The 280630-nt window shown below is 34.6% G+C and overlaps 41 protein-coding genes, 1 long non-coding RNA gene, 1 other non-coding gene and 4 pseudogenes across 53 annotated transcripts in view; 22 read left to right on the top strand and 25 right to left on the bottom strand.

The window, feature by feature from the left end:
- LOC125609371 (receptor like protein 27-like) overlaps positions 1-54 on the top strand; it is a 2848-nt gene extending 2794 nt beyond the window's left edge. Inside the window, exon 1 of the mRNA XM_048780747.1 lies at positions 1-54. This exon is cut by the window's left edge and continues 2794 nt beyond it. The gene's annotated coding sequence lies outside the window, so the exon portion shown is untranslated.
- Positions 55-4384: 4330 nt separating this feature from the next.
- LOC106401040 lies at positions 4385-6797 on the top strand (annotated as a pseudogene).
- An 878-nt stretch (positions 6798-7675) lies between these two features.
- Positions 7676-10340, top strand: LOC106401049 (receptor like protein 27-like). The gene has a single exon (XM_013841471.3). It carries the CDS (start codon positions 7832-7834, stop codon positions 10238-10240), a length of 2409 nt encoding a protein of 802 aa, XP_013696925.2. The 5' UTR covers positions 7676-7831; the 3' UTR covers positions 10241-10340.
- A 3411-nt stretch (positions 10341-13751) lies between these two features.
- On the bottom strand, positions 13752-19569 carry LOC106408690 (annotated as a pseudogene).
- Positions 19570-21320: 1751 nt separating this feature from the next.
- On the bottom strand, positions 21321-23630 carry LOC125609614 (replication protein A 70 kDa DNA-binding subunit C-like). Its single transcript, XM_048781142.1, has 10 exons — positions 23484-23630; positions 23141-23408; positions 22952-23048; positions 22740-22864; positions 22589-22673; positions 22370-22499; positions 22069-22253; positions 21864-21987; positions 21565-21768; positions 21321-21476 (listed from the first exon to the last, which is right to left on the bottom strand). The coding sequence occupies exons 1-10, from the start codon at positions 23628-23630 to the stop codon at positions 21321-21323; spliced, it is 1521 nt and encodes a 506-aa protein (XP_048637099.1).
- A 1044-nt stretch (positions 23631-24674) lies between these two features.
- On the top strand, positions 24675-26721 carry LOC106401056 (fructose-1,6-bisphosphatase, cytosolic). The gene is given in 11 exon segments (NM_001315675.1): positions 24675-24857; positions 24966-25013; positions 25180-25254; positions 25324-25385; positions 25468-25534; positions 25631-25744; positions 25815-25901; positions 25973-26109; positions 26186-26272; positions 26367-26442; positions 26528-26721. Coding segments are annotated over 11 exon segments (1023 nt in total). The 5' UTR covers positions 24675-24698; the 3' UTR covers positions 26639-26721.
- Positions 26722-29660: 2939 nt separating this feature from the next.
- LOC106401099 (receptor like protein 27-like) lies at positions 29661-32343 on the top strand. Its single transcript, XM_048780746.1, has one exon. The coding sequence runs from the start codon at positions 29901-29903 to the stop codon at positions 32337-32339; it is 2439 nt and encodes an 812-aa protein (XP_048636703.1). The 5' UTR covers positions 29661-29900; the 3' UTR covers positions 32340-32343.
- Positions 32344-32515: 172 nt separating this feature from the next.
- On the bottom strand, positions 32516-36789 carry LOC106401091 (cellulose synthase-like protein D1). Its single transcript, XM_013841531.3, has 6 exons — positions 36169-36789; positions 35552-35981; positions 35085-35465; positions 34634-35009; positions 34136-34559; positions 32516-33582 (listed from the first exon to the last, which is right to left on the bottom strand). The coding sequence occupies exons 1-6, from the start codon at positions 36711-36713 to the stop codon at positions 32631-32633; spliced, it is 3108 nt and encodes a 1035-aa protein (XP_013696985.2). The 5' UTR covers positions 36714-36789; the 3' UTR covers positions 32516-32630.
- Positions 36790-37213: 424 nt separating this feature from the next.
- Positions 37214-38960, bottom strand: LOC106401079 (vesicle-associated membrane protein 722). Its single transcript, XM_013841521.3, has 5 exons — positions 38528-38960; positions 38073-38214; positions 37868-37988; positions 37715-37777; positions 37214-37582 (listed from the first exon to the last, which is right to left on the bottom strand). Exons 1-5 carry the CDS (start codon positions 38721-38723, stop codon positions 37433-37435), a joined length of 672 nt encoding a protein of 223 aa, XP_013696975.1. The 5' UTR covers positions 38724-38960; the 3' UTR covers positions 37214-37432.
- A 4524-nt stretch (positions 38961-43484) lies between these two features.
- TRNAM-CAU lies at positions 43485-43569 on the bottom strand. Its single transcript is given in 2 exon segments — positions 43485-43520; positions 43532-43569. It is a non-coding gene; the product is annotated as a tRNA-Met (tRNA).
- Positions 43570-43883: 314 nt separating this feature from the next.
- On the bottom strand, positions 43884-46709 carry LOC106401070 (3-ketoacyl-CoA thiolase 2, peroxisomal). Its single transcript, NM_001315753.1, is given in 14 exon segments — positions 43884-43993; positions 44085-44168; positions 44401-44509; positions 44605-44728; positions 44873-44969; positions 45064-45196; positions 45277-45354; positions 45426-45533; positions 45623-45690; positions 45762-45860; positions 45940-46066; positions 46147-46231; positions 46318-46394; positions 46620-46709. Coding segments are annotated over 14 exon segments (1389 nt in total).
- A 385-nt stretch (positions 46710-47094) lies between these two features.
- On the bottom strand, positions 47095-51984 carry LOC106401063. The gene is made up of 8 exons (XM_013841497.3): positions 49204-51984; positions 49067-49132; positions 48838-48990; positions 48598-48761; positions 48385-48532; positions 48087-48209; positions 47918-48005; positions 47095-47819 (listed from the first exon to the last, which is right to left on the bottom strand). Exons 1-8 carry the CDS (start codon positions 50872-50874, stop codon positions 47629-47631), a joined length of 2604 nt encoding a protein of 867 aa, XP_013696951.2. The 5' UTR covers positions 50875-51984; the 3' UTR covers positions 47095-47628.
- Positions 51985-65376: 13392 nt separating this feature from the next.
- On the top strand, positions 65377-67351 carry LOC106424175 (putative cysteine-rich repeat secretory protein 37). The gene is made up of 2 exons (XM_013864920.3): positions 65377-65724; positions 66631-67351. Exons 1-2 carry the CDS (start codon positions 65389-65391, stop codon positions 67069-67071), a joined length of 777 nt encoding a protein of 258 aa, XP_013720374.2. The 5' UTR covers positions 65377-65388; the 3' UTR covers positions 67072-67351.
- A 6015-nt stretch (positions 67352-73366) lies between these two features.
- On the top strand, positions 73367-77775 carry LOC125609370 (cysteine-rich repeat secretory protein 34-like). Its single transcript, XM_048780744.1, has 2 exons — positions 73367-73708; positions 74735-77775. The coding sequence occupies exons 1-2, from the start codon at positions 73376-73378 to the stop codon at positions 75176-75178; spliced, it is 777 nt and encodes a 258-aa protein (XP_048636701.1). The 5' UTR covers positions 73367-73375; the 3' UTR covers positions 75179-77775.
- Positions 77776-87542: 9767 nt separating this feature from the next.
- On the top strand, positions 87543-90746 carry LOC106424193 (putative cysteine-rich repeat secretory protein 37). Its single transcript, XM_013864943.3, has 2 exons — positions 87543-88168; positions 89087-90746. Exons 1-2 carry the CDS (start codon positions 87818-87820, stop codon positions 89540-89542), a joined length of 807 nt encoding a protein of 268 aa, XP_013720397.2. The 5' UTR covers positions 87543-87817; the 3' UTR covers positions 89543-90746.
- A 7251-nt stretch (positions 90747-97997) lies between these two features.
- Positions 97998-99852, top strand: LOC106424199 (putative cysteine-rich repeat secretory protein 35). The gene is made up of 2 exons (XM_013864956.3): positions 97998-98595; positions 99321-99852. Exons 1-2 carry the CDS (start codon positions 98257-98259, stop codon positions 99762-99764), a joined length of 783 nt encoding a protein of 260 aa, XP_013720410.2. The 5' UTR covers positions 97998-98256; the 3' UTR covers positions 99765-99852.
- Positions 99853-106837: 6985 nt separating this feature from the next.
- On the top strand, positions 106838-108021 carry LOC106413833 (annotated as a pseudogene).
- Positions 107761-110713, top strand: LOC106424210 (putative cysteine-rich repeat secretory protein 35). The gene is made up of 2 exons (XM_013864967.3): positions 107761-108899; positions 109895-110713. The coding sequence occupies exons 1-2, from the start codon at positions 108567-108569 to the stop codon at positions 110336-110338; spliced, it is 777 nt and encodes a 258-aa protein (XP_013720421.2). The 5' UTR covers positions 107761-108566; the 3' UTR covers positions 110339-110713.
- Positions 110714-113585: 2872 nt separating this feature from the next.
- Positions 113586-115958, top strand: LOC106401109. The gene is made up of 3 exons (XR_001280423.3): positions 113586-113906; positions 114009-114518; positions 115711-115958. It is a non-coding gene; the product is annotated as an uncharacterized LOC106401109 (long non-coding RNA).
- Positions 115959-118633: 2675 nt separating this feature from the next.
- LOC125575559 (putative F-box protein At2g33190) lies at positions 118634-120279 on the top strand. The gene has a single exon (XM_048780743.1). The coding sequence runs from the start codon at positions 118634-118636 to the stop codon at positions 119750-119752; it is 1119 nt and encodes a 372-aa protein (XP_048636700.1). The 3' UTR covers positions 119753-120279.
- A 481-nt stretch (positions 120280-120760) lies between these two features.
- On the bottom strand, positions 120761-124557 carry LOC106367470 (chaperonin CPN60-like 1, mitochondrial). Its single transcript, XM_048780742.1, has 17 exons — positions 124328-124557; positions 124114-124138; positions 123895-124026; positions 123614-123773; positions 123242-123513; positions 123048-123152; positions 122876-122962; positions 122676-122765; positions 122489-122569; positions 122323-122391; positions 122154-122231; positions 121942-122037; positions 121750-121849; positions 121559-121662; positions 121367-121472; positions 121192-121270; positions 120761-121093 (listed from the first exon to the last, which is right to left on the bottom strand). The coding sequence occupies exons 1-17, from the start codon at positions 124363-124365 to the stop codon at positions 120955-120957; spliced, it is 1761 nt and encodes a 586-aa protein (XP_048636699.1). The 5' UTR covers positions 124366-124557; the 3' UTR covers positions 120761-120954.
- A 1624-nt stretch (positions 124558-126181) lies between these two features.
- On the bottom strand, positions 126182-128416 carry LOC106364745 (probable indole-3-pyruvate monooxygenase YUCCA7). Its single transcript, XM_048780741.1, has 3 exons — positions 127285-128416; positions 126575-126946; positions 126182-126406 (listed from the first exon to the last, which is right to left on the bottom strand). Exons 1-3 carry the CDS (start codon positions 127996-127998, stop codon positions 126182-126184), a joined length of 1311 nt encoding a protein of 436 aa, XP_048636698.1. The 5' UTR covers positions 127999-128416.
- Positions 128417-137655: 9239 nt separating this feature from the next.
- On the bottom strand, positions 137656-146924 carry LOC106367471 (annotated as a pseudogene).
- Positions 146925-147705: 781 nt separating this feature from the next.
- LOC106367472 (tyrosine-specific transport system 2) lies at positions 147706-150275 on the bottom strand. Its single transcript, XM_013807254.3, has 3 exons — positions 148589-150275; positions 148386-148483; positions 147706-147976 (listed from the first exon to the last, which is right to left on the bottom strand). Exons 1-2 carry the CDS (start codon positions 149977-149979, stop codon positions 148405-148407), a joined length of 1470 nt encoding a protein of 489 aa, XP_013662708.2. The 5' UTR covers positions 149980-150275; the 3' UTR covers positions 147706-147976; positions 148386-148404.
- A 5665-nt stretch (positions 150276-155940) lies between these two features.
- Positions 155941-158440, top strand: LOC106364746 (histone-lysine N-methyltransferase family member SUVH2-like). Its single transcript, XM_048781141.1, has 2 exons — positions 155941-155948; positions 156382-158440. The coding sequence occupies exons 1-2, from the start codon at positions 155941-155943 to the stop codon at positions 158189-158191; spliced, it is 1818 nt and encodes a 605-aa protein (XP_048637098.1). The 3' UTR covers positions 158192-158440.
- Positions 158441-161963: 3523 nt separating this feature from the next.
- On the bottom strand, positions 161964-164639 carry LOC125609613 (receptor like protein 23-like). Its single transcript, XM_048781138.1, has 2 exons — positions 163502-164639; positions 161964-163261 (listed from the first exon to the last, which is right to left on the bottom strand). The coding sequence occupies exons 1-2, from the start codon at positions 164637-164639 to the stop codon at positions 161964-161966; spliced, it is 2436 nt and encodes an 811-aa protein (XP_048637095.1).
- A 1146-nt stretch (positions 164640-165785) lies between these two features.
- Positions 165786-167426, bottom strand: LOC106367474 (auxin-responsive protein IAA13-like). Its single transcript, XM_013807256.3, has 4 exons — positions 166937-167426; positions 166352-166738; positions 166219-166280; positions 165786-166128 (listed from the first exon to the last, which is right to left on the bottom strand). The coding sequence occupies exons 1-4, from the start codon at positions 167155-167157 to the stop codon at positions 166088-166090; spliced, it is 711 nt and encodes a 236-aa protein (XP_013662710.2). The 5' UTR covers positions 167158-167426; the 3' UTR covers positions 165786-166087.
- Positions 167427-174585: 7159 nt separating this feature from the next.
- Positions 174586-178150, bottom strand: LOC106364749. Its single transcript, XM_013804267.3, has one exon. It carries the CDS (start codon positions 176852-176854, stop codon positions 175070-175072), a length of 1785 nt encoding a protein of 594 aa, XP_013659721.2. The 5' UTR covers positions 176855-178150; the 3' UTR covers positions 174586-175069.
- A 218-nt stretch (positions 178151-178368) lies between these two features.
- Positions 178369-182180, bottom strand: LOC106367475 (plasmodesmata-located protein 3). Of its 5 annotated transcripts, none has more exons than XM_048780739.1 (5): positions 181406-182168; positions 180702-181067; positions 180251-180358; positions 179800-179855; positions 178369-178720 (listed from the first exon to the last, which is right to left on the bottom strand). In XM_048780739.1, exons 1-4 carry the CDS (start codon positions 181833-181835, stop codon positions 179848-179850), a joined length of 912 nt encoding a protein of 303 aa, XP_048636696.1. In that variant the 5' UTR covers positions 181836-182168; the 3' UTR covers positions 178369-178720; positions 179800-179847. The 5 variants fall into 5 exon arrangements, with proteins under 5 accessions (XP_048636696.1, XP_048636697.1, XP_013662711.1 ...); XM_048780740.1 differs by lacking the exon at positions 178369-178720 and adding an exon at positions 179528-179676 and having other exon boundaries at positions 180251-180349; positions 181406-182180; XM_013807257.3 differs by lacking the exon at positions 178369-178720 and adding an exon at positions 179528-179676 and having other exon boundaries at positions 181406-182167.
- An 813-nt stretch (positions 182181-182993) lies between these two features.
- On the bottom strand, positions 182994-188191 carry LOC106367476 (pre-mRNA-processing factor 19 homolog 2). Its single transcript, XM_013807259.2, has 18 exons — positions 187975-188191; positions 187799-187884; positions 187500-187571; positions 187345-187407; positions 186966-187052; positions 186705-186846; positions 186492-186613; positions 185587-185703; positions 185178-185273; positions 185044-185103; positions 184687-184761; positions 184496-184600; positions 184239-184355; positions 184062-184139; positions 183887-183971; positions 183741-183792; positions 183534-183604; positions 182994-183453 (listed from the first exon to the last, which is right to left on the bottom strand). Exons 1-18 carry the CDS (start codon positions 187985-187987, stop codon positions 183317-183319), a joined length of 1578 nt encoding a protein of 525 aa, XP_013662713.1. The 5' UTR covers positions 187988-188191; the 3' UTR covers positions 182994-183316.
- Positions 188192-201451: 13260 nt separating this feature from the next.
- LOC106351546 (zinc finger protein CONSTANS-LIKE 9-like) lies at positions 201452-204062 on the top strand. Its single transcript, XM_048780737.1, has 5 exons — positions 201452-201481; positions 201569-202312; positions 202591-202785; positions 202853-202981; positions 203060-204062. Exons 1-5 carry the CDS (start codon positions 201467-201469, stop codon positions 203165-203167), a joined length of 1191 nt encoding a protein of 396 aa, XP_048636694.1. The 5' UTR covers positions 201452-201466; the 3' UTR covers positions 203168-204062.
- Positions 204063-210062: 6000 nt separating this feature from the next.
- Positions 210063-213066, top strand: LOC106347174. The gene is made up of 3 exons (XM_013786670.3): positions 210063-210512; positions 211060-212525; positions 212600-213066. Exons 2-3 carry the CDS (start codon positions 211137-211139, stop codon positions 212777-212779), a joined length of 1569 nt encoding a protein of 522 aa, XP_013642124.2. The 5' UTR covers positions 210063-210512; positions 211060-211136; the 3' UTR covers positions 212780-213066.
- On the bottom strand, positions 213054-214885 carry LOC106347175 (probable peroxygenase 3). The gene is made up of 7 exons (XM_013786671.3): positions 214628-214885; positions 214414-214484; positions 214099-214177; positions 213863-213948; positions 213664-213758; positions 213458-213583; positions 213054-213377 (listed from the first exon to the last, which is right to left on the bottom strand). Exons 1-7 carry the CDS (start codon positions 214728-214730, stop codon positions 213218-213220), a joined length of 720 nt encoding a protein of 239 aa, XP_013642125.1. The 5' UTR covers positions 214731-214885; the 3' UTR covers positions 213054-213217.
- A 1455-nt stretch (positions 214886-216340) lies between these two features.
- LOC106351547 (actin-related protein 2/3 complex subunit 2B) lies at positions 216341-220700 on the bottom strand. 2 transcript variants are annotated; one of them, XM_013791332.3, is made up of 10 exons: positions 220470-220700; positions 220248-220314; positions 219942-220149; positions 218258-218439; positions 218045-218122; positions 217404-217536; positions 217223-217314; positions 217058-217114; positions 216913-216955; positions 216341-216804 (listed from the first exon to the last, which is right to left on the bottom strand). In XM_013791332.3, exons 1-10 carry the CDS (start codon positions 220526-220528, stop codon positions 216587-216589), a joined length of 1137 nt encoding a protein of 378 aa, XP_013646786.1. In that variant the 5' UTR covers positions 220529-220700; the 3' UTR covers positions 216341-216586. The 2 variants fall into 2 exon arrangements, with proteins under 2 accessions (XP_013646786.1, XP_013646787.1); XM_013791333.3 differs by having other exon boundaries at positions 218258-218433.
- A 2568-nt stretch (positions 220701-223268) lies between these two features.
- On the top strand, positions 223269-224863 carry LOC106347177. Of its 2 annotated transcripts, XM_013786673.3 has the most exons (4): positions 223269-223531; positions 223610-223938; positions 224444-224497; positions 224573-224863. In XM_013786673.3, the coding sequence occupies exons 2-4, from the start codon at positions 223682-223684 to the stop codon at positions 224628-224630; spliced, it is 369 nt and encodes a 122-aa protein (XP_013642127.2). In that variant the 5' UTR covers positions 223269-223531; positions 223610-223681; the 3' UTR covers positions 224631-224863. The 2 variants fall into 2 exon arrangements, with proteins under 2 accessions (XP_013642127.2, XP_013642128.2); XM_013786674.3 differs by having other exon boundaries at positions 223277-223531; positions 224444-224863.
- Positions 224864-224900: 37 nt separating this feature from the next.
- LOC106347176 (pescadillo homolog) lies at positions 224901-226337 on the bottom strand. The gene is made up of 3 exons (XM_013786672.3): positions 225900-226337; positions 225740-225834; positions 224901-225594 (listed from the first exon to the last, which is right to left on the bottom strand). Exons 1-3 carry the CDS (start codon positions 225981-225983, stop codon positions 225021-225023), a joined length of 753 nt encoding a protein of 250 aa, XP_013642126.1. The 5' UTR covers positions 225984-226337; the 3' UTR covers positions 224901-225020.
- A 2489-nt stretch (positions 226338-228826) lies between these two features.
- Positions 228827-230544, top strand: LOC111198343 (heterogeneous nuclear ribonucleoprotein 1-like). The gene is made up of 2 exons (XM_048780734.1): positions 228827-229184; positions 229277-230544. Exons 1-2 carry the CDS (start codon positions 228963-228965, stop codon positions 230252-230254), a joined length of 1200 nt encoding a protein of 399 aa, XP_048636691.1. The 5' UTR covers positions 228827-228962; the 3' UTR covers positions 230255-230544.
- Positions 230545-231196: 652 nt separating this feature from the next.
- On the top strand, positions 231197-233297 carry LOC106347180 (multiple organellar RNA editing factor 2, chloroplastic). Its single transcript, XM_013786677.3, has 4 exons — positions 231197-231662; positions 231738-231835; positions 231917-231982; positions 232910-233297. The coding sequence occupies exons 1-4, from the start codon at positions 231277-231279 to the stop codon at positions 233050-233052; spliced, it is 693 nt and encodes a 230-aa protein (XP_013642131.2). The 5' UTR covers positions 231197-231276; the 3' UTR covers positions 233053-233297.
- A 431-nt stretch (positions 233298-233728) lies between these two features.
- Positions 233729-234764, bottom strand: LOC106351548 (CRIB domain-containing protein RIC1-like). The gene is made up of 4 exons (XM_048780735.1): positions 234563-234764; positions 234372-234472; positions 234219-234297; positions 233729-234140 (listed from the first exon to the last, which is right to left on the bottom strand). The coding sequence occupies exons 1-4, from the start codon at positions 234618-234620 to the stop codon at positions 233731-233733; spliced, it is 648 nt and encodes a 215-aa protein (XP_048636692.1). The 5' UTR covers positions 234621-234764; the 3' UTR covers positions 233729-233730.
- Positions 234765-235704: 940 nt separating this feature from the next.
- On the bottom strand, positions 235705-237802 carry LOC106351549 (glycolipid transfer protein 1). The gene is made up of 7 exons (XM_013791336.3): positions 237645-237802; positions 237015-237146; positions 236862-236917; positions 236487-236617; positions 236277-236412; positions 236042-236173; positions 235705-235943 (listed from the first exon to the last, which is right to left on the bottom strand). The coding sequence occupies exons 2-7, from the start codon at positions 237130-237132 to the stop codon at positions 235908-235910; spliced, it is 609 nt and encodes a 202-aa protein (XP_013646790.2). The 5' UTR covers positions 237133-237146; positions 237645-237802; the 3' UTR covers positions 235705-235907.
- Positions 237803-240786: 2984 nt separating this feature from the next.
- LOC106351550 (NAC domain-containing protein 41-like) lies at positions 240787-241722 on the top strand. Its single transcript, NM_001316147.1, has 3 exons — positions 240787-240967; positions 241052-241296; positions 241390-241722. Exons 1-3 carry the CDS (start codon positions 240787-240789, stop codon positions 241720-241722), a joined length of 759 nt encoding a protein of 252 aa, NP_001303076.1.
- Positions 241723-242883: 1161 nt separating this feature from the next.
- LOC106347181 (uncharacterized protein At2g33490-like) lies at positions 242884-246929 on the top strand. 5 transcript variants are annotated; one of them, XM_048780732.1, is made up of 11 exons: positions 242884-243165; positions 243464-243536; positions 243679-243753; positions 243929-243990; positions 244097-244165; positions 244350-244378; positions 244617-244824; positions 244903-245145; positions 245484-245537; positions 245712-246638; positions 246719-246929. In XM_048780732.1, the coding sequence occupies exons 1-11, from the start codon at positions 243055-243057 to the stop codon at positions 246725-246727; spliced, it is 1860 nt and encodes a 619-aa protein (XP_048636689.1). In that variant the 5' UTR covers positions 242884-243054; the 3' UTR covers positions 246728-246929. The 5 variants fall into 5 exon arrangements, with proteins under 5 accessions (XP_048636689.1, XP_013642135.2, XP_013642134.2 ...); XM_013786681.3 differs by having other exon boundaries at positions 245709-246638; XM_013786680.3 differs by having other exon boundaries at positions 245712-246929.
- A 10556-nt stretch (positions 246930-257485) lies between these two features.
- On the top strand, positions 257486-258887 carry LOC106347182 (eukaryotic translation initiation factor 3 subunit C). The gene is made up of 2 exons (XM_013786682.3): positions 257486-257778; positions 258329-258887. The coding sequence occupies exons 1-2, from the start codon at positions 257554-257556 to the stop codon at positions 258695-258697; spliced, it is 594 nt and encodes a 197-aa protein (XP_013642136.2). The 5' UTR covers positions 257486-257553; the 3' UTR covers positions 258698-258887.
- A 1684-nt stretch (positions 258888-260571) lies between these two features.
- LOC106347183 (serine carboxypeptidase-like 46) lies at positions 260572-263202 on the bottom strand. The gene is made up of 10 exons (XM_013786683.3): positions 262855-263202; positions 262650-262751; positions 262467-262562; positions 262071-262163; positions 261886-261965; positions 261513-261794; positions 261300-261424; positions 261116-261208; positions 260927-261044; positions 260572-260839 (listed from the first exon to the last, which is right to left on the bottom strand). The coding sequence occupies exons 1-10, from the start codon at positions 263102-263104 to the stop codon at positions 260690-260692; spliced, it is 1389 nt and encodes a 462-aa protein (XP_013642137.2). The 5' UTR covers positions 263105-263202; the 3' UTR covers positions 260572-260689.
- Positions 263203-266538: 3336 nt separating this feature from the next.
- On the bottom strand, positions 266539-271685 carry LOC106347185 (RNA polymerase II C-terminal domain phosphatase-like 3). Its single transcript, XM_013786685.3, has 11 exons — positions 270895-271685; positions 270666-270801; positions 270510-270565; positions 270366-270426; positions 268425-270293; positions 268193-268339; positions 267844-268112; positions 267668-267779; positions 267330-267587; positions 267206-267252; positions 266539-267119 (listed from the first exon to the last, which is right to left on the bottom strand). The coding sequence occupies exons 1-11, from the start codon at positions 271464-271466 to the stop codon at positions 267056-267058; spliced, it is 3591 nt and encodes a 1196-aa protein (XP_013642139.2). The 5' UTR covers positions 271467-271685; the 3' UTR covers positions 266539-267055.
- Positions 271686-275699: 4014 nt separating this feature from the next.
- Positions 275700-277570, bottom strand: LOC125609369 (trihelix transcription factor ASR3-like). Its single transcript, XM_048780730.1, has 3 exons — positions 276641-277570; positions 276508-276555; positions 275700-276099 (listed from the first exon to the last, which is right to left on the bottom strand). Exons 1-3 carry the CDS (start codon positions 277248-277250, stop codon positions 275801-275803), a joined length of 957 nt encoding a protein of 318 aa, XP_048636687.1. The 5' UTR covers positions 277251-277570; the 3' UTR covers positions 275700-275800.
- Positions 277571-278478: 908 nt separating this feature from the next.
- LOC111215848 (mitotic spindle checkpoint protein BUBR1-like) overlaps positions 278479-280630 on the bottom strand; it is a 2388-nt gene continuing 236 nt past the window's right edge. Inside the window, exons 1-11 of the mRNA XM_048780729.1 lie at positions 280513-280630; positions 280379-280438; positions 280156-280300; positions 279890-280047; positions 279718-279802; positions 279566-279635; positions 279433-279484; positions 279188-279353; positions 278999-279093; positions 278829-278918; positions 278479-278743 (exon numbers count right to left, since the gene is read on the bottom strand). The exon at positions 280513-280630 is cut by the window's right edge and continues 236 nt beyond it. Of these exons, the coding sequence (XP_048636686.1) occupies positions 278680-278743; positions 278829-278918; positions 278999-279093; positions 279188-279353; positions 279433-279484; positions 279566-279635; positions 279718-279802; positions 279890-280047; positions 280156-280300; positions 280379-280438; positions 280513-280630 (1103 nt within the window). The 3' untranslated portion in view covers positions 278479-278679. The remainder of the gene's footprint in view (positions 278744-278828; positions 278919-278998; positions 279094-279187; positions 279354-279432; positions 279485-279565; positions 279636-279717; positions 279803-279889; positions 280048-280155; positions 280301-280378; positions 280439-280512) is intronic.

Genomic DNA, 280630 nt, shown 5'->3' with positions numbered 1-280630 from the left:
TGATATTTTGTGCTATTTCCTTTTCAATCAAATAAGAAATCTGAGTTTACTATAGTTGTATTGATATACATTGAGTTTACTATAGCCGAAACACAAGAAACACACTTCTTAAACGAACAAGCAAACACAAAAAGATAGTGCAAGAAAGGTTACCGACTATTTAAAATTTGACCAAGTCTTATCCAACCACAATCTCAACGCCATAAAGTCTTAAATTTAATAGCGCAGGAAATTTTAAAGGAAACAAAGTCTCACCAATTTATTTGGGTTCATTTATTTGATTAGCCATGCCTCAATTATTCATTGGGAAGATATTTTCACAACGCATGACAATGTACCAATCTTCTTCATCTCTTTGCTATAAAGAATACCATTCTTCTTAAAAAAAATTCATGACGATCATCATGTCGGGATTAAATCTGCTTTTTCCTTTTCTCTCACTCTTTGTTATCTTTACTCCAAGCTTCACTCTTGTTGCTGGACTTTCTGGTTGTGGTCCCCACTGTAACACCTCAAAACCAGCCCATTTAAAATTTTAATGCTATTGGGTCCTCTGCATCCCAAATTGGAAAACCCTAGGGTTTTCCCTATCTCTTCCCCTATAAAAGCAAGCCTCCACTTCTTCTTTTCTCTCATCAGAAATCTAGAAGCGAAGCCCTGCGGAGAATTCCCGGAGACTAGAAGCCCTAGCCGTCGACTCTCTCTCTCTCCTCGCGCCGCCTCTCTCCTCCTTCTCTCTCTTCGCCGCGTCTCTTCTCTCTCTCTCTCCTCTCTGCGTTCCCTTCTCTCTCTCTCGGCCGCGTCTCTCTCTCCTCGCCGTGAGCAGCCGCGAGTGGTGGTGGTGGCCGCGTGGTGTCGTAGATCGCAGATCCCGTTTTCTCTTACCTACTAATCTCAGATCCAGATCCAGATCTAGGCTAAGGTGAGGTGTTCTACCCAGATCTCTTTCATGTTCTTCTATATTGTTGAATGTGGATCTAGGATTGAGTAGATCCTGGTTGTTGTTAGGTTGATAGACCATATTGCATTAGAACTCTCGTACTGATTTAAGATTCTAAATAAACTGATTGATTGTTTGATTGTTTGATTGGTTGAAGATCTGTGGTTGTGATTGAGAGCTAGGATGGTTAGAAAGAAATGAACGTAGGATAATAAGAGAACTGTTAACCGGTCTGTTAGATGAATGATAGGAAACCTATGAATGATTGTTGAATGGATTGAGTGTGACACCGAGAACGGGTGGCGTCTAAAAAGAAAAGTAAGAAAGAGTCTAAGCGTTTAAGGAAAAAGGAAATGATAAGAAAAAGGAAAAGTTAAGTGAATGGAATACGAACCACCGAGGGACTGGTGGGAAGTATGGAAAATGAATAGAAATGGTATACGAACCACCGAGGGACTGGTGGGGAGTATGGGAAAACGCGGCGGCCGTAGCGTTCAAAAACGGCAGGTTAAGAATAGAGGCGCCGGTAAGATTGAGTCACGCCGAGTCTTGGCGGAAAGGGGTCGTAATACACTGCAAGGGGTATGGACTACATCCAAGGGAACCGGATGCCGGGTGTACCAGGGCAGGCGACCTCATAGGAATGCAGCAAGAAAAGGGGAGGGTTGGTCCGCTTGAGCTGTGTAGGTCCTAGAGTTCTAGGATGATGGGAGTTCTTAAATAATAAACCGAATTATGTGAATTGAGTGATGACTGAGTTCATTGCAATGCTTGTTTTCGTGAAATGGAACTATAATAGCTAGTTAAGAATTGGGTGTAGTGACTAGTCGGTTCTCGTTTCGCATTGAGCGGTATAAAAGCTCATGGGGGAGACTGGTCTAGAATCGCTTCACTGAGTATTAATACTCACCCCTCTTTCCCCTCTCCCATTTTTGCAGAACTATAAGTGGAAATGTCGACGGTAAGGAAGGAAATGCACCTGAAACTCATGGGACCAGAAACGGGACACACAGAGATGTCGGAAAAGTAGACATGTGTGTCCTAAACCCCGCGCCCTGGAACCCCGGTTGGAAATGGGGAGGGACGGGTGTTTCAATTGGTATCAGAGCCAGGTTAAGGTCCCTTAATACTAACTTACGGGATCAGCATTTCTCACCATTGCCCATTTCCCTTATGGTTCTGTTCGACCGTCATAACTAATGTTGAAGGAGAATTTGAACAGCTCAGAGTTTCCGGCCGAGATCGGGTTAACAAAAAGTCTTCGTACTGCGGTGTAGTGGAGTTTCAGAGGTTCAGGAATGGGTAACAAGGAGTTGTAAGGCAAGTATACAGAGGGATTAGTCGCCTAGCACGCCAAGTCAAAGGGGAGTATGGGAATTCGCCTTGGTGAACCGGATGGCCGGTCAGGCAATGGAGGCTGAACGGACACTTGCTCGTCGGGTCGTCGCCATCTCGAGCTCTGAGGAGGACGTAGAGGTGGAGGAGGATCCATCGGAGGACTCAGCGTGGGAAGAGGAGCCGGCGTCGCCGACAGGGAGTGGCCGCGTGGCTGGTCCTAAGCTGGAATGGGAGCAGAAGTCTCCAGTACGAAGTGGCTAGATGTGATTTCTGAGTCAGCTAGAAGGAGTATGACACGGTTTTTCTTCCTTTCGTATTGGTTTTAGCTTTTCATTTCTTGTTAAGGTTATTCGCGGATTTTGGCGATACCTTGAGACCTAATTATTCGTTGTTGTCCTACTCCATTTCATTTATTAAATTCATTGTTGGTTTTAAATGATCTTGAGCAAGTAGGATGTCATTTCGTGCTCCCCTTGATTGTGTTTGGAAACTCACCCCAGTTTTGGGATGTTAAGTTCGAACTGAGGATTTGGAATTCGGGACGAATTCCGAATAAGAGGGGGAGAATTGTAACACCCCAAAACCAGCCCATTTAAAATTTTAATGCTATTGGGTCCTCTGCAGCCCAAATTGGAAAACCCTAGGGTTTTTCCTATCTCTTCCCCTATAAAAGCAAGCCTCCACTTCTTCTTTTCTCTCATCAGAAATCTAGAAGCGAAGCCCTGCGGAGAATTCCCGGAGACTGGAAGCCCTAGCCGTCGACTCTCTCTCTCTCCTCGCGCCGCCTCTCTCCTCCTTCTCTCTCTTCGCCGCGTCTCTTCTCTCTCTCTCTCCTCTCCGCGTTCCCTTCTCTCTCTCTCGGCCGCGTCTCTCTCTCCTCGCCGTGAGCAGCCGCGAGTGGTGGTGGTGGCCGCGTGGTGTCGTAGATCGCAAATCCCGTTTTCTCTTACCTACTAATCTCAGATCCAGATCCAGATCTAGGCTAAGGTGAGGTGTTCTACCCAGATCTCTTTCATGTTCTTCTATATTGTTGAATGTGGATCTAGGATTGAGTAGATCCTGGTTGTTGTTAGGTTGATAGACCATATTGCATTAGAACTCTCGTACTGATTTAAGATTCTAAATAAACTGATTGATTGTTTGATTGTTTGATTGGTTGAAGATCTGTGGTTGTGATTGAGAGCTAGGATGGTTAGAAAGAAATGAACGTAGGATAATAAGAGAACTGTTAACCGGTCTGTTAGATGAATGATAGGAAACCTATGAATGATTGTTGAATGGATTGAGTGTGACACCGAGAACGGGTGGCGTCTAAAAAGAAAAGTAAGAAAGAGTCTAAGCGTTTAAGGAAAAAGGAAATGATAAGAAAAAGGAAAAGTTAAGTGAATGGAATACGAACCACCGAGGGACTGGTGGGGAGTATGGAAAATGAATAGAAATGGTATACGAACCACCGAGGGACTGGTGGGGAGTATGGGAAAACGCGGCGGCCGTAGCGTTCAAAAACGGCAGGTTAAGAATAGAGGCGCCGGTAAGATTGAGTCACGCCGAGTCTTGGCGGGAAGGGGTCGTAATACACTGCAAGGGGTATGGACTACATCCAAGGGAACCGGATGCCGGGTGTACCAGGGCAGGCGACCTCATAGGGATGCAGCAAGAAAAGGGGAGGGTTGGTCCGCTTGAGCTGTGTAGGTCCTAGAGTTCTAGGATGATGGGAGTTCTTAAATAATAAACCGAATTATGTGAATTGAGTGATGACTGAGTTCATTGCAATGCTTGTTTTCGTGAAATGGAACTATAATAGCTAGTTAAGAATTGGGTGTAGTGACTAGTCGGTTCTCGTTTCGCATTGAGCGGTATAAAAGCTCATGGGGGAGACTGGTCTAGAATCGCTTCACTGAGTATTAATACTCACCCCTCTTTCCCCTCTCCCATTTTTGCAGAACTATAAGTGGAAATGTCGACGGTAAGGAAGGAAATGCACCTGAAACTCATGGGACCAGAAACGGGACACACAGAGATGTCGGAAAAGTAGACATGTGTGTCCTAAACCCCGCGCCCTGGAATCCCGGTTGGAAATGGGGAGGGACGGGTGTTTCACCCACCATATTCAAGCACTTGTGCAATTTAAGAACGAGTTTGATTCCAGCGGTTGCAACCAAACTGACTACTTCAATGGAGTCATGTGCGATAACATTACGGGTGAGGTCACGAAGCTACAACTCCTAAGTGGATGCTTCACTGGAGTTCTCAAAACCAACAGTAGTCTCTTTGGATTTAACCATCTTCGTTACCTCAATCTCTCTTACAACAAGTTTACCTCCTCTTCACTCTCGTCTGGATTCGGCAGTCTCAACAAGTTTGAGGTCTTGTCTCTTTCCTCTAATGGCTTCATAGGTCAAGTTCCTTCCTCATTAAGTAACTTGAGTCGGCTAACCGAGTTGTATCTTGACCATAACGAGCTCACAGGTGGTTTCCCACTCGTACAAAATATAACCAGCCTCTCCATTCTGAACCTATCTCTTAATCACTTCTCTGGAGCCATCCCTTCCTCTCTCCTCACTATGCCTTTCTTGTCATATCTTAATCTCGATGAAAATCATCTCACCGATCCTGTTGAAGTTCGTAGCTCATCTACTTCTCCCGGCTCGAAACTCTGCACCTTAGAAAAAACCCTTTCGAAGGAAAAATCCTAGACCTTATCTCAAACTTCACCACCCTTAAATATCTTGGCCTTTCTTTCCAAAACATAAGCTACCCAATTAACTTAAAATTTTTTTCTTCTCTCAAATCTTTGTTGAGACTTGATCTTTCCGGTAATAGTGTATTGGAAACTAGTATAAGTTCAGATTCAGATGTCCCACGTAACATAGAGAAATTGCTCTTGTCAAGCTGTGACATCAGCAAGTTCCCAAAATTTGTACGGAGCCTTGATAGATTAGAACATATAGACATTTCCAATAATAAAATCAAAGGGAAAGTCCCTGAGTGGCTTTGGAACCTTCCTCATCTGATCAGGGCCAATCTTGTCAACAATGCTTTCACTCATTTAGAAGGTTCAAATGACGTTTTAACGAATTCATCATTGAGGATATTAGATTTGGCTTTAAACCATTTTGAAGGACCAGTTCCTACTCCACCACTCTCTATCAACCTCTTTTCTGCATGGAACAATAGTTTCACAGGAAACATACCTCTTTCAGTTTGCAACCGGAGCTCGCTGGTTATTCTTGATCTCTCCTACAACAACTTAAGCGGTCCGATTCCTCGATGTTTGAGTAACCTCAAAGACTCTCTCGTTGTCGTGAATCTCAGGAAGAACAACTTGGAAGGAAGTATTCCAGATATGCTCTACAATGGTTCGTTGCTGCGGACACTTGACGTAGGCTACAATCAATTAACTGGGAAGCTTCCAAGGTCTCTTCTGAATTGCTCTTCGCTAAGGTTTGTAAGTGTGGACAACAACAAAATCAAAGACACATTTCCCTTTGGCTCAAGGCTTTGCCTGGTTTACAAGTCCTTACCCTTCGTTCAAACAAATTTTATGGCCCTATATCTCTTCCTGGTGAAGTTCCTCTTGCGTTTCCCAAGCTGCGCATACTTGAAATATCGGATAACAACTTTACAGGAAGCTTGCCACCAAATTACTTTGTGAATTGGAAAGCATCATCACTCGAGACGAATGATGATGGGAGAATCTATATGGGAGACTACAACAACGCTTATTATATCTACGAAGATACCATGGACTTGCAATACAAAGGTCTATTCATGGAGCAAGGAAAGGTCCTCACTTCCTATGCCACCATCGATTTTTCTGGAAACAGATTTGAAGGACAGATTCCTGAATCCATTGGTCTTTTGAAGGCACTGATTGCGCTCAACTTATCAAACAATGGATTTACAGGTCATATTCCTCTGTCTTTGGAAAATGTTACGGAGCTCGAGTCACTAGACCTGTCAGGAAATAAACTCTCGGGGTCTATTCCTAAAGGACTTGCGAGACTTTCATTTTTGGCGTACATAAGTGTGGCTCATAACCAGCTCATAGGCGAAATACCACAAGGACCACAGTTTAGTGGGCAAGCTGAAACATCATTTGAAGGAAATGCAGGTCTATGTGGTCTTCCTCTCCAAGGAAGTTGCTTTGCACCACCACCGACACAACAGTTTGAGGAAGAAGATGAAGAAGAAGAGGAAGGTGTTTTAAACTGGAAAGCGGTGGTTACAGGGTATGGACTTGGCTTGTTATTCGGATTGGTAATAGGACATGTTATTGCTTCATACATGCCAAAGTGGTTTGTCAAGATAGTTGGTCCGGATAAGCACAAGGAAGTAGATCCAGCTAGCTTGTTTGACTCTCTGGATTCAAGATGGGACAGTTCTAGTAATAAGAATAATGTAGAAAGTCATATGTAAATATAGTATGTTGATAATTAATTTGTTACTGAGGTAAGAAATAAGTCTTACAAGTTTCTATAACCTTTTCTCTCTTAAATGAAACCTCTCACTTGGCCGATGATGTCTTGGAAAGGCTTGTTATATACTGCTTTGGTTCTTCTCCAATTTTTCAGCTTCCTGTTTAGAAAAATTGCATCAAGGGAATGTAAAGAGAGTCAGAGACTATAAGATTATAGAGGTCTCAAGAATATATATCAGTTTAACTGAATGCCACTGCTAACCATCATCCTCTTTGAGCTTATTTGGAAAAATAAAATGAAGCGACGTTAGTGTTATCTATTATCCTCGGATTTGATTACTTGAATAAAACATAGACACAACCGAAAGTAAAATAGTTAAATTTTTTCAATAAACTCCAAGTGGGAGAGAGTTGATAATATCTTCAAACTTGAAAGAGGAATTTGACAATGACCTCAGGATATACAGAATTGGCATAAACAAACTTCTTGAACGAATAAAGCAGACACAAAAAGATTGTGCAAAAAAAGTTACCTACACTTTAAAAATTAACCAAGTCTTCACCAAATCCGCAAATCACATTTAATGTCATTTCACTGTAAGGGCCTAAGGCCATAAATTCTTATATTCAATAATGCAAAAATATTTCAAAGAGAAAACAAAGTTTCAACAACCTATGTTATTAGTCATCATGCTGCAAGCCTGCAATTATTTATTTTCTTTGTGTTCTTATCTATGTTAATTGATTTTCTTACTGTCCCACATACAACCGCAAAAGAAGTATAAATCTTGCTCGACAAAAATAAAGTAGATACGTACTGCATGCGCTTTTCTAATTCCATTTTAAATAAGTTAAAATCGCAACTTTAGTGAAGTCAAATGCAAACACCTACTTTTGCATAAATGATAAACAGAGAGAGAGAAGCATAGCCACGGGATCAAGGAAGAAGGGATCGCATTTAAGTTACAAATATCAATTATTGATGGCTCTCTCATGGAGACAGAGACAGATACTTCACTTATCTCTAACTTCTTGGGAAGATATTTTGTACAATGCATGACCTTGTATCTTTATTTATACCAATCTTCTTCATCTCTTTTCTTTAAAGAATAACATTCCTCTTACAAGTTTTCATGACGACCATCATGTCCGGATTACATCTGCTTTTGCGTTTTATCTCACTCTTTGTCATCTTTACTTCAAGCTTCACTCTTGTTGTTGGACTTTCCGGTTGCCATCCCGACCAGATTCAAGCACTTAAGCAGTTCAAGAACGAGTTTGATTCCAGAAACTGCAACCAAACTGATTACCTTAATGGAGTTCAGTGCGACAACGCCACTGGTGCCGTCACCGAGCTACAACTCCCAAGTGGCTGCCTCACTGGAGTTCTCAAGCCAAACAGTAGCCTCTTCCATTTGCGTCATCTCCGTCACCTAAATCTCTCTCACAACAACTTCACTTCCTCTTCACTCCCTTCCGAGTTCAGCAACCTCAGCAGATTAGAGGTTTTGTCTCTTTCCTCTAATAGCTTCATAGGTCAGGTTCCTTCCTTATTTAGCAAGCTAACATGGCTAAACCAGTTGGATCTCTCACATAACCAGCTCACTGGTAGTTTCCAACTTGTCCAAAACCTCAGCAAGCTTTCTATTTTAGACCTTTCTTATAATCACTTCTCTGGAGCCATTCCTTCTTCTCTTCTCGCTCTGCCTTTCTTGACACGTCTTGATCTCAGTGAAAACTATCTCACTGGCTCCATCGAAGTTCTTAACTCTTCTTCTTCACTAAGGCACTTGTCACTTTCCCATAACCATTTCGAAGGGCAAATACTAGAGCCTATCTCAAATCTTATAACCCTCAAGTTTCTTGACATTTCTTTCCTAAACATAAGCTACCCAATTGACATTAAAATCTTCTCCTCTCTCAAATCTTTGTTGAAACTTGTTCTTTCCGGTAATAGTATATCATCAACTAGTTTAGGTTCAGATTCAGATGTCCCACTGAGCCTAGAGAAGTTAGGTTTGTCTGGCTGCAACATCAGAGAGTTTCCAAACTTCTTACAGAGCCTTCACAACTTAGAGTATATAGACATTTCCAACAATAAAATCTTAGGGAAAGTTCCAGAGTGGTTGTGGAGCCTTCCTCGTTTGAGCACAGTAACTCTTCTTAATAACTCTTTCACAGGTTTTGAAGGTTCAACCGAAGTTTTAGTGAATTCATCTGTTAGGATTTTGGATTTGGCCTTAAACCATTTTAAAGGACCATTTCCTAATCCACCAAACTCTCTCACTGTCTTATCTGCATGGAACAATAGTTTCACAGGGAGCATACCTCTTGAAATCTGCAACCAAAGCAAGCTTGCTCTTCTTGATCTCTCTTACAACAACTTCTCCGGTTCAATTCCTCGATGCCTGAGTAATCTACAAAACTCTCTCATTGTTGTGAATCTCCGGAAGAACAACTTGGAAGGAAGTCTTCCAGACAATTGCTACGATGGTGCCTTGCTTCGCACACTTGACGTTGGTTTCAATAAACTAACCGGGAAGCTTCCGAGGTCTCTTCTGAATTGTTCATCTCTAAAGTTTCTAAGCGTTGACAACAACAACATCAAAGACACGTTTCCTTTCTGGCTCAAGGGTTTGCCTAATTTGCAAGCCTTTACTCTCCGCTCAAACAGATTCTACGGTCCTATATCCCCTCCTGGTCAAGGTCCTCTAGAGTTTCCGGAGCTACGCATACTTGAAATAGCAGATAACAAATTTACAGGAAGCTTGCCCCAAGATTACTTTGTGAACTGGAAAGTTATGACTGAAGATGGGAGTTTGTATATGGGAGACTACAACGAAATTCCTGGCTATATCTATGAAGATACCATAGATCTTCAATACAAAGGTCTATTCATGGAGCAAGGGAAGGTTCTTACCTCATATGCCACCATTGACTTTTCTGGAAACAGACTTGAAGGACAGATTCCTGAATCTATAGGCCTCTTGAAGACATTGATTGCACTTAACTTATCAAACAACGCTTTCACGGGACATATTCCTCTGTCTTTGGAAAATGTTACGGAGCTTGAGTCACTAGACCTGTCAAGAAACCAACTATCAGGGACTATTCCTCGGGGACTCGGGAGCCTTTCCTTTTTGGCGTACATAAGTGTGGCTCATAACCAACTCAAAGGTGTAATACCACAAGCAACACAAATTACTGGGCAGCCTAAATCTTCCTTCGAAGGGAATGTGGGTCTTTGTGGTCTTCCTTTAGAGCAAAGTTGCTTTGCGCCACCAACACGACAACCAAAGGAAGAAGACGAAGAAGAAGATGAAGGATTATTAAACTGGAAAGCTTTGGTCATAGGGTATGGACCTGGATTATTGTTTGGATTGTTATTAGCTCACGTTATTGCTTCATATAGGCCAAAGTGGTTCGTCAAGATAGTTGGTCCGGATAAGCACATGGAAACAGATCCAGTTACATTGTTTATGTCTATGGATTCAAGATGGGACAGTTTTAATAATAAGAAGAGTGTAGAAAGTACTATGTAAGAAGTGGTCTTACTAGTTTATGTAGCCTTTGTTCTCTTTAAAGGAACCTCTCTTTTGGCTGATGGTGGTCTGAAAGGTTTATGATATACTGCTTTGGTTATTATCTTATTCTTAAATTAATACGAGCTGAATATATCTTAAGGGACGACTTCATCTTTCAGCTTCCTGTTTAGACAAAACTAGATCAAGTGAAAATAAAGAGAGTCGGAGAGTACTATAAGATTACACAGGTCTCAAGAACTCAATCTCGAAATAGACATTCACGAGATCCTTTTTAAAAATGTAAATATAGAACCAAAACAATCTGCATCCAATTCTTGTTTACATATATAGAACAGCCTAAACTCAAACAAATAATTACTTAACCAGTTCAACTATTAATGCTAAACTTCATATCGTTTGCTTCACGTTTATGTCTTTACTATCAAAACCTTATGAGAGCAGGGGACAACCAAAATTGCCCGAGAATTCAATTGGGCTCAACAGAGAAGACATACGTTTCCACTCAAAAAGAATGTGTGAAATTCCAAAAGACTCTTTTCTTAGTTTTCTACAATCAAATAAATATTAAGTGCCATTATCTCTCTAATGCCATTTATGTTAGTGTTACACTATTGAGTGCAACCGTTAAAATAGCCCTGCTACTTCGGTTTTCCAAAACCGAACCGAACCGAACCGAACCATCGGTTTTCGGTTAACCAAAATTTTAAAATTTATTCCGAAATTAACCGAATTAAATTTCGGTTTGGTTATCGGTTAATTTCGGTTTTCAAAATTATTTCCGAAAATAACCTTTTTTGGTTTTCGGTTAATTCCGATCTAATTTTACAAAAAGAATCAGATATTTTCGGTTGAATTCGGTTAAGTTTGGATATTTCTGGTTTTTCGGTTAAATTTGGTTCGGGTTTTCAGTTATTTTCGGATATTTTTGGTGATCGGTTCGGCTCGGTTCGGTCCGTTTGGTTCGGACAAAAGTCGGAGGGCTAGCTAAAAACTTTACTTCTTTGTTGATCTGGTTAGCTCTTAAACATACTTCTTTGATCTGGTTGGTTCTTAAACATACTTTTTGCCAATCCCCACTACCAAGACTCATCTTCTCTGTATCTATTCGTAAAGAAAACATTGTTCCTTCTGAAAGTTTTCATAATGGCCATATCATGTTTACGTTTGCATTTTCTTCTAAAAGAAAATATACTTTTCGCGTCGTTTTATCTTATTCTAATGGTCAACTAAGGATTTGTAATTCAAAATAGTATTTTGATTTATTGGATCAAGTTCAAATAGAAAATTCAAATTTTGATTAAGTTTGTGTTATATGTAGCATATAATTTTTACTTGGGTTGTATTTGGTATCAAAACTGATAGAATGGCAATTGGTCTTTTTCCCTAAAATACATATTTTATTTCACAGATAATATCTATTTTATTAAAATAGAAACCACAACTTCATTTCATGGGTGATTTTTAAGTTGGACCATCCTAAATTTTTTTTATTAAATGTATTATAATAAGATTAATAATATATAGAATCATTAAACTACTTTAATCATAATATCTTTTGATATATTTTCATTTAAAATATAAACACACACACACACACACATATATATATATTAAAAGTTTCAAAAAATCTGTTACAAGATCTTACTTTTCGAAATTATATGTAAATATTTTCACTAATTTTATAATTAGTGTTCAAATATTCTTATACATTAAAATATTCAGTTATCATTTATACAATGAAAAATAAATATTATGTCTTATTTTTATCTATTATATAATAACAATCAATCATATTAAAAGAAAATTATTATGTCGACCTAAATATTTTAACAATATCTTAATTTTCAAAAAGTTTATATAAATATCTTCACTACTTTCGTTTAGCAATGAACTACTATTATACATTGATATATATTCTCGTTAAAATAAACTTATTATATTAAACTAAATATGATATAAATTTTATTTTTATAAATATAAAATCTTTATTTTTAAAATATGATATGATGACGGAACAGCTTAACAAGCATAAAAACTAACATATCTTAGACTTTTGTATATATTAATATATTGTATAAAATGAATAAATCTAAAAAATATTACTAAAAGGAAATCCAGTTATAAAAGGCGGGTAAAAATTTAGGATAAATTAAATACAAAATAATTTTTAAATATGTTTTTCATGCACATATTTTTTTTAATAACTAAATGCAAATACAATAAAATGAATATATAATAATAAGTAGCAAATATATGTGACAGTTTTAAACATTTGATTATTTACAACATGTAAACTATAGATTATTGTATTTGAAATATTTATATAAACATTTAAATATATATGATTAAAATTAAAAATTTATACCACTAATGATCTAAAATAAATATATACTAGATCCTGACCCGCGCGCCAGCGCGGGTTTGAATTTACGGTTTTTGATGATTTAATTTAACTAAATAATGTATTTGTAATATTTAATATATTATATTCACTAAGTAAATTATTTTTTTGTGGGTGTTAAACGATTGATTTATGACGAATATTCGATATCATATAAACAAATTGAATATATACACGTAATTAGGGAATTGTATACAATATATTAAAATAATGGTTATGAATGTAAAATATGAAGAAATTATATAATGGCTCCGTATGGCATATAAGATTGTAAATTATTAATGCATATTTAAAGAAAATACAATGATTTTTTAAACTTATATGAATAATGTAACATATAAAAACAGTTGATTTATGTAAATAATTTTAGATGTTTTATTAATAATAAATTTTTTTTTTGTTTTGAGATAAAGATGAAAATTAAATGTCCATAACCAATTATGTTAAAAGGGGCCTTATTTAAAAAACCCATGTGCTGTAAAAAAAAAAGAAGCCCATTTGGTAACCGTTTTTTTTCCGGGAAAGATAACCAAAAAAAAATTGTCTTTATGTTTATTTTGTTTAAGTTCTGTCGTCAAAAATTAAAAAATATCTTATCTTCTTCGATGTTCAATCTGAGGCTTGTCTTTGATGCTCAATCTGAAGACATTTTTCTGCCGTCAAAATAGGTAGTGGAAGGTGAATATCTGTAGCCCTAATTCAACTTTTCTATTTCCATGGTTTTTGACTTTCGCTGTTTTAGCTCTGATTGGGTACTTTCATCAAATCTTATTCTTCTATATATAAACTGTAAGTGCAGATCGAACTTTTGATTTGGCCGATCTATAATCATATATAAAAGATAGGATCAAGGTGATCAGGTACGGTTAAAACATGGGCCTTTTTTACAACTGAAACTTTATATCCAGTTGCTGAAACAGGGTTCAAATTAGTTACATGGATGTTGACTTGAAGTTTTCGGATCTCTTTGACAAACTGATATGAAGGTAATAAGCCAATTAAAAGGTTAGTCATCTCACGTTTTCGTTGTGTTCTATTGACATTAATCTGAATTTAAAAAAAACACAAATATGCAGAACAAACATTTATTTTTTGCTTTTCAGAATTGATCTCCTTGTCAGATTGGAGTGCCATAAACGTCAATAATACTTGTGATTCTGCAAGGGACTGATCTCAATAATACATCTGACCATTATTCAAGATAAGTTATTATACAATGCAAGAAACATTAGAATTCAAATAATGAGATTCTCATATTCAATATTTGTAAACTATCAACTGTTAACTAATGTGTTTTTTTGTTAATTTCCTTGGTTAACCAAAGTAGACGGAGGTATAATGATGGAAATGAGGTAAAGTCCAACCAAATCCTTGGAATCCATAGATAAGTCTGTCACTATAGCTTTATTGACTTGACTAAAACTTGAGTAACTGTTTAGGTTCTAGATTAATATCAACTTGAAGTTATTAATGTATACAATTCTCATGTAGTTTGTGCAGTTGAATCTTTAGAGGCAGAGCTTAATTCACATGAAAGACATTGGAGGGGAGACATAACATTATGCAATACGTAACCAAGTAAGTAAATTTTTGTAATAGCTTCAATAAAATAATAGTAATTAGGCTTCGAACTGAAACTGGTAGTTAGGAGATGAACCCGGAGTTTATTTGATGATTGTTGATTGAAGTGTGTTTTTTTATGACGTATTAGTTGATTGACTGTTTTATTTGTTTAGAAAAAAAAATTCCCATAAAATCTTAGCATAAAAGTAAATGAGAAGCGATAGTATATAGAAAGCATCACACGATTCCAAAGACAACTGAAAGAAAAGTAAAGTCATAGATTCAAGAATATGAAATGTGAATCCACGTTCAAAGTTTGACACTGAGTCATGACTCCACCGCACCTTAAAAATCTTCAACCTTTTTAAGATGTCACGGTAGCCAGCATACTCTGATTACATCACGAAATAGAACTTGATTCCCTACAAAATATTAGTATGTTAATGTCGAAAACAAATAGCCTTAGTGGATGTAAGTTAAATTACATACCTCGTCAGGCTCCTCTCACTTATAGGTTGTTGAAAACTTCTTTGAAAACAACATTCATTGTTTTCCGCTGAGGTTTACCATCTTTGTCTACAATCAAAATTTTCAATCCTTTCTTTGATGTGACTCTGGAAACTGCGACGTATAGCTGTCCATGTGAAAACACAGGTCTTGGTAGAAAGAGACCAACTTCGGATAGTGATTGCCCTTGACTTTTATTTATTGTCATTGCAAAAGCCACAGCTAGAGGCAATTGTCTTCTGCGCATCTTAAAAGGTAACCTGGTGTCTGATGGTTGAATCAACAATCTCGGAATGTAAACAATTTTCCCAACCTTTTCTCCAGTTATTATCCTAGCGCCAATCATAAAATCCATAAGTTCGGTGATCTGAAGTCTAGTTCCATTCATTAACCCTCCAGTGGGATCAATGTTTCGTAGAACCATAACAGGACAACCGATCTTGAGTCGCAGACTATGGTTTGGCAAACCAGAAACCTTAATTGTATTCAGAAAATCAGGCCCCAATGCTTCATTATTTACCGAACTTGTATCGGAAGGATCAATACTATCTGCACTTAGATAGATCTTTTCTTCACCTGCAATTTTGGAGTCCAAAAGTTAGTTTATAGTTTAAAATGTCCACCGAAATATTAAGAAAAAAAAATGGAATTCACCTTCAAGCTTATCCAACATATACTCGTTAATCATATTGACGTCTTCATTAGTTGGACACAGGATTGCTCTTTGTTGAAAAAACTTAGGATCTTGGTTCACTTGTAATGAATGAATATCACCATAGACAGCTTTGCTGATTGCTTCAATAGGTTCAGCTGAGTCTAGAATCAAGAATTCAGAAGGAATTTCGATCTCTGCTTCCCCATCATTCGGTTCATTAACTTTACCATCACCAATACTCAATATCCACTCTGAAAACTCTTTAAGATCCTCTGCCTCCTCTGGCGCTAAAGAACCAGATAACAATCGCATGTTCTTTGTCAGTTGTAGAACTCTGCAGTGTTCCCAAAGGTATGATGAATTCAGTGCTGCCAACACAATTTCAGCTCTACCTCCTCCATTTATAACAGGGAGAACTTGCCTAAAATCACCTCCAAATACCACGACCTTCCCACCAAATGGGTTATTGCTATCCTTTCCAATAATATCAGACAAACTACGATCCAAAGCTTCAAAACAATGCTTGCTCATCATTGGTGCTTCATCCCATATGATGAGTGAAGACTCTTTCACTAAATTTGCCTGATCCGATCCAGGAGACATTGTACATGACGAAAATTCATCAGGATTTAGTGGAATTCCAAATCTTGAATGGGCAGTCCTACCTCCTTGCAACAACAATGACGCAATTCCACTTGATGCAACATTCAAAACTATATCTCCCCGACATCTTATAGCTGCAGAAAGTAATTTCCATAGAAATGTTTTTCCTGTTCCACCAAACCCATAAACAAAAAACATTCCACCTTTCTCCTCATTCACAGCAGTAAGGATCTCATCATATATTTTCTTTTGCTCAGTAGTCATCTTCTGAATATCTCTTTCAAGAGTTTCTAATAATTCTTCTCGTGAATAGTTGCGCTCATCTAGTATCAACACATTCGAATCATGTCTACTTGTCTTTGGCAGCTTTGGCATAGAAGTAAATGTAGCTAGAGAAGTGCCATTACGCCTCAAAAGACTGTCAATCTCTTGTAGAGCAAATTTCTTTTTGTCCTCGTCACTTAACAATAGTCCTAAAATGACAAAAATGAGGTTAGACGACATGTAAAAAGGTAGATACATATATTAAAAAAATATTTCAATTCATTACATGCTAACCTGGTCTATTGAAAAATATTCTTCGGTTATACTCAATATCTTCAGAAAGGTGCTCCCATGTACTCTCCCATACAACTTCTGGACTGGATAAACTCTTATTGATCAGCATTATTACAAAAATCTGTCGCAATTCACCTCCTGAGCAGTAGTAACTTCTCCGTAAAATATCTTCAATGTACTCTTGATCATCGTCTAATAACCCTCGAGCAGAACATGCTTCCTTGTATCCAGGATAAAGAACTCCTTCATAAGTTTTAATGTCATCATAACTTGTAGGACCTTTAACAATGTTCAGCAACACACGCAAAAAAATAAGCATCTTCCTGGATCCTTGGAGCATAGTTAATCCTTCCTATACTGAAACCTCTTTTTCTCCTTTTCCACTTCTTCTGCTTCTTGTCATAGGTAAAGAAGTTTGGTATCTGGGCATATGTAAGAGTTCTCGCAAGAGGATCCACTTTATTAAGCTCAAACCATGCCAAGAACATTGTATTCTCAATGAGCTTACGGCTGACAACAACTTCCATTTTATCTTTTCCTTTGAAGAAAATTTGCTGTTTTCCGGGTAGATGGAAACTAAGCTTCTCCACTGATACAGACCGATAGTGAATAGGAAATTTGAAGATTCTCCATGATCCTTCACAAGCCGAAACATATCTAGAAGAAAAAAAATTAACTACATTATTAAGCAGTGAAGCAAGCCACAAATTTTGTAAAATAAAAAAGCATAATGATGTACCTGCAATCGAAAAAATCTTTTATTTCATTTTTCTTCTTCTCGACGCTGCTATCTTTCACATTTCCTTCCACGTCTGGTTGAACATTTCCTTGTATGTTCAAATCGCCATTTGCCAACATACTGTCAACAATATGAGCAGGAGGCTCAACAGCCACTGTAACACGATCTTGTCCTTTGTTGATGTACTTAAATAAGTACTTAATAGAACCAGCTTGGTTGCACCATTCCACATTAATGTGAGCTCGATAGCGAAGAGATAGTCTCCTGTTGTAAGGAATGACAAATCGATTATCACATTTGACCCCATGTTTCTCGACAAAACAATCAGATTGCTCCCTTCTCCTATATATCGGAAATCCTTCTTTATTAATGGTTGTCTTCTCAGAAAATGATTTAGGGTATAACTTTGAGCACAATCCATTTTCCATGCATGGGGAATTCTTATTAGCAGCTCCACATGGTCCATGAATCATCATATCTTTAATCACTTCGTAGAGTTCTGGTTCTTCTTCCTTATTAGGAATTTCTGCAGATATGAGCTTGTCTATATCGTCTGTGTTGGGAAGCTTGCTTGTAGGATGCAAGAACAGGAGGATATGGGCGTGTGGTAGGCCTCGTTTCTGGAACTCGATAGTATACATAGCTGAAACAAAAATAACAAAAGAAAAGATTAACTTAGAACATGATTAATCTTCAAAATAATCATGGGTCAAAAACAACTTACACGCCACTGTCTTGCCAAGAAGGTTTTTCTTTGTTAGATCTTGCATTAATGAATCAAGTTTAATTTTGAAGATCCTACAAACTATGTCTGGCCTGTCCTCAACATTTAGCTTCCTCTGCTTAACAAACCTTGTGATCTCAGGCCATTTAGGATTGCAAGTAAAAGTGATGAAGAGATCTGGAAATCCAAAATGCTTGCATATGGTCATAGCATCCAAGTAATTGTTCTTCATATACCTAGGACTTCCAGTGAAAGATGCCGGCAATGTGAACTCCGTGCCTTGGTCATGCAAATCACTCTTTCCAGCATGTTCAGATTCTTTTATTGAATCATAACTATCTGATCTTAAAGTAGACTGATTGAACTTAAGATAGCGTAGACGATTAGACTCAATAGTAGTGTAGGCATCGACCAGGAATTGCTGAAAAAGTCGCCTACCATGTAAAAGACTGTGTGATTCATTATCACGTTCATGCAGTCGGAAAGCAAAGAACTGTCTCATGCTGATATTAGGCTTCTTAAGCTTCTTCGAAGCTACTGTAACACCTTTCTTAATACCCAACCTGAATCCATCTTCTCCATATGTAAACAATAGAGGATACTGAAGTGCAAGATATGAGGCATGAATTTCGCTTATCCTCTTTAGCTTTCCTGTTTTTTGCTCAAGGACAATATCTCTGTTAGCCATATCAAGATTAAAATCTCCAGGTATTAGCGCAGCAACTTCTGATGCAGTGGGAGTATTATATGTCCTTCCATCTTTTGAACGCTCGCTAACAATCCTCATATGAAATGCCTCTTCTGGATCAGTCTGAAAACGATCTTTAGCTGATCTGAACTGCTTTACATAAGGATTGACCTCATCTAGCATCTTGATCAAAAGGTCAATAATTTCTGGTTTCAGCTTATCTTTCTTCTGAGTTTTGAAAGTCCCTTTCCCTGAGCTGTAATTAATAGAGCAAATGTTAGAATACCCAAAAAAAATAAGAAGATACAAACTTATGCAAAGCACACGAAAAATTAATTGAATATACCTCAAGCAGTTTGCTCTATTATTAACTTCATTTTCAGTATCAACTATATATAGTTGGCCGAACTTGGCATCTTTTCCCTCGTTAGGTTGTAAGCTTCCCATCAGGTGATAGTTTTCACCTTGTAGTTGAAACATAGAAGGTCCTACACCCTTTTGGACTGATCTTTCAACTTTTCCTCCAAGTGAAGTAAAGGAGAACACCATGTTGTAAGGTCTCATATTTTTCTGGAAATGCTTACTTAATTTATCATCTCCTTCCATCAGCCTCTTCAAAACAATCGGTGGTTCCCTTAGTAATGGTAGTTTAACTTGACCTTGCAAGCAACATAGGGCAAATTGAGGCTTCGTAGTATTCTTACGCTTGTTTAGGCGTTCTCCATACCACATAATAGCACCACAATGACAACATTTGTGTTTAGGATCACCTTCATCAAGATATCCTATATGTTGTAAACTTACACATTAATTAAAACAATTATATATTCTTGTATAATCAGAGAAACTTATACTTTAAATTTAGCTTGTTCAAAATATTATCTTTCAGACTACCTTCTTCCTTCCTTTTAGCAAATGTCGTGGTTGACTTTGATTTCGCTTGTTGGCATCGTTTCAAAATTTTTTCCATACAAAACGGTTCTGGTCGGTAAGGGTCTGTTGCCGGTGTAGCATGAGAATCTAGATCGAATCCATCAGTATCAAGACCCATATTTTCAGAGTCTGTACTTTCTTGAGAACTACAGTCAAAATCAAGTTCATCTTCTCCATCACAGATTCCTACAAGATATTTGAAATCATTGGTACAGAACTAATAAATAATTGTGTTGAATTAAATTAAAATATAAGAAAGAGTTTCCTTAGTAACAGATAGCTTCCAATTACCTTCAACGGTTGCCTTATCTTGTGTAGGATTAAGAGACTTTCCTGATGATGAACCATGTTCTGTATTAGCTAGAGAATGCGAAATATTGGTTATGTCATTCAACACAGAAATTGGCGTGTCTTTGTGTCTCTTTGAATGTGTGGTCTGAGCTGACGTAAGACTTGAGTTTGGCATAACTGAAATAATTCAAAGGCCCTATGATTAATCAATGTTGATCTACCGCAAAGTGATTTTAGTTTTAATTCTTCAATTCCTTTCAACTCACAATGTAAAGATGTCAGACAACTCCTGCTCATTGGTGTATTAGTGTTTCGATTGGACATCAAATCAACACCTAACATTGAAAAAATAAGGAACTTTCTTTTAAGAATGTCATCAATATAGGGAGTATACGTGTTATATTAGTTTATAAAACATTTGTCTTACCAAATAGACGAACTGGTATATGGTTTGGTGTTTGTGGTGACATGGTTGTCTGTTGATACGCTTGATTGAATGAGGATATTGAACCTGGTGAGGAACCAATCTCATGAAGAACCCTCCTAAAAATCGATCTCACAGGAACAGAAGCACTTGATAAGTTAGTAGTGCGATTATCATTCCTGTTTTCCCTAATCCGATTAGCCGTTTGAATCTTGTGCGCATTAGGAGTCACGTTCTCATTATCATTTCCATAACCATCCCCCCGTTTTCTTTTCATTGTGATTTGAAGCTAGTTTCAATGTTCTGAGTGTCACAATTTGTCAAAAGAGTTGAAAGTGTTTCTTCATCGTGATATTTCCTTTAACTTTGTGTAATTGTGCGTTAACAACGAACCTACATTAAAGGATACAGTTCTGAAGAATATATCGATATGGTAAATGAATAAATTAATAGCCAATTGCCAATATTTGGTAATAGCTGTTATTTGGAAACATTTAATTCTTAGAGATAATGTGTATCATATAATTGGAAATATGAAACATGTGTGATTAATATTCCAATTCGTGAATGAGGTACTATATATTAAAGTCATTATGTATATTGTTTGTACTTTAGTAACATGTCATCGCAACATGTATATATGGAAAATTATAGAATGTTTGGTTTACATTATGTAAGATGCACTTGTATTCTTAAGATCTTAGTTATAAATAAACATGATTTACTATCGTACTGGATTTTGTATGCTAGTTTGTTTGTTTAGAAAGATAACATAAAATTTGCCCTTATACATCTGTTTTGGTTTTTCTTTTATGTTATTGATAATTTCAAACGATGTGAGAAAATAAAACGAAATAGTTCAATAACTAAAATCAAAACATAACCAATTCCTGTTTAAAAACCAAAGCCAGCTAAAATTCAAAACAAAAGCAAATTCAATAATTGAACAAAACATGCAAGGAAACGATGCAGATATGCTGAACAAATCACTCTAATCCGTCTTAGTCTTCTCCAGCTTGATTTGGTTTAGGCAAATCTTCTTTGAAGTAGAAGTCAGGTCTGGTAGATCTGCATCATTTTCTTTTCTTTTAGAGAGAGGAGTTGAACAATCCGATGATGGTTCAGTGTTTTCTTTGATCAACAAAACCTATTACATTTGAAAAACACACAAAATACTTAGTAAATCAAAGATTATATTCGATAACAAAAGCATTCAGAGTATCAATTTATATTACCCCTCCAGATGACAAACAGGATGAACCACCTTCAATCTGAGTCAGCGGCTCGGATTGAGATTCAATTTTCTCAATGATATCACCTGACCAGACCTGTGTAACCTTGAAGATATCTGCTCCATCTGATGAAGTAGTTATTCCAAAACAGAAAGATTTTCCAACTAAATCTCGAATAGGTTGTGGTAATATCTCTGGATCTTCAATCTTTAAATTTTTTTATATCAGTGATAAGTTAAAAATATAAAAGCAGAAATTATTTCTAATATGGGAAATAAACTATTAGAAAAAGTTTTACTTGCCTCCTCATAAGAACCATCCCATAGATCAACAGCTTCTGACCCAACGATGGATTTAGCAACAGAATTAAGCAACAGAAGCTTACATGTTCCAGTATCATCCTCAACAATCAAATGGAGTTTGAATCTGGAATATTATAGATAAATTAGGTTACAGACTAAAAACTTAATTTGGCGAGACTCTAGTTAAAAAGATTGAAAAATATACCTTGGTTCAACATTGGAAACATTGGCACGACACTTCCCTGGGCAACGGAATAAGGGTTTGTCACTTTTACTACCCTTTCCGGAGAGCCTTGTAACACCATGTTTGCATCTGGTACATCCAAAATAGTACCAAGCCCAGTCTGTATCGATCGCCTTAACTGAACATACGATCTTGGTCTGGTCGAGCTACATTATAAAAAAACAATAGCATGACAATTTATAATCTGTTTAAATTATAATAGAGATGTATTTAAGTTTATATCAATCATAGCATATGCAGCAAACAATCGGCATATACCAACCTCAGAGATTTCAGAGATTTCGGAGATCATTGAAATCCCAACATCATCCCAATCATCGGCATGTGGTATGATTTCTCTTTTGTCATGCTTCTTGTCAGTAATAGGAAGAGCAATAGAATTTTCTTCTATCCTGAAAATGATATAAGTATTTATTTTATAGCTAACCACAATCTCTATTATAAAAATAGTAAATAAAAATATTAATTGAGAAAATGTTACCTTCTTTTGAAATCGACAGCCTCAGCCATTGTTGGGTTCAGGTCCAACAACGATGCATCAAATGCATTGGTAATTTGAATTTCACCTAACATAGGTAACAATTGGAGCATATTAGGAGATTTTTTTAAAATAGCTTTTAAATAATCGTTACCTAGAAACTCGCCGATTTTGGCAAATCTTAACAACCAAACAGTGTTTGACGGATCCAATTCTTGGACACTGTTTTCGATTTGCTCAGCATAGGATCCCCAAAGACAACATGCCAAATTGTTACCGCTACGTATGAAATGATAAATTTATATTATACACTTATAAAATTGTTAAACTATGACCAATACAAATTATAATCATTATACATCTTACCTGATGTCTCTCATACGAAACTGAATTCGCTTTCGGTCCTCATGGTTCACTTGAACGATTTGGACTGCACCCACGTCATAGGGATGGCCAAGTATGTCTAAGTTTCATTAAACAGAGTAAAGTGTGAGATGAAAAATATATTATAAGAAGCTCGTATAATATAAAATAAAACAGAACAAATAAATATACCAATGAGAACGTTTGAATTTTCCTTTCCGTTTAAAATGTTTTCGTAATTGGCTAAAGTCAAGAAAGGGTTATCATCTTGGTGGTCGGATCCGGTGAAAACCGTTTCACTGGTGATAGTCATCTTATATTGATGACTTGTTGGTCGATATTTTCCTTTACCCACTCCGGATATCTTAAAGTTTTCAATCACACGCCACTCTCCCAACGGAAGGTTACGTTGGGTCCGAAACATGTGTGCTCGCGGACATGTTGCATGGATTTTAACACCCTGTAAACAAATTTAAATGATTAGAAACTTAAAGCTTAAACGGATCATCTAAATATAGGTTTAAGTAGAACTTACAGTCTGATCAGCTAACACGAATTCTAGTGTTTCATCGGCATAGGGAGGGGTTTGTTTCCATGAGCGAATAACTTTCACTTGTAGACGCCATTTACTTTTAAAAGGCCTCAATCCGTTTATCAAAGTAAGACTCTTGTTCTCTGACATGATAAACTATAAGCAACGATCAAAATATTAGTTTAGTAGTGGTTTAGGTTATTGAACACTTATGCAAGGTTATGTATATATAATGTAAATGTGAAGCCCTAATCAATGGAATATACTTTAAGTGGGGCGGAAGACAAAATCTTGTGATTTTATGGAAGAATATAATTTGTTCCCAAAATTTCTCCATATCGTTCGCAAATAATGGGAAACCAGTGAGATAGTTATATATTTAGATTTTTTATAAATCTAGAATTGATTGTTTCTTTCTCTGCAAGAAAATGAATTGGTTGTAATCAAAAAGATATGATATTGAAGAGGAGATATTCGATTATAGGTTTGTATTTAATGTGATGTCCTCCTACGTTTTCGGTTAAATGTGATTCTGTTTCGAATTTTTAGTTTACTTTTACGTAATCATCTTTAGAAGTTAATTTATTGATGTTAAGTTTATATTTGAATATGGAAAACACATTAATAAAACTGAAAAAGACAAGCTTAAAAATAGGTAGTTAAATTTATTACTTCAGTGGCATTCAAATGTAATTAAGTTTGAAAACTAAGGGGTAATTTTAAATGGTACTTCTCTTTTAATAATAGAGATGCATATAAATTGAAAATAACACTTGGTGTCAAAATCTGATGTGCAATATACAATTTTGTTTTGAAACCGAAATGAGAAGTCAGAACTGGGAGAATGGTGGTCAACTTTATCATTACAGATATATAAAAGAAATGAAAAAAGAATAAGCGAATCTTCGATTCTCATCGTGACGGTGAGACGATCAGGCGATTCGGTAAAAACGTATGAGGACGAAGTTGGTTCGTTATCGTTATCCCGACGGCCAAACCTGTCACTGTCACGTGTCAACCGATCTTGGTTGTTCATTCGATTTTATCAACGGTCGCGTCTTTATCTTCCTTGAAATGTGTAACACCGAAATTAATAGGTCTTTTAAAATGAATGCAGGTTATATATATTATCTTTTTTTTGTTTGTGAAATATATAATATCTTCTAAACATCTGATTAAAAAGTTCTCCTGCCTTAGAAGCTTCATAACGAAACAAAGATGGATCACGAAGCAGATGCTTACCGTACGGATTTGATGACCATCACGAGATTCGTGCTGAATGAGCAATCAAAGTATCCAGAGTCTCGTGGGGATTTCACCATTTTGCTCAGCAACATCGTTTTGGGATGCAAATTCGTCTGCAGTGCCGTCAACAAGGTAACATTTTGAATCTTGAAACTGTCGCTTTGGGTTAAAAGCTTTTAGTTCTGTTTCTGGAATCCTTTTTAGTTGTCTCAATCATAAATTTTTTTTTTGGGTGTGCAGGCTGGTTTGGCCAAGCTTATTGGACTTGCAGGGGACACAAATATCCAGGCATGTTAATTATGTCTTTCTTTTTTTTGAACACCTGCATGTTCATTATGTCTTTTGTCTAGTTTAAAGCTTTCTTCTTGTTTTTATTTATTTATTTTTTAACTTTTTTTTTAAGTTGTGTGCATGAGATTTAATACCATTTTTTTTTTGTCTCTGTGTATAATAGGGTGAAGAGCAAAAGAAACTGGATGTCCTCTCTAACGATGTTTTTATCAAAGCTTTGGTTAGCAGCGGCAGAACTGTAAGTTAAAACATACCTTTTCTATGAACTTGAGAAGGGTCAGACATGTTTGAAACCTTGTGGCTGCAGTCTGTTCTTGTCTCGGAAGAAGATGAGGAAGCTACGTTTGTGGAGTCATCCAAGCGTGGAAAGTAAGTTCTCAATTGATGATCTCTTGTCAGTTTGGGGATGAAAATGTATGTTAGTGGTAAACACAGTCCTACTGTTCCATAGGTACTGTGTTGTTTTTGATCCACTTGATGGATCCTCAAACATTGACTGTGGTGTCTCCATTGGAACAGTATGTTACCCTCTTTCACCCAAGTTTTTCCAGAGAGTATCTGATGTGAAAGTTTGTAATTTATTTTTTATTTACGGGTCTTCCATGTGTAAGTAGATCTTTGGAATTTACACAATGGAACACAGTGATGAGCCGACTACTAAAGATGTTCTGAAACCTGGGAATGAAATGGTTGCAGCGGGTTACTGTATGTACGGAAGCTCCTGCATGGTACTGAAAATGGCAATTCACAAAAACAGAAATATCAGTATCTGTTCGTTTATTAACTTGGTTGTCTCAGCTTGTGTTGAGCACTGGAACAGGTGTCCACGGATTTACCCTGGACCCATCTCTAGGAGAGTTCATATTAACTCACCCAGACATTAAGGTAACGGGGAACCAATTAATAAACATATTCTTTCTCTTTCTCAAGATTCATTACTTCTTCTTGTGGAACAGATTCCAAAGAAGGGAAACATATACTCAGTGAATGAAGGAAATGCTCAGAACTGGGATGGTCCAACCACAAAATATGTAGAGAGATGCAAATATCCCAAAGATGGTTCTCCCGCAAAGTCACTGAGATATGTCGGAAGGTATAATATATAATGGGGAACCTTTTCAGTTTCAAAGGCTAAGCCTGATGCTTAATTTCATTGTCTTAATTACCAGTATGGTAGCCGATGTTCATCGCACTCTGCTTTATGGAGGAATCTTCCTGTACCCGGCTGACAAGAAAAGCCCCAATGGGAAATTGCGGTAGCTTAGGATAATTACTAAATATATATAATCACTGATTTGCATTTTGATTTGATAAATTCGCGAAACTTGTGCTGTCGTGTTTTGGTGTCAGTGTCCTGTATGAAGTCTTCCCAATGGCGTTCTTGATGGAGCAAGCTGGAGGTCAGGCCTTCACTGGCAAGAAAAGGGTAAATTAATATCCTCTGACCCTTACCTTTCATTGTTTTGTTGATTTCAGTTAACCGGAGGGTCATATGAAAATGCGTGATGCAGGCACTGGACCTTGTCCCGAAAAAGATCCATGAGCGTTCTCCCATATTTCTTGGTAGCTATGACGATGTAGAGGAGATTAAGGCTCTGTATGCTGCGGAGGAGAATAACTAAGCTTTCCATTGTAATATTTTATTTCTATATATCTCTCCTGTTGAGACACACCAAATGAATCATGTATACCAATAAGACTGGTTTAAAAAAATAAAACAACGCATTCACTGGTCATATTCCTATGTTTCTGGAAACAGACTTGAAGGACAGATTCCTGAGTCTATAGGCCTCTTGAAGACACTGATTGCACTTAACTTATCAAACAACGCATTCACTGGTCATATTCCTATGTTTTTGGAAAATGTTCAGCTCGAGACATGAAACCAGCTCGAGTCATATTCCTATGCTTTACGCCACCAACACGACAACCAACAGAAGAAGACGAAAAAGAAGAAGAGGAGGGTGTGCTAAACTGGAAAGCAGTGGTCATAGACTCATAGGGTATGGACCTGGATTGTTGTTTGGATTGTTATTAGCTCACGTTATTGCTTCATATAGGACGATGATACTTATGGGGCCACTCATCCTCCCATTATCTATACTTATCAGCGTAAGAAGGCCTCGACGTCCGTTAACTAAGCCCATTTGGAGGGTTACGTGGATGCTTTACTATTAGGAGTTTACTTGCTGAAGAAGAATAAAAGGGTGATGCTTTGGATGTGTGACAATATCACGTGGGGTGTTTTGTCACAAGCTGTGCGTGTTGCACTGCTGTCCAATTTGCCAAATAGGAAAGGGGACCAAAGCACATGGGATGCTTGGTACGGGTGGAGCGTTTGTGCGAAACCTTATTTATAGAGTAGAGGACGAGAGTAGTAGTTATCAATTGTTTGATCATCATGTTCATGAAGAGAGAGAGTCTTGAGAGTACTTCTTTGTAAACACTTGATCATTCAATATAAATATATCCTTTTGGTTCTAAGTGACATAGTTACAGAGTTCTGAGAAATAACTTGTAACAGACGAAGTGGTTTATCAAGATAGTTGGTCCAAATAAGCACAAGGAAGTAGATCCAGGTACATTGTTTATGTCTATGGATTCAAGATGGGACAGCTTTAATTATAAGAGTAACAAAGATAGTCATATGTACGTAAGAAGTGGTCTTACTGGTTTATGTAGCCTTTGTTCTCTTAAAAGGAACCCCTCGTTTGGCTGATGATGGACTAGACGGTTTGTTATATACTGCTTTGGTTTTTCTCTGATTTTTAAACTAACTTGAGATGAATTTTCTCAGTATTCACATAACCATACAATTTGCATCCATTTCTAGTTTATATATATAGAAAAGCCTAAACTCTAACAAATAATTATTTAAAGGGTATTATTTAAATCAGTTCAACTATTATACGTAAACTTCATATCGTATCGATCTGGGTTCGAATCCCGGTCAGTGGGGAATTAACATTTCGGCATCACTAGGGACAGAGGACCGACACGTGACTAGTCTGGATTACATAATTAGTCTGGATTACTTCTGTGGAGCCAGGATACCTCTGTATAATTCAAAAAAAAAAAAACTTCATATCGTTATCAAAATCTTCTATTGGTATTTTATTTTAACTTTTACTTGGGGTCATGAGAGCAGGGGACAACCAAATTGCTCGAGAATTCAATAGAGAACTAAAAACGTTTCCACTAAAAAAGAATGTGTGAAATTCCAAAAGACTCTTTTCTGAGTTTTCTACAATCAAATAAAAATCAATGTCACTTTATTATCTTTGTAAGGCACTATTAAAAAGGGAGTAAACGACTCACTTTGAGAATTTTGACCAAGTCTTGTCCAATCCATTATCCCACTAATGCTATGACTGAGCACAGATCGGATATCCAGATTTTTAAGGTATTTGTGATTTGCTTTGTATGTTATGGATATCTAATTTTTTTATTTGCTTTGCTTCGGAAAAATACAGATATCCAGAAAAACGGATATCTGTAAAATAAATAGATATTTGCGGATATTTACGAATACTTACGAATATCCTATCCGCTTTGATCAATACAAATACTCTTAAAAATTCGATACAATTTTTTTTTAATTTTTTTTCGTGATATATAAAACAAAAATTAAAGAAGTAGTGAAACTACTAGATATTTTGTAAATTTTAAACTTAGTTAATAATTATAAAACACAAAACTTTAAAAAAAGTTATATTTGTCATAATTTTTTTCTGTTCTGTTTTATACAATACTTTTATATAAGTACTAATGTGAATAGATTTTTTCAAATCATATATTAGAATAATAATTATATAAACTTATACATTTAAATCTTTAAATATAATCAAAATATGCATGTATTTATATATTGCCGGTTCGGAGCGGATATTCGTTGTACAAAATTTTAATATTTATGATTTTCTTCGATTTTAACATATATTGATTTTTAGTATTTGCTTTTGCTTCGAAAGTTTAAGGATATCCAGAATTTTCGGATCGAATCGAAACGAATAACAAATCGAATCAAATTTAACGGATAAAATACCCAGCCTAACTAATGCCATTTCTCTCAGTGTTACGCTATTGCGTGTAAACCTATATTACATGGAAACGGAAACGGGTACGTGGAAGCGAAAGCGTATGGAAGCGCATAAACGAGATTTAAAAAAAAATTAGGAAGCAGATACGAGTTGAAGGCGTATCCACACACACACACACACACACACATATATATATATATATATATATATATATATATATATATATAAGATTTTAAAAAAAAATCTAGAACTAAAATTATATGATTCAAATTTATAATAAAGCATTTATTCATTTATAATAGTTTTGATATTTTATAACTAACTGACATAATTTATTTGAATATATGATTTATCTTTAATAAAAACCTCAATGCATAAAGATAATTTATAGTATTAATTTTAATTTTGGTATATTTCTATTCTCTCTATTCAATACTATTAGAATTTGGATTTTATATTAATTAAAAATTATAATTTTATATTTTTATTGATATAAGACAATATGTTTTTTTTAAGAATAAAATCGTAAGCTTCCAACGTATTTTTAAAGAAAATATTTTAGAAGCGTTTTAGAAGCGAGATTCTATAAGATTCTACGAGATTCCGATTCCGGTTTGCGGGAAGCGGACGTCCCCACTACCAAGACTTGTTACGTTGCAAGCTTCCGTATGCAACGTAAGGTGTAAACGTTGAAAACTTTACTTCTTTGACTTGGTTGGCTCTTAAACATATTTGTCTTCAATCTCCACTACCAAGACTTGTTATCAGCTGCAAAGTCTTCGCTGGACAAGTAGTATATAATTGACTCATCGTAAAGAAAACATTGTTCCTTGTGAAAGTTTTCATGATGGCCATGTCATGTTTACGTTTGCATTTTCTCTTCGTACTGTGTTGTGTCTTTGCATCAAGCATCTCTATGATAAATGCTCTTGTTGTCGGACGTCCTGCTTGTCGTCCCGACCAGATCCGAGCTCTCGTGGAGTTCAAGAATGAGTTTGAATCCCGCGGTTGCAACAACAGCGACTACTTTCACGGGGTCATGTGCGATAACACGACCGGTGTTGTCACGAAGCTAAAACTCCCAAGTGGCTGCTTAACTGGAATTCTCAAACCCAACAGTAGCCTTTTCGATCTGCATCATCTTCGTCGCCTCGATCTGTCTGGCAACAACTTCACGTCTTCTGCACTCCCTTCTGGATTCAGCAATCTTAGCAGATTAGAGGTGCTGTATCTTTCCTCAAATGGCTTTATAGGTCAGGTTCCTTCCTCATTTAGTAACTTGAGCCAGCTTTCCTATTTAGACCTTTCCAATAACGAGCTCACGGGTAGTTTCGATCTTGTTCGGAATCTGAGTAAACTCTCCTTTTTAGACCTTTCCTCTAACCACTTTTCTGGAACTCTGAATCCTAGCAGTAGCCTATTCGAGTTTCATAACCTTATTTACCTTAATCTCGCTGACAACAACTTAGTTTCCTCTTCAATTCCTTCTGAATTTGGTAATCTCAACAGATTGGAGTTCTTGTCTCTTTCCAACAATGGCCTCCATGGTCCACTTCCTTCCTCTTTTGGTAACCTAAGTCGGCTAAAGTTTCTGTTCCTTCAACATAGCGAGCTCACTGGTACCCTAGAGCCTATCTCAAAGCTCATCAACCTTCAGCAGCTTGACCTTTCTTTCCTAAATTACATAAACTACCCAATTGACTTAAACCTTTTCTCCTCTCTCCGTTCTTTACTACTCCTTGATCTTTCCGGTAATAGTGTATCACCAACTAGTTCCAGTTTAAATTCAGACCTCCCATTGAGCTTGGAAGTACTGTTTTTTCCCAGCTGCGGCATCAGTCAGTTCCCAAGCTTCTTAAAAGGCCTTCACAACTTGGAGCGTATAGACATTTCCCACAATAAAATCAAGGGGAAGGTTCCTGAGTGGTTTTGGAACCTTCCTCGTTTGAGCATTGTGAGTCTTGTTAATAACTCTTTCACAGGGTTTGAAGGTTCCGGGGATGTTTTACAGAATTCACCAGTGAAGATATTAGATTTGGCGTTAAACCATTTCAAAGGACCATTTCCTAATCCACCACACTCTCTCACCGTCTTATCGGCATGGAACAATAGTTTCACTGGAAGTATACCTCTTGCAATCTGCAACCAAACCATGCTTGCTCTTCTTGATCTCTCCTACAACAACTTCACCGGTTCAATTCCTCCATGTCTGAGTAATTTTCAAACCTCTCTCATTGTTGTGAATCTCCGGAAGAACAACTTGGAGGGAAGTCTTCCAGACATGTGTTTTGATGGTGCCTTGCTTCGGACACTTGATGTTGGTTTCAATCAACTAAGTGGGAAGCTTCCGAGGTCTCTTCTCAACTGCACCTCTCTAAAGTTTCTAAGTGTGGACAACAACAAAATCAAAGACACATTTCCTTTCTGGCTCAAGGCTTTGCCTTATTTGCAAGCTCTTACCCTCCGTTCAAACAGATTCTACGGTCCTCTATCTCCTTCTGGTCAAGGTATTTTCGCGTTTCCCGAGCTGCGCATACTTGAAGTATCGTATAACAACTTTACAGGAAGCTTGCCTCCAAATTACTTTGTGAACTGGAAAGCATCATCACTTCAGATGAATGAAGATGGGGGTTTGTATATGGGAGACAACAGCATTCCTGACTACAACTATGAAGATACCATAGATCTTCAATACAAAGGTCTATTCATGGAGCAAGGGAAGGTCCTCACTTCATATGCCACCATCGATTTTTCTGGAAACAGACTTGAAGGACAGATTCCTGAATCTATTGGTCTTTTGAAGACACTGATTGCACTCAACTTATCCAACAACGCCTTCACGGGACATATTCCTTTGTCTTTGTCAAATGTTTCAGAGCTTGAGTCACTAGATCTATCGGGTAATCAACTCTCAGGGACTATTCCTAAAGGACTGGAGAGACTCTCGTATCTGGCGTACATAAGTGTTGCTCGTAACCAACTCAAGGGTGAAATACCACAAGGAACACAGATCACTGGTCAAGCTAAATCCTCCTTTGAAGGGAATTCAGGTCTCTGTGGTCTTCCTCTGGAACAAAGTTGTTTCGGTACTAACGCACCACCAATACAACAACAGCCAGAGCAAGAAAAAGAAGAAGAGGAAGAAGTATTGAACTGGAAAGCAGTGGTAATAGGGTATGTGACTGGAATGTTGCTTGGATTGTCAATAGCACAAGTCATTGCTTCATACAAGCCGGAGTGGCTTGTCAAGATAACTGGTCCGTATAAATGCAGAACCCGTTAGGATCATTTAATTGTAGGTTTTGCAACGCATGTCAATCCGTTACTGGTCTTGTAATGGTGCAGTTCCTTGGGATACTTTTTCTTTGTATGTTTTCCCAATGCTTTGTTCTGTTTCCTTTTCCATAATATATCTAGTTTTTTTTTTTTGTGTGTCAGTAAGAATCAAAAGCTTACAAGAACTAAAGCAGAGTTGGTCTTTTCAACATAAAATTTACACAAACCAAATTTTACTGTTACAAAAAAAAACACAAACTCAAAAACCTCAGTACTGTATTACACACTCTGATCCAAATTACACCGAGAATCCTCCACCGCCTGAAACGTCATCCGGAGGACTAATCGTGATCCACAACAGCGAGACAGTAATCGAAACAAGCCCTGACCAAACATAAACAATCGTTGGAACCTTCCCTCTCCGACCCATCAACCCTTTACAAAACGGATACATATGCGTCAACACCCACATGCTAAAGAATATCCCTCCGAACAACTTGTTCCACTGCGGAATCACACTGTAAATCGTCCTCGAAGCACCGATCACAATCGCAACGAGGTTCACCACAATGATCGTGAGCGGCATGATGAACAGCCCCGTCCACTTCACAACGTAAAGATCCGCAAACGCGTCGTCCTCGTCTTCTCCCGAAGCTTTCGACGTCAGAGTGAATGAGATTTCGATTCCCGCTAGTACTTTGAGCAGACCTTGGAAGACTGCTGCGAGATGAGCGCTCGAGCCACCGATGAGCCAAAACTGTTCGTTTCTCCACCACTCTTCTAGTCCGATCCCTGACCATTTGACCTCGAGGAGGGAGATTAGAATTAATGTAAGGCTGATGCAGAGGAGGTAGGAGAGGAAGTGAATGTCGAGGCTCTGGACGATGAATTTCCCGGAGAAGAGGCAGAGAGCCGGGAGGAAGCAGTAGACGACCAAGAAGATTGAGGTGAAAGGGTAGATACCGACGTTGAGGTAAGCGACTCGCTGGAGAAACTTGAGCCTTCTGGTGGCGAACATGGCGTTGTTCTTGGAGAAGAAGATTTCTACGGAGCCGGTGGCCCAACGTAGGACTTGGTGGAGACGGTCGGTGAGATTTATGGGAGCTGTTCCGCGGAAAGCGTCACGTTGTGTGATGCAGTAAACGGACCGCCAACCGCGGTTATGCATACGGTAGCCAGTGACCACGTCTTCGGTGACCGACCCGTAGATCCATCCTATTCTATCTCCCCATTCTGTATTGTCTTCGTACCTGAAAAAAGCCAAATTCAAAACCCTTATTAGAAATATATTGGATAGTAAGATGTGTATCTTCCGGACCAAGATTGTAAAACCCGAAAAGATTTTGAAAAGTTAATAAAAAGACTTAAGAACAAATGAATATTATTATTATTATTAGTATATTTTTGAATGAATGTTAAATTAATTTAAAAGAAAAAAAATTGTTTTGTACAATGTAGTTGTTTAATGAGAATCAAATTAAACCATCCTATTTGCTTCTTGAGTCTTGGATAATAAGCAATGTTATTATAGCATATTTACGTGAGAAATTTTTTAGGATAACATTTTTTAGTTTATTTTTATAAAAATAGTCCTCAACGAAGAAAATAATCAAAAAAAAATAATTGAAGATAAAATTTCAAAATTTTAAAATAAAAAATTTCAAAATAGAAATGACTATTTTGATCATTTTTTTATTGAAAACTATTTTGTAACAAAAACTTAAAAATGGTTATTTAACAGGATCATACTACTTGCATTATTATTATTTTTCCCCATTTACTGACACAGTAAGTTAACCTTACCAGCAAGAAATGACAGCGATGGCTTCAGCTACGGTTGGAGCATCAAGGGGAGGTCGTGGGAGGAGCAACGCACCGGGCGGTCTTCCGTTTTGAACTGACATGTGATCTGCTAGAGGCCGTCCTTGGTACTCTGCGACTGGAATAGTGTCTGTGAAGATGGTCGAGTTACCAAACTTTTTGGGAAGACCAAGATCCGGATCATCGGTAAGAGGCTGTGTATCCGACTCTAAATCAGATGTTTCGGATATTTGGGACGCTTGGGACTGAGTCCTGACATGCATAGCCGGGGCCTTTTCCTGACCAAACACGCCGTTGTACTCGTTGGCTCGAGGTGGGTTGAATCCATAAAGAGCATACCTCCGGAACATACACCCTGTTCCGACGTAGACCGGACCTTGTAACCCATCTAATGCTCTCATGTTACCTGTTTCAGAACCCCCAAAATATGGTTGGCTTGTGATACAAGCATTAAATTTATGTTTTAGTTCAATAACTCACCGTCGAAAAAGACAGTATTGTGATTTGCATATCGATCTGATGGGTCAATTCCTTCAAACCTTTGTGGAAACTGAATGTAACATATTCTATCACCACCTCGGTCCATCATGAAACACATTCCTTCTTTGATAGCTTTGGAGTTGTAAACATAGTGATCACAGTCTAGATTAAGGATAAATGCGCCATTGGACAATATGGCTGAAGCTCTAACCATACCATTCATGGCACCAGCTTTCTTGTTATGGTCAAAACCTGGACGTTTCTCACGCGATACATACGCAAACATTGGTACTCGGGTATCGATCCCTGTGAAATCCAGCGCTCCTTCATTCGGTCCGCCCATCACCGGTTCAAGCTCAGGCACTTTGCTCATGATCTACAAATAGGATTCAAGTTTTTGTAAAGTTTCTTGGTTTAATACAAACTGATGACTGACGTTAATGGTTGGTACCTGTAGGATTCCGGCGTGGTCTCCTTTTGAATGATCAGGTTTAGGTTCAAACCACGTTCCTGGCCAATGTGTACCATCAGCCATCCACGTTGCTTTTACAACCTCAACACCGTCCGGCGGCAATACACCGCCATTTTTCTCTTTTGCAATGCGTTTTTCCTTGAGCTCTTCTCTCAAGTTGAACTGCTCAGCTCTTTTCTTGATTTGTTCTGGAAGACCATTGATCCTGACCTTGAATTCATCATACTCACGCTTGATCCAGCGACGATCTTTGACAAAATCTGGCTTCTTCTTGTTTTTGGTTGGATCTTTCTTGATGCTGAAGTAACTATCAGGGTTCCTCGGCTCTATGTCATGTTTTCTACAAAACGGCACCCAATACTGCAAAAAGAAAATGCAAAGGCCATATCAAATAATCTATTAGACTTTCCAAGACGCAGAAGAAGAAGAGAGAGTGTGGATGAAACCTCGGCGAATCGAACAGCTTCAGCCATGGCTTCAAAGGTGAGAATTGCACCACCATCGTCTGAAATGTAGGCTGAAAGCTTCTCTATTGGATAATCCACGGCGAGGATGGATAGAAGGGTATTGGCTGTGACTAGAGGCGGTTCCTTTTCCGGGTCAGCCGTGGAGACAAACACATCAACACCAGGAAGATCAGAGCGACCTGTAGGGTTTGATGGAGAAGGCTGCTCAAACTTGTCATGCAAGGTAGCTAGATCAGTTGCTCTGTTTATAGGGTTTAGCTTTGGAAGAATGTCAAGAATCCAAGAGAAGGCGAACCAAATCTCACACACTATAGATAGTCCCCATAGCCACATTGCATCTTCATTAGGATTTGTAACACGCCACCATAGGAAGAAGAAGAGTATCACAAGACGAAGCACAATTAGTAACCTGAAACAAAGGAGTATCAACATAGCCGAGTGAAACATCAGTCTTTTGCCTCCAAATTTTTTAAAAATAATTTACATTAACATAAATCCTCAAAATTGTTTATTTAAAAAAAAAAAATTCGTATTAAACTGTCTATAGTTTCTAAAATCTTAGGACCAAGATTTAAAGAACAAGAAAATTTAAAAACCTGTAGGGACTAAGAACTTTGGCAGGGATTTTAACTTTTCTTGTGAGAGGCTTCCATGGTTTGTCTAAAAAATCTGACATGCTAACACCACCTTCACCATTATCAATATCATCTGGCCAAAAAGCGTTTCCTATTCCATATTTTCCCTTAGATTCAAACAACCATCTGTTATGATCAAAGTCTCCCGTCTGGCTCCTCAACAACATTGATTTGTTATTAGATTTCATCACTGATAACCTCCTCTCCATCTTATTCCCCATCTTGGAGCCGCGGTTTGCGTCAGGTTTTGACTGTGACGTGGAGGCGGCAGAGGAGGAAGAGCCGGCAGGTTGGTTGTCAGGTGTAGGAGGCATGAGGACGGTGTAGTCGATGTAATCATTTTGGCCGGAGGAGTAATCGCCAGGGACGTCCATGTCATAGTCTCGAGAGAGGCTAACGGTGCGGCCACTGGACGTCCGGCGACCAAACTTGACGGCTTGAGGAGGGAGGGTTGAGGAAGAGGGTTGTTGTGAATTTAAGGTATTTTTGGGTGGACTTGAAGCCATTAGAATAATGGAATGTTCTGATTTGGCTCCTTTGGTTTCCTGAGCTCATTTTTCTTTTTGACACAACCTGATTTAGCAGAAATTCTAATCTCCAACGGTTGATAGATTCTTTTTTCTATTCTAAGATAACTGAAAATCTATATACTCTGATATCTCCTGTTTTTAAGCTTTACCTCTCTCTCTAACTCTCTCTTTCTGTAGTTATGTATGTGTAAAGCTATTTGAATGAAGGCATTACAATAGATCCCTAAATAAACCAAACAAACAAGTAAATTTTAGAGGTTATAGACACTAGAGCTCAAATTGGAGAGTGGAGACCTGCATTTTACTCTAGAAGCGACAGAGACTGAGATTTTCCGACAAAACAACAACGTAATCGACTGGAGGTTTCACTAGGACAAGAACATGAGATGAACCGGTCAGACCAAATAGAGTTAAGTTCATGACAGCCGTTTAGACTATGCTATACGATTATAAAAATTAACAGAAGTCACACAAAATAAAAAGACGAAAGCAAACACAAGCGTTCAAATCAGGTCCAAGTGAATGGTTCGCAAGAATCAGTTTCATACATTATATATATGACCTATACAAAACCAATTTCAACAAGTACAAATCTAAGCAGAGAAGAAACATAGCATGAGAAATTTTTAAACCACAAAAAAAAAGCACAACAAACTGAATGAGGATGTTCTCGGGAATCAGAAATGTTCCCAGACTTATTTGCCACAGTTGAAGCCACCGCAGACTGAGAGGACGATGATGAGGATCAAGGCGATGATGATTGCAAGAACAATGAGCTTTATCTTCATGTTCTGAAACCACATCTTTCTTCTCATTTGTGTTCCTTGTGTTCTGAAGTCTTGCGCCTGTTACACAGTTTTTGAGTTCAAGACAAAAACAGTAAGAGAGATAGATAGAGAGAGAGAGAGAGAGACCGCAACTCAAAGCAAGTTTGTGTGTATGGAAGTGGAACCATTTGCTTAAGAGAACTAACTCACCTGTGAGCGAAGGTTTTCGGTTTTGTCCACCAAAAGTTCAATTTTTTCACCACGGTCAAGAACCTGCAAGAGAAAAAGAGTATAAACGGTTAAACAATAGGTTAGAAACATAAAACTTATACAGCAGGGAAAGCAAAAGGGTGAGGATCAAACCTTCTCAATGTTTTCCATCATGACACCTTTAACTTCAGAAACTTGAGCTTTCACCTTAGCAAGCTTGCTAATCTCATCAGGATGATCCATACAGTACTGCATGTGCTCTTTCAGTTTCGACCTTCATAGCACCCAAAAAGAAGTCAAACAATGAAAAATTATAAACTTTGTTCAATAGCAATCAAAAGAGAACAATATAAAGTACCCGAACTCCTTATTCAAGCTGTTCGCTTGAGCAGTTGCTGCCTTTCCACCACCATATCTCTTGTTGAAATCCTCCTTAACACGCTCCAAGAAAGCCATAGGAATCTGCCTCCCAGCAGAATCAACTGCAACAACACAATAAGCTGCACAAAAAAAAAGAAAAAGATTAAACCTTTAAATCCATATCAAAGACAAAACAAGAGTAGATCAACCAATACATCTCTTACAATAAAGTTGAACACTTTAATAAGAACACAACCATTAGAACAAAAAAACCCATAAAGGTCAAAACTTTAAAGCCAAAGCAAACAGTAGAGAACACGCAGAACCACAGATCCAGAACAAGTCTTGTTCTTTCAATCAAAGATCCAAAGATTGGATCTAACATCAATCAAAGCTAAACAAGCTATGCCCATCATAAAAAAAACACCAGATCGAGCAATATTCGTGACTTACTGAATCCATTTTCAACCAAGTAATTGAAGGTGTGGCCATCGCAGTTGTAGGTGAACTTGTTGTTGGAGGAAGGAAGCTTCTGGAGGCACTGTGCAGCGATGGATGTGAAGTTGCCTTTGAAATCGGTGAACTCCACGAGGATCACCGTCCCTCGAGCCACGAAACTGTAGATCAACGATTGTTGTTGCTGCGCCATTTTTTTTTTGTGTGTGTTCTCTCTCTCTCTGTTGGGTAAAAGAAAACGACGCTGTTTCGATGGGTTTTTATTGACTGATCAGAGAGTTTTGTTTGAAGGTAGAAGAGATCTAGAAAATAGACTTAACGCTGAAACGCGTAGAGACTAAAATGAGAAAGAGAGAGAGAGACGGTGAAAAGAAATGGAATTGAAGTAGAGAGAGAGATGAGAAATGAACCCTTAGATTGAAGGAAGGACTAAAGAGCAAAACTATTTGGTCAACTTGTGAAAATTAAAAAACTTTGACATGAAGGACTAAATAGGAAATTCATAAATTTTATATATTTGAATAGTGTGCCTAATAAAAGCTGGTGATGTTTGGTATTCAACTTTCAACGTATTTCCCAGCGAAATTAGTTGAATTGGATTTTAATTAAGTTTGATCATTGAATCATGTATAACTCCAAGATTTTATCTTTGGGGTTTGGTAATAAGTTTAGCTTTGGGTACATATATATTCGAGTAACTTAAATGGAAAAACTTTGGTGTTTACAAGGTTTATGAGAAGTTTTAAATGTTTTTAGTCACCCTACATGCACCCATGTCTGTTCCTATATAATTCAGGTATATTCCTGATTTATACTTGCAAGTTTATTAAAGTTTTTGTCAACATATTAAGTTATTAGAATGCCTGGATTTCTGCACGCACAAAAAAAAAGAGAGGAAGTGCATATACACCATATATGTTTCTTTTTAGGACAGGATCGGAAAGAGATTGATGACCCGAAACGAAAACAAACAACAAAAATGTATGATTGCAGTTGCTTTGTCGAGAGGAATGGACCAGTGAACACTACTCGGTTAGTGCATCAGAAGGCAGCAAGATTCGATTCCTAGAAACAAAGGACAACATTTTTTCAGATACAGCTTGTTCTGTCTTAATTGACTCCAAAAATATGCAAAAAACTTTTGACAAGATCTATTGAATGTTGGATAATTCCAAGCTTGTGGAAACTTAACATATTATTAGATGTTTAATATGTTAAGATAAACACAATAAGGAAACCTAGGAATAGGAAAAGGAAGTTTCTATTTAGGTTAGGTTTGTGTTTTCCATATCCCACATGTTAAAGGGAATTGTCTTTCATATAAATATAGGTCTAATGGAGAGGTGTTCCATATGATCTAAGTGAAACATATTGAGAGCTTTAGTTTTGAGTAGTTTCTAAAGCTAAATAAGAAAAGTTGTTCTTATAACTCTTTGTGTTTCTAAGAGATCTGAATTGGTATCAGAGCCTCAGGTTGGAGACTCGATCTAAGCTTAAGTTGTAGCTTAAGATCCTGGTGCTTGTGAACAAGAGATCGCGACGGCAAGATGGCTGACGTGACTAGGGCTCCACGCACGAAGGACTTTGGATCTACATCCATCCAATGTCCGATGTTGTCATCGACAAACTACACAGTTTGGTCGATGAGGATGAAGGTTCTACTACGTGTTCATGAAGTGTGGGACACAATCGAACCCGGTTCAGATGATCAAAAGAAGAACGATGTTGCGATAGCTCTTTTGTTTCAATCTGTTCCCGAAACATTGATTCTCCAGGTGGGAGAACAAACCGCATCAAAAGAGATCTGGAACGCCATCAAGTCGCGACACCTAGGAGCTGATCGTGTAAGGGAGGCGAGACTTCAGACGTTGATGGCGGAGTTTGACAGGTTGAAGATGGATGATTCAGATACGGTCGATGACTTCGCGGGGAAGATATCGGGCCTATCATCCAAAGCAACCTCTTTGGGGGAAAACATAGAAGAATCCAAGATGGTCAAGAAGTTCTTGAAGGGTCTTCCAAGACACAAGTATATCCAGATCGTAGCATCACTTGAGCAAGTCCTAGATCTCAACTCGACGGGGTTTGAAGACATAGTTGGAAGGCTTAAGGCGTACGAGGAGCGTGTAGGAGAAGAAACTCAGAAAGAAGACCAAGGGAAGCTAATGTTTTCGAACAATGAAGAGCATAGTCAGAGGGGCTATGAGAATTCTCGTGGTAGAGGAAGAGGAAGGAACGGTAGAGGCAGAGGTCGAGGTAGGTCACACAACCAAAACCGTGCGTCACACACCGAAGATAACAACTCGGAAAAGAATCGCTCAAAGCTGATATGTTGGAGATGTGACAAGCCTGGTCACTACGCAACTGTCTGTCCCGAGAAGTCAGAGAAGGATCAAGAAACCAACCTAAACGAGACAGAAGAGGCCGATGCACTCTATGTACACGAGGTGGTGTTTTTGAACGAAGATAAGGTGATTCCGAAGAATCTTGATATCAACAAAGGCGATGCAAGTGTCTGGTATTTGGATAATGGAGCGAGCAATCACATGACAGGGAACAAGGAGTTCTTTTCGAGTTTGAATCTCAACACCAAAGGGAAGGTGAAGTTTGGTGATGGATCGTGTGTTGACATTGTAGGAAAGGGTGTGGTTACATTTGTGTGCAAGACTGGAGAGAAGAAGGCACTCAAGGACATATACTACATACCTGATCTGAAGCACAATATATTAAGTCTTGGGCAAGCAACAGAGAACGGATGTGAGGTTAACATGAAAGATGTCTACTTAACGCTCACAGATTCGCATGGAAGGTTGCTAGTTCGTGTGACAAGATCTCCAAACCGTCTCTACAAGACCCCTATGGAGATAAGCTACCCGGAATGTTTACATGTCAGGGACGAAGATGCTACATGGAGGTGGCATGCTCGACAAGGACATATATGCTATGGAGTGATGAACAACATGGTAAGGAAGGAGATGGTCGTAGGAATGCAGAGTGTAACACACGAAGAAGGCGTGTGTGACACATGTCTCGCAGAGAAGCAAACGAGACACTCATTCCCGAGTGTAACACACAAAGAAGGCGTGTGTGACACATGTCTCGCAGGGAAGCAAGCCAGAGACACATTCCTGACTAAGGCCATGATTTGTACATCAAAGCCAGTGAGATTATTGCTTGGAAATTTGTGTGGATGTATCACACCACCAACACCAGCAGATAATCGTGAGGCATTCTATCGGTTCAAAAGATCTCACACCGATAGAGGAGGAGAGGTTGCCTCAGCTATGTTCAATCTAGGTTGCACCGATAGAGGAGGAGAGGTTGCCTCAGATGTGCTCAATCTAGGATGCACCGATAGAGGAGGAGAGATTGCCTCAGATGAGTTCAACCTATCTTGTGAAGAAGATTGGGTTGAAGCTATGGAAGACGAGTTGGAGTCTATCACAAGAAACAAGATATGGGAGCTTGAAGATAGACCGACTGGTTCTGAGAAGAAAGGAGAAGATGATCGAGTTTGTGTGTTACACAAGACGTTGCATGTGTTACGCCAGGCACCCAGAGCATGGAGTGTAAAACTCGATCAGGTTCTCAAGGAGATGAGATTTGAGAAGTGCACGAAGGAACCATCAGTGTACTGCAAGACTCAAGGAGGAGACGTCTTGATCATAGCCATCTACGTTGATGATCTATTTGTGACAGGAACTTCGCTTAAGGTGATTAGGCAATTCAAGGAGGAGATGTCTAAGAAGTTCGAGATGTCAGATCTAGGTAAGCTAACGTACTACCTTGGCATAGAGGTGATTCAAGGAGCAGACGGAATCAGAATAAAGCAAGAGAGGTATGCTCAAGGAATCCTGTGTGACACAAAGATGGAAGTGTGTAACACGACTCACGTAGGAGTGTGCAACACGACTCACGGAGGAGTGTGTGACACAAAGGTGGAAGCGTGTGACACAACGCATGTACCAATGGAGTCAAGGTTCTCAAAGGATGAAGATGAACCAGAGATAAATCAGTTGGGTGTTGAGCAGAAGGCCGACATCCTTCCCAGAGCTCATGTACGCAAGATGGCGGATATGACCAGAGTTATCATCGCAGTGAGCTTCAGCCACAAAACTCATCGCAACTTAAGTGAAGAGGTCATGAGAAGGTTATACAAGAACTGGGCCGATTCTAAGAAGAAGCGGTACGGAAGCAAGGAGAGCATCCAGTCTAACCTTGAGAAAGATGTGAATTCAATGGGTGGATTCACACACCATGGTGTGGTGGAGGATGATTACTTGATGATTGAGTTCAAGCAAATGAGGAGCTTAATCGGAGTTCAAGAAATTGATCTCCCTAATTCAAGTTGGAATTAAGGGGGTGAATGTTGGATAATTCCAAGCTTGTGGAAACTTAACATATTATTAGATGTTTAATATGTTAAGATAAACACAATAAGGAAACCTAGGAATAGGAAAAGGAAGTTTCTATTTAGGTTAGGTTTGTGTGTTTCCATATCCCACATGTTAAAGGGAATTGTCTTTCATATAAATATAGGTCTAATGGAGAGGTGTTCCATATGATCTAAGTGAAACATATTGAGAGCTTTAGTTTTGAGTAGTTTCTAAAGCTAAATAAGAAAAGTTGTTCTTATAACTCTTTGTGTTTCTAAGAGATCTGATTGAAAATGGGAAAAAAGAAAGGACAAAAAAGAAGAAGAGATGGGGTGATTGCAGTTGCTTAAAAACGAAAACAAACAACAAAAATGTATGATTGCAGTTGCTTTGTCGAGAGGAATGGACCAGCTAACACTACTCGTTAGTGCAACCAGAAGGGTAGCAAGATTCGATTCCTAGAAACAAAGGACAACAGTTTTCAGATACAGCTTGTTTTGTCTTATTGGACTCCAAAGATTTGCAAAAAACTTTTGACAAGATCTCTTAAAAATGGAAAAAAGAAAGGACAAAAAAGATGGGGTGAGAGAGGCTCGAACTCTCGACCTCAGGATCACTCAATAGCTATGAGACCTACGCGCTAGCCAACTGCGCCACCACCCCATTTGATATTCAATGACATATTGTCTTATTTTCATCTCCTGTAAGTTTTGTACAACATAGTTGAATATTCTAAGAAGTTGCTGCGAGCTGAAACTTCTATAATATCTAGAAGCAACAGAAATTCGAGAAGAACAATATTATAAAAGGAATCATTCACGTAAATAAAAATATACTACTAAACACATGACCATGTCAAGAAGAATATAAAAAAGACTCCGGCAAACATTCGCTGAGCTGCTTTATTCAAACACAAGTAAATAATAAAACTGGGAAAAGGTGTGTTTTCTCGGTGATTGAGTACATCATAATATTTTCTAGCGAGCGTCCTTGGACAAAAGGCCATGCGATTCAACTTTCCTTGCGTTGCGGAGCTCATCAACTCCATCTCCTCTCTCAAACACAGCCGCTGCACCCATCCCCGTCCCTGCCAGATTCAACCAAACAACAATAACATTTTCAGACACCAACTCAGAGATTGTATGAGTGATATTTTGAGAGAAGAGAGAGAAGCATACCAATGCACATTGAAACTACCCCAAATCGACAGTCTTTTCCTCGGCGTTTCATCTCGTGCAGCAAAGTAGCAACGCAACGTGCTCCTGTTAGAGTTTTAAAAAATCATTAGCTAAGATTGGTCTATGACTGAATGTAGCAGATTAAAGCAGTTATGAGTTGGTTAGAGCGCAGCTAGTGAAGGCACAGTTATAAGGATGTCTCGGCAGATTGTTTCAATGGTTTGGTTGAGAGTTTAGAGGAGCTCAGTAACCAAGTTTCTTTTGGTTTGGTGAATTGAAATAAAAACTGTGATTTCATAGCTCTGTTCTTATATACCTGTAGCACCCAAAGGATGTCCTATGGCCATTGCGCCTCCGTTGACATTGATTTTCTCTGCGTCGAGTCCCAACTTGTTACGGCAATAAACAAACTGAGATGCAAATGCCTGAATACACAAAGATTCAAACCAATGGTGGTTATCATCAGAAGGTTTGGCGAAACGATGTGGTAAGAATATCCTGGAAGTGTTTGCTTATTTACCTCGTTGATCTCAAACAAGTCAATGTCATCGAGTTCTAAACCAGCAGCCTTAACTGCAGCAGGAATAGCAACTGCTGGACCGACACCCATGATTGCTGGGTCAACACCAACTGCAGCAAATGTCCTGAAAGTTGTCCAATAGTGTGCTACTTAGGGAAATACATAAAGAATTATGAATGTTCTCTTGAAACTAGCATATATGTGCAAATGGACATCACAAGTATCTGCAGATTGTACTGTTATAGCTTTATCAAAAACTATCACCCACCTGAACACACCAAGAACGGGAAGTCCTTTCTGCGTAGCAACACTCCTCCTCATGAGGAGAACCGCTCCAGCACCATCACTAACTTGGCTGGAGTTTCCTGTTTGAGAGAGAAAAAACGAAGTAATGGATTCAAAATTGTGATAATAGGAACTGTAGTCTCTACAATGAAACAGTCGATTATGGAAAAGTACCAGCTGTTGTGGTTCCATCTTTTTTAAACACTGGCTTCAGCTTCCCAAGAGTAGCAAGGGTTGTGCTTGGTCGGATCCCATCATCCACAGAAACTGTAATGGGTTTCTCATCTCCTGTCTTTGGGTCAACAAGCTGGAACAGAAAACAGAAGTTATTGTAACAAGAAGAGTCTTAAACGTTAACAGTTAATGTATGGAGGATCTGGAAGATACCTTGGTTTTAACCGGAACGATCTCATCCTTGAACTTACCAGCAGCAGTTGCAGCAGCTGCCTTTCTGTGCGAGTCAACCTAACAATATAATTCAACAGCTTAGCATCGGGATATCGAATTTATGGGTTTATCAAGTCCAGTGGCCTTACAGCAGCTTGATCTTGTTCCTGCCTTGAGACACCAAAGCGTTGTGCCACATTTTCTGAAGTAACACCCATAGGGAGAAGACAGTTCTGTGCTTGCTCAAACTTCTTCACCTGCAATAACACAATACATTATATAATGCGCTAAAAGCTTCACAAAGCCAGTTAAATAATCCAGAAAAGAGAGAATTAAGCGACAATACCGCTGGGTTGACTGACCCTTCCCATGCCATTGGATTAGTAGTCATGGACTCCAATCCAGCCCCAATACCTGCATCCGACATCATCATCACTAAGATCTTCACATCAAATTAATGTAATCAAAGACGGCTATCCTCTTACCAATATCATAAAATCCAGCTTTGATGGCGGCGGCTACATCAGCAACAGCCTGAAGCCCAGAAGAGCATTGTCTATTCACGGTTCTAACGGGAACGGTTTCTGTTAAATCACATAACAGCATGAGCATTCATCATATAAAACACGCATATTAGCATCTCAGAATTGAAAAGAAACATACCAGGGAAACCGGCGTAGAAAGCAGACATCCTGCACTCACTGGCCCTCTGAGATCCCGGTGCCAGAACAGTACCGACAACAATGTCACCAACATCACTTGGGTTCAGATTCGTCTTCTCTATTAATGCCTGCACCAAGAAGACAACACCATATAAACACAAGAAGTAGTAAAGAAAATATAAAAACCAACAAGAGAACAGAGACATACCCTCAAAACAGGTGCAAGAAGATCATCCGGATAAGTATCCTTGAAATTGCCACGTTTCGACTTGCATAGTGCAGTCCTATGTGCCCTGCAATAGATTAAAAAAACGCGTCAGTTTATAATATCTGAGACAAAAAGTCTTCAAAAGTTGTTGACAAAAGAGATGGGACTTACGCAACAATGACTACATCATCTCCATAGAGAGAGGTCCTCTGATACGCAGCACTGTCCCCAGCCAAGCAAGCTGAAGCCTGGTCATTTGGATTCGAAACGATATAAGCTTTTCACTTTTTAAGAGATCAATGAAAAATGGTGAAAACAAGAACCAAACACAAAATCACAGTCATCAATTCGTTCTCAATATTTTTTTGAGCTCATATCGAAAATCAAAATCTAAAATTCAGTTAAAATAAATCCAGATCGAGAACAGTACGGAGCCTAGAGACAGCGATTGATCGAGATAGGGAAGAGCTTACAGAGAGAGAGCCTTCAAAGCTGTGAGAGGAAGAAGAAGAAGGACGGAGATGTTCAAGAAGAACTCTTTGTCTCTCGATTGCTTTCTCCATCCTGACCAAAGGATTTGTTGTACACGAAACTAGACTTCTGGGGGACCTCTTCGGTTTTGATCAATTTATAAGGAAGATAGTTCACCGCACTTGGCTGTAATAACATAATCCAAAATAAATAAGAAATCAAAATCTTTTTTGTTTATATATATTTATTTGCTTTGTTGGCAAAAAATTATTTATTTCCATAATGTGACCAATAATCCAATTTGGATACAAGTTCTTATCCTATCACGTTTATCAAAATCAAACAGTATCTGCCTTTGACGCTTCTAACATGTTCACATTTATCAGATATCTATGAGTTTTGTAACGTTTTTGCTTCTAACATGTTCACATTTATCAGATATCTATGAGTTTTGTAACGTTTTTGATATGCAAAAATGGTTCGGTGGGCTAATAAGAAAAAAAGATTGATGATAAACTGAGAAAGAGACAATGAGATAAGATTAGGCGTGACGTGTACCCCGCCCGTTTTGAGCTTTGAAGTACGTGCCGTGTATTCATTCCCATCTTCCGGATCATACCCTTTTTTTATTTACACCATTGACCCCCAACCTTTTCCGCTAACTTCATTTACGCCTCATATTTATCATTAACAATAAAAACAACCCTCTTGCATTCCTCCTCATTGCTTGCTATACCTTTCTATTCTTTTTTTTTTTAGCAATACTATAGACAAATGTCTCAATGTTTTGCTAAAGCAAACGCATTCAACACACAAAAAAGTTGTCACCGGCCACATTTTTTTCTGTTCTTACACAAAAGGTCTTCATGCATTCAACGTTTATATCATGGATACAACGACATTACTCCGACAAAAGCTGCCACGTGTGTATATATCTATAAATATTACTACTAATTTACAATATTCATCCTTTAATCTTGTAGCTTTACAATAATTTGTACTCTTTTTACTTCATCGGCTGGTGGTTTGGGTTCGTCGCTTGGGTTGCAAGGCAGCTGACATTAGCCGGAGCCGATCAATAATCTCCGTGAACGATGGTCGTATCGCCGGATCAAACGACCAGCATTGCTCCATCAACTCTCTCCACATCTGATCACATTTCTCCGGCACCGATGGTCTCAACGTATTGTTCACAATCCCACCTTTTTATCAACACAACAAGCATCAAAAGACAGAACATGGTAGAAACTGCATTTGCTTCTGTAAGACTAATAAGAAAATAAGAGAAGCATAGATAGACCTATTATGGCGCCGCAGTGCATATCTGCGTAAGGCTCTTGGCCTGTTAATATCTCCCACATGGCGATACCAAATGAGAAAACATCTACCTGCAAAAATGGTAGCTAATTTAAACTAAGCTTTTCGTTGTTATTGGTTGGTTGATCCTGAAAAAAATGATTGTGGTGTACCTTCTCAGAGACGCGGTTGCTGCTTCCATTTAACAGCTCAGGTGCCATCCATGGAAGTGTTCCTCTAACTCCACCAGAGACCAGCGTGTTCCGTTTTATTCTTGACAATCCAAAGTCACCAACCTGCATAATCCAAATATGTAAGCTGGGGAACTTACCAAGTGTGTTAGCTAGCTATAGGTAAAGCTTGGAACGGAAAGAAAGTAATGTTATATGTTGTGGTTTTGGGTCAGGGAAATTTACTCGTGTTGGCCTAGAATCTCTCAAGTTAACAGATTTTGGAAACGGGGTTTGTTACCTTGCATATTGGTCGTTGCGTATCTCTCAAGTTAACAAGCAAGTTATCGCATTTTAGGTCAAAATGAACTATGTTCTTCAAATGTAAATACTCCATGCCAAATGCAGCATCTAGCGTTATCATCAGCTTCTTGCGCCTATCAAGCGACCTGTGGGATTACTTTCATCAGTATTAACTCAGAAGAAGAAGAAGAAGACTAAGATTAGGATGTACCTATCTTTTCTGTGCAAGGCATGTCTCAAAGATCCATTAACCATAAACTCAGTCACAGTCGCCATACTTTCACCAGGTCCTTTTGGTACAACCCCATAAAAGGCCACCACATTTGGATGGTGGAGATTCGCCAAGATCCTAGCTTCTCTCCAGAAATCTTTCGTCTGTACAAATTAAAACACCAGTGTGAAGCTAATGGAGGAGACATATGATGTAAAGCTGAGTTAAGTAAGTAAAAACCTGTCGTTCTTGCTCTGATGATCGACCAGAGAAGCAGCTATTCTTTATCCTCTTGATAGCAACATCGGTCCCTCTCCACTTCCCATAATAAACAGTTCCAAATGTTCCAGATCCTAGCTCATGTAAGTCCTCAAGATCTGTATTCTTTATAATCTGAACTTACAAAGACCAAAGTCAATGATGAACAACACTTAAAAACAAAACCAACTGTCTGAAAACTTTTTGTTACCTGTACGTTACAGATTCCAGCTTCTCCCACTGCATCATCAGTAATGTTTCCTTTACCATATTTTTCCTGTATAATAAAAGATAGCATCACAGCCACACAGAGAAAATCTACTAAAAAAAAAGAAAAAGCAAAGTTACCTCTACTCTAGATTCGGAACAAACACTTGTATTCTCTCCTTCTCTTGTATAGTAGTTATTATCATCTGTTTTAATATGTACATGAGGAACAATAGTAGTATCGTTTGTAACATCCTCAACTAGGACCCTTTCACCGAGCAGATTCTTTCTGTAAAGATCATTAGATGATATCTGTGTACATGGGAGTACATCAAGATTTTCTTTTCTAACCAAACAATCAGCAAGATTCTCGTTGGTATTGGTGGATAAAGAGAACACAGAACTTCCTGAGTCTTGTGAACCGATTGAAGCAATCCTGACAACTCTATGGTAACTTTGACTGAAGGAGTTACTAGATTCACTAACTCCAAGTTGTTTTGAAGCAAGATCAAAGGAGCTAGGATCCTCATGGTTCATCCATTTGTTAACTTCTGTGGTGAGTTGAGTCTCGTTGTTTACTAGTTGTGGATTCTTGAATGAGAAGTCACTCTCTTCCCATATCTCTGAACCAAAAGACATAGCTAAAGAAGGTGACTTCTCTCTCACCATTTGCCATGGAGGTTTTGTGACTGCTTCAAACCGGTTGTCTATTTGGCTCTTATCATGCAACTGTGGATCAGAAACAACGTTTTTTAGCATAAGTTTCCCAGACCCAGTATAGGCTGGACCGGTTTGAGGATGAGGAAAAACATTCCCACCGGGGCTCCTGTGGAAGTTCCTCTCAGGATGGTTCGTCTCAAACAAGAAAGGATTCTGCTGTGGAAAGTTTGGAGCAACCATGAACGGGAAGTTATTATCATAGACTCCATATGGATTAACGAAGTAAGAAGTGTCGGTATTGGATCTCTTGTGTGCTGATGAAGGAGATGGGAGGTCATATGGTATCTGAATCCCATGCATGTAATGACTAGAAGTAGGAGAGTCTCTATGACTTAAAGGAGGGCTATAATCTGAAGCAGTTCCAAATTGTGTTGTTGCTTGACTTTTCCCACTTAAACTCTTTTGAGGACTCACATCCACAAAACCATTAAGAGCTGAAAGATATTGATAATGTTCAATATCTGTGTTTTGGTTTATGTTCTTGTTCTCAGTTAAAGACACAAGAAACACTCTTATCCTCTTGGAACCAGCCTTCTCTTCAGCTTCTTGATACTCTTCAATCATATGAAGAAGATCTTCATCCGAGCGAACGGAGATTAGTGCATCAAGATCTTCTCCTGGTAATTGGTACTTGATTGTATGAGGATGGTTGCATATAGCAAATGTCTTTTGCATCAACTCATTCAAACCTACATGCTTATACGTCGATATTATCCGAGTCTCGCCTCCAATGTAGCTAAGCTTCCCATCACCAGACCGCGGTAAGATCCTTCCCCCAAAACTGCATAGAAGCTTCAATTTTACAGGTAATGAAACATCTGATGCTGTTTGGTACATCCAAGGCGAGTCAGCAACATCTGAAACTCCGGAATTAACTCTCTGGATCCCAAGGGCTCGATTGAAATCCCCATAATGACTCTTTTCAACATTTTTACTAGCTTTTCTTTGAGCACTATAATCCTTCAAGAACTCATCTGAAAACACCTCCCCTGTCTGATTGCAAACATTATCTTCATTACCAAAATCTGCATTACCGTGGAACCTATCTCTACCTAACATCTTACTTGAGCTTCCTGGAGTCTCCATTCTCATGGTCTCACAAGAACCAAACCAAGAAAAGCAAAATTCTTATTCTTTCGTAATACATTTCAAAAATGGTCAATGTATGTGCTCTTAATATCCATGAACATATATCATCTTCAAGCTCTTTGAGAAAGAATCAGACCGCAACCTATGTATATACACAGCCTTGACAATATCATAAACCAAACGAGGGAAGATTCTCGAATGAATGATGCGCTGGGAATTTCAGATTACCCTGCCTATAAAGCAACGATGAGGATCCATTACAACAACCATGGGGACAATTTGAAACAAAGAAACTCTTGTTCTGTTTTGTAGTTTTGTCAGCAAATGACGAACCAATCACTGTCTCAAGCACATAATGTGGTACGAAAGAAAAGTAATCAGAAACGGAGTTAATTACCCGTAGAAAAGGGCCAAACCAGAGGTGAGATTAACAATGAAGAAAACGGAATTTGTGGGACAAGAAAAAAGAAGAAGAAGAATGTTTGTTAAGATGGAGAAGATAAAAATTGTTAAGATGGAGAAGATAAAAATGCAAATTATAATCTTGTTTCTAACAAGATTGTAACATACTACTTCTGTTTAAAATATAGTAGATGTTTTGGTTAAGGGTACATGAATTAACATAAAATATATATTTTTAAATATAACCAAAATATAAATTTAAAATCACACAACCAAAATATATAAATACAGTTAATTATGTATCAATACTATGAAAAGGGAAGAAGTCTAAAAAAATCTACTTATGAAAGTTGTTTGGACTCTTTCATTTAACTTATTATTTGTTGGTCTTATCTTAAATTTAGACTAACTATATATTATCATATATTTCTCTAACAATAATTTATTCAATTCTTTTATTTATTTAAATCTCACTCATAAATCTTAATCATTACTATTACTATATTTACCATTTTGATTTTTAATCGTATCAATATTATTAAAAGGGAAGGAATCTAAAAAAATCTACTTATGAAAGTTGTTTGGACTCTTTCATTTAACTCATTATTTTTTGGTCTTATCTTAAATTTAGACTGACTATATATTACCATATATTTCTCTAACAATAATTTATTCAATTCTTTTATTTATTTAAATCTCACTCCTAAATCTTAATCATTACTATTACTATATTTACCATTTTGATTTTTAATCGTAAAAGCATTGAAACTAATGTTTTATATTATCACTTTTATCATATAATATATGATTTAAAGCAAGATAAATTACAAGACATATATGTGTACATTCTAACTTCCTCTTTCGTTTATAATAAAGTAATCATATCATATATAATTTTTTCCACTAAAATCTCATATCATATACTAAACTTTCAACCGTCTATAGTTTGATAATATTTTCATATTTAAAAATAATTTTTCTGAATATACATGTGTACCTTCACAAAAATGAATAAATCCATTGGTTCTATTAAAGCTAACCCGACTTTACGATATCAGTATTGATTATTCAAGATTTTGAAAATTATTGGTTTAAATATTATACTTTTATATACTTTTCACTTAAAACGAATCAATACTATTAAAAGGAAAAGAGTTTTTAAAAAATCTAATATAAAAAGTTGTTGGAGTTATGTATAACTATTTATTATTTTTCTGATAATACATTAATCATTCTAAACATACAATATTTTAATATTTTTAAAAGATCTTAATATTATTTCTTATAGTACTTTTACTCAGAAAAATATTTCATCAACCATGTTTTTGTACAATAACGTTAAAAATCTATATCAAAAGGTTGCTGGACCTGATATGGACGTAATAGCTCCACATCTGTTCGGGTATTTAGGATTTTAAAAGAATTTGAAATCTCTAAAAAATCTGAAAAATATCCGAAACACAAAAAGTATTAGAAACTCCAAACAAATACCAAAAAAATTCAAATACCTAAAAATTTAAAATCTTATTCAAAATCTGACACGATGAACTGAAAAATACCCAAAATTTTATCCAAATACGCAATTTTTTTTAATTTGAAAAATTTACCTGAAATCAAAACTCTAATCGTAAACCAAAAACTTAAAAACAATATCCATAATACCGGAAACATATTCGAAATGTCCAAATATACCTAATAAACACATATTTATGATCGAGTCTAAGATATGATCCAGACTCAAACAAAGACCTGCGGATCCAAAAAACTCAATAGGTTATCTTCTCTTGACCTGAACTAAACCTATAATTTTGGGTCGGTTCGGTTTGTTTTTTTTTATCCGGATATAATTCTCATGTCAAAAAGAAACTTACGTAAAAGTGTACATATAAAATCTCAAATAAACTAATTTGTAGATTATATAGCTGTTAAAAATTATGTTTTTCGATATAATAAGTATTATAATATAATCCAACAATCCCACGTTTGGAAAGCGCGGGTCAAAATCTAGTTTATCAATAAAACTGAAGTTAATTCCAAAATATTAAGATAAAATATATTTTACAACACGATATAGATTCTCTAATTATTTAAAATGGAGTGTGTTTATGATTTAAATACTGGACATTCACTAATAGTGTGTGTATTCAACATGATTGCAGTTCTTATAAATTTAAACTAGAGCTTGAGGAATTTATTTTTGTTTTTATAAATAAACTATTTCAACATCTAATTTTTATTTTATTTAATATTTAAAATAATCATCTACACTATTATTTAAATATTTGATATTAAAAAATGTACGTTATACAAGTGAATTTGATGTTGTTAAAAATGGAGTACGGAAATCATATAGAAAATAGACTTCAAACATGTAAATATGCTAATATAAATCATTTTTTGTTTTAACCACGTGAACAAGTAGAGTATACTAGGGCGCTTCAGAGAACCATGTCGAAGCTTATAAACCATTATTAAATGTTGATATAATATGGACGTTAATAATAAAATATTAGAATATCATTCATATTATTGTTAGTTATCAAGTGTGATGTTACACTTATACCTAGTAGATAAAACCCATAAGAGTACAATGTGTGTAATTTAATTAAAAATAAATATATAATATTAAAAATTTGACAAATAGTATAAAATCTCTAAATATTATTCATTAATGGAAATGATAGATGAAGTATCGAGAGATTATTTCAAGTAGCTCACTATTTCCGATTTGTGTTATTTAATGTAGTGGCTTGGTTTAGTTTTTAATAAACTAATAATAGGACTACTTGGTTAACTAATGTAATTCAGACATATTGATATAGACCAAGTTTTATACAGTTTACGAGGTCATTAATGAAACTGTGTGGAGTGAACCACTTGGTTGAAAACATAAGTAACATTTATCATTATGTAAAAAAAACATACATAACATGCTATTGTTATGTATTTTTAATAAATAAAGAATATTATATTGATAATTGATAATCTAGAATTTAGTAAACGCAAAATAATATCATTTATTGGTAATTTTGATTTAGAAAGTTTTTTTTTTCAATAAAGAAAGATTACGATTTGAGTTAGGTAATAATCAATTTAGAAAAATGCATTAATAAACAGAAAAAGACAAAAATACTAAAATGTATGTTAATTAATTAATTCAATGGTATTTTATTATGAGTAAGTGGTAAAATAAATGAGTAATTTTATTTGTACTTCTATTTTAATAAAATAGATAAACAATTAATTGAATGTATAGGGTGATAATTGGTGAGGATTGACGAAAGTATTTATCATGTCAAATAGCCATAGCTATGGTTCAGTTTCAATCAAACCTAGGGTATGGTAATTTCCAAGTATTGGGAGCAATCTGGGCACTACTCTAGTCTAGCTCAACCACTTTTAGGAAATTACCTCCCCACGAAGATCGTGTTGACAGTGTCGTATTGACAGAACCGCTTATGCTTTAATTAATGCAACGGACAGAATCGGGACTTGCGATTGAAGATAGAAATCAAAGCTTATCAAAGATGAGATAAGTTCTAGAAAACTTAGGAATTTAGAAGAACATTGGAGAGAGAAAATATAGAGAGAGGTTTTTTATGAAATTATTAGATGATATTTCACAAAGGGGGTACACACATATTTATAGTACAAGATAGGGCGCTGACATAAGCGCTTACTTCAGCGATTACATCATCGCTTACATCACACTTTAGTAGCGATTACATCATCGCTTACATCATTATTCATTATATTTATTTTACATAATAACACACTTATCTTACATAATTAAACATTGCAGACGACTTGCTTAGTGGTCCATTTCGAACTCGATGATGTGTTTCTCACAACATCCGTAGTGATCATCTGGACATTCGAATACATCTCCTGGATATTCGTACACATTCTCTGGCTCTTTCTCCTGAGGCTGCTGTGAGTCGTCGTTGATATCAATGTTGAACATTCTTCCAACCTCATCGATGTTCATAGAGTCGTCTGGGAGCTGAGCGTCTTGAAAATATTCTGGCGGGCATTCTTGGGACTCAGAGTTACGCTTCTTTTTCTTCTGCGCTCGTTTAACCACTTGTGGTTCGTCACTCTTATCCAAGTAGAATTGCAGATCTTCGTCGAGACTCATTTGGTAGTCTATTGGGTAATAGAACCAGTTCGGGACGAAGGGAATGGGAAATGATTGTGTGGCACTGTTGAGGCGGAACGCATGAGTTTGAAAGTCTTCAAATGGCTTGTTGTCGTTGAGGTTGAAATCTGGTCTGACTCCTCGTTGGTAGTCATTGTGGTGAATGAGAGTAGGCAGTGCGTGGACTTTACCGTTTTTTTTGTTGACTTGAACAGGGCGATGGAAGAAGTATATCGTGTGAGGGTTGAAGAAAGGGTTGAGACCGCCTTGACTTTGTAACTTCTTGAATGATAAGCCTGTTGCTTTTGCTGATTTCCTTAACTTACCGTTCCAGGCAGATAATGGCGCGAACCAGGTCAGAAATGTTGCAAGGCATTCCCTGTGACCTCGTTGAGAGGTGGTGAGTTGCGTGTTGATATACTGATATAACCATTGAATATCAAAGGTTATGCCAATAGTGTAGATCGAGCAGAGGTACCAGAGAAAACAGAGAACTTCTTCTGGTAAGTAAGCGTTTTCGATTCTGTAGAGATGAGCGAACGGGTAGTCCGGGTGAATTCCCATAGGTGAAATAAGATGATTATGGGATCCGTATCTTGACATGATGATGGATTCATAGGCAAAGATCTTGTTGCGGAGGTGCTCCTGTAGCGTTTCTTTGTTGATAAGCGAATGAGCGTCGTCGGGTATGTTTGAGGCGAAGTCATAGTAGATTTTTGTGGAAGAGCTTTCCATTATTTGTATTTCTTTTACTGGACTCCTGCTGAGCATATCTGCGAGAGTATTCTTTGAGCCCTTTAAATAGACGGATTCGAAATCGTACTTTGAGAACCATTCGCTCCATCGTAATAATTGCTGATGTGGGACCATCTTCTGCTTGAATTGTAACATCTTCGGAAAAGATGACATGTCCATTTCGATGCGAAATCGGTGTCCTATCAGATGGAACTCGAACTTCTCGATGGCCCTTTTGACGGCCAGTATTTCTTTGAAAGTAGAGTGATAATGCATCTCGGAATCTTTAAAGCGTCCACTTTTATATCCACAGATTTGACGTTTTCCATTTATTTCTTCGAATAAAATGGCTCCCCAATATTTGTCACTCGCGTCAGTCTGTAAAATGCGTGTTCCAGTGGAGGGAATCTTTAAAGGCGGTAGCTTCTGCACCTCTATTTTTAGGCTTCTGACAGCTTCGGTTTGTCGGTTTGTCCATTGTGGTGGATTCTTCGTTAGCATTTTCTGTAGGGGTCTTGTCAGCTGCGAAAGTCGCGGGATAAAGTCGCTAACATAATTGATTACACCGAGGAATTGTTGGACTTGTCGTTTTGTGAGATTTTCGTCGGGAAAATCTAAGAGCGTTGTAGCCAGATGGGCCTGAGGCGTAAAGTTGCCATCTGTGATTTGCATTCGAAGGAAGTCGATTTTGGGCTGGGCTATGACCATTTTTCGGGCCGAAAGCATGATTCCATATTGAATGACAATGTTTTGAAATTGCTGAAGAAGCTGAATATGCTCGGTTTCGGTAGACGAGAACAACAGTATGTCATCAATATAAATTAAGGCCGTATGAAGTAGAGGCTTGAATATACGAAGCATCGCTTGTTGGAATAATGATGGTGCGGTCTTGAGTCCGAAAGGTAAGACGTTCCACTGCAGATGACGATTAGGAAGACAAAACGCAGTTTTGTATCTTTCTTCAGGATGAACGCCAAGTTGCCAGAATCCCGACTTAAGATCAAATTTTGAGAAAATAGTTGCCCCTTGAAGATGTTGAAGAAGCGCCATTTTTTTTGGTAGCGGAAATTTGATGTCTTGTAGATACTGATTCAGTGGTTTGTAGTCGATGACTAGTCTTAGCTTCCCTCTTGCTTGTTCTGCACGATTGTTAACGTAAAAGGCTTTGCATGCCCATGGCGAGTTGGTTGCAGAGACTACTCCTTGTTGCACTAGCTGGTCGCATTCTTCATTCGCTTGCTGCAGTAGGGTTGGTGGCATTCCCGCATGACTAGCTTTAGTCGGAGTTGTTTGTATGTTTTATTTGAATGGCAAAGAAACAAAGAACTCCGAATTTAACCACAGCGGGTTATTGCATTTCTGTAGGAATTCTGTATGAGAGTCTGCACAAGAAATCTCCGTCAACTTCTCCTTGATCTTTGTAAATTCTTGAGAAATTAATCCTTCAATTGCGAAAAGTCGTGGAATTGACGTGAATGCTTTGAAGAGGCTTCTCCATTTTAATCCGTGTGGTTCGATAGAGATATCGAATTTTTTCTTGAAGGCATAATATGAATCCCATCCCAGTATTAGATCTTTTCCAGGTGCCGTAGAGCCAAGGACTTCTGTAGTAATATGACAACCGGGGAAGAGCTCGATTCTGATAGGTTTTAACTTGAGCTTTATTGTTAATGACCCTGAGTTAGCGACTCGAAATTCTTGCTGGTGAGCTAGCCACATCGACGGAGAAAGAATCTTGGGATTAATGATCGTTGTGTGGGCTCTGGTGTCTATGAATGCGATGGCGCGAACCGGGTCTTCTTGACCAGATGGGTCTAAAATCATCACTGGTAGATGAGGAGTTTGTATGTTGTCATGTCGCGGTATTTTTGTAATTTTGAAGCAGCAATCATTTTCTTCTTCGGCAGATGAATCAGACGAGTTGTCATAATCTGAGTAGCCACAAATAGCATCGTTGTCGTCACTATCATAAGATAGAACTGATTCTAAATCGTGGCCTTCGAGATCAATATCTGGTGCTATTTCAGATATTGAATTGATTAAGTACTGCTTCTTTTTAGCTGACTTGTTTGGACAGTTTTTTGCAAAATGTCCTTCCTTTCGACATAGAAAGCATTTTGTTGATTTCCTTAAGCCTTGTTTTTTCCGAAAGAATCTCTTGCGTCTGAATCTGTCGGGGCGCCTAGAGAATCGTTTTTTGAATCTTCGATGTTTTTCTTGTGGGTCGCACGAACAAGATTTCTTGGACTTATAACACTTGATTGATAGATCCGGTCGGGAGCATATCTTCGATAGTTGCTTTGATCTATCCATAAACTCTGTCCAGAATTCTTTTTGTTTGCAGAGTTTATCCAACGTTCTGAAGACATATTGCTGTATTTGTCCGATGGAAATGTCTTCTATTGTTTGACCTTGATCTCTGATGTATAGCTTAGTCTGCTGACTAAGATAATCGTCGATGGAGGAGAGGTATACGTGCTTCAGGCTTGGATTGTTAAGGCCATTTAGCGCGTAGTATCTTCGTGTCTGTTTTTCAAAGTGTTTTGAAAGGTCTTTCTTCCTTAACGAACAGCACTTTGCTGAGAAGAATTCTTCTTGTAGTTGCTCTTTCTGGTGTGTGGGTATACCAATGAATTCTCTATGGATTTCTCCAAGAAGCAATGGTATTGTTGTTTGATATACTTGCTGCTGTCTATATTCGCCAAGTGAATTCCACCATTCTTTAAGGGCACCAGATAGTCTTGCTGTAAACTGCTGGATCACCAATTGCAAAGAGGATGTGATAGCTTCAGAATTCATCCACGCATGAAACTCGTCGAGACGATCATTCCACTTTTCAAATGGTATATCATCAAAAGTGAACACCATAATTTTTGAAGAAAATTGTTTCGTTGGAATCTCTTGATTTGGAAGTTGATTTGGAAAATCATAGTTCATCTCTTCGTCGCTGGAATAGACTTCGTTGATATCTGGCTCTTTCTTTGGAGTACTTGACCCTTCTCCGATTGCAAATTGTCTTGGTAGGGAACTATCATTCGATTTGGTTTCATAGTCACTGGAATTTGTGTCTGAATAGTGACTAATTCTCGTAATCTGTCTGGAAGACAAGGGTTGTTGATCCTTTTGAACAGGCAATTCCGGAATTTCACTAAGGTTATTGAGCAGATTGGCCATTGAAAATTCGATTATTCCAATGTCCTTTTCTTTCTTTTTGCTGTCTTCTACTGACTCATGGCTGGAGGAAGATGTAAGAGTCGGTTTCTTACTAGGGTTGACTTGAAATTCCGATTCTTTTGAACGTCGAGGCTTGGATCGAGTCGTCTTGGTATGATAGTTGGTTGAAGTCGAACCATAACGAGATGTGAAAACTTCATCAGAGGACAGAAAGCTCGGAACTGGGGATCTTGTTTTTTGTGTTTGTTGACCAAAAAGGAAGCCAGGTGAGTAGGATCCTTGGTACATTGGTATGCTTGAAGGTGTGCCGCCAAGGGAATTAAAGTACGCATTAGCTTGCTGGTTTTGAACCATGCTTTCTAGACATTTTTGGAGATCTCGTAACTGATATTTAAGACTAGTTGTCTCTGCTTCTTTGTTGCGAAATTGGGTTGTGTTTGCCATCATTTGTTTCGCCATGGTCATCATTTCTTGATGGAGATTGCCTAGTCGACCGTATATATCAGTGATCGATTTTTGGAGGCTGAGTAATCTGCTGTTGTATTCTTCTGCCAATTGATCAACCTTATGATTTATGGTCGATAAGAGTTGATTTTGTGCCAGTGAATTTTCTGTTTGCCAGTTGAGAACCTTCTCCGCTTGACTTAACAGGCTAGGACCAGATGAGTCCACGGTTTGAGAAAGAATTTTTGGGCAATGTGCAACATTGTTCTTTAAAAATTTTTCTTGTGGCGGGAAGTCCTTGGGGTTGATCATCATGATCTGCTGCCTTGGTTCATCCTTCTCTTCAGAGTAATGAACTATAAAGTCGTACTTTCCTTCACCAAGTGGACCAACAGATGTGTCTCCTTCGAGATATCTTTTGTAGAGTGGGTCCTTCTTCTTTCTTCGACGTATGCGAATATCTTCATCAGATTCGTAGCTGTAGCTTGCTTCATCACAAGTAGCACATGAACAAACATCGAAGTAGCAATGTCCGTCTTTGTCTTTGAAAGGATAGATCACAGTTCCATCTTTTTCAAAAGAACTTGGTTTTGGATTTTGTTCTTTTGCTGGACCGTGGAAGCTTCGTTCATCAATCTGTATTGCGAACTGAGTGAACAACTGCTTTCGGAAAGATGATCGGGGTTTTTCGAATTTGATCTCGGTTGTTCCATCATTTCGAGAGTGAAATCTGACTTCAGATGATTGAATGGGTGATTAAGTAGCTTGATGAAGCTTCTCGTAACTTGTTACCCATGACTCTGGTAGTCGGCGCAACAGTTCTTCACGAGAAATTTGTCGAGGGATTTGTATCGAGTTTGGCGCTTGAGATGCTGAAGTGACTTCGAGGTATAGTGCTTCGTCTGACGAGGGAAGTACAAGATCAAGTGCGTGGTCTTGAATTCGGTAGACTATTTGATGATGCAAGGTAGCTGCTACACTTTTTTCTTGCATAGGTGCTCCGACCAGTTGAAGTTGAACTTTAAGCGTCTTTAAGAGATTTGGGTCTTGTAAAGAAACATTAAAGTTTGGAAACAGTGTTATAAATACTGTTCCTGCGTTTAATGTTGTCTGAACCGTTCCAATGCACGCTTGCTGGTAGGACTTTAATCGAGAGTCGATTAAAGCTATACGAGCAATGACAGGTAAACCTTTTCTCGCATGTAAGGTTAACCCAATTCGTACTACACCAAAGTGAAGATGAGTATAGCCTTGTTGCTGCCATAACCTAGGTAGGTTTTCTGGGATGTTTAGAGAAATAAATTGCTCTTCTTCTGTAGCTGGAACTTGACAAGACGAGAATTTGCTGGACTGGACATATTCCATGACTTTCCGACTTGATGAAGGTTTTATGAGATCTCGAACACCTTTAACAGAAAAGGCGCTAGGCTTTTTTGTAAAATATTCATATGGGTTTACAAGGGGAAGGGTTGTTTCGGGTAGTTGGTCGCCCGGAACATATTCGATTTCATATAGGGAATCAATTTTTGAAGAGGAAGAACGGCTTTTACTACGAGGGAAAGTAGAAATTGCAAACTGGGAATAAATGGATGTAGGGTTTGAGGTAGACATTATGAGAGGATGTTTTCCAGATTTCTTAAAACAATCAGTGATAAACAAGGATTCGATCTATCATAACGCAAGTCTGAGAATTAGGCTCTCATACCATTAAATCTTAAATTTGGTGATAATACAATGATATACATTTTTTGTCATCAGTGTAAACATACTTTAATTAAGATTCTGTTAATTATAAAAAACTCTATATCTATTAAGAAAAATGATACAGTTGACTTCGAACACCGTATGAAAGGTTGTCTGCCCTTGTTTTTTGAGTCCGGGGTATGTGCATAGTTTCAAAATGCAAAAAGCTTTCCTTGATCAGTTGTATTACATTCAATGTTGGTTGCAAAAGAAAGTTATTTTTTTTTGTTCTAAAATCATCTTCACCAATTAAAAATAATATATCACAGACGTCACATGAAATTATCGAAGATTCTTCGTACATTTCATCGTCCAAAAAAGTTTAAAATTCCGTTTGTTGAGGAAAAATGCTGCTTCTTGTTTTCCTTGCTTTCATTAAACCATCAAAGCCGTTTAATGTATTATGCCACCCATTACCAAAGAAAAACTCCTTATTCTTCCTAAATCGATCGGTAAGACACTACCTTCATATTCTTTGAGGCATATTTGGAAATTTTTTGCCTTATATTCTTAATGGATTGTGTCTGCGTTACCCTATGCTTATTTGAGCTTATTGCCATGGAATTTTTTTTTGTCTATGCCAACTTTAGAGTATGCTGAGGGTTTATATCAATCCATTACAATTTTTATCATTGTGTTTTTTCCAAATACAGTATAACCTCTTTAAATTAATACTCTATAAATTAATATATATTAAAATTCTCTATAAAATAATATAATTTTATAGTCTCAAATCGAGTTTTTGGTTCAATTAGTATATCGATAAATTAATATCTCTATAAACTAATAAAAAAATTATTGTTTTGGTTTAGTCCCAACATTATTAATTTATAGAGGTTTCAGTGTATACCATAGGATCCATGCAAATTGAGCATCTTATACACACGGTGAAATCCTCCAATACTAATAACCCATATTCGCAAAAAAAGGATTGCATAAAGAAGCTACATGGGTGTGTGGAAACTTTTAATATAGCCCAATCTGAATACCTAGAGTACATCAAATAGTAATGATTAATCGACTCCTCCACTGCACAAAACCTTTCACACTGTATATCACATTTTATCCCCGACTCCTTAAATTCACTCTTACTGATAAGCATTCTGACATAACCTGCTTAAAAATGTTTTAACTTTGGTGGTTATTTTATTTTCCATGAGTGTGGCCGTAAAACCGTAGTATCAGGAACGCCAGATACTGGTGGCTGTTTCATTTTATCCGGGTATAGGTACTCTGCTTCGTAGCCCGACTTTGCTGTATATTTACCCGACTGAGTAAAGTGCCACAATAATATACATTATAAATATCAATCAATTATTAGTTATGGATTGGATCGTAATCAGATTTTTTTAAAAATGGTCTCTTATATATTGTTGGGAAAATTGTTTTTTTAGGCCAAAAAATGATAACTATGTCCTATTAAGCTAATTTCTTTTTTTGTACTACTTTTTCTTCTAATACCCTTTAGTATTTTCAAAAATAAATCAAATATATAGCTTTAGAAACAAAAAAATTCAAAAAATAGTAGCTACTGATGAAATACCTATATCCACTTATTGGTATTTTTTTCTAATTCTAAAAATGTTTAAATCGTAATTTCATATTTTGTTCTACAAAAAGTAGAATTGGCATTCTACACAGTAGAAAATGTAATCCACTTTTTTCATTGAATCTAATATATTTAGAATACATGATCTACGTAGATAATAGTAATCTAAAAATATTTGGAAAACACATTCCGCACTTAACCTATCGTTCTAAAATTTGTAGAATCTGGAATCTACACATTACTATAAATCTAAAACCTGTAAAAATCGAAATCTACACATTACTATAAATCTAAAACTAGTGGAAATCGATTTCAAACATGTTTATTGTGTTCTACATATAGTAGAATACAGATTCTACTGATAAGCATAAATAGTTCCAAAAATATGGGAATAAAATATTTGGAAATATTAAGTTTCCTTGTATTTATTAAATTGTTTAAAAAAAAATCGTGATTTATAAAATCAATTTTTAAATTAAAAAAAATAAAACATCGATTTGGAAACGTTCGATCTGAACCAGTCGATCCTGATCTGAACCAGTCGATCCTGATCTGAACCGGCAAAAGACTTTTATACCTTTTTTCTTTCTATATATAATAAATCATTATTTAGATAAAAAAATAATTTTTTTTATGTTTTCGAATTATAATTTCTCAAATTCGAACTTTTTTATAAATTTGTTTTTCAATTTTTTTTTTCAAAATGTTTTATATTTTTTAAGTATTTATTTATATATTTATTAGAATACTAAATTTCACATTCCAAAAACGCTACTCCACCCTCAACTCTAAACTCTAAGTCTTAATTAATTAATCTTAGAGGTATAAGTGTCTTTTACCATTCATTAAAAGTGTGGGTAAAAGTGGTTAGTGTAAACATGAAAATTGGTACTATGAAAGTGGTATTTGTGGTAATTTTCCTTTATTGGAGGGATTTTTAATATTTTTTAAATTATTTTATTTAAAAATTATATTTTAATATTTAACATATTTTTTATTAATTGTAATTTCGAATTTTTAATTGAAATAAAGGACAATATTGTCATTTTGAAGATATTTAGACTAATATGACATAAAGTATATGAGAATAGTCTAATAAGACATAGTTATCATTTTTGTGGCCTAAAAAAACAATTTTCCCTATATTGTTTTGTTGAGCATTATTAAGCAATGAGCAATTAATTGTTTTGTTGATCTCTGGTCTTAAGGTTTCCGTTTTTTGAGGCCTGATCAGGGGCGGACGGACATTGACGTCTATTGGTTGTTTTCATTGGAAACTCACGTTTGGTTGGACTGCAAAAGAATGACTATTTTTTGGACAAATCAAAAGAATGACTATTTATCATTTGATGATTAATGATTACCTGTTTAATTTTTCATTTGTGTATACTTACCATGGAGAGTAACTAGTTGTTGAATTTTATTTAATTTTATTTTTTGATTTTTATTGTCATATCCGTAAAATGACTTGACCTGAAATGAAGCCGGCTTCATTATTTTATCGAAGGATAACATGCTTTGGTTTTCTAATTTTTTTAATATTTTTTTAAGTAAAATGTACTAAGCAAAAACAACGTCTCTATTACTTAGTTTTCTATTTTAGCTAAAGCAAACAAAAAAACTTAACTTACATGTTGATTAATCATATATATATATTAGATGTTTCTAAGACGTTTCCATTTTTATTTTATTTTTAGAAATCACGTTTTCACGTTTCAAAACTTTTTCGTTTTTTGTTTTCGCGTATCCGTTTCTGATTCCATACAACCTAGGTTATTAGTATGTTTAATGGACCAATTTTGGTTCCCGTACCGTACATATGTTTGAATTAATTAATCTGTCAATTTTAAGTTTTTAAGTGAGCAATAAATATAAAGTACTATAATTAGTGATCTTAACTAGACAGAGTTAATTTCTGGTTCTCGGTATGTGCCAAATGTGCAGTCTCTAAGTCCACATATGATTTTAGCACATTTTAATTAGATCTAAGGTCAGTTTTTAAATTAAAAAGCTAAAATATTTTTGCAAATTATTATTATACTTTCAAAATTAGAACATATTACAAAGTCCATTTAGATTCATGAGCCATGGACGAAAAATCTGGTATCATAGTTTTAAGAGTTTAAACTTAAAACATTCATAATTTGGACTTTTTCTTTGTCTCTCCTTTTCTGCCGCCGAAAATATGATGCCGAAAATATGCAAACTTTTTTTCTCTTCTATCCAATACAATTAATTGAAATTCTTCAGAGTCTCCTATATAAATATGTCAATACCAACACTTTATTTGACAAAATCACCCTTAACTGAAAAAGAATAACAATCTAAAACAATGAAAATTTCATTTTCTTTATCCAAACATTTTCTTTTCCCTATTTTGGTTATGCCATTCCTCATGATACATAGTGTTTCATCATTGAACCTTACCAATGAGTATCTGAATCACAAATGCCTCCTTGATCAGGGGAAATATAACTCTGGAAGTGAGTACGAGGATAACCTCAACCGTCTCTTTCGTAAAGTTAGTAGTGATGCTTATGCTGTGATCGGTTTCACACACACAAGTATTGGAACATCGACTCCCAATTTTCTTACCATCACTCTCCAGTGTCGTGGTGACTCTATTGGGTCTAAATGCCATACATGCGCTGACACTGCAATCTTGGAGGTAAATCAACTATCATATATTTAAATATGAAAATTACGTTTCTCGGTGTTAAGAAATCTTATCTTTAAGCCAAAAGAGAAATAACTACATAAAAAAATCAGATTATCGTTAATTAGAAAGATATCAGCTGACAAAATTTAACATTTTTTATAGTTAGGGGTGGAACAATCAAAGATCTTAGATCAGATCTGAGATCCGCTCCGGATCCACTCCAATTATCCAGCTATCTGGAAGGTCAGACCCGTGTGATAGAACCTCTGATCACTTAAAACATGGATATATGGATTCTGTAAATATACTTTAGTTTTTTTTTTAATAATTGATCAAAGATAACATTAAACTTATACATAAAATTCACTTTTGAATTATTTTGTAATATTAATTTTACTTTCTGAAATATTTTTTTTTGAATATTTTATTTCATTTTTATATAATGTTATGAAAATTTAATTTGATATTATTTTCAATATTAATTACTATTTGTAAGGATTCGTATCAAATTATGAATATCTACTGTTATTCTAATATTAAGATTGATATCTCTTGATATCAAAAACTCAAGAATCCAGATATGAATAATCATAAGATGAATCTAACAGATCTGTATACCTTGAATATCTGGATATCTAGACCCGACTCAGTCCAAATTAAATAGACATCACAATTTATCATAAATGTCGTGTAGAAACCAAATTAAATATACAATGTTTTTATTAAATGCAACTATGTTAATAAAGGCTGAAACTATTTATACATGTGTGGTTCTTTTAAGCCTTATTTTTAACATTTCTCCTATATTCATCAAAATTAATCATTTACTATACAAATAATTAGGAGAAGAAAGCTTAAACAGAATATTAAATCATCATTTAAAATATACAAAATATATATGGTTGTATATTGCAGTTTCATAAGAGATGTCCGAAGAACAAAGGAGGAATAATATGGTACGACCAATGTTTTCTCTACGTTACTACAATCAAAGAAGAAGTTCCAATCAAAACTAATTACGAGAATATTTTTTCTATGTACAACTCAAATAACGTGAGAGGGGATGGACATTTTTTTGCCAAGAGGGTGATGGATTTTTTATCTGAGCTCACACTTAAAGTCGAGAAAACAATCAAGGGCGTTCACATCATACTATACGCGGAAGGGGAAAAGAAGCTTGGAAAAAATAAATTGTATGCAATGGTGCAGTGTATACAACTAACATTAGATTGTAAGAGTTGTTTGGAATGGAGTATCAAAAAGCTCTTCAAAAACAGTGACATTAAACAAGGAGCAAGAGTTTTGGGTACCAATTGTGGTGTAAGATATGAGCTATACCCTTTTCTTAGGAGTTAAGCAGTTTCACTGGTGTGAATACATCCTTTTCATAATTTCTAATTATCAGTATTGTTTACTATTTTGTTTAGCTGAAATGCTATATTCATATATCAATAAAAATAGTGTTTACAAAAACATATCCTAAGAAATTGTTTAAGAGATCAAAATTGTTTTTTTTAACAATGATTTCTATTGGCTTGGAATTGTTGAGGCTATTACCTAGTAGACCTGTGTGAATACTTTCATCAGTATAACTAGGACGAAGAAGACTAAGTTTGGGTATGCGACCAAAATAGGATGTACCTATCTTTTCTCTGCAAGGCATGTCTTCCATTAACCATAAACTCAGTCACAGTCGCCATACTTTCACCAGGTCCTTTTGGCACAACCCCATAAAAGGCCACCACATTTGGATGGTGAAGATTCGCCAAGATCCTAGCTTCCCTCCAGAAATCTTTTTTCTGTACAAAAACACCAGTGTGGAACTAATGGAGGAGACATACATATGATACAAACTTGACTTAGAGTTAAACCTGTCGATCTTGCTCGGATGATCTACCAGAGAAACAACTATTCTTTATCCTCTTGATAGCTACATCAGTCCCTCTCCACTTCCCATGATAAACAGTTCCAAACGTCCCAGATCCTAGTTCATGTAAGTCATCAAGATCTGTATTCTTTATAATCTGAACTTACAAAGACCAAAGTCAATGATAAACAACACTTAAAAATATAACCAACTGTCTGAAAACTTTTTGTTACTTGTAAGTTATAGATTCCAGCTTCTCCAATTGTGTATTTTTTCCTTTACCATATTTTTCCTGCATAATAAAAAGATATCATCACAGCAACACAAAGAAACTCTACTAGAAAAAGAAAAAAAAACAAAGTTACCTCCATTCTAGACATAGAACAAACACTTGTGCTCTCTCCTTCTCTTGTATAGGAGTTGTTATCATTTGACTTAATATTAACTAGATCTTGACCCGCGCAACCGCGCGGGTGTTCTTTTTCGGTTTTATAAACATATATATATATATATATATATATATATATATATATATATATATATATATATATATATATATATATATTTTTAGTTCATTACTGGTATACAATTTTAACGTTAACCATATATTTAAATGTTTATATACCTGTTTCAAATATAACAATTTTATAGTTTACATGGTGTAACAATCAATAGTATAAAACTATCACATGTATTTGTCACTTCTAATTATATATTATGTTACTGTATTTAAATTTTGTTATTAAACAAATTAATATATGCATGAAACAACAACAACATATTTGAAATTTATTTTGTATCAAATTTATATTCAATTCTGACCCGCCAACCTTCAAAGTCGTATTTCCTTATATCAATATTTTTTTTTACGTTTATTCATTTTAAAAATATATTCTTTGAATATACAAAAATCTAAGATATGTCAATTTTTATACATTTATCATATAGTTTGCGAATGCTAAATGGTTATGTCATCGTATTATATTTTTAGCATAAATATTTTATATTTATGAAAATAAAATTATAAATTTATCAATTTAATATAATTTATCATATTTAATTCAATATAATATTTTTACTTTAACATGAATTATTATTATTATAAAATAGATAAAAATAAGATATAATCTTTTTGTTTCATTCATAAACGATAATTGAATACATATTAATGAATAATAATAATTCATTGGTAATTATAAAATTAGTTAAAATATTTATATAAACTTCCTGAAAATTAAGATATTGTTAAAATATTTTTCAACACATTTGTTAGAATTATATATATATATAGTTAAAATGAAAAGATATCATAATTAAAATAAATACAAAGATTTTTTATATTATTAGCTTTAATGAAATACATGTTAATTTTTATACATGTATTATATAGTTTGCTAATGTTAACCCCGGTTACCATCATATTATATTCTGAACATAAATACTTCTGAAAATAAAATATACAAATCTAATAATTTAATAGTTTATCATGTTTAGTTCAATATAATAATTTTCTCTTAATATTATTGATTATTTTATATAATAGGTAAAATAAGATAAAACTTTTATGGTTTTATTCTTCATTTTATAAAATATATTAATATATAATAATATTTTAAAACTAATTACGAATTATAAAAAATATTTACATAGAATTTTTGAAAATTAAGATCTTGTTAAAATCTTTCAAACAGATTTGTTAGATTTAAAAAAAAAATATATTTATATTTAAAACTAAAAGATATCAAAAGATATTATTTAAATCGGTTCAGTATTTTGAACTATACAATGATTTACATTACTACTATGTATAATTTATTATGGAATCAAATATGTGTTTGTTAACCAATCCGGTTTTATAGGAGTCGATTGTTATATTAGGAATGATATATTATTAAGCCATATTATTCGGAACAAATAAATGATAACTGATTTCTAATGAGAGTTCATTTTTTAAAATATCATACATGAATCAAGGTTGTGACTTCTGTTTTAATATATAAGATTACATGAGGAACAATAGTTGAAAGACATGCCGATTAAATGTAAGAGAAATTTTCTATGATATCCTATTTTGTTTATTTTCACCAAAAAACCTCATATGAAAGAAAATGACGAAAACAAGTTTCATTAAAAATAAAAAATAAAATATACATTTAAGATTAATTAAGGGCAATTGTCAATAATAGCATCTTTTGAGTTTTTGTCTCAGAAATGACACTAGAAGAAGAAAGTCACAAAAATGACATTCATTAAAAGGTAAAATATCTCTAATACCCATGGTTTAAAATTAAATAAACAAACAAAAATAAATAAAAACAAATAAAATAAAAATAAAAAATAAAAAATAAAAAAAGAATTTTTTTTATAGTTTTAGATTATATGTTTTCAGATTCAAAATTTTTTATAATTTTTTTTTTGAAAATTTTTTTTTGAATTTTTTTTAAAGTTTTTTTTTCAAATTTTCTTTTTATAATTCAAAAATACTTTTTGAAACTGTTTTTAAATTTTTTAGTATTTATTTTTTATTTTATAAAATTTTAAACCATAATTCCAAAACCCACCCCTTAACTCTAAACCCTAAGGTTTGGATTAATTAACCCAAGGGGTATAAGTGTATATTTACCTCTTTAATGAAACCTATTTTTGTGACTTTGAGCTTTGAGTGCTAGTTTGGGAACAAAAACTTGGTTTGGTGCTATCCTGATATTTTTCTCATTAATTAATCAAGATTTAACGTTTAGAATTAAAGAGTGAAGTTTTGAGGGCATTGTTTAAAATTTAATTTAAAAAATAAATAAATATTAAAAATTTCAAAATACTTTAAAAAAAAATATATTTTAAAAAGCATTTATGCATTTAAGAAAAATAAGAAATTTGATTTTTTTTTTGAAAGTTCAATTGAAAAAGGATAAAAAAAGTCTGAACTTGGAAATATATAATCCAAAACTATTATTTTTTATAATTTATAATTTATTTATATTTATAAATTTATAAATTTTTAATACAAGATATATAAAGATTTTTTGCCTATTCAATGAAAAATTTTAGTCAGTTTTCTTTTTCCGGGTTCTTTTAATAACAAAAATTTAGACTATTTGAAAGAATTGCCCTAAATATAGACATCAATAATAGAAGACCGGTGCATAAAGTTTAGACGTCTTTACTTACTGTCTTTCTGAACATAAGAGTAATTGTACAGTGTATACTCTTTGATGAGGTAGATGAATTTACATACGCTATATTAAGTATTCTAAATCGAACAGATTGTTGTGCTTTCAGTAGATTTACATTTCCAAAATGTCGTAGATGGTATTTAGATATAATTTCATCACAGAAATATTTTTTTATAAGTTTACATATATGTTAATATCATGTTTAATAATTTTCCAAATTCTTTTAGTATTTCAATAAATTGGTTTTATGTTAAATGGATAATAAATTAGATTCATTACACTTATTAGTGAAATTCCCGACATTTAATATGTCTTTCAGTTTAGCAGTTAATATAAAATAGTACTTTCTATTTAACAAAAAGATCTGTAAAATATATTTGTTTCTAAGAGATATTATTTTTTACATGTTCAATACAGTTCTATTAAATAATAATGGTAAATTGTAAACTTCAACAAAATTAGTTGTGCTATTGAATTTATATTGGCTAAAAATTATTGAAAATAGTTTAATACAAAAAATAATAAATTTATAATTAAAAAATTAATATGTTTTATTTTTAAAACTCTACAACATGTATTTCTTTTTTGAAGCAGAAGAAATAATTTGTGATCATATCGTATTTGTATAGTGAATTCCAACATATAAAGAGTCGTTATATTGGTCTAGGTTAGGAACCGATTCTCTTCAATACGAAATTGCTAACTCTACATGTGGCTATAAAATAAGACTCATTGCTTAGGATCCATTTAAATACCTGAAGAAAAAGAATCCATCCGTGGATTGCATCTCTTTTTGAAAATAGTATGAGCCTTTTTATAGATTTTGAATACCCGAGGCAAAAAAAAAAAGAGGGAGTATAATTTGTGATCTTATTAGAGCATTGTTGTTGGGAGAGCTTTTTCACGGGTATCTAAAAACATATAATGATAATATAGATAAATTATATAATAGTAAATAAAAACAATTTCAACCACTTAAAGATTAAACATAGTCAGCTAAAATGTCTCTGAAACGAGGAGTGTCTCTTCTTATTCCACTTACTCTGTTTATTTTTCCTACTTAAAAAAATAGTTTTATATTCCTTATATATTAAAAGAGAAACATTTTAATAAATGCGTTCACACTAAATTGGACACATGTCACGTTTAGAACCATTGTAATAAATGTGTTCACACTATAATGAACACATGTCACATGTAGAAAGCTTCTCAGCCAAACTCTACATAAATATGTTCACCCTATGTACTTTACGTTTTTTTTAATATAAAACTCACATGTATGGTTTTCTTTACGTTATTTTTACTGTTTACGAATAGAGCTGGACAAATTATTCATAAATTTTGATTCGATTCGTTATCCGTTTTGATTCGAACCAAAAAATCCGGATATCTGTTACTCTACGAAGCAAATCAAATCCTAAAATGCAATATCCGTGAAAAAAAAAACAAATCACAAATATCAATATTTATAGGAACGGATATCCAATTTGATCCGTTATATGCATATATATACATATATTTAAAGAATTATATATAAGTTATATATTATAGTTTATATAAATATTACAATATTTTTGTTTTTAAATAATTTCATTTAAAGAATTTTATTTTTCATGTATCATTTTGAAAAAAATATCATTTAATATTAATTAACAATATCTTTATATATTTATCAACTATCTTTATATACTTTTACATACACATACATGTGTGAATTAACGTGAGCACCTTATAACTAAGTATTTACAACAACTGAAATATCTAATTTTTTTGGAAGTTAAAATATTCTTTTTCTTAGTGCTTCTTTCATTATCGACTAAATTGTAGTAAAATGATTTGTCTTAATAATTTTTTTTTAACTATTATCAGTTTAGAAACTATAATATGAAACTATTGGTTCGAGATCACGACTATCTAAGATTTAATACATGAAAACAAACAAATAATAGTAATTTTTGATTATCACAGGAAAAAGAACCAAAAACATCAAATATTTTAACCGAACAAACCAAATAAATATTGATTTAAAATGATAGTTATATTTTAGGAGATTAAAAACCAAAAAATAACCTAAAATCAAACCGATATCCAGATTAAACAAATTAATGTATCCTTATTAAAAAATAACGAAACTAATAATCACATTCGCGCGGGTTATTATCTAGTTGATAAGGTAAAGAGAGAAATGTAAATCCTTACATAGAGTATGTGCCGGGTTTAGCATGTGCCAAAGGTGCCCAAGCCTAAGTCAACATATAGTTTTAGCAAATTTTAATTAGATTTAAGTCAGTTTTTTTTTTAAATAAGAGCCTATTTGCAAAATACTTAATATACTTACAAAATCAGAACATATTACAAAGTCCATTTAGTTCATGAGTGGTGCACGAAAAAATTAGTATCATCATCATGTTCTTAAGAGTTTAAATATAGTAGAACATTCAGAATTTAGACTTTTTCTTTGTCTCTCCATTTCTGCCGCCGAAAATGTACAAACTTTTTTCTTTTCTGTCCAGTGAACAATTAATTAAAATCCTCCCGAGTCTCCTATATAAATATGTTAAAAGCAACACTTCATTTATCAAAATCATCTTTTACTGAAAAAGAATAAAAATCTAAAACAATGAAATTTTCATTCTCTCTATCTAAACGATTTGTTTTCTTTATTTTGGCATTGCCTTTCCTCAGCATACATAGTGTTTTGTCACTGAACCTTACCAATGAGTATCTCAACCACAGATGCCTCTTTGATCAAGGGAAATATAGCTCAGGGAGTAAGTACGAAGAAAACCTCAACCACGCCTTCCACATCATGCGTGATGAAACTCATGCTGAGACTGGTTTCACACACACAAGTATAGGAACACCTCCTGATTCTGTCACCGTCATGCTCCAGTGCCGTGGTGACACCTATGGGTCTAAATGCCATACATGCTCCGACACCGCACTCGCGGGGGTAAATTAGTCGTGATAACATTTAAATATAAAGATTACGTCTTTGTGGTGCTATAAAACTTTATCTGTAGGCCAAAATAGAAATGATTACATGACACAAAAATCAGATTAGAATCAATTAGAAATCATCTAACAAACTTTGAAATTTGTTATAGATAGGGATGGAACAGTATCCAAAGATTTGGGACCCGACCTGATATCCACTCGGATGCATTCTAAATATCCAAATATCTAGAAGGTTGGATCCGTGTAATAGAATCTCAGATTATAAAAACAGTATCCAAATCCAAATATCTTGATTTTAAAATCAGATATCTTGATTTTGAAGTCTGACTATTTTGATTTTGAAGTCTGAATATCCATATCTAGATTTTATAAGTATATTTAGAATGTATTTTAATAGGCTTTTTGAAAGATAACATCAAGTTTTATCAATATATTTATAATTATTTTTAGTACCACTTTTACTTTTTGAAATATTATATTTTGTAGAAAAAATTAGTTTCATCTATATGATGTTATATAAATTTAGTTTAATATTATTTTAAATATTTTAATATTATTGTATGGATCTGTATCCAAATATGAATATTCACTGTTAGCTTAATATTTAGACTAATATCGAGCCTCTAGATATCCAAAAATCATAGCTCCAGATATAGATAGTGTAAGCAAGGATCTGATTGATTCAGATACCCTGAAAGTTCTAGATATCCAGGTGCATCTCAGCCATAGTTATTTTTTTTTTCAAATTTTATTATTGAAACTTAAACGTATACTTTAAATTTTTTGTAGAAACATGAATTATATTGACGATCTTTTTTTATCAAATGTTATGTAACTATATTAATAAATGTTGCAAATTATTTACATGTCTGGGGTTTCTTTGAGTCCTTAATTTTGGAAATTTCTCCTAATTATGAAAACAATAATTTAATATTCAAATAACTAGGAGAAGAAAGCTTTATACTGACATATTAAATCATCCATTAAAATGATATAAAACATAAATTGTTGTATATTGCAGTTTCGTAAGAGATGTCCGAGGAATAAAGGAGGAATAATATGGTACGACCAATGTTTTCTCTATATTAGTACGATCGGTGAAGAAACTCCATATAGGATTAACTACAAGGATATTTTTTCTATGCACAACCACAATAACGTGAGAGGGGATGTTAAAATTTTCACCAAGAGAGCGATGGATTTTTTCTCTGAACTAATACTAAAAGTCGAGAAACACGTCTATGATGGCCTCGGCCTCATATTTTACGCGGCAGGAGAAAAGAAGCTTGGAAAAAATAAATTATATGCAATGGTGCAGTGTATAGGACTAACATTAGATTGTAAAAGCTGTTTGACATGGAGTATCAAGAAGCTTTTTGAGAACGGAAATATTAAACAAGGAGCGAGAGTTTTGGGTACAAACTGTGATGTAAGGTATGAGTTATACCCTTTTCTTAGAAGTTAAAGCATTGTTGTGGATGTGATAAATACATCCTCCTCATAATTTTTAATTTTTTTTAACACAAAATTGATTAATAAAGATTGATGTCTAGTACAATGAGACAAAATGTATAGCATTCTTTGCTAGAGCATCAGCTAAAGTGTTCTGAGCTCTAGGAATGAAAGAAAAATAGTGAATTTGAAAAACATGGATAGAAAATCGATATCAGTAAGAACTTCGTAAAACTCCACCGGATTGGACTTCAAGTTAATATCTTGGACGAGTTCTTGAGAGTTGGATCGAAACCATACTTTGGAGAGAAGACGTAGCTTTGCCGACATGATAGCTTCACACATAGCAAGTGCTTCAGCCATTAAAGGTGATGAATGAGAGAACCCACTTGGTTTCACGAACTATTGAATCCGGTAAATGCTGGTAGATGATCCATCGTAGTCCTGCTGTTCCGGATTCTTTGGACCATGCTGCATCGGTGTTTTAGATCTAAGTGCGAGGAGGTAGCGGAACAAGTACATCCTAGTCCCGCTGTTCCTGATTCTTTGGACCATGCTGCATCTGTGTTTCAGATCCAAGTGAGAGGAGGTAGGGGAACAAGTACATCATATGGGATACCGTTCCCACACAGGTTCAGAGTACCCAGCTACGCCAGCTGCCATTCCCGGGCTGCCGATAGAGTATTGGAGATGGTGGTACCTGTAGCAATATGACAGTTTTCGAAGACCAGTTGGTTTCACGTGGTCCAAAGGAACCAGCAGATCCATGAAGATAGGTCCACAAGAAGACCCGTATGTTGTAGGCATATCAAGATGAGAGGAGATAAAGAAAGAGAGTGTATTGAAACTCTAAGGTGATGAATTATAGGTTGATGAAGCTTGCAGAGCCAAATTTAGGGAGATGCAAGAGGTGGCGTCAAAGAAGTGCTTATATGGCACTATGGTCCACACCTGAAGAACGAAAGGACAGTGGAAGAAGAGATGAAGAGTGGTTCCGGGTGCTCTACAATGGAGGCAGTTCGATGATGTAGTCAGGACTCAAAGAGAGAGGTTGGCACCAACGAAAGAGCTCCACGAAGCATCTTCCACAGGAAGAGCTCCACGAAGCATCTTCCACAGGAAGAGCTTCAGTTTTGATGTTGTGGTGACAGACCAAAGAGATTTATACCAGTCCATAGAGACAGCAAGTGATGGATCCAAAAGGGAATGTTCATGCATATCATTCAATGCCAAATACCCAGATTTCACATAATAAATTCCAGAATATGTGCCATACCAGCAGTAGGAATCTTCAGCTCCCATTAGACTTGGGGTAATATGCATGATTTGAGTGGTGATGTCAAGAAAAAAATCCTCCATTTAGCAAGAAGAATCCTGGGTTAGGAGATCGGCAACTATCATATCTTGATTCTGCTCTCTACAAGGTCCGAATGGGTGGAGTTGAGACTTCGTTGGATATCCAGGCTTCTTTCCACAAATTTGTGGAGATACCATTGCCAATAGCATTTTCCAATCTTTACACCAGTAGATCCGGGCGAAATAAAAGTCCCCTCCAACCATGAGAGGCTGACGGTGAACAGTTAACTGAGCAAAAATGCGCATTTTTTGCAGTACGTCCGAGTAGAATGTGAGCTAACAGACAGCCTAGTCGTGTTAGGATGCACCATGAAGTGTCTCGCTAATTTGATGCTCGTCATCAAGCCGCTTTCTTGGGCTCTACGAAAAAGTCCTAAGAGTACTTCTCCTTGTCTGATTCCTTGTTGAAGGATGACGTTGCCAAACACATAGTCATTAACCAGGAAGGCATACGAAAGCATAGTGATATTTATTTTAAAGAATGATTTTCAACTGGCTTGGAATTCTTGAGGCTATTACCCAACAAACGTATGTTTAATCCTCAGTGTCAGATAGCTTTCCTTTTAAATACTTCAGCCGATTGCTGATATGATTATGAATGATGTTTCCTAACTCTCCTACTGAGTGATGATGCTGCTGGTTCTTATTGTCATTACATTTTCTCCCGATCTTGTATATGATTTCTTGAAGAATGAGTTTGAGAAGCACCAATGCATGCTCTTGTAACTCAAACCTTTTACTGTACTTAGCATGATCTTCCAATCCGAGTTTACCTTCTCTCATCAGCATCGAGCAGAACATGTCCGATAATTTACATGAATTCAGTTATGTTGAAAACCTTAAACTAAGTTGAATATTAAAAATTGAGGATCATAAGTGACACATGTCATCATCTAAATCATTGTGTTATAAACAATGACATGTGTTGCATCGGAATTGAAATTGAGTATCATAATTGACCTTTTAAGGGTGTGTTCGCTTTTGTATTTGGTCCAGCATATGGATGTAGCATCTGAATACAACATCTAGATATTGCATCTAGATGTTGTTTGTTTTTATAGTTAGTATTTGTAGCTAGATGCAACATCTAGATGTTAAGTTGTTTATTCTCGATTTCATAATAGCTTTTTAATACTAGTAGTTAAAATTATTAAAATAGCATGATCTTTATTTTTAGTAATGACTAATTATAATATTCAAATAAATTACAGAGATATTGATGGAAAATTAATTTTGCGATTTTAGGAAAACATACAATTTACGATTTTCACGGGACAGTACGATTTTACCGGTGTTGGCGGGAAATGCATTTTTCGGGTTTGGGGGGGGGGGGGGGGCTAATTTTTGGGTTTCATTTCGGCGGGAAAATTGTTTTTGCGGATTTCGTCGGAAAAACACAATTCTTTCGCATTTTGGCGGAAAATGCGTTTTTGGGGGTTTGGAGAGAAACAGTGTGTTATGGATTTTGGAGGAAAACACGTTTTTGGGGTTTTAGTGGGAAAACATGTTTTCAGGTTTTGGTGGGAAAACTGATCTGTGATTTTGACATCGCCTCTGCTATGTCAGTGTTCTCTTCCGATAGCGAGCACTGATGTATGTCAGTAACAACTACGCACCACTGGAGTTAAAACAATTCTCACACAGGAAACACACCCAACCATCAGAGCTAACAGGATCATGTAAAGTATTTTGAAGTGAGTGAAACTCCAATATATGGAGAAGAAAAACAAATGGAGCTGTCAGATCAAAGCAGCGAAACGTCTCCATGTGTGTACCTGTGCAGAAGCTTTATAGAGAAGGAACTTAGCGAAAATTTAAGTTCCGTTTTGGAGATGTTTCTATATTGTGGCTTCCAGGTAGTGTCGCTTCTTACCTGAATGTGAAGAAAGATGGAGGTGCTAAAAACCAAATCCACCTCTATGGTATTTTTTTTCGTTCTATGAAACATAGTTTTGTGGCTTAGTTAATCGGTCTTTCTATTCACACCATGCAGAAACATTCCGTTCCAGATGTATTCTATTAAAGGAATATACTGGATTGCTTCAGGCATATGTGAGCCTATGTTAACTAGTAAACCATGGCTTGATCCGAGTTTAATGGGAGAGGCAAAAATTCTAGTGGAAGTAAAGCAAGATAAGTCGTTCCCTCGGAAGTTAGCTCTAGAAGATCAGAGTGGTTCTATGTCAATGGTGAAGATGTAAGTTCCTACGGTGCTTTGATATAGTTTGTGATGTACTACAAGACATGTGTCAACAAGTATGTCAAAACGTTGAGTTCCGAAGATGCTTACAAGGAAGATTCCTTACATAGATTATGTGTGTAAGTGGAGGTTGGAAAATGAAAGAGAATATCTTGTTGAAGATAAATGACGTTTTCTGCTAAGCTAAATGGTTTTTCTTGGAGAGAAAATTTTACTTGCAAAGGAAAAGGAAGTTTCCTTACATGAAAATGAAAGTTCATTAAAGTGTATTTAATGAACTTTGAGAGCAAGTTTAAAGTTTATTATATAAGGAGGGACGTGTCTTATGAGAAGACAATCACCAAGAATTTAAAGAGAAAGAGAGTTTTCATTGTGTTCTTGTTGAGTGTTGACATTGAGTTGACATAGTGTCTGACGAGTATCCGTTGTACTTGGTGTTGTGATGTTGGTGCTGATGTTGCGTGTGGCGGAGTTATCCGTTGTGTTGAGGTGATCAAGTTGTGCGTTGACGTGCTCGTTGGTATCCTTGGTGTGTTAGGTGTTAACGTACTCAGTGACGTACTTGGTGAAGTACTTGGTGACATACCTTCAAAAAATTGGAGGTTGAAGTCTAGACTCATGAGGAGTTTAGTTCAGAGTTAAGTTATCTTGATAAAGTCTGAACTCTGGAGGAGTTTAGCTCAAAGTGAGATTGCCTTGAAGAGTTCATTTTAATGGATTAGAATTTTGGACGAGGTTCCAGGGATATTGGAAACAAACCTCTTTATCAAACTTCGTGTGTCATTTACTTTCTGATTTATATTTCTCGGCTTATCTGCATTTACAAGTGGTTGTTATTATGTATTCTTGGCTTTCTTCAAAGACGTAGTAGTTGTTACCATCTTGTTCATAAAGCTTCTCATTGCCTTGTATCCCTTATACATTGAAGCACAAGTCAATTTGCCAATCAAATTCTGCACATAAAAAATAGTTACAAAATAAAATTAATTCAAGAAAAATAATATTTTCTATCCCAAAATTGCGGCAACTCTTTTTTTTTCCAGTTTATTATTCTCAAAATATTTAGTCAAATCATCCAAGTTGTAAGTTAACTGATCATGATCTCAAACTGTTTTCTTTCTTATATAATTTTTATCTACAAATTTACTCTCTGTTTTTTCTTTAGTTTTTCAGTTTTTCTCGATCCTATCCACTATCAAATAAACAAAACAACGGATCCTTTCATCTCTCTTAAATATCAATTTGATCTCAACCAGTTCCTTCATATCTTTTTTTTTTTGAACACATAACACATCAGAATTACCAGTTCCTTCATGTCTACTTTCTTTTTCCTGCACCAATTCAAAAAATTGATTACATTTTTTTACTGATTAATACTTAAAAGTTCATCATCAACAAGTTTTTTAGATTGATACGGAAGATTGTGGCCGTCGAGTTTAAAATCACGCGAAGAGATTGTTACTGGTACGTGATGTTGGAGAGATTCGGAGGAGTGAGAAACTTTAAAGATTTTGTTGCAGGGTATGCAGAATTTGCAGGTATTAATGGTGGTATGTGTAATGAGTTCATATGAAACTTTTTTTTGGCAAAAACAGAGTAAAACATATAACATAAATATATGTATTGTTCAGTTTTTAAATAATTTCAGTTTGTTGTAGTATGAGAAATAAGTGATTTAGGTTTATTTAAACCTCTGCAATAAATATTGGATCTGCGAAGAGTCTGGTAAAATGTTTATAGAATAAACTATTGAATTATGCACGGTTGATAGCATGCTTCTCGTGAAACATGGTGGCAGTAAATGTAGCTTGGATCGAAGGAAGAAGTTACTTTTTTTACCCGAATGATTAGATTTAATTAGTTATTTCCACTGATCATGTCCGTTCATCTGATTCTGATGCAATCAGGCCCCACTCTGTGGTATGACAATCATTATTTAATTCCTGGGGTCCATGGGGCTGAAGTCTTATGGTATCGTCCTCTTTACCGAGCTATCAGGTAATTACAACTAGAGCTGGATACCGTTATTTACTCGCCTTAAACTCGTTAGTTGACTCGTACCCGTCTTAAAAATTTAAGTACTCAGTGTTGTGAAGGCAAATAACAAGTCAAAATTTTTCATTACTTGCAAGACAAAGTAATAGGGAACACGATACATGTGTCAATAATACAATACGTACACATACCTATGCAAACTAATAGTGCGCAAGTTTGGAAAATGTTTTTGTTTTTTGTTTTTACGTGGTAAGATATATCTTTTGATTACATCCTTATTGGTAGATCACTCTACATCAGAGTTCTTTCGCGAAGCCAAGATGTTTACACAAACCCTTCTCTAGGACGACAATTTTTATGTTTGTTCTCTCGCGAAGCCAAGACACAAACCCTTCTCTAGGGCGACAATTTTTATGTTTGTTTGAATTACTCTTTATAAAGACAATCAACTACATGGAGACCTCAAGCCAAAATGTGTGGTTCAAACTAAACTAAATTTGTAATTTTAATCTTAAAAATTTAACAAACTATCAAAAGAAGCAACTGAGGTTTATTTTGTTTAATTGTGTGTTCTTAAAATTAAAAAATTAGGTAACTAGCTAAAAATACTAGTAAATTTATAGATTCATTAAATCCAACTTTATATTAAGTTAAATAAAGTATTTATAATTCTGTAAGAAATCATTGACTAAAGTTAATGGATCAAAGAAATTATTTTAGATATATTTTGGTGTATAATTTCTTATGTACTTTTTGAAAAATACTACAAATATGCAAGCAGTCTAATATCATGTGCCAATGTTCATTTAATTTTTTTAAATAATAATTTATTTTCATTGAAATTTATGATAAAAATAATTTTGAAACAGTAAAATGACCTGTGCATTAGCACTTGTGGTATACTAGTCTCTAATAATATACCAGCTGCAAGAACACTCCCTAGTATTCAGTATTCCAACCTCTGGTCCTCCCGCTAATACAGATCTATAACTACTTTTTTTTTTTGAATTAGATCTATAACTACTTATGTGGATACTGCTATCGAAACAGCTACTGTTGTGCCTGCTAAAATTGTAAATTAAAATCACCTAGTACTTCGAACACCGCTCCTATTTTTGGCTTGTAATTTGAAGAATCTGTTAGTGCAGGTGTTTCTGTTGCAGCATCCATTACAACATCTGCTCCTCCACTCTTTGTTTCTAGGTCTGACACTTCATCTACTGATAAAAGAAATCTACACCCTAGAACCCTTCCTACTACCAATGCCTCTAATGTGCTTACCAATTCAATATTCTGATGAAGTAGTGAAAATTATGTATCATACATATCATTGTTCCCATAGTTAGAAGTTTCACACGATTCTGAGGTTATCCTCCCCAGCAAAGTATCCGCTGGAGTCAACAAGACCTCCCATACCTCAGAAAAAGTTTTATTCAAGTATTGAGGTTGACGTTGGTTTGGGTAAACATGTACAAGGCGTAAAGCTTTGGGTTGCGTTAGAATCTACGGGAGATGATGTTTTCTCTGCTGATGATTCAGAGGATGGGATGAATATCTTCATGCTTAAGATCCTTTGACAGTTTCTGGTAAAATGTTTTGACAGATATCCCTGTCAAACCTTCTCAAGAAATCCAAGATATGTCCTCTTCTCCTTTTGGTACAGGGGCTGGAGGAGGATAATTTTCTATGGGTTTTTCTCAATTTCCCTCCAACTATTTATGATTTTCTTATCTAGATGGTTGTCTTCCTCTTATCTTTATGCTTGTTCATGGCTTAAGTGCTTCACGTCGCTATCTTTCTAAAGCGTTGTAAAGATGTAAGATGTCTGCCCTGAAGTAGTCACTGACGTAGTTGCTGAAGCAGACGTCGTAGTGAGTGGTGAAGACTATGTGGAGTCAAAGTGCTGAGCTGGAGTCGTGTAGACTTGGAGAGCAATGGAGTATCTTAGAAATATGGAAAGAAGAATAAACTTGAGGAGCAAGTTTATGACTTAAAGAAAGAGGAATAAGTGCATTCCAAGAAAAGAAAAGTTGCACTTATTGTTATGGAAGATGTTCATACATGTTGCCTTGGAGACTAGGGTTTCAGGAACGTGGAGAATAATATAAGATAGCTATGGGGTAGTCTGTATAGAGACAGAGACACAGAGGCTGATCTTATAGAGAGAGAGAAGCTCTTGGAAGTGTTCTGGGTCGTGCTGAAGCAGTGGCTGAAGTACTTGACGGAGAAGAGACATAAGCGGGTAGCTTAGGATCTTTTAGTGGCGTGTGTTGGGTGTTAACACTGACGTGTAAAAGTTGAATTAAGCAGATCTTGTAATAGATTGTTTAAGGAGATTCTAATAAAGCTTTGGTGTGCTTGTGTAATTTGTGTCTTGAGTTATCTTCTTCATTACCTATTGTTGTGTCATCTTGCACTAACAAGTGGTATCAGAGCGTGGCACCTAAGTTATCGGTGTAATCCTAAATGTGAAGATGGACACAATTATTTTTGTGCAGAAGGCGATCGTGTTGAATGCGGACCAGTATGGTCATTGGAAGGCTCGCATGAAGCAGATGATTCGAGGAATCAATGAAGATGCGTGGACAGCTGTGGAGATTGGTTGGGAGGAGCCTACCATAGTCACAGGAGGTGAGAAGAAGCCTAAGCCAAAAGAGGATTGGTCAGAGGCAGAACGCAATGCATCAAAATTTAATGCAAAGGCGTTGTCGGTGATTTTTGGAGCTGTTGAAGCAGAGCAGTTTCAGCTGATTCAAGGGAGTACTTCGGCTAAAGAGGCGTGGGAGATCCTGTTGAATTCATTTGAAGGAGATGAGAGTGTTAAGAGGACACGTTTATATCATCTTGGGTCGCAGTTTGAGAATCTCAGGTGGTCTGATAATGATTCTGTGGCGAGCTTCAGTGCCAAACTCAGTACTATGGCGCACAAAACATTTATACTTGGGAAGAAGTACAAGGAGAAGAAGCTGGTAAAATAGTTACTACGCGTTACTACGCTGTTTTCCAACAAAGTTTGGAGCTCACAAGGCGGTCTTACAGATAACTACAAACACGGATGAGCTCAAGTTTGACAAGCTTGTGGGTATGCTGAAGCCACAAGAGTTGGAGACAGACAGTAGTTCAGTCTCTACATCAAGCAGTGCGCCAAGGAGTGTGGCACTTGTAGCTGACAAAGATACTGATAGGTTTCAAAAGATTGAAGATGACATTGGTATGCGGGTCAAGAATTTTGGTAAGATGAATTCTTCTGGTGGGAGGAATCAATATGGTAGCCAGGGAGGTGATCGTGACAATGGCAGAAGGAGAGAAAATCTCAAGTGCTATGAGTGTGGAGGCGTTGGTCATATAAGGGCTGACTGTCCTGTAGCACAGCAAAAAGAACTTAAGTGTTCTGAGTGCAGAGGTGTTGGACATACAAGGCGTGAATCCAAACTCAAAGAAGGGAAAAGGAGTTCCATTGCAGTCGTCTGATGATTCAGAGTCTGAAGAAGATGGAAAGGTGATGAAGAATATGGTTGCATTTGGTGCACGCAAGGAGAAATCTAGTGAATCCTCGGATTCAGATGTCAGTACAGGCTCTGAGGATTATCACGTGATGCTCAACAAGTGGTTGAATCTCAAGAATGAGAATCTGAGGTTGCAACACGAATTGGTGCAGCGCCGTGAGCAGTATGAATATCTTGCTGAAGAACTTGCTGTTGTAAATGAGAATTATGAGTCTTTGGAGAAGGAGGTTAGCAAACTGAGAGAGGTTGTTATTGATGAACGTGAGAGAGCAATGAGGTTGGAACGTGATTTGGCTGAGAATCGCAAACAAATCAGGATGCTGAACAGTTGATCCAAAGAGTTAGATAAGATACTCTCGATGGGTCAACCAGCCAAGGCGAATTGGGGACTGGGATATCGAGGAGCTGAGAGTACTAAGGAAGTACAACAGAAGGGGCTATCACATTTCGTGCATGGGAGCACATCAAAAAGTGGAGCCAAAGGAGCTAGTCAGGAAGTACGTCGGGACGTACGACAGGGAGTAAGGCAGGAAGTTCTACAGCGCGCAGCTGTGAGTAACAAGCCGAAAGTAGTACATCAGTGTAACAACATGAAAGTCAGACAAGAGATTCTGAAGCATGATTGTGCATCTGGTACAAGGAAGAAGACTGATCGGTGCATCAGCAACGGTGTCAGGCCAAGCAAGAAGCATCATCGGATGTGCTGTTGGTTCTGTGGGAAGGTTGGACACAAGAAGGTGGATTGTTTTGCTCGCGAGAAGAGCAGAAACATGACCAAGAAAATGAACAAGACGTTCACTAAGCCCATGAGGGTTGAAAAGGTGTCCTTAGCCAAGAATGGCTTACTTGATGAGATCAAGGATGAGACATCAGAAGATGGATGCAGCTCTGTTAGGATTGATCTTCAGGAAGATCAAGAAGCATCAAGCGTGGAGTCAGGACACGGAGTTGTCTGTGACACAAAGGAGAAGGAGATCGAAGTGCGTCAGGAAGTGGTGCGAGAAGATCTTCAGGGGTGTGATAGTGAAATCACTCCAAGACAATAGCAACGAGTGCAGAGGGCACTCGGTGCGGATAGGAAAGGGTTCATGGTCAAGAAGAAGACACATGACGGAAGCCTGGTCCTCAACAGAAGCTGGTCGAAGTGTAGTCTGACAGGTGCGTCAGATCGTGATGCAGTACTTGTTATTTCGCTGCAGCAGGGACTGTGTCATGATTATACATGAAGAAACAAACAATGGTTCTGTAAGGCTTGACATCTAAGCATCTGTTTTAGCTTAGTATGCAATCAAGCAGGGGGGAAATGATGATGTTCTGGTACAGAGAATGCATATCTCATGGGGGGAGAAAAGCGTGGTGTGGTGCACATCTCGTGGGGGAGAAAAGCACATTTGGTATGAAAGTTTCCAAGTGAGGAACGTGGTTGCAACGTGGTTGTTGAACCAGAAGAGTGTTGTGCTTGATCGGCACACAAAGCTAAAAAGGGGAGATTGAGGATGTAAGATGTGTGCCCTGAAGTATTCGCTGACGTAGTTGCTGAAGCAGACGTCGTAGTGAGTGGTGTAGACCATGTGGAGTCAAGGTGCTGAGCTGGAGTCGTGTAGACTTGGAGAGCAAGGAAGTATCTTGGAGATATGGAAAGAGGAATAAACTTGAGGAGCAAGTTTATGACTTAAAGAAAGAGGAATAAGTGCATTCCAAGAAAAGAAAAGTTGCATTTATTGTTATGGAAGATGTCCATACATGTTGCCTTGGAGACTAGGGTTTCAGAAACGTGGAGAATAATATAAGATAGCTATGGGGTAGTCTGTATAGAGACAGAGACACAGAGGCTGATCTTATAGAAAGAGAGAGAAGCTCTTGGAAGTGTTTTGGGTCGTGCTGAAGCAGTGGCTGAAGTACTTGACGGAGAAGAGACACAAGCGGGTAGCTTAGGATCTTTCAGTGGCGTGTGTTGGGTGTTAACACTGACGTGTAAAAGCTGAATTAAGCAGATCTTGTAATAGATTGTTTAAGGAAATTCTAATAAAGCTTTGGTGTGCTTTGTGTGATTTGTGTCTTGAGTTATGTTCTACATTACCTATTGTTGTGTCATCTTGCACTAACACGTTGTTATCATTGTTTGATCCATGGATCACGGCTTGTAAGTTCAATTTGAGTTTCAATTTAAATAGAAATCCTCTTAGAGAAAAAAGAACCAGTAAGAAAATGTTAAATTGTCCTTGTCCACGGATTTCTATCTATTCTATTAAAAGATAAATCACAACTTTTTTACGTGATATTTCATTTTGGATCATTTACTAAAAAATCATCATATTAATTGTTTTATCATTTATCTTCAAATTAATCTCACCTAAAATTTTACATTACCAACTCATCTTTTATTAATCGTGATGATTTCGCTTTACTATATAAAAAATCAATGAAATGTGTCTCATAGACCAGATTTATTATAACTGACCAACATTTTCTGTTACTAAGGATATACATTAGTGAAAGAAAAAAACTTATGACAGTCTTATTTCATGTGTCTCTGTCGTTTTTATTAAATACTTAATTGTGTACTATATTTAACCATATACAGATAATGAAATTGTAATCAGAAAAGAGATATTTGAACTTTTTCATTTTCCTTGAAAGACAATAGAGACGATTTCTCCAAAGTCTCAGGCTAAAAATGTATTAAATTCAAAATGAAAAGATATTAGGACAATATTTAGAAATAAAAGATTAGAAGGAGGAAACTTCATTTTTTTACTCAATTTAGCAAATTATTCTAAAAATTAATAGTTGATTTTCTCTTGTATATTTAGGATTGTCGATGGCACTTGAATTAGAGATTACGTCTTCATTAACATAATGGAAAATATATAAAAATTCATCTGCAACTAAGGTAATAAAGTATATTCAATTCTTTTATCAGCAAATTACATATTTAATTAGACATATGTATATTTGAATTGTTTGAAAAACATGTGCATGTGCGTTTACCATTATCCTATTTCATGTTTAAAAAAAAATAAACATTTTGCATTTTTTGTTGTTGTAGTATTAAATTCCTTAAGTCATCAAATTTTTGAAGAAGAAAACTTGATGACAAGACAACTTAACCCTATATCTGCATTATGCTATTTCCTTTTTTTTTTTGTCAACATCTGCATTATCCTATTTCATTATCGTATTTAACAGTGTAGACGAAACTATATCTGCATTATCCTATTTAATTTTTTTTTTGCTAAAACTTAACCCTTTTAGGAAAAAAAAAAGGGAACTTTTAAGCAAAAAAAAAAACAAAAGGAACTTAACGTGGATAATACTAGTAGAGTACTAAAAAGTATGTTGGATTTCAAGAGTGGTGCAGAAAATGTTTTGTATCAGTTTGATTTTATTTATAGGAGTTTAAACTTAGTAATTCAATTTGGACCTTTTCTTTGTCCCTCCATTTCCATCGCCGAAAATATGCACACTCTTTTTTTTTTCTATCCATAAGCCAATCGATTAAAATTCTCCTGAGTTCCTATATAAATATTTCAACCTCAACACTTCATTTATAAAAAATCACCATTTACTGGAAAGAAATAAAAGATCTACAACAATGGAATTTTCATATTCTTTATCCCAACGGTTTTCTTTCCCTATTTTGGCCATGCAATTTCTCATTATACATAGTGTTTCGTCACTGAACCTTACTAATGAGTATCTCAACCACAAGTGCCTCTTTAATCAAGGGAAATATAACTCTGGAAGTGAGTACGAGAAAAACCTCAACTGGGTCTTCCATTACATTCGTACAAGGCCATTTGAGAATGTCGGTTTCTCACACACAAGTAATGGAACAACGACATCAAATTTTGCTACCGTCGTTCTCCAATGTCGTGGTGACTCTTATGGGTCTAAATCTTATGGGTCTAAATGTCGCACATGCCTTGACACCGCAATTTTGGGGGTAAATGAACCATCATACATTTAAATATAAAAAATTACTTGTTTGCAATGATGTAAAACTGTATCTTTGAGCCAAAATAGAATTGACTACATGAAACAAAAACTAGATTAGAGTAATAAGAAAAAATATTAGCTGACAAAGTTTGACATTTGTTAAAGATAGAAATGGGACAGTTGTTAGATATCTGGGGATCCAATGTGAAATCCAGTTTGGATCCACTCCAAATATCCTGATATTTGGAAGGTTGGATCTGTATAATAGAATCTCAGATCAGCATGATTTTAAAGTCTGGATATCTGTATTCTTTAAGTATGTTTACAATATATATAATAAATTTTTCAAGATAACATAAATTTTATACATAAAATTTATGTTAAATGATTTCTAGTATTAATTTTACTTTCTAAAATATTTTATTTTATTTTGGCATATTTTTTTCATTTTATATAATGCTATAAAATATTATTTTAATATTATCATAAATATTTTATCATTAATTTAATGGATATGTGTCTAAATATGAATATCAATTGTTATGTTAATATTTAGACTGTTATCCCTTATCTAGATATCCCAAAATCACTGACCCACATATGGATAATCAAACATGGATCTGACGGTCCGGATATCCTGAAATTTCTGATATCCAAATTTGTTTAGTTATATAGACATCACAATTTATCTTAGATTATGTTGAAACCGAACTTATATTGAAGATGTTTTTATTAAATGCTATTGTGTTACTAAAGGTTGAAAATTATTTATACATGTGCTGTTTCTTTAAATCCTTAATTTTTTACATTCTCAAAATCATCAAAATAATTTCTTCCTATACAAATAATTAGGAGAAGAAATCTTTCACTGAATATTAAATCATCATTTAAAATAATACAAAACATATATGATTGTATACTGCAGTTTCGTAAGAGATGTCCGAGTATCAAAGGAGGAATGATATGGTATGACCAATGTTTTCTCTATGTTAGTACGGTCGATATAGAAAATCCAAGCAGGACTAATTACGAGAATGTTTTTTCTATGCACAATCCAAATAACGTGAAAGAGGATGCAAAACTGTTTGCCAAGAGGGTGTTGGATTTTTTCTCTGAGCTAACACTTAAAGTCGAGAAAACCACCAGTGACGGTTTTCGCATCATACTTTATGCAGCAGGGGAAAAAAAGCTCGAGAAAAATACATTATATGCAATGGTGCAATGTCTAGAGCTAACAATGGATTGTAAAAATTGTTTGACATGGAGTACCACAAAGCTTTTCAAGAATGACGACATTAAACAAGGAGCGAGAGTTTTTGGTTCAAACTGTGATGTAAGGTATGAACTATACCCTTTTCTTAGATTTGTTAAGCACTTTTAAGGTGGTGTTGAATACATCCTCTTTATAATTTCAAATTATATTTTACTTACGTTGACTTTTTCTTTTTGCTGAAATGTAATATCTATATATCAATCAAAATAGTGTTTACAAAAATAGATCCATAGGAATTTTTTAGAAGATCAAAATTGATTTTTTTAAAATAAGGATTTTCAACTGGCTTAGAAATCTTGAGCCTATAACCCAACTGACTTGTGTTCCATCCTCAGTATCTGATAGTTTTGCTTTAATGACTTCAGTCGATTGCTGATATGTGTATGAGTGATGTTTGGTAACTCTCTTAGTGAGTGATAAGACTGCTGATTCTTACTGTCATTACGATCTTCAGATCAAATTGTTTGTTGATTGAAAAGTGAGTTTGACAAGCCCCAAGCCATGCTCTTTTAACCTCGTACCTTTTATTGTGCATTGCATGATCTACCAACCCGGTTTATCTTCTCTCAGCAGCTCTGAGTAGAACATGTCCCATAACTTACGTGAATTCAATGCTGTTGAAAACTTTGAATAAGTTAAAAATTAATTATGTGTGCCCAAAAGTGTTGTATGTCATTATCTGAATCAATTTGTTTATAGATAAGTTTCATTGATATTGAGCATCACAATTTAGTTTCAAAATAATAAAAAGTTAAAACATGTGTTATTAATATTATTTGTTATTAAAAATTATGACATTTTTTCATTGTAATTATTAAGAAGCCAATTTTTTTATAATTTTTGTTTTTGTTATATATTAAATTTCATCATATGTATTCTGCAAACAAAGAATTATTGCATTTGGTTTAAATAAAAAATATTTTATTTGTTGTATAAGTAATAATATTTTTTATTTTATAACATGTATTTTTAATGATTTTTATTAATTTAATTTCTGTCGTAGAATGTTAATTTTATTAAACAAAATTATTATAACATGTTTAATAAAATAAAGTAGAATTATTATTTGCAAATAAAGGAAAATATAATGTGGAGTGTTAAAAATTAAATAAAGGTCTTGAATTAATCATCTTTGTATATAGTCATACAACACCTATTTTAGGGTAAACATATCCTGAATGTGATAACTAAATTGAATAATATATACACATATTAGACACAAAATTTAAAATAAAAATTATTAGTATAATAATACCACCTGTACTTGAAAGTTCAGTGGCACAATATACAGTCCTAACGATCATCATATAATATTCATATTCCAACATAAGCGTTATGAGTAATTGGAAAATCATTTACAGAATTATCATGTTCTTTATTATCCAACCAATTATTATTAAAAATATTGAAAAATATACTTAGAATTTGTAAATGTTCTTTGTTCAATGTTTTCATAGAGAGCTTTTGGTATATCATTAACATTTAAACTATATAAAACCTAAAATATTGTTATATAATTAAATATTTCATTTAATAATATCTAGAAATTATATTTTTTATCCAAAATTAAAATTGTTTTCTAAAATCTAAATTTTCAATAATATATTTTAATTTTTAAAGGAAAATATTTCAATATAACAGTATAATTTAGTATATAAACTTAAATAAGATACATTATTTTTAATAAAAATATATATAAAATTATTTAATATATAATATATAATTATATATAATGAAGTAATAAAAACATATTTTATATGTGATAATTTTATATGATTGTTTATACGTAAATAATATATTGGTCTATCAATCTTTGTTAATAAGCATATTTAACGAAGAAAAAATACATTATTCATTAAAGAGGTAAAAGATTCTTATATCATTGTTTTATAGATTAAAAATGATTAAACATGAATAAAGGTAACAATAATGCGGTAAAACTGAAATTCCCCTCATTAGTAAGATCATACATTTTCTTTTTATGTTTTACTAGTGGTCTCTCCGTGTTTCGCGCAGAAATGTTTTCTTTGTTTTGTATAATGTGTTTATTTTGTGGGTTTAAATATTTGGCTAATTTATAGGTATAGAATAATATGTTGTAAAATATTTTATAATCGTTGTTGAGATATTATGGCTGAGGTATTACGGTCCTTCAGTTTAACTAATTTGTGTTTTAAAATTGTATATTCCCATTTATGCTTATATCTATTCTCGGAAATCATTAGAATTATGTTGATTTTTGATGTTATATGTCGTTATGTGTATTGAGTATTTTTTAAAAAAAATTACGATTATTGACTTGAAGTTCCACTTGGAGACAAAATTTTGGTGTCACATTGCTGCTAAACTGATTTGTTTTAATTAAAAAAATCCAATCTAGTTCTTAAAATAAAACCCGAATTCTCTTGCTTAAAGTATGAACACAAATTGTTTAGCTTGTTTGTATCAAAAATACATTTAGCATTGATTTTTGATGTTATTGCGGTAACATGTAATCATAGTTATATATTCTTATAATATTTTCAAGTAAAATGGTAGCCTCGTAAATCTAACTCAATATATATTTTGTCAAGTTATTTCGTTATATTAATTTTATATAACCAACACCAAAGATCAAGCATGAAAATATGGATTTTGGTCTTTACTTAGAAAACAAAGGGTACTGAATGATATGACTTATTTAATTCTTGGACGAAAACAGTTTTTTAGGGAGTTTTCTATAATTGTATATAATTTATATCTTAAATATAAAAAGAAGAGAGAAGATATTGCATGAATAATGTATTATGGTATGAAAACTTAAAAGCGTGTTTCTTAGACATACCTAAAACAAAAAATAAAACAAAAAAATTGCTATACTAATTAGAGGTGAGTATGTTATTATCATTTTTCTAAGCATACTTCTCAGGTTTAGTTAGGTGGAGGATGAGATTAACTGACCAGTAAGAAGGCTCTTTATGGCGAGGATTGTAGCCTCCAAGAAGACAATTTGATTTCAGTGGTGCTTGGATTTTTTTCAATCATTAGAAACCTAGCAAGAAGCCCATTAATCACAATAGCAAAAAGGGCGAGAATCATATTAAAAAGAGGTGATGTGGCACTGCGAGAATATCTTAGCTCAGCGCGGACAACATCCAAGGAAAATTGGTTTGAACAGCTAATCACCGCTTGCTGAACATCTAAATCCACGATTATTCAGGTTTTATGGTTGCTAGCAAAAGACCAGGTCAACGACAAAAAATCACCCGAATGTTCACTGCTCTTCCTTCCCTTGGTCTAACCTCAACCTGTGGATAACAAAAACGCAGAATAAATGTCTTAACCTATGAAACGAAAATTACTCAAGAAGCTTTGTTTATGCCTTATTTCTTGCTTGTTGGCCTTTAGGGCTGGCTAAGATGAGGGACATCATTCTCCCTTCACACGGCAAGAAAGAGTATCAGGTGCAGGTGTTAATGGATGGAAGCTTGTTGAAGCTGGAGGCAAAGATCCAGGTGGAGTTCACTCAAGTTCGTTGTGAAGATCATCGATCCTTTGTAAACGTTCGTTGAGATCATTGATTGCATCTCCAAGTATTTATGATCCATCTATCTGCAAATGACATACAAATCCACTAAAAATGCTAGGAGTTTTTAGCTCAGGCCAAATAAAGGCAACAAACATGAAACAAAATCTCTCCAACTCTTGAACACTTGCAAAAACCAAGAGACATCAATTACCCAATCATAAACTCTCGCTCAGATCTGTATTTTCTTTTCTAATGACTAAATTAGAGAAAATAGTCACAATGTTTAAGTATTCACACTTGCTCTACCAATGAAACTAAGCACATGCTTATGGTACTGAAAGTAATCCGTTCATCCGGTTTGTGGTATATGTGGAAAGGTTTAATAAAATTGATTTGGCTACTTATATCATGAAAGTTTACTTACTTTTTCGGTCACATATCCATTTAGAATTCAAGAGTTAACCGTGCTTGAACTGGACCTATTGGAAAGTGATTCGTGTTATCGTACAAGTGAGGCTAGAGCAAGGAAAAAGGTCATGTGGTGATTGAAGAATCAATAAAAAAGACTTCTAAACCCTGTAAAATTAACGCACCACTCATCATTCATAAAAGGGTCAACAAGCCGAGTAAGCGAGTGTGGAAAGACGATTAGCCATAGACAGCCGGGACGTTACAAATGGTATCAGGACTGGTTAAAACTATTTTAATTAGATGGTCTGATAATTAATTAACGTTCTTTAATTATAGCTTACTGTATTTAATAAACCCAATTAGTTTCCCTTACATTACATATCTTTGAATCTGTTAAACATTAATTGGGCAGTAATATAAAATAATACAATTTGTTGTCTAAATTACATCGAGTTAGTTACCGATTCTTGGCAAGCTCCAAAGGTGGACAAGTACATATAACTTTAGCAAATTTTACTAGGTTTAACGTCAGTTTTAAATTGAAAACAAAGGTTCTTGCAAATTCTTAATATCTCTACAAATTTATAACATATTACAAAGCTCATTTAGTTCACGAGTGTGCTTGATGAAACAATTTAGTTCCCCGGACGTTACGTATGTTTCATATAATAATCTGTCAAATTTAAGTGAACAGAAAATATAAAAGGGGAAATTTGGAAAATACTCTGCAAATAGATTTTATTTTGAAAAATACACTGTGTTTTATTTCTTATGAAAACTACACTTTTTGTTAATTTAAATGACTAAATTATCCTAACAAAAATTATATAATTACATTAATAATTTAAATTTAATATTTTGAATTTTTTTTTAATTTAAATGACAAATAGTAAAAAAAATGAAAACAATCATAGTTGAAGTCTTTAACTTGAAGACACAATCTTTTGTGTAAAGCAAAATTTTCATGTCCTTTGGAACTTAGCAAATTTTGATCTAATGCTATTGTGCTTTATAAGTTTACTACAGTTCTTTTTATGTTTTACTAGTGGTCTCTCCGTGTTTCGCGCGGATATGTTTTCTTTGTTTTGTATAATGTGTTTATTTTGTGGGTTTAAATATTTGGCTAATTTATAGGTATAGAATAATATGTTGTAAAATATTTTATAATACAGGATCGTGGTTGAGATATTATGGCTTAGGTATTATGGTCCTTCAGTTTAACTAATTTGTGTTTTACAATTGTATATTCCCATTTATGTTTATATCTATTCTCAGAAATCATTAGAATTATGTTGATTTTTGATGTTATATGTCGTTATGTGTATTGAGTATTTTTTTAAAAAAATTACGATTATTGACTTGAAGTTCCACTTGGAGACAAAATTTTGGTGTCACATTGCTGCTAAGCTGATTGGTTTAAATTAAAAAAAAATCCAATCTAGTTCATAAAATAAAACCCGAATTCTCTTGCTTAAAGTATGAACACAAATTGTTTAGCTTGTTTGTATCAAAAATACATTTAGCATTGATTTTTGATGTTATTGCGGGAACATGTAATCATGTTATAATATTTTCATGTAAAATGGTAGCCTCGTAAATCTAACTAAATATATTTTTTGTCAAGTTATTTTGTTATATTCATTTTATATAACCAACACCAAAGATCAAGCATGAAAATATGGATTTTGGTCTTTACTTAGAAAACAAAGGGTACTGAATGATATGACTTATTTAATTCTTGGACGAAAACAGTTTTTTAGGGGGTTTTCTATAATTGTAAATAATTTATATCTTAAATATAAAAATAAGAGAGAAGATATTGCATGAATAATGTATTATGGTATGAAAACTTAAAAGCGTGTTTCTTAGACATACCTAAAACAAAAAATAAAACAAAAAAAATTGCTATACAAATTAGAGGTGAGTATGTTATTATCATTGTTCTAAGCATACTTCTCAGGTTTAGTTAGGTGGAGGATGAGATTAACTGACCAGTAAGAAGGCTCTTTATGGCGAGGATTGTAGCCTCCAAGAAGACAATTTGATTTCAGTGGTGCTTGGATTTTTTTCAATCATTAGAAACCTAGCAAGAAGCCCATTAATCACAATAGCAAAAAGGGCGAGAATCATATTAAAAAGAGGTGATGTGGCACTGCGAGATAATCTTAGCTCAGCGCGGACAACATCCAAGGCAAATCGGTTTGAACAGCTAATCACCGCTTGCTGAACATCTAAATCCACGATTATTCAGGTTTTATGGTTGCTAGCAAAAGACCAGGTCAACGACAAAAAATCACGCGAATGTTCACTGCTCTTCCTTCCCTTAGTCTAACCTCAACCTGTGGATAACAAAAACGCAGAATAAATGTCTTAACCTATGAAACGAAAAATTACTCAAGAAGCTTTGTTTATGCCTTATTTCTTGCTTGTTGGCCTTTAGGGCTGGCTAAGATGAGGGACATCATTCTCCCTTCACACGGCAAGAAAGAGTATTAGGTGCAGGTGTTAATGGATGGAAGCTTGTTGAAGCTGGAGGCAAAGATCCAGGTGGAGTTCACTCAAGTTTGTTGTGAAGATCATCGATCCTTTGTAAACGTTCGTTGAGATCATTGATTGCATCTCCAAGTATTTATGATCCATCTATCTGCAAATGACATACAAATCCACTAAAAATGCTAGGAGTTTTTAGCTCAGGCCAAATAAAGGCAACAAACATGACACAAAATCTCTCCAACTCTTGAACACTTGCAAAAACCAAGAGACATCAATTACCCAATCATAAACTCTCGCTCAGATCTGTATTTTCTTTTCTAATGACTAAATTAGAGAAATAGTCACAATGTTTAAGTATTCACACTTGCTCTACCAATGAAACTAAGAACATGCTTATGGTACTGAAAGTAATCCGTTCATCCGGTTTGTGGTATATGTGGAAAGATTTAATAAAATTGATTTGGCTACTTATATCATGAAAGTGTACTTACTTTTTCGGTCACATATCCATTTAGAATTCAAGAGTTAACCGTGCTTGAACTGGACCTATTGGAAAGTGATTCGTGTTATCGTACAAGTGAGGCTAGAGCAAGGAGAAAGATCATGTGGTGATTGAAGAATCAATAAAAAAGACTTCTAAGCCCCTGTAAAATTAACGCACCACTCATCATTCATAAAAGGGTCAACAAGCCGAGTAAGCGAGTGTGGAAAGACGATTAGCCATAGACAGCCGGGACGTTACAAATGGTATCAGGGCAGGTTAAAACTATTTTAATTAGATGGTCTGATAATTAATTAACGTTCTTTAATTATAGCTTAGTGTATTTAATGAACCCATTTAGTTTCCCTTACATTACATATCTTTGAATCTGTTAAATATTAATTGGGCAGTAATATAAAATAATACAATTGTTGTCTAAATTACATCGAGTTAGTTACCGATTTTTGGCAAGCTCCAAAGGTGGACAAGTACATATAACTTTAGCAAATTTTACTAGGTTTAACGTCAGTTTTAAATTGAAAACAAAGGTTCTTGCAAATTCTTATTATGTCTACAAATTTATAACATATTACAAAGCTCATTTAGTACACGAGTGTGTTTGATGAAACAATTTAGTTCCCCGGACGTTACATATGTTTCATATAATAATCTGTCAAATTTAATTGAACAGAAAATATAAAAGGGGAAATTTGGAAAATACTCTGCAAATAGATTTTATTTTGAAAAATACACTGTGTTTTATTTCTTTTGAAAACTACACTTTTTGTTAATTTAAATGACTAAATTATCCTAACAAAAAATATATAATTACATTAATAATTTAAATTCAATATTTTGAATTTTTTTTTAATTTAAATGACAAATAGTAAAAAAAATGAAAACAATCATAGTTGAAGTCTTTAACTTGAAGACACAATCTTTTGTGTAAAGCAAAAATTTCATGTACTTTGGAACTTAGCAAATTTTGATCTAATGCTATTGTGCTTTATAAGTTTTGAATACTTCCCCTCTGTTGAAATTTTGAACATACTCATGACTAATGCAACAACTTATGACCTCATGAATTTATCACTTAATGGAGAAATGTTTTTTTATTGTGACAAGTTCAGTGTGATGGTGACTTTTAATATGTAAAATCTTACATAATGCATTAGGAAAGTGATAATTTTTTTCCATAATTTCTGTTTATATAAGATTAATAGTTTTTTAAATGATAAACATTGAATTTTTAAATTATTATTCCAATGCTATATTTAAATTATTAAATCGTTAATATATCTTACCTCAATAGTTTCGAAATTTAAATTTTTATAAGATAATATTTAACTGAAATTGGAAATGTCTTTTTACATATAGGACAAGTGTAATTTTCAAAAACAAACTAAATCAAAGCATTTTTTTCAAATTTGATAGCATAAACAGAGTATTTTCCTGATTATCTTAAGATAAAATAATATAATTTGTGATTATAATTACACAGAGTAAATAATATAACCGCTTCTTGGCATGTGCCAAAGGTGCACACGCACTGACACCACATAGTATAATTTAGGCAGATGTAAATTAGATTAAAGTCAGTTTTTAAATCAAAAAGTTAAGGTAATTTTTGCATTTTCTTATTATAATTACAAAATTAGAACATATTATAAAGCCCATTTAGTTCATAAGTGGTAAAAAATTTAGTATCAGTTTGATTTTTTTTTTAGAAGTTTAAACTTAGTAAAACATTTTGAATTTGGACTTTTTCTTTATCCCTCTGTTTTCGCCGCCAAAAATATGCACACTATTCTCTTCTATCTAATGAGCCATTCAATTAAAATCCTTTTGAAAATCTTATATATAACTGTCAGTCTCAACACATCATTTATGAAAACCACCCTTTACTGAAAAACAATAAAATCTAAGAGAATGAAATTTTCATATTCTCTACCCAAACGATTTGTTTCCCCTATTTTGGCTATGCAGTTCCTCATCATACATAGTGTTTCTTCATTGAACCTTACCAATGAGTATCTCAACCACAAATGCTTCCTTGATCAAGGAATATATAATACTGGAAGTGAGTACGAGGACAGCCTCAACATTATTTTACGTAGTGTTCGTACTGGTAGTTATTATAAGAACGGTTTCATGCGCACAAGCAGAGGTCGTGAACCTGCTCCTGATGCTGTCACCGTCATGTTCCAGTGTCGTGGTGACTCTTATGGGTCTAAATGCCGTACATGTGCTGACACCGCAGTCGCAGGGGTAAACGAGCCGTCATACATTTAAATATAATGATTACGTTTTTGAGGTGTTATAAAACTTTCATTTGAACAAAACAGAAATGACTACATGAAACAAAAATAAGATTATGGTTAACTAAAAAGTATCAAAGATAGGGATGGGATAACTATCAAAGATCTAGATCATATATGATATTCGCTCTAGATCCACTCTAAATATCCAGATATTTGTAAGATCGTATTAGTGTGATAGTATAACTAAAGATAAAATTAAATTTTATACAATTTTTTTTATTTTTAATTATTTTATAGCATTACTTTTACTTTTTGAAAGATTACATTTTATTTTGGAATATTAATTCCATTTTAGATAAATATCAATATCTAGATATCCAAAAATCACAGGTCTAGATATGGATAGTTATAACATGGATCTAACGGATCCTGGATATCCTGAAATTTCTGGATATCCAAACCGCTCTCAACCTGGTTATTTAGACATCACAATTTATCATAAGTTGTGTAGAAACCAAATTATATTGACGATGTTTTTATTAAATGAACTAAGTTATTAGAGGTTGCAAATAATTTATACATGTCTGGTTTCTGTAAATCCTTCAATTTTAAAATTTCTCCTAATCATAAAATAATCAGTTGTTATAAAAATAATTAGGAGAAGAAAGATTTCACTGAAATATTATTTCATCTTTTAAAATGATACAAAACATATACGGGTTGACAATGCAGTTTCGTAGAAGATGTCTAAGGAACAAATTCGGAATAATATGGTACGACCAATGTTTTCTCTGGGTTAGTGCAATCGGTGAAGACATGCCAATCAATACTAATTACAAGAATATGTTTTCTATGTACAACCCAAATAACGTAAGAGGGGATGCAAAATTGTTTGCCAAGAGGGTGGTGGATTTTTTTTCTGAGCTAACACTTAAGGTTGATAAGAATACCGAAGTCGGCTCTGTCGTCATACTTTACGCAGAAGGGAAAAAGAAGCTTGGGAAAAATACGTTGTATGCAATGGTGCAGTGCGTAGAACTAACAATAGATTGTAAAAGTTGTTTGACATGGAGTATCTTAAAGCTTTTCAAGAACGACGACATTAAACAAGGAGGGAGAGTTTTGGGTTCGAACTGTGAAGTAAGATACAAGCTATACCCTTTTATTAGGAGTTAAGCATTTTTTACGGTGGTGATGAATACATCTGCTTCATAATTTCCAATTATGCTTTAGTTTTGTTTAGTTTTTTTTGGCTCAAATTTAATACATACTAGATTTTGACCCGCGCTTTGAAAGCGCGGGATATTTTATGTTATAAACATTGCAATGTTTTGGAAATCAGACCGGGCCAACCACTCGAAAACAGTCCGACCATGACTCGTCTAATAAGTTGAGTTCGATTCAGTTTAAAATTTGGGATTTGAAAAAAAAATAGAAAATCCAGTAAAACCGATGACTTGAAATTTTGTTGTAAGAAAAAATATGTATGGTGATTTGAATGTTAATCTTATGTATGTCAACAATTTAAGTTCACATAGAATTCATTTTTTCCTTTAAACATGGTATATATACATATATAATATACAGTAAAATTTTAAAAACCCGTTAAACTGATCAGGCCAGTCAACTTGGATTTGAGAAAAACTGGAAAAATCCAGTAGAACCGATGATTTGGAACAATAAAAACTGTATTTGAAAAACTCCGGCCCGGATAAAAAAACCATGGATTCTGCTAAACTAAAACATAGTTTATAGTCTTTTAATTGTTCTAAGAATTTTTTTATGAAACTGTTAGTGATTAATTAGTTTTTGTCTTTTCAGTTTTCACATATTATTTCATACGAAAAATTATGTCTTATTCCCACTTGTTATCTAAATATTATATGTTTTCAAATTTTTCCATTAATATAACATTTGAAATTTTGTGGTAAGAAAAAATATACATGGTGATTTGAATGTTAATCTTATTATGTTAATAATTTAAGTTCATATAGAATTCCTTTTTCTTTCTTAAAGCATATGGTATATATACATATATAATTATAAAAAAATTTAAAACTCGTTAAGCAGGTTAAACTGGTCAGACCAATCAACCAATATATATACTGAGTCGATCTTGGTTTCGTTTTCAAAATGTTTAGAGAGTAACATGATAAATCAATACTATTAAAAAGGAAGAAGTCTTAAAAAATCTACCTAACAAAGTTGTTTGGACACTTTATTTAACTCAAACTTAGACTAACAATATGTTATCATATATTTCTCTAACAATAATTTATTCAATTCCTTTATTTATTCAAATACCACTCCTAAATCTTAATCATTAATATTATTATGTTTACCATTTTGACTTTTAATCATAAAAGCATTGAAATTAATGTTTTATATTATCACTTTTATCATATAATATATAATTTAAAGCAAGAGAAGCTACACAACATATAAGTGTACATTTTAACTTCCTCTTTCCTTTATAATAACGTAATCATATCATATATAAATTTTCCCACTAAAATCTCATATTATATACTAAACTTTCAACCGTCTATAGTTTGATAGATATTTTCATATTTAAAAATGAGTTTTCTAAAATATATTTCATCAACCATGTTTTTGTACAATTACGTTAAAAATCTATATCAAAAGGTTGTTGGACCCGATATGGACGTAATGAGTCCACATCTGTTCGGGTATTTAGGATCCTAAAAAGATTCGAAATATCTAGAAAATCTGAAAAATATCCGAAACACGAAAAGTACTTAAAATAACACTAGATATTGTTGATTAAACATACAATTTGGGTATCGTGATTTCTGCACATATCATGTATCCATTTCAATAACTAAATTATAGCAACTGAAGTTTGTTTGAATGTTTTATGAATGATTTTTAAACAAAAGGATTTTCTGCTTTTAATTAAAATAAAATTCAAAAATACAAAATTTAATTGAAATCATAGATTAAAAATAATTCAGTGGCAAAGAATGGTAAATACTTCAAAACTCCAAGGGTACCTCAAAAAAGGCCCTTCAGTTTTAATAGTATTGATATTAATAAATAGAGTTGTTAAGAAACAGATCCAAAGAAATTGTTTAGAAGATCAAAATTGATTATTATTTTTGTTAAACAATGATTTTCAACTGGCTTGGAATTCTTGAGGCCATTATTCAACGGAATTGTGTTTCATCTTCAGTTTCTGATAGCTTTGCTTTTAGTGACTTCAGCCGATTGCTGATATAATTATGAATGATGTTTGCGAACTCTTTTACCAAGTGACGAGGCTGCTGGTTTTTAGTGCCATTGCATTCTCTTGAGTCCACTATATGATTTCTTGAAAAAAGAGTTTACAAGCACCAAGTCATGCTCTTTTAACCTAATACCTTTTATTGTACTTACATGTTCTACCACTCGGGATTTATCTTCTATTAGCAACTCTGATAAGAACATGTCCCATAGCTTATGTTAATTTTAATTCTGTTAAGAACTTTTAACTAAAGGAAAATCAAAAATCTAGCACCATAAGTGGAAAATTTCATCATCTAAAGCTGTGTGTTATAGAAAATGACATAATATTGTATTGGTATCGAGTATCAGAATTGAATTTTAAAATAATAAAAAGTCAAAACATGTATTGAAATATTATTGTATGTTGAAATATTATTCTTGAAATATTATTGCATGTTAAGTTTCGAAAGAAAAATTATTTGAATTTAATTGTATAATGAATTAATTTATTTTTATTATATTATATATAAAATTTTATCATTTTCACATTTTTAAAACAGAGAATGTTTCATTTAATTGTTTAATAATTATTTTCATTTTCATAATTTGAAATTTTTTGTTAATAATATAAAATAAAAATTATAAAAATATTTTTAAATTATGTAAAACTTTATTTTCATTTAATTTCAGAAGATAATTGCTATTTTAATTATTTTATATCTATCATTTCTTCTATCATAATTTTGTAAACGTCATAATTTCATAGAATTACAAAACAATGAACTTTTCACCTAACTCTCGTTACACCATTAGGATTTTATCCACCGAACCCTTGCAGTACCATTAGGACATTCACCACCTAATCCTTGTAGCACCATTAGGAATATCCACCTAATCTTTGTATCGTTGTTAGAGAGAGACTCGGCACTCCTTAATTGCGAAGTCACCTTGAGGATTCTCCTCCTACAATTGAAGCTTTCAGGATCTTTTGGCTGGTCTGATACCAATTGTTAGGCTTTTTCCAATCCCATGTCCAATTCGTCTGCGAATGATTAGTATGATATTGTCCACTTTGGACCCGAAGGCAAAGCTCACATGAATTTGGTTTTGGGCTCCTTCCCAAAAGTTTCGTATTAATCAAAGTTAGACATCTCTTTAAATACTAGACATTATTTGTCTAAATTTTTAATGTGGGACTTTGTTTGCATTCAAAATATGAATAAAAATCAAATTTCATTCCAATGATTTTTTCTGGAATAAGAAAAAAAGAGGTTATAAAACATTCATGAATAAAAAATGCATGCGCATGAAGGGGAATGATATGGAATAAAATTCCATATTTTTATTCATAACTTTCATTATTCCATTCATCTCCATCCCATTTTTTAATTCTTCTGTTCATTCATATCATTCCTAGACTTGGCTACCCATTACAGCCTACATTAGCTACTATTCCCACAAAATGATTTTACCCCGTCTTGATAAGATCCTTGCTTAATCTTCCAAGAGAAATAAATTTCAAAAGGTATGGTAGTAACTGATTGTTACATATAAATAAGAAGCTCAAAACGCTTCACTTTACCTCAACTTATCAGTGGGTTAAGAACGAAAGAAAGAAATGAGATCGGTCGATATGGTCTTCTTCTTAGCCGTCTCAAGAGCTCCCCCGAATGGACATTACAGAGGGGAAAAGGTCTTCGACGTCAGAAATTACAGTGCTCTATGGCCAAAGAAAACGCTTTTGCGTTTACCAAAAAGCTTGGATCGTAGTGTAAAATCAACGATCTATACTCCTTTCGGAATATTCTTTTCTCCGTCAAGTGATGTTCACTGGTCCTTGAAAAAGATTTATTACGGGATCATGACACCATCAAACAACAAGAATGGATCATTTTTAAGTACGTCAATAACCGTACCATTACCGGCAGAGGACGGTCAAGGATCCTACTCTTGGCCCCTCATTAAGAAAAATTCTCTACATTCACCAACCAATAGTGTTTGAGTATTTGATATTTGATATCTTTTAAAAAATGAAATAAAATTGAATTTCCAAATAAAATTATATTTTTAAAATAAAACAATAAAAATACATAAAAATAGTTACAAAAAAAATAAAATAAATATTGTTAAACCTTTAGCAAAATACTAAATCCTATACCCTAAATCATAAATTCCAAACCCTAAATTATAAACCTTAAATCTTGGATAAACCGTAAACTATTGGAAAATTTTAAACCCTAAATCATACATTAAAAACTAAATCTTAATAACACTAAACCCTAAACCCTATTCACTAAACCCTAAACCCTTGGATAAACCCTGAACCATTGGATAAACCCTGAACCCTTGGATAAATCATAAACTCTAAATCAAAAATATTTAAAATTAAACCCTAGAGTTTATGATTTATCCAAGGATTCAGAGTTTACCCAAGGGTTTAGGGTTTAGTGATTAGGATTTAGGGTTTAGTGTTTCTCTTAATGACTTATTCTTATATTGAACCTCTAGGTTCACCAACCAATAGGATTTTTTTATTTTATATTTGATATCTTTTAAAAAAGAAAACAAAATATTGTCAAATTATATTATGTTTTTTAAATTAAAAGGTAAAAAAAATAGTAGTAATTACAAAAAAAAATATTTTACATCATCAGCATAACATTAAACCCTAAACCCTAAATCCTAATCCCTAAACCCTTAATCCTAAACCCTAAATCTTTGGATAAACCCTAAACTCTAGGATAAATCCTAAATTCTAAATCAAAATCACTATACACTAAAACACTCAAGGGTTTAGGGTTTAGGGTTTTAGTGTTTTTTATTTAGAGTTTAGGATTTACCCAAGGGTTTACGGTTTACCCAAGGGTTTAAGATTTACCCAAGGGTTTAGGGTTTAGGATTTAGGGTTTAGGGATTAGGATTTAGGGTTTAGTGTTTTGTTGACAACGTTAAAAATATATATATTCTTTTTAATTCTTTTTTCTGTAACTATTATCTTTTTCTTACTTTTTTATTTTTAAAACATAATATAATTTGAGAATATTTGGTTTCCTTTTTTAAAAGATATCGAATTTGAAATAATGAAATTCTATTGATTGGTGAACCTAGGTTCATCCTAGGGAGTGAACCCAAGAATAACTCCTCTAATAATGTCATTAATTGGCATTAATACTTTCAAAAGGGAAAATTGCATTTTAAATCACGAAGTTTGCAAAAGTTTACATTTTAAACTTTAAAGTTTAACGTCTAACACTTTAAACATGGAAACTTGTTTTAATAACATATTAAACATTAAAACTAACTTACATGTTTGATAAGTCAAAATTATGTCTGGCACTGTTTCTTAATAGGTCAAAATAGGTGACGAGACGGTTTACTATTTTTTAAAATAAATTTAATTATATTAATTAATAAAAACAAATAAAGTCAGATGAAAATTCAAAATAAATTCTAAAAACTGGAAAAAATTCAGGAAAAAGATAAGAAAAAAAATTTAAGAACAGATAATAATAATAAAATAATAATTTGTAAGAAACCAATAGCAAATAGGAAAAAATAGGAAACTTTTTTAAAAAAAAATGAAAAATAATTTATAAAAAAATAAAAATTATAATTATAATTTGAAATATTTTTCAATTTTAACATTCAATAAAATGTTAAAAAAATCCTAGTATATCTCGTAATATCTTTTTATAGTGATATAACTAAATTTTTCACCATCACTGCCATGTCGAACCCGAACCGAAAAATTTCAAGTGCTTTGTTGGGTTCAAATCTCTAGGATCTGAAGGATCTGAACCCGACCTAGAAATGCTTACCTAAACACCAAAGAAATATGCGTGCAAGTACCTTTTCATTTTCAATTTTTAATTTTTTTGAATTTTTAAATTTTATTAGTTTTCCAGATTTTTTTTAAATTTTCCTAATTTCGGATTTTTATCAATTTTTACAATTTAAGTTTTTTTTAATTTTTAAATTTAGTTTTTGTTTTTTTGTTTTTTGTTTTTTTTGTTTTTTTTTGTTTTTTTTTTGTTTTTTTTATTTTTTTGTGTTTTATTTTTTTCTTGATTTTTTGTCTTTTTGAATTTTATCAAATTTGTAGAGTTTATTTTAAATTTAATCTAATTTTATTTGTTTTTATAAATTAAAATAATTAAAAATATTTTTTTTAAAAAAGGAAAAAATTGCCACGTCGCCTATTTTGACTTACTATGGATAGTACCGGTCACAATTTTGACATGTGAAACAAGTAAGTTAGTTTTGATATTTAATATGTTACTGAAACAAGTTTCCATGTTTAAAGTTTTAGCAGTTGAGCTTTAATGTTTAAAGAGCAAACTTTTGCCAACTTTATGATTAAAAATGCAATTTTGAAAAATTAAATAGACAATTATATAACCTACAATTGCATTTGCTTTATATAGATTCACATTTTTTTTTGCTATTTTGTTACAGATACTCAGATTTATCATCTCAAATGAAAAGTCCTTAAACTGTTGTAGTTTGCTAATGAACTCAATTTGGAAAATAAAAGAAAAATTATGTTCACCCTTTTTTCTTATGTTAAGAATTGTTTATCGGAAGAATAAACAATATAAATTAGGGTATGAATGGTGACCAAAGAATGAAGAGGAACAATGCATTTCTTATTATTCCTAAGAAATTTTACCATTCATAAGGAATAGTTTTTCCTTTTCATTCAATCTCATTCATTTTATTATACAGAAATATTGAATAAATTTGTTCCTCACTAAATATGATAAGGAATCATTATTCCTCATCATTTCTATAATTTTATTCTTTCCCATTCTTTTTCTATTTGTTCCTTATGTTTCTGTGATGGTTATCAATTAGACCCTTAAAAATTGATTAGCAAAATTGCAAGAAAACAGAAATATATAGACTATATAGGGTAAGTCAAAGATCTTACTGAAACAGAATCTATTCTGAACATATATGAACCCTTTGGTCATAACAAAAGCCCTAAGTTAGCCGCAAGCCTCCAGAGTATCCAATACACAAGAATGTCTAGAAACGTATATTGGTCTAAACTCTGCCCTAATCTGCCTGATCTGTTACGATCAATCTTTGAAAGCTTGACTGGTATACCTCTTTGGATTTTCATCGAGCCAAAAAACCGTTTGCTCAAACTGGTATACCGTTTCAAGAACATGTCCTCTCTATCCATGGCGAATCGTATTACAAGGTCAGAACCCTCTCTTGTATGATCCCGTTCAAGACAAGAACTACGACAAAGTCCATTGTCTGGCTAGTTACAGCAACTGGCTTCTAATAGTAGATTATTGTCTGCATTTCCATCTGTTGAACGTGTTTACTCGGGAAACAATCAATCTCCCTTCATTAGAGTCATCACTTGGTGACAGTCCTTATAGAAACGACCTATTTGAATGCTTCCGTGAGCTCTACGGCACCAAGTTTCTTGTGACTTGGGATGATTTCAAGTTCTCAAAGACGGCTGTCTTGTGGATAAACGAGAGAAATGGAGATTTCGTCGTCGCATGGGCTATCGAACAGTTCTATATCTTCTCATACAAGAAAATAGCAAATGATGGTGATAAAGGATGGAGTATTTATTACATGCACACAGTGTGAAGACATGGCTTATAAAGACAACAAGCTTTATGTCTATACATATGATCATTACATCAACTTTCTTGATTTCTCAGGAGATTGTCCTAAAGAAACTCTTGAAGGAAACCATTATCTTAATCATCCTTTTCCCTTCGTAGTTACGATATATAAGATGAGGATTGCTATAGCAAACTCAGGAGAGGTTATGATCTTTCTGAGCTTGAATGAGTTAAACAGAAAGTTTTGTATTTGTGAGCTGAATCTTCAAGTTGGTAGAGTGGGGTCTTTGGGAGATCAGTTGTTGATTTTTGGTCATGGGGTTACAATTAGAGGACCGGTTAAAGATAGAGGAATCAAGAGTGATTCAGTATGTTTATTGATGATGATCATTTGTCTCGTAATTATATGCGGCGAGGAGAGAAGCAAAGTGTGGTGTGTTGATCTTGCAACAAGTACAATCACATGGTGTACATGATTAGATGATTGGTCTTTCAAGATTTACTGGTGTCCTGGGATTAGCACCAAAATTCCTCGGTATCAGTTTCATCATTTACAATCCAAGATGAGTCTTCGGAATCTCTTAGTCTCATCTTGGTGTTCCAGGACAACCACATAACTATCCTCACTTTTGTATCATCATCTGTCTTTGAGTTTAGGGTTTATGGAAAATTTGATCCAAGTTTTTTTGATTATGGCTAGTTGTAGCCATTGGCTTTTATTGTTGATTCTCGTTTAGATTTGTATCTTTTCCATGTGTTTACTCGCTGGAGGATCAATCTTCCAGCTATGAAGTCATTGCTTCTTGAGTTTTTGGTCAAGCTAGCTTCTAAAGAAAAGAGCCAAGGCCCGTGGTCAAGCTAGGTCTCTCGGCAAATTCTTATTATGCTTACAAAATTAGAACATATTACGAAGCCCATTTAGTTCATGAGTGGTGCAGGAAAACTATGGTATCAGTTTGGTTTTATTTTTAGGAATTTAAACTTGGTAAAACATTTTAAATTTGGACTTTTTCTCTGTCCCTCTGTTTCCGCCGCCAAAAATATGCAAACACTTTTCTTTTCAACACATTAATATCCTTTTGAATCTCCTATATAAAATTGTCTACCTCAACACATTAATTATCAAAAGCACCTTCTACTGAAAAACAATATAAACTAAACAATGAAGTTTTCATATTCTTTATCCAAACGATTTGTTTTCCCTAATTTGGCCATCCAATTCCTCATAATACATAGTGTTTCATCACTGAACATTACCAATGAGTATCTCAACCACAAATGCTTCCTTAATCAAGGAATATATAATTCTGGAAGTGAGTACAAGGACAGTCTCAACATTCTCTTTCGTAAAGTTCGTACTGATGATTATGCTCGGACCGGTTTCATGCACCTAACTAAGGGCCCTGCTTCTGATTCTGTCACCGTCATGTTCCAGTGTCGTGGTGACTCTTATGGATCTAAATGCCGTACATGCGCTGACACTGCAGTCGCTGGGGTAAATATAAATTTAAATATAAAGATTAGGTTTTTGAGGTGTTAGAATATCTGCATCGATGAGTTTCTTCCCAAACATTTCTAGACATTTTATATTAATATTTTTAACTAATTTAGTTATGCTTTAAAATTAGATGTTTTAAGCATATGTGTGCCAGTCAAAAATAGACAACTGGAACTATAGCCATAAAAACGATTATTGGCAACCTCAACTTTTCTACTCTCTCTCACTTATTTTTTTTAATTTTTTATTAATTTTTTGGGTAAGAAACTCATTAAAGAGCTCACCAGTACGCATGCCCTTATAAACCTTATCTTTGAGCCAAAAGAGAAATGATAACATGAAACAAAAATAAAACTAGAGTTAACTAGAAAAAAAAAATAGATATGAAATTCGCTCTAGATCCACTCTAAATATCCATATATTTGTAAGATCGTATCTGTGTGATAGTATCTTGGATCAGTAGATCTCCAAAGTTTGTAAATATATTAAAATATATTTTAAATAACTTATAAAAGATACATTAAATTTATACATCAATTTTATTTTTGAATTATTTTGTATTATTACTTTTATTTTCTAAAATATTATATTTAAAATATTTTTTCATTTTAGATAAATACCCAGTTTCTAGATATCCAAAAATCACAGACCTAAATATGGATAGCATAACATGGATCTAACAGATCCGAATGCCCTGGAATTTCTAGATATCCAAACCCCTCTCAACCCAGGTTATTTAAATATCACAATTTATCATAAATGTTGTATAGAAACGGGATTATAATGCCGATGGTTTTCATTAAATGCAACTATGTTAATAATGGTTACAAACTATTTTTATACGATGGTTTCTTTAAATCCTTAACTGTAAATTTTTTTCCTAAACATCAAAATAATCACTTATTATACAAATAACTAGGAGAAGAAAGCTTTCACTGAATATTAATTCATTATTTAAAATGGTACAAAACAGATATGGTTTTATATTTCAGTTTCGTAAGAGATGTCCGAGGAACAAAGGAGGTATAATATGGTACGACCAATGTTTTCTTTGGGTTAGTGCAATTGGTGAATCAATGTCAATCAAAACTAATTACAAGAATATTTTTTCTATGTACAATCCAAATAATGTGAGAGGAGATGCAAAATTGTTCGCCAAGAGGGTGGTGGATTTTTTTTCTGAGCTGACACTTAAAGTCAAGAAAAACACTGAGGCCGGCTCCATCATCATACTTTACGCGGCAGGGGAAAAGAAGCTAGGGAAAAATACATTGTATGCAATGGTGCAGTGTGTAAGCCTAACAATAGATTGTAAAAGTTGTTTGGCATGGAGTATAACAAAGCTTTTCAAGAATGGTGACATCAGAGAAGGAGGGAGAGTTTTGGGTATGAACTGTGATGTAAGATATGAGATATACCCTTTTCTTAGAAGTTAAGCATTTTTTTATAGTGGTGATAAATACATCCTCTTCATTTTTTTCCAATTATGTTTTAGTTTGTTTCTCTTTATTTTTTCTGAAATGTAATATTCATATTTTAATAAATAATGTTCACAAAAACAAATATAAAGAAATTGTTTAGAAGATTAAAATGGAATTTTTTTTTGTTAAACAATAGAGGTGATTGGTTGAAATGTAACTGTAAAAACTTTACTGTAGAATTTAGGCAGTAAGGTTTTTCGATTTAGCTGTAAAAGATGTAGATTTAAAATTGATTGCTACATAAATATATTGTCTACAGCCAAAAAGATGGAGCTTTAGAAAATAAGGGTTTTACAGTTTTTTTACTGTAGCTTTTAAAAACAAGATAAATCATGATTGATAATTTAAAGACTATAAATAAAACTTAAAGCTAAAGTCACATTTTACAGTCTAACAAATCACCCTCAGTGTTTTTGAACTGGCTTAGTTGAGGCTATTACTAAACAGACTTCTTTTTTATCCTCAGTTTCTGATAGCTTTGCTTTTAGCGACTTCAGCCGTTTGCGAACTCTCTTACAAGTGATGAGGCTGCTGGTATTTAGTGTAAGCTTAAGAACTTGAAGCTTGATAGGTTGCTGCAGTGGTGGAGCTTTGGTTCGTGTCCTTGTGTTACACACGAAGAATAGTGTGTGACACACGCTTCAAAGAATTAAAAAAACGTCAAGACACAATGTTGTGGGATATTTCTATATGTTTGGTTGACAAAATAAGTACTAAAGGAATGTTAGTAGATCACAAATTGGAAAGTTTTGTAAGGGATCAAGAGATGAAGAAAGTGAGGATTCAGAGAATGAAGCAGAGCAAATGGTGGATGGAGTTTTGGCATCTGCGGTAAAGGAAACCTTTGAGATTCCTTCTCAAGCAGAGCTTATAAACCATTCCTTCTCAAGCAGAGCTTATAAACCGGGCTTTTGCTGGTGATGATGTGTTAGATGAATTTGACAAGGATAAGGAAAAGGTTCTAAAGCAGGAAGTTCCTAAACCCGAAAAACCAGTTTTCTACTTCCTGCTTGGGGAGATTGGATCTATATACAAAGAAAGAGAGGTATATTTCCAGGGATGGTTATGGAATACAAAGCTAGAGAGAGAGAGAGAGAGAGAGAGAGAGAGAGAGAGAGAGAGAGAGAGAGAGAGAGAGAGAGAGAGAGAGAGAGAGAGAGAGAGAAAGTTCTCAAATCAAGGAAAGACGCTCGTCTTAAACAAGTTATCATATAAGAGACACTTGATAAAAAGGTCAGTAGTGTCTCACTCTAGCTTCAATTTGTTGATAAACCATTCAATCTCGAATACCATGTTATCTGTTTTTTGACAGACTGAGAAACTTCATACAACGACTCTACAATTCCCTCATACATCAAAGGAACTTTTTCGAGCATAGTATGCATATGCATATAGGTCCCGAGTTTAATCCCTAGACCATTGTTGGGGAACTAAACCAACCAGAGGTTAGTCTTGATTACTTTGTCAAACTTTCATTAACACGCGTGTCGCTAATTGTTGTACTTGTTTTGACCATTTGTGTGTGTGTAGGTTGTGAAAAAGACTGGGGTCATAATTAAACCGGTCAGGTTTGAGGAAGTAAATCCAAATTATGAAGTAGGTGATGATGAACACCGTCAAAACCATCAGAAACAAAGACCTAAAAAGAAAACTAGTAGACGCCAAAGCAAAGTCAAGTCCAAGTAAAACAGATTTTGATCCTATGGGAATATGATCTAGCCTTAGTAAACTTATCTTATTATAAAATATGGACAATGTTGTTTATTTCAGAGCTCTTGAAAACTCTTGTTCATCTCCTTGTAAAACTATTTCTATGTTTCTTGGTTTTAATGTTTTTTCGGTCTGTTCTTAATGCTCGGTGTAATACTTTCTATAAGATTAATATAATAAAAATTATTATTAAACATGACCGTAAACTATTTTATATGTAAATTTTTTTTAACGTTGATTTATTAATGATATTACAATTATGAGAAAGATTACATAGACGATTTGGTAACCGGCAATACTATCTGCCTTACGAGGATCTACGTCTAACTGCATCACCTGAGCCGTCCAACGAAGACCTACGCCTGACCGGATTTACTTGCACAATGTTGAAGATCCCTTGTAAGCCTTTCTTCCATAGTCTGCATAATTATTTAATAAATCATTTTTTTTCTCCGGAAATTGAAACCTGGACCTCCTATAATGCGCAATCTGCAAGAAATTGCATAGCCTGAGATTTGAACCCCACACCTGAGTGTAGAAGTCTTTAAACCTTAACCACTAGAATACGGTGCTTCCACGTGTAAATTTTTTTTTGAGATAGCTGATTATCAATATTTTTTTTGTCAGCAACAAACAGACGAATTATCAATATTATTAAATAAGATCATTGTTAACATTTGTCCCTACAACTTTTTGACATATTATTTTTTTGCCATTAGACTTATTTTTTACATGACGCTTACAAGAGATGTACAGCATGGCACAAGGAGTACCGTCAAGCATGGATCTCATAAGGCGACTCAGGTGATGCAATTAGGCGTAAATCCTCATACGGCAGGTAGAATTGTCGGCTATAGATTCGTCTGTAATATTTTTCATAGTTGTAATAGCATAATTATCCAGCGTTTAAAAAAAGACTTATTTTTTACATAAAATAACTGCCGTTAATCTTATATATTTCTACCCTTTTTTTTGTAACACAATATTACGAATATTAATAGTAACATTCCCCCCTTAGTTGTAATAGCATAATTATCCAGCGTTTAAAAAAAGACTTATTTTTTACATAAACTAACTGCCGTTAATCTTATATATTTCTACCCTTTTTTTGTAACACAATATTACGAATATTAATAGTAACATTCCCCCCTTAGTTGTAATAGAATAATTATCCAGCGTTTTAAAAAAGATTTGTTTTTTACATAAACTAACTGCCGTTAATCTTATATAAGTAAGTACCTATTATTATGTTGTTTGTTTTATATTCATAATGAAATTATCTTTATATTTTCTTAACACTTAGTATATTTTTGATAAGATTTATTAATATTATATCGAAAATCACATTTAATTTCAAAAAATAACAATTAATGTCTATACACAAAAATCAAATATTTTTCTTATCTTAGAATAAATATAGAGAAATTAGGGCCATATAATAAGCCAAAAAATATTAAGTCCATATACATAATAGGATAATGGCTAATTGGCTATGATATGTTATATAATGTCATCCAAAGTTCCGAAAAATAGTCTTACATGTGCGTGGAAGGAGAACTGTATTTTTTTATCTATACCCTAAAAACTGAAAAGTCAATACCAACTTTTTCTGTTTCCATTCGTCGCCGAACGCCATTTGGAGAGATGATTGGAAGAAGCCGATTAGCTGAAATCGATTGTGAGGTGGAGTTGGCGAAGGGAGAAATCTTAAAGCTTTATCTCTAGGTTCGTGCTACTGGCAGAAATTGATAATCGACGTTTTCCAAGTTTGCGGCAAAATTTGCAAGGCGGAGTGATCTCCTATCAAACCCAAGTAAGTACAGTTTGATTAATGAGCATAGTCGGCCTTATCCTCTGTTTTGAACCCATCTCGCTGTGCATTAGCACCACTAACACCGTTTATTGTTTGTTGCAGATCCAGATTTACGGGTATACAGGCGGTCGATCAATAAATAATTTGCAAGACAATTTTAAGTTTACAAGCCCAGTTAGGATTTTCGTATTTGCCTCCTTCACCATGGGCCTCTCCATGGCTATTTCTGTGTTGTTTTCGTTAGTTTCCCCCACATGATTTTCTGGGTTCGTGTTTGTGGAAGCAAGTTATGTATGTTGTAATATGACTATACTATCTACACGAGTTTGATAGTATAGTCACCATGTTTAGTAGAAATAGCTCACATAGCAAAAATTGATCAAATTATGTTGTTTTGTTAAAGTAGAATAGTATACAAGTAGTTGTAACTAAATATATTTGATCTTTATCGACTCTATCCAACATAGGAGCGTTGAGTGAAGTTTGGTTTGCTTGCTCATGTTATACTATATGACTTTGTTTGTAGTATAGTTCCATGTTATGATTGTGGAAGCATGCATAGAGCTATGAAGTTGAACAAAGTTCACTATGTTATGATTGGACGCCATCACTGTAAGTAGGGATGTTAACAATGGGTTTTTACCCATAGGGTACCCTAAACCCGGTTGGAATTTAAAAACCAAAACTCGTATATTCAGTTTTCAAAATTCGCGGGTTTATTTTGGGCGGGTCTTGATTTATAAATTACCCGTTCGGGTTTTACCCTATCGGGTTTCGGGTACCCTATGGGTTTTTAAATATATATATATATAATTGAAAGGACTACTTTTACCCTAATTTTTAAGGATTTAAATGATTGAAATCAAAAATTAGATGTATAAATCAAAACATACAATGCCCACTATTAAATTTTGCACTCTCTATAACTTATTTATTTACTTACATTATGGATATAGTATAAATTTGCAAATTGAAAATTATGAATGATGAAAATTTTATTTGTTACTTTATACAGAAAATAAATTTGATAATTGAAAATTAATCAAATTTAAAACAAAACATGATTAAAATTAAATATTCAATACATATAAATTTAAGTTAAAACTATAAAACTTTAACTAAAAAACCACAAAACTCAAAAAAGAGTTTTTTCGGGTACCCGTGGGTAACCCTAAAGTTCTAGGGTTTTTCGCGAGTTACCCTAATAGTACCGGGTTTTTTTCGGGTTTTATAGTTTAGGGTATTTTCTGGGCGGGTTTAGTTTGGGTTCGGGCCGGGCCGGGTTTTTTTGCCCATGACAACATCCCTAACTGTAAGTAAACCTTAACACTTTGTTTTATTCATCTATATTGCTATAGAATTTGTACTATTGTTAGTCTTGTATTCTCCTTGCTTCGGTACTAGTACATGTCGGTACTATATTACTTAGCATGTCTTATAGTATGGAATCATTTATTGCATTCATGTACATGTGTTTTGTTCTTTACTAATTGTGTAACTCCATTCCACGTTGTAACTAGGTCAAGACTCGTCTATGTTGATGTGTGCAATGACCAGGGGCGAAGCTACGTTGACGTTTATGGGTGCACGTTCACCCCTAATTGTTTATACAGTTAACTTTTACAATGAACATATTAGCTATAATTGGCTCATTTGGTTGTGGTGCACCCACAACTCTCAAGGGACATGGGTTCAATACTCCACTTTTCTAATTTTTATCATTAATATTAGTTATTGTGCACCCAGTAAAAGACAAGTATGGCTTCGCCCCTGGCAATGACTACATACTTTATATATCTTTCAGGCTGCAAATACTAGGAGCCACGATGAAGCTGCAACTGGCATTGAAGAAGGACAGCAAGTGGTGACTTTTTACTAGTTAATGCCCCTGATATGCCATATAGTTTAGTACAATTTGAGAACTAATGGACCTCATATGCTGTATTAGCATATATATCTCTTGTATATAGTGCAGTCCAACAAATTCAAGCATTTTATGTTCACTACTTGTATAATGTTTATCTTCTTGAATCCGAATACACATTCGCACCACAGAGATGCATCATTTGTGCTTCTCACTCTTAGATAACTTACTCAATATGGGAGGTGACCTGTTGGTTTTTATTTTGTACACTAGACGATACGACTTTGCATACAATATAGTTAGTCAGCTGGTTGAATACAATTAATTAGTTGTATAAACATTTTGGTTTATAGTTTCCAAATTTTTTGCTACACTTAAGTTCAACACCTCAAGCATGGGATGCTTCTTTCAAACACATTGGATGCAGAGGTTTCATATATATCGTCAATGGACGACTGCATTACGTTAATTCTCTCCATGTGTGAAAAGTGCTTCCTTTTCTAATTGCATCGAACTGTGTAGATGAAACTGATTTTTCTTTTCCTTCCATATGATAGGGTGTCGTTCTATACTATTATTTGTATTGTGTTGTCCATTTTTTTGCAGTTTTTCTCTATTGTCTTCATTGTATCACATGTTCATGTACATGGCCGCATTATGATGTATATGTACTTCTCATGTTACAACTTCATGTTATGTTTATTCATGAAGAGAACTAAAGCTTCAGTTACATAGTACCCATTTGTGAAAGACCATTGTTTTTGCCGTACCATCAACCCCCCTGCTCCTTTACGATTCTATTTGTTTGAAAACGCCATACCAATACCGACGATGTTATGTTGTTGCTGGTGTTGTCACTTGACCTCGTTATGAAAAACTGCCTTACATTACTCCTCGTAATGTGTGAAACATGCGTCTTCCTCTAATTGCATCCAACTGGGCTTTGTACCTTCAGAGATTGCTTGTATGGTTAATCGCAGTTACAAGAAAAGATTATACCATTATAAAAATAGTATAAAAACAGGATATGCTCAGCTCAAATCAAAATAAAAAAAAATATTTTCTGTTATGGTAGAGATTTGACAATCGGAGTCTGTGATATATGTTTTTCCTCTCTTATGTTTCCTTTATTTGTGACTTAAATCCTCTAGCAGTGTTTGTTATAACTTTGTTTTCCATTTCATTACATAGCAGTGTAGGCTTATGTATTGTATTATGATGCTTGCCTTCATGTCATCATTAACATACTCTATCTTGCGACTAGTAGACAATGTGCGGTCATGTTTTGCTTGCTTACCTTTAATAATTGCCTTCTCTTCTTTGTGTCTATATCGACTCAATCCATGTCATAACATTAGGCCACTGCAACTTGTCTGAACGCATGTATTGAGGATCTGACTTCTTTGCCTAAACTATACCATATATCGTATATTATAGCTTTGTTTGGATCACTTTCTACACATGTAACATTATTCAACATCACATAAAAACGTGGAAACAAAGCAAACTTGGACGTATATGGTTTACACCAAAATGTGGACATACTACATTGAATATAGGGTAGTCTCGTTACTATGCATGGGTATATTGTATATTTTCAAGCCCCTTATGAATAAACAATTACCAATTATTGTGACTTTGTGTGTGGCAGAACTTAAATAGACTACATAGACTATAGAATAATATTGCCTCTGCGTTTTTTCATAACCCAACATGCGGGCACAATTTAAGCACATGTGTTTTTAACTTTACTCCACTCCCACTCACACACGCTTGCAGGGTTATTCTTGGCAATATTGAGCGTAACTAGTCCCATCAGAGACTTTTCACTGTAGAATGGCTATAAGCTTAATATTAGGATCCAATATGAATATTCACCAAATTCACCCATAAATATATCCTAAAATAAAAAATCTAAATAAGAAAACTTTTGTAAATTAATATCTCTATAAATTAATAAAATTTCAAAGTCCCAACATTATTAATTTATAGAGGTTCTATTGTATTTCAATAAAAATATAAGTTAAATAATATATAGTTTTCAAACTAAATCAAATTTTACACCAATAAAAAAATGAATTAAGCTAAATGATATATAAACTGTTGTATTTTGCTTATGAACTCAATTTTGAAAATAAAAAAAAATAAAAAAAATATAATTATGTTCACCCTTTAATTATTTTTATTACGATAAGAAGTGTTTATAGGAAGAATAAACAATATAGTCCAAAATTGATTATCAAAACTGCAAAAATGAAGAAATACAGAGAAAATTTCATGTTTACCACTTTTATGGTACCACTTTTCATATTTACCACCACTAAAGTGACATTTTCAAAAATACATTTTTCACTAAGAAGAAAAATACTCTTATATCAGTGTTATATATATATATATATAATAAATCATTATTTAAATAAATAAAAAATAAAAATATTTTTTATGTTTTCAAATTATACTTTTTCATATTCGAACTTTTTTATAAATATTTGTTTTTGAAATTTTTTTTCGAATTTTTCTTTTCAAAATGTCTTTTTGAAAACCGAAAATTATGTTTGAAACTGTTTTTCAAAAATTTTTTAAGTATTTATTTATATTTTTATTAGATACCTAAATTCTGCATTCCAAAAACCCTATCTCACCATTCAACTCTAAATTCTAAGTCTAAATAAGGTATAAATATATTAAAAATGAGATAAAAATGACTAGTGTAAACATGAGAAAAATGGTATTATCAATGTGCTATATAGGGCAAGTCAAAGATCTTATTGAAACAGAATCTCCGAACATATATGAATCCATTAGTTCACTCAAGAAACAAAAGCCCTAAGTTAGCCGCAGCCTCCAGAATATCCAATACACAATGTCTAGAAACGTTGATTGGTCTAAGCTCTGCCCTGATCTATTACGATCAATCTTCGAAAGCTTGAGCTCTTTGGATTTTCATCGAGCCAAAACCGTTTGCTCAAACTGGTACACCGTTTCAAGAACATGTCCTCTCTATCCATGGCGAATCGTATTACAAGGTCAGAACTCTCTTTTGTATGATCCCATTCAAGATAAAGTCTACCACAAAAACCTTCTTGGAATCGACTTGTCCGAAGTCCATTGTCTCGCCAGTTACAGCAACTGGCTTCTACTCGTAGATCCTTGTCTACATTTCCATCTCTTGAATGTGTTTACTAGCGAAACAATCAGTGTTCCTTCATTAGATTCATCACTTGGTGATAGTCCTTATAGATTCGTACGAAACGACCTATATGAATGCTTCCTTGAGCTCTACGGCACCAAGTTTCTTGTGAGTTGGGACGATTTTAAGTTCTCAAAGACGGCTGTCTTGTGGATAAACGAGAGAAAAGGAGATTTCGTCGTCGCATGGGCTATCAAACAGTTCTATATCTTGTCATACAAGAAAATAGCAAATGATGGTGATAAAGGATGGCGTATTACATGCACACAGTGTGAAGACATGGCTTATAAAGACAACAAGCTTTATGTCTACACCTTTGATCATTACATCAACGTTCTTGATTTCTCTGGAGATTGTCCTAAAGAAACCATAGAAGGAAACCATTATCTTAATCATCCTTTTCCCTTCGTTGATACAATATATAAGATGAGGATTGCTATAGCAAACTCAGGAGAGGTTTTGATTGTTCTGAGCTTGAAAGAGTTAAACAGAAAGTTTTGCATTTGTAAGCTGAATCTTGAGGTTGGAGAATGGGAAAGAGTAGACTCTCTAGGAGATGAGATGTTGATATTTGGTCATGGGGTTACAATAAGGGGACCGGTTAAAGATAGAGGGATCAAGAGTGGTTCAATATGTTTCCTTGATGATGATCATTTGTCTGATAATTATCTTGGGACGAGGAGAGAAGCAAATTGTGGTGTGTTTGATCTTGCAACAAGAACAATCACTTGGCATACAAGATTAGATGATTGGTCTTCCAAGATTTACTGGTTTGTTCCAGGACAGGCTTAGTCTTTAATTATCGTCTTTACGTGTAAGTCAAGTGGTACGTTTGAGAAACAACCACATAACTCTTTTCTCTTTTTATCATCAAGTCTTTGGTTTTAAGGTTTATCGAAAATTTGACCTAAGTATGTTTTATCATGGATAGTTGTAGCAATTGGCTATTTATTGTTGATTCTTGTTTAGATTTGTATCATTTGAATGTGACTCGCGAAAGGATCAATCTTTCATCGATATAGTTATTGCTTCTTGGTCAAGCTAGCTTCCAAAGTAAAGACCAGTGGGAACTTTTTAGCGAGCGTAGTAGTGTAACCTCTTTCCATTATATCGGCTTGTGTTCGGTATGAACGAGAGAAAGATGTCAAACGGGCCAGCTCGCGTCCAGATGGCCCATCCCGCTGCTGTCATCAAATTCAATTGGACGTTGCCAGCTGGCCCCCTGCTGACAGTGGTCACAAAACCACTGTCCATGCTCGCCCCGCATGTTCTTAGCGGTTAAACTGGTAGCCCGCGGGACAGTGACTATAACCACTACAAAGATCATCAGTTTATATACTTACTCCATCTTCACAGCTTTTTGGACAGCTGATTTGCTTGTTCTGAAGTTACAAACAACATTTCTCATACAGGAAAGGTAGGAATGGTCCTGAACATAGCGAAGTGAAGTGAAACATTGGACTAGGACTCCCAATTTTTTTGAAAAAAAATTACATTGAAAAAGATCCTTAATTTAAAAAGAAAAATAAAAATTTTGTTAAAATCTTACTAAAATGTTTGTGGCCTCCGGTGTAGATCAACAAGCTTTATGCATATACATCTGATGATTACGTAGAGATTATTGATTTACGTAGAGATGCCGCTAATGAGATCATGTGATGCGAAACATGTGTGGAAGAAATAGTAGCGATTACTAACACACACACTAGATTCTCTTGGAGGTGACATGTTGACCAAACAAAAGACTACTACAAGCTTATGATCAAACAAAAGACTATTATGAATCTATCATCAAACAACTTAATTTAAAATTTTATTTTATTTTATAAATTGATTGTTAATCGGGAATCAAGAAATCATGTAAGAATCTTAGGGTCTCTCTCTCTTCCAATCATGATAGAAAAAAGGATCCACTATTGGCTCGTGGATGAAGCAAACATATAATCTCACAACATTTTCCAAAAGTAACCTAAAGCTAGCATGTATGGTTCTCATCAGAAACCCATTCCTCCCATACCGCCCATACCTCCCATACCACCCATGCCGCCACCACCGCCCATAGCTGGAGACGCATCCTCTTTAGTTGGAATATCAGTCACAACTGCTTCCGTCGTTGTCAACAAAGATGCCACACTAACCAATAGAACAAACCAATAACAAAGATTAGAAAGAAAAATAAAAACATTGCAACTAACTCAAAAGTTGACTATAAATTCTCAAACTTGGTGTACCTTGCAGCATCAACCAATGCGGTTCTGATCACTTTCACAGGGTCGATAATACCAGATTTTACCATATCAACGTACTCTCCTGAAATATAAAATACAAGACAGTTGAGTATATAGCGAAATAACAAGGTGGAGAGTGGAGACCAAGCAAGTAGAAAATGCTTATAAACTGTGAGACCTTTAGCAGCATCGTAACCGAGGTCAGGATCATCTGATTCCAAAAGCTTGCCTACGACGACTGCACCCTCTACTCCAGCGTTGGATGCAATCGTGTAAACAGGTGTCTGCATCAAAGAAAGATTTTGTAAGTTTTAAGATTCTGGAAGCTGTTTTATACTGGAGATTAAGAAAAATGTGGTGAGAGAAAAACCTTGAGAGCGTTTTGGATGATTTGAACACCAATCTTCTGATCAAAGTTAGCTGTTGAAAGCTTCTCGAGCTCTTTTGACGCGTACAAAAGAGCAACACCACCACCTGCAATTCCACACAAAAGTAATGTAATTTATTTGTCTCAAGAACTTAAACAAAGTTTATCTTATAGGATTCAGAATGTTTCTTTACCTGGAACAATACCCTCTTCTACAGCTGCTTTGGTGGCATTTAGAGCATCAGTTACTCTATCCTTCTTTTCGCCAACTTCTGACTCACTCGCTCCTCCAATCTACAAGCCCACCATATAAAATTCATCCGACCAGTAAATATTCAGTCCATTAGTGTTCTCCAACAGAAAGGTTAAGAGAACAGTTTCATTACCTTTAGTACAGCAACACCACCAGAAAGCTTAGCCAACCTTTCTTGTAACTTCTCCTTGTCATAGTCAGATTCGCTCGCTTCAACCATGGATCGTATCTGTGTGATTTATTTAGAGTTAGTACATACATAACATCCTTACCAGTTGGGGAAAAGAGTCAAGGAAGATCCCTGACTCTCCTACGTCATAAAACATACGAGAAGTGTAAACCAACCTGTTCACATCGTTCGCTAATTGATTTCTTGTCACCAGCACCATCAAGGAAAACAGAGTCGTCTTTGGATACAGTTATCTGTTAACAAATGCAAAATCGAGTGATATAGATGTATCAAAAGGTAAATGGGATAAGGAGAATAAGCCAACAAGGATTCAGCCAAACGAACCTTTTTGCAGTTTCCAAACATACTGAGGTCGACTTTCTCGAGATTCATGCCTAACTCTTCTGTAATTACCTGAAAATTTGAAATCATCGAAGGAATGTTATAGCTCATGCAATTAGTATAGCTGTGATTGTCTACGCATGTAGTAAAATAGTAAATATGTGCTTGCCTGGGCTCCGGTGAGGATAGCTAGATCCTGTAAGTTGGCCTTTCGGTTTTCTCCAAAACCAGGAGCCTTCACAGCACAGACCTATAATGTAATTGCATTTACATCAATCCAAGCATGCTAAAAAAACTAATAAGACGTAGTAAGGAAGACAAAAAAAAAGACATGACAAAAGGCAGAAAATAAAAACCTTGATTCCAGCACGAAGTTTGTTTAGAATTAGCACAGCGAGAGCCTCGCTATCCAAATCCTCCGCAACGATCAGCAATGGCCTTTGTTTCTGAAAAGGGGAATACAAAATAGATATAGATCTTTAGATACAAAACTAACTAAATGAGTATATCAGCAAATGTAATTAACATTCAAGAAATGACCAAATCGTTAATATACCTTGAGAGCCAGTTCTAAGACCTTCACTATAGAATTTAAATTGGAAATTTTCTTCTCGTGGATGAGAATGAGAGGATCTTCTAGTTCCTGCAAACCACATCCAAGCAGAACAAAATCAATTCCGAAGTTCATTAATATTGATAAAGCAAAAAGGTAAGATCGGGATTCTTACACATTTTTGGTTCTTCTGGTTTGTAATGAAGTACGGGGAGATGTATCCCCTGTCAATCTTCATACCCTCAACAACCTCAAGCTCGTTAAACAAGGTTTTGCCATCCTGTATCAAGAGATGATAGCATAAGTCAGTCACAATAAGAAATAAGCAAACTAGTTTTAAAAACATTTAAGAATCAAAAATTAGCTCACCTGAATTGTGATCACTCCCTCTTTGCCAACACTTTCCATAGCCTTTGCAATCAGTTCACCAATTTCTCTATCTCCATTAGCTGATATTGTTCCAACCTGAGCAATTTCTTCAGAAGTGCTAATCATGCGTGCTCGGCTCTTCAAGTTCGTGACAACAGTATCAACAGCCAACTTGATTCCACGCCTTAGGTCCATTGCGTTCATTCCAGCAGCAACTGATTTACAACCCTCCGTGAAGATCGCTCGAGTAAGAACCGTAGCACAGGTTGTTCCTGTTTTTTACGGGATACAAAAAACAACAATTAATATGAAACTTATAATAGGAGAATAACAAAAACGTATTTTTAAATACAATGAAAGGTCCCCTCTTACCATCACCAGCTACATCATTTGTGGCGTTAGCAACCTGTTTGACAAGACTAGCACCAACGTTCTTGACTCTGTCCTTGAACTCAATGCTCTTGGCGACAGTAACACCATCCTTGGTCACCTTTGGCGCACCCCAGCTTTGTTCGATGATGACATTACGACCCTTAAAGGACAAGACTTTTACATCAAATACTGTGAGGGGTAATCAAAAACAGACAATTCACGATACACAAGGGCGTTCTATTGAATTTAGATCTAAAAAAAGTTTTAAAAAAAGTGTATACCTTGGGTCCCATAGTGACTTGAACAGCATCAGCAAGCTCCTCGACACCTCTAAGCATCAAAGCCCGACCTTCAACACCGAACTTTATGTCTTTTGCTGCATAGTTCCTAGTGGAACTGAGTCTGCTTCCAATCTAACCTCACACAGAACACACATCAATACATGTAAACCCACAACTAGCTAGAACAGAATAACTAGATACAGTTTGGAGAACACGAACCTGTGTCGTACCGTTTCTGGCAACTCTGTTAAATCAAAGGAAGACAAAAAAAAAATTAACTTTCGTTATTCAATTTAATTCGAATTCTGGTAATAATATGATCGAAAATCGGAACTGAACTCGCAATGATCGGATCTCCGATAAACCAATCAGAAACAAGTTTCAAAAAATAAACAGAATTCGAATCGAATCAAATGAGGCGAGTAGATCTGACCTAGCTTTTGAAGCAATGCTGGAGACGAGCCTATACATGGTGATAGATTGTCAATCAAACAGAGAGGATTACAGTGGCTTCAGAACAGATCGGAAAGAAGCTAAATTGACAATTCGCAACTCGCAGAAAGGAGGAGAAATTAAGTAGAACGAAGATTCTAGAAGTAGACTAGGGTTTAGGGGTTTTGCGTTTTCTCCAAGGTCATTGACATGAGATCTTTTTAGCAGTCGATTTGGATCCGGCTCGAGTTTTTGTGGGCCTTTTGAGGCCCAGCTCATTACTAAAGTAAATTTAAAAAAATCACAAAACAAAAAATGAGAAATTCTTGAAAATATCCATTTTTAAATTTTTGTCGTAAAAATAGCATTCAACGAATAAAATAACTAAAATAAGTTTTATTAAAGAGTAAAGTGTATTTTTACCCTAAGATTTAATAATCTAAACTTAGAGTTTAAAGTTAAGGGGTGGGGTTTTAGATTTAGGGTTTCAAATTTTAAAAAATAAAAAATAAATATTAAAATTTTCGAAAAAAAAGGTTATTTTAGTCATTTTTTAGGGGTTATTTTAGTGATAAAAACTTAAAAATGGCTATTTAAGAGAATTACACAAACAAGATTAACAAAAAAAAAAGAGACGCATTTTTATAAATTAAATATTTATATAATCAACCTAAAACGGGAATAAAGATCTGATTACAAACCGACTCAAACAAACGAGAATATGTTTATAGTGTATACAATTACCAACTATTCATTTAAATATGTTTATAGTGTATACAATTACCAACTATTCATTTGTATTCGGATCTGATTTGTCGGATTTTCGAGTTTATGGATTCAGTTGTTTACGTTAATTCAGGTTTTATATATATATATATATATTTGGATTGAATTTTGTAAATAATAGTTGGATCACATAACTACCTATCTAATTGCTAATCCGGTGTTCCATTCCATGATGAAGACTCATCGCTTTGGACTACTACTTTGTTCGACATCAAAGTACAACAAGGAAGCGCCCATGTATCTCATGTTTCTTCAGCTAATCAACTTGCTAATGCGCTTACAAACCCACTCTCACGTTCAAGATTTCAGAAACTATAAGTTAAGATTAGCCTCGCAAATGGCGGTCCATCTTGAAGGAGTCTATAAGATATAGACACAATATATCACAAGATCAATATGATTGCTATCATTATGCTACATGACTGCTCTAATCAAGCATCGTATATATGTCCCTTTCCATCTTGCATGTCTCTCCTCTTGTATAAGTACAGACCATTGGTCTATGCGAATAAACATCTTTCATATCCAATAGGTGAATGTTGTGTAATCAAGCATTTTAGAACCTTCAAGTGTATCTTCTTTTTATCTCTGTTACTTCTCATTGTATACTAAGAAAAATGATGCATACACATTTCATTTATTGAGGAATGTATTCCTGTTTTGTTTTATTCACACCAAACTGAATTTTGACATGGATCTTGTTCATATTATGATATTATCTAATCAAGTTTTAAAACTTTCTAGGACAGTTCTCTGAAACGGTAGAAATGTTTTCAAATAAAAGGGACTTTTATATCTGCAAATATGATAACAACTAATCAAACACATTACCAACAGAAGATAAGTCGAAATGTAAGAGTATACAATATGGAAATGAGAAGCCACATCTTCCTTACAACAAAAGAAACCCCCCCCCCCCCCCCCAAAATGCGATTACAATTATTTATTTTGGTGTGGGTTTCTTCCAGGGAGTGGGCTTTATCTTTTTTTCCCTTTCTTTTTTTTCACATCAGAAAACACTTTCAGCTGTCTCTTTTCTCCCATTCTTAACCTCTTAATTGGTTAAAATTCAAAACTGTGAGATACAACGACGGTGAAGAGCAGCCACAGATTTAATATGTTGCTTAGTTTCTTCTTTCCACGCATTAGCAATATCATGAGCCACACTTATGGCATCAAGCGACGCACCTGAGAGTCCTCTTCTCGTGAACCCCACCGCATACAATCCAGCCTCCCCTTTCCACTCTTTTGGAAACGGGTTCTTCTCTATCCCAATCTCCGCCAAGTCGTTCTCCTTCGTAACAATACACCAAACAACACTTTTAGTATTTAAAATATTCCCTATCAATCAAACGTCTCTCAACTGTCACTAACGGTAATTCCCTCCCATGAACACATTAATCATATAAAATATAATGTTTATGTTTTCTTTTAGAAAATATAATGTTTATGTTTTGTCTACCTTAAGCCATGAAGAGACATTGCTTCTGTAACCAGTCGCAAGAACGACTGAATCTATCTCCAAAACTCGGCCATCCACTAGCTCAACCTTCCCGGGCCCAAACTTGACGATTCCGGGAACGATTTTGATCTTTCCTGATTTGATTTTAGAAAAGGCTCCGACATCTAGAACTGGAGTTTTACCGGCGGTGTTCTTCAGATCTAACGGTCCAAGTTCCGGCCTCTTAAGGCCGTACTTATCCGTATTCCCCAGACTTAACCTGGTGAGAAGGAGCAGAGTCTTATCCACGAGCCAAACCGGCATCCATTTCATCATTGTTACACCTATTTCAAATGTAGACTTCCCAAGAATCTCTCTCGGCAACACATGAACCTATTCCATCATATAAAAACAACAGAGTAAATATAAAGTTCCAAAAAACAAAAAACAGTAATAGAGTAAATACTAAGAACCAACTTGTAATAGTCTTCAAAATATTAGTGGAGAGATATTTGAAAATTATTATTATTATTTTAGTTGAGAGATATTTGAAAAATAATAACATCTCTCAACTAAAATTTCTCAACAAAAATAATAAATATTTTAATAAAACAGTCTTTCAAAATTTATATTAAGATATTATTATTTTTGATGAAATACTATAATTTGAAAATATTTGATGTGCATGGCCTACAGGTTTATTTACTGATTTTTATTTTATTTTTACTTACAGAGCTACGAACGACCATTGACGGACTTGCATCGTGGTTGCATAGATCAAGAGAGACCTCCATGCCGGAGTTTCCACATCCAACAACCAGAACTCGTTTTCCACGGTACATTTCGCCGGATTTATAATCACTAGCGTGAAGAACATCACCACAAAAATCCTCTAAACCCTCAAACTCTGGAACCACTTTCTCAGCATTTTCTCCCGTTGCCACCACCAGCCACCTGCAAATATACTCGAACTCACAAGAACTAAGCAGCCCCTTCCTCGAAACAGTCTTGACCCTCCACAGCCCAAACCTCTTGTCGTATTTAGCTGACTGTACAGTCTCGTTGAACTTAGGTTGGATATCAAAGTGGGTTGCGTATGACTCAAGGTACTGAATAAACTGATACTTCGTTGGATATTCCGGGAAGTCATCGGGGAAGGGTAGATTGGGTAATTGACAGAATTGTTTGGGAAGATGAAGCTTGAGACGATCATATGTTCTGTTTTGCCACAGAGAGGCTATGCAGTTAGCTCGCTCGAGGATTATATAAGGAACTTCTTGGCGTTTTAGGCTGGCGGCAACAGCTAGGCCCGATGGACCGGCCCCGACGATTACCGGCCCGTTAACCCAGATGCAACGCCGGGAGAACATGTCGTCTTCCTTCGGGGTGAAGTTTGGAAGCATACTTGAGATGCTGACACAATTTGTGTTCTGGTTAGTACACATCTTTTTGGGAGTGTTTAGTGTTATATATACTTGTCTTGTTTGCGGGACGAGTTTTAGGGCAAGAAAAGATGTGGATTTGGTTTGTGTCTATTTGGACTGAGAATAAAGAGTTTAAATAGAGAAGAGTTTCAAGCAAATTGGCCTTTTGTATTCGAATATACAAAAAAAAAAACTTGATTAGTATAGTCTTTTAGTTTAACTTCAAAAATCTTCAAATGATAAGCTTGTAGCGGCTTAAGAATGAAATTCATAGAAAACTATTACATTGAGGTTGTTGCCATTTGCTTACTGAATTATTTCGGTTCCTTTCAACTTTTATAGAATCTCGTTTGAGAAAAACTTATAATAATACTGTATGATTGATTATTCATGTCACAATTTTTTATCAAAAAGAGTAGAAAACAACCAATAAAATCCCGAACTTTCAAATTAAAGCAAAAAATCCTTCAACTCATGTGTTGAGCCTAAAAATACTTTAATTTTTAAATGTTGGACATTTTAACTTTTATTTTGTGTTGACTCAACCATTTTAAAAACTCGGAAAGTCAACTATTAAACCATAAATGTTTGCTTAGAAATTTGTCTTCAACACCAATATCATTATTCTCAGCTTCATTATTATTCTCATTAGTCTCACTATCATCTTCATTATCATCTTCTTCATCGACTTTGTTTAATTGTAGCTTCCCTAACACTTTCGACTTAAGATCTCTCACTACGACGTACCCGAAGTACCCCATCTTTCTAGCCATCTTTTGCATTATCAATGGCTATGTGTTTTGGAGATTAGAAGACTGAGAGATTAGAGAATTAGAAAACTTAGGTTTCGCGAAAAAGGGGATGATTTAAATGTTTACAGATGTAAGACAACATCATTTCATTAATGTTTAATCGGTTTTTAAAATGACATTGTTTAATTAACAGACGTTTACGGGTTAAACAGTTGACTTTCAAGTTTCTAAAATGACCTGATCAACATAAAATGAGAGTTAAAGCTGATATTTAAAAGTTGGAGTATGTTTTTGTTCGAACATGAGTTCAAAGTTTTTTTGTTTTAATTTGAAAGTTTAAGGTTTTTATGGCTATTTTCTGTTAAAAAAATTGTAAACATAGTTTTTCTCTTGAGATGATGTAAGAAGCTTGGTTTTCGCGTCTTAGTTTCCCTTAGATATTTTTCTGATTGTATGGGTTTGCAACTAAAACTTTTGAGAGACATTTCGAATGTAGTAGATTGGAGATCGATGTTTTCTTATTTTTACTATAGACAACGGTTTAATAAGAAGCAAACCTATGTAATACCAAAAAAATAAATTGATTTTATAATCGACAACTGTAAAATAACGTCTTTCACTAGTTGAGCCACCAATATTTAGAATGAATATTTCACCTCTCATTTTTTCAAAATGTAAGATTCGAGTCAAGTCTAAAATATGAAAAAAATATGTAAAGTAAGGGAAAAGGAGAAGATCATGAAAGGGTCCGATCCATTTGAGTTGGCTATTGTTTTATTTTCATAAAAAAAGACTTCTCTTATGCTTCTAACAACTTACATAACTGAGCGTTTAAATCCGGCCATTAGACGTTAAGTGTTTGGTCGGAAGAAAATCATACTAAAGTTATGACATTTCCCTGTGTTATCTGTTACAAAATTATAAATTTGGAATGTTTTAAGAATATCTACACAGATCATCAGTGCATAAACCAAATCTAGGGTTAGATTAGATACGTATGAAACTGAAAGAGAAAGATGAGATATATACATGTGACGTAGTCTAAAATATGGGTCTTCATTAATGTTAATATTTATTTAATTTGGTCAATTCCTCTTTCAATGCTGCAATGAAATGTCATAATAATGCATCATGATGATACAATAACTCAACACAATGATTAGAAGAAGCTGCTTTCATTTAACATTTTACCAAAAAAGAAGCTTGTTTGTTTCTGTTAATGTTTCCCTCATAAAAGTAAAATTAACACATTTTGTGAAAGGGTTTACTAGTAAAATTAACCCTTTGACTTATATGTATACCATCATCCATACAAAATCTATATCTGCTTATATATATATGACAACATGCATTTGAATCCACCCAAAATGGTGAAATTTCCCCCAAGATCAGTGAAAGACAATAACAATGGTTATATATAGGGTTTATTGGCTTAATAGCTATATTTCAGAAGAAAATCAAGAGAATAGACATGATTTTGATAGAATATAGTGACTGTCTTTTTGCCATCATTCTAACTGGTTATACCCTTGTTAGTAATAGGTACCCGATTCCTTCACATAAAAAACGATGTGGTGATTCTGTGACTCAAAATAACAATGAGCGAATTTTGGAAGCGCGTGAAATAAAACGGCGAAATAGAAGATAATGAAACGTATATTCTATACCGATTGCAAGCGTTCCATACTAATTTGGGTAGAATAGTATCACTGTAAATTCAATTCTGATTGAAAGAGCAGCAACACTGAAAATTGAGAAATAAACTAATGAACTAAATCACTAAACACAACTTAGAAATAGAAACCATTGACACAATCAATGTTTAAGCTAAAGAAAGTGATAGTAGACCGTCTTATATTTCTAAGGACTACAAAGAAAGATAATTTCCATTTAACAACTACTAATAAAAAAAATTGAAGTATACTATTTTATTTAGCGGTGAACTATTCCATATGCTAAAGTATAAATGAGTAAGTTAATAATTATAAGTCTTATAGGGGTAAACGTACACAGTCGCACAATCTATTACGAGAATACTTCTATTCTATCTAACCCGTACTATTTAAAATTGTACCATGTACACAATCGATCCATGTTTGACCAACATGAAATACAAAGCTAATGGAATGGTAATAGAATACTTGACAGTGAACACTAGACCCAAGTTAGAGAAATATAAACCCCAATTCATCTTCCATAATACTGGAGACATGTATTTATAGTCCTCATGAACAACATGAAATACAAAGTTAATAGGGACAGTAAACACTAAACCCAAGCTAATGTATATTCTATACCGATTGCAAGCATTCCATACTAGTTTGAGTAGAATAGTATCACTGTAAATCTAATTTCATATGCTAAAGTATATATGTGTAAGTTAATAATTATAAATGTGTCTTATAGGATTACTTACACAGTCGCACAGTTCATTACGAGAAGACTTATATTCTATCTGACCCGTACTATTTAAAATGGTACTGTGTACATAGTCGATCCAGGCTTGACCAACATGAAATACAAAGCTAATGGGATGATAATAGAATACTTGACAGTAAACACTAAACCCAACTTAGGGAAATATAAACCCCAATCCACCTTCCATAATACTAGAGACATGTATTTACAGTCCTCATGAGCAACATGAAATACAAAGCTAATGAGGATGCTAATAGAACACTTGACATTAAACACTAAACCCAAGTTAGGTAAATATAAACCCCAAAACATAGGCAAACCAAACCTTCGGGAAATTAAATCCACCTCTTATAATACTGGAGGTATGTATTTGTGGTTTTTTGAAAGAAGGAAAAGCCATCCACGTATAACTTTATTAATCACATGCATAAGCATCGAGAGTTATATTCCATATCATCTAAGTTTTATTCCATATCAGATAAAAACTAAACCCTAAAATCTAATAACTAAACCCTAACCCAAATATAAACCCTAAACTCATATATCAAAATCTAAAAAATACATAATGGTATGTAGTATTAAATTATATTATATTATATTATATTATATTATGTAATATGCCAATTCTATATCACCAAAATTAAAACACATGATATGAAAGTTCAGAAGTGTTCTATTCCATATCCAACCAGAATAGAAACAAGTATTGCTTTCCCAATGGTGAACCCAATATTCCAGAAACTAAACCCTATCCAATCATCACGAAACCCTACACGAAAATATAAACTCCAACCCATATATCAAAATACGCAAGTATTAAATTATATGAATTCAGAAGCAAAATAAAGTGATATTAAACGTTTCAATTTATAGCATGAATGCAAATAAGATGATTTTTCATTTTACATGATCAAAATATAATAGAAACATATAATAGATGCTCTAACAGAATAAATGTGTTATGTAGAAGCGCACATGTGCGGATGGGTATGGCGATAACAGAGGTTGAAATAGTTGTTAAAACTTTTGTTTCCAGTGGGTTCAAAGTCTATCTCAAACAATCTACTCGCAAGCTTTAAATCGTCCATGCCAGATCTGAAGGATGAAGGTAGGAGGTAAACACGGTTAGGACAGAGTACTCAATGCAAATAAATTGAATGGAATACAAAATACTGCAGTAGCAACCACTCAATTCCATCTCAAATAAAATATGTTTACATACAGTTATACTAGACCATGTCGACTAGAATAGTAATGAATGATCTCATACTATGTTCACACGCATGCTAACCTATACCATCTCAAATAGAATAGGAACGAAAGATATCATACTATGTCAATACAGACAAACCTATCTATCGCAGATGCTATTCGCTAGGAAAACAAAATTCAAATTTAACAAAGACTAAGAACAGCTGGGGAAATCCCAACCCCAAATCACCCAACCCCTAAATCAGTTGGAGAACTTCGTTCCAGAAAAGCAGATACGACATGCAACGGCAACGAGACTGTAGATTTACTAAAAGAGTACCTTAGTTCACAGTATAGCGCAAATATGAAATAAAATTACAGGAGATGAAGAGAATCGAAGGTTAAAACCTGAGAACGTGACGGAACTAAAGAGATCTGAGAAGAATCGATGATTGGAATTGGAATGGGTACGGCTTCGCACTATTCACCGCTGCAACTATATAACAACGTGGTGTGTCCGACAATTCCAGAAGAGTAGTTGAGCGCGGGCTTGCAACCAATGAGTAATAAAGAAAAAATTGGTGAATCCGACGGAGATGACGATGTGGAATTGTGGAGCAACTCGATGTCGATGACGATGTGAAGACAATTAAACCACGATTTACTTTTAGTCTTTTACACATAATAATTATTTTTTAATTGTTTTTTCTGCAGGTTACGCCGGTTACAAGAAGAGACAATACTATATTATTATATATATATATGACGGTGTGTATAGAAAAATTAGGAAAATTGGTTATTTGGTAAATTAGGCTTTTTTTCCTTGTCATACGGTCCAATTTCTCTTAAATATATAGTACTGTGATAATTATGCAGTAGATAACACCTCTTAACTCATTTCACCATTCGAGGTTATGCTCTCGAGATTCAAAACCCCAATACTGGTGCATGCATGCATAATGCGGGCCCGATAAATGGTTGCAATTTGATTTAATTTTACGTATATCGAAACAAAACAATTATTAGTATTTTTTTTTTTTTGAAAAAACAATTATTACTATTGTTATGGTAAAACAATTAGCAGTTCGTTGATGGAAGAAGATAGAGATCGAATTTCATATAAATCTTTCATGTTAGCAACTCATACTAAAAATATCATGTGGATGTGATCGGGTGATACAACAGACTCAGAAAGATGCTAAATGTCTCGAATTTGAAACATACCACTTAGATTTATCCATATTTGTGGTTACACAACGTGGATACTAACTCTCATAAAGAGCAACCGAACTTACCTATCATTGGTGGACTGGTCCCCAAAAAGTTTGTGAGACCTTTGGATTTAAATACCCCCAAAATCAAAAGAAAAAAAAACTTACAGTGTGCTAACTAACTTTTGATATTGGGATACTGTTAACTTTATCGTTGTAATGAAAATTGAAAACAATAGAATCTGATGGAATTGTTGAGTTCACATATTACGATTAAGATTCAGTTCGAAAATTGTAAATACTCTCCAATCTATCCTATTATAAATTATTTAAATTATTCACATCGATAATAAAGAATTGTTTTGCGTAAGAAATTAATCATCATACATGATTTAGGAAAGAAGATTTACTCAGGATGAAACCTCGATCGATGAGTGACATAGTGGAGCTGAATCGGGAACCGTTTTCTCGCAAAAATCTAGCATTCCTAAGTTAAATCTAAGGAAAAAGGTATGTAGATGCATGCATATGACGTCCCTGAACAATAGTTTCACACTTACACTAAGCCTTCGCAATTCGGGATTCGGCTCGCCTATTTTAGATCATATCAAATAGTTGGGACAAGGGATTAGAGGATCCATATAGAAATCTTCAATTTTTTTGGTTCAGATAGATTTGGATAGTTTTGGGTTCGAATTGATTTGGATACTTATTTTACTTATTTTAATATAAAAAATAACCGGGAAATTCTAGGATACCAAACAATTCGGTTCGGTTCAATTATTTTAGGTAATTCAGATAAAAATATCAGATATTCTGGTAAAATATCGCGTAATTTGGATGATTTGGATTATATTTTAAGGTAATTCAGATTATTTCAGGATAAAAATATCTAGACATTTTTGGATAATTTTGGATACTTTGTATAATTTATTTTTTCAAATACTTTTTGATATGTAAGTATATTTAAATTATATTTATAAATTTAGTTATTTTATATGTATATCTATAATTAATATTTATATATATTCTATATTTGTCCGTTTTTTTTTTATTCTGGTTCGGCTATTTCAGAGTATTGATCTAGTTATTATGAATAGTATCAGGTTAGTTTTCCTAATCCGGATAAAATGCTCGGACTTACTTACATAGATGAACTTAGGTTTTGTTACTTTATACACTTATGGCTCTCCTAGGATGACGAAACTATTTATACGATCGATAAATAGTTCTATTTTTATTTTTGAAGTAATATAACTAAGGAAATGAGTTGCTGTTATTTGAAAGCTACCAAGATCTAGTAAACAGTTTTACTACTTAAAAAACATAACTAAATATCCATCGGAAATTTTCGACGAAATTTGACAAATTATTACTTGAAAATTATTGTGTGATCGTAATGCGTTCTGTATATAAACAACTTACAATATACCGTTTTAGAAAGAAAAAAAACTAGTACTATTATATCGGAGTTTTGGCGCCAAAGAATTAATGATTGCGAAAAAGGAATTTCCGAAACATTTTTATATAATACCCACCATTTTTAGATTTTCTGACAATAATCAGATCTTGGTGATAGTCAGCTTCTCTTAATCAAGTATCTTGATTAAACAATTCTACTTAATTATGAGAGCCAAAACCCATGTTACTATTTTCAATATAGCTTTGGTAGCAACCCGATTTCATGCACTATCATAACACGATAAATATTTCTCTACTGATTTTAAATGTTTGGAGTATCTAATGGGTAACATGAAAATATTCCTAAACTAGCGGTTCTCGTAATTTCTCTATTTATGGTTTACGGCTTGTTTGACCAACATATTATTGATTGGGTATAGATTATGTTTAGCATTACGGAATTGGTGAAAAGGCCCTATAAACAATATGTAAATTGGTAGTAACTGTGATAAGTTTTAATAGTATTGGAGCATATCTCATTTTCCGTTTAGACAATGTAGAATGATCATCAACAAAAATCTAAAATGCAAGTCTAAAGTACACACACATGACACATATATATGTACTTAAACTAAAAACACGATATTGTATCTTTCTTTAGTATATTATCTTGTAAGATTTTAAATACTGAAAACATTCATTTAGCTGACCAACTTTCATCAACTTTTCTAGAACATTGATACTGAAAGACTAAAGACAAAAGACGAGAGAATATAAATGCATAGTGATGTATATGTGTTTTTTTTATCAACTATATACACATATATTAGATGAATAATGCAGACACATAAATATATGTGGCTGCATTATAAATATAGTCACCTATGTTCCAAAATTATAGTCACCATATGATAAGCAGTACCGGTATAACGTTTTACACTACTCTAAACGAATTGAAAACTCAACGTCATGTGATGTTGTAGCCTCTGTTTTAGTTGCTGAAGCAAATGCACTGAAGGCAGGATTGGAAGCGGTTGTGGCCAAAGGGATCAAGGAAGTGATCTGCTACTCTGACTCTAAAAGTTTCATCAATCTTATCACAGGAAACAAGTCTGTGATTGCTTTCAAAAGGATATTTCATGACATTGCCGTGCTGAGTTCTACCATATCATCTATTTCTTTTAATTTTATCTCTTATTAAAGATAAAGTATCCCACATCTGGGAATTCAATGCAACGCAGCGGCTGATGGATTCGCCAAAGAAGCTATGTTTACAGCTAAAAACTATATGTCTAGTTTGTAAGACTGTTTTAAAGTAATGAAGTAATGGTTTGAAAAAATCGAATTTAAAACTATGTTCTTTTATTTATATTAGAGTATCCAAGATCACAAAAATAATAATTTAAATTTTCATAATACAAAGAAACTGTTTGTAAAAACAATGAAATTTAAAATAGTTAATGTTGAAATAAAGCTATTCTTGCATTTTCTATAAAATCACCTATTAAACTCATGTAGTTACGTTTTCGACTGTGGTGAGTAGTGACTAATACCGGAAGGGTTACCAATATGTGATAATAAATATTTATGTTTGATAACATTTCTCTATTTTTCAAAAAAAAAAAAATCAAGCATTTCAATAGGCTATCGATTTCTATTAGTATTAGTTGTTGGATAATCTTTAATTGCATAAACAAATAATCACCAACTACGTTTAAATGAATACCATTTTGTAAAGAAGTTTCAAGATTCAAATACGATGTTCTCAGTGTTTTCATTTGCATATGTTGGTCTTTTATATCAAACAAAATCCAAAAAAAAAAATATCTTTGAAACTGTTTTGACTAAAAATTCCTAACAAATATTATTCTAACTAAAATTGTTTAAGTTTATTTATTTAAAAACACTAATAAAAAGTAAAATAAAAATATCTTCGTAATCAACGGTTTAGGTGGCTTGTGTTCTGAGTTGGCTCTGATGATAAGATAATATAGTTTTTTACCTCCTGTTCCATTTGTGACGTCGGCTTAAATCCAAGAAATTCAAAACTGAACTAAAAACACTTGGTTCACAATATTTGTTATCAAATAAGTCATTGCACACACATACATATAGTGCATGTATATTATGGAATGGGAGAAAGGGACAAAAGAAGAAGGGTAAGTGATAAATGCAAACTAACTCCATACCATAACTATAATAACTGTAAGGGTATGGGAATTCCATGTGCTCAGATTCTCATGTTTTCCGGATTTTATTGGTCCGCTTTCATGCCTTCTCAGTCTCGGCCCTCAGGTGATTTCACCGTTGGTAATTAATCCCTTCCCACTATTTTTAATTACTAATAAATAGGAGTAATAATTAAGAGTATTATGAAATAAAAATTCTTAACTACTCTTCCAAAAATCATAACTATAAAAATCTTCTTTTTAGAAAATTGATTAAAAGCACAAGACATTCATTTTTTTCTTAAAAAAGTATTAAAATATAAATAAAAACTAATTCAACTAATTATCAAAAATTTATAAAACACCAATTGTTACACAATAGTAAAACTTAAAATTAATATAAAGATATCTACATTTTTTGGAGTGAGTATAACTAAGAAGTGAGAACGTTCATTGAACTTGTCTTTACACCTTTGTGTAAACACTGTATACGGATTTGAAATTTGTGATGATTGGATGATTAAACTTTTGACTGATGTCTTGATACTTCGTTTTAGACTTTCAGAAAATTGCAAAAACATCATCCAAACTAAAAATATTACAAGACACATATTCTGTGAATCTTTTACTCACTAATGGTGTCTACAATTCTCCAACAGCAAACGTTACACAGTTTGCTCTACAAAAAGAGTTTATTGCCTTACAAGTAGAGTACTCGCTGGCTTTAAACCTAACCATCCTATGGGATTCTACATACCGTAAATCTGTGCAAGCGACTACTGTACAATTTGGTTTCATCAAAATCAGTGGTAAAATGAAGAAATAGGTCTCAGCCCTTTAGAAACTGGAAGTTAGGGTTATCAGCGAGTTCGATCGCTGGCTTTACGTTGGCAAATTCTTTTTCTTCCATACAGTTGGAGATTTCATCGGCTGCAAAGGGGACACTGAGTTTCACAAAGACAATGTTCATGAGGTTAATTATGGTCTGAATAACTGGAGATATTTAATCGTCTTCTTAATATTTTTTAATACCTGGAATCATTGTCTAACAAGAACGAACGGCTGTCTTCGTCTTCATCTGTTATTAGAAGTTTCAAGTTGGAAATCACCTGCATCATCGATAGAAAACATTGAACCAGGTAATGAAATGATATATGGAGATTTTATGGTTTGCTTGACAGGTGTAGAGAGGAAACATACGTCTGGAGATACATTCTGATCCTCGTTGTCATCAATTTTGCAGAAGGTACATATTCTATACAGTTGCTGAGTACTAAGAGCCTGAGAGATTAAAGAAAGAGTGAAGAGGGTGTGACTATTACCATGCTCCAAGCATCTTTCTATTTTTTTTTTTTAATCTTGAAATGAATGTTTTAGATCAGAGAAGGAGAGAGTAGTTACCGGGCAGAGGTTAGTGGTAAGATCATCATATATAATTGTGGACTTCTGTTCTGTAACCTGTAAGAGGAATCAGGTGATATATTCAGGACAAAGAAAGAAGAGAGAGTGTTGTAATGCTACTTAAAGTTTCTGTAAAGTTGGTTCTTAAAAGACAGACCAGGAGCACCACGGCTTGTCTTGTGTGTTTGAGTTCTTCCCATGAAGACCCTACAAACTGCATTCAGGAGAATATAGTTTCAGTGTTTGGTTTCTAAGATCATTTTAGACAAATACACTTACCTCTTCAGTTGCCTGGCTACACCATGCCTCTAGTTCATTAAACCAAGCATTCACTTTTTTGCCCATGTGGTATGTACAGCATTCTCGCTCCAGAAGGCTGCATTAGTTTTGTTACAGCTTTCAGTTTAATGGTTGATAGTGTGGAATATGTTATTTTCACCCCCGTTAAAGGTTGATACCTGTTAAAGACATGAACATTGATGCCTTGGAAGGTTTGGCTGAATATCTTCTGAGTTAGAAACATCGGAACCTGTAACAAGAAGTTGTTCAGAGAGGACATTGAGTAGATACAATCACATTACCCTCGAATACAGAAAAGTTCTTACGTAGTTTTTCTTCAATGTGCCGAGAAGCCGATTCAAAAGATCTATGATGCCTTGCCAAGGTTTCTCTGGTGAATTCTCTGCGGATGCCGTTGCCGGTGGATTCTCTTCAGATGTCTTTGCCTGTGGACTCTCTTTAGATGTCTTTTCCTGTGGACTCTCTTCAGATGTCTTTGCCTCCGTATTCTCTTCAGATGTCTTTTCCTGCGGCTTCTCTTCAGATGGCTTTGCTGGTGAATTACCTTCAGACAGCTTGTCCGGTGGAATCTCTTCTGATGGCTTTGCTGGTGAATTCTGTTCAGATGTCTCAGCTGATAAATTCTCTGCATAGAGCTCATGTGATGAATCTTTCAGTCCCTGAGCCATTAGTCGAGAATTATAACAAGTGAGCTGACATCTCTTTGCAGAGATCATGATCTTCAAAATTTGATTAGATTTTCTAGTAAAACATCTACCTGAATGCATGAGGAAAGCACAGGCTCTAGTTCTGTCTTCACATTCTCTTGAAATATCCCAAATATCGTTTCAACGTAGGCTGTGAGCTGCTGCTTGAAAAGCAAAGCAGGAACTCTAGCATCTACTTGTTGCACTACGTCACCTGAAAGGCTTGCCGAAGAGGTAGAACGGAAACCCTGAGACATAGCCAGTCATGTTCGACATTATGGCCATATTAATATGTTTCTGGAGTCAGTAAAGATGTTGTTTACCTGTGTCATTCTCCCAAAAAATGAAGTCGGCTGAGGAGGTTTATTCGCACTAGCACCGTTTGTGCCATGAGTTTTCAAGCTTCTTTGAAGCAAGAACAGTAGCGTAGATGTGTTTGTTAGCCAATACGTCAAATTATCATTATCTTCCGGATTCTAGAAAAGGGAAATAAAGAAGAAACATGATGTCAACTTCAATCTAACACTGTTTCTGTTAGACTACATTGATGCAGACTTCATGTTTACCTCTATAGCGGAACGAAAGAGAGGAACAATACGATCAAAGATACTGGTTTTCTCTGCTTCAAATAGTTTCCAATGAATGAGACATTTATATATTGTAAACGCCGCAACAGGCTTCCCATGGCTGAAACCGATATTTTGAGAAACAAAACTTAGAAGGACGTCAACGTATTCCTGCATCATTAAAAAAACATGAACATAACTAATTAACCAAATGCAAAGAAGTATCACAATGTTAGTTACATACATGTGGTTGTTGTTCGAGAGTTCGTTTAAACGACATTGCCCCAAACTTTCCTGAAGGTATAGGAGCCAATGATACCTGTAACAAAGAGCAAAAATGATTGAAGTGTGTATGTAAGAATAGTTCATACAGATTTTAAAAATTAGACCACTTACATGATGTCCGTTCTCCATTGGCTGCAAGATGTAGGTGAAATCAAAGAGGTTAACACATTTCTTGAAATATTCTAAGGATATGAGAAATTGCATAGAGGTGTTTTTTTTTACCGGAGGTCCTGAAAATGACACCTGGGGTGACATTTTCTTTGAAGCTGAGTTAATCAGTGCTTGCTGTCGTAGAATTTTTTCTTCTGCTTCCATGTCAGAGACCTTTTCCTCAAGCCTAAAGATATAAGAGTAGATAAGTAGTGCATATGTAGTAACTGTTACCTTTGGACAGAAGAGAGAATCTAAATTGATTACATTTGCATAGATGTTTTTAACTCGATTAGTTTTGTCTCTGCGTCTACAACCTGCTGAAGCCTCTCTTCACAAAGTTTACTTGCTTTCTCATACTTCTTCTCTGTTTCTTGTACTTTCTTTTCCAACAAATCTACCAGATCCTGTGGAAAAAATAAATAAATCTGAGACATAGCCAACAAACTTGTAATGGAGAAGATAAATCTCTTACAAAACTTACATATAACTCTTTGTTTTCAGCAGCTAGCTTGTTGGTCATTTCATTATCAACTGAAACATCATCAGTTAACCTCTCTTCTTCTTTCAGCATGTGTATCCCCTCCTTTTGCTCGTTTGGTGAATCATTCCCATCGTTTTCAATACTTTTTTTCTCTAACGAATTCACCAGTGCCTGAGAAGTAGCATACATCAGATTAAATAAGAAAAACAAGTCTGAAAATACTAAAAGGAATCTTTATAAATTTACCTTGAGACGTTCATTCTCAGCTGCAAGATCACTCACAATCTCATAATCAGATGAAGCGCTTTCCTTCAACTGCTCTCTCATGTTTGAGCTTGTTTCGTCGTGTTTTCGATCTAAGGCATCGATTTTCTTCTCCAATGAACTGACCAAAGCCTAAGAAATAGAATGTGCTTGATGAGATATAGATTATCTATACGAAACATTGAAATCTCGAATGAATCTTCAAAACCAATATCATGAGATTCTACCTTCAGTTGTTCATTTTCAGCTTCGAGTTTGATGATTACATCATGGTCAATGACGGGAACCTCTTGTTTTATTTGGCCTTCACTTAGCTTACTTGTTTCTTTATCTTTGGTCTCGGTTCCATCAGTTTTACTTTGTAATGAGCTCACCAACTCCTTAAGAGTTATAAGGAAACAGAGTAAAACAGAGCAACCATAAGCATACATTTAAAAATGAACTTTATGGACTTACCTTGAGATGTTCATTTTCTGCAGCGAGATCATGCGTCATCTCCAGATCCTTAGAAAGTTCTTCAAATTCTAATTGCATGTCTTGTAAAGCGGACTGCAACTTCAAGATCTCCTCACTTTTGCTTTCTTGAGTTTCCCCGAGCTGAAGTTTCATATCATCCAAAGCTGCTTTCAACTCCTCAACTTCTTGAGTTTTGGCTTCCTCAAGCTTCATCTGCACATAGAGTATAAACAGAAACACAATCTAGTATTATAGTTTAAGAAAACAATTTATTCAGCGTGGAAAGTTATGTGTGACTTTAGTACCCTCATCTGTTTCTCAAGCTCTAAACATGAAGTGAGTTCTCCCAACTCCTTTTCTAACTTATTCTTAGCGTCTTGGAGGGCTCCTGTTTCCTTAGCAGCCTGGAAGACAAAGAAATCATTTGTTGACAAACATGTTGAAGATTCATGACATCTCGTAGAAGTTTTAGTAAAGAAACCATTTTAAGCTTCAGCAATTCTCGGCGTGCAAGTTTCACTCTCCAGCCACATTGAGTGGTGATAGCTGCTTTCTTCATTCTCAAAAACCGCCTCCGACTCAAAAATCTTCTGACCTGACTCTGTGGAATCAGTAACTTACATGTTATTGATGCTCAAAACAAATGAAAGATCACTGTCATCAAAATGAGGTTTCAAACTTGCTTGAATAATGACTGCCGCTCTTCTCTTCTTCCTGTATTGAAGTTCAACTCTAGCAGCCATTGCACGCAAACCAGTCTGAACATAAATAGCTGAAACACACAGCCTTTTATAGGCTGTCTGGCGTATATAAGTCCTGGCCTGCTTCTGAATTCTCAGAGAAGCAGCTTCTCTTCTCATGGACTTAAACTGACGACGTGTAGCATGTCCTGTGGGAAAAGACTAATAAGACCTGAAACTAAGTCTGAACCCAAGAAAATTAATGGGATACAACATGTATTACCTCTACAAAAGGCCTGGATTTCAGTTGAAGCGGATTGCAACATCAAATATTTTTTACGAGACTGATAAGCAAGGACTTTCCTCTGTATGATCTTTGCTGAATGGCCAAGAGCTTCAGCTCGGTGAGCATCCAGCTCCGCTATCTGACCTGCCCTAAGAAACACCTTCGTCTTCCCTATCTGTAGTTTGAAAGATAAATGTAGTAACATAATTCGTTAAGTATTAGTACCCTTAATTTGTTTTCTTGTCACAAGAAAATCATCCATCAAGAAGACTGTGAGATAAAAGAGTGTGATAAAAACGCACCTGAAAACCTTTTAGGTCCACTTTTGCTAGTAGCTTTTTGCAAGCATCAACTTCGTCAAAGCTTCAAACACAAACAGAGGCAGACAAGTTTTATATGAGTCTAACCATAACTTCTATTAGCACTAGAATAAGAACTTGAAAGGTTAATTGCAGAAGTTATAAAAGGTGAATCTACCTTTTGTTTGTAGCATCTGGTCCTAAAATCCGGAACCTAGTTAAAAACTCACTGAATGACTTTCTAGTAGGATATCCAGCACAGCTAATTCTAATGGCTTCCATGACTCCCTGAGGTGAGGCCACGCAAAGATGTTTCACAAAATCAAGTAAAATGGTTACAGTTACAAAGATGAAAATATAAGGTTCTATGCGACATTAAGCTTACCCCACACCTAAGTTGATGTAGAACATTAAGGTTCTCAAAAATATCTGGCTTAAGAACGTTATTTGGTTTAACACAGCGTACGTAGTGCGGCTCTGTGGTGCTCAACGTCTCGAGCAAAGATTGTAGTTGTTGCTGTATTTTAGTACATGATGAGAATCACAGTAAAAAAAATATATATAAGCGGAATTTTTCTAATGTATCCATTATCTCCAGACCTTGAACTGAGAGCCTATTGATGAGAACTTGGATGATTTTGAGGATTCCTCTCGTGGTTTTGGAAACAAAGACGAGACGAAGGAGCACTCTGAAGAGTTCATGAGAGATTGATGTTCTCCAACAACATAATCTTTGTTCTTGTCCAAAAATAGTTCAGTCTGATAAGTTACCTGAAATTGAACAAGAAGATAATCATCACACTGAGTTTACATGTTCTGACAATAACTTACAAGAGAGACATGTATAAGCACACGCTTCTAAGGTATTTAAGATGACTAACATCACCAGCATAATGGCAGATGGTAAAGTCTGTACGAGCTAATTTTGGTTTGGTAAAACGCTTGTGGCTGTTAAATGTCTGGTATAGCTTTTGCGCAAGTGTTTCATGTGTGGATCTTGGAAACATACTGTAGATCAGGCAAACACAAACTCAGCGTATTATTCAAGAAAGTAAAAAGGGAATAAATGAAGAAAGAAAGTAAATGACGGTTTGATACATTACCACGCCTCATCGATAAGGGCAATAATGCCACCAGGTTTCTGACATGAAGCAATGTGATATTAGAAACTGGAAATCAACATGTCTGAAAACTGGATCTACTAGGGAACTTATTCTGCTACTAATTACCTTTTCTATAAGATCAAGAACATCCTGATTATCAATAAACTCTATGTAACTCCAGTCAATCTCTTCTTTAGTATACTCTTCTTGCTCCATTTTGAATACATGCTGTAAAAGAGAAAAAACACATGCATAGGGATCAACACTAAATCAGATCAATCAAATATCAGTACTCTGAGAAGAACATCAGTCTCCAACCTGGTTGAAATGCTGTTGCAGCTTCTCGTTTGTCAGGTTTATACAAAACTGTTCAAAGCTACAAAAAAATTGTGAAAATAGAAAGTCAACCTTGGAATTGTAACAAAAGCATTATTATTGCTATCAATTGAACCACTGAAGGAACGATCCATAATGAATTAATGATAATTTCAATATTGTTTTCAATATTGTCAGAAACCACAAGAAAAAAGGGAGATCTAGCTAAGTAACTGAAAGCTATGGTATTCAGCAATAAACCACCAGCTCATTGTTTGAAACATAATATTAACGGAGCATATATTCAAATCTGAAAACGATATTTAACAATTAAAGAATATAAGAGCGTACCGGTTAAGCACCTGTTTGTCTTAAAACTCTCGAATCCATATATATCCAGGACTCCAATAATGTATTTTGAACTGGGGTCTTGGCCAATAGAATTGTTGATTGTTGTCACAAGCCTGAGAGCAATAAGTTTGTAACCTCTTTAAAAAAATTAAAACCCCAAGAAGCATATTAAGCCCTTCGGAATGAGTCGAGTCAAGTATTGTTAACCTACCAATCAAACAATTTAGAATAGACAATCTTGGCAAGAGCATCTCTGCTTAGAGCTGCACTACCAGGATCAAGCGACTTCGTAATGCTTTCACCACGCGTCACCATTACCCTTTTGCATAAGGAGTCCTCTAATGCTTTCTCATCACACCTGCCAGCAATGAATAAACAAGGTAAGGGCTCTAACTCCAGCACACAAGAAAACTGTTATTCAAGAACACATAATATTGAAAGAATGTACATGAAAAGCTCTGCAGCCACTTTCAAATGGAAGCGGGATTTATCGTCCTTGGGTTCTGCAGCATCTGATTCTTCTCCTTTTACAAACTCAATGTTTCCTAGATGAAGAATAGCAGCAACTACCCGGAAGATTGCATCCTACAAAGTTAAAATGTAAGAAGAGTTGTCCTCATTACTGAATACTGATCAGATAGAAAGTACCTGTTCTTCAGAGGTGATCCCAACAACGTCCATAGCTTTCCTCGTATCTAGGTATTCCTTGGAATCATCAAATGCACTCAATGCATGGCAATTCGATTGATTTAGGTAGTGGAATGTGCTTGGTTTCCCTAATTTATACCGCTCAGTTTCCTGAAATCTCATAACAGAAGCTAGTTTTGTAAAGTATGAATATCACATGTACAACCTAATGTAAAGTACGCATGGAAGGGACCATAGTTACCTGTTCTGGCGCAGCGCAGAGCATGTAAAAGCAATGATAGTTTCTTTCAGGGTCAGAAACTTGACAAACTCGTGACCTCTCGAGCAAATATGTCCTAATAGCAGCTCCTGAGATTCTTCCCATATGATTGAACTGAATCTCCACAAATTTACCAAAACGACTGCAATATGAGATTAATATGTCAAGTTTTCGCTTCAACAAATACATAAACTGGAAAAAAAAAAACAAGAAAATGTGAAAGACATTCCACCTTGAATTATTGTTTCTGACGGTTTTTGCATTGCCAAAAGCTTCTAAAACTGGATTTGACTGCAGAAACAGAAAATATAATGTAAGAAGACATCTCCAGAGAGGTGAAAATCAGTCAGTAAGTCTATCTATCTTTAATAAAAAAATATGTAGATAGATACCTCCAAAACTTGCTGCTCTACAGATCGTCCTTCACTCTCAGCTTTACCACCCATGTATGCAAGATACTGCATGAGCATCTTTGTGCTCTCAGTCTTCCCAGCACCGCTCTCTCCACTCACCAAGATCGCCTGGCTCACTCCTTCGTTGATCATTTTTCTAAATTTTAACATTCTTGATGATTGTGAGGCTCAAACAACAAAAAATTTGGTAGTTAAAACGTTTTCATCTAGGAAACAAGAAGATTACCTGTATGCAGAATCAGCAACAGCAAAAGGATGCGGGCTTAAGTCGCCAAAATCTGAGCCTTTATACCGTTCCATGATCTCGTTTCCGTATAGGTGGGGTAATCTTTTAAAGGGATTCACAGCAATCAGTATATTCCCTGTGTATGTCTTTAACAATTTGAATAACAAATTAGCCTTAGCTGTGCAGTAATATTAACATAAAAGGAATGAAAGAAAAGGTTACATGCTTACATAAATTTCATTTGCATTGTACCGGGACTTAAGATTGAGAAGAACCCCTGGTTCATGCAAATAGGCTAGCTTGGTCATGTCATCGACGCCAAGTTCAGGAAACTCAGGATCCTTGGGGTGGACAGCATTTACCTTTGCCGTAACCTAAATAACAAATATTAGCACTTTATGTTCACTACTACCTATCATCATCATGTAGCTTGAGAGCCAAGCAAATCTCATTTATTTAAAAGGGAACTACTAACCGTCTTGGTTTCGCATTTTACTTTGACCACATCGTCGTTAGCTTCGACAACTTCTCCATCAAGCCAGGCTTCATCTGTATCTTCTACCCAGACGCACGACCCCAAAGCTACCTTTACTGAAGCAGCCTGATCATAAGGTAAACAATGAGCAACACGAATAAATCACAATGCAGCTTAGAGAAGAGCATGTCGTACCATTATTACACGGCCAAATATTTTTTAGATTTTTCTAGAAACGTTCCCGAATGAAGATTTCCAAACGGGAAAAAATCATTAGAAAAAATCTAAGAGAACCTAATCGAAATGTGTATCCTGGGAAAGTTCTCCACCATGGATCCAAAGATGAATCAGACACAGAGAATAATATTCCACTAACGTTTGTCTCTATCTCCAAGATTCAGAATCAGGACATTCACGTTCTATACGAAATTTCACCAGAAGAGACCTTAAACCCCTTAATGCTTTTTTTTCCTTTCCCAGTACCTAGAGAAAATAATATAAAATTCCCAGAAAAGCTACAGATTTTCGCAGAAACTAAGTAATTTTCTCGAGTTTTTCTTCTGGATGTTTTTTTTTGTTTGTTTTTCCTGCTTTGATGCCTTGTCTCTCCCCCTGGTTGCTGGAAAGAGAGAGAGAGAGAGAGGGCAGAGAATCCACGTAGGCGTGCCAGGTAAGATATTTAGCGTTGTGATTCCCAAATTACCCTCAAACCGACTCGTTATTCGTAACATTCTCTTAGACCGATCCGGTTAGTTGTATTCGGTTTCAGTGGAGGAGATGATGCCAGCTTGGCGCAACATCAGTAAGCAGAAATATTTCTTTCTTTCAGTTACTCTCTTGATTCGCCTGACGTTAACAGTAGCTCATCTTCCTTGTGTGTGTTCGTCCTTTTTTGGTAGGGGTGGACAAGGATCGAATATCCCAGGTTTTTAAAATATTATAACTTTAAATATATAAATTTTGATTCGATTCGTTATCCATTCCGGTTCGAAACATTTCTTCAGTAACTGCAGATAGCATGTGGAACATTTCTTCACTTACTAAGTGAACATTATGACTGATAGTTGATCGTTCTTTGCTCGATTCTGCAGATAGCATGTCGGAAAGAAGCTGGAGCTTTCACATGCTTTCTAGGCGAAACCGGAAGGTATGGACCAGATGATTTTCCTGTCCCAGCACTGCACCCCTCATTTTAAAGTTGATTCCCTTCCCTGTCCAAAATTCAGAACATATTGGAGACAAACTTTAACCTCAACCCATAGTTCCTTATCTTGTAACCTCAGTGACAAAAATAGTCTCTTACTCAACATTAGTTTGTAGCAAGGATAGCTATAAATATCAAATTCAGAACATATTGGAGACAAACTTTAACCTCAACCCATAGTTCCTCATCTTGTAACCTCAGTGACAAAAATAGTCTCCTACTCAACACTAGTTTGTCGCAGGATAGCTATAATAAATATCAAATTACTGAGTTGCACACGTAGTTGTCTAGTAAATTCAAGATTTTAATTCTTCAATATCATCTCAATCGCTATTAGTTTTTTTTTTTTTACTTATCTAAGTCTAGTTAGCACAATCAGATCGTGTCACATGTCCGTAGAATAATGCAAACATAAAATTTCTGTTTGATGACTCTCTAATGCCATATCCCCAGTATAACAGCGATTACAAATAAGATCAACAAGCTAAAGTTGCCTCCGGGAAGAACCCATGACCTGCAAATATCAAAAGCTTTTTGGTTTCATATCATTCCTTGCAAAGATAATTGACATAAAGAAATAAAACAAAGTTGTATATGGTTGGGTGGAAGAAGAAGATACCTGAGCTTCTTTCTAGACTGCTGAATATAAGCCATTGCAGGAGGCAGTACACCAAAGAGAAAACAGTTCGCATAAACACCTGCAAAATCCAAAGCCCTCGAAAACGTTGAAGGAAAGTACGTTGCAATTAGAGCTGGGACTCCAAGCACAAACAGCATCACTACCGCTTCGAATCCATCACGAGCTCTCCCATCAGTTCCATTTGATTGTTTAGACACAAGCCTCCATGTATCAAGAAGCTGTTTCGGGAAGCTAACAGCGTATCCGATCAAACTAGTGGCTAACGCCGAGAAAGCAAAACCCTGAACAGCAGACAAAGCAGAAGGGTTCACAGACAGAAGAAGCGAGATAGGGTCAACAGCCGAAGAAGAACCCGCAGGGAGTTTGATCCTCGCGAGCCCCAAAACAATGAGGTTCCACGACAACACCATAACAAACGGCACAACACCGCCCACAAGAACCGCTCTCCGAGCATCCGAAACCGAGTCCCCAGCAAGATTGCATATAAAAGGAGTGATGACATGAAACCCCAGCGTCAGCACCATAACGGGAACCGCAGGCAAAACCGCCGAAACCTTCCAACAAGACTGACCAAACGAAGCCAACACGTTGGACCGAGCCACGGACAAACCTATAGCAACGAGGGAAGTTATAGAGAACAACATGAGGAAGCAGAGACACCTGTTGGTGACGTCAATGGCATTGAACGGGAAGAAACCGATCAAGACTCCGGAGACTAGAGGGAAGATAGCATTGGCTAATAACGGGTTCATTGTAGGAAACCATTGAGAGACAATAGAGCCAATCCCAGACACGCAAGCAACCATCAAAGCAAAACTCAGCGAAGCATAGACAAAAGCAACAAAGACTCCAAACTTATCCCCGAATGATTTAGTTGCAAGGCCAGTGAAGCTGACCTCTGACGCATTGTCTTCTTCCATAGCTGCGAAGCTGAGCTCAGCCACGAGGAGGATAGAGGAGATGACGTAGACCCAAGAACAGAGTAAAGCTATGGTAGATGGGATCGAACCGGATCTGATGGTTGCAGCTGGGAGGCCGAGCATTCCCGGGCCCACGGCGGTTCCGATGATCAGACTAACGGCGGCCCAGAAGCTCTTTCCGTTCTTGGGTTTCTGTAAAGTTTGGATCTTTTCGTCGTGCGGTGACTGAGGTTCGTCGTGGTCTGTGCTGCATCTGACGAGTGAAGGTGAGTAGAGAGAGCGATTGTGAGAAATGGGTTTCTGGTCTTTGATGGTGAGCTGCGGTGGAGGGGGAGTTTGAGTATGACGACGGTCGGAGAGCTTGAGGAAACTCCGGCGAGGGAGGGCGTTTTGGGGAGAAAGATGAGATTTTGTGGGGGTTAGGCAGTGCTGACGAAGAGGAAGAGACATTGATGTGATGTGGGAGATTCTCTGTCAAGTGGACCTGAGCTGGTTTGGTTTTGTTGTCAAGTGTTTCTGTTTAGAGTTTGGAAGGTTTAGTTGACTCTTTAGGGCTTTTGTCTAATAAACCAGACATAAGGGGGTTTGGTCTAATTTTTTTGTCTCGGGTCCTTTTTTTAAACCAAATTCTGGTTTGAAGTGACGTTTCTCAACAGAGCATTTCAATTCGATCGTGTCTAGTCTAAATGAAAAAGAAGCATTTAATCCTACTTTCTTTCGCTAGTGAGTCGTCCCACCCTCATATTTTTAAAGTAAAAGCTGGCTAATCTATCAAGGTTGTAGTCATATTCATTAGATCTGAGCAATTTGTCTCAAAAAAAAAAACAAAAAGACTCTCAAGTCTCCGTGGTGTGTGTTGTCCCGTCTGTTGCTGGAATCCGAGTTTAGTTCTTTCCCAGCCCGGACCTAAAGGACAGTCCTTGAGCGGGTCTGTTTCTGATTTTCGGAGAAAAGCAATTTGTGCAGGCAGCCGTTGAATCCACTTCCCACTAACATCGTGCTCTTCGTGTTCTAGTTTCTTAGATCTCTCCTTTCATACTTGTCTCGGCTAAATCTTCTTTCTGTTTACTACAAGTTTGTATCAATATTTGATGTCATGTTCGCTCCAAAGTAGAACGGTTTCAAATTCGATTGATTATGCTTCCCGTTTTTATTGTTTTTTGCCATGGAAGTATGTTTTTAGAGGTCTTATAGTTTGTTTATCACATATGGTAAGCTTCAGCAATTCATTTCTGAAATGATATTTACCATTTAGCAAAAAAAAAACTCTCAAGTCTCTCATGCAAGATGTTGTCTATAGTAATCCTTCTATCTCAACAAGTAAGACCAAGAGACTTTTGTTGCACGTCCATAGTTTGAAAGTTCCAGTGTCCATCTGAACTTTTAAACTCCACTCTAATCCGCTAACAATGTCATTATCGATCTATGAGATATCGATTTGGCAAAATAAAATTTGAAGAATCTAAGAAAAAGCTGTCACGACAAATATAGTGAAAGGATCATTAAGTTCCTCTTGTTGGTTAAACCTTTTTCAAGATTATGTCTCAAAAAAAAAAACTAACCAACAAAAGAAAAGTAGGCGAGAACCTTGATGATCCTCTCACCACATTTGTCGAGACAATTCCACTCTCTCTCTCTCTCTCTCTCTCTCTCTCTCTCTCTCTCTCTCTCTCTCTCTCTCTTTTTGAAGTTTTCTTAGGATGTGACAAGTTTTTTGTGGAACAAGTTCTTGTTCTGTGTAAAATTCAAGGCCATGGATACGTTCATCAAGTTTGATCCAATCTTTATTCATCCTACCAGTGGTCTTCAGTCTTATTGTAACACTCTAATATTATGGATTCTGTTACTATTGGATACATGAGAAATTGAGAATGCACATAAATCTAATTATCTCATTTAAATACAATTAAAAGAACCCTAAGCTGCTGCGTATATATTATACATGTCGTCATATCCACGTTTTCAGCGCCTCCCATCCTTTCCATAATCAGATAATTAAATACTACTCTCCATTTTGTATATCTATATTATTAAAGCAGAATACTTCTTATGAATCTACCCCTGAAATTTCTTATTAATTATAAAACATTCCATTTCCTATTTAAATTATTTTCAGTGTTATTCGATTGACAAAAAAAAGCCCAACCTATTTTCTAGTTACATTTACGTTTTGTTAGGCTCATTCAGTCGGGAATAATCCTATTTCGTACCTAGATAGATAATACAAAATCTAAGTCAACATATAGACTCGGTCTGATACCCTATATCATTTCTATCTATGTTAAACCAAAAAAATAACTTATACTATACATAACGTAAACTACAAAATATAACTCTGAACTTGCGTTTCACCTAAATCCTAACAGATGCACAAACTATCAATTATATAAACATGCATGTGTAATGATTTAAACTTAGGCTTATACAAATAATAATATAACAAAAGTTTATAGATTCATATTATTATACAAATAAGATAGATAATACAAATAATAATATAATGAACGACTACAGAATTTTAACTTACAGTTATACATATTATATTACATTCATACAATAATGTATCCTCAAACACACCCACTTTTTCATTATTTTCTTAATTTCGTTTTTTTTTTTTTGATACTTGGTATTTATGTATCTATCGAGATTTCATCAAGATCTATCTATATTAAAAAAAAAATTAAATGGTAACAATTCTCAGTAATTATAGGAACTAATAAAACTCAACAAATAGAACAAATAAAAAATATGATAAAATTTGAAGAAAGAATAAACTATTTTCTTAATGTATACTTTAGAACATTAAGGAATAACTTGGGCTACAAAAAATATATTAACTACACTGCATATCCTAACTTGGACAGAAGTATATATATTTGATTGAGACAGATTTCGATTAATATATTATATTCCTATACTACCGTAACTTAAATCCAAAAGTAGTTATGATTGGCTTCGAGAGATTTTCAGAAATTAATGAATACAATATCTTTCCAATTTATATAATTTGAGACAAAATCAATTTGGAAGCCCATAAAATTCATAAAATTATTAATTTCAGTTCTAAAGTCGACTTATTATAAATTATAGCAACAAATTTTCTTTAACAACTCGAAAATTTTGTATACATGAAATTTAAAATTGTGTTATAAAATAAAAAGTAAAAAAATATCACAATATTTTAATAAATGTAATATCTATACCTTAACATTCTTTTCATTACCCAAAAAATAATCTAAATAAAACATAGAGAATATAACATTATAAGGAAAACACATATAATATAGCAAAAAAATTTCAAACTAATCTACATACAAAAATTAATCAATTAAGAAAGTTGTAAATTTTCTATTAAAAATATTAAATTTATGAAAATATTACATTTAAAAAATATTTATTAATTTATCCATCGTTTTTAAGTCCATTTCGTCTATGTTTACTAACCTATCTATATTCGTTTGTGTTCTAACCTATACGCTAAGACTACATTCAAACTCTAACTCTATTCAAACCCTATTAACACCATCAAAAACCCGTTGTCCAAAAAACACAAACCAAATATATGGATATTCATTATAATTCTTGTGTCTTATATGGAATTCTTCTTTCAATAGTATATGGTTAGCATATTTCGAAATCATTGGTTCTCAATGTTATTAACCTTTTAAACAGCCAATAATGAACACGTTTTAATATTGATATTTATCAAAGTTGGTATATAAATATAAATATAAAACATAATAAATAGAAACTCACAAATTTTCGGATTCAAAACAAATAAATTCCAAGAATATTTTCTATAACATCTATTTTCGTAATTGGTACATACAATAAATGCAAAAGATAATATATAGAAACAAGATTTTCCGATTTAACTAAATTAACTTGATGACTACGCATAGAATATATTATGTTTGACATGGTAATTGAATTTTTATTAGTAATAAATGGAAACTCATATATTTTCGGATTCAACAAATTAATTCCAAGAATATTCTCTATAACATCCATTTTCGTAACTGAATTTATATTAGTTACTATATATTCTGTTTGACATGGTAACTGAATTTATATTAGTTACCATATATTATGTAAATCATGGTAACTGTATTTAGTTATTAGTTTTATATAATAAAGAGAAGATCCCCCAACTTTCTCCTCAAACCGAAGACTCTCGCTTTAAATTAGGTCGATATTAAAAATAGGCAGCACTAAATTTATTAATTGACTATAAACAAATATAAAATCTATTAAAATATAGATTAGACAAATATTTATTAATTTAAATAAATTTTTAAAAGAAACGATCCCGCGCTTTGAAAGCGCGGGTCAAAATCTAGTATACTATTAAAGCAAAATCCTTCTTATGATTATACCCCTGACTTTTCTAATTAATTACAAAATTTTCCATTAATTTTTTTAGTGACTTTTCCAATAATAAACCTGATTTTGTTGGTCAAAACAATAAATTAGATTTGTAAGGGCAGTGGGCTTGGACCTATTAAAATAAAATAAAATATATGTTTGCTTTGCTTTCTGGTTGAATTTGTTTTTGCGATCTAACTTGATCATTTTTGTTTGTGATTTTAAAATCAAATATAGTGCATCTCATTTTAATTCTTTTCAGAAAATTAAGATATTTGAAAATATTCTTTTTCTGAATATAGTAACTTTATGTTATTAAAATTATTTGTTATTCTTTGCTATATTATTTATACCTTAAATAAATAGATATGTAAATAAAATAATTTTCTAATATTTCTCCTATTTTATTATATTGGTGATTCACAATATGAAGTTTTTTTTTATTTTACCTCAATTATTTGAAATGATTTAAAACAGAAAGTACCCACAACCGAAAAATTCAAAATTTTTATATATCCATACCACACAAAATATCAATATATTCAATCACTTTAACCAAAACTCAACTTCATATATAACCAAAATTGTTCATATATTTCTAAACCAAAAACCACAACCAAACTGAAATTGAAAACCAATAAAAGCAAATTGGAATCGAACGAAAACCAAAAATATTTATAACGAAATAAATTAGTTAACAAACAGTTATATCAACAAATTTGTCAACAAATATATTCCTGCACTTTAAAAGCGCGGGTCAAAATCTAGTATTTTTATAAAGTTGGCATTTTTATATGCTAATTTCTTTTTAAAATATTGTTTACATATTTTCTTCTATTAGTTTAATTATTTTATTGATATTTAGTAAGAAATACATGACACATGTTTAATTTAACTACATTTTAAACTTTCAGTAATAAATCATCTAATGAAACATCAGGACGATTCAAAATATTCGACATGTACCCTTAAAAAATTTACTGTTCGTAAGAAATGAAAAACCAAAACTTGATCACTACATTTTATTTTTCCTATTAGTCAATAAATTTTAGATACAATGTAACTAATTTTATTTAAATATTTCTTTCCTTAATAATTTTTTTTGTATCAGCTATTTTCTATTAAATACTAATTTCCTAATTCTGTATTTTTAATTTCTTTATTAAATACTATTAATTTTTGTGTTTTATATATGAGTTTAAAAAAATACCCGACATGTGTTTACTTTATTTTGACTACTTATTAAAAGTTTTAGTAAAAAATAGATGTCTCATCTATATATACTTATGAAACGTCGTGAATCTAAGTATATAAATCGTCGAAGTTTTATTTTCTCAGTAAATCACATTTTATTTTTTATATCAACTATTTTTTTATTAAATACTAATTTTCTATTTTTTGTTTTAAATTTCTATAGTAAATAATATTTACATTTTTGTTTTCTTTGTAAATTTAAATGCCCATTAGTGTTTAAAAATATACACGACGCGTGTTTACTTTATTTTGACTAATTATTAAAAAATTAGTAAAAATTAGATATGCAATCTATATATACTTATGAACCGTCGTGAATCTTACTTGAGAAGAAAAAAAAATCAATCGAAGCTTTGCATCTTCTCAAGAAATGAGGTATTCCGTCAACTTTTAATTTTGATTCTCTTTATTTTCATAATCAATTGTGGTTACAAGCTACCACGCGTCTTAGGAGGGCTTGTTGGATTGATAGTTTGGTGCGATTTCAATTTTTTTCCCAAATCTCATCTTATTAGATCTAGTGTTTGTAAAAATTATCTTAAATCCTTGTTTATTCGACTTATCATTTATTCAAACTCTATTTGTAGAAGAACTCCAAGTTTTGGAATCCTTATAAATAGAACTGATGTTAAACTGAAGTATTTTTTTCAATATTATGTAAAGAACTCTAGATCTCAAAAAATATTTAAACTTTCAAAGATCTAAAATGTATCCTTTGCAACTGATACAACATGGATGCATATTCAATCATTGAAATGTTTAACATGTCTTAACATTGATACTCATATCCATATGACAAGGTATGTGGTCTCGATATTGGGATTTGTCAAAATAGCTCAAAATAATTAAATTAATAATACCTGAATATTATAAATACAATATAAAATATTTAGATTATGTAAGAAAACTAAAAATTACGAAGAACATTAGAGTTCTTTTGATGGAATTTTATGGATATAAAAACATACATATCTGTTCTTTCTTTTTCTTTTTGACAACTCATATATATGTGTTCTTATAAATAGATTTTTTTCCATTCTTGATATTTTAAAGTATTTTAAAATTTATTATATTATAATTTGGTGATATTTTAAATTATTTCTAGACTTTTATACTTTTTTATAATCCAAATATCTCAAAATCTGAATATATTATTAAATCCTTAGAAGAATCGTAACCTCCTTCTTCTGGTTGTAACATCTGGATGTTGTCATTGTAATCTCTGCGTAACAGGAACCACAACAACAACTCCTTGAACAACTTGAACGCATCTGGAAATGGTGCATGGTACCGGACGCGAAGCCCAGGTGCTGTTCTGCCTCTCTCCGCTTCATTTGGGAGAATGACTACTCTAGTCCCGTTCCCAGACCTTAATCTCATGCCGGATTCCCCACCCCCCGAAACCGCCTCCCACACAGGAATCACCGCCGTACGGTCATTGGCTCCGACCCTAGATGTTGAGAGAAACTCCCTCGCGATCTTCCCCGTACCGGGTCACGAAAACCACCATGCTCCGGTGGTTCAAACACTCCACCAAGACAACCAGGAACTTGACCGGTATGTCTTCAAACGGACTCGAATGATCTACGACTCTCTCCTGCTTCAGCTCACTGTGGAGTACGGACCTAATCCCAAGCCAGCCGTCAATGTCAGGGCTTCGAAACTGATGGAAGAACGTGGGTTGTGGCTGAACAAGGGCCAACACTTGGTAGGTCCAGTCCCCGGGGTTGAGATCGGGGACATATTCTTTTACCGCAAGGAGCTTTGCATGTACGGCTTACACCGCCATTCACAAGCCGGGATTGAATACACAAAGGCTAGGCTAAGCTCCTTTGGCGTGCCTATAGCAACCAGCATCATCGCATCGGGTGGCTACGAGGACAATGAGGACAGAGGAGATGTACTGGTTTATTCGGGCCAGGGTGGTCGGGACAAATCCGGGCAGCAACGTCAGCACCAGAAGCTAGTACGTGGGAATCTTGCTATGGTACAAAGCATGCAACTCGGTGTCCCGGTACGCGTCATTCGCGGGTTTCACTACAAAAACGAAGTCAGCTCGAATGTGTTCATCTACGACGGCCTGTACAGGATCGTAAAGTCCAGCCGTGTTAGAAAGTCAGGGTTTGATATCTTCAAGTTTACACTTGTTAGAATCCAAGGACAGCCCGAGATGGGCAGTGCAAGACTGATGCGTGCGCTAACACTTAGAAACACGCCATTGGCTTGGATGCCTGCTGGGTATATAAGCTTTAACCTTTATGGTAAAAACGAGGGTGTCCCGGTGTATCTGTATAACGACATTGACTATGACCGCTCACCGCTGAACTATGGCTACATCTCGCAATCTGACATTAGTAGTGTGATTGCTGCTCAAGGAGGGAACAACGGTGGATGCGATTGTAACCTCTCATGCACTGATGATTGTATATGCGTGAGGAAGAATGGTGGTGAGCTTCCTTACAGCCCTTATGGATCTTTGTTGAGAGGGAAACACGTTATTTTCGAATGCGGGGTTACTTGCAAGTGCACTTCTGGTTGCACGAACCGTGTCGCGCAAAGGGGGTTGATGAAGAAGATGGAAGTTTTCCGAACCAGGGAAGCTGGTTGGGGTGTTAGGTCGCTGGATTTGATTCACGCGGGCGAGTTTATCTGTGAGTATGCTGGTACTGTGGTCACAAAAGAGCTAGGGGAGATTATGTCGATGAACGGGGATGGTCTGGTCTATCCGGGACGGTTTGCTGCAAACTGGAAGTTGTGGGGTGATTTATCTGATGTTTACCCGGGTAATGTCCCGCCGAGTTATCCTACTATTCCGCCAGTTGATTATGCAATTGACGTGTCGAGGGTGAGAAGCGTGGCTGCTTTCATTCGTCACAGCAGAGAACCAAATGTGATGGCTCAGTTTGTGTTCCATGACCATAACAACTTGAAGTTTCCTCGCGTCATGCTTTTTGCACTGGAGAACATCTCACCGTTAACCGAGCTAAGCCTGGACTATGTGGTGGTCGATGAAGTGGACGAGAGACTCGCCATCCGTGGCTGAGTAGTTTCCAAAGCTTGTTTCTGTATTTTTCTTTTCTTTTTTTTTTTTGTTGTGTCTTACAAACTAAAGCTTTTGAATTCGTTTCTCCAGATTTTCCTTTATCTTTCTGCAAGTTAATGTGTCATATTATTTTTTGTATTATCTCATCTGATCTGATATTTTTGAGAGTATTATTATTTTCTGAGGCGTATGAAAAAGTCATAAGAGTATGATTTCACTTTCATGACCAAGACATTAAGTAGACATACTGTCCTTATATCAAGTCAACTTTAGAGTGATTAAGATTCTAAACATTACTGATTTTGGTTGATTTGAGGAAAGTGAAACCCTTCTCCACTAGCTTTTCCACTACACATTATTGTTCATAGAGTGTCTGTTTAATACTCTGAATCAATCAGAGCATTTTATAAGCATAAAACCTCTATCGAAAACTTTCCACCTTAAGCCAAGTCTCATCAAAGTCAAATCAAAAGCTTCCTCAGCTTTTGCCTCTCATATCATCTGTTTCTTGGCCGCAAAACAAAGACATTTATCTGGACAGATTAGTGTACTCTATCTTTGTTTGATTGTTCAAGTGAACTAAATGTGTTTCTCTTCTGGTTCTGCCAATTCAAAGAGTTTTCGTATGTCAGAATTTAGGCAAATACTACATTTGGTTCATTTAACTCGTGGAAGAAAATCACTGTGGAACAACTGATGAGCTTCACTCACTTTCATCGGTAAAAAGTCTAACTCACATTCATAGTCTACAATTCACTAAGAGTTTCGAAGTGGAACATTCTAATACACTCACAATTAAATATCTGAACTGTGAAATTTACGGGATTGGACATCCATGGATAGACTACAAGGCTACAATCAATATTTTCAAAATTTGACTGGAGGAGTTGCGGTGGAAATATCTGGCAAATAAGGTTGAATGAGTCAAATTTTAATGTTATGTAATATTTATTTTATTTTATTTTATTTTGGTGTACTTAAGTTATTCTAAATTAAATTTAGTATATGTATTTATGAAAAAATAACTAGAATGACCAAAAAGAAAATAAATGATAGTTTTGAGGTTGTGAATAGTGAACTATAGTTTGGAGATGCTCTTAGAGTCAATAGTCAAAGTCTGTATACCAAAACTAATTTTGCAATTAAAAATATTTTATTCTATAAATAGAGAAATTAAAAGGTTTGTTTCCACTTTTTGTACAGATTATCATTTCTCTACTTTTAGAATCAAATATAAAATGATATTGGCAATTTTTTTATTCTAAAATGTGTTTAGAGATAAAATAAAGATAGAGTGAAAATACTATCATAACATTATAATTGGTGAGAGACCCATGGATATCTCACTACTATATTTATTTTATTTTTCATAAAAGCTAATTGTTTTTTTTTAGTTTTAAGCTAAGAAAAATGTAAATCATTGATAGAAAGTCATGTGTCATTTGAATTTTTTCGGAAAAATAAATAAACTCTCATCCCCTATATATTAAAAGAGAAGTATTATAATATTTTTTTGTAGCCACGTGTCATCACTACAACCATTTTTAGAATCTTTAGAAAAATATGTTGATTCATCAAAATATATAATAAACTTTTTATTAAACTAATCATAAATTGATTATTAATGTTCTTCACTATTTTCTTAAATAAAAATAACGGAATTACCAATGTGGCTAAAGTATATATGACAATTAATGATTTTGAATAATGAAGATTTGATAAAAATTAGTTTATTCTCTATCATTTTTAAAATTTTAACATATTAAAACAAATTAAACAACCACATTAACAATATAGTATTAATTTAAATTTTTATGTATATGTTATATTTTGAATTTTTAAAACGAATATAAATGACTAAAGTTGTCAAAAATCTCACAATGAATTTTTCATGGTTGAAATTTTTTGTTATAACAAGATATAAATAATTACAAAATTATATAATAAGAAGTCTCATTTAAAAAACTTTAATATATTAATATTGTTTAAAATAAATTATGTACCATATAAAAATACATATGTATTTTAATTTCAAACTTTGCTTTGATTTTTCGTTTCATAAAAATTTTGAACAAATATTGACAATTTAATATTTAGTTTTAAAACTTTTCATAATGTTTTTGAAATTATAAATGACTAAAACTATTAAACATCCCACAAAAAAAAAATTTGTTATCGGTGATTCAAAAATTTTGTTGCAGAAAATACAAATGATCAAAAAACAATATGAGTATAAGATATTATTTAACAGATTTCAATATTAAAAATATACTATATATCTATGTTAATATCATTAAAACTTAATTTTATATCATATAAAATAGAAAAAAATATTTGTTTGAATCAATAAAATTTATTTATGTGTTTGCACCAATTTTATCATATACGTAATATTTACTGAGTTTTTAATCATCAATATATATGTATTATTTAATAATATGTAAAAGAATATATAATACGTAAAACTAATTTATATAATATTTATTCCGCGCAAGGCAAGGATCTTAACCTAGTTTAGATATTATTCTCATCCCATCCTCTCGGACAGACTCACTTTAAGAAGATGTATGGCACGTGCCACATACTGATTATATAACTTTCTTGTGATCTTAAAATCGAAAGAAAAAAAAAGATATCTAGCCCTTTTGGTTTAAGTGGCTTCATGTGCCCCATATGATTCCAAGTTCGAAGCCCCTTAAAACCGTCCTACTCTCTTTCTAACAGTCTTTCTGTTTTCTTTTCTTTTTGTTTTCTTAATTTTCTACACACTTTTGTTATCATTTCATACGATAATTTCCCTCTTTTTTTTCTTTTGTTTATGCTACATAAAACTATTCTTTTTTTCTTTACAAACTTTTTTTCTTTTGAATACTAAATTTTTCATAATAAAAACTATAATTTATTTTAATTTCACTCTAACAATTATTACTATTATTTTAAAATTTTCAATACTTAGATTAATAAAACTAAAAGGAATAAAGGTTGTAACTATGAAAATTAATTATCATAAATATGAGAATTATTATTTATTTGTATGGTTTATTTAAAATAAGATGTAACACTTTAGTGACTAATGTAAATTTTAAAAAACGAAATAATAAAATCCAATTCACTCAATTATTTAATATTTTAATTATATTTTTTATATTGTGCCACACATTATATTATTTTCTAGATCAGCTCCTGTTCATCCTCTCTTATTTATTTTGATTATTTTTATTTGTTTAATGTTGAATGACTCGTTACAAAGTTCTGAAGAGTTTCTTAGAATTCTCTAAACGAGATTCTGAAAAGCTTTTTAGAAGTCCCTAATGAGATACAATATTTGTCTTTCTCCCCATTTCACTATTTTTATCTTTCTATTGCTTTAGATATTGGTTGTTACTGTGGATGACACTGCTCTTAAGAGCTCCTCAATATATATGGATGTTCTAAGATATCTTCAATGATTATTAAGTGAACTGAAGATTTTTTTTCTTCTGGTTCTGCGAATTTGAAAGGATCTTTTTGTAAATTCAAAGTTAAGGAGATTTTTTTTACTGAGCCAACCAGATTGTCATTGTATTTGGTAAAGAGTCTCGTCTTTGTTTTTCTTTCATAGGCAATAATATTCATATTCGGTTAAGAACACCAAACTCAAGTCTGTAGCAACTTGGACTGATATAATACTTTAGGTATGTTTGAAGTCTTTATTGATACTTGGTGCTTCATTACACAAACATGAACTACTTTGACAAACGTTTAAAGATAAAATGCAAAACATAAACAAAATCTAACGGGTTCTGAGTATGTTTGTACCAATTATCTTGACAAGCCACTCTGGTTTGTATGAAGCAACGACTTGACCTATCACAAATCCTAACAACACTCCAGGAGCGTATCCTATAGCCACTACTTTCCAGTTTAAACCCACTCCTTCTTCTTCTTCTTCTTCTTCTTCTTCTTCTTCTTGATTTGGGTGTTGCATCGGTGGCACACTTGGGTGGAAGCAACTCTCCTGTAGAGGAAGACCACAGAGACCTGCATTCCCTTCAAATGATGATTCAGCTTGCCCGTTAAATTGTGTTCCTTGTGGTATTTCACCTTTGAGTTGGTTATAAGACACATCTATGAACGCCAAAAACGAGAGGCTCCCGAGTCCATTAGGAATAGTCCCTGTGAGTTGGTTTCTTGAAAGGTCGAGTGACTCGAGCTTGGAAACATTTGACAAAGACATAGGAATGTGTCCTGTGAAGGCGTTGTTGGATAAGTTGAGTGCAATAAGTGTCTTCAAGAGACCAACAGATTCAGGAATCTGTCCTTCAAGTTTGTTTCCAGAAAAGTCAATGGTTGTGTAGGAAGTAAGGGCCATCTGTTGCTCCATGTGTAGACCTTTGTATCGCAAGTCTATCGTGTCTTCATCAGCAAAGTCACCATTCTCGTAGTCTGTCATATACATCCTCCCAAATATATTCGTCTTGAGTGATGGTGCTTTCCAGTTCACAAAGTAGTTTGCTGGCAAGTTTCCAGTGAAGTTGTTATCCGATACCTCAAGTATTCGTAGCTGAGGAAACCCTAAGGGACCTTGATCAAGAGGAGCGATATGACCAAAAAATCTATTTGAACTGAGAGTAAGGACTTGCAAATCTCGTGAAGCCTTGAGCCAGAAAGGAAACGTGTCTTCGATTCTATTGTTGTCAACACTTATGAACTTGATAAAGGAGCAATTTAGAAGAGATCTTGGAAGCTTCCCCGTTAGTTGGTTGTAACCAACATCAAGTGTGCGCAACGTGGCACCCACTGAGAACATGTCGGGAAGGCTTCCTTCCAAGTTGTTTTTCCGAAGTTTCACTACCCGAAGGTTGCTTAGACACTGAGGAATTGCACCGGTGACGTTGTTGTAGGCTAGATCAAGAACCTCAAGAGAGGAGCTTCGGCTGCATATTGAAAGAGGTATGTTTCCTGTGAAATGATTGTACCGTGCTCCCAATATTTTGATAGAGAGTGATAGAATTGGCATTGCTCCTTCAAAACAGTTCAAGGACAAGTCTAATATGTTCACTGATGAACTCACTAAAACTTCCGCTGAACCTTCAAATCCATCGAAAAGATTGTTAGCAAGCTTCACGAAGCTGAGACGAGGAAGATTTCATAACCATTCAGGGACCTTCCCTTTGATTCTATTCTTGGAAATGTCTAATACTTCCAAGTCTTGGAGAGAATTTAATAATTCTGGGAACCGTCCAATGTTGCAGTCTTTCAATACTAAGTATCTTAGGGACAGTGGGATGTTTGAATCTGAACTTAAACTAGCTGGTGATATACTATTACCGGAAAGATCAAGCTTCAACAAAGATTTGAGAGACGAGCTGAAGACTCTAAAGTCAATTGGGTAGCTTATGTTTAGGAAAGAAAGGTCGATATCTATGAGGGTGGTAAGCTTTGAGACAGTGTCTAGGATCTGACCTTCAAATTGGTTATACCCTAGGAGCAGATGCTCTAGCCTAGAAGAAGACAAAGAGGAGTTTGAAACTTCAATGGGGCCGGTGAAATGGTTTCCACGTAGATCAAGATATGACATGAAAGGCATAGTGAGTATATAAGAAGGGAGGGGTCCAGTGAAGTTATTATCGACAAGCCCTAACACTGAGAGATTGGTTAGGCTCTGTAGAGGTAGGATACTACCAGTGAGCCTGTTATCATCAAGACCTAGAATGGAAAGTTGGGTGAGGTTACTAATGGAGGAGGTTATTTGGCCATGGAAGTCATTAAAGGCAAGAAACAAGATCTCTAATCTATTTAGTTTTTCGAATCCGGAAAAGAATGAAGAAGAGGAGGTAGTGAAGTAGTTGTAAGCAAGACTAAGGCCACGGAGATTATGCAACCCAAAGAGGCTGTTGTTGGGATCCAAAGCTCCTGAGAACTCATTATCGGAAAGGCTTAGTCGAGTTAGCTTGCTTCGATTGCCTAGAGGCTGTGGAAAATCACCAGTGAGCTCGTTCCAGGATAGGTCTAAAAGGGAAAGTTGGCTTAGTTTACTAAATGAGGAAGGAACTTGACCTACGAAACCATTAGAGGAAAGAAACAAAACCTCTAGTCTGTTGAGATTGCCGAAACCGGAAGGGAGTGGAGAGGAAGTGAAGTCGTTGTTAGAGAGGTTGAGGTAACGGAGATGTTGCAAACGGAAGAGGCTACTGTTAGCCTTCAGAGTTCCACTGAGACAGCCACTTGGGAGGTGTAATTTCTTGACCGCACCCGTAACGTTGTTGCACCGGACACCACTAACATAGTCGTTGTGGTTGCAACCTCGGGAATCAAACTCCTCCTTGAATTGCACGAGGGCTTCAATCTGATCGGGACGACAAGCAGAAAAACCAGTAACAAGAAGAGCATCTATAGTTAAGAAGCTTGTTTCAAAGACACAACAGAGTAAGAGTGCTGAGAGTAAACAAAGACGCGAATGCGACATGGTTGTCTTGGAGTAAGAATAATATTCTTTTAAGCAAAGAGACACATAACATGGGTTCACCGCAGACTTCAAACTTAAAGCAAAAGAGTCTTCTCCAAGTCTTCTTCAAGTCTTCGTAGTGGGAACTGGAGAAAATTTTGAGCTAATCAGTCTCATATCACTAACGTATTAAGTAAAGATAGACAGCACTAATCACGCTTAATTGGTCCAAGTATATTAGACAAATCTCAAAGCTACCGACGTGGCAAAGTGAGGAGCTGGACAGTTTGACACATTCTTCTGGATCTGGACTTGGGCCGAATTAAATTCTAGAGATTTATTGGTATTCCCGTTTAGAAATGACGTATTCGATGTCTGAAACCGATAAACCGAGAACGAAGAACCAAAGCGGAAACAAACCAAAAATCCGGAATCAAAAACAAAAAACGACATTCACAAATATCTCAATAGTACTAATATATTTAAAATTAAAAAAAAAATAAACAAATTGAAATCGAATAGCGAACCAAATAGGTAATAAATATATAAAACAGAGTTAAACTAATAATTATATTTAGTTTTATAATTACCAAATATTATAAAAATATTACTTATAAATAATTACCAAATATTATAAAAATATTACTTATAAATCAATATTTCCAGAAAAACTGACTTATCCAAATATATTAAATACAAAATATTAAAATTACTTTAATTATTTGAAGAATTTTTATTTAAAATATTAAAAGTTACCGAATTATCTAATATTTGATCCGGAAAAACTAAACCCCTGATTTATTTATTATCCAAATCACCGATTTTTTTTTTTTGAAAAACCAAAACATAACCGTAACCAAATTGAAACTAAAATTTTATCGTATATAAGCTGGTTCCTAACATACTTGAATTAAATAAAAAATCAAACTGAAAACCGAATTGAGTTTCATAAGTAGCTGAACGATGCATATGTCTTTAGAACCAAAACAAAAACAAAAAACATAACCAAAAAATCAAGCCTAATGTTGATCTAAAATGGACAGTATCTTTGACATTTTATTTGAATTTTGGAGTCATTTTCGTGTTTGCATATTTTTAACCCATTTGATGTCATGTGGATATAGACTCGTTTCTTGGATCAATAAGAGCGAACTCATAAAACAAAAGTTGTTACAAAACCCATAACAACGATATTAGATAAGCTTCAAATATTTACAGTGTGGTAAAAGAAATAAAGAGCATTCTCTTCCATAGTATATGATGAAATCTCAACAGCAAAATAAAAGACAGCAATAAAAGATAAAAAAACCCTAAAGAAAAAACTAGGAAAAACCATTAGAAGAACCAAGAAACATACACAACCTTTGATAATGATCAATCTAGCTTCTGTTTCTTCCTTATGCTTGCTTCAAAAACCCCACAAAATAAAAACCTGTAACAACGTAATGTGGAAAAGAGAGCTAAACCTGTCACTTTCTTTGTCTCTCGTTCGATTCTTGATGTCTTGCAGCTGCATATAACAAAGATGTTTTAGTCCATGATTTTTATTACATGTTTCAACAAAACAATAAGAGACACCAAGACAAGATAGTCTACATACCGAGTCCATTAGCTTCAGAGGTTTTCATCACCCTAAGCCTTTTCACCGAGGTGATGAACATTCTAAAAAAAAAAAAAAACAAATTAGAACATTATAAAACATTCATCAGACTCAAAGTTTTTAGATGCTTCACCTCCATGGGACATCACCAACAAGCATCCAATCTCCTTCCTTGTCTTCATAAGTAAGTACAAACTCAGAAGATCCATCTAAAAGCCTCAGCGGCTTGGTGAACTGACCCGTTAACCCGATAGTACCCGGGTTACCGCGAAAGAACATATCTTCCAGTGTCTGCGCCAAATTCTCGTAAGAAGAATGAGCATTCAAATCAACTTTCCTTCCTATAGCAACTCCATCCATGTTCACCTTAATAAACCCAACTTGCACTTTCTTGTTCACATCTTTAGTCTCATCATCTTTCACCTTCTTCTTACCAGCTTCCCCTTCTTCTTCCCTTGCTGACTTTGCAGCTAAACTGTTCATCCTGTGAGATCCAATAGGTGGCCATCCCACAACTTGACTGCTAACACACAAAGCAAACCATCACTACTCAGGACTTGTGGATACCAAAACGAATCAAAAGCTATTTCCTCAACAATAACAAGACTCCTAATTTGAAAAACAGAGCCTTTCTTCCTACATAAGTTAACTGAGCAATAGCCAAACACTAAGAATCTTTAGCTAGGAAAGGATTGAACTTTTATGACAAAAGACGAACCTTGAACGAGGAGGAGAAGCACCAGCGTGAGAAGCAGAGTCAGCAGCTCGTTTAGAGCCAACAGAAGGAAAATCTTTTGCAGTCAAGAGCCTCCCACGCTCTCCCCACGCGCCGCCACCACCTTGTTTACCAATCTTGGCCGCCGTTCCACCGCCAAGACTGAGCCCTAGACCAAGCTCTAGCTCACTTTCAGCTTTCTCCATCTCAAGCTCAGAAATCATTTAGACAACAACAACAACAAAACCCAAAAGAGACTTTACAAGTCAAGAACTTAAGAAAAGAAAACAACCTGAGAGTGCAAAGGAGACAAAGAAAGAGGAGAGAAGGAAACAAGAAAACAAACAACACAGAAAGAGACAGAGAGAGGATTTTAAGGGTTTCTTGAAATCTGGAGAGAGTGTTCAAGGAGAAGAAAGAGAGAGGATTAGGTGGTGGAGAGAGTGATGAGAAACGGGACCCATATGTCTGGTAGTGGCCATAGGCCATACCAACAACAATGCCATTCTTTCTTCTTTAAAGTCCTTTTCTACTTTTTTATTTCTATTTTATTAGTAAAGATTTTAACTTTTCTTCCCGACATTATCATACTTGTCGTGCTCCCGTTGCGTTAATTGTTTTGTTTATAAATGAAATAAAAACTTTAAAAAACTATATAGTATGAAAAACAGTTGTTTGTTTCTTGTATAATTTGTGGAAAGCTTTGTTTAAACATCACTCTTTCTTTTTCTATTTTTGCAAGAATTTGTATTCGTTTTGATGATCACCACCATATATGGATCGTTTATTTGTATTCATACAAATCTTATTTGGTAGTTATGCTTTATCATATTCATTAAACGCAAAACTGGCTAGATATATGAACATCTATAGCTAACCAGTTTTGAAAAGTTTAATTATGATCAATAATGCAATCTATATACAGATAGTGGAGATACATCTGTTTAAATCTAATTGGAATGACTAATCATTTTAGTCTTTAGTCATGCTATTATCTTTGAACTTAAAGATTGATATTCTTATGCATATCTATATATTTTTGTATCAGTGATAATGATATGATATGTTTTCTTCACTAATCAAATGAGTTTCGTTTTAATACCCATGTATTTGTTTTTAACAAAATAAAAAAAGTTGTCATTATATCATATGTATATTCCCCTTGCTTATTTTTTTTTATTTTGTTGGAGACTATGATTGATGTCAAATAAAGTGAGAAAATAAAAAAAATTGGTTGCTAATAGGAATTATTAAATAAATAGTAGTGATGAGATTAGGCATCATCATGTTTCTTGATATGCTATGATGATCCTTTGAAAACTTTTTCAATCGCAATTGATGTGTGGAAATTCCTCTTTTGATCAAAATCATGACTAAGTGACATTATGAGCACATATATTTCATACTCTATTGATGGATTTGTTAGAAAAAAAGGAACTTAGTTTTCTTTAATAATTTGAACATTTTGAAATAGAATTAATAATTTCGATGGTCTAAAACATGACCGTCGCAATATGAACAACTAAACAACTATTCTGAAGAAAGAAAAAAGGACAATATAAAAGATAGACTTTTTTGGTCTTCAACAATTTAACAACAATACCAAATTCCATAAATATAAATCTAGTAGCAAATTACTCTTATCTTGACATAAGCCTTTTTCTCCTAAATGAGTATAGCTTTATTATATTTCTTATTTTTATATTATATATTTTTTAATTTTAGTAAGATTGTATATTTAAATATATATATATATAGTTTTTTTTAATAATCGTAGGTGATCCGAACATTAATCTAGACAAATTTCCCCAAGCCGGCGCATCAGTTGGTAATACTGAAACTAGCGTAAATCCACTTAAACGAGAATCGAACCTTACGAAAATAACTACATAGATGTTGCATATTTATTATTTAGTTCCTTTTTTTTTTACTAAATCATAATTACTCTCCTCTCACATTTTTAACAAATTTGATCATCATTCTAGTAACATTTTAATCAAAATTGGAAGCTAACTATAACATGCGTTTGTTGTAAATGTGAAATTACTAATCATAATGTTAAAATTTCAAAATGTCGATATCATATTTGCAATTGTATTTTAACAAAAAAAAGTTACACATGTGGTCTTTTTCTTAGGAATAGGATACCTGCATATATCTTCAAAGCGAACGTATTCTCCCAGTTCCAAGAACCATCAGTTAGTCAATATCAGATATTTGATTCTATATTTTTCAAGATATATCACATTATACGTTTGTTCTAGAATTCCGTGTAGTTTTAAAATTTGCGATTTATTCATCTTCCTCCTTTTGCAATTTTCCTCGCTTCTTCTTTGGCTATCTGTGTCGTTTCTTTATAGGACAAAAGGCACGAACATTGCTTTAGCTATAAAGTCGAAACCCAAGTGGGCTGTGGGGTTTGCTAGATACTCCCTCCGTTTTTTAATATAAGTCGTTTTAGAGAAATTTTTTTGTTCCAAATTATATGTCGTTTTCGGTTTTCTATGTAAAATTTATTAATAATTAATGTTGCATGACCAATGATAATATATCTTCTATTTTTCTATTTGTGGTTAGGTAAATAACTAATGATGTTTTTGTTTAGAAAATATAAGAAATTAATGGTTTTCTTAATTTACGTGCATAGTTGTAAAACGACTTATATTAAAAAACGGAGGGAGTAGTAATTAAGAAAATAGATTGAAAGAAACATTTCTTTATTCATAATCCGCGATTCCGCATTAGCATTTTATATATGTGAAAAATTAGAGAGAAAGTGAATGTATCGGGTTATAAAATTCTAAAAACTACCATTAGTGCATAGTAATATCGATGTATCATATGAAACCTGAAAAAAAAAGAATCGATGTATCATTTATTGGTTGAGTCCACAAAGTATAGGACGATGCATGATACTAGAAAATGGGAGAAGCGTATTAAGCTAAGGGCATCTCCAATGGAACATTAAAATTTACTAAAATAGAGTAACTTTATTATAGAGTTAGTTTTGCTCCAATGATTTACTCTATAATAGAATTACTCTACAATAGAGTGAAATATAGAGTAATCTTATTTTTTCACTCTGGAGTAAAAAAATAAGATTACTCTATATTTCACTCTATTATAGAGTAACTCTATTATAGAGTGAACCATATGAGCAAATTCAACTCTATAATAAAGTTACTCTATTTTAGAGTGAAATATAAAGTAAATTTTAATGTGCCATTGGAGATGGTCTAAGACCACATGCATAGGTAAAAGCAAACCATATGCAGATACGTACGAAACAAGAAACAAAGACTCAATCATCTCAATGAGTTGAAATTTGAGAAAAAAATGGTGTGGGAATACTAGAAGCTTCTCACTTTGAAGTCTAAATGAGTCCTCTGATATATACCTTTCAAAATATTGTTTACTTGTCCGTTAATTATTTTCAAAGTATTAACCCCATGTCCAGTCGAGTAAATTTTTTGCCTAAAGCAAAAATAAAAGATTGGCGCGCTCCTATGAAATTGAAGTGAGGACTTTCAACCTAGAAAGTGGTACTTTACCACTGGACTATAAGTCTATAAGCGATATTTACGTTATTAATTCCCTTAAATTGTTTATGTAATATAGCGCTTAAAACTTTAGTTTTACCAGCTTTAAGTCAATACCGGCCCTGAATTTACCCCTTATTGCATAAATTTACTAGAAACGCAGATGAATCTTTATTCAAGGATTGCAAATTTATGTTTCACCATGTATATATAATGTATTGTGATCCTTTACGAAGTGCTGGCAGGGGCGGACCCAGAAAATAAATTAACATGGGGTAAAATATATATATTAATCATTACAAAATATTAAATATAATTTAACAAAATAAATTATATAATATTTTTTAAGTAAATGACCTTAATCATTAAATTTTACATCTTATTTAATGAAATATTTAAATTAAATAAAAATAAGTATTTTATAATATTAAATATTTATTTTAAGTAATATTAAGATAAAATACATATATTACACATATAGTTTCATTATAAACACTTATTTAACATAGTTTTTATTTTAATCTAAGTAGTATAATTAATAAATACTAAATTAATACAGATAAATAACAAAATAAAGTGTAAATTTTTATTTTTTTAAAACAAATATATACTAAAGAAAAGAAAATCAATAAAAAAAAATAGCAACACAACAAAAAAAATATTTATGAAAAGTGATTAAAATAAAATAAAATGTATAGAAAAAATTATTGTGTTAACATCAGCTTTATCTCTGGTTTCGTCCTTAAGATTTGAGTTAACCTAAAACACTATCATATTTATCAATTATTTATGTTTAGCCTAATTATAAAAAAAAACTGAAAAAAATAAGCTAAGGTTCGAACTCTTGAAACGTGAGGCACTGTTGTGAGTATTATTGCCAAATGAGCTGTTAACATTAATCTGTGGTATAACTATATAAGAGTTATATAATTTTTAGTATGTGGCACGTGCCACACCATACTCTGCCCTGGGTCCGCCCCTGAGTGCTGGTGAAAAGAAAATAGAGTGAAGCAATCGATAAAGGTAACTACAAGAAAACGTTTTATTTTGAAACAGTATTATGTAAAGCTTTATCAACATTATCTAGCGTTCGTGTATCTTTTAACTAATCAAGTTTCTATATCTGACGAATTATATCGATCAAATGTACCGTGAATTGTGTTTGTCTCCTTGAACATGCATGCGCAACTTGAAGTTAATATAATTTGGAATCATAAGGAAAAGACAAAAGAAGATTCATGATATAGAATTTGTAATCAAATGTTCAGGATAAATGATGAAGACTTCACGCTTGTAACAATATGTGTGTGTGTGTGTGTGTGTGTGTGTGATAAAAGTATAAACATTCGAAATGTACCATATTCCAGACTTCATGCATGCTTTCATGCATCTACGTATATATGTGTTTTGATATAATTTATCGTACAAACAATCCATTCCTATTGTAAGTTTGTAACCTATATATTATTCTAAGAAAAACTGTAAGTTATCAAAGAAAAAACTATCTGATAACGTATTGAGATTGTAAAAGGACATGTATACTGTAAAGTAAGATTAAGCACTAGTACTCATCAGTTTAGAAAGTTATAGGTTGTTAATAATTTTATGTGAAACCATTTTATGGAATAAAATATGCAGAAAATTTAGTGTTGTTCTTTTTCTATATATCATCCGAGCGAATATCATGATTTTGAAGAAACTTCGTAGTCACGAATCACGATTCAAAGATTAAAGCATATATAGTCGATAATCACTCTGTAGTAAAAAGAAAATGTGTGTAATATATATATATATATATATATATATATGACGACGGAAATAATAAATAACTCGAAGACATGTAAGCTGAACTTATCTTAAAGATATTATAGGAAGTGTTTTTCGAGCTGCCAATGTGACTACAACACGTAAACAAAGTTTCCTCGAACAAATTGACGACACCTTCTTATTACGTGTTCTATTAATGTTTCACACTAAATCAGATGCTTAGGTTCTTTGTCGGAGATCACATCTTTTGTTTCATTCATCCTTTACCAAATATAGTATATATTAAAATTATGAGAATATAGTTCTCTCTATCGCATCAGTGCATCTCCCGGATAATTTCTACTCACAACGCAAAAATCTTTTCCCACCATTTATGAACTCACCATATTTTTTTTGTCGGCATGAACTCACCATATAGTCTATTTAATTACTAATTAGGCCTCATATATCTCTTATTGACCAGGGCCTATAGTTGTATCCAGGACCGTGAAGCAGGTCAAGGTCAAGCATTGTGCTTGTCTTCGGGCCGGTAGTAAATATTATTTTGAGGCCAATTTTTGAAAAGCTGTCTTTGGTGGTGGTTTGGTATGATGCTTTAATTGACCAGGTCATAAGTTCGAGCTAGCTTAGCATTTTTTTTGTATTTTCTTTGTTTTTATCAGTTATTTTAAGTTAAATTTTTATATTAAAACAAATTAAGGGGCCAAAAAAAATTATGCTTCTAACCTACAAAAAGTCAGGCACGGTCCTAGTTGTATCAACCTTTCTCGAGCCAGTCATGTTATCCCTTTCTAGTGATCTTCAGAGAGTTTAAAGAATATAAGCTCTTTTTTACCCTCTGAGAAACTGCATTCATACTCATGTTTCATTTTCTCACCGGCAACTGAGGAAATTGAACAAACTCAACTACGGTAGATGGATCCAAACACTCAGTTCCCTATAATCATGTTCCTTTCCTACTGATGCATTTTGTTTTATTTTACATTCCATCGTTCCCTAATTTTAAAATAAAATGCATCACTAGGAAAGGAACATGATTATAGGGTAGTAATATTTGAGAAGCGTAAAAAAATATTTAACTGCAAAACAGTAGAATGACAATATGATAAAACAGTTGAATGGAAAGGGTAACTTTCAATCCATAAAGACTGTAGAATCATTTCATTGTAACACTGTTATTGAATTTTTACCAGTTACAAGATCCATATAGAGAAATTATGCTAGAGATCTCATTATGTAACGAATTAACGGTAAGTATAGAAGTATTTGTCGTGAAAGACGAAAAAGAGTGTCGTTTTAGGGAGGCAAAACGAGAAAGGCGCGTGGATGAAACCAAAGCTTATATTATTAAAACGACACGTTGTTCGATGGTCTTCGGCCGGATGTTTTAACCCGTTCAGTGCGTGCAAGACACAAATGCCCTTTCTCGCTCTTTTTACATATTTTTTTTTTTCACACGCCTTTTACTTTAACGGCGCCATTTAGTCTTTTTTTTTTCGACTAAGTTTCTTTATATTAATTAATCAGTCATGACATTGTTATACAAAAATGGGGAGGGAGGGTGGGGGGGGAGGAGGGTGGGGACACGTATGGAACACACTCCATGCATTATTAGATGTTAAAGATTTTATTGCTAACAAATCTGCACAGGAATTTGCAGACCTACTGCGATACACAAACTTGATGTTATGAAAATGAGATTTCCAAACCGGAATAGTCATTAGATAATTCTCAAATCGTAGGTTAATATTTGTAGCTTGTAAGCATCTATTTTTTTGTAACTTAGCTTGTAAGCATCTTGTGACTTGTATATTATCACCTTCAAAAATCACTTTCTTGTATCCCAATGAGTAAGCTGCCTGTATAGCCCAAATTAAGGCAGTACATTCACCTTCTTCTATTGTACTTCGACCTTCAAATATGCCCATTCCACAGTCAAGAACTATACCATATTTATTTTGTATAATCCAACCCGTTCCTGATTCTTGACGACCTAAATGGTGAGAAACATCATAATTGCATTTAACCTAATCTTCCGGTGACGACGGTTGCCAAAACTTAATTACCGCATCAGGAGTACTAATGCTGATACATCTAGTTGTTGTTGTAGGAATCTGATTAAATCGATGCCACTCTACAAGATCATCAGTTATCTTTGAGTGAAGGACACCTGGAGACCATACTTTAGAATTGAAGATTAATTCATTCCAACATTTCCATAGCCATTTAGTCTTTTATTTAAGTCACAAATAGTTTTGGTGGATAGGTTTTTTTTTTGTCTTCCTCTTTTTATTTTCTCTGAAAGTAATTCATGAAGATATATCAATATTTATGTCTTAAAGAAGATGCAAGATATCTAATAAAACTCATCACTAAAAAAATATATTAAAATATATAAGAAACAGTAAATAGTACTCCAAATAAAAACTCCAGATGTCTTTGAAAATTTCCTTTAACATGTATTTATACTTAATGGTTCACATTTTCAAAAGATATTGAATTTTAATTAACTAACTAAAGTTTGTTAAAATATTATCAAAATCAAGTCTAGATGGTAAGTTAAAATACTGAAATTATTCTAAGAACATTCTCACTTCCTATTATTTATTTTAATATTTGGTATTTGTATATGCTTTTTGATTATTTTTTGAACGAATTTTAAAAATGACCATAAAATATTTTTTTCTGTGACATTTAAAATAGGATTGAATAAATTATTCACAATTTTTTTCATTCACATACTGTACTCTCCAAAAAAAAGAGGATATTGGTCAGTCTATTTTGTTTTGACATATTATAATTGATCTAAATCTAAAAATGTAAGAAAAAATTACAAATAACTCAAATCATCAGCGGATGAGGCTAAACGAGGCAGACCCTTGGACCCACCTTTCCTTTTCGACCCGTCATGATCCGACCCGCCTCCACAAACAAAAGTGCATTCAACACCGCAGAGATTACTAAAACACGAGAAAAGACCGTTTCCTCCCTCGGTGTGCCGGCGGTTATGCTTCTCCTTCTTCCTCACCGTCGGAGTTTTCCGCCTCGAGCTTTTCCCTCCGCCTCCATTTGCCGATACAGGAACAATCTCCCTCCCTACATCGCTGCTTTGATGACTTGATCCAAGATCGTAAAGCGGAGGAAGCTCCATCCGCCATCGCTCGAGTTTCGAGCGGAGACCTTCAATGTTGCTATCGTCGTCGAGGCTCCACTCGCTGAGGATCGAACTCTCAGTGTCGTTGGCTTGCGATCTCTCTTTCGCCTTCTTATTCGCTACTTCTGAAGATGACGGAACTAACTCCGATTCGGTTAAAATCAATCGCCCTGCTAAATTAGATCTCATCGGTGTTGATCTGTAGTTAGATCGAATCGGAGTCGATCCGACGATATTAGATCTTATCGGAGTAGATCCGACGATATTAGATCGCATAGGACTAGATGCAACCATGTTAGATCTGATCGGAGTAGATCCGACGATGTTAGATCGTAACGGCGTCGATCGAACGCCTGTGGATCGCATGGGACTAGATGAAACCATGTTAGATCTGATCGGAGTAGACGCGACGATGTTCGATCTCAACGGCGTTCCGTGCTTCGACAAGTACGGGGAATCGCGATTGCTGCCACGATCATAGTCCCTCGGCGGCGGCTTTGGCGTTCTTCTCGGAGTTTTGCGTGAATGATCATACGATCGATAAGGCGACTCATCGTCGTATCTCTCGCTTCTAGGCGGCATCACATCGTTGTTCTCGCTTAATTGATCCACGAAATCTAGCTCGAACGAATCGTATCTCTCCCTAGGAATGTTAGGAGTTTCATAAGGAGAGTTGTTATCATCGGAATCCGTCGTCGTCGTGTGGTGTCCCGACGTAGTAGGCGTAGTTTCCGAATTGCTGCTCACAGGTTTGGTATTAGCCACACGGCGCCGCTCAGCTCTGCTTAAAAGATCGGAAACAACCATCGAGCTCGTATCACTCCTCGTTCGGCGGAGCATCGGTGGTTTCGAGACTACGGATTGGTACTGTTTCGACGACGGAGATTGCGGATTCTTGAAGCTCCCTTTGAAGCTGTTAAGATGCAAATACGGCTCCTCTTCGCCCAGCAAGTCTTTGGGACCAACCGCAGAAGAGTCCATGTGCGTGTAAAGCGGCAAACTTCGCATAGATCCGTCAAGGATGCCCACACCGATGTTCAATATCCCCTGAGGTCGACCAGATGGCCGGCGAACTTGAAGCGCCACGAATCTCATCCCGAGAGGTGGAGTATGGCGATACTCTTCGTTGCTTCGGTATCCAGGTCGACGATTTGGCGGGATTAGGTTGCTGATGAGGACACGGATTGTGCCGACGTGAACGTCGCGGAACCAATGCAATGTGTAGATTTCGACTACCACGGCTGAAGTATCTGCGTAGAGGAAATCCTCGCTGACCCGGAAAACGAACTTGTCGTTCCAAGTTGGGTTCGCGGCGCCGGTGTAGTCGACGCGGGTTGTGAGTTTACGCTGGGAGTGAACCCAAGCCACGGCGTAAGTCTTCATTTTACGGGAGACGGGAGCTAGTTCCTGTGCGGAGATTATGTTGAGTTCTAGTAATTGGAACGAGGGAAACATCGACATTGTATGTGTACAACGATCAATGTGTGTTGTCTAAGTCATTAGATGGAATCTTGGTCGGAGATTTGGAGAATTGAAAGGGATATGGAATTGGAATCTTGAATTCTTGATTAGACCCCTAAGGTGTGAAGGGTTCTCCATTGAATAGATCATTAGATTGTTATCGTCTGGTGGCTAATCTCCGAATGGTATGGATAAAGTATTAGCCATTGCTTCTTATCTTTCTTTCTTTTTTGCTCAATCCTTTTATTAACCTTTGAAGCAGAGAGAGGAGAAGAGTCACTCCTAGAATCCACTTTTGGTTTTGCTGTATAGAAATTGTGAGAGAGGAAGACAAGGGATCGTACGTTATATTATTTAGTAGTGATTTGTACAAGTTTGATTGTGATCGAGTTGTCAATTCTTGGAGATATTATTAGAACTCTTGTTTTTTTTGTGCAACTATTAGAACTCTTTATACATAGACAACAGAGGCTAATATGTCTTGTTGCAATTAGATTAAATAGCAAAATAGATAATAGATATTATCCGCCTTGGTTCCAAAATTTAAAAGAACTAATATATATATATATATATATATATATTTTATAATCCTCTCATAGTAAAATATTATTTCTGTAAATTTACATTGAAATGCGTATGACCTTCAAATCCGAGGGAAAACCTGTTTTTCATACACAGGTTCATCATTGTCATTGACTGATTGTTGTTGCTTCTATCAAGCTTTAGGAGCTGTACTTATGTGTATTTACAGCGAGTCTTCGGCCTGTGCTACTAATAGGCTTTTCGGATTTGTAGCCCAAATAAAAACAGTCATGGACGAAATCCAACTACCTTGTAGGTCTGGTTAAAGTCGCGAGTTTTAGTGTCACTCTCTATCTTTACTCGTGATCGTGGCGTGAAGCTTTGTTCTTTTTCTTCTTCTTCTTTTGCAGCGTTTATGAACTGCATCTTAAATTCGGTAACATTAATTCTCTTATGAAAGTAGCAATTGGACCACCTACCATATCCCAATCTCATAATATGCAATTAAATGCCAAAACATTTGCTTACAAGTCAGCAAGTCATTAAAATTTGTGCGGAGAGTGTGGATGTTTGATCCCAAAAGGAAAATTGAGTATCAAATTTTCGCTATTCCCAAAAAGATATTTAAATATCATAGGCCTCATACAGTCACAACTCACACGTCTCCATGAAATTTCATGAACACCGTAGCAGTATAAAAAATTACAACGAGTCTCGAGACCACATGATATTTAGAACTATAAACAAACGCACGTTCAGAAATACTACATAATCCGTGAAGTCAACGTTCGCATTTTCAGACTTAAATTTAAGCAAACAAGGTTTGAACTTTGAAGAACGCGGTGGAGTCCAACTCATTTACACGAAACAAATAAAATAAAATAAAACTCCCCTCGTAAAATTATTAAAGTTTCTTATCGAGCGAGATTTTGATAAAAGTACAAAAAACAAGTTGGCAGAAAAAACAAGATGACAGGAACCTAAAAGCAACGTAACGCCCTAAAAACAAAATATCATTAAAACATACAAAAAAGAAGATATCTAGTGTAATTTATACACAAAGATGTATAAATTTGCATCTATACAATGTAACACTACTGATTCCAAGAAGAAAACAATAATATTCACCACTTATCATTTTTAAGTGATAGTTATAGTCTTGGGTTATAGTGTAAGAATTGTCTCACCTTATAGGGTTTGGATGGACAATCGAGGAGGATGATAGAACCGTGTCGTTCTCGTATGCGGCCCCTGCGAGAGTTGTTCGATCTCTCCTTTCTGCAGAAGGACTATTCTCCGGGAAGCCCTTACGAAGTGCAGAGAACGGGGCTACTCTTCAGTTTGCTGTGAATAGGATTCAAGTCAGCTTGTCAAAGCCATTAATTCTGAATGCTCTTTCTCAGAATTATATTATATGGCATGATTGTTGATATTCTTGCTTTAGCTTCCGGTTTTGATGTAAACTGGATCTGGCGTGAGAGAAATAGTGCTGCTGGTACTTTAGCTAAGCATGTTTTTAGTTGTTGAGGAAACCTTTGTGACTATCATCTAACTCTTCATAATTTAATGACAATTAGTGTTTTTTTTTAAGTGAAAGTTATATTGTAGAAGTTGCCTAATTGCTATTGGCAAAAAAACATTACGGTATAATATCTGGTCAATTTTCTTAAAGGGTGTAGTCGTAACCCTTATCTTATAGTCTAAACACTATCCTATTATTATTGATAACGACAGTTGAATAAAAACAGATACTTTTTGCATTTCAAATTCAAAACATCACCTAACAATCTATCAAAAACAATTGATAGTCAAAATCACTTATTTAAAATTAGAAGCAGAGTGGATACATTAAATTAAACGATGAGTTAATAACATAATTAAGCGAACAAAACCTAACATAAATATTTCTTATATCGTTTCAAGGATGATTATTAAAGTTTTATAACATTTATTAAAATCTAGTAAAAAACTTAACTAAATGTAAAAATTAGTTTAAATATTTAAATTTATAAAATAGTTTTCTTAACAAAAAAAACTACTGTAGTTCAATAAGTAAAATGAAATAAAGGGAATATAAACATATTTGTTAAATATTCAACCATTTCAAATTCGAAATGTGTCTGGTTTAATGGTTTCTAATAGACCTTACCGAGCTTAAAATATAGGAAATTCAGACAAAAGTCTTTAGCAACTACGGATGATCAAATTCATTTACAGTTTTCTTTTTTTTACCGAATTTGAAAACATATTTGAAGTACTCGAGTCCCGTCTACGAGTAACATAATGTAATGGTCAAATTTCTTCATCCATCCACCGCAAAAAAAAAAAAAAAAAAAATCAAAGAGAATATCAATTTGAAGGAATCCAAAATCGGAAATTAATTGCATGCACTGATGCACCTCGGAATCCACATTAGCTTTTACCTCTATTCCGGGGTTGGTTTCTTTTTGTTGGCTTCATCCTCCTTATTTTCAATAATCTGCCAAAATAACACAAATAGGTACACAATCATATAAAATATTTGCCCTTCTTTCTCCACTTGCATACCTATATACAAATGCTTTCACTTTCAAATCAATTTATTCCATATTAAAAAAAAAATATTTGTGTGAAGATTTGGAATATCGGATAGAATCTTACAACCAAATCTTCGAAATCACTTTTGCTCAAATTAGAAGGAGAATATATATAGTTAAAAAAAAACTAAATCTTTATTTTGGCAAAAGAATAACATCAAAAAGAAAATGGCAATCCATTATGAATGCGTCTGAGTTACGTTACGTTTGCATGTGGTTTTATACGTGCATGGGTGTAGAACGCCTGTTAATTTACACATGTATGTATAAATGTGTATTTAAAGAAGAGAGAACGTACCGTCATATTTCTTCTTCATCAAGTTTTTGACGAAAAGCAAACAAATGATAAGAAATCCAAGACCAGCTGTTCCTCCTACTATTATTGCCACCGTTTTGCCTGTTGTTCCTGTCTCATTTCTCTTTATTTTATTCTTTATTTCTTAAAACATTTATAAATACAAATGATTTTTTATTTAAAAAAAAAATAATCCCTGAAGTTCATACTCAATTTTAAACGATAACTAATTAGAATGTTGAAAAAAAGGAAAAAGGAAAAGTAAAATTTGAAAAAATAAATCAATGGGATTGGAGCCTGAAAATGAAAGAACAAGTCTCACACTGAAGTCTTTTGAATTAAAGTTGAACATTAAATATTATTTTAAGTCAAATAAAAAGATAATTAAATTAAAATCGTACTCTACTTTAAACAAAAAATATCAACACTTTTTCAAGATTAATAGAATTTTTACCTGAGGAAGAAGAAGAACCTGAAGAGCCAGAGCTTGAAGAAGGCGAAGAAGGTCCTCTGGGAACACCATTAGGGTAATACTTATAACCGATGAAACACTTGTGAAGATAAATCTGACCGGAGCTCGAGCTTCCACATTCCACTTGAGCCTTCTCTAACGCGTTCTTGATGCAGCCGCTACAATCTGAATCTCCCACATCGCCTTCGCACTGTCCTAACACGTAAACAGATTCGTAAGTAGTCGCGTAGAAGCCGTGCCCTGAAACGACACCGTTTTGCATTACACCAAAGGCAGTGTCTCTCCTCTCTTCGAACCCTGTTCCGGCCACGTTGTTCTTCCCACATGTCTTGAATAACATCTCCATCCCTGAGAAATTATTAAACCGGAATGAAAATTAAATTATTCACTCTCGGTTCGGTTTATATTAAACCGAACTAAAACCGTAAATGGATCCTAAAATTGAAACACCCATTTCTCATAATAATTTAACCAGCTAATCCAAACCCGGTTTGGTTTAATTGAAAACGAAGAAACAACCTTAAATCCCAAATCTTTACTATTGAACCGGAGTAAAGCTGATGCTTAGTCAGGTTCTTGAAATCCGGTTTCAAAATTCGGTTCAGAATAACCAAAATACAAACATTGAACCTGAACCGGTTTAGTGTAACCAAACATTGAGATTAAACCGGATATGGGTGGTTTACCTGAAATTTGAGCAAAGCCAGCAATTTCATAAAGAAGATAACAGCCGGAGAGCTGAACTCTAGCTGCAATGGTTTTGCCGCAGAGCTTCCCGGAGAGAACAGGAAGACGACTAACACAGCTGTAACAGTCGTTGTTGCTCAAGTCTCCTCTACACTGAAAAAGACCAGTAATGGTGGTTTGGCTCGTCGTACCAGTAGTGGTTTTGTAGAACTTGGTTTTAGTTGACTGAGTGACCAATGAGCCATACATTGCAGAGAGGGCCTGCGAGTACAGACCAGACGGATCTGAGAACTGCTGTCTTGCGCATCCTTTGTAGATTAAGTTCGTGTAGTCTGGTGATGCAGAATCCGCTAGCTTGAGATCTGAGAACAGGGCCATGGAGAGTATGATGATGATGCAAAGAGACGAGAGCTTGAGTGATAAACCCATGTTTGGTTTTTCTTCTTTGTAAGAGAGTGTAGTGGTGGTAAAGAGATTTTGAGGTTGTTTCTATGTTTTTCTGAAAAAAAAATGGATTTGAAAGATTGAATCTTTTTTTTGTGGGGTTTTTTGGGATTTTGTAAAATTCTGTGAGTGGCAGTGGCTCCTCAGTAAAAGCTATTTCTTTTTTTTTTCTTTTTTTCTTCTGGGTTTCTGGTTTCAATGGTGAAAGAGAGAGAGAGAGAGAGGATTTTGTAGGCTTTGGATGACCACTCTTATCTCTCTCTCTACATATGTGGAAGACAAGATTAGGATAAAGAAAGAGAAAGTTCTATTTTTTCTTTTTAATTTATGTATAGTAAAACAATCAATCAAACACTCTTTCAGCCACCAGTCTTAAGTACAGTACAATGTGTTTGGTGAAATGCAGGCTTTCAGTAATTCCCAATATCATTTATTGATTTTATACACTGTTGATTTATTCCATAATTCCCTTTTTTCCAACCTAATTATTTTCTTTTTGGGTCAAATTTTACCAACCTAATTAAAAAGGAGATTCATGCTTAGTAATTTAAAGTAACTAATCTTTCAGCTCACTTTACTTTATGAAATAAGCATCCACGAATCTACCTTTATATGGTACCAAATAGCTAATAAGTTTCTAACGTCTATATTTTGTACTTGTTACTAATCCTACTCCATTAAAAAAGTTTCTAAGTTATATCATTTATATATCATTTGAAGGCAAGTTTTTGTATTTTGTAGTTGTACAATGTACATTATGGTTTATTCAAATTGTAGATAAGTCCTACATGTACATAGATCATTTTGTATGTTTTAATTCTGGCGAGAGACATTCTTTAGGATTTTTTTAAGAAACACGTGGTTATCTATCTGTTAACAAGAATTTGTAATCCTGGTCATAACAAAGAAAGGGCATGATTTGCAGGTCTCAATACCAAAACTTTAAACAATCTTTTTCATTGAGATTAACCAGTATTGGAATTGCAAAAGGAATCTGATAGTCGTTGGAAAATGTAAACACTGTGATTTTGACCCCAGTACAGTCAACTGTATCTTTTACATTTGTTCTTTCTATTGACAACTATCACCAAATAAGCAACTCACATTGGTATGGAACAGAGTACTACCTAATACCAATTCCGGTTTAGCCCAAACGGTTTATGTTCTTCATTTTAAAAAAAGTTAGCTTCGAATTCGATTGTTGCCAACAGAAACAGAAAATTTTTGGTACAGATTTTGAAGGTACATGGAGAGAGATCTAAGAAAGTATCAGATCGAGAAACAGAGTAAGAAAATTCAAGTGTGTGCGAACTGTGATCGTTTGGATTCCACGAAGCACCCAAGAAACCACCATGACAACTCCCCATAGCTTTCAAAACTGTAAGATACAACAGAAGTTGAGGTTCCAAGGAGTAAACCAGAGATGAACATTTGCAATTTGCTGCCTGAGTTTTCTAACAGATTCTTCACGAGTCTTGTGCAGAGTCATCATCCGCGTTGGCTTTTTCGTCACCAGGGAGACCAAATATCCGTAGGTTACGGTCCATTGAGCCAACTGCAACGTATTGTGCATCTGGACCAAACTTCACACATGTAGCTTTACCTGCATGTATTAAGGGTTGGTTGCAATTAGGAACATAATTGTCACGTGACCACTGAAAAAGTTACTGAAAAGGACTTTACCAGTGCCAGAAAGGTCTGGAAGTGTCTTGATAAGGTTCCATTCAGCTTTCACACTCGCCGTCTGGTATAGTCTGCAGCCGTTACAAACATATTGTTAAAAATTTATAAACCCAAGTGCTGGTTATTGAACTGCACAATTCTCTTTTGAATTTTTCTTTAGCTGAGCTTGGCCTCTATGACCAATTAAATTCTAAAATGTGCATTCACCTGATATCTGATGCAGCAATACCAAGATAAGATCCGCTAGGATCAAATTCCACTGCACAAAAAAAAAAGTATTTTCATTCAGTTATCTTATACATGGAGTTTTCTCTATCAACAAAACGACTAGGGCCAGGAACGGGATACAGTACCAGAGTTTGCATCTGCAGATGAGAATGACCTGAAGTTCCTTAACTTGCGCAGGTCCCACAATTTAACACCATCCTCGGCAGCAGTCTGTACATTTCCAGAATCGAAAAAAAAAGAAGCATTCATGTACACATATAGTTGTACTTACACTTCTCGGAGTTTGTTCAAAGCACTCACCGCGAGGAAGTAACCATTCTCGGAGAAAGATATAGAGGTAACTTCACCCGTGTGTCCATCAAACCTCGCAACATTTGCCTATTATCCAACACAGAAATTTAAAACCAAACGAAGTCTTGGACATAATGATTCTTTTAAGAAGCAATACAATCCGGAAGGCTAGAGTTTATTTTTTACCTGACTTTTGACATCCCAAATCTTGACAACAGATTGAGAAGTACCGGTTCCGAGAATGAGACCATCGGGATGAAAAGCAGCAGCCGTGTAATCCACTTTCTCAGAATCATCTGCTACCTGAATAAACACAAGAAATATGAAAACTTCTCATATCAGTGGTACACTCACCATACATATACCTTATGTAATACATCATATACTCAAAGGTGTAAAGGAAGATACGTTTAGTTGGTTATTTGATGAAAGAGATTAGGTACCTTTGCAAGGCATAAGCCAGAAGAAAGATCGTAGAAGCACCATGTACTGTCAAGAGACGCCGACACAAAGTATTTATTTGTGGCATGCACAGTTACAGCACGCACCTGGATAAAGCATAATCGCTAGTAAGTCAATGAAAAAGTGTATGAATAAAATAATAAAGCAGACAGTAAAAGTTCTCCATGCTTACCTCTTCAGAATGATCATTCAGCGTATGCCCACAAGCATACTGCCCATCCCCAGAGTCCCGCCACACACGGACTGTCTGCAGGTAAGTAACTATTTAGTAATATAACGATAACTATTAAACAAAATGGCAAAGATTTATGGTGTGAGTGAGCGAAATATTTTTACGCAGCAAACCAAAAAATTTCAAAGATTGCATCTACAGATTCAGATTTCATGGCTACAAATGCATCTGCCATCCACTACTTTTCAGAACAGATGCAAAAACAACGCTGGATTACAACCTACAGAAATAATGACTAAAACTACTCGTAAATATTTGAAACTATGGATTTCAAATTGTAAATGTATCTTGAGTTACCTTGTCAGCCGAAGCAGTCAAAACAAGATCACTGTCACCTACAAATTTTACACTTGTAACCTACAAAAGAGTCAAAACATATCAAGCACAGAGCTAACTAGAAAAGCAAAAAAGAAATTGGCAAAATTAAAGACCTTTTTCGAGTGACCAGTCAGTGTCGACAAGATTTGCCCTGAAGGGCGATCAAATATAACAGCAGTTGCATCAACTCCTCCAGTAGCAATGACATCCTGATTACCGATTAAGAAAATGAGTAATTCTAAGAGGTAAGCTTTTGCACATCAAAATTAGTATAGTGGATGTCAACAAAAATACGGACCGCAAAACATAATAAACAAACTATCAGACACGGGCTATTGGTATACATAATATGATGACATAAACTATCATGCTAAAAAAGATGGAACACTAAAAAGCATTGCCGAACCTAGGATTCAAGGCTGTAATGTACTCCAATATTTATGAATACAAGTCTGCTTGTCCTTTTTCACATGCTATGCAGTGACTTTCGTAAAGAAAAATAAGAATAAAGTGATTAGAAACCTTAGAATATAAGATGTCCATTGAACAAATGCCAGGTTTGTTGGTCTTGTGAAGTGGGTGGCTTGATAGCTGAGTGAACCTCCCCAAAGCATCTATTGAAGCCAATGTTTCAGGAATCTGTGGAAAAAATGATAAAACTTATCAAGACAGCAGGAACCAATGCAAGAAAAAAACACAATGCCAGAAACTCTAAAGTTCAATTGCGAATCGGCTTGAACAGGCGAAAAACATGGAAAAAAGGTAGGTAGATTGGTTTTAAATGGCGCATGGCGAGGTAAGGCAATGAGGGTCTCGCCTCTCGCCTTGCGCCATGGCGACACAAAGCGATCGCTTTGTGTACGAAGCCAATAACAGTAACTACCATCATTTTACTACACGTAATGTTCAAGTATCAAAACCGGTTATGAAAAACTTGTAAAGCTCTTATTTGGAAGGTCAGATTAGGCTTTGGAGATAAATTATATATGATGCAAAGGCTTCAATCACAAACCTAGATCGGTTTCATTACCTAATTGTGCACAAATCAATTTGGTTTAGCTTAAATTCGATAAGGCAGCGCTTTGGTCGCCATAGAGGTTAATAAGAAAGCGCTCAAAGCGAGCGCTTTGTGTATGTTGCCTTGCCTTGAGGTGTCAAGTCGATGAGGACATCGCAAGACCTCGCTTTGCGCCATGGCGACCAAAGCGAGCGCTATTTTAAACCAAGGTAGGTAGTAGCAAAATCTTCTCGTTACGTTTCTAAAGCATACTAGAACCTAAATAGATTATTGAGTAACATGAATCATAAGCTTCCACTTCTACATTTTGACAACATGAAAACGATACTTAAAAATTGCAAGTCTCAGGTTTCGCCAACTAACTTTCAAATGTATTGACGAAAGATAGATGGTAATTAATATGCAGTACCTGTCGCTTTTTGCGCTTCTGGGAGAGAGCAGCATTGCAATCTGTCAATTCCGTGATGATGTCAGCAGAAATGCCAGGACACAACTTCTTCGCATCAGGACCCGTTTCTTCATCACCGGCAGCTATTTTACAGCAAAAGAGTACAGTAACATGTTACAAAGATAGAAAACTAATTAGAGAGCATGCTTTGGTTAAAAAGGTGTAGAATCATACCTCGTTTACCATTACTCAGAGGAGCATTAGCTGTCACAGCTTCTGGGGCAGCAGGTATATGTCGTTCAACCTCTGCAAGTAATTGGCGTGCTTCATCTCTTTCTTTTTTAAGTCTAGCAATCACGCGACAAGCAGAATCATGCTGCAAACAGAAGGCAATTTTATTTTCCATAATGTGATCAAACAAACGATGAAATCAAGGAAAATAAAACAAGGATACATAATAAAATCATTAATCATACAAACACAAACCGAAATTACCTGATACAAAGCATGACTTAGCTCTTGCCTTGCAGTATGGAGTTGTTGCTCCAATGCAAAATTTGATAGCATCAAACCGTCCCATTCCTAAGCAAAACAGATAAACTTCTCTCAAGCAACTACCTTGTCTAATTCAAAACCTAACTAATGAACAATTTCTCTTAATTAGCAGTCAAAAAACGAGTAGATGGCCAGTGTGATAACAGTTCAGTTAATTTAATCTTATATAAATCTAAAAACTAACCCTGAAAAAACTACTCCGAGTCATCAACCAAACTCTACATGAACAATAACAGGAACAGGGGAATTTTATAGTGAGAGACAATGTAAAGAAAAACAAGAAGAAAGAAAAGATAATGTAAAAAGTTGGAAAACATACATTCTGGAACGTTCCAAGCAATCCAGGGATACTAGCTGTATGCAATAGTTTCGGTTTTAAGACCTGCAGAATAGTCAAAAGAAACAAAAACGGCTTAACTGAATATCTTAAAAAGTTCTCCACATCAAATACTCAAAGAAAAAAAGCATTACTACCTTCCCAGTCTTGATGGGAACAATGTCATCAATGGTAAGAGGCTCCCCAGTAACTGGGCACTTCCCATAATCCTACAGATGGAAAAACAAATATATATAAATAAATCAGTACAGGTGATAATCTAAAAGGACTACAACTGTGAGATACAATGTTAACAACAACCAAGATCTTATCCACAAAACTATTAATTTAAATAATACACCTTAAATCATATTAAAGTGCCCTCGACTAATTCAAAATTATGGTAATGCCTCTTACTAGTAGATCCGATTCATGAAGCAATAGCTCGAAGCTTTACCGATATATGGGTCTCGATTAATCGCCTCTCGAAGAGCAAACCTGACTTGGTCGACACCACAGGCACCTCCGGAACTTCTCCAGAAACTGTGCGGGATAAAATAACAACACCAAATCAACCAAAAGAGAAACCCTAAATCGGCAAATTGAGAAGGCGAATAAAACGAAAAAGTTTACTTGCACAGTTCATCGTAGGGAGAAAGGGATGAGAATACGACGACGCGCGAGAAGTTAGGATGAAGTGGAAGTCCCGTTGAGCGGCGGAGATAGGGTTTTATCTTCTCCGGTCCGGCGCTACTAATCAAAATCGCGGAGGCCGGGAAATTGGTGGAGAGAGAGAGAGAGGACTAACACTCTCAGTGGTAGGTAATTAAGGGATCGATTTTGCGAAACGATGGGCCTTTTAACCATTTATATGTTATATATGGGCCTTCTCTAACGTACTTGGGCTTTTTAAGTTTCCAAAATTTACAATATGATTCATATCACATATTGATTTTTTTTAAGGAAGTTATCACATTTTCAGGATGAGTAAAAATAATAATATTGGGCTTAGAAATATGATTCATTTTAAAAATGTGTTTTTGTATCTGCAGCTATTTATACTGTAAATTGCATGTTCTTAGAGCATGCGCAACGGAGGATGACCCCGAATCCTTAGAGCTTAATGGTCCCATTAGTTTTAATATAATAATAATATTAAACCTAATAAATGTAAGGATTGGTCCGTAATTAGGTGGTTGACGGACTCGATTCTTGTGTTACGTGTCCGAATTTGAGTGGACCGGGCCGCTTTTGTGTTTCGTATAGGGAAAAAAATTGGTCATTTCGACCGAAGCAAAGAAAAAAAAATCCTCTCGACTCTCGACGGCGATTCTCTCGACCCACCATCGCGATTGGTCTCCCTCGGATCCTCAAGGTAAATAGAAGGCTTCTCTTCTAGATTAATCGATTTAGATTACTTTGCATCTTGTTTTCCTCTCAATCTAGGTTCGCTTTTGTTTATTCAATCGATTTGGGGTAGTTTCATTTCAAAATTAGGGTTTGAAAACGATTTGGGTATAAAACGATTCGGGGATTTGGGGATTGCTTCGTTTCAATCGATTTGTTCTTATGGGTTCAAAACCCATTTTGGTTCCGATCGATTTATGGTTTTGAAAACCCAAGTTGATATTGGAGAGAGCAGCGGGTTTCCTGGGATGGTCAGGAGCATTGGTTGTATGCATTGGAAGTGGAAAAATTGTCCAACCGCTTGGAAAGGACAATACGCATGTGGATCAGGAAAATCGACAATTGTATTAGAGGTTGTAACTTCACACGATCTTTGGATATGGTACGCTTTTTTTGGTCCTTCAGGTACCTTAAACGATATCAATGTCCTCGATCGGTCTCCTGTTTTTGATGACATTTTAGAAGGTCGGGCCCCCAGGGTAAAGTACGTGGTCAACGGACACACGTATAAGTTGGCGTACTACCTCACAGACGGTATATATCCAAAATGGTCAACATTTATCCAATCTATCAAACTCCCTCAATGTCCTAAACAAGAGTTATTTGCTAAAGTTCAAGAAGCAATCTGAAAAGATGTGGAGCGGGCTTTTGGAGTACTACAATCCCGGTTTGCGATTGTGAGAAACCCGGCTCTTGCAATGAACAAAGCAAAGATAGGGAAGATTATGAGAGCATGTATCATACTACACAATATGATAGTCAAAAATGAACGAGATGGATACATTCGTTACGATATATCTGAATTTGAAGAAGGAGACATAACCATAAGTTGAGAGGTCGAAACCGAGAGGCCTACAAATCTGAATAATATGTTTCCCAATCGGAATGATCTTCGTGATAGGCATATGTATGAACGATTGAAGAATGATTTAATCGAAAATATTTAGAACAAATTTGGTGATGAAGATTAATAATTATTTTATCTTTATATTTAATCATTGTATCTTTATTTTTAATCAATGTATCTTTATATTTTACTAGATCGTTTTTCCGCGCTACGCGCGGATATATACTTTTAAATTTACTTACCTATATCATATTTTATCATATGTAAATTGTCATCTTAATTTTAGAATAGTTGTGTTTATTTGATCATTCACTATTTACTATGGCCGTGAGGAAAATCTAATCTTTTTCTTTCATAAAAAAAAAAAATTCGTTCTCTCTTCCATTATCCATTGTTACGCTTCTTTTCTGATTCTAGTTACTCCCTTAGAGCTGGAGTTGGATCTTTGATTTTGGTTTTTTATCCTATTTTGTCAGCTGAGATCATCTGGTTTTCTTTATATTCTTATTTTTGGGTAACTTAATCAAGTTTTGATTTTGTCTTTTAGAAGATTAATGAGTTTAGTGATGATCTCAATGCAATGTTAATCGATCTTCTTTGCTTGATATAGCTAGTTAAAGCGGGTTGGGTTTTCTTACCCTCCAGATCTGATTTTATCTTTGAAACCCTGTGATGTTTTGTTTGTGTTGCATGTCGTCTCTGAGCTTTCTTTGCCTCACTATTGATTTCGATCTTCGACCTTCTCGATCTTTCGAGCAAGTTTGAACTCGATTGTGAGTTGTTTCGCTCCTTTTCATTACCCTTAAGATTTGATCAAAATCTCTTCTTCCATCAAGCTTCGCATAGTGTTTCGAGTTCTCTTCTATGTCTCTACCATTCCGGTTGACGACTAATGAATTTAATTATTCTGTTTCCTGGTGTATGAAGCTTTTATCTTTATATTGCATGTGCTATTTTATATAGCAGGAGATGCAAGCCAGAGGTCATAGTCTGGAGTCCTCGCCTTGTCTTTGTTCAAAGGAGTTCTATTGCAGTCAACATGCATTGTTTTGTTCTTGGTTTCTTATGATCTGATCCTTGTTTATTCTAATTTAGATTGGAAAAGTTAAAAATTGTGTTATCTCTCTGTTGATCTTTGTCTCCCATGTGTGAGATGTTGTTTCCAGGGACCTTTGGTTTGGTTCGACGGACTGTTCTTATCAGAATTATGGTAATCGCCGGTCTTTGTATCTTCATTGATTGTAATAAAAATAGTGTTTAGAAAATATTTACAACTTACTATTTTGACTTTTATGGTAATTTTTTGATATATATGACTTTTAAGATTTTATATGCTGTTGCACCGAGCTATTTTAATGTCAAATAAGTTCCAGTTACAGTATATGAAATGAAAGGAGTAACGTGAAATGTAGTTTGAGTTACTTTTTTCCTGAAATGTTTTGCAAACTTTGCTTCTATATAAGATTTAAAACATTTTAGGGAACAAAATTTCATATAAGTAAAACACATCAGAACAAAAAATATTTGTTCAATAATGCCCTTAAATTTATTAATATTGTTTTATGTAAATTTTTAATAACGATTATTGTTGACTGTTTTAGAACTGAAACCATTTAAGATTTGTCTAACAGTGCATTATTAAATAGTGAAAATATTAATTTATAAAATAAAATTAAGGGCAATTCTTCTGAATAGACTATTTTCAAGTTTTGATCACAAAAATAGAGCACAAAGAGAAAAATGACCAAAAATTTTCATTTAATAGATAAAATGACCATAATACCCTAGATATATAAAAATAAAAAAAAATAAAAATAATAAATAATAATTTAAAAATAATAATTTTTATAGTTTTAGATTATATGTTTTCAAATTCGAATTTTTTTATATTTTTTGTCGAATTTGTTTTTATTTCTTTTCAAATTTTCTTTTTGTAATTCGAAAATACTTTTTGAAAATATTTTTAAAATTTTTATTGTCAAATTTTTAATTTTTAATTTTTATTTTATAAAATTTTAAATCTCAATCCCAAATCTCCACCTCTTAACTCTAAACTCTAAAGTTTGGATTAGTTAAACCTAGGGGTATAAGGTAATATTTACCTCTTTAATGAAATATTTTGGTCATTTTGATTCTTAAAGTCTATATTTGTGACATAAACTTTTTCAGTGCTATCCCAGGGTATTTCCCTAATATTAATTGGAAGCGTATTAAACGTACTATTAAATATTAGTGACCAATATTTTTGCTGTAGAAAAAATATTTATTTGTACTTGATTTTTTTTAGAATGTGTAAATGTTGTTTTTGTAACTTTGTTCTAATATAATTTTGATAACATTATAACAAATAAGTTTATATCTTATTTGGTGTCGGACTTCTGTAAATTAATATACATTTATGGATAAATTGTTTGGTAATTAAATACAAAGAATAATAGTGTATGAACCAAAAGTTTTTTTTTGAAAAAATAATTTAAAAAACATAGAAGGAAAAAAAAAGAAAAAAAAAAGAAGCGGCATTTATACATGAACATCACTTTTAGAATTTTTGGAGAAACAAATGCATAATCTGATTTCTGGGGAATTTAATTTAAAACTTTACCTCAAATTTGATATCACTTTTTAAATTTATCTTAAAAAGATTACTATTTTCTTTAATATTTTAAATTTGAAAACTAAAATTGACATTATCATTTATAAATGTTTGATGGAGACAAACAACATGTATGATGTGGACAATGCTGGAAACTAACTCCTCCTTTAATGTTCCTGGGAGCGAGACGGACATTGTTTTTTTGGATTAAATTCATATTCTCTCCTTTTCAAAAATGTGAATATTCCAGAGAATTTTTTTTCTTCAAAAATACATATTTTATATTTTCAATTCAAATTTTGTAAATTAATAATGTAAAATTGTTAAGTTCAAGAACATTAATTATATTTTTAAATTTTTATTGGCTTGAAAATATAGGAAATATAAATTACAAAAAAACTATGTATTTATAACTAAGTTCTAATATATTTTATTAAAAAGTGTTAAAATTCTAAAACATGTATTATTTTGAAACGGAAAGAGTATTTATTATTCCTCTATTTCATAAGTAGCTAATTTGAGAAAGATTGTTTTTGTTTCAAAATATAATTAGTTTGAACATTTTAATGCACTTTTGTCTTTGTTGAATATTGTGTGACCAATTAAATTATTTATGTTTTCTTATAATTGGTTAAACTTATGAGTATTAAATAATAGTATTTTTATGTAAAGTTACTTACAATTTGAAACAGTGGGAATAGTTTCTAAACCAAACGAATCCAAGACACTTCAACTTTTTTTCTTCTTAAACGGTTAATCTTAGATTTACGTTCCAACACTAAAAATAAACAGAAGTAGACCCAAACTAAAAAATATTCACTAAGTAATTTTGTTGAATAATATTGTTGTTACAAAAAAAATTCACTAAGTAATGAAAAAACAATATTGTTGGTTGCTTTAATAACACACACTTTATTACTGGCATGTGATTCAGCCTTAATGCCCTATCGCTCACTCTTTATTAACATCACGCAAAATTAAAAAAAAGAGAGGCTAAAGACGATGCAGACGAAGCCCAGCCCACTCCAAATTAAATGAAAACGTGAAGTCCAGAAACGACTTAAGCCTGTTTGACATGTCCAAACGAAATGTCCTGATTGGCTGATTATTTTTGGTGACGTGGCAGCCTAGAGACTCAGCATATTGGCCTTTTAATATTGTGATCTTCTAATAAATAAAAATTAAATTTCACTTTAAAAAAAAAAAAAATTTATTTTTAAAGACTTTTAATCGAGGATCACCATTGGACACACTATTTTTACTAGAATCCTTAACTATTCAAAAAAAAATGAAAAACTAAAATAATGGTAAGAACTCCAAGAAGGAGTCCACCATTATATGCTCGTAGTAGTATACGATCTCTCTTTTTTTTGAGCAACTGAATTCTGTGATGAGGAATCTATTCATAATTACATGCGATGCTAAATTGGGAAATATGTAAGCTATGCGATACGTTGACAAATCTTTCAAATTATTGTAAAGAGTGAATCAACCAGTCCACTGAAATAAAACCCACAAAGTAACATTACAGTTTTAGATATTTGGAATCTAGACTGAAACAATCAGTGTGTGGTAATAGGTCCCTGATAAGTATATGTAGTCGTAATATATCATATAGCATATTACAGTGATATGCATAATAATGTTTAGGCTTTTATATGGTTGATTGATGTGTACTGGTATGCAACTATGCCTTCACGTTGCAAATCCACGAATTGCATAAATAGTAACGCAATAATACTAGGGATGTTAACTACGGGGTTAGGGCCCAACCCTCTTTTGTTTATTATAAACCCAATCCTATTTTAATCTAGCTCTATTTTAATCCTATTATAATCAAGGATTAGGGTTGGTACAGGGTAGGGGTGGGCGTTCGGGTACCCGTTCGGGTTCGGATCGGGTATTTCGGATTTTCGGGTATTTCGGTATAGAGGTGTAGAACCCGTTCGGGTATTTCTGTACTTCGGGTCGGGTTTGGGTATTTTAAGTTCGGTTTCGCTTATTTCGGATCGGGTTCGGATATTTAGATTTTGAAGAAAAAAAAATGAAAATTTTCATTTCTCAAATTTCTTGTATTTAAATATATAACTTTTCACTTAACTATTTTTTATTTTTAGTAGATTGCATGGTTAATAGATTTGGACATAACATTTTCAAACTAAAAAGACATTAATTTGGTTATTGTTTTTAAATTTTGGATGTAACTTTTTGTTAATTGCTGAAATAAAAAGTTTGACATGCATTTTAAGCGAATAGCAAATCATCTTCTACGTAATTGTATGTATATCATATGAATTTAAAGTATGTGTAGTATCAATATAAATATTTTATATAAAATGAAAGATGTAAACTATAAATATAAGGTTAATTATCATATGTTCGGTTATTTTCGGATATCCATTCGGGTTCGGATATTACCCGTTCGGGTTCGGATATCCAATCTCTCCGAATTCAATACCCGTTCGGATATTTTGCTACTTCGGTTCGGATTTCGGTTCGGGTTTTTCGGATCGGGTTCGGGTGCCACTTCGGATTTCGGGTAAAATGCCCACCCCTAGTACAGGGTTAGCCCATTTCATTGAAAACAAATATTTCATTTATTTTTGTTCTTAAATTTTAAAGATAAAATTAAAAAAATTAAGATATGATATGATTCTTTCCTCCAATTTGTTGAGTATCAAAATCAAGTTTTTCTGTCAAAATCGTAAAATCGAGTTTTTTCCCCACAACTAAGAATAATTTTTTTCCGTCAAAAACAAAAATTATGTTTAACCCAGCGAAAACCTAATTTGAGTTTTTTCACCAAAACCACAAAATCGAATTTTTTCGCCAAAACCGAAAAATCAAGTTTTTTTCGCCAAAACTGCAAAATCGAGTTTCCGCCAAAACCGCAAAATCAAGTTTTCCCGCCAAAACCACAAAATCAAGATTTTTCGCCAAAACCACAAACTCGAGTTTTTCCGTCAAAACCGAAAAATTAATTTTTTTTCTCACCAAAACCGGAAAATGAGTTATCCCGCCAAAACCGGAAAATGAGTTTTCCCGCCAAAACCACAAACCCGAGTTTTCCCGCCAAAACCACAAACCCGAGTTTTCCTGCCAAAATCGTAAACCCGAGTTTTTCCCGCCAAAAACGAAAATTTGAGTTTCCCGCCAGAAACAAAAGGTTAAGTTTTTCGGGAAAAAATCACAATTGAGGTTTTTCGCCTAAACCGCAAGATCGAGTTTTCCCGCCATAACTTAAAATTGAGTTTTTTCGGTTTTGGCGGGAAATTTGATTTTGTGGTTTTGGCTGGAATACTCGATTTTTAGTTTTTGGTGGGAAAAACTCAGTTTTCGTTTTTGGCGGGAAAACTTGATTCTTAGTTGTGGGGAAAAACTCGATTTTTAGTTTTTGGCGGGAAAATTCGATTTTCTGTTTTATCTAAAACTTAGATTTTCCGTTTTGGCAAAAAAAATTGATTTTTTTTTTGTTTTTGAAATTTTAATGGAAAATTTATATTTTGCATTATCTAACAAATTAAAAAAATTTAGTATATGTTTAAATATTGTATAATAATTGTGTGAATCAAAATTAAAGGGTTGAGACTTAAACCCTAGACCTATTAGGGCCAATCTTTTTTAAACCCTGTTACATAAATAAGGGTTAGGGTTACAGATGGTTTCACAGGGTTAGGGCTAACCCTGTGGAGTTGAGCCCATATTAACATCCCTAGTTTTTGGTGGGAAAAACTCAGTTTTCGTTTTTGACGGGAAAACTTGATTTTTAGTTGTGAGGAATAACTCGATTTTTTAGTTTTTGGCGGGAAAATTCGATTTTCTGTTTTTATCTAAAACTTAGATTTTCCGTTTTGGCCAAAAAAATTGATTTTTTTTTGTTTTTGAAATTTTAATGGAAAATTTATATTTTGCATTATCTAGCAAATTAAAAAAATTAGTATATGTTTAAATATTGTATAATAATTGTGTGAATCAAAATTAAAAGGTTAAGATTTAAATCCTAGACCTATTAGGGCCAACCCTTTTTAAACCATGTTACATAAGTAAGGGTTAGGGTTACAGATGGTTTCACAGGGTGGCCCTAACCCTTTAGGGTTGAGCCCATATTAACATCCCTAAATAATACAAAGAGATACCGAAGCAAAAATAAAAGTACCTTTACTTCTTCTTTTTTGTAAAACGTTTTATTAGGTTAAGTTTATCTGGTGGTCTGAAGGATGAGGGTACTAGTACCATCTGAAGCACGATAGAGCGTGCCCTTTCTTTTTTTATAACATCTGATTATATTATTAATGAACTTGTCCCGAACTTACTAAAGTCTATGTGTATACACAGAAAGGAACATAATTGTAATAATAAGACCTATTATTTCCTGGTAGTGATTGCTTGGCCAACAGGTCAGCCGCTTGGTTGGCATCTCGGTGAGTCCACACAAATCTGACTTCCTCAAACTGGGTCTTCCACCAATTGATATCACGCATCCAGTTATGTATCAAACTGCAGAGTTTCCTTATTCAACAAGGGTGTGCCCTTTCTAGATGGAGAAAAGTTATCAAAAAGATGAAAGCGAGACTATCATACGATATAATCAAAAATTATTATGAAGAAATATATTTTACACATTCAAAGCGTGATGAAATCCAAATCATTCAACTTTTTGATATCCATTACTAAATTGCAGACACAAATCACGTATATAATTCAAGTGCATGCTATATTTCTTTTGTATTTTTGAATATTAAATAAAGCGGGCGTACTATTTTTTGGTAAAAGAGACATACTACGTTTTAATCAATAACATGATTCAGTTAGGAAGAAAACTTTTGAATTAAAAACTCAATGAAATGTACACTCACATCCCCTATATATTATTTGAGAAACATTACAACATTTGTTTGTAGCCACGTGTCATCACTAGAATGATTATTAGAATCCTTAGAAAAATATGTTGGTCCATCTAAATATATAATAAGCTTTTTATTAAACCACAATAAATACATTATTAATGTGCTACGTTATTTCCTTAAATAAGATTACAGAATTGCCTAATGTGACTAAAGTATATATAACAATTAATGATTTTGAATAATAAAGATTTGATAAAAATAAGTGTGTAATATAATTATATTTGTTTCATTTTAAGCTATTAAAATAAATTAAACAATCATAGTAACCATATAATAAAAATTAAAAAATTATTTATATATTATATTTTGAATTTTTTAAAAACGAGTATAAATAACTAAAACTGTTAAAAGTTTTACATTCAAATTTTGTGATCTATGATTTAAAACTTTTGTTATGACATGATACAAATAATTAAAAAATAATATAAGTTGAAAGTCTCATTTAATAAGTATCAAAAATAAAAGATATATAAATATATGTATCATTTTAAATTAAACTATATGCCATATAAAAATATATAAATATCTTAATTTTAAATTTACTTTGAATATTTTTTTGATAAAAAAATTGAAAAAATATTGTTAACTTAATTTTTTAAAATACTATAAACTATTTAAATCATTAATCCCACAGTGAAAATTTTGTTATCACTAATTTAGATTTTTTTCTAAAACAGATACAAATGATAAAAAAAAAATGAGAAAAAACATCATCTGATAAATATTAATATTAAAATATGCCATATATATGTTACTATCATTTAAATTTAAATATATATCATATCAAATAGAAAAAATATTTTTTTTGATTTATAAAATTTATTTATATGTTCGCACTAATTTTATTAAGTAGTAGATAATGACTTTTTAATTATTCAATATATATTTATTATTTCATAATATGTTATAAACATATAATATATAAAATAATTTATATATATAATGTTCATCCCGCGCAAAGCGTGGATCTTAACCTAGTAGATATGTTATTATCCGTGTACAGACACACATACATAATTTGTTCTCTATATTACTGGTTTCTCCTATTTTAGGTGTTGGTTTATATTGTGAAAGTGGTGGTCGCTTTCTATTTGGATAATGCGTATATGTTGAACTTTAGATCATGAAGATGGTCATATCTTCAAAGTATCAATTCACCAAAATAGCTTTGATCTTAAGCAGTTACATTTTTATTTTTCATTTCTTTGTTTATGAAAATAATATAATTAATGTTCAAAAAAAAATATAATTACTGCAATACTCTTGATCCCGAAGTCTTGTTTTCCTAGAATCACTGCAATAATGCAATTGATATGTACATGCTTAGTATACTTTAAGCTCTAAACATATATTTGTTCGTAGACTGGAGACGGCTTGATGAAACATATATATATATATATATATATATATATATATATATATATATATATATATATATATATATATAATTTTATTCTTTTGGAAACGCTGAGGCAAAAAGTAACTATATTCGCATGGCAGTGATATTCAAATGCTTGATAGACTTTTGTGACCAAAGTAATTAAGAATCAACATGTGATTTTGATCTCTCATCATCAGAACAAATAAGAAAATGAAATATATTTTTAATTTTCCTGTGACAATGTTTACCAAGTAAAATGAAAGATACAAATTAGCTTTAAGAGTTTTAAGATGTAATAAACTGACATTATATTTTAATCACACAGTCCCAAATGTGCATAGACTACATATCATATCCTCGTAAGCTATAGTTTTCGATGATAACACAATTCGTACTTTTCAGTATTTATCTTTGCATACATTTTTGCAATGTGGCTATAAGCCTTTTTTTTTTTGTTCAACCGTGGCTATAAGCCTATAAGAGCATCTCCAACCCATTGCTATTTTCACCTCTATAATAGCATTTAGAGGTAAAATTGCTCCAACCCACCTCTAATTTTTCCTCTATTTATAGAGGAAGAAATAACATTCCTCTATTTTTTACTCTATATTTTAGAGATTGCTATTTTAGGGGAATACATTGGAACATATCTCACATCTATTATAGAGTTCCTCTATTTTAGAGGTGAAAATAGCAAAATACATTGGAGATGGTCTAAGAATAAAAAAAGTGTGCGAAAGTGAAATCTCGAAAAATGAGAGGGGATGACTTATAAGCGTTGACCCTATGCTCAAATTGTCACAGTCACAGCAAATTTCGTAGATGAAATCATTTTCATATGAAAAACTTTAAATATAACAAGTTGGTTAAACATTATTTCAAATTCTCTCATATTATTGAATAAATTTACTTAACTGCAGATAAATATGCATCTTCCGAAGGCATCTGACACTAGCCAAATCTTGGTGATCATGGACATAATCACATTCTTAAGTCTGAAAACGTAATATACATAAAACTATAATTTTAAAAAATATTAAAAATATTAATTTTATTAAATTATTTGTGATCAATAAAATTAGCAAATTAAATACAAGATTAAACATATCTCAAATTAAAAAAATAAATGGAAAACTAATTCCATGAATATAGGGCTTAAATTAGGATAATTTTGAGTCAAAAACGTCAAATTCCACGCAACTAGTTTTGGGTCAAAACAACAACTTCCTCCTACGCGAGACAATCTCTCCACGTCAGCACCAAAATATTCATGTCATACTACCACGTCACAGAAGAGGAAAATCTAGGCTAGCACCTTTGACTTTAAATGCCACGCTGGCATATACTACGTCTTGTTACGTGAAAAATAGTATTTACATAATTACATGCACTGATACAGGCATGCCTCAGATCATATAGAAACACATAGATACATACACATAAACCAAAACTATATATATGTGTCATGGTTACATGAAACTCCCATAACCTCTTTTTCATTTATTTTATGTCCAAACAGAAGAACATTTGTTCTGTTTTCATTTGGTCATCTCTTTGTTTTTCAGTTTTTGTTTTCGTTTTCTCTTCGACATTTGAATTTATTCGATGGATTTTCTCGTTCATACATCACTCATTTCAGCGTTATTCCACAAAGCATCCGTGCAGGCCCGCACGTTAATATTCTTGCTATAATTTCATCTTTTTCTGGAGATTTTATCTCCTTAATATTGGCAGAAAACTCTTCAAATTAAACATTGGAGATCAAGAACACAACCATGTTGCAAGATCAGCTTTCCATCGTAATTATTCTCTTCTTTTCGATACCTTTTCATTTGCATTATAATTAATAAAATAATGTTATTGTTTGCTCTTGGGATTTTGTTTTCAAGCATTGAGTTGAACATTTCGTACTCTATTTTTATCTAAATACCATGTAGGGATTATAGAGATTCAAGTTTTCTTATGAACTGAGTACTTTTTTTTCTTTTTCTAGTCTCTCTTATGGGACAACCCTAGAATTTTAGTTCATAAGTTTTATTTTCTGTTTGGTGTAACGTTGTTTTCTTTTCTTTTTTTTTTTGAAAAAAACGTTGTTTTCTTCTCCTTATATTCTATTTATCTTTTTTTGTTCAATGTATTCCATTTATCTCCACTTTCAAATTTCTTCATTCTTAGTATTAGTTTATTTTCTTTCTTTGTTATTCTCTACACCGTTCAAATTATCTCCCAAAAATTATTTACATATGATTTTTGAACATTACCAATACCATTATCATACTTATTCGCCTGGGGTGCTTGATTGTTACTTCTAAGCCAATAGAAAATCGTCACATGATATAGAATAATGTTCTACAAGCAAGAGTCCATTTCAACTATTTCTCACCTTTGAATTTATAAAATGCGGTTAATTACACTAGTAGGAGTATTTTGATGTATATATATATATATATATATATGATCTAGATTCATAATGAAGGTTTTTTTACACGTTCTTATATCTTATGAAGTGCATTTACCACTTCTTTGTGGGATAAATATCTAATTGTTGGTGCATACCAGGCAATGTTAAGTTCTCTTCTAAACACCAAAAAGAAATATCAGAATCAGGAAACTTTAACGTTTATAGAAACTCCACTCTTCTTTACTTTTGTTTTTTTAGCCTTTGGAACTTGGAGCACTTCTTATAAACATGTCGCAAGAAAGAACATATGCATTAATCTCTCTTTAACAACATTAGTGCTGTTCTAAACTGATATTAATAACAAAAAAGATTGGATTTGATCAAGACACAAAAATCTTGGAGTGTTTTGATGTCGAGAAACAGAATAAAGACATATCTTATAGATTCTATATAAAAATTTAAGCACAAGAAAACAAATTTACTCCAGCATAAATCTGTCTTAGGAACCAGTGTTGTTATCTCTCGAGGATCCCACATAGTTCTGGTTTCTTGTGACTAAACCCAAAACTTATATTATTCTCTTATTTTGATGTTTGGCTTTAACGTAATGTCTTCAAAAGATCTTTGATAAATATAAATTATTTGTTTGACATATTCTTTAAATCTAACGTTTGTTTGTGTTATTCACCAGGATGATATCACGAGCCCTCTTAGTGCTCAAATTTTTGAATTTTGTGATCCGCAACTGTTTCAAGAAACCTTCAATCAGTCCTCTGAAGTCACCTCTACTTCAAACATTCTTGACAAATCTGGGAGCGGCCATGGCAATAACAGTGGTAATTCAAATACCAACACAACCACAACAACCGAGAATAGTAACACCTACACAAACAACAAATTTCAAGATGATGAAGACGACAATATTAATGCAGATATGTCCACAATTTTCGATTCACATGAAGATTTTGAAAACGACATAGTCGCTTCAATCGATTTCTCATCATCCTCTATGCAATATCCAGCTCTAGATCATCTCCTTACAAAAACAAATGAAGACCAGTTTGATTTCGCACCAGGAGTTCAAGCTGTTCATCAGCTTCCTAACATATCATACTCTGGAGACACTCTGACTCTACCACATGTTCCCTCTTTAGCTCCTCTTCCTTTACCATTAGAGGTTTTCGAAGAAGATTGTCTTTCTTCTGTCCCAAGTTACAATATTGGCTTAAACCCTACTTCCCCTTTCTTCCGTACATCCGGTTTACCAACATATATGGTGAATATGAACACCAGTTTATTATCTTCTGATAGCAATTCCGGTTTATATCCTGGTTATGTTCATCCGGGATCGGAATTCAACAAACCATATGATCAATTGTTGGATTTTCAAGCTGATAATGGTGGATTATTCCGGTTTAATCCAGACGATCTCCAGGTAAAATTGAAAATTAATTTCAACATTTTGTTACACTTGGTTTACGTTTATGATAAAACGTGCGACTAGGTAAATAACTAAATACATACCAAATGCTACCCGTGTTTCAAAAAAAAAGGAACATACCAAATGCTACCCCATTTATCAAATGAGCCAGTATGGTGCAGCTAAATTCCCGGTTTTTTACTTGGTTATCTCCAATCCAAAAATTTTTGTGTTTGGTTACAAAGAAACATGACCGGTTCAATTCGCTAACCGGATAATTGCTTGTTGAGAAGGCACTTAATAGCATCGAGGACCAGAGCCACTTAGTGGTACCTCAGACGCATCCACCATTAGGACCGGTCGAGGTAACCGGTTTAGAAGACTCTACGTTAAATAAAGTAGTGAAACTCTCCTCCGAACAAAGGAAAGAGAAGATTCATAGGTACATGAAGAAGAGGAACGAAAGGAACTTTGGCAAGAAAATCAAGGTTTTGTTTTTACTAATCAAACCGGAATAAACTTTTGGTTATTGTTATTCCTTTTTTTTTGTTATAGTATGCATGTAGGAAAACATTGGCAGATAGTCGTCCAAGAGTTAGAGGAAGATTTGCAAAGAATGATGAATTTGGTGAACTACATAAACATGGTTCTTCAAGCCATCATTATGAGGAAGACGAGGACGGTGTAAGAACCCGGTTATATATATATATAAATTTGTGTTAATTGGAGTGTGGATCTGAATTAAACCATTTCGATTTACAGGTGGGAGTGAAGGATGAGGAACAATTACTAGATTCTTCAGACATTTTTGCACACATTAGTGGACCTAATTCCTTCAAATGCAACTACCCAATTCAATATTGGACTTGATTTCAAGTCCCACATCTTAATTAAAGACTCATGTTTATAACATGATTCTTATAGTCTTATATGTAAGTTAAATAGTACTTCTATAGAGCTATTACTTGTTACTTAATTAGTATATTGATCTCTTTTTTTTGTATATTGATCTTTGTAACAAAACAAACGAATAACTAAAAAGAAGAAGAGTATAAAGCGCTTAGGCAGGTTTGGATGAAATAAAACAATAGTGAAGAAGAAAATTTAACTACGTTACGTAGAATTTGAAACTTTTGTACCCATACTTATATTTGATATATGTGATGTCTTGTATTTTGAATAGTTAAGTTGTATTTTTTTCACCTGAAGACTATATATATGTGTGTAGAAACATTTGAGTTTTAATTTTGCTAAGTTCACATTGTACACCTTTTTCGTTTGTGTACATCAGATATCCTACGCCCTAGTGCTACCTACGAATATATTTTTTCTATAAACAAGATTGAATAGGCCAGTCTGATTATCAATCATGCATGTCTAATACCCGGTGAGGATTGGGCCAACAAAGGTTTATAGATGGATAATTTAACAAGGGCTTCTCTTCTATATACTAGCTAATAAAAGCTCAAAATATTTAGAAGACAGCAACCTTGATACATGCGTAGTAAATGTCGAATTGTCGATCGTACATTAGTTCCCATATATAGTTTCTGAATAGTCACTAAAGTTAAAAAATATTGTAGTAACTGTGTAGTAAAACAGTTTCTTATATTTTTCTTGATTGTTTTCTTTTGATCCGTTCCTGAAAATTGAAAACCATATGTGAAAACTGAAAACTGACTTTAAGCGAAAATTGTTAAAATGGAATTCACGAGCAAGTTAGTAATTTCAACCAAACCGTTTAAAAGGCAGCGATTAAACTATAACGATATTGACTTTAACAGAAATATGACAAGAAATATGACAATGACAATTTGAAAGGTCTTTATCAAAGTCAATGAAGTATATATGTGAGTTTTTTAATATCTCTATAATATTATTTGAGAAGTCAGTTTCTTATGTGTCGCGCTCACGTTAATTTTCATGATGGTTGATTACACTGATACCCTTAATGAATTAAAATTATTACATTTAAATACTATTATTGATTTTTTTTTTATTTTCCTTTTTAAAATTTTCTAAATAACATATATAATAAAAAAGGAAACATTTATAAAGTTTTAAAAACAAATTTAAAACGAAAATATATGTATATATAATATGATTTCATTAAAAAGAAAGTTCACAAAATAGAAATATTCCATTTAAAAATTATTGTTCAATAACATAAAATATATTTTTGAAGTAATAAAATATTTCTATTTTATATTTTCATAAAATATCATTATTAAAATTATTTGTTTTCATAATATTAAATTTGCTTTTAATTTTTTTTTTATGTTTGTGGAACTTAATATGGCTATAATTAAAATACCAAAAAAATCTGAATTCTCATTTTTAAGATTATTTAAAATTAATTTCTGTTTATCATTTAAGATCATCGCTTTATTTTTTGATATTTTTTAAAAGAAACTCAGCATATAACTTGATAAATATTATGAAACTACATGCACATTTAAATGATACATAAAATTAATCTGATTTTACTTAATTATAATAAAAATAATTATACTTCAGTTTGAATTTGAAAAAATATATATACTAAAATCATAGATTTAACTACAATAAGAATATATAATTTTATAATAATAATTTATTTCATAAATGTAAATTATAGAATGACTCAAAAAATATTAACAAATTAAAATAAAATATTAACCAACTATTATAATTTAGTTCTTTTGTAAAATTTATATATATGCATGAGACTGTAGAATATTATGATTATATTAATTTGAGTAATCTGGAATCATACACTTTAATTTATTTAATATTTTATTCTAAACATAATATATCTTAAGTTATACATAATCTTTCTTAAATATATTTACATATCTAAGACAACAACCAACGTAAATGCAAATAAAAAAAATCATAATTTTAATATATTTAAAATAAAAAAATATTATAGTTGAATTTAGAGAAATAGATGGAATCTAATATATGTCTAATTAAAGTAACAAAATATTATTAATATAAATTATGCATACAAATTAAAAATTAATTTAAAATTAAAAACAAATAACAATCAATTATTATAGTATATTTATTTTATAAATATTTATACCCGTGCATGAGCACGGGAAAATCACCTAGTAAATAACTATGTCATTTGACTTCTAATCACGAGACATACAGTTTTCCAAATTAAAGAAAACGGGATATATATATATTTTTCATCGTGAGTAAGAAACAAAGTGATTCATTATTGTTTTTTGTTTTCCTTACTTTATCCTTTAATCGAGTTTTCAGAGGAATCACCTAAACCTATATTGAGATCCCAATGAATGAAGCATAGAATCCACGATGCTTTCTAAGAAAAATCACGATACTAATAATTAGTTTAAAACCTGTTAGCTCAAATACTGTAGAGGAAAGATTTCCTTATGTCACAAAATCGATGATAGCGAAGTTAATATAAGATAATATGGTTTTTTTAGTTTGAAAGGATTACAGACTTCAATCCAAAACTTTCTAATAATTCAAAAAGATTATTCTTTTAAAAACTAATATTTTATCACGATCTATAGAAAATAGACTCACACAACTTGGTCATGACACATTCTTATCAACTTCGAATCTTTTTTTGTAGTTTATTTTCCAGAACACCTACACGTGTACTACAAAATAACAATTTCAGCCCAGACAAACTAACGAACTATTAAAAAAAAAAAACCGACTAGATCACATGCATGAGAAGACATGAATTATGGCTAATGCTTCACGAATTATGGCTAATGTTCCACAATAAAAAAACGTTCATGCGGTTAGTGCAAGCATATGGGCCGGATTTGGTGGAGAAGAGTATTAGATTATATACAAACCGTGGCATCAAATTTCAAAATTGGTAGGTCGATTCAATTTATGTAATGATACATAGATATATATTTACTAGCATATGATCTTCTAGATGAATAATTGAGCTGACATTTACGACATTCAAGAAGAATAAAACACATAAATAGCGGAACTAGTTTTTAACTATATTCTTTTCAATTTTTTAAACTATATTATTACATGGAGAGGCGTACATGTTTGAATTTTGAATTTTAATAAAATGCATAAAATGCAAATGAAGAAGCAACAAAATGGTCGAGACAATCAATCATGTGCCGCAAGCTCACGGCTTGGTATGAGACAAAACAATTTTGTCAATTTGTTAGTTGGTCCATAGATTCTCATTTTTGTATTAAAATATTCCTAATTAAAATATCAATACATGTTCTAAAGACTCCAATCATGTATATTTTTCAGAAAGGCAAAATATGTATTGTAGGGGTTGTTTTAAATTTTCCAAGCAAAATGAGTTTAATTATTCCCATTATGGTACACGGAGGTAACCATATTACAAGTCCGTTTTCCAATAGACCATCAACTGAAAACATACCGTTGTCCTAATACATGCATAACTTTAAGGAACTTTTGCTTAATTTGATGGATGATTTAAAAGATGTTAACACACATTTTAGTGCTATTTTGTATATGGTGTGCAGATACTCTTGTTAAGCTCAAAGAGAGACAAAATTACAGACTAGCTGGAGATTTAGGAACTTTGTTGAGATATACTCACATGCTTATAACAAATTTCTTCTTTGTACGCGTAGCTAAACGTCAGGATGATTAGTCCATTTATGTTTTTTTCTACCTCATTATTTCTTTTTAATGATAACAAACCAAAAAGATAATTTAGCAGCACTAACCTAAATATATAATAATCAATAAAATAACTATGTGAGTTGTGTAGATAAAATATTACGTGTGTAAACTACCTTCTTACCGTTGTGGTTTTTCCTCTGATCATTCAAATCTAGAAAGCAAAAAACTAGCCATGGATCTACAATCGGAAAAGCTCCAGTTCTTAACGTTAATTGTCTCAAAAATCGATCTCAACAAAGGACCGATCAGCCTCAAAAACATATCCATAAATCGATCCGATGATTCATCCTCGGTTTGAACTAAGATCGTCATTTAAGTCATGCATAGATTGATGCTTTACGAGATCAAGGTTTAAGGTTTGATCTAAGAATTTAATCTTTGCCATCTTCGGTTGAACCAACGTTAGAAACAGCGGTGGTTGCATGTGATATCATTCATATATGTGGTTGCCTCTTAATGATTTCTTTAAAGATAGTGAATCAATCACCGTTGAGTGTTAGAAAATAGTAAAACATGTGCTCTATGTTATTTGAACTTGTAATATCATTACTAGATTTTGATCCGCGCTTGGAAAACGCGGGTTTTTGGATTATATTATAAAGTTTTATTATATCAAAAATATAATTTTTAACAGTTACATAATCTACGAATTAGTTTATTTCAGATTTTATATGTACATTTTTACATAAGTTTCTTTTAGGCATGAGAGTTATATATGAATCAAAAAAACAAACCGAACCGACCCGAAAATATAGGTTTAGTTCCGGTCCAAAGAAGATAACCTATTGGGTTTTTTAGATCCGCAGGTCTTTGTTTGAGCATGAGTCCTACCCTAGACCCGATCATAAATATGTTGTGTTTATTAGGTATATTTGGATATTTCGAATATGTTTCCGGTATTATGAATATTTTTTTTTGAGTTTTTGGTTTACGATTATAGTTTTTGATTTCAGGTAAATTTTCAAATTAAAAAAATGGGTTTTTTTCAGTTCATCGTGTTAGATTTTGAATAAGATTTTGAATTTTTAAGTATTTGAATTTTTTGGTATTTGTTTGGAGTTTCGAATAATTTTCAGATTTTTTAGATATTTTAATTTTTTTTAGGATCTTAAATACCCGAACATATGTGGAACCGTTATGTCCATATCAGGTCCAACAACATTATTGTACAAAAACATGGTTGTTAAAATATTTTTCTGAATGAAAATATCACAAGGAATAATATTAGGATCTACTAAAAATATTTAAAATATTATATGGTTAGAATGATTAATGGTATTATCAAAAAAAATAGTTATACATTCGAACAACTTTTTTATATTAGATTTTTTAAGATTATTTCTCTTTTAATATTATTGATTCGTTTTTAAGTGAAAAGTATAATAACTAAACCAATAATTTTCAAAATCGTGAATAATCAATATCGTGAAGTCGGGTTAACTTTAACAAAACCAATGAATTTCTACATTTTTCTGAAGGTAATATGAATATTCAGAAAACTCATTTTTAAATATGAAAATATCTATCAAACTATAGACGACTGAAAGTTTAGTATATGATATGAGATTTTAGTGGGGAAAATTATATATGATAACATTACTTTATTATAAAAGAAATTGAAAATTAGAATGTACATATATATGTCGTGTAACTTCTCTTGCTTTAAATCATATATTATATGATAAAAGTGATAGTATAAAACATTAGTATCAATGTTTTACGATTAAAAGTCAAAATGGTAAATATAGTAATAGTAGTGAATTAGGATTTAGAAGTGAGATTTGAATAAATAAAAAAATTGAATAAATTATTGTTAGAGAAATATATGGTAACATATTGTTAATCTAAATTTAAGGTAAGACCAAAAATAATGAGATAAATAGAAGGGTCCAAACAACTTTCATAGGTAGATTTTTTAAAACTTATTTCTTTTTAATAGTATTGATTACTATTTTGTTTTTGTAGAAAAATAAAAATGGTAACGATAGTGTTTTTTTTTTGTTATAGACCTTATTGTATGTTTTAAATAGTTACTAGGTTAAGATCCGTGCCTTGCGCGAGATAAACATTATATATATAAACTATTTTATATATTATATGTTTCTAGCATATTATGAAATAATAAATATATATTGAATAATTAAAAAATCAGTAACTATGACTTATATAATTAAATTGGTGAGAACGTATAAATAAATTTTATTAATCCAAAAAATATTTTTTCTATTTGATATAATATATAATTAAATTTAAATTATGGTAACATATATATATATATTATATTTTAATATTAATATTTATTAAATGATGCCTTTTGCTCATATTTTTTTTATCATTTGTATCTGTTATAGCAAAAAATTTAAATTACTGATAACAAAATTTTCACTGTGGGATTAATATATATATATATTCCTATATCTTTTATTTTAATACTTATTAAATGAGACTTTCAACTTATATGATTTTTTAATTATTTGTATCATGTCATAACAAAAAATTTAAACCATGGATCACAAAATTGAATGTAAAACTTTTAACAGTTTTAGTAATTTATACTCGTTTTTAAAAATTCAAAATATAACATATAAAGAAAAAATTTAATTTTTATTATATGGTTACTATGGTTGTTTAATTTATTTTAATAGTTTAAAATTAAACAATATAATATAAGACACATTTATTTTTATCAAATCTTTATTATTCAAAATAATTAATTATCATATATATACTTTATCCACATTAGGCAATTCCGTAATTTTATTTAAGGACGTAATGCATCACATTAATAATGTATTTAAGATTAGTTTAATAAAAATCTTATTATATATTTAGATGAATCAACCTATTTCTTTAAAAATTCTAAGAATCATTCTAGTGATGACATGTGACTACAAAAAATGTTGTAATGTTTATCAAATAATATATAGAGGATATTATTCAATAACTGGCAATGGTAAAAACTGAATAAACTGAGAAAAAGGAAAATAAAAAGTGGATAGAAGCAAATGGGTATTAAATTGAATGTGGGCACTTTCGATATAAATTCACTACTCCCTCTTTTTTAGCTAACGAGTAGCCATCACCATTCACCACCACCACCTCCCTCTCTATCTCGATCGTGCCCACCAGCTCAGCTCACTAACTTTGCTTCTCCAATCTCCACTTTTGACAAAACCCCCCCCTAATCTCAAGCTTTTGACACACAACAGAAAAAAAGAGGTGGGGCCCTACATTGTAAGAAACCTCTATTCCTTTAGTAGTGGCCATAGTCAAGTCTCTCACACACACCCAAAAAAAAAAGAAAGACTTCCCTTTTTTTCCCTTCGTCTCCATTGGTACTAGTCTGACATTAACGTGGCTTAGTGAAACACCCCCACCCATCTCTCTCTCCTCTCTATAGAAACCCAGAAAAGTTCTTGCTTCCAAACTTCTCCCACTTCCTTCTTCCCCATTCATAAGCAGAATCTGATTCTTCTTTTCTCTTAGACAGAACATTGGAGACGCAGAAGAACAAACAATTCAGAATCTCGATCTAAACCCCTATTTTTCTCTTACTCAGGTACAAAGAAAATTAAATGAAAGATTTGTCTTTTTTTCTTTTCTTTTTAAAGCTGTTCTGTGTCTTAATTGCATAACTAATTAGCTTCTGTGTTCAGTTTATGTTTTTTTTTTTCTTTCACTCCAATCCCAATTGAGCACTGAACCTTGTTTCATAGTCTTGTACTCTGAATTAGCTTCTAGGTCAAATCTTTAGGTTGCAAAAATCCTCCAATCCATTAAAGTTTTAGCCTTTCCTCTAATTCAATTAATGGGTTCATCTAAAAATTCAAGCTTTATCTTTAATTGTCAATTTCTTGTAGGGTTTCTTCGTTTATTATACCCTTTTTAATTGCCTTTTAGGTAAGAGATTAGGTAACTGTTTTAAAAAAACCTTGACTTTAGAGAGAGGGGTCTTGAATCTGTGGCCTTTTGTTTGGACCCAGTAGATTATTCATTGCACATTTTGGATTCTACATAATTTTAACCATTTTTGTAAAATATCACACAGTGTAACATATCTTGTATTAATAATCTCAGATTACTCTCTTCATGTTTTGTCTTTTCAGATACTTGGAAGTGGTCTTAAAATTTGTATGGCAGGATGAGAAACTGAGTTTTGATTTCAAGTTAGCAAGCAAAAACAATGGGAAGTCTTACACCTGATGCTCTCAAGGAAGATCCTGAGCTTGAAGATTCATTAAACATCCATGAGCATCTCCCTGTCTTGTTGACCCAGAAAAGACAACAGCAGCAATGTAGTTTAGTTTCGAACAGCGGGAAATGGCTACACCTTGTCAAAAACTGTCCAAGAGGGTCGTTCTCTCGTGCCACCAGCTTCTTTGATAACAAGATCCCAAGGCATTTGGTGTCGCTAGACGAGAAGTATCTCCGTAGATGCCTAGAATTGATTAACATCAGCGCCTTTAAGTCGTCAGCTAGTTGCAGCCTCTCTTCGTATCACTTTGACTCAACTATGATCCCTAAAGAGAATGTTGCTCGTCTTCTCTTTGATCTTCCCTTGGTTGATGATTCAGGGAACGTAGTGATTAGCCCTGTGATCACAGGTTGCAAGAGGGTTACACATTTGCTTGATAGCCCTGAGAAGGCGGTCTCGTTATCGAGCACAAGCTCAGTGAGCTCTTCTTCTTCTTCTTCTGAGCATTCTTGGTCACCGTCTTCTTCAACGGTGTCTCAAGGAACACTTCAGTTTACTATGAAAGACAACAAGATTCCACATTTTGTTTTCTCATTGGATGATCAGAAAGAGATCTATGTAGCCACCTTAAGCAATACCAGTAGTGTTGGCTTTGACCGTAGCTCTCTAGAGTATTCTTATTTGATCCATTTGAAGAAAGGCCGTGTCGGCTCTGAACTGGTTGGTAAGCTAAAGGTATCAACGTTGTTCTCTGTCTCATCCTCTAATGAGAAAACCGTAGAGAGACAGTTTGTTCTGTTCAGTAACGGTGGGAATCAGCAGTTACTAGGCCACAGTGAGATCAAGAAACACAGAGGGTTGTCTAAGAAAGTGGTTGATGCGCTCAAACGCGGCTCAAGGCAAAGAAGCATCTCAAGATTCAGCAGAACAAGCTCCGTAACTGATTTTAGTTATTGGGAGCCGTTTCAAGAGCCTGATCAAGTTCTTGAATCTGTGAGTTTGCTAGATAGCGAGCTTCCGCATAATCTTGAAGCCTCAGCTGTTGTTGTGAGAGAGAAGTTTCTCAATGAGGAAGAGAAAGCTGGAGGGTGGGGCATGAAGTTTCTCAAGAAGACCTCCTTGTCTAGAAGAACCAAGCAGGCTTGTGGAGACTCTAAGCAAATGAGCATAGATGTTGTGATTCCTTCAGGGGTTCACGGAGGGCCGAGAAGCAGAAACGGTGGTGGTGGTCCGTCGAGCTTGGTTGAGAGGTGGAAGTCAGGAGGAAGCTGTGATTGCTCTGGATGGGACTTAGGTTGTTCTTTAACCGTCTTTAAAGGGCAAGCTAGAAAAGATCAAAGTGAAGGCCAATGCAATCTTTTTGAGCTCTTCACTGAGGTAACTAACATTCAAGAACCATTTTGTGGAATTAGATTCAGCTTTGTTTAATTCTTGTGTGTTGTTTTTTTCAGGGATCGAAGCAGGGGAGTCCTGGACTGAGGATCATGAGTGTAAGAGAGGGTCTTTACTTTGTCCAGTTTCAAGCGAAGATGTCTGTGTTGCAGTCTTTTTCAACGGCTTTGGCGTATGTTCATAGCCAGAGCCAGAGACTTAGGCCATGGTTGTCAGGGAAAGTGTGTAGAGAAGCTTAACTGAAGCTAAAAGAGAGAGGAATGCACAGAGTAAAAGATAGGCAAAAACTCAGCCTTCGTAATTTCAGCAGGTTCTTGAGTTAAAATATTATTATTTTTTTAGTTTATTTGTTTTCTATTTAATTTTTTTTTTTGATAGAAAAAATGTTTCTTTGCTGGAAATCGTATGTAAGTTTTTGGTGTGTTTTGTTGGTGTGAAATGTAAATTTCTGACTTTCGATTTTGACATTTTATGATGTTCTGGTTTTATATAGACTTTGTTTTGTCAATTAAGTGATTTAACTTCAGTTTTACACAACAACAACATACACAAACGTTTTCTTACACATTTTTTTTTTGTTTTTGTTTTTCCCCTAACCAAGAACGAGAGCGTAATAATACTAGTAGGCTCCAAATACAATACTGCATACTTATTCATACAAAAGATAAACCAAACTCTTAGTCTTGCTTGCGAGAATTAGCCTTCTCTTTATTCTTTTTAGCACAATACTCAAATAAACTGCCATCAAAACAACCTCTCACAGCTTCTTTGGACACAAACCCTTCCTCATCCTTTGCAAGAATATAGAGTAGTATCCATTCAACTTTGTTCGAAAGCCTGCCATAACCAATACACAAATCAGACCTATTTAATTTGATTTTAACGGTTATTTAACCAAGAATGTGTTTGGTACTAACCATCCAAAAGGATCGATTGCCATTCGGTTCCCCTCGGTTAAGTTCCACATCTCTTTGAATGTTAACTTATTCGGAGCCGTTAGTGCGTACTTGCTAAATATGTTCTCCAGATTAAATGGGACATACCTATAATAGTGATTTTACAAATTGATCAGTATCACGAAAATTATATTTGAAATGTTTGGGTGTGTTTGAATGAGTGTTACCTTCCTTCGGTATCATAGGTGCTTGAATCACTCCCATGCTTGGCTTTGTGTATGTTGTCGATATAGACAGGCAGTAATGGTGATGGCAACCAACTCTATTTACCATATTAACCATTCACAACATAGTTATATCAATTTCATATAAATAATAATTACTTGCACTAAATTTGAAGGGTTAATTAAGGTTTGTTTACTATACCGGAAGTGTAACATAGCTAAACGCTAAGTTGATGATTAAGCTCCAGAAGACAGAGGAGATTGGGTTGAAACCGAGGTCACGGAATCCTACAAAATTTTCCAATAATTGTTGTGATGAAAAAAGGATATGTTACGTTTTTTTGCTTAAGAGGATATGTTACGTTGTAACCATAAATATATGATTTCTTATTTTTATGAAGTTAAAAAAGATAACAAGCTATAATAAAGAGTACTTACCAGCATAAGTCTCCCAAGGGTAGACAATACCGTCGCCGTTTTGGTCGAAGAAAGCAACATGCTGTTGCATAACACTCATCAGGGGCGAAGGCAGACATATTTATTACTGGGTGCACATAAATTAAATAACTAAAAATAATGATATATATAAGTTAAAATAGGTGTTCGAACTCAGGTTCTTCAAAAGTTACGGGTGCACATTGACCGATTAAGCTATTTTCCCTTATATCTCTAATGTAAAAATTTCAAAACCTAAATAACAGTGGGTGCACGTGCAGTCATACTCTATGATGTAGCTTCGCCCCTGACACTCATGCCTTTGCTGTCATGACCTTCTGTTCCATTTGGATGCTCTGTATCTGGAGCTACTAGTGCTCTTGCCAAATCTGTTTTTTTTTTATTATTATGTTTGATTAATATTTGGTTCAGTTAATTTTCTATAAGGTTAAGTCTTTAACTTATATGGTAACTACTTATTGATTTTTTACCATCAACCCTAAACATACATTTTGGACAAGCATATACTTACATGGCTTTGGTAGTTTCTCCTCCAAGTCGCTACGTACTTTTCGCTCACTAGTCACCGGAGCTAACGGCGCCGTCGTGGCAAAAGTTTCTGACGCGTCTCCCATTCTCCTTCTTACTTTCTTTCTCTCTCTTCGGTAAGTGTTAATAATTGAAGATGTTCTCAGTTTCTTCTTCTGTAAAAGATGAACACTGTTGTGTTATTTCTTTTTTCGTGGGCCTTTAATAGTAAAACGATATAAAGAATCATGATGTGGAAAAAAGGAACGTGTCTCAATTATGTGGTATGACGAGTTAGGAGAAATCAAAAGGACAAAGCAAACATGACCACATCTAATATGGTCCAGGCACGTGGTGACTTCTGGTTCGTTGAAATGAATCACATTTTTTATCACGGGAGGGTCGGCGAAAAAAAAAAACATCGTCCTGATTTACGAATTTTCATATTAGAAGAAATATAATATTACTAAGAAAAAAAATTAGAACATGCGAGAAAATATAATATTACTACATTTTGTCATTTTTAAATTACTTCATTATGTATTGAAATTTAAAATGTGTAAAGCTTTAAATATCTTTTACAAAAATATTGTCCCTTCTTTGTTACCTGACACAATCTATAGACTACTTGCAGCTGTATATATTATTTCTAATAATAATGGAAAGGTAAAATATTATACGATATGTTCGAAAACTCACATGTTATATAAAACCGTTGCGATAATCAGTATCCCCTTCTACAATACAAAAATATTGTCCCTTCCCATTATATCAAACTTCAAGCATTCTCTTATCGCTTCTTCGGACAAGAAGTAGAACCATTCCTTCTCCTTCACAAGAATCTTGAATGAGTAATTACTAATTAACAGTTATCAAAACAGACCGGTTACTTAGGTTAATCCGTTTTTTTTTGTTGCAACGTTACTTGGGAGAAAATGTCTGGTACAAACAACTACCATACACATAGATCATCAAATGCCATTGGGTGAATGTTTTGTAACATATCCGACACAACGTACACGTATCTGCCAAATATGTTATCGAGATTAGCAAGAGCATACTAACTACGATCGTAATTTACAGATCGAGTTATAATCAAATTCATGTTATAACTGAGTATTTGTGTTAAGTGTTTATATAACAACGTCAAAGAGGATTATATATATATACGTCGCTTGAATCACTTCCATGTTTGGCCTGGCGTTTGTAATAATTGGTACTTGGCAATAAGAACAGTAAGTCGGTAATAATGGCGATAGCTAGCAAGTTAGCAACCAACTCTATTTATAACATGTCACAACATTTATTGCATTTTACCTTTAGGGATTAAACATAACATGCCCCAACAAAATTGAACTTATGACTCAAGAGGTAAGTATCCAATGCCGCCGACGTGTCCAATGTATGGAAGAAAATGGAAGTATTGAGCACGATTTGGATATGGTGGAGACGTGTGTTCACGAGTTCATCGGTTACAAAAGAAAAAGGACGAGCAATGTGACCACATTTGTGGTCTTATTCACGTGATCAGGAACCGCTGATTTAGTCCATACATGTGGCTGTAGAAATTGAATCGGGCTTAAGATTATTGTTTTGCTGATTAGTTATTCTTTGTCACATTTTGGCTGATTACATCTAAAAGTTAAATATGAGTGAATGTGTTGCGTCCTGACTATTTCTAGTAAACATTATAAAATATATTTTCTTCTGAATCACATTGACAAAATATTGCCGTTGATATAATCCCAATAATAAATTGAACATTATAAAGTAAAATAAGAATCACAAAGATTGAATGATGTATATGGCATTTGGACAATATATCCCTTACGAAACATGCATGCATTCATTGTCAACTCTTCGTTAGGTTACTTTTTGTTGTATATATTATAGTAATATAGGGAATCTAAAAATTACATATATATGTGCAAATATGTATATATATAGTAGTTTAAGAGATTGCTTAGTCCAATTTTGTGTATGATTTATTTGAGGATTTCGAAGAGAATTTGGGGATAGATATCCACCGCTGATTGAAGCGAAATCGAGCACAGCCGTTGATTCTGATCCGAAATTTGCTTATCTTCACTCTCCTTGTCATATCCTTGCATCTCTGTTGCATCATCAATTTGCCTTTTGGTACCTTCACAAGCTCCTTTACGTATTTGCATGCTCCATTTTCTATAAGTTGGAGACAATGCAAAATAAATTATCAATAATGTTCAGGTAATACAAATGTCAAAAATCTATTATAAGAGGCAACAAAACTAAAATAAGATAAAATAATACCTTTTTGGGGAGCTTCTTCTTCGAATCTTGTGTTATTTAGCCGCTGCATATATAGTTAAAATTTACTAAAATAAGCTTTATTGTAGATCAAATCTATATTATCTGTTCTAAATTCATGTGTGCTTAATTAATGTGATTAAACTACCTTCACCAAACTGTCCATTCTTTTTCTCATCCTTCTCTGTATGTACCCTCTTGAACACTATTTTACCAAGAATCCAAGTACGTACCCGCAAGAGGTTGAAATTTTCAATTAAAACAATAATAAATCTATTGTTTTTTTCTTCTAAATAAGTCATCACTAATTTACCTTTATATGGTATTTAACGTATGCATAGAAATTTAGTAAATTCCAAACCGTTTTGTCTAGCCTCTTTCCTTCAACGTGCCGTGAAGTGATATCTGCGATAACAACAAGATTGGAACTCGTGAATATAATACTAATTAGAGAGGTCGAAACTAATAAAAAGATTAAAGGGTTTTAAATTTACCAAAAGAGACAAAACCAGCATTGGTGGTCAAGTCGTGGACCGGTTCTCCTCTAAGTTGGAAAGGAGGAACTGGTGACCAACTACATTGTGGTGCCTTTCCCATTTCTTTTTGGCTTCCCACTTCCACTAGTTCCTGTTTTTCTCCAATATTGAAAATTTTCGATAAAATATAAAATTTACTACTTTAAATTTGAGCACAATATGTATTTCATATAAATACAAAGATGTTTATCCTTCTTGGATGTTAATTTATTTTTAATACTCAAAACCAAATTTTGACTAATGGTATTTGATGCATATGATATCTTCAAGTATTTTGTGTTACTCAGCGGTTAATGAGATAATTTGTTTCACATTTTGAACAAGTAAAATGTTATTAAAATTATAAGTATGTAGCTGATTGTCCATATTTTCATTTGCTCCATGTTCTGATTAAATTTTATTCAACTTTTTACTCTTTTGCATGTATAAAAAATAAATAGATGAGGTTGATGTTTTTTTTATTGAAAACTATTAATTACTGTTTCTAGATTTCAAAGTACAATTCTAATTGATTGGATAACTCATTGTCATTTTGATTTGTCATTTGAGTTTTTAATCTCAGTGAAACACTTTCTCAATACTAAAGTGATCATGTGTACCTGGAAGAATGACATAGCAATGACTACATCCGAGTTGTCTTTAAAATTCATTGGAAACACCGCCGTGATTTTCTCCGCCTGAAAAAACATTCAAGAGTTACCCTCAGAGTTATATAAAATCGAGACAAGCTACACTATGTACACTATGTATATGAATCATATTGTATTCAACTCAAACCAGTACATTAGAAAACAACACCGGGAAATTTAAACCTGTCTAAAGACGTAGAAAGGTTCACTTGGGTGATAAACAATCCTGATGGGCCTGTTGTTATTGTTTATCGCTTGTGAATCGTCTTGAAAATTCAAGCGTTTTAGCATCTCTTTTAATTGGCTACTTAGTATTATCGCTTGTATTTCAGAAATCCTTGTTATGATTTTAATAGCCTCTGCAGCTGAAAGAGTAAGAATTAAGATATAAATAGCGGGAGAAAACATATAGCTGGTGTATCGTGTACTCATCTATCTTATTAAAACTCAAGTACAAAATTGGAGTGTTTGGAGACTTGAATAGGACTTTTAAAAATTTGGAGTGTTTGGAAACATGGATTGCAGTCTTTTAAAAAAAAATATTTTTGTTTGAAAACAAGGATAGTAGTATTAAGAAAAAAAAGTAATGGGCTTATGTTTTTTTAAAAAATTGAAAGTTATCTAGGCCACTTTTAAAATATACCAAAATGGGTCAATCTAATTCCCTAAAATTTTTTTTTCTAAACTAACCATAAAACAAAATTTAAACTTTATATACATATTTCAAATCAAAATAATAATTCAAATTTGATTTATATCAAAAATTGATTCAAAAATATACATATATTCAAAAATGGATTTTTACTAAACTATTTTTCAATAACCATTATAAAAAAATATTGTCAATATATATAAGAAAAATATAATACAAAGCCCAATTTGAAATACCAACTCAAATTATGGTTTTCATATTTCATATTAAGTTTTAAAAATATAATATATGTAATTATTTATATGATGGTATGTATAAAATACTATTAATTATATGATTACTTATATGATGGTACATATAAAATACGATTAATTATATGATGATAAAATACGATATATAATAATGACTAGGGATGGGCTTTTGGATACCCATACGGGTTTAGTTCTGATCGGTTTGTATTTTGAGTTTTCGGGGTCAAAGATTTCAGCCTTATTAGAATGTTTCTAAATTTTGGTTTGAGTTCGATTTGGATCTTTGCGGGTTTGGTTTGGGTTTGGATAACTAATTTAAATTATTTTTAAAGTCTTAAATCATTATATATTTTAAATTTCTCAAAATGTATAAATAAAATAATATATTACGTATAAATTTGAATAACATATGTCATAATACTTAAGCTTAACATATCAATTGGCTTGATTTAAAATTTTGGATACGAAATCAATAATTATTTTAAGTATTTTTGGTGATTTGAGTATACTTTAACTATTTCAGATATTTACTTTTGACTATCTATATATATTTTCAAGTATTTAAACCAATTTAAAAGTATCATTTTTGATGTTTTATATACGTTAAATCTAAAAATAATTAATATATATAAGTATATAAATCTATTTTTAGATAAATTCGGATACCCAAATACTTCGGTTCGGATCAGATTCGGTTCTCTAAATAACAAAATTTTGAATAATTAGAATATTTAATCAATTTATGTTTGGGTTTGGTACTATATCTTTGGATCGGTATCGGTTATGTTCCTCGGATTCATTTTTCCAAATCCTAATAATTACATGAAAAACAAATATCAACATATTTTTCAAAATATACACCCGCGCGCCTGCGCGGGTCAAAATCTAGTTTGATATTATTGAAGATTTCTATTTAGTAATTTGACTCATTGCAAAAGCAAGGAATACAATAGCATACGCTTACCTTTGCCACGTGGAATATTATCAAGGTGAAGCTTAAGCGTCAATTGAAACCCTAATCTTGGTGGATCAACAATATCTATCACACCAACTGCTATATTCTTAATCACCTCATAAGTAGCACTTAAAATCTCCTTTGATGTCACTATTCCTTGTGTCTCAAGCAACGTCGACGTGGATACATACACAATTTTTGTATCCAAAACGGAGCACTGCATGTCCAAATCATATAATTTATGTTTTCTGTAATAACTTCAAAATAAAGAACTCTATATTAAAGAATTAACATGACCATAAAATAGATATATACCTTGATGTGATATTGAATCGAACCAAACTCATAGAAATGTTGATCGATCTCGATAGGTTTTTCAGCACTGCCATTAATTGAGAACAATGAAACATTATATTACTTTGTAGTAGGACTGTATACCGGCAAAATAAAATCAAATAATCTCAACCGAAGCTAAACCGGGAAAGATCGGACTGATCAATGATTAAAGTTGACTAAAGAGATGAGAGTGTGGCTTACCGGTATATCTTGAGGAGTGTTTCTTTCAATGTTGGAGATGATCTTTCGAGATATGCCATTCTTGAAATTTAAGAGCTCGGAAGAAACTTGAGGACAAAAGAATTTATAACTTTTTGTTTATCATTTGGTAATATATTATGATATGTATGTGATCTTATGCACATATATATATATATATATATGTATGTATTTTGTGTGGTCTCTAAGTGTGTTTTGTATGTGTGTGTGGGTGTAGGTGAGTTATTGGAGGTTGAGTACAATGTAAGTTCTAAAGTTGCAATCATTTTAATCTGTTTATTAAGCAAACAAGCATACAAGCTAATACGTGTGATTTGAAGACCTGCCTGTCACTCTGTCAGCCCAATCGAAATGTAGGCCCATTAAGAGCACACAAGTAGTTTTGATGGCATCTCAGCCGTTAGATTGAAGATGTGGAATCTGATAGACGCCGATTCGCACGGTCACAGATAACGACAAAGAAGGAATCTGATGTTTTATAGGGATTGTGAAACGGAATCTAATCCAATGACTCCAAACACACCTGCATATATTCTTGCGAAACACATGATACCAGGAGCAGCTACTTTTTATTTTTCATATATTTATTCCATGTCATATAATTAAATTCTATGGCATAATACAAAGCAATGCTGTATCAAATTCAAGTGGTTACTTTGATTCATCAAATATAATTTAAGCTTTGAGAAGAATTAAAAAACGACTATTTTTTTCCCAACTGGTTGATTTTTGATTAATAAAACGGGCCAATCCTAGAGTACACAGCCCAAAAGCCCAAGTACATAAACGGAAGTCTGAAGCCCACAAGCAAAAGACTACAAACGAAACCATTAAACGGGCCGACGGCCCAAACAGTAAACCGGTAAGACGACGACCGACTCACACGTCAAGGAGGCTGACTACATGACACGTGGATGCATCTCAACCATCAGAACGACACGCGTCGCATCCGCCTCGACTTGACTGTCTCCGCCGCGAAACACCACCAGAACCACTTCACCACAACTTCCTTTCGTCGGAGCTCAGAAACTGTAGAACCTCCGCCGAAACCATCTCAGTTCTTCCAACTCTATCTACCCGTCGGAGAGCATCATCTCTCTTTGAGAGCTCATCCGACAAGGCCAACTCTTCACCGCTTCAACACTAGAGCGACAAACAAGAACCACCCGATCCAAAATCGAACCCCAAACCTAAAGAACCACAAATAAAAACCTAAAGCCGGCGACGAGAAGCTGAGGTAGCCTTCACCCCCCGGGGACTTGAGCCGGCGACGGCGAAACTAAAGAAAACTTTCACCTCGCGGTAACAAAGGCCGGCGGCGACGGATCTGTGGAAGCCTCCATCTCCCGGAAACGAAACCTATACTACGAGCGTCCTCACCACGCCATCAACTCCAAAACAACCGCATTTTCACTTCAAGAACCGAAACACAACGGGTGGTGATGAACCAGAGCTCAGGCAAAACGGTAAACATGAAGAGGACAAAAGCCGACCAAAGTAAGCTGAAAGACGATGGGCTCCGACGACGGCACGCACGATCACGCGCCGGCCGAACGCCGAAACCCAAATGAGATCTACTTTCTCTCTTTTCTCTTTTGCCACCGTTGGTAAAACGAATTAAAAAACAACTATTATATCTTATATTATTAAACCCTTGCAAATTTGAAATGATAAATAGTTTCGTACCCAGTACCCACTAGTCTCGATTGCTTGAGCTGATGTGTTTTCATAAACCCTTAAAGTTAAAATGCTACTACTGTTAAAGAACAGTATTGATTGTTTATTTCCTCTGTGGACGTTACCGGTGAAAAAGCAATTCTTGAAATGTAATCCAAGTTAATTTACAATTAAAAACAAATGATTAGGTAGATTGTATCATTAAGGGTCGGTTTCACACGAATCTTATATGCTTTTGACTTCACTAACATATACATCATATCACCCCACGTACTAACTCACCTTTCTTCTTTATCCTTGATGTTGGGTTGCTTAGAGTAAGTGTTTCAAAAAAAAAAAGGTTGCTTAGAGTAAAAGAGTGGTCACTGTATATAGCCATATGTATATCTTTCTCTACAAATTCACAACTAAGAGTTTCTTATTATTCTTATATGCACATATTAAAATAAAAACATTAAAACCTATCCGCCATCTTTGTGATGATAATAACTTTAAAAAAAAAAATCTTTGTGACGATGACCATTAATACTAAAATAAAAAGTCGTTTGGATGATAAAACTTGTAAAATAACCACCCGTTGAAGTGTTGAAATATTGCCAGAGACTTTTTTTCCTGATAATTTTAAAACTAGTCACCATAGATTATCATTTTATTTAAATATATGAATCTACAAGTTTGGTTGTTTTTATGACAAGTTCAAAGCATATTAAATTAAATTAAGGATAATTGCACCCAATAGACAAAACAAAAACAAAATTCATTAACTAACTAAAAACACCCCCTCTCTCCTGCTTTCTCTTTCTATCTCTCTCTACTCTCTCTCTAAAAATCTAATTTCACTTTTTTTTTTTTGGCTATTTAGCAAATAAGCCCTTAAATGAAATTATACCTCATCAAGTTGTACTTGTAAGTCGTAATTACAAAAGAGAAAAAAAAAATACTAACCCATTAAAATACTGCAAGTTTACTAATTAAAAATGATTAGTCAACGCCCCACATAATAAAACTCATAACGAGATTACCTACCGCGAGCTTTAATCTGATCTACAAAAACCCTCACGTTAAATCTCAGCCGTCGATTCAATTTAACGACTTTTAATTCGCTCTCGTCAGCATCCAATCAGAACAGAGCAGAGAGAAACGCGTCGTCTCTCCCACTTTCCTTCCCCCTTTTGATTATCATCGGATCAGAACAATTTGGAAAATTTTGAGGTTTCTTCTGGATTGGTGAGAAGATTCTTCAAACTTTTTGCTGAATTCGATTAAAAGGGTTTCTCTGTTCACGCTAATCCTTCTCAAAAATCTTAACTTTCCCGAGAAAGTTTGAGTTTTTTTTTCTCCCCCGAGAAACCGTCGGCAGTGACTACGTAAGTAACGCGTTCTTTTTCTCCGATCTCGATCTGGGTTTTGCTTCAAAGCGTTGACTTTTGCGTTTTGGTGATTAGGGTTTGATGCAGTTCGTGGATTAGGAAATAAAGGAAGAATCTTTTATCTTCTTTGCCCTTTTGGTCTGTGTTATGGAGACGACTTGTGGAGAGGATAAGGAAGCGAATGGGTGTGAGAATGGTAATAAGGATGCTGTTGTTGTTAGTTTAAAGAGCAGTGAACATGAGGATCAGATATCTGAGGAGGAAGAGGAAGAAAGTGAGTCGCAGTGTTTGTTGCCTCCAAGGAAAGGAGGGATGTCGAGAAGTACTGACAAGATTAAGAGGACTGTTCAGTGGAATGACATCAAAGGAGATAATCTTGCTGAGGTTTTAGTTTATGAACCAAGGTACAATATAAGGATTAATAATCTATGTTTTGATTGGTCCTCTGCTGCTTAGATTTAGATGTTAATTAGTAGTTTTTAGGCTGGTACTGATTTATAAGTTGTGGCCTTTTTGGTTAGGAATGGTTGTCAAGCTGGGACTCATTTAGCTTTTAGTGTTATTGTTGATGTGTCTATGAGAAAGACTTAAGGTTTGCCTTTGTCATTTTTCTTTATTCTATTCCAACAGAAACAGCTGGTTTTGCAATTTAGTGTTTGTGTTTAGTTCCTCACATGAATCTGGGGATTGTGGAATCTGAATTAAGCATCAAACACCTGGAGATAATGAACTAACTTATCCCCTTTTTCATTTCATGCAACTGTTGTAGAAGTTAGATTACTTGGTGACTTCTTTTGAACTTCCATATTGGTAGAGTTGTTCCTCTCTCTTAGACTGTTGTATGTTCCCTTTGCAACTGAAATTTTTTTACTTTAGTTCTTACTATTGCTTCCATTTTATGTTTTGCAGCGAAGTAAGCGATACAGATGACGATGATTCAGATTCCTGCATCTGCACAATTATGTAATCCTTCAAAACCCCACAACAAACCAACATTAACATGGAGTTTAACAAAGAGCTTCGTTGGCTTCTTTTCAGCAAACAGTTTTTTTGTGAGGACAGAAGGGACCAACATAAGAGAGTGGACTTGTTGTGACAAGAAGACCAGTCCAAACGAGGGATGTAGACTCAGATAAAAAGCTAATATCGGAGTGAGAGTATATAAGATTATAGATTTACTTGCTGTATTGTTCAATAGAGGCTTATCTTCAAACCAAAAGATGTTTCAGTGCTGTTTGATTTTGACAGAGGTTGTGATAACTAAACAAACTATGTAATGTCTTTCTGCAACATACCAATGCTAATTAAACTGTAAGCACTTCTTTAAAACGTTGAAAGATCGCAATTAGTTGCAGAAAACAACCAGTGGGGAAAAAAAATAAAAAAAATCATAATCATATCCTTACACACACAAAGAATCAGAGAATGCTACAAAAACAAATAACAAAACACACACACTGTTTCTTCTTCTCATTCACCACCACTTTCATCTCTTCTCCATGTTGGTGATATCCACAAATGGTGATACCCAACTTGAAAGGCTAGTATTGACTATTATCTCCTTCAGCAGCGGTTTTGCTTGATCATCAGTAACAACTTCAACATTCTCCTTCATTACTCTTACTGGCTTTGCTTTAACAGCTTTCCACTGCGTGATATTCTCCACAGGATTCAAAAGAGGAGTCACGTCCTTGTCCTCATAATCCTCTTCTTCATCTTCATCATCAGCATCATCTTCATACTCGTTTTCATCATCTGTGTAATAGTCTTCATCCTCCAAATCACTCTCACCATAACCCAATTCATCTTCTTCCTCTTCGAAACTGTCAACACAGTTGTGGTATCTATAGTTCGGAGGATACACATAACTACTTGTCAAATCCACCGAAGATTCTTTGTTTAGCTCTTCTTTTCCCTCTTCATCATCATCATCACTGCAATAGTTCTCATATCTTGAAGGTAGAACAGGTTCAAAGGTTTGTACATTCAAGTCAAATCTAACTCTCTTTCTCATCTTCTTTGTTCCCTTCTTGTCTTCCTCCCCTGTCTCTACTTCACACCTAACACAAGACCAACATGTTACAATCCAGCTCATGCAACTGCTAAACCGGTTTTGGTTTGGCTTAAAATAACCGGTTATCATCAGATAGCATCTTTTTGAGCAAATCCAAATCCTAAGAAATGGTAAACGGAAGAAACACTGACCTGAGGTTCGAACTCGAGATCTTTTCAGAATTATCTGCAACAGTAGTTGCATCTGTCGGATCTGAAGAATGTAGAAGCTCATAGCTACAGATTCTCTGCAAGAGAAAGTGTTATTAGAGTGTTCTTTTGATTTGTTGGACTTGGAGAAGAGAGAGCTTACTTGATGTCGAGGGAGGATCTTCCTGGTGGAGTTTCTGCGTTTTTTGCTGGAAGAGAGACCGAAACAGCCCATAAAACATCCCATTTGGTGGTGGTGGTGGTGATGTTTCTTCTGTTTCGGTTTTTGATTCTTGTGATAGGGAGAGGAAGAAAGAGAGATGGTTTTGTTTGTTTGTTTGTTTGTTTTATTTTATGTTTTGCCTCGATGATGTGTTTGAATAGAAATAGGAACGTTGGGGGGATTTCATAAAAGATGAAAGTGACGGTAGCTTCACGGAGTTGATGCCGTTGGTTTAATCCTTTTAATGTTTACTGTTTTGTTTAAGAGGAAAAGACAAAAACACCATTTTTATTATTTCAAAGCATATTTCTTTTCTTTTTTTGGTCAAGAAGACTTTTTGTACATTAAGCCCAAAGGGCAGGTTACAAGAGAAATCAAATTGTCTAACCCACATTACAGACTCGACTGTACATTAACTCCATTAGCCCAAATCTAGTATATTTCAAACTTCAAAGCATATTTCAACTCTTTTTTTTTTCTGTCTTCTATTCATTTTGTGCTAAATAAATGCATTCATTTTATTTGTCTTCTATGCCAACGATAGATCATAGTGAAATTATCTACCTATAAAATATTCAAGAAAGAAGAAAAAGCTGCCGGTAATTTTAACAAATAAAACCAAGAAGGATAAATTATTAAATTGGATAGAAAATTTATAATTAGTTAAACATGTATTTTTCAAGTTGAATCTGTATTTCGTGATTTCACTGATTTGTGTGTGAAAGATGTGGGTCTTTGTAGCCCGTTTAATTGATACTAGAAATGTGATAATTATGCTTCAAAGTTCCCTTAAAAGTATTTTTTTTTTTTGAAACTGCAAAATTGATATTATTGGGACTTAAATATGTAGTTGATAGAAAAATGGACGAGTATGAAATCACTAGTGCACATCAATTTATACAAAGAGAACTCTTAGTCTATTGTACCAGATTATGAAAGATAAACACAAAAAGCACAACCATGTATATTTTTCTCTTCATTTCTCAGTAGACTGACACAAATTCACTCACTGCAGAACTTTAGAAACTAAACTAAACTTTAAAAAAAACATACCTAACACAATATTGCATCTTAATGTTGTTTTAATAGACAACAACATGCTCCTCATAAAGAAACAATGACACATAGCAAACCCTGATCACAAGAAGACATCTTTAAACACAAACACACGCAAAACCAGAATGATCCCATCCATCCTGAATAGCTCCATTCCTAGGCAATGTATGCCACCAATCAACATCAGAGTCATAAGCAACTCATTGGTTGTTAGAACGAGCAAACAACCATCTTTCTGACCATCCATTTCTAGCTTTATAGCACGAGTAAGCCTTACTATGAACTAGATCTCTCCAATCTTTAGAGACACACTCGAGCATTCCATGATAGCCGTGAGAAAGCTTTGTTATGCATCTCAAAGCCAAATCATCAGGCAAACCTGGGATGATAGATTGTTCTTTGATCTCTCTGATAACATACCATCTAACGGCTATATTAGTTTTGCTAAAATCACATACAAACTTTTTGTTAAAGATCACATCTTCAACTGTGGAAAATTAAAACTAAACTTTAGAAAAAACACACCTAACACAATACTGCATTTAAATTTTTTAATGTATTGACATTATCTTACTAATCTCTGAACATTAATTGCACAAATGTTGTTTTAACAGGCAATCTATTAGGCACCCTCCTCATCACTCTTCTGTATAGTGCTGCATTAAAATCCACAAACTCTATCTCAGTAGATAATCTAACTTTAAACATTACTCCTTGGTGAGAAAGTTTTCTCTGTAGATTTGATATTGTCCAATCGTTGTTATCCCTCATACATGCATTATCTACTCGTTGTTGTCACTCATCCATTCCTTTTCCGCTCTCCCAACTACCACTGTCTCGATAGGAATTAGTATATGATTGATAATTTGAAACCAATCTTCATTTAGGAAGATTAGATCACATTCTCTTGTTGTAATCCATCTCCTATATTTAGATGTATTCATTATTTGGTTAATAGCTCTACTATTATGTAACATAACATCTAATCATCATTAGAAAACTAGGCAAGCATATTACTCTCTAGATATTATTTTAATACTAAATGTTGATTTACGATTCAAGTATAAGAATGCTAAATATGTAATTCAAATTTTTATTTTTAAATCTATCGTTAAGAATAATTTTGTCAATCAATTATGGGGATAATAAACATGCGTGGTTCTTCTTTCAACGTTGAGATTCTTGATTATGCATAATTTATAATAATATTATCTTTCAAAAAGAAATATTTTTTTCTTTCTTATTTTTTCCCGACTATTTTGTTGTGGGCCATGGAGACCTTTTATTAATGATAGATTATGGAGTGAAGTTTATGTTTGGAAAAGCTTTATAAAGATTAGATTATGGAGTGTAGTTTTTTCCTGATGGTCGGAGAAGAGTGATGTAGTCCTACTACACAGACAATTATTGATTTCTTCACTCTGCTTCAATTGATAGGGAACTCCTTTACAGTGGTACCAGGAAATTTCGTAGTTCGGGTATTGCTCTTAACGATATCTAGAACATAGTGAGACCAAACATTTACTTTGGTTTAATTTTTTTTTTATTAATATGTATATCATTTGATTCTCAAAAATCTTTTTAAAATATGTATTGATTATTTAGTCTCTAATCCGTAAATGTTCCAAGGCTCATAAATTATCAAAAATTTCAATGTGTTGATGCCTAGTGTTTTTACTCCTGTTCTTCTCACACGTCTTTAATTTTGGGCTTCATGTTGTCAAGCCATTTAAAGTTTGGCCTCTTTCATTCTCTTTAGCCCAATGGGCCGCTACTACTTTCCAAGTCTGTTACTTCCTCATCTCTCTCTCCGTCTCTCACTCGGTTTCACAATCCCAAACCCTAATTTTCTCGGGTCACTAACCTCCTTTCCTCTTCTTCACCGGGGAGGATTCGTCGGGGACCAATCTAGGGTTCTTCATTTTGGGTACAACGACGGTGTAAGCAATGGAATCAGATCAGGGAAAGCTCTTTATCGGCGGGATTTCATGGGAAACCGACGAGAATATTCTGAGAGAATACTTCAGCAATTTTGGAGAGGTTTTGCAGGTTACGGTGATGCGAGACAAAGCTACAGGTCGTCCCAGAGGATTCGGATTCGTCGCATTCTCCGATCCCGCCGTTATTGATAGAGTTCTCCAGGACAAGCACCATATCGATAATAGAGATGTAAATTTCAAAACTTTCCCTTTTTTACGAGTTGGGTTTCTCTAGTGGATGTTAAAGATTCAAGCTTTTAATGTGGTTTTAACTCATATTAGGTTGATGTGAAGAGAGCAATGTCTAGAGACGAGCAGTCTCCTGCAGGGAGACAAGGGGGTTTTAATGGTAATAGGAGTTTTGATAGTGGAGCTAACGTGAGGACTAAGAAGATATTCGTGGGAGGTTTGCCTCCTGCTTTAACGTCAGATGAGTTTAGGGCTTACTTCGAGACTTACGGCCCTGTGAGCGATGCGGTTATTATGATTGACCAGGCCACGCAGCGTCCTAGAGGGTTTGGGTTTGTTTCGTTTGACTCTGAAGATTCGGTTGACCTTGTTTTGCACAAGAGTTACCACGATTTGAGCGGTAAACAAGTGGAAGTTAAGAGAGCTCTTCCTAAAGATGCTAATCCTGGAGTGGCCGGAGGTGGTGGTCGCGGCGGTGGTGGTTTCCCGGGATATGGTGGTTCTGGTGGAAGTGGCTACGAGGGTCGTGTTGATTCCAGTAGATACATGCCGCCTCAAAACGCTGGAAGTGGTGGTTATCCTCCTTATGGGGGTGCTTCTGGGTATGGTACTGGTTATGGTTATGGAAGCAGCGGTGCAGGTTATGGGGGTTTTGGAGGAGGAGGGTATGGGAATCCATCTGGTGCGCCTTATGGGAATCCTGGTGGCCCTGGAGCAGGGTTTGGAAGTGGTCCGAGACCGTCATGGGAAGGTCAAGCACCATCGGGTTACGGTAACAACGTGGGATATGGAAATGCTGCTGCTGCTCCTTGGGGTGGTTCTGGTCCTGGTTCAGTAGGGATTGGTCAAGGAGGTGCAGCTGCGGGGTATGGCAGTCAGGGTTATGGCTATGGTGGAAATGATTCCTCTTATGGAACACAATCTGGTTATGGTGCAGTCGGTGGGCGGCCTAACAGCCATGGCGGTGGCTATGCTGATGTGTCAGATGGCTCTGGAGGGTATGGAAACCACCAAGTGAACGGGCAAGCTGGATATGGCGGAGGTTATGGTAGACAAGCTCAACAACAGTGATTGGAGGAATAAAGACTACTGCAATGGTGGTTTTGTCCCTGACCTCTGAAACCTCCTCTCTCCGCTGTAATGATGCGGTTTGGCAAGGAGGTCGACCTGCGCTGGATTATCTATTTTGTTAGTTTTCTTAATAAATTGTTTTCAGTATTTGCTATGAAGTTGTAGTTTTTGAAGTTTGCGTGCTTATTTATATTTGTGTTTAACAATAACTCCTCCAGATTATCATTATTCTTCCTTTTTTGTTGTATTCATTCTTTTGAATATTCCTTTTATGATATTTGCTTTGAGTTTCTGCTTGTTTGGGATGGGATGATTGTTAATGAATAAGAGCTTCTTGGCGGTAGCAGTAACTACTCTCTTCCATGTCTGTCGCGTGTGTTCAGGAGGGGAGACAATGTCTATTATGAAAGCTAGAATTGGGCTAAAAAAGGAAACTTCACAATCCCAAGTTCTTGTGTAATTTTTCGGTTCAAGTTTGGTTCTGGATATAAAATTCATATACCGGTAGGACGTGGATTCAGCTTAGGATATGGATTCAGCTTAGGGCCGAGATTTTTAACCGAACCGAACTTGCCAAACCTAACCGTAAATTTTGGTTTTCTGTTAGTTCTGTTCAGAAAGTTTGGTTAAAAAAATTCAGTTTTTGGTTCGGTTCGTTTATCGACTAGTTCGGTTTTCTATAAAAAAATTCAAACAGTACTAATCTTAACCGAAATTCCAAACCAAACTAACGGAACTCACCAAAATCTGAATCGAAGTAACCAAACTAACCAAAATAACTTAACCAAACTAATCAAAATCCATTATCTCAAGAAGTTCGAGAGAAAACCGGTTTGGGACTTCATATCCGGATAATTTGCGAAGGACTAGATTTTATGGGCCTCAAGCCCAATTAATTCGAAGCCCATATATAATTTTTCATAATATAAAGAAAGCAAAAAATGAATAAATCTACCAAAACCCTATCCACACTAAAACCTCTAGTACCTTCGTTGTGCTTCCTCAGTCGCCTACCTACGACAATGGCCTTGCCTTTGCCTATCTCCGGCACGCGCCACCTCACGCTCCCACTCATATCCAGTTCCATCTTAGTAGCACCTTCTCAGACTCCCTCCTCCCTTCACTGCAGTGGATTTATCTCCGGTAGCGATGCTGTTGGATCTCGGTTAGCTTGCTCGACCCGGTTCGTCTCAATCCGATGCCGAGCTAACCGATCAGGCTCCGCGTACTCGCCGCTCAACTCCGGCTCGAACTTCAGCGATCGGCCTCCGACGGAGATGGCGCCTCTGTTTCCGGGGTGCGATTACGAGCACTGGCTCATCGTTATGGATAAGCCTGGCGGCGAAGGCGCGACGAAGCAGGAGATGATTGATTGCTACATCCAAACATTAGCCAAAGTCGTTGGAAGGTAAACATTTGCTGATGTGTTTGGACTAGTTTGAGTCTTTGTGTGTTTACTCTGTTTTGTTTTGGTTTTGGTTAGTGAGGAAGAGGCGAAGAAGCGGATCTATAACGTTTCTTGCGAGAGGTATTTAGGGTTTGGGTGTGAGATTGATGAAGAGACTTCTACTAAGCTTGAAGGTCTTTGTCTTTACTTGCACTTCACTCTCTTGTATTAGCTAGTGGTTAGTAATATAAAGAGTGTTGCCTTGTTTACGACAGGTTTGCCTGGTGTTCTGTTTGTGCTTCCTGATTCCTATGTTGATCCTGAAAACAAAGATTATGGAGGTAATAATTGTTCCACCTCTTGTTCAGTGTGTTTGGTTTTGGTATGGTTTTAGTTCTCAAAATCAAATCTTTACCTGTGCCATTTTACATTGCAACTCTCTTTGAAACATGAAAGCTATGTTTTGATTAGTCCATCTTGGCAAAGCTAATGAGTCTTTTGGCTATGATTAGCTTTGAATGCTAATGGACTGACACCAAAACTGTTTTCTCTTCTTAGCTAATATTTGCAGATGGTTAATAATATTATTTAACTGCAAGCTGGTTTAGGAGAGAACATATATAGCATGTAACTCTCGAGCGTTTTTTTTACCTCTTGGAACATGGAAACAGTTTTTGATTATCAGTCCATCTTGGCGAAGCTAATGAGTCTTTTGAACTATGATTAGCTTTGAATGCTTATGGACTGACATCAAATACTTTATCTTAGCTGAGTTTTGCAGATAGATAGTATTATATCTAACTGCAGCCTGGTTGAGATGAAACATATATTGCAACCCTTGTTAGCTTCATGTTTCTGTTAATACATCTTAGCGAAGTTAGTGAGTCTTGGGACTGTGATTGGTTTTACGTGCTAATGGTTTACATCGAATTGTTACATGTCTCAAGTGCAGACTCGTCGAGATGAAAACATGAAACAATGTCTTTTTTTCATAACAATGAAAAATGTAGATTAAAGTCAATCTTGGCAAAGTTAACAAGTCGGTTTTTAGGCAAATGGTTAATTTTGAATGCTAATGGCCTCACATCCAAACTCTCTCTTTCTTGTTCTCTGCGCTGCATATCTGAGAAGCATAGACTCAATTGTGAGAGAGACATCAGCTTTTTACTATATGTATTTCTCGAATTATATCTCAATTCTTACTCAAGTGATCTTGTAGTTACTGATTTAATAATATCTTCTTAATGACGCTGTCGTTGACGTTGCAGCTGAGCTGTTTGTGAATGGAGAGATAGTACAACGGTCCCCAGAGAGGCAGAGGAGAGTTGAGCCGCAGCCGCAGAGAGCTCAAGATAGACCAAGATACAATGACAGAACTCGCTATTCTCGCCGCAGAGAAAACACACGTTGAGTGCGGCTTGAAGAGGATATATACCTACACCGCATGGAAGCATAGGAATGCTAGTATGATAGTGGTGGTGATGATGAGGAAGATGATTTTGCTACCGGCAAAGTACTTTGCAATGTGAATCGACCAACTTTTGGATATTGTTGAAATGCCAAGTTTTGATTGCATGTAACCTTTTTATATAATAATGTAAATTGTGTCTCATTACATTTGTGCATTCAAGAATTTAAGAAGTGAAGTTGAAACCATACATTTTGTGTCGGTTGCTACAGTCCCAGTTTTCGGTTTTGATTTTGATTTAACCGGCTTGCTCTTGGAAGTGAGACTAGCCGATAACCGGAATTGACATACTTCAAATAAAATGCTAACAGGTTGGTTAGTAGTTATCAAGTTAAGCCAACTGTTTATGGAATTAACCTTCTGGTCTCGACGCTGTCGCCAAGAACGCCGGCATTGATCTTCACACACCCAAAAAACAAAAAAAAAATCTAATAGATGATGATTGATTACATAGTTTTTATATGCATTTCCTTCTGTTCCCTTCCTTCAGAAACTGTTTTGTTTCTTGTGAGCCAAGTTTTTGTTTCCCTTCTTGAGCAGTCAAGAAACTAAAACAAAACTCTCACACGGAGGTGGCCTCACAAGTTACATTTCATGTTTTTTTTGTTTTTTAAGTATCTCTCAGATAATATCGTTACATGTATCATCAACTGTTCCTTTTGATGATTTCTTCACCGACCCTTCTCCTCCTATCGATCCTTTTAGTTTCCTCGGTCTCGATGTAGCCTTCCTTGGTGGCGCTGAACCATCAGGAATAATAAGATTAGAAGAACCTTCTGTGTCTTTGCTACCACCACCACCACGCCTTCTACTACGTACTGAAGGTTCTTGATCACTCAATGATGAGTCCATTGACCCGTGCTTGCTTCTGTTATGTCTTGACTGCTTCACTGATCCATCTGATGATGCAGAACCACCATTATGGTTTGGACTAGCCGCTGACCCGGGTTTACGCCTTGTTTTCTGTTTTTGTTTCTCGTTGGTGTTTGGTGGAAGCAATTCTTTTAGCCCGGCTCCACTTTGGTTCATCTCTGTTGACATAAACAAACACATCATCAACAGACTTTTCCATTAAAAGTTTGACACACAAAGAAAAAAAAAAACTAAACCTTGAGGGTTGTATTTGTTGGAGTTTCCTCTTGAAACGACTTGACCTTGCTCATGTTCTTGAGGTTTGAAGTCATTCATCTGCGGTTATATGATGATGAGTATACATTCGTATTGATATGTACAAGAATACGTAATAGTGTATGAGACCGTACCCAGCTTGGCGCATTGGTGGCTGGACCATCATTGCCAATGTGGGCAACATGCTTTACATCTGTTGGGAATCCTATCTGCATCTCCTCCTCTTTCTCTTCGTCTGCAATAACCAAAACGTTTATTATGACTTGTGACGCAAGAAAAACATAGTTTTGCTTTATTAAGGGAGGGAGTATTTGAGGAGACTTACCAAAAATTTGAGTAATATAACGAAGGCCCTTGAGAAGGCCTTTCATTGTAGTCGCCATTGATTTTTTTTATGGAGGGTTGACCCCGGTTAGTGTGAAACCACCACCCACACGCCGGAGACAACCTTTTCCGTTCAAGATTTAACGATCTTCCCGTAAACCTAAACTTGCAGGGAAAGCAAACAGAGAAACAAATCAACACAAACAAACAAAGAATACAATGTAACAAAATTTGAAAGGCTCAAAACCTTGAACGCGTTGATTTTTCTTGACGAGAAAAAATGTTTGAAATGTTCTGAAGAGGAGAGAGAAAGAGAAAGGAGGGAGGGAAGGAGAGAGAGAGGGATCCCTCAGAAGTTATTGGTTGAGAACAACCAAGAGAAGAAGAGGGAGAGCACTACGTTTTTGTTTTTTGTTTTTACCATAGAAAGAGAAACAGAAAAAAAGTTGTAATTTACAGATAATATATATATATTTTTATATATTTAGATTGTTGATAATCAAACCATCCATGGGAAAGCAAGTTGTCAATACGATTTTCCGGAAGCATACTAAAGAAAACACCAAAACATATACTACCCTTATTATTCTCCCTAACTACTAATAACACAACACATATGCACATGTATTTGATTCTGCATGCGAAATCTAAGCTATATTGGTAAGTATATCATCAATTTCTTTTTGACAAAAAAAAAATCATCAATTTCTTTTTTTTTTTATTTAAACAATAATTGGAATACGATCAGAGCATGTTGATGAGGTAATATAAAATATGCCAATTTTGTAATATTTTGTAGATGGTATCAGTTATCTTGCAAGGTTTTAATCTTCTTGCAACTAAACTAAAGACATATTTACAAGTAGTAGTAAATAAAACTTCCCCCAAAATTTGTGAACTATATTACTTATATACTAAGCATGCAAACCGACTCAATACCGGTTTATACCTTTTTTCATTTTTTTTCTTGTTGTTCAATCCCTTTTTCTTGCTGTGCAACATATGTTTGGCCTAAGCAAGTGTTTGTTTATTTTATAACGGTTTTGAATTTTGTCGGTCTGAAATTCTTGATTCATGTACATATTTAAAACATTTCTCAGAAATAAAAATAAAAGATTGCTACAAAATTACTGTAACAAACACTTACGAAAGGAGTTGATAAGATTGATTTGTATGTTGTAAACTTCTAACATAAATGAACTAACATTCAGATAGAAATGGACAAATTATTCTGTTTCCTTGGAAGGTCTAAAAGTTTTAGAATCGGAAGAAGTAAGTTAAAACGGAGGAGGTTTCCGGCAAAGCAGATTACAATACCGGTGATAACCAAGACCATAAATGATGGCTTAAGAAGCTTTCATGTCGTCCATACGAACGCTAGCCTGCGAATAAAGGAAAAAACAAGAACAACAAAATAAAACTAGTGAAAAAAATCTGAAGAAACCATGATGAATATAAGGTTTTTAAAGTTTTTCTTTACCAGGAACTTATGATTATATTGAAGCAACGGACCAAACTCAGAGCAAAACTTTGCCATGTCAGTGTAGATGTCACCAGAACCAGATATGACATCTATGAATTTCTTCCTGTCTGGAGCAAGCTTTAAAGCCATCTGATAGAAGAAAAAAAACGTTTACTATTTATCAGGAAATAAGAACGAGACCGGTTTACAGAAAATGTGAATCGAGGAGAAAAAGGCGCGAGTAAGTTCATACAGTGAAGCTAGAGCTAGCGAGCCATCCGTGCCACTTCTTGAGTGTTTTTTGGTACGAGTCGCCACAAGCTTGTGACATTGACCAGTCTTGATGTGCTACCAAATTGCGGAACAGCTCCACTAAAAAATCCATTGCTCTGAAAGAATCCATATCTGTTTCTAAGAGGCAGTAATTAAGGTATATATTGTGTTTACATGTCGATATGTTTACCTGGTTAACCAGAGAAGACCGTTGGTACAACTAGAGGATCCTTTTGCAGTCTTGGACTCAATTTCACCTTGAACAAAGGTGTACAAGTACTTGTGTTTGTCTGGATCAGACAAGTAGTTCTTCTCCAACCTCTACACAAGAGACGGAGAAGTAATGTTACATTGTAAGACAAAAATTCAATGCACAGCGAGGCCATGTTGCAGGTACAGGATATTTTCGCTACACTATTTTCTGCTATCAGAGTTACACATTACTAGGTAAGAAGAGAGAGCCAGGCAATGCACATTCTATTAATGGTTTGTAATATTAATGCTAAACGTGGATTTGTGATTCTCCATTACCAAGATCAACTAAACTAGATGAAATGAATTTTACCGATATGTTGCCACCAATGTCAGATTTCACGAGAGTCATAGCTGGTCCAAACTTATCTGCAAAAAAGAAACATGAACCAAGAAATAGGAAACGCATGCATATATATAAGAACAACAATCTACAACTCCATTCAAAGCTGGTCCCTTAAGTAACCTAAAACAGGCAAGATGGTCTTGCAGAGGTCAAGAAAAGGCTTAGAAAGCATCTCGCCATGTTCAGACTTGACATGCTTCATTCCTTCCAAACAAGGCGTAAACACACTCCCTTCCATTTTTTCAAATAGAACTGAAAAGGAGAACAAAAAAGAGGAAAATTCATATTTTATTACACAAAATCCACATTACTACACATTTTACAAACCCATATTAAGAAAAAGAAACTCCTAAACAATTCGGTGGAGGATCTGAAACTAATCTCAGCAACCGCGTTGCAAAATTACAAAAGGTTATGAATCGATTTAACAATTTACGAAAATCACTTGTAAGATATAAGTCAAATCCATACGTATGAGAACATGAAACAGATTACACTCTCCGATTCTCTCTATACATGCACATACAGACCTATTCAAATCAGCTCTTTTACAGTTGATAAAATGGCGCCATTTTAACAAATGGATCGAAAAATAGATCTAAATATCAATCCGATCCATCGATCAAACATAAAAGCATTATACACCACAACGTGAGAATACACAAAACAAGAGATGTATCGATAATGCTACCGTGAAAGAATAATCTGAGGACGATCCATAACGGAGAAGGAGAAACAAATTAGTCGTACCTTGATCAGATTCTGATAGTCAGAGAGATTGCTCTTCGCTCTAAAGAGAAGTTATTATTTCTCTTTAAACGGTTCTGTTTAGACGTTAAAAAGTCAAATAGTTATGTTATACGCTAATGTTACGGAAGTTTCTGATAATAGCCCTAGCATTTATTTATTTACTTATCATTTACACCCCATATCTTATAGGTGAAGAATAAATTAAGCGCAGTTTCTTAGCATTTGGAACCAGCTTTTTTATTTTATTTATAAACGTTTGGTGTCAATGAGTCTCGTGTGCCTGGTCGGGATGGGTGCCACCCACGTATGTTTTAGTTAACGTAACATGACATGGCTCTAGTCTGCAAGTAAGCAACCTCGGGTTAATTTACCTTTGGGTTGCTGCATCTTTTCATCTGAATTCACATATACGAAGAAATTAGGTATTCTGCCCGCACATGCGGGCATAGTGTTTTTATAGATATTTATTAGTATATAATTATTAAATCAAAAACTAACATAATAAATTATTAATTATGTTTAAAAAAATAAATCAAACATTAAAATTTATACTTTATAATAAAAGAATATTATTTTCAGATAATAACACAATATATTTAAGAATTATCTTATGTTTTATAGAAATTTATTTTAATTATTTATATTTTAGATAATTTAGATTATTATTAATTTTAATCATTTATTTAATCAGATAGATTTAAATTTTGTTTTTATTTTTGACTAATTTACATAATTGATTCATTAATGGTATAAACGATATTAACCGTTCTAACTTTTAGCGTGATAGCTCAATTCCAAAAATTTACTTTGCAAATAATAGTATAGCCATGTTATGTGTGTTGTTATATGAAGCCCGTGTTGGGATTGTACAACCCATGTCCAATTCTTTATTATATATTATTCATTTTGGGTCTAAGTGGCTGGCCTGCATAAATTTACTTTTGGGCTCATTTTCAAAAGACCTCGTACTAATTAGAATTATACATCTCTTTATATATTAGAGACTCTTTGTCTAATTCTTCAATGTGAGACTTAGTTTGTCATCTATATTCTCCTCCTCAAACTAAGGATCACATTCATTTCGTATCCCACAATTAGAGTTGAACATCTCTTTATATATTAGACACTATTTTTTTAATTCTCCAATGTGAGACTTAGTTTGTCATCTCACAGCCCGATGAAACCACTAGAGTTCGAGCGACTAGAGAATTAAAATTTCGGTACACCAGAGATATGAGATTAATACGTTGGTGGAGGCCAGGATACCCCTATATAATTAAAAAATATATATACATATATATATTATGTGTGTTGTTAAGTTTTAGACCACACTACACACGGCACGGGCACATGCTGTGATATGATATTGCTAATATGCATTTAATCAACTGGAGCTGAGAAAATGTTGACCGGTTGTATATATAATGGCAGAAGCTGAAAGAAACCTTTCCCTAAACGTTATTCCACGGGCGTCTACGTCGTCATTTGAAGTCCAAAGGAAACGAGAACTTCATCTTGTAAGAAAAGAAGTCGATATCATGAATTTCGTTGACGACAAATCCACATTGTATTATTTGGACATGACTTTAACCTTCTCCTCACGCAACCGGCATTGTTGAAGTCTCCACTATCTCTCTTTGGACCCCACATTTAATGCCAAACTAATCAAATTTTATCCTCCATAAAACATTAATAGTCTAGATATACATTAACCGTATTTTGTCACTAATACAAAAAGGGTATGTGATTTTACATTTACAAGTGCTTGTCATGGTTGTTTCATGCAATCTATTGTATTCGTTTTTGTTTATGTTATTTTCGCTCCACATGCTCCTATTTGTTTCATTCATATAGCCTTTTGAGTTTTGTTAGAGCAAGGGTTCATCATTTGTGACTTGTGAGACTGTGAGGTGTGTAGTTTGTACGGAGGATTGTGTGAAACAAAATCAGTTCAAAGAGAGGATGATCTATCTCGTTTTAGAAGCAACTAAAGGGGCCCTTCTTGACTTTTCCATGTTCTCCTTACGGTTACGCATTTACCTAATCGCACATTTTACTTGTTTATCTTGTTTTTCTACAACTTGGCAACCATATTAATTCGACTTCTTTAAGCCCCGAAATGGTTAATCTCTCTTAAAAGACGTTATGCGACTACACGAGCAACTTTTTCTTGCAACGGCATATGTTTAATGCATTTCCCAAATTAAATCACTACATATATGAAGTGGCATAACAAAACTCGTTCCTGCCACTTCAAACTCAGCGAACGATAAAAGCATAAAATAATCAATCAATAAAAATAAAAATAAGTATAATACAACAATATGCCATATGAAACGTTTTCCGTCGAAATGGAATTACTTGAAGCACATCCATTCAATTTTATTCGTTAATTTTATTATGTTTATTACACAAAGCCAACCATTTTGGAATTTCCTTTCTTCCGTTTTACGTAAGAGTGTTGATTGAGTAACGTGTTGGTTTGTAAAAACCCCATATTAAGGGTTGACAAAAAAAGAAAGAAAGTCCCATATTAATGAAATATACTTATGCTAATGTGTTTACCAAAACCAGGGAATATGCAATTCATTATCTGAATTCGGAAAAGATAACTGGACCATCCATCCGAGCAAAGGAATCTGCAGGGCATTAGTTACTTTCATGGACCCCATGAAATCAAATCTCTTTCATTAAATGTTATCGAAATTTAGTTGCATACGCATCTCTATCCACTACCAGTTCTCCTAACACAAATATACGAAACTAATATGCTCCCTAATGTATTTGTTGGTATGGTATTCGTGTGATGTTCGGAAAGTAAGTAAACCGGCAAAAGGTGACTACTAACGGTCGAAAATGATTACAGCGGTTTATATAATCTTTTGATATGCGGTCCGACCAGAACAATCCATTGACCTTGTGACTTGGAAAATGCTCTAGTTCGCTTTCTTGGTCAATTTAAGCTACTAAATTCACTTCATTACGACATGGGTAAGAATATAAAACTAGGAGCACATATTCAACTGCATCCATTGCTATAAAATAAAACTCAACGTGCCCTGTTCCCTCTCCATTTCAATAACCTCTCGGCTTCTTTTTGTCTCTCTTTCTACGGTTTGAACCTTAAAAAATCTGTAAAACGATGGAAAAACCATGCTCCATTAAGAACAGAGAGCTGAGATTACCACCAGGGTTCCGATTTCACCCAACAGATGAAGAGCTAGTGGTTCACTATTTAAGTCGAAAAGTTTCCGGTTTACTCTTACCAGCTTATGTTATACCGGAAATCGATATCTGTAAAGCCGAACCATGGGATTTACCAGGTAATGAAATACAAATCCTATTTTGTGAGAGTTTCATTCAATCCAAAATTTTGATGGTTTTGCATGTATGTATGGATGATCCAGGTGACTGTAATTCAGAGAGGTATTTTTTTAGCATGAGGGAAGCTAAATACCCAAATGGAAACCGGTCGAACCGATCAACCGGTTCGGGTTACTGGAAAGCGACCGGAATCGATAGGCAAGTCGGGAAGAAGGTTCTTGGGATGAAGAAAACTCTGGTTTTCTATAAAGGGAAGCCTCCTAACGGGACAAGAACCAATTGGGTTCTTCATGAATATCGTCTTGTTGATTCTCAACATGAATCATACGTACGTGAGACTCACATATTCGATCAAATTATTCGTTTTTATTGAAACTAGACTAAACCTGTCTCTTTTCTTTTGTTTGTTTGACAAAAATAGGGAGAGAACATGAATTGGGTTCTATGCAGAGTGTTCTTGAAGAAGAGGAGCAATAATAATAATAAGAAGAAGAAAGAAGATGAGAGAGAGAAGAAGGAAGAGATAGAAAGTGACGACAACAAGAGTACTTGTCCGATATTCTATGACTTTATGAGAAATGACGTGAAAAAAGGAAAATGCTGCACTTTGAACTTGACTCGTTGTAGTTCTCCTTCTTCAGCGTCTTCGTCGGTTTGCTCAAGTGCTTTAATTCAGACATCTTTAAATAGTGACTCTGATAATCATCATCAAGAAACTAGTTGTCGGGAAAATAAGTTTCATTTGTTTCTGTAAATAGTAAAACTTGGGAACACGTTTTTTAAAAACTTTATAAGTAAGATCAGTATGATTACCAAGTGATAATGCAATCTATAATCAATGTTGGTAGCCTTTATTTGTTTTGTATTTTTAATACCACTCATTTAAAATTTTGAACACCTTTTTAGTTTTTACTTGTCAAACATTTCAATAAATCATATTTTAATTTTTGTAGATCAGCTGCAATTTTATATTCTTATGAAATACACCCTTTTTTTTTTGTAACTTGGCTTAATACACTATTTTCTTATGTACATGTATGACCCTACTTAATCAATCATCTGGTTAACAAGCAGTGAAGATTAAATTTTTATTTAACCCTATTCTGCTCTCATGGTTATCTTTTGCTAGTCAGATTCTTTATGTTTTTATTCAACCTTTGGTTCAAAATGTGTTTTTTTAATCAACATGTTCAAAATATTAAAAATATTCTATACCATTAAATTAACCATTGGCCCAAAAAGGACTGAACTCTCTCAAGATACTAATCGCTTTATTTTTTTAAAAAAAATTATAACAAAATAGCGTGCAAGTAAACAATAAATCCAGGTTCTCAGCAAAATCATTCATTAACTAAGCTAAAAGATTACACATCTAACTTTGATTCAAGAATATATAAAAAGTTATACTTAGCATTGAGAATAATAGCCTACATAGAGGGGTTAAAACTTAAAACCCTTAAATAAAGATAATAAACATTGAACAACATCAATCTAATGTAATAAACATCAAATAATAAGTATGACAAAAAAAAACATCAAATAATAAGTCCTTTGTCAGTGTTTAAAAAAAAAGAAAGTCTTTTGTCAAAAAAACATCAAATAATAAGATTGAATAACACACTAGAAGATCATATTAATAATATGAAAATCTGTGTGTTATTAAATTTGATCAATTATCTCATGTAAAATTAAAAATGGTAAGGTGTAATTGAAACTTGAAAGCATTAGCAATTTAGCATGTTGTTTGCTGACATCACTAATTGCACTTGCCGACGTAAACATGAGCGATAATAATAAAATAATATGAAAAAAGGAAAATCAAAAAAAAAAAGGACGAAAGAGAATCAAAAGAGACGACGAAGTCAAGGCTCAAGTTTCTCCTTTTCCTCTAAACAATCGTTTTTTTTTTCTTTTTTTTTTAATTATCTAATTTCTTTTGATTTTTATTTTCTGCCATTATCAGTTTTAATTTTCTTCCTTACGTTCTTCTTCATCAAATGGCATAAGCTGGAGAGAAAGGATACGAACCGATCGTCTTCTCACTTCTCGAAACATTCGATTTCCCTTGATTCGCCGGAGAAGAGCCATGAAAACCTCTCTCCGACGCTTGCGAGGGGTGATTCACAGGCACGAATCTAAGGATCGGAGAGATCTCCGAGCTCTTGTTCAGAACGACGAGCTCGCCCAGGCTTCGCAGGTAGCCGCCAATCTCTCTCTCGACTTACCTTCGTTTTCTCCTTGTTAGCTATGTTGATTGATGAGAAGCGCTTCTCAATCATGTTTTCTCTATCGGATCTTCGTCGCTGTACGTAAAATTAGCTGCGAATTTGAGCTTAGTAAATGGTGATGATTCAGATGTTGGATTGGATTCAATGTTAGCTTGGTGGTGGATCTTGTAAATTGTTGAATTGAATCATCATCACCTTCACTTGGTGTGTGGCCTACTGTGTTTATGGGATGAGATTATTGAAATGTCTCTCAAAATGTTTTGGCAGGACGTGCAAGACATGAGGGATTGCTATGATAGCTTGCTCTCTGCTGCGGCTGCTACTGCTAATAGCGCATATGGTAATCTATTCTCTATTGTTTATCAGAAACTTTGTTTATTCAGAATTGATGGATAATTGATGTTTCCTTCTTGCACTGTTGCATTGCAGCTTACAGAAAATATATATTAAACTTATCGTCTGCAGATTTCGTTTGCTTGCAGAATTTTCTGAATCTTTAAGAGAACTGGGTGCTTGTCTTCTTGAGAAAACTGCTTTAAATGACGATGAAGAAAGTGGTAAGCTTGGCAAGCAGATTCCTTTTATACATCGTACTACCTTTCTCGTCAATGTTTTAAAGATTTGAAACTCACTGTTTGTGCATTTATCATTTCTCTAAGTTCTCTGCGTGCGCGTAACATATATAATGTGCATCTAAGAAAGAAACATTCTTCTTCTCTTATTTTTATGCAGGTAGAGTGTTGCTTATGCTGGGGAAATTGCAGTTTGAGCTGCAAAAACTTGTTGATAAATATGTGAGTTTTTTGGGATTTAGTTTCACCTTCTTCGATATTTTTTCAAATGAGTTTTCCTCTGTCTAACCACCAAAACATCAGTTAAATATTTGTGTTGTTCATTCAGCGGTCTCATATATTCCAAACGATCACAATCCCCTCAGAGTCACTTCTTAATGAACTCCGCATAGTTGAGGTTTGTTCACTTGGAATCTATATCTTTTTTACTTTCAGCAATGGTCAGAAATCAGAACTGCCCATTCTCTCTGCGTATATTTGAACTGACACGTTGACAGAGCAAGATCTAGAGCGTTGTTTAATATGCTTGCTGATTCAGCCCTTTCAAGTGACGGTAGTAATGTGTTTTACTGGTGATGCAGGAAATGATGCGGCTTTGTGATGAGAAAAGGTTGTTTTTGCCTTGCCGTACTTTTCATTTCTAAACACATATTACCATGAGTTGTCCAAAAAAAAAATACACCTATTACCATGATTAAAAAATAAAGTTAATTTGTTCAGTTTTTAGAGATACTTGAGTTTTGTAGGGGAATTATTCAGAAATCTGATTGGTCTCATTTATCTAGACTTCCTCTCATGTTAGTGGGAAAAAAGTGAATAATCTATTCATGGAACTTTTTACCTTTCAGGAATGTTTATGAAGGGATGCTTGCAAGACAGAAGGAGAAAGGGAGGTCTAAGGCTGGGAAAGGAGAATTTTTTTCGACTCAGCAGATACAAGAAGCTCATGATGAATATGATAACGAGACAACTTTGTTTGTTTTCCGCTTAAAATCCTTAAAACAAGGGCAAACACGTAGTCTTTTGACTCAGGCAGCACGGCACCATGCAGCACAGGTTTTCATCTTGAGCTGTCCTTCTGTTTCGCTCGCCAGAGAGCACCGTGTTCATGTCCCTATTTTTGGATTTCTGCAGTTATGCTTCTTCAAGAAGGCTCTTAATTCCCTTGAAGAAGTTGAGCCACATGTGCAGATGGTAACTGAGTCGCAGCATATTGATTACCATTTCAGTGGATTAGAAGATGATGATGGCGATGATGAAATCGAAAACAATGACGACGATGGCTCTGAGGTGCATACTGATGGAGAGTTGAGTTTTGAATATAGAGAGAATGACAAGGACAACAATGCGGATTCTTCACCCGTTCTCTCCTCAGAGGTGATTGTTTCATATGTTTACGTTTCTGATGATAGTTCTTTTTGGTGCTTCTGATGATCACTAGTAGAATAGGTAGTTGTACTCCATGTGGCAATGCTTCTCCTCAAGGTGACTAATATAACAAATAAAATTATAAATGAGGTTAGTAAACTGGAAATGCTTAGTACTATAAGCATTTTAAAACACATTACCAGCAAAAAAAGAGAGTTATATCCTCTACATGACTACGTTTTTGTTGTATGTTGACGAATGTCATTTAGAGTAGAATTGGTTGAAATTTGTGCTATTTTTTTTTTTAAAACCTGCTTCCTGAAAAAATGTTCGCCTAATGCATGCAGTTGGGTCAGTCAGACATCACGTTTCCACTCGTTGCAGGACCGAACACTGCGCAGGTAACTTATGATTCTATCTTCTCTACTTTTCCTGTCACATGACTTAGAAAAAATCTCAGAATGCTCATATTGTTCAAGAAATTTAATTTCATTCACCTACTAGGAGAACCACTCAGATGATTTCAAGTTGCATGAATTTGTCACCAGTCTTATCTATTATTGCTTTGTCAGCAGAAACATGAGGAAGGAAACTACAGGAAGTCTTATTCTTTTAGGAGAGATGTTAGGATAGAGAGCCAATCAGCACCTCTCTTTTTTGAGAACCGCACAACTCTTCCTTCTTCAGATAAACTGTTACGGATGCGATCATCTCTGACACGGAAGTTCAGCACTTATGCATTGCCGACACCTGCGGAAACAACAAGAAGTCCCTCATCTATTACAAGTCTTCGTCACAACAACATGGCTTCATCTAACCCTGCAAAGGCATTGACAAAACAGGTTTGGCATTCATCCCCATTGGATGCGCGTGGACCTGCAAAGCTCTCTTCTAGACCAATGGCAACCTTGAAAGAACAAGTACTGAGAGAGAGTAACAAGAATGTATCTTCTCGGTTGCCTCCGCCTTTATCAGATGGACTAATGTACTCTCGTATCGGGACTCTCAAGAGACGATCCTTCTCTGGTCCAATTACAAGTAGACCCTTACCTAACAAGCCTCTGTCTTCAGCGCCTCGTTTATACTCAGGTCCAATCCCAAGGAATCCAGTTTCCAAGTTACCAAAAGTGTCGTCATCATCCCCAACTGCTTCCCCTACTTTTGTCTCAACCCCGAAAATAAGCGAGCTCCATGAGCTTCCTAGACCACCACCACCAAGCAGCTACGCTAAGTCCTCTAGGGCATTTGGATACTCAGCACCTCTGGTTTCGAAGAGCCAATTGCTTAGTAAACCTCTAATTTCAAGTTCACCATCTCCTCTCCCAACACCACCACCTGCAATCATTCGTAGCTTCTCTATACCTACTAGCAACCTTAGAGCAGCAGATTTAGATATGTCTAAGACGACTCCCTCTCCTCCTTTAACCCCAATGTCATTGACCCATCCACCTCCTTCTGCTCTCCCTGAGCTTGCAGACCACCTAACGATGTCCAAACAAGAGGTAAACCATAAGTTCTGATCCGTGTTCTAAGTGTAAAATCCATGATTGTTCTGATATTTATGGTAATGGGTGAATTGCAGAGGACTTAAAGGTGTAAGTTGTTTGTAGCTCTACCTAAACACGCTTATAGGAGGAGGAAGACATTCCCTCTAGTTGCAGATATGTAAATATCCTCCTGTTTTGTTCCGAGGATGAGAGGCATACAGTAATAAATAATTTCCCGAGGAATTTTGGTTTTCTATAATCACAATATATAATAGTGGTTAAAGTAATGTCTGAGTTTTTTCTTTATTGGACCATCTTCATATAGGTATTAACTCAGTTAAAAGTTTATATTCTAAAAACTCCTAACGAAGGTTTTGGTTTGATCACTGATGTGAAGTCTGCGTTTGTGACATTGCTTATATAAACTAGAACTGGAAAAGGTCGTGGTCAATGTTGTTCTCTTGAGGGAATAAACGAAAAGAGTAAATGATGCTCCATGTTTCTTCTTGTACATCCATGCTCCCAAGATCTTTACGTTACAATGATTGTTCCCAACATTCAGGGTTTGCTACTTGGCCTGAGCTGTTGTATGCTTTCAGGTGGTATTTTGACATCACGAAACTCTTCAGTGTGGAGATTCAAAACTAAAATTTTGAAACACTGAGTTACTTCTAAGTTCTAACCAATATACATGGACTCATTCACGCTCAAACATCACATCATATTCCCACTCTGAGCATGATCTTGGTCAAGATGCTTATTTGATAATAACAATTTGATTGTGTTATTTTTATTGCAAAAAGGAAAGTTTTGCGCCATATGAATCCCACTTGTAGTGCAAACTTCCTCGAGAAAGATAAAAGCAGTTTCGAAACCCCAATTCATGATTTCCCTCTTTGAAGTTAACACTACACCCTTTTGATTTGTCTTGTAGCTCACATGCAACTACTTTCTCTTTTTGCACCCACATTGATGAGGCAACACCTTACTCTTCTCAATCCTAACATCAACGATTGCTCCATAGTTTGAGATTAGCTTAGAGTTCACTGTTTAATGGAACATATTGATAATAAAACACATATAGCTCTAAGTTTTCGTAAGAACCGGTTATCAAAATCTTTTTCAACACGGAAGATTGGATGAACCATACAATTATCAACATTGATCTCTCTTTTTGTGGGGTTAAAAAACAAAGGTCCCTATAAGAGGCTCCAGGACCAAACTGACCATATAGGGCCAGCTTTGTTTGTTATTCAAAATCGACATATTGTTTGTTTCAATCTTAATATGGCACTCATTATTCTTTCAAAACTTCATACTTTGATCTCTAAGACAAATATATGAATACTTCATATAGAAAATTAACAGCAACAAGTAAAGTATAACAACAATAAGAAACGAGATCATGTTTCATTTCGGTTCTTACTAATCTCCCAAACAAAACAAAAAAGTAAAAGAAAAAAGAAAGAGAGAGCAGAATGGTGTATCTGGTTTCGATAAAGAAGGCAGAGGAGAGACCCAGAGATACAGAGAGAGGGTCACAGACACACTTTGATGTCACTTTCGATCTGAAACATCTCTATCTCTCCTCAGAGATTCTCTTCTCAGGCCCCATTGTCTCTCTTTCTGTATATATTACAACTAAGAAACCCTCTTTACCAGCAATAAGCTATTACATATTATTTGGTAAAAGCAAAATCTTTTTATCTAAGGAAAAACAACAACACTAGATTGGACTGGTTCGTCGCTTTCCCTTTGTACACTTCCGACAGATTCCCTTCCACTTCTCTCTTTTCACTATTTTTGTTTGTTTATTTTGTTTTATTTTTCCTGGTTGAAAAGATTTACAGAAACATCATTTTCCTTCAGACTAATACATATATTCGTCTATCACAATTCCTTTTCCCACCTACAGTTTCTTCTTTTTTTTTTTGTTAAAGGGTTTTCCTACAGTTTCTTCTCTTTTGTACTTTGTAATAGTTATCTTTGCATGTGTGAGTGTACGTATGGCATATTCATGGTAAGGGTTTTCATTTTTACCAGTTTGGTAATAAACGTTACACATGCTCATGTATACATCGCACAAGATAGTTAACCTTAAGCACACTCAAGGGGGTCCTAGATATTATAGGAGCTATAAACAATTTAGTAAGAGTTTTTATAAACAATATTTTTTCACAAATTTGAGGATTTATTTTTATGTAAATTATTTCTGAAATTTTAACCCTGACCACACTATACATATTAAATTATTAATATAGCATGCTTGATGTTAATAACTAATATCTTAGTGTGTCATATGGCTTTCAATTGGTTGTGCGAGAAACGTATATAAATCGTCTTTCTTTTGTGACCTGTTTCATGCTTTTGTGTATTGTTACATAACCTAAAAATGATAGTCGGAACGTAGTGATGGTCTTGGCTTTTAGTTTTCTTATTTTCGTTTTGACGTGATGTTTTTGACTTTATTATTTTAAAGATTTATGAGGTGAAATATCTATGAATTTCTTTTCCAGTTTATCATTGGCGCTAAAGTTTGAGAGCCGGTATCCACTAGAAAAACCTTTACTCTAATTGGCTTAAATGTTGACATTTTGCCTTCGCTTTCTTTATGGTTCGGTTAACTTTTTATACTCCCTCCGTTTCAATATAAATGATATTTTAGAAGGTTTATTTTGTTTCAATTTACACGAAATTTTGAGATTTTAACGAAGTTTTGAGATTTTAAGGTTAACTTTAACTTTATTGGAAACTGTTTAACCAATTAGATTTTACAATCTTTTTTATAATTGGTTAACTGATTTTAAAATTATATGTTTAAAATATGTTTATAGAGAAATGTAATTTTCTTAATTTTTGTGCATTATTACAAAACATCAAGTATTATGAAACGGATGGAGTATAAAACACTCAAAAATACAAGAAAACATCCTTCAATTATTTTGTTCCACGCATCATAATGCATTATGAGGTTTGGCTATTTAAGAGCATCTCCAAAAGAAACTCTATAACTCTAAATATAGAGTTTTTTGCTCTCCAAAAAGAAACTTCAAAACTTCAAATTTGAAGTTTTGAAGATTGAAACTCCAAATATAGAGTTTCACTTTTCAAAACTTCAAATTTGAAGTTTCATCTTTTTATTTGCATTTTGGTCCTTACAATTATACTGTTGTAAAAGAAGGGTTTTGAGACTGAATATTTCGTGTTTATTATTAATCATCAAAAAGGGTTCCTTATATAAGGATTACAAGATAGAGATAAATGTAAAGAGTACTTATCCTAATCCTACATGAAATAGGAAATCTACTAATACATGATAATGGAAATATAACATCTAATAGGAAAAAGGAAAGGGTTTCCTTTTCTCTCTAAGCTTGTGGCCGCCTCTCTCTCTCTCCTGAAGTCGGCTCTCTCTCTCTCCTCTTGGACATTGTCGCGGATGGACTGGTCGTGGCCTGATGGGCCATCTCTTCTTGTCTTGGTTAATGGCAATCCACACATGTTTTATAACACTCCCCCTTGGATGCCATAACCATACAGGATTTGTAGTACGCTTTAATGTTGCCTCATTAAAACCTTATCAGGAAAACCCAGTGGGACAAAACCATGATGAAGGAAAAAGAGTACAACACGCACTACTCCCCCTGATGTGAACCTCGGTGTAGGTTCTACATTCTACGCATCTTAATGCGTGATCTATCCTGTAGGTATAGGGTGGGAGTAATCGGTCAGTTTCATTACTGCACCGTAATTAAGACCACTTAGACCTCTTAGGTCGTTTCTCATGTCCTTTGACATGTAGTGTCCCGGTTAAGCATGTGTGCTAAGCAATGTCAATCACATTGTCCTCAGGGATCACTATTAGGTCTTTACAAAACGTGTTTGCATCTGTCCATAGTCTAGATGTGATCGTCGAACATCAAACTCTTTACTTTGTTTGGACAGTTATCATTCGACCATGTTTCAATCTGGTCGATCCATGTCTAGTTCATAGACCACGTCCATACTTGTCCACTCACTAATCTTATGAGTGTTCAATGATTATTGCTTTGAGGTTTTATAATCTCTTATCATGGCTCTGCGGCCGAACACTCTCATGTATGGACATCGATCTTTCTTGCCTTAGGTAATGTCGTATTCTTTATTCTTTGCATTCCTATCTTAATGACGCCTCATGACCTTAGGTCATAGATCTCATAAGCTTTATGGGCTATAATTCTTCTTTGGTATCCGACAGATTAGATGTCTCCTTTTAATCTTATGACAAAGTTTTATGGAGTTCATGCACCAGCAGACCATTCTGCTATGCTGGATCCTTAAGGGATCTGATGTCGGATTGCAACCTGATGGTTGATCTTTAGTATCTATTAGCCCGTGACCAAGAAGGTTCAGACGCTTCTTAGGTCTAAAAGCTGGACGTGTCTAGAAGAACTGGACGCTCTTTGAGCTGATAGGCCGGACGTCTTTAGCCTGAAGGCTGGACGCTTTTGGCCAGAGAGCCGGATGCTCTCAGCTGGTGTGCTGGACGTTTTAGCCAGTCACCCACATAGATTTCATTCTATGTCTACTAACCTCCTTTAGGTTTAGTATAAGCACAAGGATTTTCTTTATAAAACCTCTTATGTATATGGACTGTTTATTGGATTGTCTTTTATACAACTCCAAAATCAATGATCATGTGTGATCAATTTCTTTTACATACTATATGCAGCTGCTTTTGCTTTAGTCCATGAATCAGCTTAGGAACAAATCTGTTCTCTTATATTTATCTTATCTTATCCAGTGATCCATATGCTGCTTACTACATTAGTGTATCTATTTCTTTTCTTATGACCAGACCATTGTCAATTTCGAATTCTATAGCAGCAATCACCACATAGGAGTTTATCTCCTTATAATCTGTTCCTTTGATCTCTGTGAGTACCTTGTGTAACAAGCTATATCTAATGCTGTTAATATGAAGACATGGACACTCTAGGTCACGTGATTATGTGTCTTCTCTCACGGTTTCTTTATCTCACAAGATCCATCTCTTTCACTGGTTTATCGGATGGCGTTTCTGTATATGTACATGGCCAATACGCTCATCTCTCTTTAGATACTTTGAACCTCCACGTTTTTCTTTCTATTCTTTATAATCTTTATCATTCTATGATTGTATGATGAGTACTCATTCGTGGGCTCTCTGATCCTCGCTTTATCTCTTTATGTTCAAGTGCTTTTCTCTTATGCATCTTTATATAGATGTTCATGTGTGTGTGTGTCGACACTTTCATGAGGTTCCATTATGTTCCAGACATGATCTGATCACTTTGAGATTTCATTTATCCAGGACCTTTGTTACCTAGTAGCTTGGCGTCCCAAGACTACTTGGTTTGGTACCTTAGATGTGTAGCTGGCCAGCCTTATCTCTATGTCTGGTACGGTTTCTCTTATCATGAACTCGGATCTGTCTATGCACCTTTCCTTTCTATCCGAGTTTCCTTTCTCTTATGGAACACTTGGTCTATCTTGTATAGATTCTATAGCAACTTGATTATGTCTCTTCTAGGACGTTTCATTTGGTGCTAAGCTTGTTATGACTTAATCATTCTTTTCGGGTCAGTGTCTGGCATCTCGATTAGCTTCTCAATTGGCTATCTTTATATTATCTTACTTTGGACGTCTTATATCATATTTTCTAGTCCGAGGATCTTGCCAAGACAATGATGGTTAAAACCATTCTTATCATTCCTTTACTCTTTCTTTATCCAGCTTATAATCTTTCTCCTTTAATGTTTGGATAGTCGGATGCTTTTGGTCATGCAATCCGTACCTGGCCTTTATTCAATCACCCATGTTTTGGCTCAAGGTCTCTTTGAATTCGTGGAGAAAGTGTTACTCCTATCCAACATATATTCCCCAATACTCTTCTGAGGTTCCATCTTAGACGGCACACATATGTATGTGGTGGTTTATTTCAATGAACTCTTAAGATGGTGTATGTCTGGTTTTAATGACCCGTATTCATTCTTTAGATGGGAATATCTATGCTCACTTATATGGCCTGATACATATTATCATTCTGTACATGTATATTCATAATGTCCCCAAGCATATAGGTAATGGCCGAACCTTTTATAGGTAATGGCCTTACATGGCCGGTTATGGCCTTTGCAGCCAGGCTGTTATATCTCTCATGGTCTCTTCGGCCGAGTCATGGACTGTGTGCGGCCAAGGCTGCACTATGAGACCAAGTCACGGCCAAGTCATGGCCAAGTCGTGGCTAACCTGTTTATAGGTGATAGCCTCTTTGGTTTGGCCGTTTGCATCATGGCCTCTCTTTGGCCGGGTAATGGCCCTTTATGGCCGAGTAATGGTCGAGCCATATAACATGGTCTTTAGACCATAGTACACGAACTTGTAGTATTGATCATGGGTTTATCCTCTCTCCCCCTCATGACCATACTATAAGGTCGTGGTGCTTTGGGATTATTAAGCCTAATAAGTTTCCCTATGTGTACATGTTTCACAACGTGAGATCTTTACGGGATAACTTTGTGCCTTTTCAATTTCTTTGCATCAAGTTTAAACTTTAGGAAGGCTAATCCTATCTTGCCATATAGTGTATAATTTCGTGGGCTATGTCTTTATAGTCACCACCTCTCTTGCCTCTTATCATACTAATCTTTGTAGCATAGTTTTAAATCAGTAGAGATCATTGGTATAGTATCGATCACTTTCTTATAAGGTCTTAGGCGATTTTTCTTTCAAAATCTGAAGGAACTTGCTTCCTTCTAGTTTGTCCATTGTTTCTTATTTGGAAACCATTCATTATAACTCAATGGACCACGTTTTCTTTGGGTGTATATAATGCCTTATAGGCAAATGCCTTAGCCATAGTTTCTTTACTATGCTTACTATACCATTCATGATTTCTTGGTTTTATGCCCTTTAGGCCATACTTTAAAACATCCATATGTTCAAGTAAGATCAAGCAAGATTCAATAAACTTAAAACCAATTCCATTATATATGAAACGTGAATGATCCTTTAAAGCAAACACAAATGCAATCATAGAGCAATAAGACTAGTTGTATCGAAATTTGGTCCTTTTGAAAATCAGATCAGTATAAGTAGTGATACCTTTTATTCTATACTGTTGTTGCAGTATGACATTCAACACATGGAATGTGGAATAGGTCTTCTCTAGTAACTCTTTCTTGGTTACTACTTCACCACAAAGTCTCAGTATTGAGACTGTCTTAAACAAGACTGAGTTGTACTCATCCATGACTTTGTAATCCAAGAATCTTAGATTCTTCTAGTCATTTCTAGCCTTTAGAAGCAACACCGTTTTATGGTGGTAATTTCTATGCTGTGAAGCATACCCAAAGTCTAGTGGATTTTCCATAATGATGTACTGATCTTTTAGACCTTCAATGAGATGATGGAATATTGTACCAATTCATTCTCATTGTTGTCCTTGGTGATTATATCACCAAGTCCCTTTTCGATATCTGAGTCACATTGTTATTTAAAATTTAGGTTCATAATGTGGTCATGCAGCCGCATGATATTTAACAAGCTCGGCCACAAACTAGTTCTTACGCATCTATGAAAATAATCGATCATGGTGTGAGTCAGGTCACACGGCCATGTTAGTGTGATACAGCAATCTTAGAGATTGGTTCATGTTATAATCTGGTTTATATATCCATCTGGATATAAGGCCATACGGCTTTGCAATGTAATGCCTTAAACTTTCACGATTATTATGTGATACAACGATCTTAAGGATCGGTTCATGATGCAGTCCGGGTCATATGTGATCATCCGGATGCTAGGCAACACGGCCTCTTAGATATGTATTAAGCCACACGGCTTTTAATCTATCAAGGGCACAAGGCCACGTGTGTGTGCAATGCATTAGACCTTACGGTCGTCCAATATGATTCATGACAAAACACAATGCCACACAATACATATCAAGTTTACCAATTTCAAGGTTGGTAATGTTTCAACTAGATTTTAGGATCAATCAATCTAGCAACCTAACTCTCATTCAATAACAATATTAAAACTTTTCAATCCTTTAAAGTTTTAAGGTTTCAAGGCCTTTAGAATTTTAAAATCGAGATTAGGGTTTTAAAACTTTCAAGTAACCGATTAAGGGTTTCAAGGCCTTTAAGGATTTCGAATTTAGAGATTAGATCTATCAATCAATCTATCAATCCTAAACCTCAATCAATCAAGATTTCAATCAAGCAAGAGCACTTTTAAAGTCGGATTCTAGCTTTTAAGGTTTAGGGTTTTGATTCCAGATTTAGGGTTTCTTATAATTTAAATCAGAAACTATAGAACAATCAAACATGTTCTAGTTGGAATCGATTTCAATCTAGTGATTATGAGATGATCAATTTTTAACTCCTATTAATTCTAGGGTTTGATCAAGAACTCTTAGATTGATCGGTATACCTCTGTTTGTAGGGTTGAACCGGACCACCAAGATGGACGGATAAACCTCGGACGCGTGCTGTCTATTTCGCGAATGCAAGCTGATCTAGATTGCGAGCTGTCTCACTTGGATCGTGGACTGGCTTTGTTTTGAACAGGGAGCTGAGGACGTCTAGGATCAGAAACACCTTAGGGCTGGATCTAATCGGATGTATGCAAGCCAGAATTCAAGCAAGAACAATTTAGGGTTCTTCGCACTAACTCCTCTTCAGCTCATGAAACAATAAAACAAAGAGTATTAGATTACATGAACATCATAATCTAAACAAGGTATCATCAAATAACTAAGGTATGATGAACTTATCTTTCACAAGATTTGAATTTGGATAGAAAATCTTGTTGGCTCGGATTAGGGTTCCAAGAACTTAAGTCGGCGCCGTGTATTGTTGCTGCGAGTGTGGGCGCGTCTGAGATCGGATCGACGAAAGGTTTGCGCTGATGGATTCGTCTCGTCAAGAGCTTCAATTGGATATGTGGCTCGTCGTCTGGTTCGTCGGGGTTGGAGAGATCGATCGATTTGAAGTTCCGCCTGATTTAGGGTTTATGTGTGACGGATTTTAGGTTATGGTTTTGTCTCATGGTCTGGAGACTATCGTGCTGATAACGTGTTGTAAAAGAAGGGTTTTGAGACTGAATATTTCGTGTTTATTATTAATCATCAAAAAGGGTTCCTTATATAAAGATTACAAGATAGAGATAAATGTAAAGAGTACTTATCCTAATCCTACATGAAATAGGAAATCTACTAATACATGATAATGGAAATATAACATCTAATAGGAAAAAGGAAAGGGTTTCCTTTTCTCTCTAAGCTTGTGGCCGCCTCTCTCTCTCCTGAAGTCGGCTCTCTCTCTCTCCTCTTGGACATTGTCGCGGATGGACTGGTCGTGGCCTGATGGGCCATCTCTTCTTGTCTTGGTTAATGGCAATCCACACATGTTTTATAACATATACATCATATTTATAATTCTTAAATATATTTTTGTTTATTGTTTTAATCTTTAAAACTTTTATATCTCATATATATTTCAAATTTGTTTTATAAATTTAAGTTTTACACATGAAATTAAATAAAAATTTTAAAACAAGATTTATAATATTTTAAAACTAGGATTAAACAACAAAAATATTACAAAAAACCACAATAAAAACTTATTAAAAAGTTTATTAGTGTAAGATTTTTTAATTAATATTTCTGTAATATTTATATATATATATACTAGTTATTTATAGAAGTTTTAAGAATTTACATTAACTATGAAAAATATAAGGACCATAGTGTAAAATATAAATAGTTTTGAAGTTAGGTTTAAAGTTTTACTTTTGGAAAAGAACACATTGAAACTTCAAATATAGAGTTTTGGAAACTTTAAAATAGAATTCCTTTTTGGAGATGCTCTAATATTGCCATTTCATGACCTATCCGTTTCAATTTTTAGGTTAATACTTGTTGTCGCATAGTTGCACTGTCCCAGGAATGTCATCGTGTTTGTTATTGAGTTTTAGTGTATGCACCAAACCTCAAACCTTCAGTTTTTTCGTAATGCTCTGCCTATATGAAACGTTCCATTTGTTCAAATATAATTAGCCACCAAACAAAATTAAGAAGAAACCTCAAGCCTTTGTTAAATGTTAATTTTGATGTCAATGTAAAAAAACCGACAACATGAGTTGCATCGGTGACAAAAGGCGTCACATCAGTTTGCAGAATTGGTGAAATTTTCGTAAAATGTTGCTGAAAATTTCCAGAAATCCAATTTGGTTTTGTAAAAGCGGGAGGCCAACAGTGTAGTATTCACATGTTTTCAAAACAATATTTCAAAAGTATCCGTGGGCGAATACTTTAAATTTACTAGCCAATGTATACTGTGAGTTTTTGTTTTTTGTTCAGACAATCAATATACAGTGTGAGCTGTGTTTATGTAAATTTTGTAAGTTTTCAAGGGTAAAAAGAAAATGAAATAACAGAACAAAGCATGTTCTGGGCATTCTTTTCGAAACCTACGTTTAATTATAATTTTAAAACAAATTTACAGAATTTTCCCTTCTTTCAAAAAAATAAAATTCTCAGGTTTGCCACTTTAACCCTTCCCAAGATTTAAACTTTTATTCTCTTCCAATACAATAACACGCGCAAGCTAAATATCTTCACGCACCTACCCCGCGCGTGTCCCGTATACTCCTGAATTTTTCAACTAACACGGTAACACGGACGTGAGACAAAGTGCGAACCTCTGTATTCACTTTGTGTCCTGACAGTTACTGGTCCACTTTCTCTTTTAACCAACGAATCTCCACGCGCTTTACCCTCACCGCGCGCGTGAACTAACAGCCAATCTCTCACTTTGTTTTTTGTTTTCTTCTTCAAAAATATTCTCATCACAATCTTCTCGTTGTTCCTCTTTCTTTACTCTTGAGGGAGAGAGAGGAGAAGATGAAGGCACCGAACATGGAGACCATAACAAAATCTCTTGAGAAATCAATGCAAAATTTTTCTCTGAGTGATCGGAGAAGAAGAGTCGGAGACAGGTTCGGAAGAGCGTCAACGACGACCGAAGAGAGCAGCAACGAACATGTTCCTCCGATCTCAGACAGAACACTGGAGCTTAACTCTCACATATCTCTTCCTTGTCACTGGGAACAGTGTCTTGATCTCAAGGTAAACAACAAAAAAATCAAATGAGATTTACTCCTCTTCATTTTTTTTGTCTTTTAAGCTCTCTAGGTTAAACTAATCACTACAGAAACTTCGAACTCGTGTCGTTTTCGTACTTTAGATTGCATTAAATGCATTTTTCTTAGTACATTAGGGACAAGAACTCTTTTTTATTTAATGCTCTTCTTGTTTTTTTCTGATGCATTAATTGTTTCCAAGATCGTATAAATATTGCTCAGTTCATAGTTATTTATAGTTATAATACTTTTTCAGTCAATCTTTCATCTCGTAGATATGATTTTTCTAAACAAGCAAACAAATGTATCCTTTCTTGTTAAATCAATGCTATACTACTACATATGTACATGTATAAAGTACATAGTCATTTGCTTATTTATAGATCTAGGACCAAAGCTTTTTGTCTTAACACAACTTTGGGTGGTGCATAAAAAAGTAGAGTACTAATAAAAAGGATAAAAAGCATTTATATGGGAAAGGAGTTACATCTTTTACTTTTTGATCCAAATCTAGTGGTGGGTTTCTTTTTCTTTAGACAGGAGAGATTTACTACATAAACTGGAAAAATGGAATGAGAGTGAAAGAGGATCCAAGAAAGGTGATGATGAATGCAGATAATGACAGTGGAGAATCATGTGGAACATTTTGCTCAGAAGAAGATAGCTCATATTATGACAGTGAGGAGTCTTCATCCGAGTCTTCTCCATCATCAAGAGAGAATCATAAAGAGGAAGAGGAGGAGGATGAAGAAGAAGAAGAAGAAGAGGAAGAGGAAGCTGTGCTTGTTGTTGCTGGATGCAAAGCTTGTTTCATGTACTTCATGGTTCCTAAGCTTGTCGAGGACTGCCCCAAATGTGCTGCACAGCTTGTTCACTTTGATCGACCTCATTCTGCCTCTCCTTGAAACGTCCCTCTCGTTATTTCCACTTCTTTTTCTTTAATTGCCCTTTTTATTCAGATGAGAATTTGCTTAATTAGGTTTTCTCTTTCTTTCTTTAATCTTATATTGTTGTAACTTAATGGTTAATTCTCTTGTGAGTGGGGCATTAACAACTGAGTTTCAATGGCAATATTTCAGACGTTAAAAGTTAAAATGTACTAGCATTGAGGTGAGAATTGTGTTGTGTTTGCCTTTATTGAAAAGATAATAATAATGTTGAGGAATGTTTATAAACAAGTGTTGCATTAAAGTTGGTCAATGAAATTGAGCCCTGAGGAATCGCGCCCACCTCTTAAATGATGAAGATGAGTGCTAATCATAATGATTGCGACATGTGACTCCACATTTCATGGTTTTTAATTTTTTGTAGCATCAAAATCCTTATAAAATTTAATAATTTGTGGAAACAAAAAATTACAAATTATTAACTGGAACAAAAAGCTAGTAGATAGAAAGGAGAGGGTTGACAACAAAAAAAAAAAGAAGGAGAAGACTTTGTAATTTTAAATTCAAGCCCAATCGGAAGGCACCGACTCAATTCGAATTAAACTGGATCAAAATGCCAAGTAGCTGGTCACACTGTTGCAAGCCAACCAGAACCGTCATATTCATCTATGATCTCCAAAGTATAAATGGTTAATATGTATATATTATTTAGCTTTCAAATGATTGAAAAATATATGTTCAGTAATTCTTTTAAAGCCAACACGTCAAATACACCACAATTGCCAAGTGCCTTTCCCTCAACAAAGCCAACTTCGGTTTTGTTCAAGATCACTTTTAATCAGATTAGTTTCCTAAAATTAAAGAAGAAATGAGAATAGACAGAAGAATGTCGTGTATGTTCTGAATATCTTTTCAAATTATCAGTTTTCAGAATTAATGTTCTTTGAACTTTCCAGTTTACATTGCGAAACGAGTTACGAATCTAAATCTTCACAATGACATATTATCATGAGCTAAATCAACCACAAGGCAACTCTCAATGATCAAGTCACATTTGTTTTTATAATTTCCTTTTCTTCTTGGTAAATTTATTATATTTTTATATGACACTTAGCAAAATTAAATGATGAACAACATGCATGCGTTTATATTTTGTATCAATTTTGCAGGTCCGTCGATCGCCACTATACCCACCAATAGTGGAGGCTCCACCACCACCTTATCCACCAACCAGGACGAGGTTTCAAGACTACTACAGTGGCTACGGTCAGCTACATCCACCGCCACTACGTCCATTTAGAGATGAATACTACGGAGAAGGAGAATATGAGGGTTGCTTTCCTTTTCTTAGAACCTGGTAACTTCAAATCTTGATTCCACCATTTTTGGGCCTAGGTCCCTAGTTGTTTTAGTCTCCTTTCCATCGTTTGGAGGTCGATCTCAAGGTTGTTCTAGGTCCTTTTTTTGTTTGCTTGAATGTGTTGAAATAAATTTTGGTTTCTATTTAGAAATAACATTATGAATAATTATGTCTCCTAATGTAAATCTACTCAATTTGATAAAGCCATAAAAGATGGAAATATAAGTGTTCTTTAAGCAAATCATTTATATTACTATCTTTGGGTTTTGGAATGATGCAGTTTGACCTCGTTATGTTGTTGCTGGTTTGCGGAACGTTAACGGTGTTGCTTTCCAAGGCGTCACTAATTCTCTATATGAGAAATCTCTCTCTATATGCTAATCTACTTTTGATCCTTTTTAAGTGTTAGTTGTATTGAGCAAATCATATTCTTGTTTTGTTTATGAAACATGGACTTCTGAGTCTGATCAATTTAGATAATCAATACATTTCTTTTTGGGATCGACCGAAACCTAATGTCACGAAAACAACATTTTCAAGTATTTTCCTTTTACCATCTGCCATAATCAAATGTATAACCTTTTTTGGAATATTTTTCACCAAAAGATGTAATAATGTCTTACTTACAAGCTCAGAAAATGGAAATAACATCAGAATTCTTCAGGGAGAGGATTACCACCCAAGAACGCCTTGAACAACACAAGTGATCTCTCGGGCTGCGAGAACGGTACCTCGTGGGCCGCTCCTCTCACCGTTGCAAACGCCAATACGTTCCCATAAACCTGAGTCCACCCACCAACCTATAACAAACACAACACCCTTAATTACTACGTTCCACATCTTTTAAAACAGTTCCAATTTTTAACATTGGAAAAACCGAAGCTAACCTGTTGTCCTGCGAACCAAACACGATAAGGCACGGTTGTACTCAGTTCCAACTGGTGTGCCAGTCGCTTCACCAGGGTTCTACTTCCCGTTAATGGAATCACGGAGTCTTGATCTCCGCTGTTATTATTACAAAAGAGTACACATTAAGACAAGTTAAACACAACTCACATTAGAAACATTTGAGTTACCTGTAGACAAGAACTGGAACTCCAGCTTTGATAAGACTTCCTACAATATTTATCGTCGGTACTTCCACATCAAGTAGTTCGTAGTCCAGCACACTGTCGTCATCATCACAATAAATTTTATAAAAAAGCGAATCAACGGGACTAAAAACAATTTAAGGTTAAAATCCAGCATAAGTAATGTTACTTGCTGCACACGGCCCATTTGCGAGTTCCAACAAGCCGAGCATGGAGAGCTTTCTGCACATCTCTCCGGTTTAGATAGTTAACCGTCTCGTCTTCTACACACACATCCACCGTCTCTCCAACTTGCTAAACAATATAAAGAAAAAAAATCAGTATATGTTCATGTACAGAAAAGAGGTTTTTTTTAAAAAATATTATTGGTTTATGAACTCACTTGAGGGCTAACTACTTTGGATTGAGATAACACAGAGGGAATGCATACGTCGAGAGTAACATCATATTTATCTACGAATCTGCTTGTTTCAGTGCTAACTTGACTCATAACTTTAGAGCACATACTTGAGACTTCTCCTCTATAGTACTCACTCACAAACCGTGAGTAATTACAATAAGATGTGAACATTTTGTAAGTTGGATCCGATATCAACCCATGAGACCAGAAATACTCTGCTCGTGAGTTGAAATCGGTAGAGAACTCCAAAACCGGATTGCCTAGCTACAAAACCAATAATTCAATTAAAGACAAAACAAAAACCGGTTAACAATCACAAAGTTGAAAGTGTGCATGAATGAAAAAAAAAACTTACAGCAATGCCTTTGAGGTTAAACAAATGGTGCTTCTTGTTGTACTGAATCATAAGCTGAGCCAACTGAGGAACATAATGACCTAAAAATTTCATATGTAATTAATACCATTTTTTTTGTAACACTAATACATTTAGGTTTAACTATGAAAAGTTCAACATAGAGGTAGAGCAAATTAAATCTTTACCAGCATAGCTTTCACCAGTGATGAAGAGACTTCTGTTGAGATACTGAGGGAATCTTTTGAACCATTTTTGCAAGAACACAAGATTGTCTTTTGCTGTAAAATTTTGTTTCAAGAAAAATGCCACATAAAGACAAAGATTAGAATGTCTGATATGTCAAGACAAACAAGAAGAGAATAATTTCTTCAGATGCGATCTGGATTCTGCAAAAAGCTCGAACCTTTATCTACTTTTTGTCAGACTGAGAAAGAACAAACATAGAAAAAAGCTGTATCTGTTTTTAATGGGAAGTATATTTATAACATTATTTTCCTGTAGAAAGTGATCTAACAAGCAACATATCGCATGCACCCCATTATCATCATCACAAGAAAACTAAACTCATCTGTGATTGTTACCAGTGATCTTATCGTTTACACCCTCATACGAGGAGCTCTCGGTTGCATATGAGAATCCAACTCCAACAGGTGTTTCCAGATACAACATATTAGCCTCTGCATAATTAAAGAACTCAGTTTAATACAATTATATTTCTTGAACAGAGATGTGAAAAATTCTAAAGTATATATAAAGACTTTTACCATGATTCCAGCTATGCTGATTCCTCACCAAGACTGATCCTTTTGGTCTAAAGGGTCCATTCTCAGAGAATGCACCAACACCTAGTGATGAACATCCAGGTCCTGTATGAAAGATTCTAATCTTTAGTTTTTCAAAGTGTAATAAAGAAGATGAAAGATTCTTAATTTTGAATTTGGGTTTTTAGTAAAAGATTCAACTACTAACCTCCATTGAGCCAAAGGACGAGAGGCTTAGATATAGGTTTGGTTTCTGCTTCAGCCAAGTAGTAAAACAGAGCTCTCTGTTTCTTCTCGTCTATAGAGACATAACCAGAGTACTGCTGAAACACTACCTTGGGTTGACCGGGTAAGCTGGTGATCCGGTCAGCCCGGGACATAACAGTGGAGCTCACTAAAGTCAGAGCTTGAAGTAGAATAAGGCAAGTCACCATTGTTAGGCATTGCAAGTGAGACATTGTGTTTCTTGTCTAAGTCAGTAGAGAATAGAAGATGACTTTTGGTTCTGGCTTTTTTTTTCTCATTTGGTACGGCATTTATATCAGGAAATCACCTTTTCATATCTTTTTGTTGTTAATATCGAGTATTATGTAAATATTTTCTTCTCTGAAAAAGCCGTAAGCCGCGTGATTTACAGGTAAGTTATTTCTTATTAACTTTTTTTTGTCATGGTTTTTATAATCTTTGTCGAGTACTGATGCAGTGAGTTGCACGTTAACATTTCCGCATGTATGTAACTATTACATAACAAGCTATATATTATAGTATTGAGCTATTCATTATCCTCACATTAGCTACCAGTAGTTTTGTGGAAGCACCGTGGCCTAGTGGTCAAGGTTTAAAGGCTTCTACACCCAGGTCTGGGGTTCAAACCCCAGACAACGCAATTTCTACAGGAAGAGGTCTGGGTTTCAATTCCCGGAGAAGGCGAATTATGCAGAAAATTTAGAGAAAATGCTTACAAGAGATCTTCAGCATGGCGCAAGGAGTACCGTCAGGAATGGATCTCGTAGGGCTACTCAGGGTGATGCAGTCAGGTGTGAATCCTCATAAGGCAGGTAGAATTGTCGGCTATAATATCGTCTATGTAATGTTTCTCATAATTTGTAATAGCATAATTAACCAGACAAAAAAAAAAGCTACCAGTAGTTTAGATTTGTATATATATATATATATATATATATATCATTAGCTGTATTATGGAAGGTAAAATTATATAATTAATGAGGTTGTGGCAAATAACAAAAATAACTAAATAAGTAGCATTATAGAAAGCTTTCTAAATTGGTATTTGATCAGAGAACTCTCATTTGAGAAATTATTGGCTTGGAGTTTTGAGATATCCAATAATATTTGTATATTATTTTATTGTTTCAGCATATGTTGAAGTAGTAGTAGTAACTAACATATGCAGGAGCGTTCCTAAATTATGAATGATTCAACCTTTTTATTGCATAGAAATTTGCAATTAACTTTTCACAACGAACATGAATAAACAATGAGAAACGGTTGATGATGTGATCAGCAAATGGAGCTTAGCGTGGCTGGACTTCACTCAAACCACAAAAAGTCATGTTGTCCTTTTATCATTGTTGTTAAATTTCTTTATTCAATTCCTCTCATTTTATAAATAAAATCAGAAAAAAGTTAGGAAGGACATGGATGTGGTCCTATTTTTTTCTACGCATGGTACTACTATGGTAGATAGAAACAACTCATGTAAATGAGACCAAAGATTTGAGAAAATTATAGAGAAAAAGATGTGGTGTAGAACAGTGTTGACGCCCCATCCACACCCTCTTAAGTCTTAACGTCTCTCGTCTATCCTTCATTTGCAAATTGAACCGCATCCTTTCAAAACGAATAACAATTCACTACAACAAGTCCGGTTTGGAGCATAGGCAAATAAACCGGTTGTTTAAGGCATTACATTCGACAATTTTAGTTGTATATAGAACATTATAAAATATGTATATAAAGAATAAAACACAAACATTTATTTAAATGTATGGCATTATGAAAAAATTAAGCTGTTAGACCGAGACTAACTACAAGTCTTTGTAAAAAGTACGCTCACAACATTTTGGTGGGATGGTAAAATCTATAAAAAGAAGATGTGTTCAATCTCCTGTTCTACACTTACCTCACCGAATCAAAACGTGATGGGGACCAAATCAATATGTCCCGACCGCTTTTGTTAGTCAAACTTTTGTTGCATTTTCTACCTTCATTCTCAAGGTGTCTTGACTTTGAACTTTCCTAATTACCTGCGTTAAATGGTGCTATCTTAGCTTTGTTGAATTCAACTTTGACCAATCATAACATTATTGTTTACTCCATTTAATAGTGATGTAGTGTTCCAGCAGGTTGAGTATAATTTGAACCCTAAATCTGTAAAATCTAAGCCGGAAATTTTGTTTTATATTTCTATGTGAACAAAATATGCTTCATTTTCAGTTAAGTTTATAGTAAACAGTAAATCACACATAAAAAACAATACCCATATGTTGAGAGTTAATGCGTTCAATCTTATATTCCTATCACACCTCACTTTTGTAGAAAGACTGTTAACTAGGTCAAACAGGAAAGGGTCTGAAACTTTGGAAGAAAAGTTCATTAACAGAATAAGAAATCAATAATATGTGTTATGTTCTCCAAGTTCCAAAAAAAAAAAAAAAGTTCCAAAAAAAAAATGTGTTATGTTCTCCAATAGTAACAAAGGCTTGTTTTATTAGGATTCGGGGAATGGTGCAAAAGTGTATATGATTGTGGTGGGGAATGGAAATCAATCAAAGAGCCGCATGCCTATCACACCCACTTCTCATTTAGGGTTTCAACCAATTTTGTACCTTTTGTCCCCTCCTTTTTTCTCTTCTATATCAAAATATATATCAACAATATGGGTCATATATATTGATTATTTTAATGATAAGCTAGGAGACATCCAAATCCACTTAGAATGACCCTTTACTAAATAGAACACTAACTTTATGTATTTGTTAAATCAAGACATTAGTCCAATGTACGAATACAAAAGAGAATCATCAACTGTAAATGTTGCTTACAAGAATTTTTTTAGAAATGACTAGTATTCTTCTCAAGCTCTTGTTATGTTTCTAGTTCTCCATAGGGAACTTCATTTATTAACAATCTACTAAGAATCAAGATGGATAGAATCTGTTCAGATGACACATCTCCAAAAACAGAACTAGTTGAACTTTTAACTCAATAAAACCGAGCCAAACTGTAACTAAAAACACATAAAAATTAGTTTCGAAATAACTTTTGAAAATGTATAATGAACAATCATATACAGACCTTTATATGAAACCAAAGCTTATGTGGTTTTTGCTCATGAAGCCATTCTTAAAAAGCTTATATCCACATTATCGTTGCCAGATTGGTAAACCTACTCTCCCCAACAAAACTTGCAACATCATCATGTCTCAATCTTTTAGGGTGGACAGATTGATATTGTCATCTTTTATATATGTAGATTCACATTCACATTGAACTTTTACCAATTAATACATTAAAATTTGACGTTTATCTTACAATGACGGTAATCTATTTTCTTTCTTTCTTAAGGTCAAAAGGAGGGCTTAACCTTGACGTTCTTCTTAAGTTCTTAACCCGCGGAGCAGAGGAAAGTTTAACTTTGATATACATATATTATGATTTTCACCAATTTTCTTAGTCGATGAGCTGATTCCCATATTGTCTCATTAACCTAAACCCGAGTTGAGCATAAAGTTAGAGAGATTGAAGTCTTTTCTAGGTCAAAAGGCTCTATTATGACTAACTTGGTCAAGCAATAACGAGATTGACTTGTCTCAATGAATTTGCTTTCTCCACCACATTTAATTCTGGGGATTAATAAGGCATATGAACATTTCAATCAAAGTTTTTTTTCAGTCATTAAACTAAGCATTTTATTGTCCGTTGTCTTTTGCCACGTTTGCTTCCCACAAGTGCATTACATAGCACAACAAGCAAACCTGACTCTGTCATGAATCAACAACATTCAACAGAAGAGGGACCAAAATTGAACATGATCCTGACCCATCATCACTTTCTACTGGGTCTCTCTGGTGTAATATTTTTATAACCAGAGACTGATCATTTCCCCTTCACCCTCCCCCTCCCCCTCCCCCCAAAGTTAGTAGACACAACTTGAAGTTCGTTTTGTTTAAATCCCCCACCCCCCCACCCCCGTCACCCCCAGTACTTTTGGCATTTTAATGAAATCTGCCACTTTCTGGGGGCAAATGAATGCATATGTACCCACCGGGGCTTTGCCTAATCAAAACCGATATGACCTATTGGGGTTTTCAGGCCATAACAAATGTCAAATTGAATCATATGGTGGGGATGATGATATTTGGCAGGCGGGAAATGCATTTTGGTATTTAAGGTTTGATGGCAAAATTGCTTTCGTTTGCTCTCTGGTACAGAAACGCTGATGCTTCCACCCTGCACTCGGACACCATGATAAACTATTACCAAACAAGTAAAAACAAGTTACGGTTTTACAAAATCTTTTATAAAGGGACTCTTACCAGCCAGGATGAACAACAAATTTACCCCTGCTTAGTGCCCAATTGACCTGCTTAAACAACACACATTCAGAATCTGCAAATGGACCAACAACAGTTTTAATAAAATTTTGTAGGCTGACTTTACCTTGTCAGTTCCGAGAGAGTTTGTGACAACATGAGTGATATGTTCATCAGCCTGTGTTGTGCAGACAGCACCAAACTGCTCAGCAGTCTGCCACAAGGGATGCAACTGCGGGTTGGCTTCACCCACTGGAAATATCCGACTAAACACAATCCGACAACCAGCCAAGATCTTCCGTTGCTCGGAAGCTAAAATATTCCTCACATCTGCTTCGTCTAGTGAAGTGTGAGAGAAGAAGTTTTTATGTATTCTCTCAATAACCTGCACAGTGAAACCATGTGATGATGCTCTAAGACCTGAAACTGATAACAGAACGTAACAAGGTGCATATAAGTGCAGACCGCTAATGTAGATGCCAATGTGCCTTCCTCAGGTCGCTCATCGAAATCTACCTCAAGAAGAGAAGGACCAAGAAGCCCAAACTGCCGTCTACTGCAAGGAAAATAAGTATATCTGCAACACAAGATACATCATCAGTGTTACGATCTCATGTTAGCCGTAGTGCGTTAGATGATACCTTTCAACAACTATTAAGTTCATTTTGTTATGAGGCCACACTCGGACAGAGTCGTCTATGATCACAACAGACGATTCCATGCCCATAACTCCTTCTAAATCTTTGCTCTTGGGTACTCTTTCATCTCCATCAAGAGGATCTCCATCATCTCCTTTCGATATGACTCGCCCATTAAACAGAACCCCTTCAGGATCAAGCAGTTTGGCCATCTCTGTAGCGTACAATTTGTTGCCCATAGTGTAAAGATGTAACTCGTACAGCTTGCTAGCCTGAAGCTCACAGTTAAAAAGTTACAACGAAGTCTTGCACACAGAGTTAAACAGCAATGAAGTATTGTTCACTGGCTCACCTTCTCCAAAAAGTTCCAAATCCCTGGTCTCAGTTTAGTCCACATTCCCATGTGGGGGAAGCGAAAGAGATGTCTATATGGTTTGTCACGATCTTGTTCTTCCTTCTTCCTCAACATCGCCTCATGGGCGGTTTCAACCTCATGAAACTAAAAACGAGAAATGGCCAACTTCAGAAAGAATGCAAGAAAAGGAAGCAAACTAGAGTGGGAGTAAACAAACAAACAAACCAACCTTAGCTGAGTTGAGAAGGGTGTGGTCTAAATCTAAGACAAGAGAGAGCTTTTTTGATCCAAACATTTTCTTCTGTTCCTCTAACCTTCGAGTTCTCTCTTTTTGGATAGCTACTCTCTGCTTGTCATCATATCCTTCAAACAGGTGTTCCACATCTCCCCAACTGTTCATGGAACGAGTGGGACCAGCTGCAGCCGTTACTGATGCTGCTGAAACTGACGCACTCTCCTCCTGATCTTTGTCTGTCTTAAGGTCTGCTGAATGTGTAGTTGCTAATGGATTGCCAACTTGTTGTGATAAGACAGACATATCAGCAACATTTTTCAGATTTTTGGTGAAGTCAGGTGTCTTTCCTCTGACAGGTTCACCTGAAACTCTCATGTTGCTGGTACCATTCAGGCTAATACTCTGCCGTGGAACGAGCTGGGAAGGTGTTTCTAACACTTCTGTCTTACCCTTCAGAGTGGAGGAGTCATTTAGTTTGGACTGTTTCTCTGCCACAGAGTCTGTTCTTTGAACAGTACTTCCAAGCAGGATTCGGCGAGGATCACGTGGTTTCATGCGAATGCTTCCAGATTCGTCCTTAGGCGCTCCTGGCTGTGGAAAATTAGCAGGTAAAGCATTCGATGCAGGTATACTAACTGGTGGAGCTACCACTGGTGGTACGGAAGAAGAGCCAGGAAGTTGTGCTGCTCTTCTTGGATCCACTGGCTTCTGAGGAGCTTTTTCTGGCACCGTTTGCCTTTGTCCCATTTTAAGGATATTCATAATCATTGCAGGATTAAGCATTGTAGGATTTTCTGCAAAATCCTTAAAAAGAGATGACAGTGCTTCAGTTGAAGTTGCCGTAGTTACTTTTGGAGTCACAGAGACAGCATTCGTGGGCATAACACTTGTTTTCATAGATGTTACTCCGGCCTCAATCAGCCTGGGCTTGGATTCCAGTTTTGGGTGCCCTGATGATTCTGTATCCTCTAGCCAGCCACCAATATTAGCAGCCTTTTGCGCATCATTATCACTCTTTTTTCTTTTCCATGTAGGCCCATCAATAAAAAGTTCACTGGTGGCTTTTTGCTTTCTTTGGTTCACCAAGTCTGCAGAAGGCACTACTCTAGGACTAATGGTTACACTGGCGGCACCATCAGGTTTTGCAAGCCGTAGTCTTGGATCTCGACTCTTTGCAGAAGGTTTCACTGTCTGATCAGATGCAACAACTGTTTGAGTTGGTGCAGACATACCATAAATTGACAGAGGATGTGGTGGAACAGTGCTACTAGATACAGCATTTGCAACAGGCATGCTTCTAGAACTAAAAGTGGAGGGCAGAGGAACGTCTTGCCCATAAGTCATGAGAGTCCCCGGCTTTGTACTGGCAACAACAGAACTAGAAACCTCGCCACCAGTGCCTCCATTGCCGTCATTAGGTTCTCCTGACGGTGTTGGGCTTGGAAGGTCATCTGATTTAAATAATGAATTAACTCCAAATTTTTTCTGGTAATTCGAAACTGCTTTAAGGGCCTCACTCTCATATGGATGATGGACTTTGGCACCTTCACTCGTTTGGCCCTCTTTACCAAAGGGGAAACCTGGTCTAGCCATCATATGGCGACCATTTACGGGCAAACTTGGTGTTGTTTCCCTTGTGGGCGATGGAAGGCTGTCTGCATCATGGTCCTTGTGAAGGTCAAGCAGAGGCAGCCTGCTCCTTGCGTAGAAGGCTCCTCTACGCGTACCTTCTGTAGACAGATTTTTTGCAAGAAACAAATCACCATTACTTGTCTGAGTCATTCGGTTAACATTCTCCTCACTACTGGCTCCAACGTTAAGTGGAATAGCGGAACGTCTTAAAGTTTGATTCATGGCTTCTATCTGCAACACCAAGACAGATACTTATATAAGAACGAAGGCACGTTTGAGACAAGTGAAGCCGAAAGAACACACCTCAATTCTCTGGTTAGATGAGAGAAACCTGGAACAATGGTCATTTACCAGAGATACCAATCTGCGCAAGAATTCACAAAAAAAAAAAAGTTAGCAATCCAACGATTCCCACGTGTTCAATTTAAAGTTTTTTTTATAAAGAACCTTGACATAGTATCCTTGTTAAGCTCCTTGGACATATTGTTCATGGAGATAAACACCTGCAAAAATGATAAAGAGATTAGAATCATGAATGTCAGACATAGGACAACAGAGCATTCAAGTACAAGAGTCAAGCCGACAGATCTTGAGCAGCCATACAGAGTTGATGGTCTGAAGAGAAGCAAATGACAATTGCATTAAAGTATCCCTCTTCGGAAAATCATCATTATCAGAAACCAGCTCTCGCAAAGACTCCAAAGCACCCAAAAGTCTGGAACACACTCCTTCAAATGCTCTGAAACAAACAAAATCAATCCATCAAAACTACACCAAAAGGTTTTATTTTTCGTCATCATCAAGTAACTGAGACCCATCGTTCACGACTTACATCTGCGCTTGGACCAACGACGTACTCTCCAACACATCACGGATCAGTTTCACTTTACTCTCCAACTCTCTCTCCTTCCGAACCCTATCATCTTCCACTTCGTCAGCAACACTTGTCAAGACAACAAGAGACTCATTTTCCATCTCATCATCTCTTGTTGAACCAGAGTCCAAATCAATCTCCCCTTCCTCCAACTCTCCTTCCTCCTTCTCATCATCACTGTCTTCAATCACAATCTTATCACCACTCTCTCTCCTCTCATACTCCTTCCCCAAACCTTCACTCAGCGGCTTGTTCTGCACAGCTTGCGCCCAAGCGAAGTTCGACAAACCCGAGTTCGCGTATCCGCGGTACTCAGGATACTTCGTCATCAAATCACGCATTGTCCAAACCCTAGAATTGCCGTCAAATCCTCCCCCTCTTCCTCCTCCGGCCACAGCACCACCATCGACATCTCCGCCATCAGCCACCGTACTCTGCCTAACTTCAATCGGATTGTTCCCCGACGCAGCAGCGATCTCTCCATCCTCCACACCCGCCGCCAACACAATCAAATCCTCATCGTTCCCCATTCGATCTCAATAACGGAAAATTAGGGTTTTAATCCGTTGATTCAAAAAGAAACAGAGGTTTCAAGTTAAGAAATTCAAATTCAAATTCTCGATCGGAGATTTTCAAATCTCTTTTGCTTCTTTTTTTTTCAAATCCAGATCCAATTTTGAGATTTTGTTTTTTTTTCTCCCGACGCCGACGAGCTTGAGAGATTGTAAAAAAAAAAATATAATGACGAAAGGAGAGAGAGAGAGAGATTAGATGTTAATTATAAGCGACGAGGAGAATCTAGTTGAATGTTCAGTTTAATCTAGACCGTACACGTCAGCGATCCGAGTAACGTAACTAGGTCAGCGCGACGTATGTGTATGAGAGTAAGTGAAAGAAAGATGCTGGCTACATGTGTGTTTTTCTCCTTTGCCATTTATATGTCTCACGATCCAACGTTTTGACTCGAAAGCGAGTCAGTTATGTTTTTTTTACTCCTACGAGTAAAGAGTATTCGTACACTTTTATTTTCGTGGCTCTGCGGCGGCTATCATGAGGCTGTTACTTTGTCCTTTATTACACAGATTTGACACTGAAATTAATCAATAAAGTTTTAGCATTAATGGATATCGTAATATTGGAGAACTAATTTGATTTACATCCCCTTTTATCAGATATATCCCCTTTTCAATCTTCATATGTACTAGTGGCCTGATTAACTTTTCATTAGCTGTGATTACCAAGACGTTTTGAGTTGAATGATATAGAAACATGATATATTCATTAATCAGCTGAGGCAATGTTATTGAGGTTTGAGAAACATGCAAAACATATGTACCTTTCAATCTCTTGATTTTGAAGATCGGTTGACGATCTAATTGTAATGAAGAACATTGAAAAACATAGAAGAAAATCATTTATTGAATGTTTATCTTAAAAAAGTAACTTAAAATTTTAAAAAGTCGTTACAATGATAGAATGATATTTATACATGCGGATGTTATTTTTCCCGGATTAATCAGTTATAGTATGGGCTTAATCGGTTTTTAGTAAGGTCCATTTGGAACTTTTTCTCTCGGCCCGGTTTATCGAATATTGTCAAAATAGCCCAAATATACTTAGTAAAGTTTATTAATAAAACAAACCAAAATGAAATCCAAACGACAATCTATAAAATAAATATGTTATATTATGTGTTAATAATTTAATTCCAAAACTAAATATAAAATATATAACTATTTTCTAAAATATAAGAACTTTATTATAAATGTATACATTGGAATAAATCACAAATATAATAGAGTTTGATTATTTTTTTAAAATATATAGAAATGAATCGGAAATAATATAATAAATAAATCTTTATTTGAATATAGAGAGTGAACATAGTAATCCATGGAGGGAAATAAAAACGATGAAACTTTATAATTAACAAAAACCAATTTCATGGTTAACGCACTATGTTGGGCGTTGAGATGTTTGAGTTACTCAAAAAGGTAAAACTATAGATGGACGTTTGGATATTCGTTTGGATTCGGTTTGAGACTACTTAGATTTTGGGTTTCGAGTTTTCAAGAACTGAAAATTTAGGCTTTATTATGATATTTATAAATTTTAGTTTCGGTTCAATTAAAATCCTAGTAAGTTTTGGGAAATACATTTAAATTATGTACAAGATTAAACTCCAATATATCTTAAATTCTCTAACATTAGCAAATAAAGATAATCTAACATATAAATTTAAATATTATATGACCAAGTATTAAAATTAATATGAAAATTGGTTCGGTCTGCAAATTTGGATGAAGAACTAGCAAATATTTAAATTTCTGAAGTTTTGTATTTTTGGCTATTTCAAACATTTTCTTTGGTTTTTTTTTTTTTTTTTGACAGCTAAAAAAAAAAAAAAAAAAAAAAAAAAAAAAAAAAAAAAAAAAAAAAAAAAAAACCAAAGAAAATGTTTGAAATAGCCAAAAATACAAAACTTCAGAAATTTAAATATTTGCTAGTTCTTCATCCATATTTGATTATTTACATTAGTAATAAGCAACTATAAATTCAATTTTATTATTTTTTAATTATAACAAAATCTGTTGAAAAGAATCTAACAAAATCTTACTTAAAATTTTAAATATTTTTATAAAATAACACATTAGTTAATTTCGTAATTAGTACTATAATATTGTTATAAATCAATGTTAACTAAAATTGTATTATGAAAAAATAAAATAAAACAATATATTTTTTATAATTCTATAATTATATTTGGTATTATATAAAAATAGAAGTGTTATATGAATTAAATATGACTAAATTATGTTAAATAGGTCAATTAACAAATTTTGTTTTTTAAAATTGTTTCATTAAAAAATATATCACTCATCATTAAAATAGATTAAAATTCATAAACTGTATAATATATTTATACAAAAATATATTTATTAACATGGGTTTAACTTTACAACTATATATTATCTTTTTATTTATTTTAAAATTCAAACAATATATTATTTTAAATGTTTATATACAAAATTATAATAATATATAATAACCTTTCGTTCATATACTATTTAAAAATATGTAATTAAGAAAACTATGAAATTTTGATAATTCAATTAAAATATTAATGACAAATCAAACTGTAATAATAATTTTTTTTTAATTATAACAAAATCTGATGAGAAAAATTGAGACAATATTACCAAAATTTCAATTTTTTTAATATAATAATGTATTAATATAGTAACAAAAACAAATTCAAAGTTCATGTAATCATCCAAACTCAAAAATAGTAGTGCAATTTTTTAAAGTTTTCTTGACAAAATATAAGGTTTTGAAAATTATATTCAAACTCAAAATAAAAATATTTCAAATTTTACAAAAGATAAATCATAGATAATAAAGAATAACTTTTTGAAATGACCACGAAAAAACAAACTATATATGTTGTAAAAATTAAGGCAATCTAATATTTTGAAATCTTAATTAATAATGAAGAGAAAACTTAATATCACAACATCCAAAAAATATCTTATATCAATAAAATTTACTAAAATAATATAATAGATGCTACTATGTAAAATAATAGAATTATATTATTTAAACAAACCAATGTTTTTACTTATAAATCCCGTAAAATACTAAAATAATATATGTTAAAGTACATATTTAAAACATAATATGTAAATATAAATTATCTTAAACATATTTCTTTTCTATAATATAAATAAAAAATTTTAAAAATGTATTATATCAAAATGTATAAATTAAAGAAAAAAATATATATTGTGAAGGAGGTTATCTATTTGATTATTTTATATTGTTATTTTATTGTGCCTAACTTAAAAATATATTAATAAGTAATAAAAAATTAATAACAAAATAAAATGTATTAAACAAATCACTAAATATTAATAATACCGAATAAGAAATATAAACAATAATATTATAGAGCAACACAATACATAATACTAAAATAGAAATTATATATTTAAAACATTTGTAATAATATCAAATATCTTTATAAAAAAAAATATGCGGGTTAAAATCTAGTTTATGCATATAATTATGTTTCATATATTTTGGTTCAGATGGGGTCTGGTTCAAGCTTTCTGGGAATTAAACTTTTGGATCTGTTGGTGTATTTGACTAATTTTGGTTCAGTTTAATACTATTCTTTTGATTGGATTCGTTTGTTTTTTCAGATCCGTCCCAGCTCTAGGTAAAACAAAGTCAGTTGATGTCCTACAATTGTATGAATCGCCATGTTTATATAACATGCCTGAATCAGTGTCCAGGGCAGAACAAATACATTTGATGTCCTAGAACAGATAAATCTACATGTCTTATTAGTTTTTTTTTAAGATATCTGAATCAGTGAAAAGGGCAAAGGGAAGAAAAAAAAAACTGATGTCCAAAACTATATAACTCTCCATGTTTATATAAGATTTGCTATAGAGCCTCTTTGGGTGGCATCGCATCGATGTTCAATCAACAATGTTGGTAAATAAGAAACAAAAAAAAAAGAGAGAAGAATAATACTCTCTCCGTTTTTTTATATAAGTCGTTTTAGAGAAATTTTTATGTTCCAAATTATATGACATTTTCAGTTTTCTATGTAAAATTTATTAACACTTAATGTTATATGACCAATGATAATATACCTTCTATTTTGTTATTGGTTGATTTGTGGTTAGGTAAATAATTAATGATGTTTTTGTTTAGAAAATAGAAAAAATTAATGATTTCTTAATCTATGTGCACAATTCTAAAACGACTTATATTAAAAAACGGAGGGAGTAATGAGAAGTAAAGCTGAACCAATATTCGAAGAAATGTACATATATATAATGTATTACTACTATATCTATAACTTATCTGCGATTTTTGCCACAGCATCTGCGAGCTTGTTGAGAACAGCGACTAAGTTATCACCATGGTCTTTTCTTTGCTCTCTGTCTAGCTTCAAGTTTGTATTCTGAACTTCAAGCTGTGCCGCCAGTAACTGCCCGTTTCTTTCTAGTATCTCTATCAACTGGTCCTGCCTGCTCTTTGTTGCTTCTCCTTCTTCTTCACCACTAGATGTTCGTTTACGCTTTCTCTCTTCTTGAGATGTCGATGCAGCTTCCGGGTTTGCTGCTTCTGGATGTCTCTCTTTCATTCCACCTTCAATAACAAAAATCAATCTTTTAGGTGAAAAAACAAAATAATGTAGAGCCTTCAACATAAAACAAAAAAGATCATAGTTAATATAGTAACACAAGTAATTCATTTTACAATATGAAACCATTCTCCTACGTAAGTACATAATCAAGAGAAATGTTAGAGCTCTTACACTTGTTTAAGACAAGCGTGTAGATCAAGGTTTAAGACTATGTAATAGATCATAGTGAGAATGGAGATAGAGAAACACAGAGAGTTAAACATTTATAAGTCCTCCAAATCAAAACCTTTCTATAGTGTTCTTTGCAAAGCACTAAAGACCCTATAGAAGCTTCCAAGGTCACAGGTTCGAACCCAAGCACGAGCAATCTAATCTTTTGCTAGAATATGAAAAAGACAAAACACACAAACCTTGATCTGCTGCTTCACAAGCTGCTTGCTTCTCCTTGTCTATAACATCTTTATTAAAAAAAAAATGAACTTTATCAAATTGAGAATTCACGATGATGAACAAATAAAGTATTGTGTTTGATCTCAGTTTTACCTATAAGTGACTTAGGCGCCGAAGCCAAACTCAACTTCTCCACACTCCTCGCCGGCTCCTCCGCCGACGTCGACGCCGGAGCCAAACCAAGCGCAAGAACCGGATTCGCCGGAGGAACAACGCCGCCGTCTACAATATCGTAAACCTCTTTATCGAAAAAACCAGGAAGCTTCCTCTCTCTACGAACGTCGTTCCTCATCACCCAATACGACTCCGCCTCCTCCTTAACCTGAGACTCCCACTCCTTGATCTTCTTGTAATCTCCGGCGAGATTGCTCCACCTTTTCCGGCACTGAACCGGCCCTCGGTTCACGCCGTGACGCCTGCAGTACGACGACACCGACGCCCACTTGGGCTCCATTTGACCCGACCCGAGCGCCATGCCCGCCGCCCTCCCTCGCCGGACTCTGTTCTCCGCCACTCTCTTCCCTTGGATCAGCACCAGTATCTCCTGTCTCGTCCAGCGTGGCAGCCTCGCCGTCTTGACGCCGTCATCTCCGGCTTCGTTAGACGGGGTGGTAGTAGTAGTGTTATTATTCTCCCCACCGCCGTTAACGTTACCGTCACCGTCAGCGACGTTCACTCCCAACCCCAACGGTTCCATAGCCATCGAAACGGAATATTCTTACTTAAATCCCGTTTTGGTTATGGCACGTGTAGAAACGGGATTAGATTCAACGGTGTTATGGTGAGAACATCCCCGTTACGGCGTTTGCGGCGGGGAGAGAGTGCTAATGAACGAGGAGAAGGATTTGTTTTGTGGAGATAATGACTTTTATGTATAAAAATCTATAATTTTATTTTTAATTTGGTAACTGTAGATATATTGACCCTTAATTTCTTCTTTATTTAATCTCGGCCCTTAACACATGCTTAAGGTTCATGTTGATTTGTTGAATTAAGGGCATATAATCAAGTAGATGGGTAATCTTTAATTCTTTACTCCAATTAGGGGGATTACTTGCTTTGATTGGGCTATTTCCTGATTTTTTGACATATCAGTATATCACTATCATCATCACCTTATTTTCTACGGCCAAGATTCAATCTTAAAACAAAATTAAAATTTAATTATTATTTAGCTAATCATAAATATTCATGTCATATATGTAAGCCTCAGTTGAGATTTACAATATTTTCATACACATGAAATAATTCATCAAGATTAACCTAACTCATATAATTTGCCTTTTGTTTATTAAAATATGAAATCTCTATTGAATGGTATATGTTAGTTAAGTAGCAAATATGAAAAGTATTGGCATAGAGACACCCCTTATAAGCCCTAAAAGGTAGAGTTACAATATTCAAAAATGAAATTCACAATATTTTTGTACTGATGAAAGATTTTTTTCCAAGATTAATCTAACTCATAAAATTTGCTTTTTTATTTTATTTTATTAAAATCTCTATTGAGTGGTTATATGCTAGTTAAGTAGCAAATATATAAAGTACTGGCATAGAGGAACCCCTTAAAAGCTCTAAAGGGTAGACAATGAAATGAAATGATGCCCCTACCACTAACTCCAAATAAAATTTCCCCAAGAGGTTTTCTCTTCTTCTCATTTTCCCTTGTTTACCACTCAAAGTCTATCTCCTAAATCGCATCATTGGTTTTTAATCATTTATTAAAATGACTATTAATGCTTTGATTATGCCCCCTCCCATCTGCTTAAGGCCAACTCGTTTTTCTTGTAGCATTGAGTTGTTGTTTTTTTCTGAGAGTAGTGCCCAATCAAATTACTATTCTTTTGTAATTTGTACCCATTACGCATCTATTACAGTGAAACTTTAAATAACGTTGACTATAGTGATTCCTTAATTTAAAAGATGTTAAGTAACGAACTGAAATCAATTAAAGAACTCATAATTTTAAAGAAACATGAAAAAGCTCATCATAGCACATAAAAATCTCAGTACATCACAAAAACAAATCCAAACATGAAAATTAAAAGGAGCTTTATAGACAAAAGCTCAAAGCTCAAACTCAGAAGATCGTGTCTGTTATGCTTGTTGGTAGAGATGATGATATAACATTATCATCGTAAGAAGCTGTTGGGTGGGAAATGTCTTAGAGGGTTCTGCCTAAGCAGCTCTGTTTCTCTGCAATTTTTTTTTTTGAAAAAGTAAACATTGTTAGATACATCTGTGTTTGGTGAATGAATCAAAAAGAGGAGTTAATGCTTACTTCTTAATCTCACGGCCATCATTAAGCGGCAGAGCGTTTGATGATGATGATGAGTTGGTTTCGCTTTTAGTCTTCTTCTCTCCTCCCTCTCTGCAATTTCATAATCAAAAAAGTCAGTAACAAAACATCTGTTTCTTGCTGCGAAAACATTCATATTTTGTCTAACTTACTCTGTACATTCTTCTTCTTCTTCTTCTTCTTCTTCATCCACAAAAACCTCAAAGGAGGAAGCTGCAGGAGTTCTCACAACAGGTTTCTGAGGAACCTGCCAGGATACATATAAATGCAGCTAAGTAATCAAATTCGCAGAGTGTAACTTAGTTTTGTTGTGGAGATTATTAGAGCAGATTAAAAAATACCTTGAATGTTTTCCATTTTCCAGGTAGAGAATTGTTTTCTTTGTTCCTCTCTGCTCTGCCTCCAAGCATCAGCCAAGAACCATACTCTGGTTTTGACTTATCCGACTCTTGTTGTTGATTCCCTGATGTAGTGTCTGTGTAAATAGATAAAGGTGCCTTGGATGATCTGCACAGATCATATTGAGTTTGCAAAATAAGTTAAAGAGTTTTGCTGAAGCTTGCATATGCTTTAAAGAATCACTTACTGATTCAGCTTTGGCTTTTTGGCTTGTGGTCCTAACGCTTGCCTTCCTGTATCTATACAAAACATTGTCATGTAAGAGATCTTAACAAAACGTTTCAATGATGTCCAAAGGTAAAAGTTAATGTGACACTCACTATTGTTATCTACCCTAGACAATACAGTGCCAAAGCTTCTTGACGGTAATTCACTATTCTCCTTTGGCTCCTGCTGGTAAAGGTGGACACATTAAGCATCATGTAGACAAAAAAAAACATAAGGAAGCTTACAAACAAGAGAAACCTCTTACTTCATCAGCTGTGTTGGGCCTTCTCATAGTCCTCACCATGAACTTCTTATAAGCATCATTCAACTTCTCCACAGGCTTTGCGTTTCTGCACATAAAGAAAGCCCCCACACTCTTTCAATCAACCCATGTCACAAAAATCTGAAATATAAGGACCAAAATGTATCACACTTACCTAGAGATTCCGAGATTGAATATCTCATTAGCCGTTTTCACCTTAGACTTAAACTCCATGTGCAAGGCATAAGCTATGTAGTACAAAGCATGTGTCTTTCCAATCTCATTAACCTCTAGAAACTTGTAAATCACTTCCGCATCAGCACAATGCTCCGCCTTTCCAAAAAAAAGATTACCACTTCTCATTTAGTACTATACTCCTCAATACAAAGAAAGATCATTGAAGGAGAGCTAAAAGAGATCAGAGAGAGAGAAAGCATTTACATATTCCAACCAAACTTTGAGATAACGAAGATCATCCTTATACCGCTCCGAGTGCCAGAACTTTCTCACGCACTGCTCGTATATCACCAACAGTCCCGAGCACTCTCCACCTGGTGGAAACGCCTCTTGTACCCATTTTATACACCTGAAGCAAAAGCTCAGATTGGTTAAAGATTCTCTATTTACGATAAAGTTGAAATTTTTTCAAGAACCCAGAACTCACTGGATCCAGGGAAAGAGAGGGTCATCGCCATCGTACTCATCGATCTCCTCAATCAACTTCCTAAATCAAGCAGACAATTAGGATTGAAACCCTGAAGAGAGCTATAGAGATGTGATGAAAGTTGAAAGCTTTACCTCCGTTTCTCGACGAGGGTCTTTCGTAATTGGTGGTCGGTGTGAGATTTGAGGGCGTGGTTGAGGAGACGAACGTTGCGTCCTCTCTTGAGAGGCCTGACGTTCTCCTTGAAAAGCT

This window comes from Brassica napus, chromosome A5, assembly GCF_020379485.1.
Source record: "Brassica napus cultivar Da-Ae chromosome A5, Da-Ae, whole genome shotgun sequence".
Taxonomy (NCBI): Eukaryota; Viridiplantae; Streptophyta; class Magnoliopsida; order Brassicales; family Brassicaceae; genus Brassica; species Brassica napus.
The sequence above is the reverse complement of the archived record's forward strand: the minus strand, read 5'-3'. Positions and strand labels throughout refer to the sequence as shown.

Coding starts and splice junctions, on each gene's coding strand:
- LOC106367475 (XM_048780739.1), bottom strand. CDS start 181,835: ATGGGTTTATCACTCAAGCTCTCGTCTCTTTGCATCATCATCATACTC. Junction 181,068..181,405: donor TGGCTTTGCTCAAATTTCAG/GTAAACCACCCA, acceptor ATAATTTCTCAG/GGATGGAGATGTTATTCAAG. Junction 180,359..180,701: donor AGGTTCTTCTTCTTCCTCAG/GTAAAAATTCTA, acceptor GAAATGAGACAG/GAACAACAGGCAAAACGGTG.
- LOC106347185 (XM_013786685.3), bottom strand. CDS start 271,466: ATGGGGAACGATGAGGATTTGATTGTGTTGGCGGCGGGTGTGGAGGAT. Junction 270,566..270,665: donor CTCTTCAGACCATCAACTCT/GTATGGCTGCTC, acceptor TCATTTTTGCAG/GTGTTTATCTCCATGAACAA. Junction 268,340..268,424: donor CCCTTCTCAACTCAGCTAAG/GTTGGTTTGTTT, acceptor TCTCGTTTTTAG/TTTCATGAGGTTGAAACCGC.
- LOC106351549 (XM_013791336.3), bottom strand. CDS start 237,132: ATGGAAGGGAGTGTGTTTACGCCTTGTTTGGAAGGAATGAAGCATGTC. Junction 236,413..236,486: donor GGTCTTCTCTGGTTAACCAG/GTAAACATATCG, acceptor GGATTCTTTCAG/AGCAATGGATTTTTTAGTGG. Junction 235,944..236,041: donor AATATAATCATAAGTTCCTG/GTAAAGAAAAAC, acceptor CTTTATTCGCAG/GCTAGCGTTCGTATGGACGA.
- LOC125609369 (XM_048780730.1), bottom strand. CDS start 277,250: ATGGCTATGGAACCGTTGGGGTTGGGAGTGAACGTCGCTGACGGTGAC. Junction 276,556..276,640: donor GGCGCCTAAGTCACTTATAG/GTAAAACTGAGA, acceptor TTTTTAATAAAG/ATGTTATAGACAAGGAGAAG. Junction 276,100..276,507: donor TTGTGAAGCAGCAGATCAAG/GTTTGTGTGTTT, acceptor TTGTTATTGAAG/GTGGAATGAAAGAGAGACAT.
- LOC106424210 (XM_013864967.3), top strand. CDS start 108,567: ATGAAGTTTTCATATTCTTTATCCAAACGATTTGTTTTCCCTAATTTG. Junction 108,900..109,894: donor CTGACACTGCAGTCGCTGGG/GTAAATATAAAT, acceptor TTTATATTTCAG/TTTCGTAAGAGATGTCCGAG.
- LOC106401079 (XM_013841521.3), bottom strand. CDS start 38,723: ATGGCGCAGCAACAACAATCGTTGATCTACAGTTTCGTGGCTCGAGGG. Junction 38,215..38,527: donor CTTGGTTGAAAATGGATTCA/GTAAGTCACGAA, acceptor TTTTTTGTGCAG/CTTATTGTGTTGTTGCAGTT. Junction 37,583..37,714: donor CCGAAAACCTTCGCTCACAG/GTGAGTTAGTTC, acceptor ACTGTGTAACAG/GCGCAAGACTTCAGAACACA.
- LOC106401049 (XM_013841471.3), top strand. CDS start 7,832: ATGACGACCATCATGTCCGGATTACATCTGCTTTTGCGTTTTATCTCA.
- LOC106367474 (XM_013807256.3), bottom strand. CDS start 167,157: ATGATTTCTGAGCTTGAGATGGAGAAAGCTGAAAGTGAGCTAGAGCTT. Junction 166,739..166,936: donor GCTTCTCCTCCTCGTTCAAG/GTTCGTCTTTTG, acceptor GTGTGTTAGCAG/TCAAGTTGTGGGATGGCCAC. Junction 166,281..166,351: donor GTTGGTGATGTCCCATGGAG/GTGAAGCATCTA, acceptor TTTTTTTTTTAG/AATGTTCATCACCTCGGTGA.
- LOC106424193 (XM_013864943.3), top strand. CDS start 87,818: ATGGAATTTTCATATTCTTTATCCCAACGGTTTTCTTTCCCTATTTTG. Junction 88,169..89,086: donor TTGACACCGCAATTTTGGGG/GTAAATGAACCA, acceptor TGTATACTGCAG/TTTCGTAAGAGATGTCCGAG.
- LOC106347182 (XM_013786682.3), top strand. CDS start 257,554: ATGAAGGCACCGAACATGGAGACCATAACAAAATCTCTTGAGAAATCA. Junction 257,779..258,328: donor AACAGTGTCTTGATCTCAAG/GTAAACAACAAA, acceptor CTTTTTCTTTAG/ACAGGAGAGATTTACTACAT.
- LOC106401091 (XM_013841531.3), bottom strand. CDS start 36,713: ATGGCTTCAAGTCCACCCAAAAATACCTTAAATTCACAACAACCCTCT. Junction 35,982..36,168: donor AAAGTTCTTAGTCCCTACAG/GTTTTTAAATTT, acceptor CCTTTGTTTCAG/GTTACTAATTGTGCTTCGTC. Junction 34,560..34,633: donor CAATACTGTCTTTTTCGACG/GTGAGTTATTGA, acceptor GTTCTGAAACAG/GTAACATGAGAGCATTAGAT.
- LOC106424199 (XM_013864956.3), top strand. CDS start 98,257: ATGAAATTTTCATATTCTCTACCCAAACGATTTGTTTCCCCTATTTTG. Junction 98,596..99,320: donor CTGACACCGCAGTCGCAGGG/GTAAACGAGCCG, acceptor TTGACAATGCAG/TTTCGTAGAAGATGTCTAAG.
- LOC106401099 (XM_048780746.1), top strand. CDS start 29,901: ATGATGGCCATGTCATGTTTACGTTTGCATTTTCTCTTCGTACTGTGT.
- LOC111198343 (XM_048780734.1), top strand. CDS start 228,963: ATGGAATCAGATCAGGGAAAGCTCTTTATCGGCGGGATTTCATGGGAA. Junction 229,185..229,276: donor ACCATATCGATAATAGAGAT/GTAAATTTCAAA, acceptor AACTCATATTAG/GTTGATGTGAAGAGAGCAAT.
- LOC106364745 (XM_048780741.1), bottom strand. CDS start 127,998: ATGTGTACTAACCAGAACACAAATTGTGTCAGCATCTCAAGTATGCTT. Junction 126,947..127,284: donor CAATGGTCGTTCGTAGCTCT/GTAAGTAAAAAT, acceptor ATGATGGAATAG/GTTCATGTGTTGCCGAGAGA. Junction 126,407..126,574: donor ATGTCTCTTCATGGCTTAAG/GTAGACAAAACA, acceptor ATTGTTACGAAG/GAGAACGACTTGGCGGAGAT.
- LOC106347174 (XM_013786670.3), top strand. CDS start 211,137: ATGGGAAGTCTTACACCTGATGCTCTCAAGGAAGATCCTGAGCTTGAA. Junction 212,526..212,599: donor TTTTTGAGCTCTTCACTGAG/GTAACTAACATT, acceptor TGTTTTTTTCAG/GGATCGAAGCAGGGGAGTCC.
- LOC106347180 (XM_013786677.3), top strand. CDS start 231,277: ATGGCCTTGCCTTTGCCTATCTCCGGCACGCGCCACCTCACGCTCCCA. Junction 231,663..231,737: donor TTAGCCAAAGTCGTTGGAAG/GTAAACATTTGC, acceptor GGTTTTGGTTAG/TGAGGAAGAGGCGAAGAAGC. Junction 231,836..231,916: donor GACTTCTACTAAGCTTGAAG/GTCTTTGTCTTT, acceptor TGTTTACGACAG/GTTTGCCTGGTGTTCTGTTT.
- LOC106347175 (XM_013786671.3), bottom strand. CDS start 214,730: ATGGGAGACGCGTCAGAAACTTTTGCCACGACGGCGCCGTTAGCTCCG. Junction 214,178..214,413: donor AAGGTCATGACAGCAAAGGC/ATGAGTGTCAGG, acceptor CCTTCGCCCCTG/ATGAGTGTTATGCAACAGCA. Junction 213,949..214,098: donor CCCTTGGGAGACTTATGCTG/GTAAGTACTCTT, acceptor AAAATTTTGTAG/GATTCCGTGACCTCGGTTTC.
- LOC106401063 (XM_013841497.3), bottom strand. CDS start 50,874: ATGAGAATGGAGACTCCAGGAAGCTCAAGTAAGATGTTAGGTAGAGAT. Junction 48,210..48,384: donor CGCAACGACCAATATGCAAG/GTAACAAACCCC, acceptor TGGATTATGCAG/GTTGGTGACTTTGGATTGTC. Junction 48,006..48,086: donor GCAACCGCGTCTCTGAGAAG/GTACACCACAAT, acceptor CCATTTTTGCAG/GTAGATGTTTTCTCATTTGG.
- LOC106367470 (XM_048780742.1), bottom strand. CDS start 124,365: ATGTATAGGCTCGTCTCCAGCATTGCTTCAAAAGCTAG. Junction 123,774..123,894: donor AAGTCACTATGGGACCCAAG/GTATACACTTTT, acceptor TTGTCCTTTAAG/GGTCGTAATGTCATCATCGA. Junction 121,094..121,191: donor GCATTGGTTGATGCTGCAAG/GTACACCAAGTT, acceptor TCTATTGGTTAG/TGTGGCATCTTTGTTGACAA.
- LOC106351548 (XM_048780735.1), bottom strand. CDS start 234,620: ATGGCGACTACAATGAAAGGCCTTCTCAAGGGCCTTCGTTATATTACT. Junction 234,473..234,562: donor TTATATTACTCAAATTTTTG/GTAAGTCTCCTC, acceptor TGGTTATTGCAG/ACGAAGAGAAAGAGGAGGAG. Junction 234,141..234,218: donor CAACAAATACAACCCTCAAG/GTTTAGTTTTTT, acceptor TTATGTCAACAG/AGATGAACCAAAGTGGAGCC.
- LOC106351546 (XM_048780737.1), top strand. Junction 202,313..202,590: donor TTAATCCAGACGATCTCCAG/GTAAAATTGAAA, acceptor CTTGTTGAGAAG/GCACTTAATAGCATCGAGGA. Junction 202,786..202,852: donor ACTTTGGCAAGAAAATCAAG/GTTTTGTTTTTA, acceptor TTTTTGTTATAG/TATGCATGTAGGAAAACATT.
- LOC106347177 (XM_013786673.3), top strand. CDS start 223,682: ATGGAGACGACTTGTGGAGAGGATAAGGAAGCGAATGGGTGTGAGAAT. Junction 223,939..224,443: donor GTTTTAGTTTATGAACCAAG/GTACAATATAAG, acceptor TATGTTTTGCAG/CGAAGTAAGCGATACAGATG. Junction 224,498..224,572: donor TCCTGCATCTGCACAATTAT/GTAATCCTTCAA, acceptor GCTTCTTTTCAG/CAAACAGTTTTTTTGTGAGG.
- LOC106351550 (NM_001316147.1), top strand. CDS start 240,787: ATGGAAAAACCATGCTCCATTAAGAACAGAGAGCTGAGATTACCACCA. Junction 240,968..241,051: donor CGAACCATGGGATTTACCAG/GTAATGAAATAC, acceptor TGGATGATCCAG/GTGACTGTAATTCAGAGAGG. Junction 241,297..241,389: donor ATTCTCAACATGAATCATAC/GTACGTGAGACT, acceptor TGACAAAAATAG/GGAGAGAACATGAATTGGGT.
- LOC106351547 (XM_013791332.3), bottom strand. CDS start 220,528: ATGGCATATCTCGAAAGATCATCTCCAACATTGAAAGAAACACTCCTC. Junction 218,440..219,941: donor TAATATTCCACGTGGCAAAG/GTAAGCGTATGC, acceptor TTACTCTTTCAG/CTGCAGAGGCTATTAAAATC. Junction 217,115..217,222: donor ACGTTAAATACCATATAAAG/GTAAATTAGTGA, acceptor TTGGTAAAATAG/TGTTCAAGAGGGTACATACA.
- LOC106347181 (XM_013786679.3), top strand. CDS start 243,055: ATGAAAACCTCTCTCCGACGCTTGCGAGGGGTGATTCACAGGCACGAA. Junction 243,991..244,096: donor AAAAACTTGTTGATAAATAT/GTGAGTTTTTTG, acceptor TTGTTCATTCAG/CGGTCTCATATATTCCAAAC. Junction 245,146..245,483: donor CACCCGTTCTCTCCTCAGAG/GTGATTGTTTCA, acceptor TAATGCATGCAG/TTGGGTCAGTCAGACATCAC.
- LOC106367476 (XM_013807259.2), bottom strand. Junction 187,408..187,499: donor TTCCCATCAAGACTGGGAAG/GTAGTAATGCTT, acceptor ACTATTCTGCAG/GTCTTAAAACCGAAACTATT. Junction 183,972..184,061: donor AGAATGGTTACTTCCTCGCG/GTGAGTGCTTTG, acceptor GGAAATGTACAG/ACTGCTGCCGAGGATGGTGT.
- LOC106347183 (XM_013786683.3), bottom strand. CDS start 263,104: ATGTCTCACTTGCAATGCCTAACAATGGTGACTTGCCTTATTCTACTT. Junction 261,795..261,885: donor TTAACCTCAAAGGCATTGCT/GTAAGTTTTTTT, acceptor TTGGTTTTGTAG/CTAGGCAATCCGGTTTTGGA. Junction 261,425..261,512: donor CCAAAGTAGTTAGCCCTCAA/GTGAGTTCATAA, acceptor TATATTGTTTAG/CAAGTTGGAGAGACGGTGGA.
- LOC106424175 (XM_013864920.3), top strand. CDS start 65,389: ATGAAAATTTCATTTTCTTTATCCAAACATTTTCTTTTCCCTATTTTG. Junction 65,725..66,630: donor CTGACACTGCAATCTTGGAG/GTAAATCAACTA, acceptor TGTATATTGCAG/TTTCATAAGAGATGTCCGAA.
- LOC125609614 (XM_048781142.1), bottom strand. CDS start 23,630: ATGTCAGAGAACAAGAGTCTTACTTTGATAAACGGATTGAGGCCTTTT. Junction 23,049..23,140: donor AAATTCAAACGTTCTCATTG/GTATATTTATTT, acceptor AATGAAACTTAG/ACATACTTGGCCATCCCTAT. Junction 21,477..21,564: donor CCTGTTTGTCATCTGGAGGG/GTAATATAAATT, acceptor CAAATGTAATAG/GTTTTGTTGATCAAAGAAAA.
- LOC106364749 (XM_013804267.3), bottom strand. CDS start 176,854: ATGTCGATGTTTCCCTCGTTCCAATTACTAGAACTCAACATAATCTCC.
- LOC125575559 (XM_048780743.1), top strand. CDS start 118,634: ATGTCTAGAAACGTTGATTGGTCTAAGCTCTGCCCTGATCTATTACGA.
- LOC106347176 (XM_013786672.3), bottom strand. CDS start 225,983: ATGGGATGTTTTATGGGCTGTTTCGGTCTCTCTTCCAGCAAAAAACGC. Junction 225,835..225,899: donor AGATCCTCCCTCGACATCAA/GTAAGCTCTCTC, acceptor TTTCTCTTGCAG/AGAATCTGTAGCTATGAGCT. Junction 225,595..225,739: donor ATCTCGAGTTCGAACCTCAG/GTCAGTGTTTCT, acceptor GTCTTGTGTTAG/GTGTGAAGTAGAGACAGGGG.
- LOC125609370 (XM_048780744.1), top strand. CDS start 73,376: ATGAAATTTTCATTCTCTCTATCTAAACGATTTGTTTTCTTTATTTTG. Junction 73,709..74,734: donor CCGACACCGCACTCGCGGGG/GTAAATTAGTCG, acceptor TGTATATTGCAG/TTTCGTAAGAGATGTCCGAG.
- LOC106367472 (XM_013807254.3), bottom strand. CDS start 149,979: ATGTCTCTTCCTCTTCGTCAGCACTGCCTAACCCCCACAAAATCTCAT. Junction 148,484..148,588: donor CAGTCTAGAAAGAAGCTCAG/GTATCTTCTTCT, acceptor TGATATTTGCAG/GTCATGGGTTCTTCCCGGAG.
- LOC125609613 (XM_048781138.1), bottom strand. CDS start 164,639: ATGTCGCATTCGCGTCTTTGTTTACTCTCAGCACTCTTACTCTGTTGT. Junction 163,262..163,501: donor GTTGAAGCTTGATCTTTCCG/GTAATAGTATAT, acceptor ATGGATTTGAAG/GTTCAGCGGAAGTTTTAGTG.